At 41.7% G+C, this 288,358-nt stretch overlaps 5 protein-coding genes across 7 annotated transcripts; 3 read left to right on the forward strand and 2 right to left on the reverse strand.

Moving 5' to 3' along the window:
- The first annotated feature begins 11,292 nt into the window (after positions 1–11,292).
- LOC140127545 (olfactory receptor 2B6-like) lies at positions 11,293–14,724 on the forward strand. The gene is made up of 2 exons (XM_072148362.1): positions 11,293–11,383; positions 12,954–14,724. Exon 2 carries the CDS (start codon positions 12,963–12,965, stop codon positions 13,899–13,901), a length of 939 nt encoding a protein of 312 aa, XP_072004463.1. The 5' UTR covers positions 11,293–11,383; positions 12,954–12,962; the 3' UTR covers positions 13,902–14,724.
- On the forward strand, positions 11,295–27,358 carry LOC140127544 (putative olfactory receptor 2B8). The gene is made up of 2 exons (XM_072148361.1): positions 11,295–11,383; positions 26,364–27,358. Exon 2 carries the CDS (start codon positions 26,397–26,399, stop codon positions 27,351–27,353), a length of 957 nt encoding a protein of 318 aa, XP_072004462.1. The 5' UTR covers positions 11,295–11,383; positions 26,364–26,396; the 3' UTR covers positions 27,354–27,358.
- A 1,506-nt stretch (positions 27,359–28,864) lies between these two features.
- Positions 28,865–108,709, reverse strand: CRTC3 (CREB regulated transcription coactivator 3). Of its 3 annotated transcripts, none has more exons than XM_072148359.1 (15): positions 108,671–108,709; positions 94,595–94,705; positions 75,468–75,587; positions 65,743–65,804; positions 60,839–60,901; positions 54,170–54,282; positions 48,015–48,053; positions 46,870–46,955; positions 44,552–44,601; positions 43,489–43,706; positions 42,061–42,359; positions 41,665–41,856; positions 39,814–39,894; positions 36,786–36,990; positions 28,865–35,956 (listed from the first exon to the last, which is right to left on the reverse strand). In XM_072148359.1, the coding sequence occupies exons 1-15, from the start codon at positions 108,686–108,688 to the stop codon at positions 35,748–35,750; spliced, it is 1,866 nt and encodes a 621-aa protein (XP_072004460.1). In that variant the 5' UTR covers positions 108,689–108,709; the 3' UTR covers positions 28,865–35,747. The 3 variants fall into 3 exon arrangements, with proteins under 3 accessions (XP_072004460.1, XP_072004458.1, XP_072004459.1); XM_072148357.1 differs by lacking the exon at positions 108,671–108,709 and adding an exon at positions 108,158–108,649; XM_072148358.1 differs by lacking the exons at positions 60,839–60,901; positions 108,671–108,709 and adding an exon at positions 108,158–108,649.
- Positions 108,710–116,954: 8,245 nt separating this feature from the next.
- Positions 116,955–220,036, reverse strand: IQGAP1 (IQ motif containing GTPase activating protein 1). The gene is made up of 38 exons (XM_072148363.1): positions 219,817–220,036; positions 199,289–199,388; positions 170,015–170,171; positions 169,470–169,547; positions 169,309–169,385; positions 165,529–165,596; positions 164,323–164,436; positions 161,537–161,715; positions 156,688–156,778; positions 156,434–156,597; positions 154,098–154,182; positions 151,750–151,913; positions 150,664–150,824; positions 149,533–149,657; positions 147,818–147,981; positions 139,718–139,808; positions 138,648–138,815; positions 138,298–138,440; positions 136,165–136,335; positions 135,542–135,625; positions 135,389–135,460; positions 135,236–135,305; positions 134,837–135,045; positions 133,350–133,505; positions 132,614–132,777; positions 132,017–132,241; positions 131,771–131,911; positions 131,505–131,589; positions 128,481–128,713; positions 128,112–128,244; positions 126,709–126,811; positions 124,898–125,033; positions 124,593–124,680; positions 123,086–123,295; positions 122,638–122,804; positions 121,965–122,081; positions 120,524–120,632; positions 116,955–118,694 (listed from the first exon to the last, which is right to left on the reverse strand). Exons 1-38 carry the CDS (start codon positions 219,863–219,865, stop codon positions 118,581–118,583), a joined length of 4,965 nt encoding a protein of 1,654 aa, XP_072004464.1. The 5' UTR covers positions 219,866–220,036; the 3' UTR covers positions 116,955–118,580.
- A 65,138-nt stretch (positions 220,037–285,174) lies between these two features.
- LOC140125682 (cocaine- and amphetamine-regulated transcript protein-like) lies at positions 285,175–286,699 on the forward strand. The gene is made up of 3 exons (XM_072144548.1): positions 285,175–285,382; positions 285,555–285,632; positions 286,224–286,699. The coding sequence occupies exons 1-3, from the start codon at positions 285,242–285,244 to the stop codon at positions 286,329–286,331; spliced, it is 327 nt and encodes a 108-aa protein (XP_072000649.1). The 5' UTR covers positions 285,175–285,241; the 3' UTR covers positions 286,332–286,699.
- The last annotated feature ends 1,659 nt before the right edge of the window (positions 286,700–288,358 follow it).

A 288,358-nucleotide genomic window follows, 5' to 3' on the forward strand; every position in this document is an offset into this window, starting at 1 on the left:
GCCATGTCATAAAGCTGGAATCATCTCAGACTGGTTTCTTGAACATGACAATGAGTTCACTGTACTCAAATGGCCTCCACAGTCACCAGATCTCAATCCAATAGAGCATCTTTGGGATGTGGTGGAACGGGAGATTCGCATCATGGATGTGCAGCCGACAAATCTGCGGCAACTGTGTGATGCCATCATGTCAATATGGACGAAAATCTCTGAGGAATGCTTCCAGCACCTTGTTGAATCTATGCCACGAAGAATTGAGGCAGTTCTGAAGGCAAAAGGGGGTCCAACCGTTACTAGCATGGTGTACCTAATAAAGTGGCCGGTGAGTGTATAGCCGACACCCGCAGCTTCTAGCCCCGGCTCCGTTCAGGAGCCGGGGCCAGAAGCTTGACGTAATAGTACTGCATTTTGCGGGAATGCACCTCCCGCCATGCAGTACTATTACGTCAAATGTCGGGAAGGGGTTAAAGGGCCAGCGCACTGCTGATTGGTACTGGTCATTTCCAGGAATTTAATAAAAGCCAGCCTCTCCCAGCATTCCACACCGGATCTTTGTGCTATATGCCTCAGAAAAAGCTTGTTTCATTGCCTAGTGGCTGTCTGCTCCTGTTGTGACCCCGGTTCCGTTCCTGACTTTGACTCCGTGCTGCCTGTCCTGACCTCCTTCTTTGTCCCTCATGTTGATCCTGTGCTGCTTGTCTCGACCTCTTGCCTACCACTAACCATGATTCTGCCTCACGACTTTGTACCACACCTTGGCCACCACGGCGGGCAAAGTCGCGTCTATAGAGCGACCTGGTGGTACCCTGCCGCAGCAGGTCCATCCCCCTTTGTGGCGGGCTCTGGTGAAAACCAGGAGCCACTTAGATTCCGCTCCCAGATGGCTTACGCTATCGCTCGCGAGGTCACAGGTATTGAGTGCATAATTACATTTCTTAGGCCACGTTTAGGGAACATTATTAGATGGGTGGCACAATGAGGGGAGTGTAATGTTTTATGTAAAGTATGGGGCCATACACTGTGGAGGGGAAGCAATAATGGAGGCCACAATAGGGACAATGTAGTACGTGTAAACCTGAATCCCTCTTATTGTGCCTCCCTCTCAGCTCTCCCTCTTAATGTACCCTCCTCTCTGCTCCTCTTCTTATTGTGCCCTCCCTCTCTGCTCCTTTTCATATTGTGCTCCCCTTCTCCAGTCCCTCTCTTATTGAGCCCCTCTATCATGGCACTTATTTTGTTGAATAAAAGTAAACAAACTGTATTCACTTTTCCTCATTTCCCGCTGCAGATTGTGATGACTTCACTGAGCTGATGGCTCTCTGTATCACACTAGTGATTCATCTGACTCTATTGGCGACTGGGCCAAACTTCCTGCCGGGCAGGACAACGGGACAGAGCCCGAAATCCAGAACGGTTGGGAGGTATGTTACAGGGGATTACATTTATTCACTTAACAATCCCTTTAATTGTCAAAAATAATAAGGGCTAGTTCACACGTTGGTTTGTGGATCATGCCTTGAAATCAAGTACAAAAATAGGGTCGAGGCAGGACCATGACAGGTAATCCTCATTCTCATGCAAGAGCAGAACCCCGCCAAAACCAATTGTAGGGTTCAACGAAGCTGTTTTTGATAGACTTGTCTATATCTCAAATTTTACTGGAAAAAAATCGAGAATTTCTTCAGCTTTACCCAATGGCAGCTTCCCTTTGTTATCCCCTTCTTGCAATCCGTGCCGAAACCTGTGTGAAGACACTTCTGAAAATACATTCTGTGATACATAGCCCTTTTTAGGCGGGTGACAAACGAGGCGTTTTTAGTGTGTTATTTTCATTGAGTTTCTGCATCCTTTATAAACGCAAGCAAACATTTGGAAATGCATGCACTTTCAATTCTTTCCAAATCACAAAATCGCCACATGTGTCACTGGCCGTAATTGTTGAAATCTACATAATTAACCCCTTAAGGATGCAGCCATTTTACAGCTTAAGGCTCAGTCCCATTTTTTGGATTCTGACATGCGTCTCTTTATATGGTTATAACTTTTGAACTCTGTTACTTATCAAAGCGATTCTGAGATTGTTTTTTCCCCACATGTTGTACTTCATTTTAGTGGTAAATTTTGGCTGATAAGCTTTGCGTTTGTTTACAAAAAAAGAAAAATGATGAATTTATGTAAAAAGCCATTTTCGAAATTCGAAATCATCGCGTTTTCAGGCAGATAGATTTATCACCTAAATAAGTTTCTGAATAACATTTCCTCCCATATGTCTACTTTACATTTTCATCATTTTTGAAATGTCTGGATAATTTATTTTGATGTCACGCGGCTTACAAATAGATTATCGATTTTACGTATTTTCAGAATTTACTATTTTGGGGATAAATACTGTTTTGAATTAAATTTTACATATTTAGCAGTAAAATCCCCTATATAACCAACCCATTTTCAAATGCACCCCACAAACTATCAGAGACAGCTTTTAGGAAGATTGTTAACCCCTTGAGATCATCATTGTAATTGAATCAAATTGGAGGTGAAATTTAGAATGGTCAAATTTTGCCGGTTCATTTAGCCCTAAAATTTACACATTTCCAAAAGATAAAAAGAGAAAACCCACCATACAATTTGTAATTTCTCCCGAGTACAAAGACCCCCCACATGTGGCCATGACTTGTTTTTTAATGGGTGCACGGCAAGGCGCAGAAGGGAAGGAGGAACCTCGGCTGCCAGGATTTTAGTTTCCTCATTGGCCCATTTTGTAGGCTATATAATTTTTGCTTTTTCGTTATTGGGGCCAAATGGTACCACTGAAAAGAACAACTCAACACATAAAAAATAAGCCCTAAACTAGCTTTGTCAACCAAAAAATATTAAAGTTACGTCTCTGAAAAAATGGTGATGCAAAAACAAATGAGATTTCCTCTATATTAGTTTTTATTCAGTAAAATTGTAAAATTAATGAAAAACTATATAAATGAGGTATCACCGTAATGGTAGTGATCTGTAGAATAAAGATAATATAGTATTTTAGTGTACGGTTTACGACCCCCAAAAAATACGAAAAGAAAGTAAACTAAAATTGACAATTTTCTTTTCACCCATACATTCAAGAGTTAATAAAATCTCATAATATCAATACGCTAATGACCCACTAAAATGAAGTATTTGTAAAGTGCATCTCATGTCGCAAAAAATAAAGATTGTATAGCCAATAAAAAGTGACAATGCATCTATAGATCTGCTCTGAATGGCGCAGCTTCCCTTCGATGCCCTGGTGTGTGCACAAACAGCAGGTTACCAGCACATGTGGGGTATTGTTATACGCGGGAGGGATTGGGTATCAAATTTTGTGGAGCGTTTTGGTATTTTATCCACTAAAAATTTGTACATTTTTGGAAAAGCACATTCATTTAGCCAAAAAAATATTACTTTCAAAATTGCATACGATTTTGTTTTAACCCCTGTAAAACAATTAAAGGGTTAACAAACTTCATAAAAGTTGTTTTACGTACGTTGAGGGGTGTAGTTTCTATAATGGGGTAATTTATGGGGTTTTACTTTTATTTAGGTCTCTCAAAGTGACTTGAAACTTGAGCAGGTCCTTCAATAGCAGGATTTTGCGTTTTTTATAAAAATGTGAAAAATCGCACCTAACGTTCAAAGGCACATAACATCCTACAAAATAAGAGTATGCATAAAAAGCCATGTCCACATAAATTAGACATTCGGTGAATGTTAGTTATTAAGTATTTTTGAGGTTATGACTATGTATGGAAAAAGTAGAACATTTTGAAGTTCGAAAATCAAGAATTTTTCCAAATTTTCACCAAATATCTGATTTTCTCATAAATAAATGCAAAACATACCACCAAAATTTTTCAACTAACATGAAGTACAAAGTGTCACGAGAAAACAATTTTAAAATCACTTGGATATGTTAAAGCGTTCCGAAGTTATAACCACTTATCGTGACACAGGGCAGATTTGAAAAAATGGGCTGTGTCAGGAAGGTGAAAAGTGGCTTCGGCATTAAAGGGTTAAATGAATAAAACTTAGTTAAAATTTGACAGCTTTCGGCTCAGTACATGCCTGAGGAAGGCTCATGTACTGAGCCGAAACGCGTCCCATTTTAACAAAGTTTTATTTGTTTAACCCCTTAAGGACGCAGGGTTTTTCGGCTGATTTCTCGCTCTCCAACTTCAAAAATCCATAACTTTTTCATTTTTACGTGTACAGAGCTGTGTGAGGGCTTATTTTGTGCGTAACAAATTTTACTTTCCCGTGATGTTAATTTTTTTTAACATGCCATGTACTGCGAAGCTGAAAAAAAATTCCAAATGTGGAAAAATTGAAAAAAAACTGCACGTGCGTCACGTTCTTGTGGGCTCAGTTTTTACGACTTTCACTCTTCGCTCCAAATAACACACCTACTTTATTTTCTGGTTCGGTGCGATCGCGGTGATACCAAATTTATATAGGTTTTATTGTGTTTTAATACATTTTCAAAAATTAAACGAATGTGTACAAAAAAAGAAAAAAAAATTTTGCCATCTTCTGACGCTAATAACTTTTTCATACTTTGGCGCACGGAGATGTGTGAGGGGTCATTTTTTGCGAAATGAGGCGACGTTTTCATTGCTACCATTTTGAGGTCTGTGCGACATTTTGATCATTTTTTATTTCATTTTTTATGTTATGTAAAAAGGTGTAAAAGTCGCATTTCGGACATTTGGGCGCCATTTCCCGCCTCGGAGGTCACCGCCGGCCGTAACCGGTTTTATATTTTGATAGATCGGGCATTTTGGGACGCAGCGATACCTAATATGTCTGTGATTTTTACTGTTTGTTATGTTTTATATCTGTTCTAGGGAAAGGGGGGTGATTTGAACTTTTAATATTTTATTAATTTTTTTTATTTTTTAAACTTTTTTTTTCTTTTTTTTTTTAACTATTTTTTTAGACCATCTAGGGTACATTAACCCTAGATGGTCAGATCGCTCCTACCATATACTGCAATACTACAGTATTGCAATATATGGCATTTTTGCAGGTCATACATTACAATGAGCCACTGGCTCATTGTAACGAACCTGCATAAACCATGTAGCCTCGTGTCAAAAGAAGACCCGAGGCTACCATGGTAACCGATCGTTGCCCCCCGATGACGTTCGGGGGCGTGGCGATCGAAAAAAAGATGGCGGCGCCCGCACGCCGCCGTCTTTTAAACGCCGCCGGCGACTTTGCCGGCAGCGTTTAGAGGGTTAATAGCCGCGATCGGTGCAAGCACCGACCGCGGTTATTAGCGGTGGGGGTTTTGTGCAAAATGCAAAAACCCCCACCTCTGTATGAAGAGGACTCAGCCCGTGAGCCCTCTTCATACATCCCTTATACCTCTGCGCCGTAGAGCTACGGCGCAGAGCGTTAAGGGGTTAAAGGGGTATTCCGGGAATATGAGCGTCTGACACAAAAACCCATGATGATATAAATAAATGAATACAACAATACTCAATGTCATTAGTCACAAAATGGAGCTTGAATAGTTTGATTTTATGATTTACAAAATGTATGACCTCTCTAAAGTAGGTGGAGTTATCACTTAGATGGCCGCTACTGGAAACTACAAGTTCCATGATCCTTTAGTTCTCAGTAACTCCTCCTCCCTCTTATGCTCTGTTCCCAGTGATGATCTAGCAGGCTTTCTTGCTGTTACCATAGTAATGATGTGTAACTGCCATCACCAAAACACGCGCCATACTGGATGCACTTCAACCAACCGACAACAGCCAAACTTAGTGGTGATCACATGACCTGCCCAGGCAGTTGCAGGACATGTGATGTGGACATGTGACCAGCAGCCATCTTCTGTTCTGCGACGGACTGCACAGAGGAAATTAACGGACTGATTAAAGGGCCAGTAACATTTTAATTCTTCATTACAGTCTATGTCATCAGCATTTTCTGCTAAGGGGAGCAAAATTTTAAATAACAACTAATTACATATTAGCTTATATTTTGAGTATCCATTTGCATATGAATTATGCTGATTCCTGGAATACCCCTTTAAATAAATTACCCGTGTTGAACAATACGCTGCATCTGAGCGCCTGCATTCCTCCACATCCACGTTGGGTTCATCCATTTGTCATCTGCTATCCTGTCCTCTGGTACGGGAGACGCTGACTTCAGGAGGTCGTCGGCTGCCAATGATCATCGGATCCATACATGCACTTTACGCTCATGGACTAAGGTGAGCAGCTTTTCACTCTTATACCAATCACGTTTTTATACATGCTACACGAGGCCAGCGCTTCCTGTCTCTTTGTTTATATATATATATATATATTCCTCTTGCTCCCCTAGAGACCCTTTGACTGCGACCAAGAGGGACAAGCAGTTTGTTGCATATTGTCCTTCTATAGAAAGCTTCATTGTTTACTTCCAGTGGACAGAAATCTGTAAACAATGAGGCTTTCTACAGAATGACAGCAAGCAGAGATAGAGAAAACCTTGAGGAATTGATACAGAAAGTATATTGGAAAATTGTATAACTCTTGTATAACTCTGTAATATCCCTTTAAGGAAAAACACAGCAGATTTACGTGGGGAGTTTAGAAAAATAAATGTGACGTGTGAATGAGACCCAAGTACAACTATATAAAAGCAATAATATATGATAATAATAACACATGCAGTGAACCCTGAAGATTATTGGGCGGGAGTGTAGCTCCAAAGAGAACACTTCAAGAAATATGAAGTGTAATATTTTGTATTGGAAGAAATATCAGTAATATCCTATTTTATCAGATGTACCGATGCTTTTACATATGTTATATATTGAGCAGACACCTCCATATGCACAGCACCGTACCCCCAGCAATTACCATTACACTTATTCTACACATTGGTGGGAATTTCCTGTCAGAAACCTGAGGTAAATCAGCAGAGGTACCTGCATCGTGTGTACAGCTCCTCAGGAGGCGTCTGTCAGGAGAAAAGGGCGGGAAGGCGCCGGGTGGGTGACCATACGCAGCTCCAGGCTGGTGTCAAGGCTGCTGCGGCTGGTGAGCGGCTCCACTGCGTCTGTGACGTGGTATTGAAGTGTATACCGTGTATTCATGCCATCTATAAGCTTGTGTATAGGAAATATAGCCGAAGAGAGCTCAGCGTTACCACATACAGATGACATGTGTAGGAGTTCTGGTGTGAAACTACAACTCCCAGCATGCACTGACAAGGGACAATAGCTATAGCTTCAGGGAATGTAGAACTACAACTCCCAGCATGCACTGAAAGGGAACAATAGCTATAGCTTCAGGGAGTGTGTGTGGAACTACAACCCCCAGCATGCACTGGCAGGGAACAATAGCTATAGCTTCAGGAAATGTGAAACTATAACTACTAGCATATACTGACAAGGGACATTAGCTATAATTTCTGGGATTGTGGAACTACAACCTCCAGCATGCACTGACAAGGGACAATAGCTATAGCTTCAGGGAATGTGGAACTACAACCCCCAGCATGCACTGAGAAGGGACAATAGCTGTAGGTTTAGGAAAAGTGTAACTACAACTTCCAGCCTATACTGACAGGGACTATTAGCTGTATGTTCAGGTAATGTGATACTAAGGCTGTCAGCATGTAGTGATAGTAGCAGACTGTCTGGGGTCTTGGAGATATACATGGTGGGTTCTGGTACAGATTGGGCTCCTACAGGTTATAATTTGCTGGGGCCCCACACACACACACACACACACTGCTTACTGTGCAAGCAGGAAAGGACATCTGCTTGCTGTTTCCAGACACAGAGGAGGAGGGGGAGGCTCTGTGGGAGGAGCTGGCAGTAGCCTTGTTCCACCTCCTGACCCCTCCCCTATGCTGCCAATCAGGTGGGAGTACACAGGGCTCTAGGAGGAGACAGAGCACTTGGATAATACCTCTCCACAAGGTTATCCGGTTGCTCATTGTCCTTAGGAACTCCTTGACTGACCAAAAGCTGAATTTTATGCTGCATTCAGACAAGCGTATGCCCGCATGGCTGGGTGGGCATAGGTCCGCTGCGATGGAGTCGAGGAAGGGTGACCCATCCCCTCTCCATAGAGATGCACTGCATGCGGGCCGTAGCACAGGAAAATATAGGACACATACGTGTGTATCACTTTTATCTCCAACAGTAGCTATGGGTACACAACAGTGTACCCATGGTAACCATTATATGGTAGCCAATATGGTAACAATTACACCACTACACCAATATAGTAACAGTGTCCCAAAAGTACATAATATAGTCAACCCCCCTCCCCCTTTATAGTGGCCAATATAGTAAAAATGGTCCCACAGTAGTCTATATAATAATACTGTCATAGTAACTAATATTGTCCTAGTGCTCCCACAGTATTCAATATAGTCACTATAGTAACAGTGACCAACAGAGCCATATAACCTTGCTTGCACCTAATATTCACAGTAGCCAATACAGCAACGGTGCCCCTACAGTGGCCAAGTAACAGCCCGCCTGCCTGACAGTAGCCAAAAGTCACATGTAGCCCATAGTCTTTTAGATTTTAGTGAGGACAAAAGGAAAATAAAATTGACAGGCACTGTAGTGGGCATAGGAAACAGGGAATTGCACGTGAGTGGGGTAAGAGGGGCAGCACAGAGGGTGAATTAATTTTGAAGTTGGAGGGGAAGGTGCCATGTGATGTGGGCAATCAAAGTTTATGTGGCCATATAAATATAAAGCTCTCGATGTAGAAAGGCAGTACATGGGCTATGACGCACTACTAGGGACAATCTGTGGGTGGCTTGGAGACAATAGGGTTCAGGAGGTGGTTGGGGGTGTGAGACACTGGGTGAAGGGGCTATGTGGGTGAATAAAGATTGATTACCGCTGCCTGCATGGTGTGCAGGCAGCTGCTAGGACTCTGTAACCACCCAACACACTCCATAGTCACTGACCTGCTGTGGACTGTAGAAAAGCAGACTTTTCTGTTTCAAGGAAGGTCTGACGATTTCCCCTCTTCTCCTCTTCCCCTATAGCTTCTCCATGTTGTCAGTCCTAGCAGGAAGAAACAGGGAGCAAAGCTGCAACCTACTGGACACAATGGGGATTATTTACTAAGGTCCTGCGGCCGCATTTCCGTCGGGTTTTCCAACGTTTTTGGGCATCGCGTCGGAAATCAAGGGGGCGGGCCGTCGGACCATCCGATGGATTCGGACAACACGTGGGATTTAACATTTTAAATTTTGTCGCAATCCAAGCACCTGCATACACCGGGAGGAAGAAGGTGAACTCCAGGGGACCTGAGCGGGGAAGCGACACATGCATGATATCGGGGGCACGCTGGTAGTGAATCGCGGCAGACTTCATCTTCGTTGGACATTCTGGATCGGGGATCACGCAGGGACCAGGTAAGTAAATGTGCCCCAATATTTATCTCTCCAAAAAAACATAGGGGAAATATTGTGGAGGGAACTCAAAGTTTATGTAGAATGGGAGAAACAACCTACTCCTTAACGTCCTAGTTCTTAATGTCGAAACGTGAAAAGAAATGGTGATCAATATTAGGTACCTAATGACCCATGACCAATAGGGTGAGTGATAGATCAGGTCAGCTCTTTCAAGTATAAAGTAAAGCAATGCCCGGAATGTACCTTTAAAGAAAGCTTGTATATGCACCAGAATATTGAAGATGTTCTATGAAACAACAATGGCATTGGCAAGTATTAAATTATTTGTATTTTATTATTCCCATAGTTGGAGTTCCCTTTAATCCTTTTTTCTTCCAATAATGGTATAATTAGAAATTGATTTTTGGGTTGGGTTTTATTTGTCTATTGTGGCTGCCTTAAACTGTTAAAGGGCTTTGCCCATGAAAGAAAATCTCAGATTTCAACCCCCTAGTGATGTTTACACAATAAAGATTATTTTTAACTCCTTACTTTACAATTTTCCTAAGTTTTATTGCTGTTTTAGCTCCTATAACTCGGTTATGATCAGTGTGAGCGGGTACTCTCTAAGCAGACAATGATTCCTCTAGTGCTATGAGATGCTGTGTGCTTACAATGTGCTTAGATTATCAGGGTACAGGGTTTTTTATACACTTTCATTTAGATTGTGAACATTCACTAGTATCTGACATATAGAAAGAGAGATGAGACAGATCATCGATGAGAGATGATGAGGTCCATGAGATGCATATAACATACAATGACATTCTCAGCTCTGCTACATCTCAGCCACCCTCCCCTTCCCCTGGATAAAGACCTTATCTGCCTGTAGCTTGTAACTTTACTCTCCTCACATCTCTGTGTGAGCTCGTCTTGGAATGTAAGGCTGGGGGCTGGAGTGCAGAGATCAGCTCAGTGCAGCCTCAGACAGGAGAACAATATGTCTGCCAACCCTAAAGTCAGAAGATTAACGATCGGATCAACTGAAATTGTGTATACCATAACTAAGACAGGTTGGAATTATATCTGTAAAATGCTGTATTTTTGTTAATAACAGTGAATTAGAGAATGTGTTTTTTTGTTATCCTGAGTATATTTAAGAATTTTGTCTTGGTGGGAATACCCCTTTAATGATTGTTAAAAATATCCCCCTATCTTGTAAAAAGTAATGAAGTGTTGAAATGCATCTAGCTAGATTTTAGTAGACATTAGACACAGTGCCCAGACCAAGCTGATCATGAGGCTAACAATACTCCAAACCCATCCATCTGACACTATTGGCCTATCCTAAGGACAGGCCAGGCATTTTGTGAAACCAGAAAAACTTCACAAACTAAATTCACTTTTACTGCTTTAATGAGGGTTTGGAAACTAATCCCCTCTGCTCAAGAAAGCAAACAAATAAAGATGTCTGCAGGGAGTTGAGTACAATTATAAATAATGGTTGTCTGTTGCTGCTGAAGAAATCTCTTACCAGAACTTATTGAGACAGGAAAGTGGAAAACCTTAATTGCTGTTTCACCTGTGTCTGTCGTTTACTGAAGTGTTATATGCCAGTAAATTAATCTGTTGTCTTTCAACTGTGTTCAGTAAAGTATTATGAAATGAAAAGGTAAGGAATCGTATTTTCATTTTGTTTTCAACTTTGGAATGGAAAGGACTCCCTTATAACTTTTCATATATATTCCAAATGTATCAGTAATGCTTGCAATATAGATAAACAGTATTAAAGGTCAACACAAAATTAGAGGGGTTGCCCAGAGGTTGGAAAATATTGCTGCTTTCTTCTTAAATAGTTTGTGGTATTGCTAAGCTGAGCTCCATTCATTCTATACACCAGGGGCAGACTGGCCACTCATTCAGGATGCAGCCATTTGTGATGGAAAGGAATGAGGAGGAGGAGGTTTCTTAAGGATTCTACTCATAAAAGGTAAGTGAATATGTGTGTTAAGTTTGCCTAATTTATGCAGACATTTATGAACACTTATGTGTGTGAGTCTGAATGCATGTATATGTGTGAGTGTGATGGATGTGCATATGGGGTTGTGAAAATATGTATATACTTATCATAAGAAGAAAAGAAATTATGCGGCTCACCCTATTTGTCTTGTCGTCATAGGGCTCCACACAGTGGGGAAATCAGAATGTATATCCAACACACACCGGAGAGCAGCATTATAAAATGTTTCTGCTGTTTCTCACATTATGAAATATAGCTACTGTATATACATAGGAGCTATACCGCTCCTATGCATACACCTGCTTCTGGCCTTGTGTAGATCTCAGCTCTAACCTTCTACAGTATTTTAGCACACTCTATAGTAAATTTGTTGCCCACTTTGCACCCAACCCCTCCACACCCACTTTTTGAAAATTACCATGAAGGTGGTAAAAGGGGTAAATAGTTGCAATTTCCTGGCCGTTTACCGGTAATTCAGAGTATTCCATGCCGTACATGCCAGGAGAGAGGCATACAAGTCATGATAAACATCTCCTTTATTCCTGTATTAGCTTCCTGTTATATTCTTGTACACAGGGGGCAGTATTATAGTAGTTATATTCTTGTACATAGGGGGGCAGTATTATAGTAGTTATATTCTTGTACATAGGGGGCAGTATTATAGTAGTTATATTCCTGTACATAGGGGGCAGTATTATAGTAGTTATATTCCTGTACATAGGGGGCAGTATTATAGTAGTTATATTCTTGTACATAGGGGCACTATTATAGTAGTTATATTCTTGTACATAGGGAGCAGTATTATAGTAGTTATATTCTTGTACATAGGGGATAATATTATAGTAGTTATATTCTTGTACATAGGGGGCAGTATTATAGTAGTTATATTCTTGTACATAGGGGGCAGTATTATAGTAGTTATATTCTTGTACACAGGGGGCAGTATTATAGTAGTTATATTCTGGTACATCGGTGGCAGTATTATAGTAGTTATAATCTTGTACATAGGGGGCAGTATTATAGTAGTTATAATCTTGTACATAGGGGGCAGTATTATAGTAGTTATATTCTTGTACATAGCGGGCAGTATTATAGTAGTTATATTCTGGTACATCGGTGGCAGTATTATAGTAGTTATAATCTTGTACATAGGGGGCAGTATTATAGTAGTTATAATCTTGTACATAGGGGGCAGTATTATAGTAGTTATATTCTTGTACATAGCGGGCAGTATTATAGTAGTTTTATTCTTGTACATAGCGGGCAGTATTATAGTAGTTATATTCTTGTACATAGGGGCAGTATTATAGTAGTTTTATTCTTGTACACAGGGGGCAGTATTATGGTAGTTATATTCTTGTACATAGGGGGCAGTATTATAGTAGTTATATTCTTGTACATGGGGTGGTATTATAGTAGTTATATTCTTGTACATAAGGGGCAGTAGTATAGTAGCTATATTCTTGTGTTTCTGTGCTGTATTGTTTAAAATTACGCACATTAAACCTCTCATTGATAGAAAACACACATTTTCCTTCAGACTGTAGTGATGCTTCCATGGAATACCACGACCACTGTGGACGAGTTCATCCTTCTGGGATTGACCAACAATCAGAACATACAGGTCCTGCTGTTTTTTGTGTTCCTCATATGTTACATTATTTCCATGACAGGTAACATATTAATCATCTGGATCAGTAGCGTACACCCGCGACTCAGTACTCCAATGTACTTCTTTTTGAGAAATCTCTCCTTCCTGGACATTTGGTATACATCAAGTATAATTCCCAATATGCTGAAGAACTTCTTATCAGTGAAGAAATCCATATCATTCATTGGTTGTTTTACCCAAATGTTCATTCACCTCTCTCTAGGAGGGGCAGAGTGCTACCTTCTGTTGTCCATGGCCTATGACCGCTATGTGGCTATATGCAACCCCTTACACTACACTAAGAGCATGCATCCTGCCCTGTGCATTCAGATGGCTATTCTCTCCTGGGTCGGAGGCTTAACAAACTCAATATTCCAAACAATTTATACATTACAGTTGCCTTTCTGTGGTCCCAATGTTATAAATCACTTTATCTGTGAGGAGCCCATCCTGTTGGAGTTGGCCTGCAGAGATACATCACTGAATAAGACAATTATTTTTATCTGTGCTATAGCGGTGGCCGTGGTCCCTTTTTTCCTAATTCTTATTACATACATCTATATCATTTCCAGCATCTTGAAGATCAGCACCTCCAGGGGGCGTAAGAAAGCCTTTTCCACCTGTGCTTCACATGTTCTTGTGGTCATCCTATTTTATGGCACCATTTTCTCAATGTATTTAAGACCTGGACCTATTCATGTTGCCAACCAAGACAAGATGGCCACCTTGTTCTATAGTGTTATCACACCTATGTTAAATCCTCTGATCTATACTTTTAGAAACAGGGATGTAAAAGAAGCATTTAAAGAAACCACGAGAAAAATACTAAGTCAGTAAATCAAAGAGGATATTCACCTGGCATCAGATTATCCAGGAGTGCTTGAAGGGAAAGGATTGGGTATTAAAGGGCATTTTTTCTCAACAATTAATTTTATTTGATGAAAAGATAAGAACAAGGGGGGGGGGGCACTTATCAGATGATGGCACTTGTGTCTTGGCTTATGATGAACATCAGCGCCGAATACATCAGGAGGCTATGAAAGTCTGCTGTCTGTAGCAAGTGAGCTAGAATTCCCCCTGGCCAGCCCACTCCTGCAGAGTTTTTTCATACACGGATGAGATACCAGGGAATACTAATTTTAGTATTTTTTTTACTTAAAGGGGTTGTCTAGAGGATGAGAAACATGGTTGCCTTTCCCCAAAAATAGTATCATACCTGACCATGGTTTATGCTGGTTTTGCAACTCAGCTCCATTCACCTCCTATGCAGCTGAGTTTCAATAATGGCACAAACCATGGTCAAGAGTTTTTGGAAGAAATCAGCCATGTTGTTCAACCTGCAGACAACCCTTTTAATATTTTATTTTTAAAGTCTCTGCATAATTTATTAATTGGTGTAAATACATGTACCTTGGTGTGATACATTTAGAAGCATTTTACATAGTGAGTGTTTTGTTCTATATGAATTATTGAACATGTTTTATGTTGCTTTAAATTAAGAGACACTTATCTCTTTTTTGTAAAGACCCTACATGGCACAAATAAGTTTATGCAATAAACCTGAAAACAGCATTTATTGTACACTGGTTACTGCACCTGTAAAACTGAAATATGTCTAGATAATATATAAATATGTCTTTGAATAAATTTCATATTGGTTCATTTTTTTCATTTTTTATCTTCCGGATATCTTCTGGAAATCTTTCAAGCCCATCTTACCTGGAATTCGTTTGCACCCCCCCCCCCCCACCCCATTAGAGGTCATATATAGCTACATAAAAATAAGAAGTACCAAAATGTTTACAAAGTATCTTCATAGTAAAAGGACTGAGTGAATAATATTATAATAATACACACCAACTGAATTAATTCATCAGCGGTCAGTTAGGTAAGGTAAGTAAAACAGTTTGAAGACACAACAATTTTTATTGTGTTTATGTGTTTTTTAAATCTACATAGCCAAATAAAGGCACCATTTAAAAAGACAAGATGTACTCTTTAGCACCTTAAAGGGGTTTACCCACAAAAGAAAGTTCTCAAATTTAATTCCGTAGTGATGTTTACACAATAAAGATAATTTTATAACCTCTTACTTTACAATTTTACAGAGTTTTATTGCTGTTTTAGCTCCTATCACTCGGTGATGCTCAGTGTAAGATTCCAGAGTGTAGGCGGGGACACTCTAAGCAGACACTTCATGATCCATCTAGTACTGTGAGATGCTGTGTGCTGACAATGTGCTTAGATTATCAGGTTACAGTGTATCTACACTTTTATTTAGCTTCTGAACTCTCACTAGTAGAGATGAGATCCATGAAATGGATATAAAACACAATTACACACAGATTCAGTCCTGCTACATCTCAGCTATAACACACACTGGGGCAAATTTACTTATCCGGTCCATTCGTGATCCAGCGGCGCGTTCTCTGAGGTGGATTCTGGTCCGGCCGGGATTCACTAAGGTAGTTCCTCCGACGTCCACCAGGTGTCGCTGCTGCGCTGAAGTCCGCCGAGGCCCTTTGGAATGCACTGAAGGAAGTTCACCGCCCTATTCCTGGTGAAGGTAAGCGCGAGTCCCGCGACACTTTTTTTTTTTTTTAAATGCGGTGGTTTTTCCGAATCTGTCGAGTTTTCGGCCACGCCCCCTGATTTCCGTTGCGTGCATGGCAGCGCCGATGTGCCACAATCCGATCGCGTGCGCCAAAATCCCGGGGCAATTCAGGGAAAATCGGAGCAAATCGGAAATATTCGGGTAACACATGGGGAAAACGCGAATCGGGCCCTTAGTAAATGACCCCCACAGAGTCAGTTCTGTTACATCTCAGCTATAACCCAAACAGAGTCAGATGTGCTACATATCAGCTATGGTAGTGAGAGTATGGACTACAATCATGGCCAAAAGTATTGAGAATTATACAAATGTTAATTTTTACAAAGTCTACTGCATCAGGTTTTATAATGGCAATTTGCATATACTCCAGAATGTTATAAAGAGTGATCAGCTTAACAGCAATTAATTGCAAAGTCAATATTTGCCTAGAAAATTAACTTTTTCCTCCAAAACACATTTCAACTTCATTACAGGCCGCTGTAAAAGCAGCAGCTAACATCGTTTCAGTGATTGCTCCAATAACACAGGTGTGGGTGTTGATGAGGACAGGGCTGGAGATCAATCTGTCATGATTAAAGGGGTATTCTCCTCTGGGCATTCACGTTCTGTTCCATTAATCTGCCATATATAAACATTTCTTAAATTAGATGTTATTAAAAAAAATGTTCCTGTGTGAAGATAATTTCTCATAAATGTAGTGATTTGGTCCCTTAGAAACAAGATTGTGTCCCTGGATACGGCCACCTCTGCTGGAGTCATTGCACAAAGAAACAAAAAATTTTTGTATATGAAATGTCCGGGAGTTACTGCATGTCCCACAGCCGTCCTGTGGTAATGATCGCTGAATCCAGGTGCTCAGGCAGGTCTCAATAGTGCATGTCTGGCCACTGCTGCCAAAATGTGATGTGGTCGTATCCGAGGAAGCTATCTCATTCTAAGGGACAACATGGCTATGTTTATGAGAAATTATCTTCACACATGAACATTTTTTTAATAACATCCAATTAAAGAAATGTTTATATATGTCAGATTAATGAAACTGAATTTGAATGCCCAGATCAGAATACCCCTTTAAGTAAGAATCACACCACTGGACACTATAAAAGGAGTCTGGTGCTTGGCATCATTGTTTCTCTTCTGTTAACCATGGTTATCTCTAAAGAAACACGTGCAGTCATCATTGCATTGCACAAAACTGGCCTAACAGGGAAGAGTATCGCAGCTAGAAATATTACACCTCAGTCAACAATCTATCGCATCATCAAGGAATTCAAGGCGAGCGGTTCCATTGTTGCCAAAAAGGCTCCAGGGCGGCCTAAGAAGGACCAGTCAGTGCCAGGACCGTCTCTTAAAAGTGTTTCAGCTTCGGGATCGTGCTACCAGCAGTGCAGAGCTTGCTCAGGAATGGCAGCAGGCAGGTGTGAGTGCATCTGCACGCACTGTGAGGCGGAGACTCTTGGAGTAATGCCTGGTGTCAAGGAGGGCAGAAAATAAGCCACTTCTCTCCAGACTCTCCAGAAAAAACATCAGGGACCGACTGATATTTTGCAAAAGGTACAGGGAGTGGACTGCTGAGGACTGGGGTAAAGTCATTTTCTCTGATGAATCCCCTTTCCGATTGTTTGGAACATCTGGAAAACAGCTTGTTCGGAGAAGACAAGGTGAGCGATACCACCAGTCTTGTCTCATGCCAACTGTAAAGCATCCTACAATCATTCATGTGTGGAGTTGCTTCTCAGCCAAGGGAATCGGCTCTCACAGTCTTGCCAAAAAACACATCCATGAATAAAAAATGGTACCAGAATGTCCTCCAAGAGCAACTTTTCCCAACCGTCCAAGAGGAGTTTGGTGATCAACAATGCCTTTTCCAGCATGATGGAGCACCTTGCCATAAAGCAAAGGTGATAACTAAATGGCTCAGGGAACAAAACATAGAGATTTTGGGTCCATGGCCTGGAAACTCCCCAGATCTTAATCCCATTGAGACCTTGTGGTCAATCATCAAGAGACGGGTGGACAAACAAAAAACAACAATTATGACTGCTATCAGTCAGGATTTGGTCCAGAAGTTGATTGAGAGCTGCCAGGGAGAATTGCAGAGGTCCTGCAAATATTGACTTGCTGCATTAACTCATTCTAACTGTCAATAAAAGCTTTTGTTAATCATAATATGATTGCACTTGTATTTCTGTATGTGATAAAAACATCTGACAAACCAGAGGGCAACAGATCATGTGAAAATATAATATTTGTGTCATTCTAAAAACTTTTGGCCAGGACTGTAGAAGAAATAGGGGAACCCAAAGCGCAGGAGACTGAAGTGCAGTTAAAGATAGCTTATTAAGGTAAAAAATAGTAGAATGTTCCCCTTCTAAAGTAGGTTATATAGACATATAATAGGTGGTGTCTTGTTCTGAGGGAAGAGCAGCTCACAGTGGCTGTATTATCACGGGGTATCAATGTCCATAGATTAGACCCGTTTAGCAGTAGAATCCAATGAATAGCCAGCAAGGACAGTCCACTATAGAAGCGCATCTTCCAAAGATCAAAACATTTTTTAATTTTTGTTAAAAAAGGTCTATATAAGAGGTATATAAAACAATGTGTTTCGGCATTGAACTGATGCCTTCATCAGGTTAAACAACCAATATATGTGCAACATGCCCCACCGGGGCCTAGTCTTTTCTTGGGGCCAGAGTGGCTGGCGGTTGCAGCCTAGGCACGCTAGTGTCACAGTGCTTGGTATGGGGACCGGAGGGCTGTCCTACAGCCTGGCAGGTCTCCAGCAGGGGGTGTTGGCAAGAACTGATGTAGAGGGAGAGGCTGTGGTACTGGTTCTCCCTGGGGCAGCCCTTAGAGTCTGTAGTATGTGTTCCTGGTAGGTAGATGGGGAGCCCTTGATACAGCCGTAGAAGGGACCAATGTTGTGCATAAATTTTGTACATAAAAGTAACTTACAGTTCTTTATTCAACCAAGGGTAACAACACGCCAAACGATTCTGTACAAATGCAGTACTGGAGTGACCTTGGAGAGGAACCTCAGGAGTTGTCTCACCAGCCTGGATGCAGAGGCAGGCTGGGATGTAGCTGTGTCCAATCCTGGAAGCTGCACCTTTGTCCTGTTTGTCCTGTGTCACTCTGTTTGTAGTTATTGAGATGAGGCCTGTGTGCAGAGCATGTGCTCAGAGCTCCTCCTGTGTTGAGAGCTTGATCTGAAGAGAGCTATGATCCTCCTCTGTCAGATGCTTGATCCTAAGAGTCTGACTCCTCCCCTGACTTAGGGTTTAGTTACCCCCTAGTCAGGTGGTCTCCTCCTCCAATCACAGTCCAGTTACAATAATGGAACATCATTGGATGATAACATTAACATTGCTTTAACCCTTGCCTATCCAGGCAGAATCTACCGCTGTATGTATTGCATAGGAAAAGGGCTTATTCGCAATTCCTCTGCCATGCGCATTGGCAGAGACGTTGCATATGTACAACAAGTGGTATAGTCGATTTCTTTTTTTAAAAGGAAATCGACTATACCTCTTGTTGTACATACGATGAAAGAGGATAAAGCAGCACTCCAGAAATAGTAATAACGAATCAATGCAACTTTTCGCCTTATCTATAAAGGCATTCTCAAGCATCAAGAATTCTCAAGAATCATTTGTCTCCTTTGTTCTCCTGAACGTTTCCAATAATATATAATCTATATTTTCCAGTTAGTAATATAATTCCAGGCTTGGTTTTCTTTGCAGCTAATGGTTCATGGAAAACAAGAGAGAAAAGCTGGTTCATATCCATTGGGTTTTTGGCATTCTTTACAAGTTCATTACTACTTGCACTTGCTTTACAATGCACAAATATAAAATCCAGGGTACACAGGGTACCCCTTATTTCTGACATGTATACAATGAATATATTACCGTATATACCCGAGTATAACCCAAGTTTTTCAGCACAAAAACATGCTTAAAAAACTTAACTCAGCTTATACTCAAGTCTATAAAAAAATCTTTGCACTCGCCTTTCCGACATCCCCGCAGGTCCCGCTCTTCATTGCTCCTGGCAGCCAGTGGCAGGTCCTTCCACACTGACTGTGCCGCTTGCTGACATTATAGTTTGTTCTCCGGGAGTGACAGGCGGAGCACACAATATGATGTCAGCAAGCAGCAGGGTCTGACTATATACTGGGGACAGGAGACTGGCTATATACCGGGGGGCATGGGGCTGGCTATGTACTGGGGGCATAGGCTAGCTGGCTATATACTGAATGGCATGTGCTGGCTGGTTATATACTGGGGTGTATGGGCTGGTTATATATTGGGGGTCGGAGCTAGCTATATACAGAGGGCATGTGTTAAATGGCTGTATACAGGGGGGCATGTTCTGGCTGGGTATATATTCCAGGACGACAGGGGTCTGGCTGCCTATATATATTAGAGACACACCGTCAGAAAGCATTGATCCCTTCCCTTGCATTTTCATTTTTGACTCCCCACCTTCAAAAAACTATAACTTTTTATTTTTTTCCATGTACAGAGTTGTTTGATGACTTATTTTCTGCGTAACACATTACACTCCAAAATGGTGGTATTTAATATTCCATTCCGTGTACTAGGAAGCGGGAAAAAAATTCCAAATGCAGTGAATTTGATAAAAAAAAACGCATTTGTGCCGTATTCTTGTGGGCTTGGATTTTAAGGATTTCACTGTATGCCCCAAATGACATGTCTACTTTATTCTTTGGGTCGGTATTATTGTGGGGACTTTGGGAGCGATTTTCCGTTACAGGGTTAAACACAGTGAAAAAACATTATTATACTATATGTTATTATATATATTATAATATATCGGGCATTTTCAAATGTGTCGATACCTAATGTATTTATCATTTTTACTGTTTATTTATATTTATATCAGTTCTAGGGAAAGGGGGTGATTTAGAGTTTTGAGGTTTTTTAATTATAATTTTTTTTTTAACTTTCTTTTTATTTTTACTATTTTTCAGACTCCCTAGGGTACTTTAACAACCCTAGGTTGTCTGTACAATCCTATCATATACTGCCATACTACAGTATGGCAGTATATGGGGATTTTACTCCTCATTCATTATAATGTGCTGATAGGTTAACCCGAAGTAGCCTCGGTTCTTCGGAAGATCCAAGGCTACCAATGACGTCACAGGGAGCGATGATCCCCGGAAAAATGGCGGCGCCCCGATCTCGGGTGTTACCAGTAAGTCTTTGCTGCAAAATGCAGCAAAGACTTACCGGCTATGGAGAGGGCTCAGCCCGTGAGCCCTCTCAATGCACCCGCACCCAGCATGTGACGTAGTATTACGTCACATGTTGGTAAGGGGTTAGTGGTTTCCTCACGCTTGTCAAACAAGAGCTAATTTGCACAAGAGCTAGTTTTTCTAGAGGTCATAGATTTTTTTAGCCTGATTTGAATGTTTATTAGCTTCTTATGCACTTGTTTTTAAGAAAAACAAAGCCTTTAAAATGTGTGCAAATGAGTCTGAGGGGATCCAGGCTCCATTCACACGTATGGAGCTTGGAGCCTCTCAGACTAATTTGCATAATTAAAAAAAAACAGTATAAGAAGCTAAAAGAAGAGCAGATTGTGCCAGAGGGGTCGCACACCAGTATGTCAGTGTTCTTGGTCTGCAATCCTTGATCCTGGTGGTAGATGTCCTTAACCCCTTAGCGCTCTGTAGATGTACTGCGCTGAGTCCCGCGAATAGCGCTCAGTGCAGTACAGCTACTGCGCAGAGACAATGCCGGTTCAGCTCTGCACAGGAGCCGAACCGGCATCGGGGGTCGCAGGATGTCAGCGGTAATCTACCGCTGACATCCCCGGCTAACACTCGCGGTCGGAGTTGGCTCCGGGGGTCCCACATGCCTTCCGGGAGTCTTTACCCCACTATCGGCGCCCCCTTTTCGGGGGCGCTGTTCGCTGCTCTGGCACCTCTGGGGTCCACTCGGGACCCCAGAGAAGCCTGAAGGCAGTGCCTTTAAGATGGCGTCCGTGACGTCATCTTAAAGGCAAAGTGTCAGCCTATGCATCTGCAATATATGTTAAATTTAATTTCAAACTGTATTTATCCCCAAAATAGTCAATTCTGAAAATACGGAAAATCGCTATTCGATTTGTAAGCCGCGTGACATCAAAATATATTATCCAGACATTTAAAAAATTATGAAAAAGTAAAGTAGACAAATGGGAAATGTTATTCGGCATGTTATTTAGGTGGTAAATCGATCTGCCTGAAAACGCGGTGATTTCGAATTTTGAAAATGGCAAATTTTTCTAAAAATTCATAATTTTTTTCTTTTTTTTGTAAATAAACACAAAACTTATCAGCCAAAATTTACCACTAAAATGAAGTACAGGCAGTCCCCGGGTTACATACAAGATAGGGTCTGTAGGTTTGTTCTTAAGTTGAGTTTGTATGTAAGTCGGAACTGTATATTTTATCATTGTAATCCCAGCCAGAACTTTTTTGGTCTCTGTGACAATTGGATTTTAAAAATGTTGGGTTGTCATAAGAATCAATATTAACACTAAAGCTTCCTTACAGACTCCTGTGATAACTGTTATAGCTGATCATTGTAGCCTAGGAGTGTACAACATGTGGGGAAAAAACTATCTCAGAATCGTTTAGATAAGTAAAAGTGTTCAAAAGTTATAACCATATAAAGAGACGCAGGTCAGAATCCAAAAAATGGGACTGAGCCTTAAGCTACGAAATGGCTGCATCCTTAACCCCTTAAGGACGCAGCCATTTTGTAGCTTAAGGCTCAGCCCGATTTTTTGGATTCGGACTTGCTTCGCTTTATATGGTTATAACTTTTGAACACTGTTACTTATCAAAACGATTCTGAGATTGTTTTTTCCCCACATGTTGTACTTCATTTTAGTGGTAAATTTTGGCTGATAAGTTTTGCGTTTATTTACAAAAAAAAAAGAAAATATGATAAATTTTTTGAAAAATTTGCCATTTTCGAAATTCTAAATCATTGCGTTTTCAGGTAGATAGATTTACCACCTAAATAAGTTGCTGAATAACATTTCCCATTTGTCTACTTTACATTTTCATAATTTCTGAAATGTCTGGATAATTTATTTTGATGTCACGCGGCTTACAAATAGAATATCGCATTTCCGGATTTTCAGAATTGACTATTTTGGGGATAAATACAGTTTTGAATGAAATTTTACATATTTAGCATCAAAACCCCCCATATAACCAACCCATTTTCAAATCTGCACCCCTCAAGCTATCAGAAACAGCTTTTACGAAGATTGTTAACCCCTTCAGATCTTCATAGTAATTGAATCAAAATGGAGGTGAAATTTAGAATGGTCATATTGTTCCCTTATACGTTCATTTAGCCCTAAAATTTACACATTTCCAAAATATAAAAAGAGAAAACCCACCATACAATTTGTTCTGCAATTTCTCCTGAGTACAAAGACCCCCCACATGTGGCGAGGTGCAGAAGGGAAGGAGCACCCTGCAGCTGCCAGGATTTTAGTTTCCTCATTGGCCCCTTTTGAAGGCTATAAAATTTTCGCTTTTTCGTTATTGGGGCCATGTGACGGCATTTTTTTTGCGGGATGAGATGCTTTTTCCATTGTTACCATTTTGGGGTTGGTATCACCTATTGTTGAAAATTTAGGAACTTTTTTTGAGGGCAGGAGTAGAAAAGCATCAATTCTGTACTGGATTTTTTACTTTTTTTTTTTTTGGTGTTCACTGTATAGACTAATAATCATGTTATCTTTATTCTATGGGTTGATACGATTACGGGGATACCAGACACGAATATGTTTTCTTACGTTTTACTAAATTTGTCTAACAAAACCCTAATGTGGGGAAAAATCTATCATTTATGTATTGCCGTCTTCCAAGTGGCATAACATTGTTACTTTTTTGGCTACGGAGCTGGTTGATGGCTTGTTTTTTGCGGGATATGTTGTACTTTGCACCAGTATCATGTCTGAGTACATATGGTGTTTTGATCGCATTTTATAGCATTTTTTGTGGGATTGAAAAGGTAAAAATCATAATTTTTTGAGGGTTTATAACAGTTTTTTTTTACGGCGTTTATCGTGGGGGTTCAATAATGATTTACTTTTATTCTACGGGTTGTTACGGACGCGGTGATACTATATATGTGGGGTTTGTGTTATGATTTAGACTTTTTTTGAGTTATATGTCTCTTTATATGTTTTGGGAGTTTGGGGCATTTTTAGTGATTTATGACTTTATTTTTTTATTGAATAACTTTTTTTTTTTTTACTTTTTCACTTTTATACCATGGGACATGGTACTGATGTATTGCAGAGTATTATCAGTGTCAGCCTATGAACTTGCGTAGGCTGGCAGTGTGCCAGTAAGATGACGTCACAGACGCCATCTTACCGGCAATTCTTGCAAGTAACTCTGGGGTCCAGATCGGACCCCAGAGTTGCTATAGCAACGATCGGTGCCCCCCGAAAACGGTTTGGGGGGGCCGATCGTGGGGGAAAGACCCCCCAGATGCAGGTTAGATGCCGCGGTCGCGCTGACCGCGGCATTTAACGGGTTAAGCACCCGCGATCGGAGACAACTCCGATCGCGGGTGTTACACTGGGGTGCCGGCTATTAGTTACAGCCGGCACCTTGTGTTTCCCGATGCCGGTTCGGCTCTGATCCAGAGCCGAGCCGGCATAGGCGCCGTGGCGGATATATCCGCCACGGAGCGTGAAGGGGTTAAGGGGTTAAAGGCCCCTGCTATACTATTTTAAACAGTAAACACTTAGTTTTGTAAGGGGCAGCATTATGAGGAGTGAACAAACATGTAGCAGTGTGTCACATTAAAGGAAACCTACCACTTGTAGTGGCAGGTTTCCGATGGCAGTACCGAGCACCAGCTCAGGGTGAGCTGGTGCCGGAGCTTATTTTAGTTAGTGTTTTAAACCGCGGTATCGCGGTTTAAAACACTTTTTAAACTTTATAGCTGGCGCAGGCAGGTACGCGCTCGGCACTTACCGTGCGCGCGGCTACATAGGAAGTGAATGAGAGCCGCGCGCATGGTAAGCGCCGAGCGCGTACCTCCCTGCGCCGGCTATAAAGTTTAAAAAGTGTTTTAAACCTCGATACCGCGGTTTAAAACACTAACTAAAATAAGCTCCGGCACCAGCTCACCCTGAGCTGGTGCTCGGTATTGCCATCGGAAACCTGCCACTACAAGTGGTAGGTTTCCTTTAATGTGATTTCTGCTGGGGTTAAATTTAGTATCTTTACATTTATTTTTATGAAGTTTGACATGTAATCCCTTAGGTTATAAAAATCCACAAGGGAATAGAGGAGGATAATAAATGATGGTGAAAGTCTGCTCCTCTTGTACTCACTTTAACATGTCTGATGAAGGAACAGCAAATAACTATAAAAAGGAAGCTTGTCGGGACATGTTTTTTTCCAATATTTTGTCAAGATTATTGAAGTCCAATATGTCATAGTTTTATACTAATTTTCAGGTATGGATTCATGAGACTTTAAAGTTATTTGTTTTTTTGGGTAATTACCTTGAGTAAATTAAGGGGTAAGATGCTACTTTTACATGAGGTTGCGGTCACACGTTGCAGTTACAGCTGCATTGCAATTAGTTTTGAGGTGGTTTTAGGTGCCATTTGGTTCATTTAACAGATGAAAGACATGAACTGAACCTGAGAATTAGATTTTGAAGGAGAAACGTGTTCAACAAATGTCATTCACCTGTTGATTTGATGTCTTTCTTTTGTTAAAATAAGAAATTACTCCTAAAAAAAACTTAAAACTAATTGCGGTGCAGTTTTAACTGCAATGTGTGACTGCACCCCCAATCTATGCTCTCTGTAGTTATATAAGTCCAAGCACAATCAGACCATAGCATCCATATAACATTTGTATGTATAAACTGAATTGAGTTCCTCCCTAGGGCAGCGGTGGCTAACCTATGGCACTGGTGAAGAGGTGGCACTCAGAGCCCTTTCTGTGGGCACCCAGGCCATCACCAGAGATGACTCCAGGTATCTTCCTACAGTCCCAGACAGCCCAGGACTTGCTGTGCACAGAGATATTTTAAAGTGACAGCTCTACCTGGGACTATTTTCTGCTTTATTGGTGTCCTCAGGTGCTGGTATCAATGAAAGCTGTGATAGAGAAGGGAGTATAAATCACAAATTACATTTCTGTGTTGGCACTTTGCAATAAATAAGTGGGTCTTGGTTGTAGTTTGGGCACTCGGTCTCTAAAAGGTTAACCATCACTGCCTTAGGGTCAGGGCATCATTCACACTATTGTGTCCATTGCACATCTGCCAAAATTCCATCCTTACTTAGTCCATTTTGTGTCAATGTTGTATCTGCATCAATTTTTTTTTTCACTTCTGCAAAAAAAAAACCTGACAATTTCCAAAACTTATAAGACAAAACACCTGGCCATCATACGTGAAATAAATAGTACAGCAGACTGCAGGTGAGTGAATAAAAGGACATGTGAATAGCTACAGGATGTAATCCATACTGATGAGAAAATATATGTGTGAATGGGCCCTTACACTGATGTAGGCTGATCATCAGCTGGAAAATAGTTGTAGGCAAGTAGGGATAATTGGTTTTGTTTTTTATATGATTATCATTGCAGTAAATGAAAGATTGTTTTCCAGGCCTCAGATAAGATCACTGGATATTTTACCACAATGGACAACCTCTTCCTTCTATGGCTAACTACTGGGAACCTAACCACCGTGAACACCTTCATCCTTGTGGGGCTAACCAGCAGACAAGACATGGAAATATTACTATTTATTGTATTTCTGAATTGTTACATTGTTTCTTTCATGGGTAACATGTTAATAATTTGGCTCAGTACCATAAACCCTCGTCTCCACACCCCAATGTACTTCTTTTTAAGAAATCTCTCCTTCTTGGACATCTGGTACACTTCATGTGTCGTTCCCAAAATGCTTATAAACTTCTTATCAGTGAAGAAAACCATATCGTTTAATGGTTGTTTAACCCAAATGTTTATCCACATGTCTCTAGGAGGGTCAGAGTGTTATTTGTTACTATCAATGGCCTATGACCGCTATGTGGCTATATGCAGCCCCTTACACTACACTAATATTATGCATCCCGTCTTGTGCGTGAAGTTGGCTGCTGCATCGTGGATTGGAGGCTTAATAAACTCTATTGTAAACACGGTATATACATTACAATTACCTTTCTGTGGGCCTAATGTAGTGAACCACTTTTTCTGTGAAGTTCCCACAGTACTAGAGCTGGCGTGTGCAGATACATCTCTTAATAAGACCGTCCTTTTCTTCTGTGCTATAGTAGTAGCTGTTGTCCCTTTCTTTGCCATCTTCTTTACTTATGTCAATATTATTTACAGAATAATGAAGATTCGTACGATGACAGGAAGGAGAAAAGCCTTTTCCACTTGTACGTCACATGTTATTGTGGTCACATTATTTTATGGCACCATTTTCTTTATATATTTGAGGCCTGGGACTGTTCATGTCAATAACCAAGACAAGATGGCCACCTTGTTTTACAGTGTTATAACCCCAATGCTAAATCCTCTGATATACACATTAAGAAATAAAGATGTTAAATTAGCATTAGGAATCTCTATGACTGTCAGGAGAATGTGAGCGGCAGAATGGTCTAAGGGTAGTGACACGCAATAACCACAACGCAATACCCCTTACACCAACCAATGATAGCAGGAAGTTACAAGTAATAACTCTTTAGTGACGCTACTGGTTGCCATGAATGGGAGTTTTGGCTATGTGCCATCACTGCCACTAGGGCTGCTCTGTTTGCTTTTAACCTTAGGGTGGTTTCACATCAGTGAATTCTCACTGAGCCCATTTCGGCTTAAGGACACATACAGATGTGTAAACCAATCTGTCCATAAGCCAAAATGGCTTCATTGTGAAATCACTGATGTGGAAAAAAAACACCCTGAATCAGAAATGTAGTCATTAACCACTTGAAGCCGATAAATGTCAGGCTGGTCAGCACGCTACACTACTACACGATAAACAGTTTCGGATGCAGATATAAAAAAAAATATATATATATATTTATAGGCCCCTTATTTTGCCCATCCTTATTTTGTGCTTGAAGTTTGACTCTCCACATTATAAACGTGTATTTCATGAAATATCTTTGGATGATTATTTTTATACATATGTGCTGTAAGTATTTTTTAATTAATCAAGCTTCCAATTGCATGGAAAACATTTTTTCTTGAGGTTTACATGGTCATGACTTTGCAGAGCCAGCTATTTTCTGAGGATGGCTAGCTGTCCCTGCCCAATAAACCGTTTCTGCCCTCCTGAGCAAGTGTGCACAGTGTAGTAGCAATTCCTACTTCCGCACATCATGTGGTTGACCCATGAGCTCTAAAGTGTTTTTGTAAAGGGGAGACATGATGTTAAAAAAAAAAACCTTGTTAAAAAATATGGGTTATTATCAGCAAGAAATCTGCTAGCCTCTCCTAGTTATGCCCCTGCACACAGCCATGTATAACAATGCATAGAATGGTGTAGTGATATCCACAGAATGTCAATGCTAGACGAGTCATTGTGGATTTTAATTGTAAGGTTATCTCCACACGTTGCAGAATGGCTGCAGGATTCACGGATCAGTAAGGCTTCCTGCAATGTGTGCATGGGATTGTCAGAAATCCTATACACTATGCGGCTTCTGTATTACGCGGCCTTATTTATTGCACATAGTATATCGGTGTGCAGATACCCTTAAGACGGCTGCAAATGGTGGATATTACAGATTTCTGCTGTAGATTTAAAAATTTGCAGATCATTACTGCAGATTCTGGAAGTGAAAGTCTTTTGCAATGCAAAGGTCAGGCTGATCTTTCCCTTACTGTTACAGTAACAACCAGGAGTAAAACTGTAGTGTGAATTACAGAGCCATTCCCCTGTGTGTGCCGAAACATGCAAAGGTTACAATTAATCACGGGAAATGCAGAAAAAAAAAGACATCCATCCACGGTTTCAGGCAGAGTTTATGGCAGTAGCTCTACTGCATAAAATAAATTTCTCCTCCTGCCAAGATTTTTCATTGTAAAGTGTCCCCAATACCCTCTGTTATAGATGATAAAATGCTTGTACAGGTGTGAAATGAAGACATTGAATGCAAATATAGAACTTTATTTTGCTGCAATTTAATTATGAAAGGTGTAAAATGATGCATTACAAAAAGAAAAACTAGTTTATGAGCTGCATATTTTAAATATCACTGTACAATTTCAACAACAGAAACAAGTAAAGTGAAGAAACCGAGGAAGAAGCCTTCGCTTCCAAAATGAGAATATGCAACGGACCTGAACTATTATTACCATTGGTGGGGTAAAAATACCGCACAGTACAAGGGAAATTCTACGCTTTACACTACTGACACATTAAGGCATTAGTGAGCAGTATGGAGACATTCTCTGCATCTACTAGGGCTCTGTTCACATTTGAATGGTAGTTTCCATTATATATGGATGCAATGACCCAATGCCAGACACAAGTGACACCAGCCAGATTCTGATGATCTTTAGGGGACTGTTGGGTTCCAATGAGTTTTCAGTCTCCTAACAGGGCCTTACATGTGAACTGTGCAGACTGAAGAGAACAGACAATGTTACAGAAACAGTGGGAATTCGATGTCATTTCTATGGCCCAAAGAGAATACACTGTGAATGTGAGTTCTGCGCTGCCATTTACATTAGGGCTGTATTACAGCAGAAATAATGATTAAACACTAATTTATACTGTATGTACCTTTATTTGTCAAACCACATTACCCTGCACTAGAACAGATACAACAGTGCAGCGAATGTCCGACCTTTACTGTAATGACCGCTCACTCCTCTGGGCAGAAATGGCTTCAATACAAATGAAGGGTGGGGGGGTATACAAATCAGGTCACTTACCAAAAAAAAATAATACACCTGACACATGTCTATATAGCTGTTACACTTTTATTCCCTCTGAATATGTATTAAAATTTTTAAACTGGGTGACCCATGCTTCCGTCAATAGGGCAGCGTCTGGGGACATTGTGGATAGCTGACAGGTCTACCCTACTCAGATGTGGATTGTAATTATCTAATATGCAAATTTTCTGTTTGAATATTCCCTACTTCACAATTAAAAAAAAATAAATTCTCCTCTCCCATCAAGAGCAGCTATGAAGTTATTTTTCCTTAATAATAATCTTTATTTAAATAGCCCCGTCATATTCCGTTGCACTTTACAAATCTCCTGGAAGTTTCGTTTCACTCTCCCATGCACCTAAAGTACACTCTGTATGTATTTTATAAAGCCGGGGAAATAGAAGAAGTTCAATTGGTGCATGGTCAATGTGGATCTTGGTGCATGAAGCAGCTTTGCTACAACTTACTTAAATTTCCTTTTTTTCATTCTATATATCAATTTAGGTAAAAGGTCTTTTGGTCTAAAAATAAAAATAATAAATGTAAATGACAATGTAAACCAGAAAACTGGTATATCTTATAGCTGTAGTATATGGCGGCACATCCGGAATAGCACCAAAACTAGGACATTTATATTTCTTTACAACCGACTACAGACTGTCCCACAGTTAAGGACAGATGATCACTAGTTACAGACGGACCTCTCTGACCTCTGGTGAAGCTCTTTGGATGTTACTTTAGTCCCAGGCTGCAATGATCAGCTGCAAGGTGTCTGTAATAGATGTTTTATTGATAATCCTTGCTCCCATCAACAACACTAAATTTTGAAAATCCAATCGTCACAGGGACAAATAAAAATTTTGTCTGGAGTTATACTTTATAATTGTATTAGGTTCTTTAGGTTTGTTCTTTAACGGGTTATCCGAGTTTAGTAATAATTTAGGGCCGGCTATTTAAAAATGACAAACGTGTACTTACCTTCTCCGGCGCTGCCTATGTCCCACGCCTCAGTCCATCTGATCTGTGCACGGTTTGATTACAAGGGCCGGAAGCTCCCATCCGACACCATCTCCCAGCGCTTGGGCGATAGGGACGGATGGGAGGAGCCGGCCACATTGCCAGCCAGAAATTCCTTGTGTGCAGCTTCTGGGCCCCTGTAAACAAACATGGGCAATGATCAGATGGACCGTGGCGCGGGACATCAGCAGCGCCGGAGGAGGCAAGTACATGTTTATTATTTTTAAAGAGCCCACACCAGCTCGGCCCTAAATTATTAGTAAACTCGGATAACCACTTTATGTTGAATTTTTAAGCAAGTCGGAACCATCTTGTATGCAACCCGAAGGACTGTACTACATGCCATATAGCAGCCCAATAGATGCTGAACAAATCTCAGCATGTGACAGGTTTTGATAGGTAAAGGTCTGGGTTATGAGAGCCGCACAAGATGATGAAATGAAGGAGCAGAAATGTCCACTCGAGAGCTGTGCTGCTTCAGCGCTCCTTGGAAAGTGAGGGGACTTGCTATGAGCTGATGCAATGCTCCTTAAGCCCTCCAACATCAAATAAAGCATAGGCGCCACAAAGTGCAGTCATTCAGCCCCTTCTTTAACTCACTTTCTGTTCCTGAATCTGTTCCAATATGAATGTTTTACAAAATGTTGTTATACTATAAAATAGCTACTACTGAATAATATAGTGTAGCCTCAGCCATGGCAATATTCTTTCAATAAACATGAACCCACTATAGAGACAAAGCAGATAAGGGCTATGAGGCTTTTCATATGTATCTAGGACTGTGGTGGAGCCAACTGCATATAGATGACAAAAAAAAAGAGAAAAAAATCTTTCCTGAACTACCATGAAATCAATCACAAATGTGCTAATTAAAATTTCTGTCCACCACTCAATGATGTTGTATAGTGGACAAACCCTTTAATGCGCACATTTGTCATCAGGCCTGTAAGTTACTTGCTCTTCACTGGTTGGATGATGAGACCCCCCCCCCCTCCATGGCACCACAATTTCTAAAAAGTTTATTTAAAATGAGATTCTGGGTCTGACATCCATGACACTCCTTAGGGCGACGTCTCTATTACATCCATCTCTAGGTCACCGAGAAATCTACTTACCGAGGTGAATATGTTTGATACTACTGTTAATATGAAGCTCAATTAGGGCTACAGGTCTGCCATATACCTTGCTCTCCTAATGGGTTGGGTGGGTTTGTTTACTTGTTGTACAGTATTTCTAAATTCACTCTGAGCAAAATGCAAAATGCAAAAATCCTCCAAAAACTACTGGTGTCAGGGAGTCTTCATGTAACATGACTTGCACACAGTACACGGCACAGCTGTGGCAGCAGCGGTACATTAAGGTCTGAATGAACAAGGACTCCTTAGTCAGGTCTTTGGGATGTATCCAATATATTATGGTAATTAGTAGGAAGCCAAAACAGCCCAAAGTAGCAGTCATAACAGGAAAATGTCAAGGACAGTTACCGTGCATGAGATATGATGTAACCTACACTTGTCTTATCACTGCACAAGGCTCATTTATTCATTTACAACCAGATAATCACAGCCCTTCAATCCCTTTGGCAAAGAACTGGTTAACTCCCGACATCAATATATATATAAAAAAAAATCTGACAAAAACAATATGCATAAATAATGTTGCGTTGACAACTGAAGACAAAGATTGCAGACGTTTCTTCTACCAATGAATAACAGAAATGTACTTTAAAGATAAATTACTACAATATGATATATGGAAAATACTAAACAATCTTAATTACAATACAAAATCTCTACAATAAAACATCTCTTTTTAAAACACATCTGATAAGTGCAACGGTAAGTGCACGTTTTCTTGTCATCGCTTCTAAATGCCAAGAAGGAAGGCTTTGGAAAATCCCTTTTACCCAGATATTGACCAGTTTGTTCTTGGTCCTCTTCTTAAAGGGGCACATCTTGCACATGGAAAGTGTCCAAAGATGGACTCACCATATGTAGATAAGTAGCGTATAGAAATGTCAAGATGTGTTCCCCGTGGACTATCTACTTCACATGATCAAACAATATAAAAGCAGAATAAAACACAGAGAACCACTAGTTAAAATCTGATTGGCAGTAGAAGGATTGTATCCTACAAGCACACATAAAATATATATTTCATTTTAAAAAAAAAACCCAAATATTCCCTATATCTAATACACAGGCGTAGTTATCACGAGCATGCATGCCCCTTATATCAATACAGCGCATTATACACAATAGGGTCTGTACAACCTCCCACATATAAGACTTGTGATCCTTCTGCCACCACCGTCCCAGCCTTCCCACAGATCTTTGAAAAGATTTTGGCAAGACCCAATGGTGTAAGAGAAGAAGCTGAACTACTTGTAAAGGTGATATAGCCCTTACTGTATACTGCATTATAATATAGGACGTGCATCTACAACTGGGAGATGCACGGACCCACCATTTACTAACCTACAACTAGGTGGCGGCATTCATGAGAAAACGGTCAGTGCAATGGCGGAGGAAAGCCGCTAAATCTCAATGGGGCAAAGGGCTCAATGTGCAATATGTTACATATCCTAAGGCACTACTGATTCTAGAAAATGGGAACTGTATAAAGTCACCTGAGCAGGGGGGGGGGGGGGTTATATCAAATCACATTCCTTTTCTTGGAGGTCATAAAATGAGTGCAAATGTGTTTTCTTAAATGGCTATTCTTGGGTTACAATATATGAAATTCTGCACAGATTCTTGGGGAAATTGAAGATGATTTTCGATGTTATTGATGCTTGGAGAGATTTGGTGTTTATTGTATTGGTAATGTATCGGAGGATGAGAGTCACTTCAGTGGATGACGTTGTCACAGCACAATGACCCCAGAGCAGGGTGGTGGGTCATATTCTACAGTATCGCCTGGCAGGTAAGACATGTTTTGTAATGGATTCTAGATAAGTCTACACTATAGCCAGTGTAAATATAAAGAGTTCTTGTCTTCATAAAATAATGCAGCAATAAACCATAACATAAGCAATTGTTAAGACTGAATGATCTGCAAGAAAAAAAACTCATAGAACTGTAAGGAAAGATTTCCCTACTTTTCTATGCTGAGGCTGCAAGAGGATATCTGGGTGCAAGTTCTGAAGTGTGAATGCACCCCTTTCATGGAGGCCTGTAAAGTGTCACTGGGTAAAAAGACATTAGGGCGGGGCTTGGTAAAAGCAGATTGGCAGTCTGCAATTCTCCAGCCAATCAGTTTTACAGGAAAATGGCAATCGGCTGCTATTAGCCAATCAGAATGAAGTCTAACACCATTTCTCAATGCTTAGAATAATGCAGACAAGTGGGATAAGGTGAACGGAGTCTCTTTTAGCTACCTTGTACACAGCTCCCTTGACATCAAGCAGGACCTTCAGGAAGCCTTATACTGATTTGGTTTTAATCCCGCACCATGTCATATCTATAACAGATTCCGTACTGTAGACAGCACTGTTTCCACCTGGTTGGGTCTCTTCAGTACAGTGTAGGGAACTTGTTTGGCTGGGTGAGAGGTTTGTGACTAGGATCGGGAAGTAAGAGTTTTCCTTACGGAGACTAAAAATAAGGCCGCTTTAATCCGGCATCATGTCATTAGGCTTCCTAAAGGTCATGCTTGATGTCAAGGGAGCTGCCTTACAAGGTATCTAAAAGAGGCGTGGTTTTCCTTATCCCATCCTGGAAAACTTATTTGCATATTTTTTTACCAGAATCCCAAGGTGGAGCATCAACCGCTCCACGTGCCAACACAGTGGCCTTAATTGGCAAAGTCTTCATAAGGAGAGCTCTTACTTCCAAGCCCTCGTGACAACAACACTTTAATAAAACTGTGCTCAGAAAAGTTATCAATCTGTATTGTAGCTTCTATTACTAACTAATTAAAGACGGACGGGGCCCGATTTATGTGGTGTACTTTAAATTCATTAATCCAAAAGTGATTTATGGCTGCAAAAAAAAATGTGAAAAAATTGTTGTGTGAAGGTCAAAATGAGACATTGAAAAAAAAAAAAAAAAGTATGTGCGAAGTATGAACCTAACAAAATATACAACGTCTGTCCCCAATGACATAAATGCTCAAGAGGGGGTTAGTACCGGTAGACTGTGGGCTGCGACCAGTTCTTTGGCATTCACACTGCACCAGTTCTGTCACATTTTTCCATATTGTTGTCATTCCAATACTATAAGACCCCCCCACACCTATTTAATGCCAGAGCAGTAAACTAAAAAAAAATCTCCTTCAGTGGCTGATGGCCTGACCATGTCAACCTAAATTTTCTTGTAAAACTTTTTTGTTAAATTAAAAACCAATAATCAGGTTACTTGAAACAATTGGCCTCCAAACAGAGGAGTCTGAGGGCTGTGTCAATATAATAGTTGCATCCGCTGTGTATAGGGAATGAGAAGAGAAATGATGAGAAAGCGTCTAGGACTAAGGCACTGTTGCATTATAACCTCACTACATTATATGTTGATTTGTTAGATATATATATATTTTTTTTACCAGATCTTACTTAAAATTTGGCAAAAGTTCAAAGCAGAATGGACTTTTAAAATCTGACAAATATCCATCAGCAAGTCTTGAGGTCAGTGGTTCCAGACTGTACAATATGGAATCTCCAGCATAGTCTGTAGTACTGGGTTTTTACCATTCAGAAAAGGAAGTTGTTTTTTTTTCACGTTGGTTTAAATTCTCCATCATCGGAGCAGATCCAAGAATGTTCTGCCAGCAGCGGCAAGCATAAGAGGGTAAAAAATGTAAGGCAATGGTGCATCACCATAAAAACATAGGAAGGCAGTTCTTCTACAGGGACAATCTCACAGAGAACCTTACTGGCTTGGTATAAAGCAGAATCTCTTAGTATTTCTACATGACCAGACATTCACAAGTCAAAAGATCCAACTGCTCAGTATCCAGAAAATAGTGAACAAGCCTGGAACATAACAATTTGTTCTCCGTTGCAGCCAGAAGAGGTTTTTTTTTTTCCTCGGTTCTTTTATGAAAAGACTGAAGCAAACAACGCTGCAAATAAGAGTCTGGATCACAGCTTGTCAGAACGGAAGGTGTCCTCTATGGTGGGGTCAGGCAGGACCATTTCAGGATCACTTAACATACTCAGGTTATCCAGGCTCAAAGGTCCAAGTTTAAGCTCATCATCCAACTGAAATGTATTATCTGTGTCGAAGCCCAATTCAGAAACTCCGGCGACTGCATTGCCAATGTCCTTCGATAAACTGTTGCTGGAGTCATCTAAAAGAGAACAGAGACCAAGTATGAAGGGCACACGTCATTCCTTACTGACACAAAGGGATCCGCTCTTTACTACATTAAAACCTTCTGTTAGTGAATGACCCGACACCAGTGTCTGTGGGGTCATCAGAGGGGTTGATCATCCAGAAATCCATAGTGAAGTGATGAGTCTCCATGGAGGAGTATCAATGAGATCTAATCATCCATGTATAAAAAAAACCCCTACACATTATTATTGCTACACAGCATAGGCATCAGGCAGTGTGCAGACACTACACATCATAGGCATCAGGCAGTGTACAGACACTACACATCATAGGCATCAGGCAGTGTACAGTCACTACACATCATAGGCATCAGGCAGTGCGCAGTCACTACACATCATAGGCATCAGGCAGTGTACAGACACTACACATCATAGGCATCAGGCAGTGTACAGACACTACACATCATAGGCATCAGGCAGTGTACAGTCACTACACATCATAGGCATCAGGCAGTGTACAGTCACTACACATCATTGGCATCAGGCAGTGTACCGTCACTACACATCATAGGCATCAGGCAGTGTACCGTCACTACACATCATAGGCATCAGGCAGTGTACAGTCACTACACATCATAGGCATCAGGCAGTGTACAGTCACTACACATCATAGGCATCAGGCAGTGCACAGTCACTACACATCATAGGCATCAGGCAGTGCGCAGTCACTACACATCATAGGCATCAGGCAGTGTACAGACACTACACATCACAGGCATCAGGCAGTGTACAGACACTACACATCATAGGCATCAGGCAGTGTACAGTCACTGTCAGACTGACCTGTTAGGATGATGTTTGGGACGCTCCCACCACAGTTGGAATACAAATAGCTTGTCCTCAGCTGGAAAGGATCTTGAAGATTTCCATGACTTCCTCCTAGTCCCATCATGGCTGCCTGAGTGTACTGGAGGTTCATGTTCGGGTCAAAGTAGTTATTGTTGGGAAGGGAACTGCTTGGGCTCCCATACATTTCATATGGTTCTTGCTGGAAAGAAACATTTTAACTATTAAGCCCAAGCCCAACCAATATTCACATCCACTATATGTTTCTTTTTGCAATTTCCAAAATGAAAAGTTTCCAATATACTTTCTGTATCAATTTCTCAGTTTTCTAGATCTCTGCTTGTTGTCCTTCTATAAAAAACAAACTGTGCACCTGTGTGACCACAGGTCCAGATTTCTGTCCACCCGAAACAAACATATAAGGTTTCTAGCAACCAGAGATCTAGAAAACCAGGAGGAATTGATACAGAAAGTATATTGGAAAATTGTATTATTTTTCATCATACAAACAATAACATTAAAGTGGGAATATCCCTTTAAGTGCTCATCTAAGTAATGCAAAGAGAAGCAGGGTTATTGCATGTGCACACGGGAAGAGTAATAGAAGGCGACAATACACATTGGATAGATTTTGTCCAAGTCATCTAATGTGAATGGGGAGTCCAGTCATGGTGAAATCATCTATTCCAAGATGGTAAGGTCCATTTACATGTACAAAGAGTGGGTCACAGAACCACATACTATTAATTCCATGGTGCAACAGACTGCAAGATGGACCCGGCGGTGAGGGATCATATGGGTCTGCTGGGTCTTTAGAGTCATTTTTGTCCCTGTAACGCACCAATTAAATAAGTGTATGTTTTTCTAATATGTCTGTGTTGTCAGGGAAGAAACTAAACTCCTTGTGGAGATCCCCTTTACCATACAATACAACTAGTGATCCCAAAGGAAATTGAACACAACATCTAGGGATAAGGTTACACATCGTTATATGTAAAGTCACGGCAAAAGGGAGGTTAAAAATAGGAAAAAGAGCACATACATCGCAGAATCTAGAAGGGTGGAGGTTTGGGAGTTGGGGCCTAGTTAAAAGTTTGGCATCCAGGGTTTGGTTGTAGAGTTCAATGGTTTTGGTGAAAAGACACCTGTCCTTCCTTACATAATCCAATGAGCTCAGTGTTACCCAAAATGGGCTCTGTGCCCTTTTAACAATTTTAGCCACCTTGTTTCTGTCCCTTCCGTTGAGGACGCCTCCCCAGCACATGACTGCAGCGGTGATAATGCCTACAATAGTGGACTCATAGAACATCTTAAGGATTTCAGTTTCCTGAGGAAGTACATAAGGGAGAAGCGCACACTTTGTTGTTGTTTGCTGTTCATTCAAGTGTGTCTTCAAAGACTATGCCAAGGTATACGTAGGGGTGAACCTGTTCTAATATCTGGTCTTTGATTTCAATGGGTCAGAAGAGGATTTTGTTCATGTTTCGGATGATTTTGTTGCTTCACTCCAATTGGTGAACATGTCGAAGACCTCCCCTGTAGAGTTTGTCCTCCCTGTCCCTAGTGCAAGTCCCCATTACCCTAGATGACATACTTCTGTGTGGTGTCTGAGGTATATAGGGTGAAAAGGAATCGGGATAGTACTGTGCCTTGGGGTGCTCCGCAGTAACTAATTGGGAATTTGCCCATTGCAGTCTGCTCCCCAAGTAGTCTAGGATACAACTGATTATCAATAAAAGTCATATTGTATCGTACCTTTACAGGAGTAAGGAGTCTTAAGTGGGGGATAAAAGTAAAAATTTGCCACCTGTGTTAGCTTAAATAAGGCAGCTCCCTCTACGGCAATGAGAGAGAGTAAAATCTATAACTTATCTATATGATCTCCAGGGCAATACCTAAGCTTTGTAAGAATTGCGGCTAGACTCCCTAAACATTCCTGTCACCATCACTAAATGACAAGGGTGCAGTGCCATCACCAAATTCAGATCATATAACAATGCTGGGGTCAGAAGAGAAAGCTTTGAAAAAAATCGTTATTTTATGTGTATGGTCAGCCATATCATACAAAAAGCATCATAGTTTATATGGTTGAAAAAAGACACAAGTCTATCAAGTGCAACCAAGGAAGGGAAGGGATTGGATGAGGTAGGGATTTAGGGGAAACAATTCTATATAACATAACCATCAGTGTTATTTAGGTGTAAAAAGGCATCTAGACCCTTCTTGAAGCTCTCCGCTGTCCCTGCTGTGACCAGCGCCTGAGGCAGGCTATTCCATAGATTGACAGTTCTCATAGTAAAAAAAGCCCTGTCGCCTCCGGTGATTAAACCTTGATTTCTCCAGATGGAGACAGTGCCCCCTCGTCTTTTGATTTGATCTGGAACAACTTACCACCATATTTTTGTATGGACCATTCATATTCACATACATATATTTATGGACCAGTGCTCAGAACTGGACGGCATATTCCAGGTGAGGCCGAACCAATGCCTTGTACAGTGGTAATATTACATCCCTATCTCGAGAGTCCATACCACTTTTGATAGATGACAAGATCCTACTGGCTTTAGATACAGCTGAATGACATTGCATACTGTTATTTAATTTATGATCTACTAGTTCAACCAGGGACTCTCCCAGATTTACTCCCCCAAGGACATATGTTGCCTGCGGATTATTAGCCCCCAGGTGCTTCCCCCATATGCTAATAGGAAGCAATATAACATACATTTCCCAAACCGGTGGAGCTTAGGTGTTATACATGGATTTTGGATTGCATGCTTGAGGGTGCACAACTGTTACAGGCCGTACAAATGTCACCGCTCCACCACTAGAGGGTTTTAAATGGAAGGTTGTGCTCAACACTATCTGTCGTGTTGGAAAGTGGTGCATAATGTGCAAATGTTTAGCAAAAATCTCATCAAAATCAAGGTCTGGTGTAGAGATGCGAACAGGCAAAGAAAGAAACATATGTACATAAGTTTCTAGTAATGAAATGTAGAGAATATTCGGCCATAAGACTAACCTGTTGCCACAGACATTTCCCCTGTCTCATCGGCTGCTGCTGATCAAAGAAAGGATCTGAGAAGAAACCACTGAGGGTGCTCTGAAAAATGAACAGGTAAAAATTCATAAGCATGCATTAAAGATACCAAAGATATTACAGTATGTTAGAAAAAAGTTTTTGTTTGTAAAAGGGGTTGGCCACTTTTCAATAAACACGCCTCCGATTGTATATGTATCCGTGTCTTTGCCTCCTTTGAGTGCTCCAGCCTTTCCCTGTTGTAACCATGCTGCTCTCTGCATATATACACACAACTACCTATCTCTCACTGATCCAGTCCGTCCTCATGGCGTCACCCATTGCCTCTCTCGCAGTCCGTCCTCACTGACAGACACAGGAAGAGGGGAAAGCAGGAAGAGTTGTAAATCTGCTATTGCATGCCCCTCCTATTCATCAGTTCTCATTCATGTTAACAAAGAATCACAAGAGTCTGCAGACAGCGGACTCATTTCCATATTAGCGCCCGAACAGCCAATCTGTCAAATTGACGCCCCAAGCCAACTAACTATGACCTTTGGCTATTCATGGCCAGGGCTAGTTGGCCAGGGGTGTCAATTTCCCAGATTGGCTGTTCGGACACCAATCCAGCAATATATCCTGGTCGGGGAGGATGCACCTGAACGGTCTGCTCATTTCTTATCAGGAACGCTGACTCACTCAATCAGGAATTTGGCAGAAAAAGATCTGACAGTATAATAAAAAAGTTGTTCACTTCTTGTTTCATATGCTTTACTATGGGCAGGGTTGGACTGGCCTACCAATGAAACCACTGGTGGGCCGCTCCCCTTTTTGGCCCCACCTGCTTACTCCGTTCCTGGCCACAGAGATCTATATGATGAGGGTGCAGAGAGCCTTCACCGTTTCCCCTGCTACAGCTATATGGAGCAGAGGCTTGACAGACTCCATGTGATGACATCACCTGGTCAGCCGGTATCTCTGCATATAGAAGCAGCAGAGGAAGAGGAGAAGAGGAGGGCAACTAATGGTGAATGGGGAAAGGAGAGTTTGCATAGAGGTCCTATTGAATGCTAGACCTTACATCCATGTTCACATGATTGAATTACATATTAAAATACATTTCAAGCTTATATGAAGTAAAAGCATTATGGTCTAAACTTTTTCTAAACATGGCCCAATAATACACAGGTAATATTTCTATGAAGTAGTAGGTGGGCCCCCAGAATCAATTTAATTAGTGGGCTTTAGGCACCCTAGTACAACCCAGAGTAAAGGTCATTTAGTTTTCTCTTCTTGGTGCAGGATTTCTGTATATACTCGAGTATAAGCCAACCAGAGTATAAGCCGAGGGACCTAACTTTAACACAAAAAAAACTGGGAAAACCTGTTGACTTGGGTATAAGCTGAGGGTGGGAAATGCATTGGTCACAGCCCCTCTGGTACATAGCCAGCCTGCCAGCCCCCTCTAGTACATAGCCAGCCTGCCAGCCCCCTCTAGTACATAGCCAGCTTGCCAGCCCCCTCTAGTACATAGCCAGCTGACACACCCCGTAGGTCCTTGCCGGGTCGTTCGGCTCTCTTCGGGTCTTCGCGCTTGGCCGGCACACACACAATGACACCCGCTGCTTGCCGGCGTTATTGCATGTGAGCCCCTGGCATCGCGAGTGGACCCGAAGAGGAGCGGAAAAATTCGAAGAGGCACTGGAGCATCACAAGGACCTACGGGGGGCATCGGAAAGGTGAGTACAGTGATATTTTTTTTAATGAATCAAGTATAAGCCGAGTTAGGGTTTTTGAGAACAAATTTTTTAAGCAAAAAATTATGTCAAACCACCAGAAAGCGTCTGTACTCACATTAGCCAAATTTAGGTCCAAAGGAGGACAGGGTACAGGTGAAGGTGGCTGAAAGTTTGGCGATTCTGTAGATTCGTGCATCTGTTGCTGTGTGTGCTGAAGCGGGTGCTGAGATTGCTCTTGGTATAAAGGATAAGGTGGAGGAGGTTCTAGTGGAGGAAGAGAAAGCGGGCTCCTGTCCAGATTTAAACCCTAGAAACATAAATGGGACTGCAGTGAGCAATTATACAGTACAAAACAATTTGGTACATTTTCCTTTATTATAATCATAACCAATGCAAAAGATTTATTTTGATGATCAAATGTACCCCCCCAAAAAAAGTTGATAACCTGCTACTGAGCTAAAGTAATAGTTGTTGGGGCTGTCTTCAAGAATATGGGTTGTAGACATGTTACCTGCGAGTTTGGTTGCATATTCAATGGGCTGGTGGGTGAAAACTGTCCACTAATGCTCCGATTTGACTCACTTCCCGGAGTCAAGGTCAATGGGCTAACAGGAGTGGGTCTTCGCCGTGAGGAACTTCCAAGAGCAGCCGTCGAGAGAGAAGGGTTACTGAGGGATGCCAGGCGAAGAGACGGGTGAAGTGATGGGTTGGAGCAGGCAGCGGGAGGTCCGTGGTTGTTTACGGGAGAAGCCATAGAGCTATTGTTCAGCGTCGCTTGTATGGATGGATTACTACGAGCATTGTGCAAACCTGTAATAAAATAAGTAAGGTAAGCAATGATCCTAAAGTAATCCCAGTGTTGTAGACTTTGTACAAGTTCATGCTGCCATCCAGGAAATCCATCAGGGCTAAACATCCAGCAGCTGCGAGCTCAATGCTGGTTTGTAAGACATAACACCTCATAGAAGAACAAGCTGCACAGTAACACACAGAGATCTTTAATATTCAGTTATAGATATTAATATGACACATAAAAGAACTGCCTTTCTAGACTTTATTACTTTATGCACCTGCCACAAGCTTGAAACCAATGATACCATCCAGTCACATACACTGTAGTCCTACGTTCCATAGAAATCTGTAAAGTAAGCAGCTTTAAAGAAGATAGGAACAAGAAAGATCTGACTGCGCCACACACAAGTCCCCATTCACTGGTGTATAATGGACGTATTATCATCCGCTTCTTGGTGGAACTTGAACACTTGCATATTGAAGAAAGTGGGTTGAGTGGCACAAAGACCCTATTGAAAAAGGCAAAGCTTTCCATGAGGAGGTTTTTTAAATTATTATTATTTCTGGCTCGCCCCCTTGTACCACTAAAGCTCAGTCCCTACTACTAGGTTTCCAATCTGATTATGTTCTGCACTTGTATTCTACTATGTTTTAAAGGGGTTGTCCAGGGATGAAAAGTACTGTATTCCTTCAAGGCGTCGAATATGAGGCCCTGCAGCACTCTACTCATTGGTTTCACTGCAGACTTGATAGAAAAATTACTACTCCCCAGGAAAACTCCTTTACTGTTCAGTGAATCAACGATACAAGTGTTCATTGCCAAGTCCTCCTTGTGCAGGCGAGTGCCGTTCACACCGTCAATGTCAATAGAAAATTACCGTCTGGGCCTTAAGAATGGGCTGGAATAGGACCTGCCTGATAATTTGTGGTGAGTGCAGTCACCCCACCCACAGACAGCAACAGGGCCTTGCCTTAGGCCTCATGGATATGAACAGGTTATGGGGTCATGTGGTAGAATCTTTTTTTCTTTTTTGCAGCTAAGTGATATAATTACTATTACCAGGTAAGAAAAGCTTTGAGCCAACTTAGACATAAAAATATATGTATTGTGCCAACATGAGGTTTAAGGTTATGGAATATCACTTACCTGGAGAGCCGCTGATGCCCAGATGAGTCATAGCAGCAGGAAGCCCACCTGTGCAATTCTCTACACCCATATTGGCATACGTTGTGTCATCTGGATCCAGAGGTGTTGGCAGGGGTGAGGGGAAATGCAGATTAGTAAGATCTGGCAGTGATCCACCTGTGTTGAGGTTCCCCTGGAAATGTGAAAGGCCGGCATTCGGATCTGAAGACGGAAAAACTCTGAAAAGAAAAATCAATGTTTAAATGTCAAAATTCACAAGGCTTTTTCTGGAACATAATAAAAACTAAAATCTGCACTACTGGAGTCCTACCTAACTATATCCTTGTTTGTGACAGATGTCAAAGTACTGACTAAAGCCAAGGCTAGTGGGTCTCAGTCAAGTTATCTCCTAAGTTGTGTATAAAGACAAAATTGGGCTTTACACCTGAAAGTGCCATATCTAGAAGTATAAGATGTGTAGCCAGCAATGTACAGGCCCAGACAACGCAGCCATTAGTTGTCATGCACAGAATGGGGTTTGGCTCACAGATCATGTGTTCTGAATTGGCCAAACTAATGTTTACCATGGTAAAGAGGATTTGCCTTCCCTATCACCCAGCCCCTTTACAAAAGGTGGTGAGCACCTGATGGGTCTCATCAGCTCCCACCCCCTGTGTTGATGGGATTCCTGGCAGGACCATGGTATAGTTATAAGTATAGAAAATACGGTTTGCAGCTCCTATCATGACTGTAAACAGGTTTTGAGTAAATGCAGTGACCTTAACTTTTAGCTTGGAAAACCACTTGGTTGTTGGCTACCTTGTGTAAGATGGCGGGTAACACAAAAATGAAAATTATGTAATCCTCTTCCCTCCCCGAAGTTTGTGTTCCATTTAATTTTTTTATTGTGTAGATTATGATTTATTATTTTCAGTGTCTAAAAAATATTTAATATTAAAAAGAAATAAAAAAATTAAATGTACTTTGTAGAGGATACATATCCACTATCCTGGCACTTAAAAGAGATTTCATGTTAAAGAACATACTGTAAATGGAATTTAATTTAATGTGCTTCAGTACATACTTGATGCCTGGGACTTCACAAGATCGAGGACGAGATGTCATGGACTGGACCTAAAACAGATATTGGGAGACAAAAACATAGAAAAATTTAACTTCAATGTTTTAATAGGACTATGACTATTTACTATTCCATGTCAAGCAGATTAATTCACAAGCTGAAAACAAAGGATAAAATACATAATAAAATAATTGACGATGCCAAGATTTGGGGTCGGAGTTTCCTGCTCTTGTTCTCATGCAAGCAGGAGAGCAAGTTATGAGAACAGGGAACTGAGCCGGGTGCTGAAAACCAGTACATTTCCCCCATGATCAAAGATCTTGTTGGATAGGGGACACGGTCAGCTCCTCCTTACTCTCCTTTGGGTTGTGTTTTCTGTGTATAGATACAGTACACAGCTAAAGCTCATTTTATTGGCCAACAGTGTGAAATATTAAAGCAAACTAAGTTCCTCATCACATCTAAGCCTTTTTTTTTGGAAGGGGGGGGGGGGGGGACAAAGATCCTTTAACAACTTGCAATATTAAAACAAGGAAAAAAAAAAAACTATAGCAACTATAACTATGCTTTATGCTCATCCATCTTGAGTGGACATAAAAGAGTACATATTACAAACCAACATCAGGGATGGTAGCAATGAAATTACCCAGTAAGTAACGACATGACTAAATTAAGGAAGCAAGCTAAATTTCTAAAGCGCTGTAAAGGAGCATTGAGCAAGAGGTGAAAGACAATATTGAGCACAACGTTGGGCCATTTCAGGTCCACTTTAAGTAGTCGTCTTTTAAAACACAACTTTTTATATTCATGTAAATGGGAATGGATTAATGATTCTTTAATCCATTCCCTTTTACATGAATATAATAAAATATATGTTTTAAAAGACACGCTCACATTTTTTCCACTCTTCCCCTTCCTTTATACATTGACTTTCCTGGTGGTGCTCTTTTACTCACTGTCAGAAGTTACCATAGGGATTGGCTTCCAGGTGGAAACATTTTTGGGTGCTCTGCACTTAACTCTTTCCCTCTGATCGAAATTATTACTTATTACTTATTACTACAGCCATACAGTGCCCAAAGCACTTTGGAGTGAAAGCTTGACCTCACTGCACTTGCAAGAATGATGAAATACCAGCGTTGAATTATAGGCTGTTTTACAGTTGTTTTTATTAAAATAACGGCCAAAGGTATTCTTACATTTCTGTCTGTTGCCCTACCTATCTCTGTCAGCAGTTTAGCAAGCTCAATACTGCAAACAGGCATCCATCAACTACATTCCTTAAAGATTTAATTGGAAGAGTCCTAGAATAGAGACATTAGGATCAAAGAACAGGAAATCTGCCGGGGCAGAAGCAAATGCAAGAAACAAATGTTAGCTGATGGTTTTAGAGGATAGAACAACATACGTTACAAATAGGGGAGGAAACTAAACATTAAAGGGTCAATTGAGATAACAGTTTTATTTGGAAGGTTATAGAGACAATGGAAAGGACTATAATGGACTACAAGTAAATGAAATAACAATGATTATTATGATTATTTTCCTGTGTATCCAGCGGTAACCTAGTATGTAGCGTTCAATGTCACACAGTGCACACAAGGCACTAACAGAACCAAAAATGACACAAAAATGTTCACACTTCATTTAATAGAATTTTTAAAAAAAATGAGTCAAAAAGGAGAAAGTAAACAAGAATTTTTATAGTTATCACACATAAAACAGAAATGTATCTTGGTACAAAGGAGAAAAGGGAAACACTGTCAAAGAAATTTAAAGACTGGAAAGCTTTCCAAAATATGCTTCACCAGAGGGATGCTGGGAATGAAAGCGCTGAAGCCAACAGAATGAATAATGCAGCAAAACTCTATTAAACATAATGTTACTCAGCAACAGAACTTCAAAAGTAGAAACACCCAGAATACCCAGCATTATACATAGATGTATATATATATATTATATACACACAGTTATGTGCATACATTTTAGGCAGGGGCCAAAAATATGCTGCAGGGCAAGAAAGCTTCAAAAACACAAGTGGTATAAATGTATCCTGCAGCAGAACAACCACCCAAACGTATAAAAAAAAACGAGGAGTTGACATTTTTTTGGTTCAAAGAAGAAGGAGAAAAACAGAATTCAAGCCGTGACAGTTCTTCAACATGAGGGAAACTAATCACATCAAAGGATCCCACTTATCATATATGTTCTGTTGGGTAAATAGAAGAGGGTTCTGAAGAGGTGAGTAGAACCAGTGCCCCACAAAACCCTCAACAAAATGATCAGAAAATAAGTGAGAAAGATTCTATCAAATACTGCACCTTTTTGGCTTCCCATAGCTGTTTAGGCAGTGGCTTAGAAACATTCAGCATGTTCTCTTCCGTCAAAGTATTTGGAAATGAAAAAACTGAAATAGAAGAAAAAATAAAGCTGTTGTAAACAAAGAGATGTTCCAAAGAGAACAATAAGGCATATACAATAGTAGTATACAGAACGTATATACACAATGACCGAGAATAATAATAATAATTCTTTATTTATATAGCGCACACAGCTCTGCATAAAGCATGTCAAATTGGTGCCTGTCCCCATGGGGCTCACAATCAAATCAACCTACCTGTATGTTTTGGAGTGTGGGAGGAAACCGGAGGACCCGGAGGAAACCCATGCAAACACAGAGAACATACAAAACTCTTTGCAGATGTTGACCTGGGCGGCAATTGAACCCAGGACCACAGTGCTGCAAGGCAGAAGTGTTACTCACTCAGCCACCATGCTACCGAGAAGAGGGTTCTTTACGGTAAAAGCTATAAAATTGGTCATGATGGACTGAGAAAAAATCCAAGAGGGATAGGAACTGTAACAATGTTACGGATTGTAGTTAATAGATTTTTGAAGATTTGTTTTCATGACTAGGAAGGACATATGTCTCTAAAATAGACTGTAAAGATTGTAAGCTCTTGTGAGCAGGGCCCTCACTACTATTGTTCCATATGACTGTTTGTACTCTGTAATGTAATATTATATTTGTATATGTCCCCTATGATTTGTAAAGTGCTATGGAATATGATGGCTCTATATAAATAAAGATTATTATTAGCAAAACTAAATTCTAAACAATGATGTTATTGCCTGGATCAACATTGCAAATATAATACCACAAAGCACAGTAATAAGAAAGTCACTAATAACATGCATAAAATAAACATATCTAATATATTATATAAATTATATATAAATATCTAATATATTATATAAATTATATATAAATAAATATCATAAAATCCCGAGTCAACAAGTCAATGACACCATGGAGGAGCAAACTAAGCACTAGATATAGTTAAAACTAAATACTGGTTTAGAAAAGAAATGCTGTCATTGTTACAGATTACTTCTGTCACTTTACACAACAGAAGGGTAAGACGAGAAGGTCACAAAGCAAAAAGAAAGGCGCCACAACTTTTACCTTCTACAAAGTTGTCAATTTCCCCGTCTTGTAAACTCGCTGCAAAACAATGAGAAATAGAGAACATGAACCCCATCATTATTAATAAAGGAAACACATCAGTCAGCGTACAGATCCTTTTATAATGGAAATTTACTTTCCAATTGTAGGAATTCGCTTGAAATTTACTTTGTTTAATTGTCAAATGTATTTAAAAACTTCTAAGAGGAACAGTACAATACCGCACTGTAAGAAAATATAGTATATACTGTATATGTTATCTTTTAAAGTAAGAAATAAAACAATGAAAAAATATCAATAAATGATAAATGTAACACAAACTAGATCCCACTGTTCTTCTCATCACGGTGCAGGGTATTCTGCATGTTCCCTAAATACCATATAAAGTTTTGTAGACATTGTGTAAAATCACGAGGTTTCATCTAGTTGTAACTAAAAACCCACAGGCCCCAGGGCAACGGTTTGGCTTGGGGCCTCCACACAATTAGCAGCAGATGTGACCCATTAATGTGGCACTAGAGTCTTAAAAATTATAATGCATTATTTTAAGGCAACTTACTGTGAGTAAGATGGCACATTAGCTGTTAATAAAAACTAAATGTACATTAGACACGTGCGCTAGAATAACGCCGGTTGTCAAACAATATAGTATACAGTCTTATCCAGATTCAGATAATGCTTCAGATCTGCTGGACAGGTGCACGCCTCCATCCACACCCATAGCCTGAGGGCGCGTTCACACGTTGCGTTTTGGTAGCGTTTTCATTGCGTTTGAAACGCATATACAACAGCTGATGAGAGGTGATTTGCCTAATTACATTACCGTTTACGTTTGTAAACGCAATGTTAACGCATGTGTTAAAATGTTTACGATGCGTTTTGTAAACGGAAATATTAACAGTGATGTAATTAGGCAAATCACCCCTCCTCAGCTGTTGTATATGCGTTTCAAATGCGATGAAAACGCAGGTCAAAACGCAACGTGTGAACGCTTCCTAAGAGTGAAGACACACGTGGCGTTTTTAGGTCGTTTTTAGTTCGTGCATTTTCAGATCGTAAAAAACGATCTGACCAGTTTGAATTAAGATAATTGGTCAAACCTGTCAAAAACCCATGCGGTTTTTACAATCTGAAAACGCATTAACTAAAAACGAACCAAAAATGCCACGTGTGTCTACACCCTAAGGTCTATTACACACGGACGTGTGCAGCCCGTACAAACATGCCCTATTTTGGAGAGATCCCATGGACTGCACACAGTGTAGAGGATGGGAGTCCCTGCATTACATAGAAATAGAATGCAAGGATGTTCCCACTATACAGTTCTGGTGCGGCTGGTTGGCCGGCAGAGGAAACGTCCTTGTATAATATTTCTATATAATGCAGGGACTCCAATCCACTGCGGGATCATCCCACCATACGGCAATGTTTACACCGGCTCCACTCATTCATGTGAAACAGTCTTTGGGTGCAGTCACACATCACGTTTAACGCATGCATTTCAAAACCCATTTGTTAGACGCAACGTGTGACTGCACCCCAAGGGTACATTCACGCGGTTGCACTCTCGGGAACAGATAGAGCCGTGCTGCCACTGCTGTCTATGGGGACAGATAAGCGGCCGCATACACATCCCCACAGATGGCTGTCTGAATGAGCCCTAAAAGAAACTTAACAGGAGCAGGATCCAGCACCTCTGATAGTACAAGATGCCTGCACATCACAAAGACGGAGATAAAAGAAAATGAACCCAACAACTATAGGCCAAATGTTGATACATTGCACTGCACATGCAAATTTAGGATGGCCAAAAGACTAAATACGTCCTATGTGCACATGCCCTTGCCACAAAGGATGGTTATAAATGTCATGACAGTCGCCAACTTCAAACGGTTATAGTTCCTGAACCCTGGCACCTAGAATCACAATCTATGTCATATTAAACAGGAGAATTGTGTATGGATGCTTCATAGAACCAGAGATATCAACTCTTAAAAGTTGTAGTAAAAAAAATTAGATTTTTAAATACAGATTTCTATAACAAAAAGGTGTATTTTTTCACATTTATTGCCATTGATCATCTAATTTTATAAATAAAAAATATGTGATAATAAATATGTGTTAATAAAACTATCACATTAAAGTCCCACATATCACAAAAAACAAAGTTAAAATAGTTTTGATATGTAAAGATCTCATCATTTAAAGTAGTGCATAACAGAACTTCAAAAAATTACATGGACATTCAGGCATCAAAGACAATCACGAACGGGTTAAGGTGGATCATAGCTGCTCCAAGTTCTAGCCTGGTCTATATAACGTATATGGTCTCAATATACAAACAATACTTTATACTAGCAGAAGGTCTAGGTGAGCCAACACTCCACCTGGGTGACCTCTCTAGACCAATACAGTAACCTCTATAATATGGTACTGCTGTCTCTGATCCATCTCATTTTTAGCTCAAGACTAAATGGCAGGCAGGGTTCAGACAGAACCCAGTAGGGGGTTCCTACTAAAGCCAGCAGCAGTAGTATACAATTCAGTATGATAGTGTTCAGGCAGCCACTTATTTATTTAAATGGGTAGTTTTTCCTTCTGTTCCTAAAAATCTCCAATATTTTTTTTCTAATACATCACCACAATTCTTCATCCAATGCATCACACTTCCCTTCCCAGCCCCAAGGGTGTTACCTAATATTCTGTCTGCTCCTGCTAAAGCAAACCTAGAGCAAACCTGGTCCTCATCTTAAAGTGTATTGTACCATTATATATAAAATACAGACTAGGTTCATATATACCTGTGCAAGGAAGAGGAGTTCAGCGGGAAGGGCAGAGGTGACTACACGTATTCATGACCTTTTATTATCAAATGTCCTTGTTATAGGAAACATCACTCCACAATCACATGCACTGAAATATGAACTCAAGAGAGAAACCAGCTCAGCAAGAGGTTGTCCTATCACCCAGTGTAATAGTATCTGAATATGTGGTTTGTGAACTGTGTGAGCTACATGCCTCTAGGAATCTGTCATTGACACTAGAGTATTTCCCATCCCACCATTCCCACTGACTGCCCATATTCCACAGCAAGAACCGGCAAATTCTGCTGTGATACTGATGCATAGAAGGGGATCTCACATCCCTATTTTAGGTCCCCCTTAAATACAAGTTATACCGTTTCTTTTTGTAGAAACCTTTTTTCCACACCAATATGCTCACCCCCTCCTCCTATATTCACAATTATGGTTTACCTTGAAATCCCCCCCTTTATGCCATGACTGCAGGTTGCCACAGGTTAGATGCCAACTAGCTGACACTGGAGTAAGAGATACAGCTACATAGAAATTTTAATTATAAATATAAAAATGATTTAAAGTCAACTCTTTAAATTATTTGTATCCATTTTGCTACACTAAGCAGGTTAAGGCTTGATTTATGGGAGTCTGTTCGATTTATGGGCCTGAACTTGGCTGAACTATACTGAATTGACCTGCAGAGACACACTTGGGCTGATAAATCTAGCCAATGTATGGTTTCATGGCCAAGATCTTTTGTGTTAAACCAGGTTTACAAAATGCATCGTTTCTGACTCATGTCTCCTGGCTGTGACTCTTCTCTCTCCCAGGCTGCCAGTGAACCACACCTCATTATTCTGACTGACAGCTCGGGGTCTCTTTAGATCCCTGCTCTGTCTCCTTCAACGTATGGACCGTCTGCTAATATTCAACTACAGACGTATAAAGCTCTATGTACAGATGGGAAATATTGTGTCAATTTTTTTTTACATGGTGCCTTGTGTTAGATTGATGACTTGTGACCAGAGTGATATTATCGCAGGTCCTTTAGCCTTCTAACAATCGAAACTGTACACCATGTATGTGATCACATGAAATCACATCAGGGAGGATGGAGAGGTGAAGAAATCCATGGAGGCTGCTGTGACTTCATATAGAGGCATAAGTAGTAGATAGGAGGGGCCGGCCGAGCAGAACATGTAATCCCTGGCATCAGAGGGGACAAGATAAAAGTTGAATTTATGGGGATGTGAGGGAAACTATTTTTAGCTAAAAGAAGGGTGTCATTTAGTTAATAGGGCTCTATAGGAACCGGTCACTAATTGTATATGTGCAAATGTGGTGACAGGATCCCTTTAAATCTCCTCTACTATGCCATAGTTATAAATTTCAGCAGGTTCAGGCTCAGTTGACCTGATGTGAGAAACCAAGTTAACACATTTATGAAGAAGTTTAGACCGACTCCACCACCTTGATCTTATCTACGTGTGTTTATATGAGGAATGTGTTCAAGTAATTGGTGTATGAAGAATAGAATTCTGCTGTCATTCTGATAATACATTCTTCCTGCAGAATGCAGAGAGAACACTAGAGGGCGATCTTCAGATTTCGAGGCATTTAAGAATCTGGAGTAAGAATGTTCATTTTTATAGAACAGTAGCCTCTTCTACATGTCACCTGCAAATGTCATTTATGTGATCAGTGTACCTGCTACAGAATATCAGCCGATATGATCCACTGCTGAATTCCTGAAATTCTTATTTCTTTTCCAATATGAAGATTCCCAATACAAGTTTTACAAAGAAGTTTCATACAAGAAGGGTAGAAACAAGTATTTTTTGATTAAATGAAGTGTTATACAATTTTCTAATTTATTTTCTGTATCAATTCCTCACAGATTTCTAGATCTCCGCTTGTTGACATTCTACATGAAGCTTCTATCTTTACTTCCTGTGGATAAATCCCAGTATAATGTCACACAGGTGCACGGCTCATTAGTATCAAAGAGTAATCAGAGCTGTGTAATGTAACGAGCTGTGCACCTGTGTGACATCACAAAACCATGGACTGATTTTTGTCCACGTAAACCATGAAGGTTCCTGTAGGATGACAGCAAGCAGAGATCTAGAAAACCAAGATGAATTGATACAGAAAGCATGATGGAAAAATAAAGCTCTTCATTACACAAACAATATCAATAGTTTGCTTAAAGTGGACAACCCCTTTAAGCATGTGTGCCATCACTCCATTCACCGCCATAGCATTCCCATTTAGCATTTTACATCTGTATATCCCATACTGGCTTCTAACTGGACAACTGATGCGGTAAAAATAATTTGTTCTTATAGTGTTTACACATATGACAACACTTTTTTATTAAAAAAGTAACAAAATGGTACTTTGCTGATGACAAAATTATGTCAGCTACAGAGTGGTCCAATAGACTATAGTACAAAAAAACCCACCAAAACCAGAAAATTATCTGAGTTTGTGGTTGGAGGAACTTTAAGGCAGACATTTAGAAGGAATAAATCAAACGACAGAACTGACACCAACCACACAAAATACGGTATATACAACTTCAGCTCATAGATTTACAATGACACTAGTCTATGTGGCCATAAGCTTTCCATACAGATCATTTTAAACTAAATCCCACAATGCCATGCATCTATTCATGTGCACAATGGACACTAAAAAAAGCCTGAACAAGCAGATGATCGGTGTTGGGTGTGATAAATTATGATTATGTACTGTTATATACATACAACCATTTTTTTTGGATCTCCTCTCCTCATCTGTTGTATTGTGTTTCATATTCCACTTTTGAACGCAGCCTCAATAAAGTGTTCAGACCCCTCAATATGATAGCACTGACTTCCCATATAGACAGTGGAAACAGCTCTTAAATAGACAGAATATAAATCACAACTAAAATTCAATCCAGTCTATAATAAATGCAATGCTCAGCATCTCCATAAGCTCCACCCACTATAGAGAGCGGGACCTCTATTAACCCTTTTAAGTGCATTAAAAGTCATACTCTCCATTGCCACTTTTTTTCTGGACTCTGTTTTCTGGTCCCTCTGGACACACAGGGAATGACGGCTTGGGGAAACACTGGTCACAGAGGTGAAGCTGAATTTCCTTGAGATAAGTTAGAACAGGGATGCAGGAACCTTCAAGGAACCCAGGAAGAATTAGAACATTTTTTAAGCTTTTTCGGTTTATGGAAAACCCTTTTATTTTGGCATACATTTGCTGATGGGCTAGGTTTGTGGCTGCAGCCCCTTTAATAACAAGAATAATAACAATAAGAATATTCATTATCTTTTAAAGGCATTTGGGGTCTCTTACTGTTGCGCTGAGGAGGTCTGGGGGCTCGATTTGCATGTTGATTTGCACCGACAAACGGATCTTGCGTTTTGGTACTGGAGGCACTCGTGTGAAGTGCAGAGTCTGAGTTCGTTCTGTGAATAAAATATACATATAATAAACTATTTGGTATAGGGAGCCACCTGCATAGAACGGAGGACTAACAAGGGACAAAAGACAGCAAATAATGGAACATATAGTAACAAGACAAACATGTCAGTACACTCCTGGACTGCTGATACATGAAGTATCACTCTACATACATGTCCAGCTACATTCCTGCTGCAGGCAGGCATTTCCAGGCATCAATAAAACACCAAAGCAGCAAAATATCAGAAACCAAATGTCAGACGTCAGCCTCTTCTCTCCCAGAGATAATATAAGGGAATGTGACCAGTGTCAGCAATACATTTACAGCGAGCGAGAAAGCACTAGCTTTGTCTACAGTCCCTAGACCTTCCCTGGGAGAAGTCTCGGTTGGACCGTGATCAGAAGTTTGGGCGATAACCACTTGTACAGTCTGTAAAATAATTCTTCAAATCTGTGCAAAAATGTATAAAATCATAAGGGGCTTCAAAATCCTCATAAATTGATGATTTGCAACTATGTTCTAACTTTGTAATTAACACTTCTTGTATTTAACCCTGCATACTAAATTCAAGTTGCCTGGGTGATGTCTGAGATATGTAGGTGTGAATATGGATGTATGAAGGTTTCAGTAAGGAGCAGTCTTATTGTGCAGATACTGCAGATCTGTTCAAGCATTGACTATCATTTCACAATGTACCCCTAAAGACCCTTTTAACCTATCCAGCATTCAAATAGGCTGTTATATGTCACAAGTATAGATGATCATGGGGTTCCCATTAACATGTCTCCTTCCTACCTATTGGTAGCTACCAATGCATCCTGGGAAAACCTCACAAGACAACAACTTAGTATAGGTTCTCTGACCTAGGCGTCTTGCCATCACAACGTGGCCCTTGCTAAAGATCCACAGTTGGTGATTGGGACAAGTTTAGGACATATGAGCCATTGTTGCCAATTATAACAGGTCATTAGATTAGTGAGATTATCCAATGACTCCTCCATTTGGTGTATAATAAGAGGGATATTTCTAGAAGAGGCAAGTCACTCAGTGTGTGCGAGTTCATGATAATAAGAGGTGTTATCTGAGCCTATAGCTAAATTAGGGAGTTAAGATATTGCTTGGTTTATTACAGAAAGCTTGATGGTTATACATTAATATCGGTAAACTACTTTATCTTCTGTTGCCCTTGACTAGGCCACACATCTGTTACTATGGAAACCAATGTAATTTCACCTGTTATATATACTGTGAAAATAATTACCGACTGATAAATGATCAATTGTGAAACTGACTACTACTACTACTATATATTGCGGCATATCACAAATTACTGCCCGACATCTACTTCTTATTCTGCTTTGTACTCTGACAACATAATAATAATTTATATATACAAGAAGAAAAGGAAAGATTATTTCAGGCGTAGGAGATGCTGCGCGGGCGAACCACTTTCCCCGGAGTTAATTATTAGCTGTTAGCAAACGCCATCATAACATGTAAATAAATAAAACTGGTTTGTCTTCCTGTGTAGGGATTATCCTAAACCCCAAATCTTTTTGGCCTCATTCACAAGCACTTTGCAGAGCTCTGCTGTCTTTGGAGCTAATGTAATTGTATTGGCTGTTCCATTGTAAACCTTTGTGAGAAGCTATGTGGACTTATTCCCCACAATGCACAGCGCACAGTCTATTATGGAGAATTCCTGCATATTCCTCAGTGCGCAAATAAAGACTAAAGACAAAGCGTGGTTAAAAGGCCATAAAGAAATAAGAAATACTTGCTGCATTTCACCGCAAAATGAAAGAAATCTTTGCAAATGTATTAAAAACAGAATCGTAAATAGTTTGTATGGACATTAGTATTCAGACCATTAGCTATAGCTCTGGGGCATCTCATTTCTCTTGGTCATCCTTAAAATGTCTGTACACCTCTAGTGGAGACCATCTGTGGTAAAATAAGTGGATTTTTCTTGTTTTGCAAAGACCCAGGGTGCAGTCTAACGTATGCGTTTCAAAACGCATTTCACCATTTCACCAAATGGTAATGCGACGTTTACACATGTGTTAACAATATGGTAACACATTTGTTATTACAATGTTAACAGCTGTTAAATTATCTGCTGTATAGCCTTTTGAAACACATGCGTGTCCCTCTTTCCAAGGCTTAACAGCTGACAAATATCAGAGCAATAACTAGAAGGGTAAAGAACTGCTTGAGAACTCAGAGACAGGACTTTGTAAAAGAAAAGATCTATAGAAGTCTTCAAAAGAATCCATAGGTCTTTAAGATCTGAGCACCACAGTAGACTCCATAATTCTCAAATAAAAGAAGTATGGAACATACAGAACTCTGGTAAATGAGGAACCCAATAGACACTAACTGAACTCCAAAGAAGGACCTTTCAGAAGGTCATTGATTACTGTAGAACTCCACCTATCTGGGATTTATTGAAAAGTAGGTAGAAAAGGCCTCTATTAAGACTCTGAATTTGAGTAACTAGATTCTCTGTTCTAATAAAAGTAAGATTTTGTTCTCAATTCTAGGTGTCATTTATACTATGTTGGGAAAATACCTGTTAAATACCTTCAAAGGTAAAAAAAAATACTTTCTGGGACAAGCTAGGCACTACACCTCTTCTGCCATATAACATCCCCAACTATACAACATCATTCTGTGGGGATGTTCCTCTGTGGAGATGTTTTATACAAAAATTAAAAAAAAACACCAAAGATTTCCAACATTCTGTTTTCAAGAGGTAAAAACTGATGGTGGAGAGACGCAAAATAACAAAATATGAAAAAGGTGAAAGGGTATGAAGACGATTGTGTCTGTGTATATAAAGCATGCATATTATTTCATTTACTTGTAGATAGATTGTATCACCAGTTCCTTTTTTTAAACCTTTTATAACTAGACTTTTCTAGGCATTATCTGAATAAGAGTAAATAAGCCGTGTCATCATTAATTGTCAATACTGGAGGCAATTATTGTATTTTATATTGTAATCCCATCTGGAATGTTTCCCTTTCAATCTCTGTTCTGCAGTAGGTGCTCCAAATGCATTGAAACCTGGATACTTGTTCAATACTTTCATACTCTGAACGGTTCAATACTGGGATTCAGTAGCTGTCTGGAGAGGAATCCTAAGAGGAGACATTGGGCAGGGATTCCTTTGTATAGATGTGCCCGGTCGGGGTATCCTTTGTATAGATGTGCCCGGTCGGGGTATCCTTTGTATAGATGTGCCCGGTCGGGGTATCCTTTGTATAGATGTGCCCGGTCGGGGTATCCTTTGTATAGATGTGCCCGGTCGGGGTATCCTTTGTATAGATGTGCCCGGTCGGGGTATCCTTTGTATAGATGTGCCCGGTCGGGGTATCCTTTGTATAGATGTGCCCGGTCGGGGTATCCTTTGTATAGATGTGCCCGGTCGGGGTATCCTTTGTATAGATGTGCCCGGTCGGGGTATCCTTTGTATAGATGTGCCCGGTCGGGGTATCCTTTGTATAGATGTGCCCGGTCGGGGTATCCTTTGTATAGATGTGCCCGGTCGGGGTATCCTTTGTATAGATGTGCCCGGTCGGGGTATCCTTTGTATAGATGTGCCCGGTCGGGGTATCCTTTGTATAGATGTGCCCGGTCGGGGTATCCTTTGTATAGATGTGCCCGGTCGGGGTATCCTTTGTATAGATGTGCCCGGTCGGGGTATCCTTTGTATAGATGTGCCCGGTCGGGGTATCCTTTGTATAGATGTGCCCGGTCGGGGTATCCTTTGTATAGATGTGCCCGGTCGGGGTATCCTTTGTATAGATGTGCCCGGTCGGGGTATCCTTTGTATAGATGTGCCCGGTCGGGGTATCCTTTGTATAGATGTGCCAGGCAGCAGCAGAGCAGGGACCACATCATCAGGGAAATACCTTCATCTGTCCATATATGGTGTAACTACATGTCTGATGTATTGTATTGAATCCTGATAATCCTTTTTTTTCCAAGTATCACGATACTCCGGATTTTTGCATTGCACTCAAAATTCTGGTATCAGTGCAACCCTATTCACATCACACACTTTTTTCCACAAAACATGATTAACTCCATCTGTTATATGTTATAATGCTCAGAGGGACGGTGTGTATAATGTGACAGTTTCCCTATAACTTGACTCTAGGTGTGAGCACTTATAGGAAAACATGGTGCTACATAGAGGATTATTATACTCCTTTCATGGCAAGAATAGGACCACAGATAAAATCAGTTATTTTCTAGAAAGCAAACCCCTTTTCTGTATCTAAATAAAAATGGGATATTTTTGGCACAATGAAAAAAAAATAATGCTTGGGTGGGGGTGGAGGTGGGCTTCCCATCGAATTTTACTGGCATCTGTCTCAGCCCTATTTACAAGCATGCTGGGCTGAGGGAAACTTGTACATTAGTGGGAGGAATCTGACATCTTAATTGTGCACAAAGAGATTTTTAGGCCACCAATTATTTTAGGTCTATATCCAGCTTAAGACATTTTAAGCTATAATGCCTTTAAATGGGAGCATCAGGTTTCTAAACCTGCTTGACCTCCGTGAAGATCCTGACAAAAATCCTACGTTGCCAGGCAGATTACTCAGTGGCTTCTTTCTGAGCATGGTTATATGAAATAAAATGATATCAGAATGATGCAGGAAGAAGAAGTTTTAGAGAATGTTTCAAAACATTATCACCTATGTTTATATAATTGTGAACATTGTATAAACTTAAGTATCAGTACACAATGTACACATGATTTTAGTTTCTCACATTCAAGTCTTTACCTACAAAAGCTCCTCATGCACAACTGTAAAATAATAGTAATAAGAAAAAGGAACGTAGAACGTTAGAGAAAAAAAAGACATAAACAAATCATCTCAAACTCTCCAATGGTGTTATCTTCTCCACCGAAGGATGGCCTGCCAAGACCTCAGAAGTGATTTTTGCAGTAGTTCATACATTGGCCAACCCTCTCACTAATACCCCTTAGGTGGATGCCAATACCATGCCATCCCTGCCACCAGCCCTTTTCCAGCTGATCATACTCTGTGCAATTCAAGCACTTGCAGTAGCTAGGTAGTGCTCTAAAGGAGTCTGATCATGCAAGGCTTTACATTGGGAACATCAAATAAATAAAAACAACAACTGTTGATTGCAGATGTGTCCATATCAAAAAGATGCCCATTTCAACATATAAATCAAGTATAAGCCAACCTGAATATAACCCGAGACCCCTAAATCGACCACTAAAAATATGGGAAAACTCACTGACTTGAGTATAAGCCCAGTGTTGTAATTGCACCCTCTCGTTAATAAAAATGTCCACAGCAGAGCGCCCCCTCGTTAATAAAAAATGTCCACAGCAGAGCGCCCCCTCGTTAATAAAAATGTCCACAGCAGGGCGCCCCCTCGTTAATAAAAATGTCCACAGCAGAGCGCCCCCTCGTTAATAAAAATGTCCACAGCAGGGCGCCCCCTCGTTAATAAAAATGTCCACAGCAGGGCGCCCCCTCGTTAATAAAAATGTCCACAGCAGGGCGCCCCCTCGTTAATAAAAATGTCCACAGCAGGGTGCCCCCTCGTTAATAAAATGTCCAGAGCAGCCCGCCATTAATAAAGTGTCTACAGCAGCCCCTCACATTAATAAAGTGTCAACATCAGGCACCTTCCCACTAATCATAAAAGTCCACAGAAGCCTTCTTCTTAATAAAATATTCAGTAAAACCCCCTTAAAAAATAATCTCTGTACACGCTTCCAACAGCCACTTCTCCCTGTGGCTTCCTGGCACAGCATCAAGTGTGCGCCAGTACAGAGTGCATGAATGGCTATAAGCCTGCATATCCCTGCAAGCCAGCCTTAAATGGGAAAGTCTCCATAAGGAGAACTCTTACTCCCTGACCAGAGTTATATTAGACAGTCCTGTGCTGCACAGGATTTATAGATTCAAGAGTGTGATTCTGGATAATAAATCTGTTAAAGACTGTCTAGTCCTACTTTGCACCTCCCATTAGTTGTCTTATTTTAGAAAACTCTGTCGGGTCAGCATTCGATTTGGCGCAAGGACTTTTGGGTGTGAAGCCACACTCCCTTTTCATAGGACACACCCTTTTGTCAAATTAGTTGTAGGTGCCTAAAATCAGTCTAAAATCCTTTATAAATGTGGTGCAGACAGTTTTCTGGTGCAAATGATAACACAATTTTGTCGTATAATTGCATTTGTCACCCCCCACAGCCTGCCTGGCCTAGAAACCAGTATCGACAAGCACGTATTCATGGTGGTTATAATAGTTTTATTAGTATATAGAAGAATATTGAGCTGGACAATAAGCCTTACATAAAGGAGTTGTAGGATTGCAATTTCACACAATACAGAATTTAGGTAAGATTTAGGTAAAATTTTTGTGACAATTTTCTTTTGTAACCAAAACCTATACTAAAGGAGTCATTGAAAGATAACGAATAACAAATAAAAAAATATTCTGTAAAGAAAAGTCAAATGTGTACCAAAGTTATTAAAAAAATATATATATTTTAACATGTTCACCTGTTGAGAGCAGACAATAGTCTAAATCCTGGCCGTTTCTCTTCACTCCAGGTAGCATGCTGCCTTCAGAGACAGAAGTCAGGAGGGGGGAGAGGAATAAAATGTTTCATATCAGTTAAAATCCCAATAAAAATAGTGCACACTGTAGTACCAAGTTAGTGCTGTGACAAAGAAAAAAAAGGACTCAAAAAGGGCAGTAATACTTAATGGAGAAGAGTCACAACGCAAGAATGAACTGAAAACTGGAATGGTACCAGGTTAGAGGGGAAGTTTTCGGCAATTGATTATGAAGAAAGATGTAAAGATGTCAGAACAAAAAAAAAAAAAAAAAAGGATTAAAAAAAAAGGAAAAAAGAAAAAAAAAAAGTGTCTTGAAAGATCTTCCAATGCTCGGCATTGCAAGTGTTTCCAGTGCTTAAAGGCAGGAGTTAGAATAGCAGGTTTCATATTAAAATTAGTGTCAGCGAAGGAATGAAGACCTACAATTAATTGTATAGAAGCACAATAGTAATTAGGGCTCATTACAGCCAGGGCCGAGTCATAAAAGGAAAGATTCCAGGAATGAAAAAGCTGCGGCGCTTCTCTTAATGGTACATGGCATCGATCACAGGGCGGCAGAGGTTTATGGAGGTCGCTACATGAATGGCAACATACACATCACCGCCTATAAAAGACAAAACCCAGGCCATCTCACAGGCCGCTGATGTACTGCCCAATTACTTCATATCATTTCTCTAAACTAGCTCAGAAATTGCTTAAAGGGTCGGCATTATACGACTCAGCTGGTGGTCACTTTTATTGTTTGACTAAAATGGAAAAACAGAAAAAAGATAAATAAAGGTTGGCAGCGGGAGATTGGCAGCCGTTGTGTTTTCTGGCATGTCGCTGCGTTTTACAGGAACTTGCTGTTTTGGGCTTCACAGTGTTAAGAGCAGAATTTTCAGTGTTTTACACTCAGGAAAGTTCTCTGGCAATGAAGTGGTTGCCAATGGGAACAAGTGACACCGGGGATCCAGAGCGTGGGACACGCAGACCAGCTGCACTTATGACCTCTCTCACTGGAAATTATTTTATTGAGATCATTTCACTTGCCAGGAAGACTTTCTTTTACCAAACAGAGCCAGGTCAGGGTATAGATCTCCTCCTGTTCTGTCTCAAGCCCTAGCTTCAAGGCCAACTTTATGCCCCTCCTAATAAGAGCTGCAGAATAACACAGAACAAGCAGAAAGACTCGCTGACATTTCCAAAGTCAAAAAAAGAAATTACATGTATTTCAATTTCTGGGGGAAAGAAAGAAAAGCAGAAACCACATGTGCCCTGAAAACTTCTCCAGACTTAAGAGGTAATTAAAGCCTGCCCTTAATAAAATAGACTCATTTTAGTTAATGCAATCACTATCCCCCCCAAAAAACCTTTTCATTAATTCATTGTTATTTTTAAAAAATTATGTATAATATACTCTAAATGGGGCTTACCAACAACCCTGTGTGGACACTAGAAACGTCTGCTTGTCAGCAGCGGTGACCGCGCAGGCGCATGGAAATTCCCAGCTGGAATATGAGCATAGCCAATGCAGTTTACATACATTCCCAGCCACCTTGCTTGCTAAATCAGGACGTCTACTGGGCATACAATTGTTCGAGCCTTACCGCAGGACAGCTGTGTACTGCAGCAGCGACACTACTAGAGGAAGAGAAGCGAGTAGAACTTCTCTCCATCTAGTGCCACCCTGTTGCACTTCACAGCTGTCCCGCAGTAAGGCTAGAAGGATCGGGAAAGCTGTGAAGCTATGGTGCATGCCCAGCAGACGTCCTGAAGCCAGGTAGCCTCTTTCCAAGCGCCTGCACGATGGGCGACTGTGGCCGTACCTAGTGTCAACACAGAGCCGCTGCAAAGGGGAAGGTAATCCTCATTTACAGTATGTTATGGGCATATAGGTCATTTGACTAAAAAAAAAATAACAATGAATTGAAGACTTTTTTTTTGGGTAAGGGATAAAATTAAACTATAGTAAGTGAGGTGGGAATACCCCTTTAACTCCTACTAAATGCCATATTGTCTCTAGCTACTTTACTTTCCTCTTACGTTAAAAGAAAAGGCCTCCAAAGCCATATGCAAATGAGGCAAGAGTTTCTTTTTGTCTGAGCTGAGTCACTCTTAGAAGCTGGAGGGAAAAAGTTACTTCAGATGCCCTTGTGGTTCAGTGTGCTTCACAGCAGTAAATACAGGCAGTTAAAGGAACTCGATGGGAGTGTGAGCGGTAGATAAAAGATCCAATTCCCACCTATGCCGGTCAATAATTCCTTTGGGACCCTAGAATTATTGTAGTTAATAATATTACAATATTACATAAGTAATCCAAGATAAAAGGGATTTAATAAAAATCACAATTCTGCATATAATTATTAGCTGTAACTTTATTGAAGCGGTTCTCAACTACACATCATGGCCTATCAAACTTACAAGCAATGTCTGATAACTTACGATGAATGGGGAGCTCGCTTCTTGCAGGTTAGGCTAAGAAGGGGTGGTTTGAAGTAGGTTTTTGCAGGCCATAAACCTGAGGTTGCCCACATTTATTTACCTGTTGAAACCATCCTCATCATAGGCTAAGTGTAGCGCTGTAAATGCCAACAGTGTACTTATCTAAAGACATCACTTGTATATAAATCTGGCTACACGTCTTTCAGACAGACCACAGACCTACCAGAAAGCAATAGCAGAAAGGCTTCTTCATGCCCGCTCTGTTGTAGGCCTATAAAGCAATACTGACTCACACCAAAATCTACAATAATGACTAAACGTCTGCACTCTGCTGTATGAGACTTTCAGGAACTGCACCCGCTGACCCCATTCCTTTCCTCTGTAAATAAAAATTAGCTCTGAGCTGCCAAAAAGCCAACCACAATCACCTCCCAGCTATACATCAGCTCATACAGCGTCCTTCTCCAAGCCTGCTGAAGGATTCTGATTTACTATGAATAAATTACTACTCTGGCCAAAGTCAATGTTGTACATAAGTTTACACAGATGTCTAGATCACACATCAAATGCAACATCTGGATACAAAGACCACGACGTCAGGAGTACGGAGGTGTAGGACGATGCCCCGGAGGTGTCAGGTTATTCGGCCCATGCCATGAGATTGGGACAGAATATGGAAGGGAAGCAGTTAGTACACTGGAAACTGGACAGAGAGATATGAAGGAGTGAGAACAAGTAAAAAAAAAGCATGCAAATCATATACAAAAAAATGTAAATGAGAGAAATTTAACAATGTCTCCTGTAGGTGGAAAAGTTATTAAACATCAAAATTACAGACAAAACCTCCCCAAAGTGTTAAGTCCCATGTCTATTGACATTAATATGCTAAGTAAACAAATAACTGGCAGTACTACATGTACCAAGTGGTAATAAGATTCTGCAGATGGGAACTTAAATTGGACAAATGAACCAATGCCAGTCTATGACGTGCCGTTTCTGAAACCGATGTCCTGAAACTTAAGCTTTGGCAAATTTCACACTGTTTTATTGGGGCAAGCTCAACTAGAAACGTGTGAGCAGGGACTGGTATCCTATTTCAGATGCTGATGTAATATCTGGATGTCAGCTCTTACATACTGCACTCAAGAAAACAAGAGACATTTTATAAGATGGCACATGTAGTTTTGGAAATACATTGGAAATACACTATGAAATATAGATTAAACAATATTTCCTTTTATAAGTGACTTGCTTTAAAGGGAACCTGTCATCAAGCACTTACATGCACCAGGAAGAAGAAGGTGAACTCCGGCACATCTCAGCGCGGAAGCAACACATGAAGGAAATTGGACGCACAACCTTTGTGAATTGCGGCAGACCCGAACCCTCGTCAGACAACACACCGCGGGACCGCGACAGGACCGGGTAAGTAAATCTGCCCCAATATGTTGGCTCCAAATAAAATTTCCCCAAAACGTTAAGCCTTCTATGTACACTGATACAGAGGAAGCTTTTGATCACTGTGGAATACATACGAGAGACTCCTGTGTCCAGAGTACAGACAAGAATTTGGGTTTGTGTCATTTGGACAAGATTTCTTAGGAAAAAAAAGTGAATAAACTCCAGGACTCCTTGGACTTCCTGATAATCCCTGTATATCAGCTTCTCTACCCTTATCGTATCTTGCTCTCAGATAGGTCAGCAGCAATCACTTGACAGGTTCTCTGTCTTGAGCTACTTCTAAATCTGTAATTTAAAGGGGTTATCCGGTCATAAAAATGTAGTTCGGGCCGGGCTGGGGAGCACTATTTAAAAATAATAAACGTCTACTTCCCTCCTCCGGCGCCGTTGATGTCCTGCGCCGCGGTACGTTTGATCCGTGCCCCTGTTTGTTTACAGGGGCACAGAAGCCACGCACAGGGAGCTACCGGCTGGCGATGTGGCCGGCTCCTCCCATCCATCCCTATCTCTCAGCATTGTAAGCACTGGGAGATGGTGTCGGATGAGAGCTTCCGGCCGGCCAGAAGCTCTCTGTGCACCCTTGTAAACAAACCGGCGCACAGATGAGACAGACCGCGGTGCGTGACATCAGCAGCGCCAGATGGGGCAAGTACATGTTTATTATTTTTAAATAGCCCACCCCAGCCCGGCCCTAAGTAAATTTTTATACCCGGATAACCCCTTTAACTAAATTCATCAAGTGAAATCCCATGTGGTTGTACTTCCAGACTGGATGCAGAGAGAGGACCGGCACATAAGCAGAAATCATTCTGACCAAACACTCACTAGTTTAGTAATGAGTCATATAATAATATGATGTAAAGGAGCCTGCAGAAAACACAAAAATTGACAAGCCAATTTTTATTTTTTTATTTTTTACACTGACCAAGAGAAAACAAAGTGCAAACTGTTGTTCTTACCTTCTCCAGCTATTATCAGGTGGAGGGGAGAGATAAACCGATCCATACGGAGAGCTGTCACAGTGATTCACAGTAAAGGAAAAGCAGATGACCAGAAGAGAACATTCACATGACACAATATGATCCTATGCTCTATGGTGTGGTTGGCATCCTGAGCAAGGCCTCAGACACTAACCAGGCTTCTCCTGAAACTCAACAAGGGCCTACAGAGAATGGAGCCTGAAATCCGAATTTACAGCCCCATTTACCAAGAGCTAATCTTGAATTACTGCCTGTAACTAAATCTGTACTAAGCAGCGTAGCCGAACAAAAGACAATTGTAGTGATCTGAGAAATACAAATGAAGAGCCCAGAATGATTAAACGGAATAATGAACAGAACCTTAAATTTAACTCTTTAATAGTCAATGTGCAGCACAGGAAGAATACTCCTCTGTCCAATGTGCAGCACTGCCAACCTTATCAATGTAATAGATATTTACAAACTTCATTTCCCATCTCTGCAAATCTGGCGCCATGTGGGCTATTTAATAGGAATATAACCTTGTAACATTAGAGCCAGGGAACTGGGAAAGACCTTGTGCGGTGCACTTATCTCACCAAGCAGTCAGGGCTAGGGGTGAGCCTGGTTTTCATGGAGCAGAACGCCTTCAGACCTCAGAAGCAGATGAGGAGGAGACGACGTCATGCAGATTGATAACATGGCTTCTACAATTATACGTTATGCAATTCTGAGCTCGCTGTATAAATGCACATATTGCTTCAAAGGCTTTATGAAGCTCAAAGAGTCTCCTAGAAAATGATGCAAAAATCCTGCGTTCTAGCTGTATACAGTATGAGAGGACAATACTATGGCTGCCATAGGGTTCTCATTATACTGACAGTGTATTTTATGTAATCAGCCGGTAAATCCGGTCTGTGATCAATTACCTTTTACTCATTCTCCATGCCATATCTGCAGGGAAATGAGCCCGACATGGAAGACAATATACTAACACTTATACCATGATAGAAAGCATAACTAGGGAACAGAGACACACATATTTTCTATATATATTTCATACACATTCGGGAAGATTTATCATAAGCCTCTTAGAGAAGAACTGTTCTAGTTGCCAATAAAAACCAATAAGAGCTTGGCTTTCTTTTTCCCACAGCAGTTCCTAAAATTACAGCTGATCTCTGATTGGTTTCCATTGGAAATAGATTAACCTCAGAAACTTGATAAATCTACCCAATTGTATTGCCGTTTCAGTCCATTGGCTACTTGCAGTAAGGTATATGTAATTATAGTGTAATACAGTATTGCTATTGTGCAGACATATTTTAGCCTTATTTTGGTCTATTGTTCATATCTTGCAAGATTGCTGCTATTTAAGCCTCCAGTTTCAACCCCTCTTTCTCATAGACTGTAAGCTCTGGTAAGCAGGGTGCTCACTCTAATAGTATTTAGTCTGACCATGGTATTACTCTGGAACGTCTTATTTGGTTTGTACGTGTATCCCATGATATGCAAGGTACTGCAGTATATGATATATGACTATATAAAGATTTATATGTTGTACTTAAAGGAGACCCTAAAGGTAGACCAAACTGATCCCATTATTTTCAATGGCAACAGCATCTGTTATACTCTTCCCCATTTCCATTACTGGCGGTCCCTGAATTACAGACTACCTCTAGATACAAACAGACCTCTGGATATTGATAATTTACTGTACTTTAGCCTTAGGCTACAATAAACAGCTGTAACAGTTATCACAGGTGTCTGCAATTAAGGTTTAGTGTTAATCCTGGTTCTTATGACAAGCCAACATTTTAAAAGTCATAGAGACCCCAAATTTTTTTTGCATGGAGCTACAATCAAAGTATACACTTCCGACTTTCATACAAATTCAACTTAAGAACAAACCTGCAGAACCTATCTTGTACGTAACCCGGGGGGTTCGTGTGGGTGGTCATCATCAGTGGTGGGTTGCTTTCCTAGTATTAGTGTACAAACACAGATGTAAATTACTAATAAGGACCACCCACATGACAACACAGCCCAGAAACAGCAGAGATGGAAATGAATAAATGAAGGTTATAGTGAATTCTAAAAAAGGAAATCTACCATAGAAATCAAGCATGATAAATAAGGGACACTCATTTATCCAGGCATTTTGACTGTGGTAATCTGTTTATACTTGTAATACACGACCTCCTTCTAAAATCAACTTTTAATATTATGCTAATGTGCCTGAAGCGTACTACTGGGGTGTTACTAGAGCACCTCCATGCGGCAGACTTTTACCTTTGGATTATTTAGTACTTGTCCACAACTAAACTGATCCTCCTATGATTTTATTAGAAAGCAAAGAGGACACTTTTTTCCCACTGAAACCACAAGGCGACACCACATATTATGAGGCTTATCTGAGTGTGAACTGCGACAGCCATTCTTTGGATGACCACCCCAAATTCCAACCCCAAGAAATACTGTTCGAGAATATAAATTCTAAAAGATGAATGACTTGTCCAGTAATCCATATTTAACATAGGAAAATATATAAATCTATTTTTATTGCGCTTCTACTGCTGTAACCGTGTCTTCTTCCAGCAAGGAAGAGGTTACATACAAAGAACCAACAAACACATTGTAAAACAGACAGGAAGGAAGAGTTTACTGAAGTCTGAGTGCATTCCCTCTAAGGACTCCAGCTGTGATGCAGGGATTAGACGCTAGTTGTACAAACAAGGAGTGTCTTTGGCAATCCATATTTCATCTTTTCAGAAAAATACCCTCCCACTCACTGCTATGTCAACACGGCTGCGGATTGTGTTTTGTCTCTAAGAACTAGTGTTCTGCACAGCTTCACACCATCTCGCTGTGCACATATGTGGCAGAGCTGTAATGGTCACCATCTGAGCCTGCATTGTTCAGCAATACAGGGAATTCCCTGGCAGTCCTATGTAAAATTACAGCCGAGTATGAATTGTGCCAGTTCTGATGGAGAACATTTTTTTCGAGAGAGGCGTAGTATACAAGTGTACAAGATGAATACACAGTATGTGAATGTAAACGTCACGCTTAAATGAAAAGTCAGGGTCATCTGACCAACATGTTTTACAAGTCTGTGCAGAAAAAAGAAGCTACCTTTCCCTGGAGCAAGGACTTTCCCTCTGTACCGGCTCGACCTGCAGCATTCCGCCATCACCAGACATCAAAGCTTCTCCACTTCTAGGACACAAGCAGCCCTGCAGGACTTACCGTAGGATAGACGTAAAAGCACAGCGAGCAATGGCAAAACAGCTACGGATAAGTGTTACAGTGCCGAGTACCAGTGCGATTTAATGAATTTTTTTTGATACATTGAATTGATCAGTATGTGCCAAATAACAAATGGTTACACAATTGTCTCTAAGTAACAACTACAACTACAGTCCTCTTCATAACCGGTTAGCACGTGGGACATAATGCGAGTAAACCCTGCGGCCTTTACCTACAAGTCTCCTTCCTGTAATAAGTAGGACAGCGAGACTGACTGTATGACTGGTGTATGTTGGCGGCGGTGAGGTGTCATGGCGTGCCATCTCTGGAGCAGGAAGAACAGAGACGGGAGGAGACCAGTGGTGTGGTAATAAGGGGTGTATTACTCCGTTTCTATCTTTAGACTGTTATAAGATATTATCTGAAAAACAATTATAGGCTCAATTGGGAACCAGTCGACAGATTTGACCCCCCCTAAACTACAAGCTCTGTGAAGTAGGGTATGAAATGTCCTTTCTAGAATTCCATTTCATGTGAAATCTCACCCGTTTAGCAATTAAGGAGGAGTCATATTAACCATATTTGAAAGGTTTATACGCTGTCAAATTTTAAGGCTGCACTCCCTTTACAAGCACCTTAACTTCCGTTCAAAAGTACCAAGAAATATGGCGTCATATTAAAGCTAATAAGAATGTACTGTATCAGATGGCGTTATGCTCTACACAAATGAAGATATACACAGTTATAAGAGGCAGTAACTGAATTTTTATTTCCATGTCTAACCACATCTATTACAGTCTGTATCTCCAGTTCCATAGTCAACAGCCCAATGCCATCTAAAAGAGGAGATTCTTATCTTTAGCAGGACACAAAAAAAAGATTCACGTACTGAAGTTAAATGGATCTGAAATTACACTCTTGTGGCTGTAAACTTGACAATCTTAGGCAGAATATCTTCTTAACTCATTTTCAAATAAATATTTTATAGATTTCACACAAGAGAATTATAGAAAATACATTTTACACGTAGCAAGGGGGCTAGTAAGTATTGAGTATTAATAGCACCACGATAGAAACCAATACAGTGAGTCCTCCTCAGGTTACGGAACAAGTATATTTTTTAATTGTAGCTCCAGATAAAAATGGACAAATGGATTTTCAAACTTTTGTGCTGGGACTAAAGTAAAGCATTCACCAGAGGTCACAGTGGGCAGAGAGGTCCATCTGTAACTGGGGTCGTCTTCAAGTCGGGTGTCCTTAAGTGGGGGACCGCCTGTGCATGTGTAGGACACAATGAGGCAAGTATCATGCTTTGTAAATTCCATGGGCATGCCAGGAGCACCATATCCATATCCAATAACATTATACTGCTGCCAGAATTAATATGCAACATTTTTTGTTATGTTATTGTCCTTCTAAACTTCACCACCATATATAGAAGGATGCCAAATGATTAGACAAAAACAAAAATTGTCCAACAATGGTAAATGTCCTGCAAATGTTTCTAAAAGCAAGGCGGTTGTCTTCATAGTCTGACCTAACATTAGCTAACCAGTGACACCTCCTATCCGATCGCTCCACAGCTCGTGGCGGTCTATGGGTTAAACTCTGCAGGATAATGGTGCATCCTGCACACGTTTCTCACAACATTTCCGGCTAGCCTTATGCTAGTGATCCTATCACAGATTTCCTGTGCAAACTTCGCACATCTTTTCTACCAGTTCAGCATGTAGAAGAAATCCCCCCCCCCACCCCTTTTTTTTTCTTGTTCACTATTATCATTGGTTTTATAAAATGTTTTGCTGTCGTGGGAACATGGATTATCAATAAAACTTCTATTACAGACACCTTGCAGCTGATCATTGCAGCCTGAGACTAAAGTAAAGCATCCAGAGAGCTTCACCAGGTCACAGTGGTCAGAGTGTGTCAGGTGTATTTAAAGGGGCTGGCTTCTTTTCAATAAATCTCTTCCATTAGACGTGTCTCTGCATGTATATGCACCTGTGTCATTGCCTCCTGTGAGATCTTCAGCCTTTCCCTGATCTCCACATGCTGCACTTTGCATCTCCACGCAACTTCCCATTTCTCACTCCTTCAGTCCATCCTAAGGGCAGCCTCCAGTGTGTCTTTTTTCTCTCAGTCCATCTCACTGACAGACACAGGGAAATTGGGAGGGGGAGCAGCAGGATGAGTAATCAACTCCTGCTGCAGGTCCCTCCTATTTATCAGTATTCAGACATGTATACAAAAGATCCAACAATATGCACAGAGAGTCTGCACACAGCACTAAAGGAAGCATCAGGGATGATAAATTGGTGAACAGTCAGGGAATATTATAAAGGCAGTAAAGGCACATGGGCAATTTATGTTAAAGAGTGGCCAACCCCTTTTAACCTATAGTGGAGGGCCCGCACCTTCCGTCTTGTCGCTACTACTGTGGGAGTGTGGCGTCATCATTTGGCGGTGCATCCAAGGTGCAACGTGTGCCAGGAAGTGCCCCCGATGTGAAGCACTTACAAACTCAAAAGTAACTGTGCCTTTAAGGTGTGGAGCCATTGATTGTAGTAGCTACATTAATAGTTCTCAAGCATTCAATCCTGCCGCATTGAGTATTATTACAATATTCCCATGGGGATGGAAGGAGGCTGCTGTCATAATGGCAGGTGTTGGGAGTCCACTTGATGGATTCACTGGTTCCACAGTTGGGCCAGTCCTGCATATTGACTATCATTTGGCTTCTGTCAGAAGCTTTGACCATGAAAAAGCGGGAAACTTTTTATTGTAATCCAGCGCTGCGGGTCACGACAAATGCATTAAAGGAAACCTACCATGAGGAATCTACCATCAGAAGTCTACCATCCTCCTGCCTGCCTCTGCCCTAATCTGTAATTTAAGAATCATGGAACCAGACGTATTAAAAAAAAAATATATATATTTTTTAGGAATATGTACCAGCAGTGGTTAATTGGGCATGGAGTATCCTTAGCTCCCAGTGCCCGGCCAGGCTACTACATTCCCCAGTAGCCTCTGCAGCTAATTTACTTATTACAAAAATAAAGTTTATTTACCAAGTTAGGTTATGTTCCTGAATGATTAAATTACGGATTAGGGCAGAGGCAGGGAGGAGGAATCTAACATCACATCTACTTCTGATGGGAGATTCCTCATGGTAGGTTTCATTTAAGTGTAAAGTGCATTTCTGTATTGAGATGATCCACAGCTCCATTCTGCTGTGTGGTACCGTATTTTTCAGACTATAAAGTCGCTCTGGATTATAAGGCGCACCATCATTAAATGCCTGCTAAAACGTCTAGGTTCACATATAAGGCACACCGGATTATAAGGCGCACCTGAGTATAAGGATGAATGACCAGCAGGTGGCAGACCTGTGCACAGTTCAAGACAGCTGTTGTCTGTAAGTAAGGTTCATATATAAGGCGCACTGGACTATAATGCGCACCTTTGATTCCTGAGAAAAATCAAAGGATTTTTGGTGTGCCTTATAGGACGAAAAATACGGTAATCAGAAGTCTTCTCCAGCTTTCACTCAGTGCTGCGAAGTAGGTTGCCACTCACTTGATGGTTCAGAGATGCCTTGTATCAGCCAGTCATTCATGTCCACAAAGCGGCAGCAAATGGAGGGTCTACTAACTGCAGATGACTAATTTACTTTCCAGGCCATTATGATAGTATCCAGTCTCATTACCGTCACTCCCCTGTACTGGAGAAAGGGGTGCCCTGTGCCCTTATGGTCACAACTAGCTGCGGATTAGGTAAAAGGCCATTTCTAAACCAGGAGGCTTTACTGCCCATTCCAAGAAAGTGGTGCAGAACATTTAATGAATGTGTACTGGTAAATTACCTAATATTCTGCACCCAACAGCTACACAACTAGAAGAGAAATGGCCAACACCCTAAAAGTCCCGGCTTTTCTTTTTCAGATGCCTATGGTTACTAAAAGTTAGAAAAATTAAATATAAATGACCTGGTAATCCCAAAAAATGACAAAAACAAGAATAGACATGAATAGGTTAAATACAGTAGAAGATATGAATAGACTGGGGAAGAAATACAGTATCCCTACTGACAATATTCCCCTCCCTGTAAGTAGAAGGAGCCTGGCAATGCTACACATTCATCTAAGGAAAGTACTTTGCATTTCTATCAACTCCTTGTGCATTTTTTTTCCCCAAATGCCACATCAGAAGCGTCTGATCCTACCCTGCGCCATTCTGTCTGTTTCACAGTCTTACCTCTAATTTTATTGCTGATGGGTATGAAGCCTCTGAAGCCCCTCACCACACAGGTATAAGAAATGCGAGCCGGCCGTACCCAGCGAACTGCGAGTCGCATTTCAGAATCGCATGTTTCAACATATAAAACTTACACATTAGCAGAAAATTAGAGGTTACTTGTTTTAACGTGGTATTAAAAGCCTTGATCCCGCCAATAAAAGAGTCAAGAAATCTCATAATCATTTTACAAAACTGTAATAACTTTTAGAAAATAAGATGAATCACTCAACCTACAGCACTCACCTGTCCAAGCCCCAGCACAAAGAAGACTACACATGAAATCGCTGCACAAGACACTGTACACATAAGAATTTACATTCAGAATGACGGCCAGAGATATAAAAATAAAAGAAAACAGAATCTGTCACTGGCTCCTGTGTTAGGGCCGGTATATGCCATGACACGATAGCATTAACTTCAGCATCATGGAAGGAAGAAGCCTTATGCATGATAGATACAGTACAACACCCAATCTCCCCATGTAAAATACAGGTTTAGTTCTCATTAGGACCCAGGATAGGATTTTGTGCTATTCAATATAGAGGAATGGCGAATGTGTTGCCCCATCTAAGCCACTTCTCCAATATGTGGGCAATTCCTGGCAGTCAGCACTCACTGACCACATATCCACGTATAGGTCTACATGTATAATGGGAAAAAAAAATGTCCAATCTGACCGCTACAGGGAAGGCCCATTGTTTCCAATCACACAAACTGTTCTGTGGAGAGGAAAATAAAACAATCCATCCAACCTGAAACCATAAGTGACTAAATGTAATCCTTTCATGTAAAGTATAAAGGGGAGTAACAATTTCTAGCCATTAAAGGACTTGTATTTGATGCATTTGTAGCAGATTCCCCCTCTCCATGCTCCATCACTTAGTTTTCCCAGACAAGTAGGTGGAGACTAGCACTATGTGGTCTCCATTGCATTGTAGCAAGGTGGTGAGATTGTGCTCTCCTATGTATCTGTAGCACCTTCCTAGGTAACAGCATCAGAGAGAAGTAAAGTCAATTTGAAGTGCACTTATGTTTTGCTATATCTACATGATCCAGGGGCACTACTTTAATGGGAATGTGTCATAACAAAAATACATGTTAAACTCTGAATTATTTTTTATCCCATGTCACCAGACAAGTCAGAACAATTGACAACACTCTGCCAACAAGTGTCAGAGTGGAACCAATCAGAACGCAGCTTTCATTTTATAAACAGCTGTGGGGAAAAAGAAAGCTGGGTTCTGATTGGGTGCCATGGGCAACTATAACAGTTCTGCTCTCACACACTTCTGATAAATCTCCCCCATGGTGTTGTTTTAGGTATTTAGGTCACTGAAAGAACCATTTGTCAACCAAATTTTGTTCAAAGGGAACCTGTCAGGTACTGGTGGTTTAGTTTCCCAAATCGTCTATTACTCTTTTCTCTTTATGTTCGCTAAGGAAAAAACAAACTTGCTTTGGTCCGGATCTCCTGGCAGTGAAGCCACTGTAGTGCATCCTAGCCTCACCGCACAAGAAGCAGGGGTGTACAACTATGGTCCAATGTGCTATTGGACTCATCTCTAGATAAAGTTTTTTTTTTTCTTTTTGTTTTATAATGGCCACAGTGAAAACCTTTGGGTTACTAAACCACATGCCCATAAGTTTTAGTGTCCCAAATCGCCCCGAATGTTTCTCTTTAAGCAACCCTGTGAAGATTTATACAGTTACGTCCTGTCTCCCATTATGAGGAAACACAGGGCCTGGATACTTTCCGGATTTTTTTTTCTCCACTGAAGTGTATTCTGTATGGTTTTAGATTAAATAAAAAAATTAAAAAAAAAAAAGGGAAAAAAAACACTACAAAGAATACCAATAGAAGAACAAATATAAATAAATGAAAAAACCTTTACCACCAACCCAAGTGCACAGGGAATGGTCATAAAGCACAGATACAATTGCAACACCACAATAAAAGTTATAAACTGGGCATAAAATAAATAAAATGCGCAGAGTCATGTCCTAATGGGATAAGTGCTCGCTGCTGGAAGAGGTATTCTAATGAGCTGGAATCTGGACAAGATTTCATTGTTTACATGAAGTGAAGCAGCCCTACGAAGAGGTGAAATTGTACAGTCGCTACAGGAACGCCAGCGCTACAACCAGCTTCGCTTTGCCCTTTTCATCAACCTTAAAGGATATTTGACGTCCATGCTTCTCCACAGGTCTGTGCAGAGGGGAATGAAGGCGATTACGTGAAACTCTTTCCACCAGCCCATGGTGCCTCATACCTCGTATATTATCTGCCGGTTGAAAGGAAGCCTGCAAAAAAAAAAAAAAGAGAGGCAACATTAGCAGTGCTAAAAAAGGAACACCAAACATGGACATTAATAATAAATGCTCAAAGCAGGTCTGTATAATGTCATGCCCGCAGCCACTGGTACCAGAAAACTGGAGACCACATCCTAACCATGGCTTTTAGGAGGAGTCACAAGCTCTACCAAAAAATAGTGAGACTGCAAGGCATGCAAATGCGGATTATATGGATTTGGTGCTGGTACTGAGCACAAGTATACACCAAAACAACAAAAATCTCTAACATAAATTGCATAAGTACAAAGTCCTTAGAATACCACAGCTCATAGAATACATTGTACAAAGAGATGAAACAACTAATTATACTGTGAATGCCAGGTGCAGGTTGGGAAATATGCAAATATGTTTTCCAGGATGGTATAATGAACATTGGAGCAGATTTATCAAGCTGTCTAAAAGTAAGACTGATCTTATTTGCCCATAGGAATCAATCACAGCTCCCCTTTAAAATATTCATGAACTCTGGTGAAATGAAAGCTGAGCTGTTATTGGCTGCCACGTGCAACCAAGAACATTCTTACTTTTAGGCTGAATTCACACTACCGCAAGGGGGGATGTATATACTGCCGATATACACCCACCTGTCCAACTGCTCATTAACACTTAATTTCTAATCAGCCAATCACATGGCGGCAACTCAGTGCATTTAGGCATGTAGACATGGTCAAGACAATCTCCTGCAGTTCAAACCGAGCATCAGTATGGGGAAGAAAGGTGATTTGAGTGCCTTTGAACGTGGCATGGTTGTTGGTGCCAGAAGGGCTGGTCTGAGTATTTCAGAAACTGCTGATCTACTGGGATTTTCACGCACAACCATCTCTAGGGTTTACAGAGAATGGTCCAAAAAAGAAAAAACATCCAGTGAGCGGCAGTTCTGTGGGCGGAAATGCCTTTTTGATGCCAGAGGTCAGAGGAGAATGGGCAGACTGGTTCAAGCTGATAGAAAGGCAACAGTGACTCAAATCGCCACCTGTTACAACCAAGGTAGGCAGAAGAGCATCTCTGAAAGCACAGTACGTCGAACTTTGAGGCAGATGGGCTACAGCAGCAGAAGACCACACCGGGTGCCACTCCTTTCAGCTAAGAACAGGAAACTGAGGCTACAATTTGCACAAGCTCATCGAAATTGGACAGTAGAAGATTGGAAAAACGTTGCCTGGTCTGATGAGTCTCGATTTCTGCTGCGACAATAGGATGGTAGGGTCAGAATTTGGCATCAACAACATGAAAGTATAGATCCATCCTGCCTTGTATCAACGGTTCAGGCTGGTGGTGGTGGTGTCATGGTGTGGGGAATATTTTCTTGCCACTCTTTGGGCCCCTTGGTACCAATTGAGCATCGTTGCAATGCCACAGCCTACGTAAGTATTGTTGCTGACCAGGTCCATCCCTTTATGACCACAATGTACCCAACATCTGATGGCTACTTTCAGCAGGATAATGTGCCATGTCATAAAGCTGGAATCATCTCAGACTGGTTTCTTGAACATGACAATGAGTTCACTGTACTCAAATGGACTCCACAGTCACCAGATCTCAATCCAATAGAGCATTTTTGGGATGTGGTGGAACGGGAGATTCGCATCATGGATGTGCAGCCGACAAATCTGCGGCAACTGTGTGATGCCATCATGTCAATATGGACCAAAATCTCTGAGGAATGCTTCCAGCACCTTGTTGAATCTATGCCATGAAGAATTGAGGCAGTTCTGAAGGCAAAAGGGGGTCCAACCCGTTACTAGCATGGTGTACCTAATAAAGTGACCGGTGAGTGTACATCCCCCATAGACGGCAATGGGCGCGCTGCGCCCTACGGGAGTGGTACCCCGTGAAAAAATAGGACATGTCCTATTTTTTCAGGGCATACGGCGCCGTGCGCCATGTATCCCTATGGAGAGGGGCGGGGGTGAGCAGTGCTCTCCCCCTCCTCCTCTCTCCGCGCGCTGCCGTGTGCCCGCCCTGCTACGGTAAGGCGGGCACCGGTCGTGTGAATCCAGCCTTAGACACCTTGATAAATCTGCCCTATTGCCTCTTCTGGTTACCTTTTGAGGCAGCCTCCTTGGCAACAGGCATGACTTTCAAGAATTTGTGTGTAGGGTTCATCATGATGCAGCAAGTGGAGATTTAGGATGTCCTCCTGGCCAATATTTAATTCACAAAAACAATTCTATACCCAACTTTTTGGAATGAGAAGAGAATTCCTGCTTAATTCACATTGAAGAAAGAAAATGATATTTCATCGCTTTCCCTGTGGAAGCCAAACTAAATATGCAAACTGATAATGTGAAATACAAGGCCTAGCCCAGAGGTCGCACTAACATTTATCCAGAAGGGTAATACTCCTCTCACCATTTTTAAGGATTATTTTCATCCGAGGAAGAGTATGGAATTTTCAGTAATACAAATATACAACTCCTAGTCGTATACATTGTTAATAGCCAGCGCCAAACCCCCTACCTCCCCACGCTGAGCAGGCTGGGGCTGCCGCCACTAAATTTATTTAATATTTATTTTTGGGGTGTTGAGTTTATTTTTTACTAAAGTGTATCAAGCGGTAGTCCTTCCCAAAAACATAAGCCTTCTGAACAATGCACTTGCGTTCAATAACTAGCAAGATGTATTTGGCCGCGATAAAGTTGCTACTTACTGAGCACAAGTGTTTTGGTTCGGGGAGGATTTTGTTCAACAGAATGAGTTTCAATACAATGTGAACACAGTCTTGGGGTATTTATTTATTTTATCCCTTACTTGAAATGCCTGGATCATTGTACAAGCACTGTCATCTCCTGTGTCCCCTCCTCCTTCTCATAGATTGTAAGCTCTTGTGACCATTGTACAAGCGCTGTCATCTCCTGTGTCCCCTACTCCTCATAGACTATAAGCTCTTGTGACCATTGTATAAGGACTGTTATCTCCTGCACACCCCCCCCCCCCCTCCTCATAGATTGTAAGCTCTGGGGACCATTGTACAAGCACTGTCCCCTCCTGTGTCCCATGCAGTCCACCCATGCATAGAACCTCAATCATAACTATTTTGTACTTTATTGAATACATGTTATGTCAGGCTCAGGTAACCACTATTAATTAATTGAACTCCCTGGGAATAGGTCAGTCACACAAACCTGTGAGAACACCACAGCAGGCACAGGACCCCCACAGCAGACACAGGACCCCCACAGATGACAACAAACACCTTTGGAATCAAACACTTCTCCACTCTCCTTCTTTCTCACTCTGCCAAGTCTGCTAGTGCGCATGTGGAGCTGTATCTATTAGAACTAGAGAGTCGGGTCAGGAGGGGAGGAGGAGCTGAGACCCCAGAAAAGGTCACATGTCCTGTCCTCCTGCCTGTGCCTTGCCCTCAATGTAATGTGATTCCCCTGCTGCTCCCTATATGCTAGTGACACTGGACACAGAGCAGCTGGGAGAAGACAGTGACTGCTCCGTGCTGAGGGGGCGTGGCCTGAGCTCCTCTTCTGCGGGGGAGGAGCAGTTACATCTCCGCAGTGTAGTGGTCAGTGTGCAGGGCACGTGACTGCTCTCTGTCTGAGCTCCGCTGTCCGCTCTGTCCTTACACACTAGCAGGCGGCAGCTGCACATCACTAATGCCGAGAGCCAGACAGCGCTTACACAATTACATCACCAAGCGTATTTATACGCTTGGTGGTTTTTTTGGAGCGTAAATGAGCCTCTGCATGCGTCATAGACGCTTGTAGAGGCGTTATTGCGATCTCTGGCCTAGCCTCTGATATCTGCCATGGATACTATTAAAGCAAATGAGTCTTGAGAAATCCACTTAATTTTTTTTAAACCGGTATAGGAATTTTAATTTTATATGTAAATATTTTCTAGTGAAAAACAAACAAACAAAAAAAAAAACTCAGAAAACTCTCAGTGAACGGTACACCCCAACAAACTAACACTGCTCTAATAAAGCGTAGAACCATTAGATTAAACTTTTATCTAATAATTCTGTGTTACCAAGCACCTACAACATATACAGTCTAACAGGTAACCATCTCCATCTTTTCACCTCCCTTAGACAAAGTTGAATAAAATCTTGCTCACTTGATTCCATTCAAGTGAAAAACTCACAGTTGGCACAACCAAAAAAATTCTACAAACTGCAAAGCAGACTGCAGGCTGTCAAAAATAGCCGGCAACCATCTCCTATGGCAGTGATGGCGAACCTTTTGGAGACAGGGTGCCCAAACTACAACCAAAACTCACTTATATGTCGCAAAGTGCCAACATGACAATTTAAGCAGTAACTTATTGATCCCTGCTGTATCACAGGTTTTAATCGTATTGGCCAACTGAATTCACCAATGCGATAGAAAGATGGAGAAATTTGGATTGTAGCTTCCCTCCAGGGTCCCCTAAAGAGGAAGAATCAGGGAACCCAGAGCAGGAGCTCCAATGACAATCCATCTCTATCCAGCCCTTCCCGCTCCTCCTGTAGTCCTGGCAGTCAAGGATGTCGCTTTAAAATAGCGCTGAGCATGGCGCATCCTGGGCTGTAATGGACCACAGGAGAAAGCCTTGAGACGTATCTGGCAAACTATGTGTTGGGGTGAAGGCCTGTGTGCCCACAGAAAGGGCTCCGAGTGCCACCTCTGGCACCCGTGGCATAGGTTCGCCACCACTGTCCTATGGGTAAAATTCCTCCACCTGTCACTCAATATTCCAAGAAGACTTTAAAAATAAAATGTGTGATTTGATCAGACCTAGTCTTACTCTCAGTAAGAAAAATATAGTCTTGATAAAACCACTTTAAAACATGCCACTGGTATTCTCATAGATTTCTACAGTCTTTTGAACTTTTGAGGAAATAAGTGAAACGTTGAGAATGTGTCTGCACATTCCTGAACATGTATCAGACACAAAGTCTAACACTGAAATGATCACGCTAAACATACTTTAAAAAAATTCTAACATTGTACAATTTTTTGCCACTCAATTTAATCCTAGGATTTGTTCTCTTAAAAGGGGTTTCCCACTTGATATTGTTTGGGAAAAAAAAAAGTTACGCAATTTTCCAATATACTTTCTGTATGAGTTCCTCGCAGTCTTCTAGATCTCTGCTTGCTGTCCTGCCATAGAAAGCTTCTATGTTTACTTCCAGTGGATAGAAATCTGTCCATGGGCATGTGATGTCACACAGGTGCACGAGCAGTTAGTATCACAGGGAGTAATCAGAGTGGTGTGATACAATGAGCCGTGCACCTGTGCGACATCACATGACCATGGATACGTTTTTTTTTTACTGTGCATAAACGTAGAAGCTTTCTATACAAGACCGCAAGCAGAGATCTATTTAAAAAAAAAAAAGGGGGGACGGGGGGACGGTTACAGAAAGTATATTGGAAAATTGTAAAAACCTTTCAATATCCAAACAATATCAATTATTTGTTGAAGGTGGACAACCCCTTTAAGTATATTAATTAAACAATCTGTTCTATTCAAAGAAATGTCTATAATTCTATCCTTACTACTGGTAAGAAAAAAAAAAGTGAAACCATTAACTTATGGCCGCTTAATGTCAGCGTTATTAGAAATTAGAGTTTCAACAGCGTTTGGTCAGCTATAAACTGAATAATTGTCAATCAATTGTCAAGGTTTTCAGTCCGATTTTGTTCTGTGTGGTCATAAGTGAAAATTTAGGACTGCACAATTCATTCAGGAAATAAAAACAAACAAAACAAAAAAAAAAAAAAAAATTCAGAACAGAAACATTTTTTGGTAACTTTACTTTGTGAGAGGAGTCGTGGGACTTTAAGATTATGGTCTCAAAGTGAAGGAAACTCATCCAATACAGAGAGTATGAGCTGTAACTTCCATAAAAGTGTCTCTACATGGATTATCCCTCGATGGTAATATTTGTATAATGCTTGCTGCACAGTCCAAAGGGTCAGTAAACAACTTTCCAAGCTGCCTCTTCACAGCTATAAAGACTCTTTCCAAGTCCTCTCCCCCTTTGGGGCCCATGAGGTTCCTGAATATCTTCAGAGAGGCGACAATTCACTGAAAACCGAGTCACGCGAATACGGGAACTGCAAGGTTTAGAACATAAGGTGCAAATAATCGGAAAAAAAAAATCTATGTACGTGCAGTGGGATAGAAAAGTGTGCAGAGTAAAATCTAACAAATACAAGTATGCCACTTTTTTTTTTCTTTTATAAGTTCCTATGGGGAAACAAAGACACAACACGCCATCCATTTTTTGTTTGCACTGAAGCGTTCCCAATTTACATGGGTTATGATGAGCCTTTGTATAAAACACAAGGTGAATGTCCAATCCAGGAGCCAAAACACAAACCATCCAATTATCAGCGTTATTATCCACATCATAGGGACAAGCACAGGAACAGACACATCCTAAAATCTTTGATAAGGCTGGAAAGGAAGGAAGTTCTAGAATTGAGCCCTATCACACTCCGTACTCACCACAGGTACAAACAATCACATCTCAGTAGGACAAGAGATCAAAGATTCAGCGGGGGAATCCTGAAGTGGAGTCGGAAATACATCATAAAATGTATTACAGCTTAGGAATTCCTTTGGTCACACGGCAAAGAAGACCCTTGTTTTCAAGGACACCTGTCATCAGGTCTCTGTCACCAATTACGTCACCAATACCAATTGGAGCAGCTCACAAGGATCCATCCCAGCATTTATCAAGTCAATTCATACTCTAATCATTGTAAAATCTGATTTTCTTTGTTATATGCTTGGCACATGGAGAGAGACACAGACAGCAGCTACACAAGTATAGGAGTAACAGCATGTCAGGCTGTCACAACTACTACAGGATTCAGCCATGTGTATAGGAGTATCTCACACACACAGGATGTAGGGGCCGCCAGAACCAGGAAGCACATAGAGGAGCCAGCACCAGGAGTGTCACATCATTATACAGGCCGTCAGTCATGTGTATATGAGCATCTCATACACACACAGGCTGCAGGGGGTGCCATCACCAGGAGTGTCACATCATTATACAGGCTGTCAGTCATGTATATAGGTGTATCTCATACACTCATAGGCCGCAGGGGGTGCCAGAACCAGGAAGTATAGAGAGAAGCCAGCACCAGGAGTGTGAGATCATTATACAGGCTGTCATTCATGTGTATAGGAGTATCTCATACCAAGAGGCTTCAGAAGGCCGCCAGAATCAGGAAGTATATAGAGGCAGCCAGAACCAGGAGTGTCACATCATTATACAGGCTGTCAGTCAAGCACTGGCGGTGTGGCTGTGCCTCACACATGAATAAGCTGAACAGCTGAATATCATTGATTCATTGGACCCTTCTAAGGTCATTTGCATACAGATTTAGGACCTCATTGCTTAAGTTTACAGGCATGTAGAGGGACAATGAAGGGATAGAGGCAATGCTTTCTAATGGCAGTTTATGAAAATATATTTAGCTTTGGGTGGTTAATTTGCCCGCCAGGTTCTCTTTAAACTGTTATAGTTTATTAATATGCTGGTATCTTGTTGTAAAGCTACTCAAATTAAATAAAAGATGCTGAATTTGCAGGTGGACTGACCATCATACACATATGGGACTCTCAATGACAGATTTCAGGAAAGGTAAGGATTTAGCAAATTGTAATGTAAAAGGACATCTACCATCAAGATAGACCCAGCCAATGTGACTGTGGCATGGCCACGTTAAATCCTTCTAAAATCATGATAATGAACCAGAAGATCTATGGGGGCGGAGTGGGTGGGCACGGAGCTGAATATTCGCAGGTTTTTTCTCAAACCTTCGACAGATCACAACTGCCGTAGTTGTGCCGCCAGCGCAGCTCAGCCCAGGATGCATCATTGGTGGCTGTGGCCTGTCATATGTTCGGTGGCCTTATTTCTCAAGACTTCAGAGTCAAGTAATTTCTGCATCAGAGGAGTACTAGCTGCTGCCACGGACATCTGATGCCACGTCTAGTAGGTAAGAGCATCAGAACCACGTAAAAACCTGGCTGTCTGTCCACAAAAAAAACACAAGTCGACTAGAACTGGCAGAACTAATGCTAACGTATTATTCTACGGACCATCTAAGGCTCTTACTACATAGCCGGCTGCAGGAGTGACAGCATAGCTTTACAATATCGCAATGGCCTTAGGGCTGGAGATCATGCCAGAGCAATGAAACTGGTTTACTGATTTTAATGGAGTTTTAGTTAATAAAGTGCAATGATCCTGTTGAGAACATCAAACTTTTTAATAAATGCTGTGTTTCAGTTATTTTTCCACGATCTCTACTTGCAGTATGAAGTCCGTGGTCTAATCCAGTCCATCTTTTCAAGTGCATCTATAAGTGCACAAACTGTACTAAAAATTACTACCCACCAATCTTACCTTTTAAAAATGTTATCTGAAAAGCAAAGTCACACCATTAACTTTGTCCACTATTGCCTACCTACTACAAATCTTGTGGACTTGTAGTGGCACTTAGGAAAATGCACTCAGGATGGCGCTGCTGTAGAAGTATTGCGGTCTGTGCATTGGCTCCGGCTTTTACCCCCACTCCACCCTGCGGCACCAACTTGGCACTCTCACCCTATCAGCGCCCCACAAGTTTTGTATTGTTACACAAGGGTAATCTGTGTGTGGTCCGCTCTATGCTATGGTATTTTCAATCCTTTTACTTTTGCCTTATAGGCGTTGTAATTATATTGTATTGTATATTGTAATTGTAATATTACTTTTTCAGTCTTATTTTTAACAGACTGATTATTATGTATTGCTAGCAAGATTGTGCAACCTACCTTTAGGCCAATGAGGGCCGTTACTGTGGACACATGCATTTTTAATCCATTGTGGTTTATTCATTATTATCCTTTGCATATGATTTCATTGTGCTTCAATAAAGAATATGATTAAGATATTCCTTGACTAATATTTTTTTGACGTTTTCATGTTATTTTAGGTTTATATGGACAAATTGCACATCCCAAAAACAAACAGTGCAACCATAAATCCCTTGGTACAAACAGCAAATACGACCCAAGCATCTTAACAGATACCCAAAACAGTGCTTGCTTTTTCCTTAGGGCATCCCCACTTTGTGACTTTGTGCAGGGATCCCCTGGCATTCTTGTCTGTTGCTGGATTCTGTACATTTTTTGTTGTCACCATCAATGTGTATTTTGATGTTATCTGTCCCCAAGGGCAGACATGCCCATGCTCCTTAGCCAATTACTGAAATACTACAGAATACCTTCAGGGCATGTTCACACATTACAAATTATGCCGAAGCGCATAGCGAAAATTTCTAGGATATAAGAGCATGCAAATAATCCTGGTGTAAATCCACTGTATAGTAATTAAATCTGCTGTTTTCATATTAAAGCAAATTACACATTTTGCAATCTACAGGTTGAAATCTGCAGTAAGCCATCAGAAATTATATTGAAGGAAAAGATGCATCATACATTTTTATAAACCCTGTATGACCTGAAGTGTTTGTCCACATTACATTGGAAAATGTAAAAACTCACCAGAGAATTACTCGTTTTGTTTTTGACTCTTCTACCAATACTAATAAGTTTTTATAAAGGACTGTTTTCGATTATTTTTTTTAAATTTACGTCCATAATTATAATAGTAGATAAGAGTGTAAAAAGACAGGTCCAGCAAGTCCAGCCTGTAAGATTAAACAAATCTCCCCCCGCCCATTATATGATATTTTTTCTCTCCAGAAAGGCATCCAGGCCTCTCTTGAACATGTACATAGAGTCCGCCATAACAACCTCCTGCGGCAGAGAGTTCCATAGTCTCACTGCTCTTACAGTAAAGAACCTTTGTCTATGGTGATGGTAGAATCGCCTCTCCTCTCGGCGTAGAGGATGCCCCCTTATCCTGGTCACAGGCCTAGGTATAAAAAGATCTTTGGAGAGATCCTTGTACTGTCTGTTCAGGTATTTATACATTATAATGAGGTCTACCCATAACCATCATATTTCTAAGCTGAATAAAGTGTTGCAATCCAATCTAGTCCCCCCATTCTCCTAATAATCTTGGTTGCACTCCTCTGCACCCGTTCCAGCTCTACTATATCCTTTTTATACACTGGTGCCCAAAACTGTACACAATATTCCATGTGTGGTCTGACCAGGGATTTGATACATCTCAAATTTTATTTGCTTTATTAGCAGCAGCTGTCTGGCTCTGGTCACTAAAATTAAGTTTACTATGCACCAATACCCCCAAGTTTTTTTTCTGCTGCAGTTTTACAAAGCAATTTACTGTTTTAGAACATAGTTGTAACGGAAAATAGCACCCAAATAAAAAATTTTAATGATCAAGTGATCAAAAGGCTGTACAGTCCTGGTAGCAATGAAAACATAATTTCCTCTACCAAAACATTACACCACACAGATCTCCGTACACTGAAGTATGAAAAAGTTATTTTTCTAAAAAGTTTTTTGTACAGGTGGTTTAAATTTTTTAAAATACAATAAAACCTATATAAATTTAGTATCCCCGTGATCATAGCAACCCAAAGAATAAAGGAGACATGTCATTTGGGTGCACAGTGAGAGCCGGAAAAAAACAAGCCCACAGCTGAATGTCCTATAAAGCTAGAATGACAGGTTTTCTTGTTAGGATTTAGCATCAGTATTGGTGAGACAAAACCAGGAGTGGATTAGACAGAAATATACTGGAAAATTCTGTACTACTTCTGCGTTTAGGATCCATTTCTAATTTTTGTCTTCCAAACACTACTGTATGACACTATCCAGAATAGTGTCAGAGGAGACTGGGCACTAAGCTCTAAAGCTCCCCAGGTATGAAGGCGTTTCATGTGTAGACTGCTTTGCCATACAAATCACTGTTACGCTCCATCACATGGAAGCAAATTGGAAAACCAATATGCAGCAAGAGAATGGTCCTGCCCCCTTCACCAAAACGACAAGGATTTTAAAAAAAGTTAAAAAAAAAAAACCACACACACAAAATAAGAATGCATGGTATAGAAAGTAATAACTACATTCCATACAGGGAAAAAAATAAAACATCTGGAGCATCTTGTTATAGATCTGTGCACTCTTTAAATTAAATCATTTATTGGATCTAAATTGCACAAAGTATTAGACTGATACCAATAGCTTAGTATTAGGTGCTACAAAACTTAAAATATTGGTGCATAAAATGACATTGCCCCTTAAGCCTCTAAAATTGACTACTCTTAGGCAAAAAGTGACTCAAAAGTTGCACCGATACCAGAATTTTGGGTGCAATACGATACCCAGAGAAGTATCACAATACTCTATACATGATCGCATATGCGTTTCCAATGAACCATATAAGCTCAACTAGAGTTTTCCAAGGAGAGCTTTATTTTATTTTTTTTTTTAGACAGTTTATTGTATGTATTGTTATGGTTGTCCTGGTAATGTTAAAGAGAACCCGTCATGCAAAATAACCCCCCTAAACTAAATATATTTTCATAAACCATTAGGGAGCATTGCCTCTATCCCTTCATTGTCCCTCTACATGTCTGTAAAACTAAGCAATGAGGTCCTAAAGCTGTATGCAAATGACCTGTGAAATGTCCAATGAAGCATTAGCATATTCAAGCTGTCCACTGTATTCATGAGTGGGAGGCACAGCCACACCCCCAGTGCATGACTGACAGCCTGTATAATGATGTGAGGCTGTATAATGATGTGCTTCCTGGTACTGGTGGCCACGCCCCCTGCAGCCTGTGTGTGCGCATGTGTGTGTGTTTAGGAGAGATACAGCAGCTCCAGGCAGCCATGTTATAGCAGAACATGTCAGATTCATGTGTAGCTGCTGTCTGTGTCTCTCACCTGTATATTAGGAGGATGCAGCATGTCAACAGATGCAGCACACACACTAGCCATGCTTTACTATACATTACACACAGACATGAGCAGGGGGAGGAGAGGGGAGGGGTAACAGGGGTGACATCACTGCCTCTGACCATGTGACCAGCCTCATTTACATGATAAAAAAATAGATGATTTTACAATGAATAATGTATGAAATAACTAGATAAAGGCTGGGATGTGACCCTTGTGAGCTGCTCCAAAAGGTAGGAGGTGACAGGACTAGTGACACAGACCTGATGACAGGTGTCCTTTAATATAAAATGTATAATTTATTTTGTGTCTTATAATGAATACAGTTAGATTGAATTAATAAAAATGTATACGTTTAAAAAAAAAAATAAAAACAACACATAATGTGGTGATTTATATAGAGTCTCTGAGAAGACGCATCCCTATATACCTGTGCATGGACTTGTGTCACAGTGTAACTCTATGGAAGCTCTAGTCAGATAAAATCCTCCCATTGACAATCAGTGAGCCATAGTCTAGAGATGGAGGTGCTGTCCTGTATCTATACGGCAGTAACCTATTGGTGTAAAGTGGAGGACTGGTTTCTAGGAGGAATAACAGCAGAATCCTGCTCTACAATTGTTATTTTAAAGGGAATGCTAGTACTTACCAAACGATATCAGGTGTGTCCACACAAGCAATCCACAAATGAGTGCCCAACATCCAAAAGTCAGTCACATGCTTACAGTCCAACATTGTGCAGGCTCAGCCCTCCATGTGCTCGACGGAGGTAGCCTGACTGACGGTTATGTACCAGGATGAAATCCTCAGACCCATTGTGAGACCACATGCAGGTGCAGCAGGCCCTGGGTTCCTTCTGATGACAGCGCCAGGCATCATGTAGCTGCCGTGTGTCAGCAGTTCCTGCATGATGAAGGTATTTATGCCATGCCCTGGTCTGCCCATGCCCCAGACCTGAATCCAATCAAGCACATATGGGAGATCATATTCCATTCACGATTTTCCATTGGCCATATTATTAAGACAGACCTAACCTATACAGAATAACTAAATGTACTTCTGTGATGTTAATGTCTTATTTACTATCCCATCTGTAATATTCTTTTCACTTGACCCATCTGCTCTCCCCACAGCTGTACAACATGGCTCCCCTTCAAAATACCTCAGTAGTAATGAGGGCTCCCTAGAGACACAGAATCCTGAAGCCCTGGTCTATGAGAACATCTTCAGCATTTAACTTTCTTTAAAGGGACCATTGGCCAAGTAATAAATAAAAAAAACCTCTAGGATGCTGCTTCAGCCAATCATAATGAGAGTGCATTCAAAATGGCCGACCTACAGGTAATGATTGTCGGCAGATACAAATGCTAAGCAATGAGAGCCAACGCAGAATTGAACTTCTCTTATATAGTCAGTGGAGATCACTGAAGAATATAGTGGTATCCCAATAACTTAAAAGGGAACCTGTCACCAGATTTTACCTCATCAATACTATCCTCCTTGTACTCCCATTTTCCTGTGAAATCTTACTTGTTTACCTATTAAAAAGTCCCTCCAAAGCCATATGTAAATGAGCAGAGAAGAGTCATATTGTGCACAAGTTGAGGCAAGTCTAGAGGCTGCGAGGGGTCACTTCCCAAGTCCCTATCTTCAGTTCTTTAAAGACCTAGAAACATGTTCTAAAGATAAAAAAGCCAGGATGAGTTTTCTTAAACGTCGTACTTTAGAAATTAAAGATAGGGCATCTGAAGTGACATCCCCACTACAGCCTCTAAATGTGACTAATCTCAGGCTTTGTAAGTGATTTTCTTATAGGTAAAAGGGGAGACTTTACATAAAAGAGGGAATTTTAGAAAAGATATCCTACAGGAGGGGTCTAGTCATTTATTGGGATAAGATCTGATGACAGGTTCCCTTTAACAGCGTTCATACAAATGGCTGGACCAACTGATCCAGAATATATTTACACATGCCATTTCTTTTGTGTAGACATTTCATAATTTGCTTCTTCAAAAAGCTTTTGTGAAGCAGGAAAGCTCCCTAAAATTCCCCTGTGGTAAGAAGTCATTATACAATGAACACAGTGCCATAATTTCTGCCTATTCCTACTTCATACCTATGTACAAAACATATAAGACTGGCTTTCACATAATAAGTAGCGCTGTTCGTGTTCTCAGCATCTGGATATCACACAGATGTTTCGCCTGCTATCCCACGCTAAGCTATACACGAGATTTCCAGGTGCAGGTCTTGGGAAACAGAATTATTAAAAGAGTAACTGTATAAGTTTGTTTTCCACAAATCAGTAGCTCTTGGGATGTAAAACAACTTTGCCTATTATCTTTATTACCTATATGGGGTAGTTTCTTTGCTATAGCCCTCAGATTACCTTACCGCTGCAATGGCTGCTTCCTCTCCATGTGCTGATAAGCCATCAGAGAAACAAAGTGTAAATAAACTACAGATTCATGGGAGGGGAGGGGCTGCTGCTCCCAGAGGAGGTGGTCATGCGACAATGAATGCAGCAGAGCTGGATGTGTATGCAGATGTCTCCTGCACAGAATAGTTCGGTACAAGATCTCCCTGTTCCCTATCAGTCCCTCCATCCCAGTCTGTGATTCTACAGAACTCTGCTCTTCTCACTGCTCCCTTTCACCACCTGTCAGGCAGTATCAGCTCTGTCCAGATAAGCTATTAACCCTTAGTGCTCACACAGCACAGGCTACAGACTAATGATTTTTAACACTTATTACATGTCCCCTGCTCCTCCATGTGATGGAAGCTGCCAGGTTGTCACCATATACATCCTGTATGTGCACTGTGCAGTATTCACTGGATTCACTTGTGGGAAACTAAATGGATTTAATGCTAAATTACTTTGAGAGAGAACACAAGACATCATGGGATCTGTGGGCAAGCCAACTAGTCTCAGCCTGAGGGCATAGACTGACAGACATTAGTCTCCGCCCACATCAGCTCTTCCAGAACAGAAAATGCCATTACTTTGGAAAGAAAAGGATGAGCAGCAGAAAGTAGCCATTGTTCTGTTTGTTTTCAAAGAGGGAATCACATATGCTAATTTGGTAAGATCACTATAATAACACGGCGTCCGCATGTCACACCTGGTACAGCGGTTACGGGATGTGGGCAAGGATAGAAATTATTATCTGCTCTAGAACTTCACCAATTTATTTACTGAAGGGCAGGTAATAAATATTATAAAATGAGACTGACAGAAATACAGGCAGAGGTTACAACTCCATACCACTAATACCCATCGCTATATGGCAAGAATGTGAGCAGGATGGATAGCAGTATGGGCTTAGCAGATCATCTGTCTGCAGGCAGATTGTTATAGAGCAGGAAGAGCTAAGCCGTTCACACGTGGGGAGAAATTTGTCACTGCTTCTATGCCAGCTATCTGCCGTTGCATCTTGCCTTTTTAATGCATCTCAGTTAAGGTCTTTAGTACATTTTGCAACTTTTTAAGCAATAGTAGCAAAATAGTCCCAAAAAGTTGCCACTTTAACATCTGGAATCAGGTTATAACTCAGAATGCAGCAGAAAAGTAGACAAAGTCGCAAAAGTGCACATCTGCCACAAAATGTTGCAAAAAATAAAAAAAAGCTAAGGCAAAACTAACACGTGCCCCACAGTATGCTATCTGCAGAAAGCATGTTATAGAGCAGAAGGAACTGAGCAGATTATACATAGTGTCCTATAAACAAGCTGCATGTTATGGAGCAGTTAGACCTAAGCAGATAGTTTGTCTGCAGGCAGCATATTTTAGAACAGTAGGAGCCCAGAGGATGGATATTTTTTGGCAAACGATTCAATATAAACTTCTCATATTTTCACTTTAGTTCCTGACCTTAGGAGTCCAGTGGGTGGTCCATTTCATTCGCATTAGTCCCTTTATGGGAAGGGATTCCCATGATTAATTTATAGGGCCAAAGTGAGCAACAATCTAGATGAAGGATTAAAGGGAACCCGTCAGCAGAAGTTGACCAAATAAACCACTATGAGTAAGTTATCAAGCAGCTGACTACCTTCCAGATCATGTTTCTTTCATGACCAAGAGTGATCTACTTTGAAATGAGATGTAAATTGGTTGTATAGTGTGAAGGAGATTTTAACACTGAAGTCAAGCTCTCTCTTCCTCAGAAAGCCCCCTTCACTGTAATTAATGGTCCTACATCCAGAGACATCACTAACCAGATCTTCATGATTTCTATGACAGGGAAGGAGGCGTTCAGAGCTCCCCACCTTGACATCAGTGTTGAGCTCTCCTACTCTTTGACTTCGTACAACTTCCTTCAAAGTTGATTTTCGGAATTATGTTACCACACTGGATAATGACAGAAGCTAGATGGTGATACACTGTTTGACAATATTCTGGTAGTGGTTTATTAGGCCAATTGCTGATGACAGGTTCCCTTTAAATCTTATCACCCAAAATTGTGATAAAAATCCAACTTCTCTTATTATATATAAGCTAAAGCTAGACACAGAATATATACAGTAAAATTCTTCACTCTGAGTGTTCTAGGTTACATTGCCATTACAGCTTACAACCAGCAGTGCAGGGTGGTACAGTCAGGATAAAAGCAGCCATATTTTGGAAATCCTGTTTAAAGAGAAACTGAAGAGAGGGGCTCTTGTAACATCAGTAGGTTAAAGGAATCCAGTTTTGACAGGCAAAAAACAAAAGCACGCTTGTTCTATGTACTGGCGGCTCTTATCAGAGGCATGCAGCAAAGCGGGGCCGGCACAGAATGACTGAACTACATTCAGCTCCTGTTTAACCATCGATTACATCACCGCAGAATCCCACAAGTAGCCCATTTATTTACAGAGTACTCAAGGATTATAGTAAACCAGACAAAGTAACAACAATAAACCAAGGGAAAAAAAATCCATATGTGCTTCATACTATAAAAATGTACACATAGAAGATGCCTGGGTGTGTTATATTCAGCAGCCAAATTTCCCATAGACATAGAAGCCACCACTCCAATTAGCTTATTGCCGTGGTCCAACCTTGAAAAACCCTGGGAGATTCGCCATCACTGTTGAAGACATTTCAATTTTGTTTGGGTTTGGAGAGACTTAAGGAGTCAAGGATGGGTCAGTCCACCAGAACCTCTAAGTACATGTTCTGGGGGCTCCTGCAAAATAGTCATCACCACCATGCAAGCAGTCAGTGTTAAGACAACCTCTTAAACAGAATTTTGCCCTATAAAATTGGAACATTGGAGCGCTGAGTGACAATAATTCTGCAGTGAGTAACCTGGTCTCATATTATGTCCTTAAAGGGTTTGTCCAAAAGTTGAATACCAAGGCTGCTTTGTTCCAAAAACAGCCTCCCTCCTGACCAGGGGTAGTGTGTGGTACTGAGTTATAATACCAGCACATACCATGGTCAGATATGGTGCTGTTTTTGGAAGAAAGCAGCCATTTTATTTATTTTCTAGTTTCTATACGCCATTAGATTTTCTGCTGAAAAAATATTAGCAAATATTTTTTTGTACATTTTTGAATTCATTAAGCAATGGCTGCTAGTTTGGCGAAGGTTTTACCAAATTTGCAGTAGAAATCGGCAAACAGACCATTTCCAAAACATATTAATAAAATTTTTTAAAACAAATATACCATATTTTTCAGCTGATAAGGCGCATTATGAATAAAGGCCAGCTACGACGCCTAGGTGCATATATAAGGCGCACCGGATTATAAGGCGCAGGTTCCTGGTGGCTGCTTGGGTTAGAAGGGGATCCGGGGGCTTGATTTGGATGCCAAGCGGAGAGGTCGCAAAGAGAGCCTGCTCCGCCACCCGCTCTAGTGACTCTCCACTGCAGTGACCCGGCAACTGTCAGCACCCAGTGTCCATACCTACGTGAGCAACACCCCAAATAGCCACGGATCGTATTCAGCTCCATCCTCCCCAAGCAGCAGCAAGGACAAAGGGAGCAGAGGTGAGCAGTCACACAGGGAGATGACACCGGTTTAGAAGGGGGTCCATGCACGCGGCAGATGAAGAAGTTGGTTCGGGTTATGGCGCCTGTTGTTCGCATCCAGTGTGGTCTGCAGATCCCGCTGGAGATTTGCTGTGAAGGGGCCGTCTCCAGAAGCGGGTACCTATGCAAGTAGGGTCCGCTGCTCTCCTCCGCCTTGCCTCCTCCAGTCACTGCCGGGTCCCCCTTTGGTACTACCAGCCATGCAGGGTTGCAGCCGTGGCTCTGGTCTCTTCCTGCTACTGCCCTGCTCCGATGCACAGAGGGGCACAATGTTGTTATCGCAGTGCCAGGGCACCAATGTGGGGTATTGTGCCCGTCTACAGCATGTGCAGGGTGTTGGCAGGATATTGATGGCGTGGCCCGGAGCTTGCTGTTTCATATATAAGGCGCACTTTGGATTTCTAAGAAAATCTTAGGTTTTTATGTGCGCCTTATAGTCCGAAAAATACGGTAATCTTAATTTTCACATCGGATTCAACAGCTGACAAATCACATTGAACACTGAATAAACCGCAATAGCAGGAAAAATAAACTTTTTTATTTAACTATTTAAGGGAACCTGTCACCAGGAGACCCATTTTAGCCCTCCCCCAGTCTCCAAAGAGCCCAGTACATATTCTCTATGTTCAAATATATGAAAATGGCTATCACAGGGCTTTGTGACACTCCCTGCTCCTCTATAGACAACCCCGAGTGAGGGCAGTTATTCATATATTTGAAAAGGACACACGGAGGAGCGGTTTCCCAAGGGTGGGGGAGGAAACTGCTCCTTTATAGCCACTCCCACGGGACAAGTGCCTGGTCCCAGAGCACATGACATATGGGATATATATTTAATATCTTTTTTTTAAGTAAATCCTATTTTTTTTATACAAAAACTCTTTGGCAGTGTTTGTACACTGGTACCTCCTGGTGCCAGCCAAGTAAACTTAAGTAATAAGACTATTGTAGGATTTTTATTCATTTATTTAATGATTTTCTTTATTTTAAAGGAAACCTTCAAACATAGCACAACTATGCCTTCTGTTACCTACATGTAAGGCATAAGCATGGCAAACATCCACAATCTAGATAGTAGTGAGTCCTTCATGCAGCATATCTTACCTGGAAATCAGACTGACTGCTGCTAATCTGATTTACATTTGGCAAGGAGCCACCGTAGTACTGAGCGCGGGATTGTGCAAGTCGCAATTGTTGCAGCTTTTGGAATTGAACCTGAAAAGTAAAAAAAGGGATATTGTTAAGAGGAAGACTATAAAATGCAACATACCACATAGAAAGCCGTACAATAGAATTGGATTTCTCCTCACGTCCATGTAATCCCTCACCACATGATAACAAACAGGTTCCTATGCAGACCCAAGCACCTCGGTTTCAGGAAAATAGTATAAGGTGACTGGTTTATTCAGCAGCATCTACTTATTCTTTTATTTATTTTATTCCCTATCGCCTTCAAAACTGCCAAGCCTCTATGTATACGTGCCCTCTGAACATGTCCAAATAGCATGACACTGCCAAACATATCTATTGGACTGTGGCACCTAGAAACACAATTGGTGCCCTATTAAAGAGGAGTATCAGCCATTAAATATAATATCAGGATTTTGTTTCTAGCTGAAACAGAACCAGAAATATCCACTGTTAATGTTACAGTAACAACTAATTTTAAAATATAGATCTCAATTTCAGACCAACTTTAAAAGTGGATATCTGCAGTTCTGTTTCACCTAGAAATATAACACTGATAGTATAATTAAGAGAAGACACCAGAATTGTGTTTCTAGGGGTCACGGTTCAGGAGATTGATTGATATGGTTTGAAGGGAGTCAATTCCATCCTGTCAGCTGAAGGCATAAGGTATACCGTATACAATTTTACCAATTGTAAAAACATTTTAAATGGGGAAATTTCTCTAATTCACTATTAACCAAAATATGGCATGGTTTGTTCTTAAGTTGAATTTGTATGTAAGAAAGTCGGAACTGTATATTTTATCACTGTAGTCACAGCCAAAATTTTTTTTTGTCTCTGTGACAATTGGATTTTAACCCCTTCCCGCCGCGGCCCTTTTTCGATTTTGCGTTTTCATTTTTCACTCCCCACATTCAAAAATCTGTAACTTTTTTATTTTTCCATGTACAGAGCTGTGTGATGGCTTATTTTCTGCCTAACAAATTACACTTCAAAATGTCGGTATTTAATATTCCATGCCGTGTACCGGGAAAAAAATTCCAAATGCAGTGAAATTGGCAAAAAAACGCATTTGTGCCGTATTCTTGTGGGCTCGGATTTTACGGATTTCACTGTGCACCCCAAATGACATGTCTACTTTATTCTTTGGGTCGGTACGATTACGGGGATACCAAATTTGTATAGGTTTTATAATGTTTTCATACATTTAAAAAAATTAAAACCTCCTGTACAAAATTTTTGGGGGGGATTTTGCCATCTTCTGGCGCTAATAACTTTTTCATACTTTGGTGTATGGAGCTGTGGGTGGTGTCGTTTTTTGCGGATTTTGATGACATTTACAATGTTATAATTTTTAGGACTGTACGACCTTTTCATCACTTTTTATAGAATTTTCCGTTACGGGGTTAAACGCAGTGAAAAACCGTTATCATATTTTGATAGATCGGGCATTTTCGGACGCGGCAATACCTAATGTGTTTATGATTTTTACCGTTTATTTATATTTATATCAATTCTAGGGAAAGGGGGGTGATTTGAATTTTTAGGTTTTTTTATTATAATTTTTTTATTTTAACTTTTTTTTTTTTTTTTTACTATTTTTCAGACTCCCTAGGGTACTTTAACCCTAGGGTGTCTGTACGATCCTATCATATACTGCCATACTACAGTATGGCAGTATATGGGGATTTTACTACTCATACATTACAATGTGCTGACAGCACATTGTAATGAATGGGTTAACCTAAAGTAGCTTCAGGTCTTCGTGAGACCCAAAGCTACCATGGCGACGGATCGCCGCTCCCCAATGACGTCACAGGGAGCGACGATTCACGGAAAGATGGCGGCGCCCGCCACCGATCTCGGGTGTTACCGGTAAGTCTTTGCTGCAATATGCAGCAAAGACTTACCGGCTATGGAGAGGGTTCGGCCCGCGAGCCCTCTCCATGTACCGGGACCCGACATGTGACGTACTATTACGTCACATGTCGGTAAGGGGTTAAAACTTTTGGGTTGTTATAAGAACCAAGATTAACAATAAATCTGCATTGCAGACTTCTTTGATAACTCTTACAGCTGATCATTGCATCCATACAGTAAATTACAAAAATCTGTTTACTAGGGTTAGCCTGTAAGTCGGGGACCGCCTGTTCAGTGTTCAGAAGCTAAATGAAAGTATATATAATCCTGTACTCTGATAATCTAACCACACTGTCAGCTCACAGAACTAGATAGATCATGAAGTGTCTGTCTACAGAGTTCCCACCAACACCCTGGGATTTTGCACTGTGCATCACTTACTTTTATTGCTGTTTTAGCTTCCATTACTGAGTAAAATTTTAAAGGAAAGGGTAAAAAATTATCTTTATTGCTTAAACATCACTAGGGGGTTGAGATTTGAGAATTTTCTTTCATGGGAAAACCTCTTTAAAGTCTTTCATGTCGTGAAGATGTCAAAGAAAAAAAAAATAATAAAAATTATTAAGATTGGTAAAGTGGTCCCAAATAGATCATCATTTGAAGTAGGGCAGAACAGAACTGCAAATACCGACCTGGAAATTCAGGTAATAAGGTAACAATGGCGCCAAAAGAATGGCTGGACCATTGTACAAGCACTGTCACCTTCTGTGTCACCCCTCCCTTCCCATAGACTGTAAGCTCTGGTGTCATCTGCCCATTGCCATTACTCAGTAATGTCTTATTTTGTTTGTATATGTACCCCAGGATCTGTACAGTGTCGTGGAATATGATAATATATATCATATTTACATAATATAATAATTTAGTCTGCAAATTGTCCAATATTTTTCATGCATTGCTTAAACAGATTGTCAGAGAATGACCATTGAAGGTTTTTTATCCATGAATATGGAAACCTGCTAGGGGCCGGAATAACCAAAACACGAAAAAACATAAGAGACACATACTTACCCTGCTCCGGATCCCTCGTCGCTCCAGTAATTCTGGTTTAGGGCTTTACTGGAAGTCCTGCGTGCTCTTGGGACTGGCTTGAATATGAGACACGATTCCCATTTTTTCTGGGTACTTTGCTTCGTATTTTGTTATTATTTATGTGTAGGGCCCAAAACCGCAACTACCAGGAGAATCGATGTCCCCCCCCCCTTACCATGCCCCAATATTAGTGAAAAAAAAAACACTTTACTGGCCTATCGTGGTTTGTATGCCGAGTTTAATGGAGCCCTCTGCTTCTGACTTCATACACTGCTCTAATATTATGGGTATGGTATGGGGGCCTGCTATGACATCCCACTCATCTGCAAGTAATGACCCATCAGAAGGAAAGGCCATTAAATGTCAGTACAGAACAGTCTCTGTATCACCAGGCCAATGGGGCCTTCTCAGGATGGTCTATTCTCATAGTAGCATCTATGTGCATTTTTTACATCCGTTTCTTTCTATGCCTTATTCTGCCTTTTTGCCACTTACTACACAGGTCATGCAGTATTGACATCGATAAAACTGGCTGCTGTACTTTGTCTACCACAGAATGGCCTAGATCTCTACAAATGGAGACAGTGACAAAAAGCTTCTCTTTATCATAAAATTAACATAATGAGATCTTTGTTGCTCGACAACTAGAAACAGGCCAAGCTTACCAAATTAAGCAAAAATGGATAGCTATACTTCTAATGCTCCATCAAGCATGACACAAAGAAGCCTCAGGCGGGGTCACATTTATCAGCACTAAAAGAACAGCAGACCTTCTCACTTCTTGGACGCTGAACTACTTATTTTAAGGTTCTCCAATTTTTCTTCTATTTCATTTGTATGATATATATACAGGCAGTCCCCGGGTTACGTACAAGATAGGTTCCATAGGTTTGTTTAAGTTGAATTTGTATGCAAGTCGAAAAAGAATTCTTTATCATTGTAGTTCCAATTTTTTTTTTTCCCCAGTGGCAATTGGAGTATTCAAATTTTTGCTTTAATGAGAACAAGGATTATCAATGAAACTTCTATTACAGACACCTTACAGCTGATCAGTGCAGCCCGGGACTATAGCAAAGCATCCAGAGATCTTCACCAGAGGTCACAGTGGGCAGAGGGGTCTGTCTTTAAATAGGGGTCGTCTATAAATCGGGTGTCCTTAAGTCCTTAAGTGTCCTGTAATCTATTATACTGGTAAACACTTTCAGGATTCACTGAAAATGGAAATTAGAAAAAAACATTAAAAATAATGCTTGAACGGGACCCCCCCCCCCAAAACACTATCCCAGTCTGTGTTAGAAGGCTCCTTAACACGTGTTTTACTTTTTCAGTATGCAATCAGCGATTTCCATGGATAGTATACTGACCTTTTATGGTCCATGAGCCCATTTGCTTGCCCCCACCCCCTCAAGGACTAGCTGGGAAGAAAAAACTAGAGCATAAACTATTTTTTTCAAGTTTGAGGACCATGGACTTCAAATCAACAGGCCTGCAAAAGATCCTGCATACAAGATAGGGTCTGTAGGTTTGTTCTTAAGTTGAGTTTGTATGCAAGTCGGAACTGTATATTTTATCATTGTACTCCCAGCCAGAACTTTTTTGGTCTCTCTGACAATTGGATTTTAAAAATGTTGGGTTGTCATAAGAACCAATATTAACACTAAAGCTTCATTACAGACACCTGTGATAACTGTTACAGCTGATTATTGTGGCCTAGGACTAAAGTACAATAAATTACCAATATCCAGAGGTCCGTTTGTAACTATGGGACGTATGCAAGTCGAGTGTTCTTAAGTAGGGGACCGCCTGTATTTCCATATTGTGGTACCTACAACTGGCTTCCCATGGAAACATATTTGCAAAATTTTTTTTTCCCTGAACTTGGGGAGGGGACCCAACAGACAAATGGGGTTAATGGGTCCCATTTCCGTAGGGCTCATGATAAATCCCCTGAGGAAAAGATTAGATTTTTTTACTTGAGTTAAAAGTTTGCCTATTTATAATTCAATAATAGATGGAAGCCGGATCCTTCCCCTACTTCACATCCACAACCGAGGGACTCTAAGGGACTCATTAGACACACAAATTAGAGACAAACTAGTGAAACACACAGTAACCCGTCACCTCTCCCTGGAGAATCAAAGATGCTTCAATTACACCACAACAAAACCACACACAAGATGTAATATATATGCATCTAGAAGGAAAGTCTACTATACACTAGTGTAATCCTACTATTATCTGTATCTAACTTAATAATAGAGATGTTACTTTATGGCAGTGATTGCGAACCTTTTAGGGACTGAGTGCCGAAACTACAAGCAAAAGCCACATATTTTTCACAAAGTTCCAAATGCCAATTTAAAGCAACTAAAGTAACTCACAGGTTTCAAACGTATTGGTGTCCCGAGGACACCAATACAGTAGAAAGAAGAAGAAATTTGGATTATTATTGTAGTTTCCCTCTAAGGTCCCTTAACAGGATCAATCACAGGTCTGGAGAAGGGTCTACAATTATAATCCAGCTCTGTCAGCACCTCTTTGCTCCTCCTGCACTTTAATTCACTTTAAAATAATACTGAACGTGGCATGTCTTAGGCTGCCTGTGACTGCAGAAGGAGGTATTGAGTCCTAAATGGTGACCTGGGTGATGGCCTGGGTGCCCACAGAGAGGGCTCCGAGTGCCACCTCTGGCACCCGTGCCATAGGTTCGCCACCACTGCTTTATGGTAATTCAGCATGATCTCTTCAGATCAATATAAAATATTCAAACCTACAAAAACTTCATTTACACTATAGGCAGATTTCCATCTACTCAATTCTCAAAACTGCTTTGTGATGGGTCTCCATGACATTTGACATTATATTTACATAAAAAGTAAAGCGATTCTATAATAAAATATAATTCGAATAAAAAAAGTTTTAGGGCTCAGGTGAAAATGTGCAGCTTCTCTCCTGCCTTCTAGAGTCACCACTCCAGAGAATACTTAATAAATTGTCATATACAGACTATACAGTTTTCATGACAAGTACAAATCTACGCTAGTAGTGAGAGCCCACTACATGGGGAGTCATGTCCTGATCACTAGAGGATTGCACTTCTCCCTATGGAGCGTTGAGGAAAGCAGAGGCCTACAAACACCTCAAGGGACTTTATACTGACACCTGGTATTACAGCAATGGAGCTTCTTCAAGGAAGAAGAGGGCCACTGGGTTATAGGAACCAGGCCTTTATGAAGACACTTGGTTTTATCTTTCATGTGGAACCTGGATCTATCAAAATGATCCATAGATAGACTGGCTGTATATGCATTGCATACTTCTTTCAAGGGAGAAATATAGGGTATAATCATATATATATATATATATACAAACATACATACACAGGCGGTCCCCTACTTAAGAACACTCCACTTACATACGACCCCTAGTTACAAACGGACCTCTGGATATTGATAATTTATTGTACTTTAGTCCTAAGCTACAATAAACAGCTGTAACAGTTATCACTGGTGTATGTAATGGAGATTTTGTGTTAATATTGATTCTTATGACAACCCAACATTTTTAAAATCCAATTGTCACAGAGACCAAAAAAGTTCTGGCTGGGGCTACAATGATAACATATACAGTTCCGACTTACATACAAACTCAACTTAAGAACAAACCTACAGACCCTATCTTGTATGTAACCCGGGGACTGCCTGTATATATTATATCCCATAACAAGATTTGTGGTCCAAACACTTTGATACTATGGATGGCATAATCTCTAAACACAATACTTAAAGGGGTTGTCCGAGACTTATAAAAAAAAAGGTGGCCGGAGGAGTCTGCTTAAAAACAATAAAGATATACTTACCTTCTGGTGCCCTCCAGGTGTCCCACGCTGGTGTCACTCCGGTCCGCGCACCATGTAAACAAACATGGCCACCGAAGCAGTGCTGTACCTAGCTTCCAGCTGGCCGTGTCCAACCACCCCCACCCGTCCCTATTCACAGCATTGTATATGTGGGACGGTTGGTTGTCGGAAGAGGAATCCAGCACTGCTCCCGCGGCCTTGTCTGTTTACATGGCGAGCAGGCCGAAGCGACAGCAGCGCAGGACACCCGGAGGGCGACGGAAAGTAAGTACATCTTTAAAGGGAGTCTATTACAGAACCATTAGACCGATCAACCTCTCCATATCAGATCCCTTTAAAGGAAACCTACCATCAAAATCAAGCTACTCATAGATCCATGACAAAGACAATAAAGGCACAGATCGTGCCTCTACACCCGACTCCCCAAAATCCTGCTACCTACGGTGCACAGGAACTGGTCTGAAGGAAGAACCACTAAAATTGTCTTGATTTTGATGGAAGATTTCTATGAATAAGTGAACATACAGTGATGTCTAGAAACTGACTGGCAGATCAAAATTCTAGCCATGATCTTCACTGACCGAAATAAAGTGTGCTAAAGAATTTTTACAGTCAGGTTAACATAACCTGATTGCAGCACTTTTGGCTGAACTTTTCTGCCAAAACTTGGGGAAAAGTTTATACCTCTGTTCTCTTTGAACCTTATCCTAGTACTGATGAACTGCACTGCCATTGCCATGCGAAGAGTTGGCCTTGAACAGAAGTCACAGCACTGCTTTGGATCCCCTAGGGCTCATTCAGACAGAAGTTTTTGACACACAATTTAGATTTGTTTTTATGGATAGCATACGGATCCATTGATCCTATGGCTCTGATCACATGCCCGTTTTTTTTTTCTCGTATGCGCAGACGGAGAAATAAAAATCGCATTGTGTGCCAATTTTATTCTCACATGAAGACCATGAATCTCCAACCATTTGGGCAGGAAGTAGATAAAAAAAAATTAACTGATGAATTTCTAAAGAAAACAGATAATAAACAGATGTGAAAAAAAAACAGATACAACACCAACTTCACACCCACATTTTTTGCAATCACACCAGTCTAAATGAGCCCTTTTTCCCTAGTAGTCACAGCAGTGACTAGTATCCCTTATCTCTCGATAACCATATAAATTTAGTGCATTTATACCAAAAAGTTTAATCGGTGACAGGTCCATCTACTGTTTTGAAGTCCTCTCCCTTTTTTTTTTGCCAATCCTAATCTATATCAAAAATTTCTCAAAAGGCTACTGGGATGTGGAGCAGGAGCTACAGCTACTCCACGCCCCAGTAGCCTCCGAATCCCTCCTACCCTCCTGTAGCTGCTCCGCTCGCCTAAGAAGCTGGAGATTCTATGGTCTTGGCTTCAAAGACGGAGCTACTGCGCATACGCTGAACTCCAGCTTCTCAGACTACAGAAGACAGGAGGGTAGGAGGGATTCAAATAGGCTACTGGGGTGTGAATTAGCCATAGCTCCTCCCCCAGTAGACTCTTAAAGAGGACCAGTCTCCAGATTTTTCCCGCCCTGACTAGCAATGCCTGCTGATATAGGGTTACAAGTCCTCACCACATCACCTAAAATTAGCTGCCAGTGAGGCATTGTACCTCAATTACAAACGTTTTTGTAACTCATGTCCGGTATCTGTGCCTCTTCGCTCTCTCAGGCTGGCAGTGAGCCACGCCCAATTATTTTGACTGACAGCTCTGCGTCTCTTCAAATCACTGCTCTGCCTACTTGTACTTAGGGACATTATGCTAATATTCAACTACAATCATATAAAGCTCTATGTACAGATGGGACATATTGTGTCAATTTTTTTTTTTTTACACGGTCCCTTGTGTTACAGTCAGGACATCATCGCAGGTCCTTCAGCCTTCTAAGAATAACAAACTGTACACCATGTATGTGGTTACATGAGATCACATCAGCTTCCATGGAGGAGAGTAGAATTCCATGCAGGCTGCGGTGACTTCATGTGGTCAGATACATACATGGGGTACAGTTTGCTATTATTAAGAGGCTAAAGTACCTGAGATGTCACTCTGGTCACATAACATGAACTGTGACCAGTAAGGAGGCATAAGGCATGGAGATGAGTAGATGGGAGGGGCTGGCCGAGCAGGACACGCCCCCTCTGATGGCACGGAATGTAAGATAAAAGGTGAATTATGTGGATGTAAGTGAAAAAAAATTTTAGCTAAGAGAAGGGGGTGCAGCCAGTTAGTAGAGCTCTATAGCAACCTGCCACTGGCTGTATATGTGCAGATGTGGTGACAGGTTCCCTTTAAGAAAATTTGCATATAGATCAGATAAAAGATATATAATGTTCTGGGCCACTAAAAGATTAGCCAAAAAAAAAAAAAAAAAAAGGGATAGGGCTTTAATACATTAGATGAACCTGCCACCAGATCTACCTTATTAGGTAGATTGATAATGGTAGGTTTTAACATATGGGTATACCAACCCAGAGCCATTTAGGAACCAAGCCTGGCTCTTCCATATTAAGCCTTCTTCAAGCAATAAGGTGGTGACAGGATGTACATATACGTATAAAAGTGCAATCATCATAGTGTCACAACTACAATAATTTTAGATATGATATATTGAGTCAACACATCCCAGTCCATATGACCTGAGTATTCCCTGCTGCACCATACAATTCTACATACCGTATTTTTCAGACTATAAGGCACACTAAAAATCCTTTGATTTTCTCAGAAATCAAAGGTGCGCCTTATATATGAACTGACTTACAGACAACAGCTGCCTTGAACTGTGCACAGGTCTGCCACCTGCTGGTCATTCATCCTTATAATCAGGTGCGCCTTATATATGAACCTAGACGTTTTAGCAGGCCTTTATTGATGGTGCGCCTTATAGTCCGAAAAATACTGTATACAATTCTCATGCAGACTTCTGCATCTACATGGAAACAAACTACAATCAAACCCTGAGCTGTATGATTCTGTAGGTTTATGTAATAATAATAATAATAAATTTATATAGCGCCTAGAGATTCAATAGCGCTGCATAAAGCTTGCCAAATAAATCATATGTGACCACTATCCCTTAGTAAGATACCAAAAGTACACGAGAATGGTCAGAATAAAATGCGAGTATTTCAGGTATTTTTCATGAAGACATCAGTTTGCAAAGGGGAGAATGACTGACAAATTTGTTGCTACACTTTTAAGATTAATTCTAATAATAAAGTTACATAGTGTTTACTAGACATTGAACTAGGGGTAGTAGATACACTCTGGTTACTGGGAGGAAGGTAGCACCACGAGGCATGGTTAGGCCTCACTAACCATGAACCAGCAGGTTCTACTAGTTCATATCTCCTGCTTTCTCTGCTGTATCCCAAAACAGAGGGGTGGGCTGATGACACAACAAAAATATTATATATACGACACCCCAAAAACCACACTAGTTATTGGGATTTTCCATCATTTTCTTTGCTGAAGATAGCCCCATCCCTGGGGTAACTACAGATTGGCAACTTACTCACAGCCTCTAAAGCCAGGTACAAACAACCCCAATATCCTGCCTATAGCAACAAGTCCAAAACACACCCAATTCACTGGGAACAGTCTTTAGGTCATCTTCTCCAGGAGACAAAGGGATCAGCACAGAAACATTTTAGTTAATGGTCACCACACTTCCAATGGACCTGTCCTTGTAACTAGCGACTGATGTGAATACAGGCGAGTACACCAATGGACTTACTGGTCTCTGCTACTACAGAGGATCTGCACCAGGTCTGTAGCAAACTATACACTCCAGAAATTACACCCTAAAAAGAGGTTCCCCCACAGTTGACACTTGAACTACTAAGACATTTTTTTTCCATTCAGACCCTTTAAACCCCTCGATCAAGACCGGACATGTGTACCTGCTGCAGATTTCTTCACAACTTGTGGATTTCACCCATTATAAATTTACAATATAAATCCTAATTTTGTCCAGGTTCCATTCCTTATTAGACAAAAAATAATCAATAACCATATTTAGTGTGAAAATCCAGGCTTCCTATGACTAGTGACCCATATTCATTGCATCATGGTGAGAACTGATATGTGGGATGGGTACACTAGTTCTCTAGTTCTGTGTGCCCTCTAGCCCTCCCCCGGGCAGCACATAGGGGGTAGTACCAGGGATGGTGTGTGCCATCTAGCCCTCCCCTAGGCAGCACATAGGGGGTAGTACCAGGGATGGTGTGTGCCATCTAGCCCTCCCCCAGGCAGTACATAGGGGGTAGTACCAGGGATGGTGTGTGCCATCTAGCCCTCCCCCAGGCAGCACATAGGGGGTAGTACCAGGGATGGTGTGTGCCATTTAGCCCACCCCCAGGCAGCACATAGGGGGTAGTACCAGGGATGGTGTGTGCCATTTAGCCCTCCCCCCAGGCAGCACATAGGGAGTAGCACCAGGGATGGTGTGTGCCATTTAGCCCTCCCCCCAGGCAGCACATAGGGGGTAGTGCCAGGGATGGTGTGTGCCATCTAGCCCTCCCCCAGGCAGCACATAGGGAGTAGCACCAGGGATGGTGTGTGCCATCTAGCCCTCCCCCAGGCAGCACATAGGGAGTAGCACCAGGGATGGTGTGTGCCATTTAGCCCTCCCCCAGGCAGCACATAGGGCAGTGATGGCAAACCTTTTAGACGCCGAGTGCCCAAACTACATCCAAAACCCACATAGTTTTCGCAAAGTGCCGATGCAACAATATAAACAGTAACTTGTTACTCCCTGCTCGGTCACATGTTTAAATTGTATAGGCACCTGAGGACACCAATACAGTAGAAAGAAGGAGAAAAAGCTTAGGTTATCATTGTAGCTTCCTTCTAGGGTCCTGGGCTGCCTGGGACTGCAAGAGGCCTTGAGTCCTGTCTGGCGGAGTCTGCGGTGGGGTGATGGCACGGGTGCCCATAGAGAGGGCTCTGAGTGCTACCTCTGGCACTAGTGCCATAGGTTCGCCACCACTGACATAGGGAGTAGTACCAGGGATGGTGTGTGCCATCTAGCCCTCCCCCAGGCAGCACATAGGGAGTAGCACCAGGGTAGTTGCGTGCCCATGGTACACTGTGCCATCTAGACCACCAAGCTCCCAGCAGTACACAGGGACCAGCACTTCCTCGGTATTTTATCTTGCTGCAGCCACACAGAGGCTGATAACCCTCCGCACACATTCACCAACAGAAATCACATCCAGGAGCTCATGAATGAAAGAAACTTTATACATCTGACATGCATCAGGCCCAGAACTAGTCCTCCAGCGCCATCTGATAAGACGCCATCACAACCTGCACCCCATCACATGGTCATAGTAATTACTACATTACATTACTGGTAATAGAGGCCCAACGTCACCGAGGCTCCACGTCACCGGCCACTGTCATGTCTCTAACCCTCATCTTCCTGCTCTAGATCGGACCCCACTGACCCTTACAATTATTATCTGAAAAACATATCAGAAAAACACCTGCATCAATGTGAACATAGGAAATGATGACATCCAGTGACTTCCCAGCATGCTGCCATATGGAGGAGCACATGTAAACAAACACAGCGCATCCTCTATGTGCCGCCAAATCCCTGGCATCAGTTACCATCAGCTCTCTGATGGCAGTATACCAATTCCCCATATGATAACAATTCTTATACCTCTGTTATTCTACCCAACTGGATGTCCCATCACAATACCATCCGCTCTGTGTAGGGGACACTTCCCAGTTGTCAATTTCTTCATTGTTATCCAGGAGGAATAACAGAGGCACCCGGAATGCAGAGATAAGAGAATAAGTTAACAGGTTTCCACTATAACAGAGGTGGCAGGTCCTTAAAGGGATTTTACCACCAATGACATTTACCCTCTATACACAGGTCAAGAGTTTTTAGTGGCTGATTTGCATCATGGATCATATTAAATCTGCAATAAAATAATTACCGTGACGCATGATTCTCACAGTCCTTACAGGATGGCAGCGTCATGGAGTCAGCGGGGAAAATTTATCAGTAGTGTCCGAGATAAAATTGTTTTGGTTGCTCATAGCTGCCAATAAGCACTCAGCTTTCATTTTATAAACAGCTGTCAGAGAATGAAAGCTGAGCTCTGATTGGTTGCCATGAGTAACTAGAGGCGTTCTGCTGTCAGACACATCTGTTGAATCTCCCCCAGTGCCCCCATGCCTGTCCCTCCATTCAATGCAGCGCAAACCGCTTTGACCAATGTGAAAGGCACAATAATCACACAGCAGATCACCCCACAGACTACAAGTCACATCAGAATCTTATGGGAACCAGAGGTCAGAGGTCAGCACCTAGGCACAGGGTCATGACCACACTACATGCCACATACACCCAATTTCCAAGATATAAACTGCAACACTGCACCAAATGCCCAGCCGTGCCCAGGAGCTGTGATCATCCACATAACATGGGGGGGTCTGGTGACAGGATGGGGGTGTATCAGCACTACTGCTGCCGGGCATGCTGAGAGTTGTAGTGCGCAGCTACAGGTCTGCAGGAGCGATAATCAACCATCAGCGTATCCGGCAGTGCACACACAATCGTGCGATCTCCCCCCGACCACACACAGGCGATGGTCGGGACAGCTGCTCACCCGGGACACTGTCAGGTCGGTCATGAGCTCGTCGAAGGCCCGGGTCTCCTCGGCCTGCTTCTGGTTGTGCAGAGCGATCTTCTCGCTGAACTTCCTGGGGTTGGAGCTGCTGGAGGCCTGGGACGCAGCCATGTCGCAGGCCTCGGCTCTGACTACAACAAGTGGGAGAAGTCCGGGTTGTCTCGGCTCGTCCAGTCCCTGCGGGACCGCAGCGGCTCAGCCTGTCATGGGCTCCGGAGTGCTGCCCCCTTCCGGAGGATCAGTAGAGGCCCGGCCTGACGCCGGAGGGACGCGAGAAGGCCATGCGGGAGGGGCTGCAGCACGGGCGGGCGACACACTGCGACCTCCCTCCTTCCGCTTCTCCTGGCCCGATGTCAACAAATCGCCTCGTAAACTCCCAGCGTCCGCCGCAACCAAACTTCACGCCTCCTGCTGACAAGTCTCCCGAGCTCCAGCCCGGGACTCCGCCCACATATCAGTGCCCTCCCTGTGCTCCTTAACCCGCCTACTTACTATTCTGGTACCTCCCATTTTGTATGGATCCCCTCCTCCCTCCTGTTACCTGGTTACCTAAGCCTCACCGCTCACCGCCCACTACCCGCCCACTTGTTTGAAGCCGTCCTGTCACTGGTCTTATACCCGGAGCCGCTCACATACACGTCCTGCCGGGAGCGGAGCCGCACGGGCTGCAGGACGTGCACTGTTATAATGGGGCGGAATGTTTAGAACTTTTCCATCAGGCGGATTTTTTTTTTAATATTTTTTTATGATTTTTTTAAGTAAAAATATCAGCGGCTGTAATCATACTGGTAGCTATATGTCATGTGTAGTGGAGTCTTTTTATACCTTATAATGTCACCCTGATTATTTGCCTTCCAGATGTCTGTGAATTATAAAGCACATGAAATTCTTCTTGTTTATTGTTTCTATTACCTTATCTTGGTATAATAATACAGGCAGTCCCCGGGTTACATACAAGATAGGGTCTGTAGGTTTGTTCTTAAGTTGAATTTGTATGTAAGTCGGAACCGTATACTTTATAATTGTAGATCCAGACAAATTTTTTTGGTCTCTGTGACAATTGGATTTTAAAAATGTTGGGTTGTCATAAGAATCAATATTAACAATAAAGCTTCATTACAGACACCTGTGATAACTGTTACCGCTGATCATTGTAGCCTAGGACTAAAGTACAATAAATTACCAATATCCAGTGGTCCGTTTGTAACTAGGGGTCATATGTAAGTCGAGTGTTCTTAAGTAGGGGACTGCCTGTACATGTAATCAGAATGTGGGCTGAAGTGTTGCTCCACTTACAGGATCTTGTGTGCAGTAAGAACTTAAAGAGAACCTGTCAGGTCAATTTGTGACCATAAACCAACTAAAGATCCCTATGAGAGATTTCTGTGTGCTCAATTTAAAAAAACAAACATTTACACTGCCCCCATAATAATAATAATAATTCCTTGATTTATAGAGCACACACAGATTACTCAGCGCTGCACACAGCTGCCAAATCAGTCCCTGTCCCCAGTGGGGCTCAATCTAATCAACCCACCAGTATGTTTGTGAGAAAACCCACGCAAACATGGAGAGAAAATACAAACTCTTTGCAGATGTTGACCCTGGGACTTAAACCCAAGTCCCCAGCGCTGCAAGGCTGTAATGCTAACCACTAAGCCATCGTGCCGCCCTAACCTAGATGTGAAGATCCTGGCGCCTCCTTTTGCATTATCATAGTATCATAGTTTATACAGTTGAAAAAAGACACTTGTCCATCAAGTGCAACCAGTGAAGGAAAGGGATTGGTTGAGGAAGGGATTTAGGGGAAACAATTCTATATAACATAACCATCAATGTTATTTAAGTGTAAAAAAGGCATCTAGACTCTTCATGAAGCTCTCTGCTGTCCCTGCTGTGACCAGCGCCTGAGGCAGGCTATTCCACAGATTGACAGTTCTCATAGTAAAAAAAGCCCTGTCGTCTCCGGTGATTAAACCTTGATTTCTCCAGACGGAGACAGTGCCCCCTCGTCTTTTGATTTGATTTAATCTGGAACAATTTACCACCATATTTTTTGTTTGGCCCATTCATATTTTCATATAAATTAATCATGTCCCCTCGTAGTCGTCTCTTTTCCCGACTAAATAAATCTAGTTGTTTTAATCTTTCCTCACAACTAAGACCCTCCATACCCCTTATCATTTTTGTGGCTCTACATTGAACCCTCTCCAGCTCCAGGACTTCCTTTTTATGGACCGGTGCTCAGAACTGGACGGCATATTCCAGGTGAGGCCGAACCAATGCCTTGTATAGTGGTAATATTACATCCCTATCACGAGAGTCCATTCCACTTTTGATAAATGACAAGATCCTACTGGCTTTAGAGGCAGATGATTGACATTGCATGCTGTTATTTATACTATGATCCACTAATACCCCCAGGTCCTTCTCAACAAGTGACTCTCCCAGATTTACTCCCCCAAGGACATATTTTGCCTTTGGATTATTGGCCCCCAGGTGCATAACCTTACATTTATCCACATTAAACCTCATGTGCCAAGTGGATGACCAAACACTCAGCTTGTCCAAGTCACCCTGCAGCCTATGAGCATCCTCCATAGACTGTATTACACTATACCGCTTGGTGTCATCGGCAAAAAGTGCTATTAATTCCTACCTCTATATCATTAATAAATATATGAAATAGTAGTGGGCCAGTCACAGAACCCTGAGGTACACCACTCATAACTGGGGACCATTCCGAGTAGGAATCATTGACCACAACCCTCTGGATACGATCCTTCAGCCAGTTTTCAATCCAATTGCAAGTGATTTCTGCCAGCGTCTATGAGGGACAGTGTCAAATGCCTTTGCAAAATCCAAGAACACAATATCCACAGCTGCTCCTCCATCCAGGCATCTGCTCACCTCTTCATAGAAGCAGATCAGGTTAGTCTGACAACTTCTATCCTAAGTAAACCCATGCTGGCTGTCACTTATTGTCACGGGTGCCCCCGAAATCCATGTCACGGATCGCGGGTACACCCGTGCTCCGCTGCCTGCTGGTCCCCGTCTCCCTGCCCTCACTTACCTCTCCTGGCTCCTGTCTGTGCTCCGGCTCCCGGCGTGTAGGCCGCACGCCTCCTTGCCTGCAGTCGCACGCTCTCACCACTAGAGGGCGCGCGCGGACTTCTCAAGCCTTAAAGGGCCAGCGTCCTCCTGATTGGCTCCTGCTAATCCGGCTCGCCCTTATAATCCGGCACCTCCTTTCTCTCCCTGCCGGATCTTCTCCTAGGATCTCCTATGGTTTCCATGTCAGGCTTCCCTAAGCCGTTCCTGTGGAAGAGAAAGCCCATTAGCGTTTCCAGACGCTTTCCTGTGTTTCTGTGTGTCTCCAGCGTTCCCATACGCTCCTGGTGTGTCCTGTCTTCCAGCGTTTCCAGACGCCTCCGTGTCTCCCGACTCCAGCGTTCCCATACGCTTCCTGCTGTGCCTTCCAGGGTTCCAGTCCAGCTGTGTCTGCAGTCCGTGCCAGCGTTACCAGTGTTCCTCTGTGTTGCTGCTGTCATCCCAGGCTTGGACTGTTTCCTGCACATCCCTGTACCTTGGCGGCCTCATACCATCTCCTGCGGTGGTCTACAGGGTCCACTGGTCCACAGACTCCTCCCTCCGGACTCTTCCCATAGAGACTTTTAGTTCCGTTGTCTGTGTGACCCGTTACACTTATTATACCATGTGATGTCACATACTCCAGTATATAATCTTTTACTAACCCTTCCAATACTTTCCCCACAATGGAAGTTAAGCTTACAGGCCTGTAATTGCCTGGCGAAGTTCTAGAGCCCTTTTTATATATTGGCACATTTGCCTTGCGCCAGTCACTTGGCACCACACCAGACATTACAGAATCCCTGAAGATTTTAGACAGTGGTACAGCAATAACAGAACTGAGTTCTTTAAGAACTCTGGGGTGTAACCCATCTGGTCCAGGAGCCTTGTACACATTGATTTTATTGAGCTTAGATTGGATCATGTCTACATTCAGCCAATCTAGTATATTACATGATGCATCACCCGCACTGGGACCACCCACGTCAGAAGTTCTTTCTTCTATCGTATAAACAGAGCTAAAAAACCCTTTATTGCGCATGCGCCATACCCGAGTGTACTTCACTGGCTTCACTTGCTGCAAAGCTGAATGAGGAACGAGGATAATTTTTTTTTATACGCCCACAGAAAAATCACATTCAAGGATAAATCCATAATGTCCATAAAGAGATGCCGGTGGTTTATTGTCCCAAATAACCATGACAGGTTAAATTTTGGCCGGTCTCACACAAGCGAGTCTGATCAGTCGTACTCGCTGCGTGCGCTGCCTTGAACGTCCGCCCCGGATGCTGAGAAGCGCAGGCTGGACCTCCGGATGCTCAGTGTTTGGAGCAGTCTTTATGGGCAGCACACACAGCGAGTTTGAAGACGGTTTTGTCTTCACTGCACATGAACGTCAAACAAAAACCCAAGTGTCATCAGTGTGTGAGGTGCCTGCAAACTCGGGCAAGAATTATTTGTAGCTCAGAAAGTTGGCTCATACACAGGGCAGTTGAAACCAAAACCTTGTGTGTATGAGCACATAAACAAACATTTGTTGGTGCTCTATCCTTTTAATTAATGGGTAGTACACAGACACAAACAGCCATGTGCATGAGGACATTCACCAGGATTGTGGCTTGCTTGCCGTCTACTATACTGTCGTCTAATGCTTGCCGTCTATATATTCCTGTTGGTCCACCCATTCCTCTATATAAGATAAGATAAGATAATCCTTTATTAGTCCCACAGTGGGGAAATTCACAGCGTTACAGCAGCAGAGAGGGTAAATAATATAGATTGTAAGCTCTTGTGAGCAGGGCCCTTACTCCTATTGTTTCCTCTGTTTATATGGTATATGTTTCTGTATATTTATCCCATGATCTGTAAAGAGCAGCTGAATATGATGGCGCTATATAAAGATTTATATTATGCATTAGGATTGTGGCACAGACACCTTCTCTATAGGGCGCAGGTCAGAGAATGGATGAGAAGTATTGCCATGCTGATTGGCTTATTACAGGAGGGTGCATTCACACGTGGCATTAACGCATTAGTAATATATGGTGCACTACGCTATACGTCAATTGCCGGCTACAAGGGGACTTATATACGCCGTATATACGTCGGCCATATATACGTCCCCCATACCTGTGTGTGAATGCAGCCTTAATGTGTATATGTTAACATTGCATTAACGCTATGTTAACGCCATATTTTCAGGCCGTGCCCCTGTTTCTTTACACAGCCACGCCCCCACCTCACAACATTCCCAGTGTTGTATCAGGCACTGAGATATAGGGACACAGTCCGGAAGGAACTGCAAAGATAGGTATAAGTTTATTTTTTATGCAGTTGGTGTGTTCCTGGTCTGTTTTTAAATGCATGTGTTTTTACCATGTTTACCGTGCGTTTGGCTGGTTTAAATAGTTTTTTCTTCATTCCTGGAAGTGTAAGCAGCTATGTTAACATTTTAACAGCTGCTACCACTACCAGAACCATAGTAAAAATGTAAATACTCATGCATTATTAAAAACGCAAGAACGCACCGTGTGACAGCACCCCTAGGGCTCAGTCTCCAAGTTTTGACAGTTTTCTAATGTGATTTTGGTTCTATTGCATTTGCTATGATCCAGGTACAACCACACATGCAGGTTTTACACTAATATATATAGAGTGTGAGGTCTTGTAAGAACGACTCTCCGTGTACTGCAATATTTCCCAGACTGAACCTAGAATCATTGAAGTAAATGGAAATGCAGTTGTTTGCACCTGCCCATACACTCCACATAAATGTCATACTATATTGCAGCTTTAATATAGTCGCTTAGGCAACTTAAAGGAAATATCATCTTTGAGTAAATAATTGATATTGTTTCTGTAATGAGAAGTTATATAATTTTCCAATATTCTTTCTGTATCAATTCCTTACTGTTTTCTAGACATCCGCTTGCTGTATTTCTACAGGAAGATTCATTGTTTGATGTCACACAGGTGCACGGCTTTTGTCATGCACCTGTGTGACATCACATGACCAGGGGCTGATTTCCATCTACTGGAAGTAAACAATGAAGTCTCTTATAAAAGCAAGCAGAGATCTAGAAATTAATACAGAAAATATATTGGGAGATTATATGACTTTTTATTCCACAAACTGTCAATTGTTTTCTAAATGTGGACATCCCCTTTAAGGCCCCTTCTACACTGGCGTTTTTCACGCGCGAGTTCTGCGCGTGCATTTGACGCTCAGAACTCGCATTGCACTCTGTCCCATTGTATTCAATGGGTCTTTCTCCATTTGCGTGGTTTTCAACGCGCGTGCTTGCGTTCGTTTGCACGCGCGTCAAAATCGCAGCATGCTCTATTTTTGCGAGTCACGCGCAATTTTCACGCACCATTCAAGTCTATGGAGATGCATCAAGAACGCATTGCACTCGCAATCATTGCAAGTGCAATGCGAGTGCAATGCGTTTTTAACGTAAGGGTTGCTAGGTGACCAGAATAACATTATTTCCCCTGCTCGCGAACGATCATTTAATTAATAAAACACAGTGAAGAACAGTGAAGAATAGAATAAAATCATTGTACACAGTGAACACAGTGACCACAGGATCATTTAAGATAAAAACACAGTGCAGAACACAGTGCAGAATAGATTACAGATGTTCGGCACATCTGCTTACTTGTCGGGAGATACGCGCGGAACGGCGCGAACAAAATAGCATGTGAAGAACAATATATATGTGTGAAGAAGACATTGCAGATGTATGGAAACATCTGCAATGTGTTCTTTACACACATATATATTGTTCTTCACATGCTATTTTGTTCGCACCGCTCCGCGCGTATCTCCCGACAAGTAAGCAGATGTGCCGAACATCTGTAATCTATTCTGCACTGTGTTTTTATCTTAAATGATCCTGTGGTCACTGTGTTCACTGTGTACAATGATTTTATTCTATTCTTCACTGTTCTTCACATCTGCTAAATTGTCGGGAGATAATATACGCGCGGAACAGTGAAGAATAGATCGCAGATGTTTGCAAATTATAAGAAGACATTATTTTTCAATTAAATAACACATTTTAATCCCAAACCATGGTCCCTTTGAAATATGCTCGAGTCTCCCATTGAATCGTGCGTCAAAAATGCGCCGAAAACGCAACAAAAACGCAAATTACTCTTTAGGAAAAATGGAACAAAAACGCAGCAAAAACGTCAGTTTTTCACGCATTGCACCCGCACGTGAAACGCAACGCTAGTGTGCAAGAGGCCTAACTCATGTGGTTTTTTGGAAGATGATGGTGCAGATTTGTTAAATGTATCTCAAAGTTAGGCCCCTTGCAAACAAACTTTTTTTGTGGCCATGTGCTACCTGTGTTAATACAGTACAGTACAGGTAGCACACGGCCAAAAAAAATCTCATTCACTTTAAAGGCCACAGTACCCTCATTTTTTTGAGTGGCCGTATTGTCCACCATATCATATAAGTCATGTGGTTTTGTTGGCAAAGATGGGGCACATCCTAGATTTTTGTGTTGCATACTGTGACTTGGAGTGAGAATCCTACGCAGCACACCAACAAGGAATATTTTGGAAATTCTTTAAAAGAGGACTAACTAATATATACTTAAGTATAAGTTGACGCGAGTATAAGCCGAGGCCCCTAATTTTGCCACAAATAACTAGGAAAACGTATTAACTTGAGTATAAGCCTAGAGTAGGAAATGCATTGGTCACAGCCTTCTCCCGTAATGAAATGTCCCATGCAGCCAGCCACCACCCTCCACTGATGAAATGCCCTATGCAGCCAGCCCCACCTCCCAGATACGAAATGCCCCATGCAGCCAGCTCTCCCCCTCCTTATGATGTGCAGCATGCATCCAGGTCCCCTCTACTGATGAAATGCCCCCTGCAGACCCTCGGCATAAAAAAAAAAAAAAAACTTACATACTCATCTTCTGGTGCTCCCGATGCTCCCTGCAGCTCCTCTTCTTTCTTCTCTCTGCATGTAAAAGCTGTGCAGAGGCGCGTCCATGCACTCAGCAGGCTGGCGCACACTATGATGCAGCGGTGCTGACGTGCCTCTGCCCGCTGTTACACACAGAGAGAAGAAAGAAGAGGAGCTGCAAGGAGCATCAGAAGTGCCGGAAGTTGAGTATGTAAGTTTATTTTTTTTATGGACTCGTGCCTAAAAACTCGGCTTATACACAATTATATACTGTATTCTATTTCAATATCTCCAAAGAAGTGAGTAAGAGTTAAAGTGGTTGTCCCAACTTTGTAGGTTCTCCCAAATCCACAGCAATTAGAGAAATGGGGATCCCGTTCTCAGACACGGGTGGCGTAGCAGGATGAGCATGCATCCTTCCGCTCTATTCTGCTGAATGTTATTGGCTGGAGATGACCGAGCGCTGTGCTCCGCAATTTTCAGCTGCTCTCATTGTATTTAAAACTTTGGTTTTCTTTATGATTTGTACCTCTGCAATTGGATGCACATGGGAAGGAAGGACTGGTTTCAGGTAGCCAGCCTAATAACATGAAGCAGTGTTTCTTGTAGTGTACACAGCAACCTAGAAACTTGAATCTCTGGGACCAGAATCCACATGGATCACGGCCCCCATAGATGTCTATGGCACCCAGTCACAGTGCAGTGAGCACATTAGATATACATTAAATAAAGAATAAATGACATTAAAGCAAAATATGTAAACAAATGATCTTTTTATTCAGCTAATCAGAATCTGGATACAGGTAGGCCGCCCAATATACCAAAAGGCGCAACACTGAAGGTACTGATACAGAAGATAAATCATTGTACTAAAGAGTCTATATTTGCGTCCAGCAATAAATAAAGATGCAAAATTAACCACTGCTTAATATAGAGTGCGCCAAAATCCCAAATATCAGCTTTGGGATCAGTATGAATGAACCAGCTACACTGAAGATCCTGTCATTTCCATAATCATTGGAAATCTAGATGATATATATTTTACTATATATTGTTCCCTTAATGCTAAAAGCCAATAAAAAGAGCAACCCGAAGCAATGAGCGATTCCAGCATAATGATTTAAACCTTGCAGTGATGGCTACTAAAACCCCTCTGAGATGATGCCCCCCCCCTTTACTGTGAAATTCTATAAACATGTTAAATAAGCCCAAACTACACGACTATTCACCTCACCTTGGTAAAAGGGAAACGTGGAGTCGCTTTGTCATACCAATTTATAAATCAATATACATATCTCTATCAATATAAAACGTCTTCTCTTTTCTTATAAATGTCTCCATGTGTGAATTTACAACTCTAAATCGAGAAGGAGGAGATCCTATGATCTGCAGATGTGAGCACCAAATAGTGTTTATTACCTACTCCGTCATTTCACAATATGAAACTCGTAACATTTTAGATGTTCGGAGAATTCAGCTTTCCTTATTGCTTCTTTGCTTTTATTATAGATTGTGCTGAATTCTCTTTTCTTGAGTTTTACAAAATGGAAAGTATAAATTTTAGAATACACTTCTGTTAGGTCTGTCACCCATAAGTGTTGCAAAATTTAAGGTAAGACTCCTACAAGAAAGCTATGGAGCTGGTTGGGCTCGGCTGGGGTTTAATTCCAGTTAAGCAATATGTCCTATAACAGGCACTTGCCCTGAACGGGAGCATTTACAATGGCTCCATTATTGGAAGCCCTCAGCGCTACATTTCCGATCCTCAGCTCCGGGGGCCATGATACTTGATCCGGCTGAATACAAACAAGCCATTGAGTCAACACTGATAGTAGTCGTGAAGCTGACTACACAGAAGCTGATCATTTTTCATAAATAAGCTATGGTCACGATTCTGCACAGATCACACCATCCAAAAGCAAAAAGAAAAAGTGCCTGCACTGTTAAATAGAAATATAGCCTTGCATTTTAAAACTTGTCAAATTATATGGAATATAATCTATAAAAGATCATTTTAATCTACACAAAAAAATTGACTTTAAAAAAAAAAAAACTAAAAAAACTTTGTAATATATATATATTTATAGATGCAGTTGGTGCAGGTCTTCATATACTAACTAATCCTCAGCAGAAGGGGTTTTCCTTATATGCCCCATGCTATTCTCCTATGTAACATCATGTAGAAGCACTGCAGCCACGTGTTGCTTTTCTTACGTTTAGCATCGCACAGCGAGATACAGTACTTGCAGAGTTTGGGCACATGGCCTCGTATATATGTATAAAAGCATTTTAAGTAAGTGTAACCACCATAACTGGTGACAGGGAGGCTGAAAAGGTCCATTCATAACTCATGCCTCAGATGTGGAGGCTCTTCCGCGTTTTTTACTTTCCGTAGAATTTCTTGTTTAGAAGGAAAATCAGGAGGTTTACATTGACTTTTGCTCGGTCAAACATCTTCATGACCGCAACACCCTCATATTGCAGCTGGAGAAGGTCCTAAAAGAAAACAGAAGAAATAAGAATTTTCTTTTACATTATGAAGGGATGAACAACAATATTCTAAATCCACTGATAAAACACGGCTCTATTGGTCATATTAGAAGTTGTTGGGATCAGGTAACAATCATTGTGCAGATGTCATTCAATCTGCCTAGAAATTGCTAAAGAGAGACCGCAGATTTAGCCATCGAATAAAAAGGAAAAATATATTTGACACCAATGAGAAATTCCCTGGTGGTCACACACAAGCACAGCACTGCTACACCAACTCACTAGCACACACAGCTCTGCTACATCCATTTCCTCACATCCATTTCTGCTAACCCTCTGGTATTCACTAACACAGCACTGCTACATACATTCACTGACATGAATACACTCAGCACTACTACATCCATACATCCCCTGTCTGAGTCCTGACTGGCAGCATCAAATGGTTACATGGGACTTTGCAGTGATGCAGGAACCATATGATCAGTCACATGCTTCTGACATCCTTCTAGGTCCTGCAGGTTTTATTCCTGTCAGGACAGCAGGGAAAGGGAGAGAATGGTGCTGCTCTCTGGAAGATCGGGTGAACTGCTTAGTCAGCACTTCACCTGATCTCCAGGACAATGGTCAGGAAGGTTTGGCAGTGCTGTAACCTCCTGACCTTCAGAATTCAAGACACCTGTACTTTTTGGCAAGATCTAGCTGAAAAGCGTGTTTATAGTATGAAAAGTATGGTTATCCTTCTAGAACATTCTTTTAGGAAACAATATTTGTGTCCAAAGGGTTTTTAATTTGATAAGAAGGTGTCCCATGCCTGTTTCCAGCAAGCTTCTTGTATTATATCTTAAACGGCAGATTTTTGTCAAAATTATAGTTTTATCAATGTGCAAATCAGCTCGAGGTGGTCTGCAGTGCACCTTGAGGCTTCATCCGCAAACTAAATTATGCACCACGTACAGACTGCTATGAGACCCGCTGACGTCACCAGCTCTCTCTCGAGGTCTCCTTGCACTGACGTCAGATGAGAACTACCCGTCTCTTCTTCCTCGGTTTCTTTGCACAGCCACAGTTCTCATCTATTGGGAGGTGTAATTGCACATGCACACAATTTAGAGAAAGAACTGGTGACCAGCAGTTCTCATACCAATCTGTAGGTGGTGGCAGGAAGCACAGAGGAGTGCATAATTTAATTTGTGGGCGAAGCCTCAAGGTGCTCTGCAAAGCACCTCAAGCTGATTTGCATATTGTTAAAACTATAATTTGGACGATAATTGGCCGTTTTAAGGTATAATAAAAGAAGCTTGCTGGAAACAGGCACGGGACGGGGAGGTTAGTGATACACATCTACCATTAGGTAATCTGATGGTAGATGTCCTTTTATTATGTCCTTGTTTCACCAATTCTGAACACATTCATTCATTTGACATGTATGAATCTGATTGGAAGTACAACAGGTCTCCCTGCAGGTACGAGGATAAATAACTATGACAATATGGGTAGTTTCATGACAATTAGGGCTGCTTCAGACAACCATAGTTGGTTTGTGTATCACGGACTGATCACATTCTGGATGGGACTCATCATAGTGATATCTGATACAAGGAGTCCCTGATTGTAATCATGCTAAAAGTTCAGCAGAGGGAAGCAGTCCTCTGCACTGAGGTCAGTCTTGGGAAAAAACGGTCCTGCAGGGTCCTTAATACATGGACTTACCATGATTGCCTGGCCATATGCTTCCAGCAAAACAGAGGCTTGGCCGATAGCGGCTACTGGAGAATGGGCCTCTCCCCTAATTATTGGGTTACAGACTTGAGCTCAAGCAATTAACACATTACCTGATAATGCAGCATAAAGGTTTCCATTGAAACACCCATGAACTTGGCTTTTACTTCAAAATCCCCCACTTCCTCTGTAGGGGTGATCTCAAAGATAACATTCTTAAACCTGCAGATAAAATATGAATATTTAGATCCCCATTGGCAGACATTGTAACAATTCAATTGAATAGTGCTCAATACATTTTACATAAATCACAAATTTACTGAGGGATCAGGTCAGCTGCTGCCCATAAACTCTACAGAGGAGATGGGGCAGAAGAAGGAGGGAGACAGAGAAAATTCCCTTGTGACAGAAACCTGCTGTAAATCATATGGTGACAGGAGGAATGCTGCCATCTTACAATGAAAGTCTGCTTTATAAAGCCTGTGTCTACACGGACATGATGAACTGCTATAGCAATAACATTTTCACTGCCTTTGTGCTTCAGAAACAAGTTATTTTTGGTAAATCACCTACGTAATACAGTATAGATACTTCTGAAGAAGACATGGAAAACACAACACAAAGTAAGGCGTGCAATACAGAAAGGTCTGCGGTGATGCAATAACCAGAGGGAAGTAACTTTGGGCTAAAGGAAGGGTGTTGCTTAAGGGATGGGCGTGCAGATGTGAGGCAATCCTTTCATAACACAGATTTTTTATAGGTGCTAAGTGTCTTGAAGAGTTGTGATTGTTAGTCACCTACATCCATCAAGGGAACAAGTGAGAATACAGGGAAGCCATAAGTGGTGCAATTCTCAGGACTCAAACCAGTAGATTGGAGAAGTGTATCAGAATAAGGTCCAGTTCACATCTCTGTTATGTCTTCAGTTATTTTGACCCAAAGCAGGTGCGGTTGAACGGGTGTAAGTCTTTCCAGCATCTATGCCAGTGGTTCTAAACCGGGGCCTCCGCCATGGAGGTCGAGACACACACATATTTGATTCAGCACTTAAGAAGGGTTCCGTGAATGTGCATATGAAACCGGTGGATTCGGTAACTCAAACAAGGTTAAGAACCACTGGTCTATACAGAGGTATAATGGAAAAACTTGCACTGTTCTCTGTGTATGACCACTCCTGGTTTTGGCTCAAAATAACTGGAGACCTAACAGAGATGAGAACTGGACCTTATATGTACAGAACAAAATATTTAGTAACTAAGATGTTACTTTATTGAGAGTCTACAAGCCAGAGAAATAATGGAAGACGTGCTCTTATGTTATAAGCGACTAGAACTACATTGGACCTAAAATCCCTGCACTCATTAGAACAACTTGCCCATAGGTGTATGATAGGTATGATTTTCTTTTGAAGGACAGAAAGGATTGAAAAATGTGGGTCCCAACTCAGCACCCTGGAAATGCTGTATGCTGTCACTGTGGCTGGTTGTATACGTAGCAGAAGGGTAAAGATAGAAATAATTCACTTGTTTCCAGATGTATTACAGTGATACGTACTGGTTGACCTGCAGATCTTCAATCTCCAGTAACACGCCTTTTTCATGGAGCCGAGCTGCTGAGTATTTGAGAGAAATCTTCTTGCTTTTCTTCACTTGTCCTTGTTTCTTGGACAGTCTGAGTTTAAAAAAGAAGTAAAACATTTTCTGACTATGTGGATTGTGTGACCAGTCTGAAATATTAGTATCATATAAGACTATCCACTTTTCATGGTACCAATTTCAAGGGAACAAACCGATATATATATTATCCTATAAGCTTCAGTAGTGGACAGCCCTGCCTGTTCAATGAGTTTATCTATGAATTTTTAACCCTTGCTGTCCTGCACTGCCTTCTCACTGGTCCGCCCCTGTATTCCCAGCGCTGTAAAATGAGGGACAGGTGGGTGTGGTCAGTCACCTCGGCCGTCCGGAAGCTGAACGTATCACAGCTTCCGTACTTCTGTTTGTTTACAGGGGCACTGACTGGAGAGACGGCAGTGAGGGACCGCGGAGGTAAGTAAATGTTTAATTTTTTTAAGGAGCCCACTCCCGCTGACCAATTTTTGTTTTTTTTTATGGTCTCAGACAACCCCTTTAAGGGTCACATGACACATTACTACCATTAACAGATTTGGTACCAAAGATATTGCAAATATTCACAGAAATGAGTTTTGTAACTCTCTATTACTTACTTGCCCTTGCTTGCTAGATTGTCCAGGCAGGTCTTGGTGTAGTCTTTGTAGTAATCTACTTGTGATTCGTAGAAGTGGGCCTTGGAGCTGAGAGCAGAATGTGTCTGTTGTAGCTTTACTAATTCTGCTTTTCTTCGCTGCCGGTATCGCCTCTGATTACGGATATCCTTGAAAGGGAAAAGATGGTCTGTGATTCCAAAACTTAAAAGTGACCCAATCCATATTAACAAGGGTTAAAGAAATTATCTACTGTGGACAATCCATGCTTGTTACAAGGAGGAACAATGTGGTGGATATGGCAAGAAGGCAGATCTGCCACAATCAGGTATTGTATGGACAGCAATCACTAAAATGCCAGGCATGTAATGGTAGGTGTTTCCTCCAGAGAATGCTACAGGTGACATTAATGGCCCAAATAGTACAAGGGATTTACATTACTCTTAGTTACCTTGGCAATATCATTGATGAGATCCTGATATCGGCTCTCTGGTTTCACCATTCCAAGTTCCGCCAACTTCTTGAGCCCACTTTGTATCTTCACCTTCTTCTCTTGAAGAGTTAGATTGTCATCCCTTAAAGATGTGGCCTTCTTCATCTTGTCTGGTGTCTTGGCATTTCTTATGGCCCGCCTCTGCATGGCTCTCTGATGGTCAGCTTCCTAAAAAGGGACAGGCATATAGATGAATTTACCACATCACAAAACATACACATACTGGGCCGACATTCAGTACATGCAGCAGATTTACTTTCAGCAAAGTCCCTGAACACCCTTTTAGCCAATAATCCACACTCCTTTATCATAAAACACATAAGTGCCTAAAACACAAGATAAATGTGGTACATAGGATGCAGACCAGAAATGCAGCACAAAATAAGCCAGCACATTTAGCTTAATAAGTCCCAACTCACTTCCATAATTACTGCTCCTCTGTTGTGCAAAAGTGAGAAACGGGTGTTTTGTTTCACAATTGTTCAGCAAGGTGGTGGGTTAGTGGTCTGTCATCGGGGGTCACTGTATCTATTAGCAACTTTCAGAAATCACATTACATTTGAGCTGTTATTGGTATAACTAATGGTGTTTGTGAATAATTGGGGAATTAATTCTTTTTAATATTGACTATAAAATTAAAAGTTAAGTTTTATTCTTTAATGTGTCATCTGTGCTGCAATAAGAAATCACATTGACTGCGCCGAGAGACGCTTAGTGTGGCACACTCACAATAATTATAATGCCAGTTTTCTGCCTCTTGCCCAAATGCTGCCAGAAGGCCTCCTCAGACCAGTTCCACAAGGTCGGCTACAACAGACTATTCTTGGTCTCTCTCTAAAACCGCACACTAATTGTTTCATACACCACCATTTTCTGGGCTGATTTGCGAATACCAAGAGCTCTTTGCCATGAACGCTGTCTGGGAAGCACAAAACCAGCACAGTTGGTGCATTTGGACCACCTCAATTCTCGAATCTTCCATCAGGCTGCACAAATCCTATGCTAGAATGGAAGGACCCCTTTCCCTCAGCCAAGATACCCCAACGTTGCCCATAGAGAAATGAATATGTCATCCATGAATCACTGGGGTCAGTTCACCAATGTTCTGGTGAAAGACTTTTTGCAAATTACACTTCCTCCCTCCAGAGAGAGAAAGTGACCTTTGCCTCTGGGGCATCAATACCGAGCGATGGATCTCTTAGCACCAGCCCATTTTCCATGGATGAAGGGAGACTTCTGAAGAGGGTAACTGATGCAAGGACAAGCGTACGTGTATCACCTGGTCTTCTCATCTCTGCACCTTAGAGGAAAGCGAGGTGGCCTACACCCTGCTTGTCTACACCGACACTTTTAACTTTATATCAATTATAATAAATAACGGAATAGCATGATGGGTTAACACAGATGTGGACTTATCCTTAAGTGACGTTTGATCCTGTGAGCATAGACTGGAATGACACTTCACCTGTTCAGGGGTTGCTGGAGTATCCAATATCTCTGTCAAGGTCTCTCCTGGTTGGAACCGAATAACATCCACTATCAACCGTTTTGTACTGGAAGGTAAAATAATGCCATGAATTATTAACTAGACAGAACAGGACGCAGCTCTGCAACAGATGGACTCTGTGGGACATGTTGGACTCATTGTAACATTACATCTGGGTCATGCAGAAGATTTATTTTATGATAAACAACAATCCATTTCTTTCTCACACAAAAACAAGGAAATAATTCCCAGCTGTGCCGGGATCTCCACTGATACAAACTTACTTCAGTAAGATGGTCCTTGCATCTTTTTCTGCATTCTCATCTCCAAGAACTTCAAACTTGTTTGTGAGGGTCAGGGACACTTCAGTCTTTGCTAGCGACTCTTTGCCTGAATCTGGTGAAGATCCAGGCCCCTCACCTAAAACAAACAAGACAAACATGGTAAAATGCAAGAAGTGAGGAACACATCTACAGAAGTATATAAATTATAGAAATGCCCTAGGGGGTAGCTATGAAAATGCAGACACAGTTTACCTTGGTGCTGCAAAATTTTATTTAAAAAAAAGCTCAATAAATGTATTTTTGATGTATTACAACTGATCCTTCCTACAATACTTCAATAATTCCTGTATATATACTGATAAACTAGTATAAATATGCGTCATTTAACCTTATACTGAATTGTGATGCACCATTTAAAAGCAGTAAAAGAACATTTATGTATTCTAGCCAGAACAGCGCCACACCTGTCCATGGGTTGTATGTGTTACACCAATTCAGCTCCATTAAAGTGAATGGTAAACCTATGACTCGCAGGCCAGGCTCCTGGTGGGGCCGGTGGAAGAATAAAAAACCATGAACTCACCTTTCGGAAGCTCCCCTGCAGCTCCGCTACTTGAAGCACCGGCAGTGACAGCTCCGTTCGTGATGGTGTTGCACTGACATCAAGCAAGCGGCTGATATCATAGTCTGTGAACCGCCAGTTGCGAATGGAGCTGTCACCACCGGCCAAACTGCTTCAAGTAGTGCGGAGCATCAGAAAGGTGAGTTCATGGTTTTTTATTTGTATGAACTGGGGTGGTGGATTGTAAGGCTGTATACAAGGCAGGGGCTGGCTGGCTGTATACATACTGGGTGGGAAGGCTGGCTATATACTGGGTGGACAGGCTGGCTATATACTGGGAGGGGGGACTGGCTGGCATATATACTGGGAGGGAGACTGGCTGGCTGTATAATGTGGGGGGCTGGCTGGCTGTATACTGGGGGGGGCTGGCTGGCTGTATACTGGGGGGGCCTGGCTTTATACTGTATAAACATACTGTACGGCTCTCGCAGAATTATATTTTAAAATATGTGGTGCTTATGGCTCTCTCAGCTAAAAAGCTTCCTGACCCTTGCCATAGACAGATACAGAAAGCAAACCTGTTTTCCAAACTTGGGTATTTTTAAAACGGGTTTTGTTTTATATCTGCAGCTAACTTAAAACCCTCACCGAAAAACTATTGTTCAACCCTATTGTTCAACTATTGTTAAATACTTTACTAACAGCTGACAATGGCATAACACAACAAGTCACGTCATAGTGACCTTACCAATCCGCTGCCGCTCCTGTACTGACACATCCCTGGACTCCGGCCAGTTTCTGTCCTTCCAGCTGACAGGGCATGTGACTGCTGCAGCGGCGCCCCCTGTGGTGTCCACCAGAGCACTGCTGCAGCATGGTGGGCAGGGACTAGCGTAAGACTAGGGGTGAGCATTCCTGCTTCTAATATAGTATAAGCAGTTTATAAGACTCCCTTATTCAGTGCCGACTTATTCTGCATCCTACAAATAGCACATTTCCATATGTCTAGTAGGGCATTCAGACATTACAGAGGTTTGGGACTACCTTCTAGAAGTCAGAGAGGGTTACAAGTTACAGATTTTCAGGTGCTAGTGGACCGGGCTTGTCAATGAACTGGCCACTGTTACTTTATATTGACAATGGATCCAATGGTGAATCTGCACTTATCAGCTTATTGATTAACAGCTTAACATTTTGTTACCAACTGTCATATCCTTATCTATTTGTCACATTCACCGCCATCTCTTACCTATAAGAGACTCAATAGTGGGCACCTCTCCGAGGTCATCAAGCAGCTCATGGATAGGATCGTTGTGCTCTGGTGCTATAGCATCCTGGTGGTCTAGCAGCAGCTGCAACATGAAGAGGATTAATATTCAACGTTCCCTCTCCCTTAAGCATTGCACTGGAGAAAATCTTATATTCTTCACATGTGCTTCACTTTGTATACTTAGTTTCTGAGTTCTGAGCAATTTATATAATTATTACTAAATAGACCCCAGCAGGTGACGCATCCTGCCACTTCCTTCTATACCATTAAAGGAAACCTACCACTGCTGGCATGATAAAATCATGCGAGCAGACCACCTGGTAGGCTATTTAATACTGATGCCGGCACATACTTTAGTTAGGCACGGCGATCGTTAGTTTAGATAAAAAAATGTTTTACTTACCTATGAAAATATTCCTCCGGTGCTACCCCTACGTCATCTTCGGAAGGGAGATGTCTTCCGATCTTTAATTATTCACGCCTCCTTCATTGTAGCCGTTTCCTTCGGGTGCCGAGAGCCGTGACGTCACCAAGCTCTCGGCACCTACCGCGCATGCGCAGATACTAACTCTCACACAGCCGGACAGCGATAGGTGCCGAGAGCTTGGTGACGTCACGGCTCTCGGCACCCGAAGGAAACGGCTACAATGAAGGAGGCGTGAATAATTAAAGATCGGAAGACATCTCCCTTCCGAAGATGACGTAGGGGTAGCACCGGAGGAATATTTTCATAGGTAAGTAAAACATTTTTTTATCTAAACTAACGATCGCCGTGCCTAACTAAAGTATGTGCCGGCATCAGTATTAAATAGCCTACCAGGTGGTCTGCTCGCATGATTTTATCATGCCAGCAGTGGTAGGTTTCCTTTAACAGCTGATCACAGCACACGGCTATCTCTGACACTCATATTTACTGTCTATAAGGATGCTGAGCACTGCAGCAGTTTCCTCCATTAGTATTCACTGGAGCATCAGAACACATGTGTGACCAGCCGCTTCATCGCTTAGTGAGAACAGGACCCCATTCTAGAGATTGCTGGGAGTTTCAGTAGTTGGACCCCCACCAATCAGATTGTTATACTCTATTCAGCAGATACGGGATAACAAACAATTTTTATACAACATGTTTAATGTCCTGCAAAGTCTCTTCATGCATGTTTTCTTCACTTTATGGACCTCTGCTTGATTTCTATATATTACAGATACATAATACAGCAGTGTTCATAAGATCTTAGCTGCTATCTGGATAAACACTTCACTGCACCCATAGCTTTGCACCCATTAACCTTACCAGACGTGACACTGTAGACTAGGATGAGCAGATAAAGATGCAATAATGACACACAGGGCAGCATATGGCACTGCCCGAACCTTGTACTTACTGTGTGTGTGTTAACAATTTCCCCTATAGAAATATAGATAACTGGTTTGGTGAGGGTGATCAGATCTGAATATTCGTCCACATTAAACTTATCCTGTGGCTCTGGAACTTCACAAGCGGATTGGAAGAAACGCCTGTGGAAATCATGAAAGATATACAAACATTACGGGATTATTTACATGTCATCTAAAGACTCACACACTGAAGATATTAAAATGTGACTTTACAAGGAATAATTATTGTGTTCCAGGAAAATTGCTCATTGGATTTCAGTTTGTTTCTGTTGTCATCTCGGCGGAAGAATTGAATCCTATATATATATAAATACCGGTATACATCATCCACACGTACAGGTTATAGGAAGATTTACCTAAACTTCTGGTAGGACTGAGCAAGGTATTCATTGATCATGCTCAGGTGGGCATTGTCCCCAAGGAACATCTTGTTGGAGGCTGCATGTTGCAGCATCTTGGCGATGGATCCAAGGTTTCGGCGCTGATCTGTGGTAAGCTGACCTCCAGCAGAAAGGTCAATGATATCAAAGGCATCTGGAGCCACAATGGCTGGGTTCATGTAGCGGTAGTACAGAAGATTTCCCACAATCTAATGGAAAGAAGCAGAGACTTGTCTCTTAGTACGGTTGACTTTTGCAAGAAAGAGAATCTTAAAGGAAATCTGCCATCTATGAAAAACAAGGGACACTAAGTCATAGATCCAGGCACCATGAGTGTTGTTAAGTTTTCCTTCCTTCTAAAATCAACTTGTAAAATTATGTTAATGGGTCAGAAGATCTCTGGGAAGGGGGGGTTATCCCTCAGTGCTGCAACTTCACAGGCTGTTACTATGCAAATAGTACTTTCCCCTCCCAGGGGAGTAACTACAGCAACAGCAGCCATTGCAGGAAAGGGGATAGCAAATATAAGAAGATTTCCACAGTCATGGATCTATGTGTAAGTGTCCCTGGTGGATTTTGATAGTAGATTTCTATTAAACACCAATAATAGCTTTCTTAGGGTTTAGAAGTTTGGCTGAAGAGAAAATGGGGGGAATTCATTATCACCAGTCTTAAAGTTCCCTCCACTGGAGGTCCGCTCAGAGGCTCCCGCTGGAGATTTTTGCTCCACCAGCAGTGTCTGATAGTCTCCGCCGGTTTCCCTCGCACCAATATGCCCAAAGTGGCATGTGGGTCAAGAAGAAAGCAAACTAGATAAGGCATAATGAATCTTCCCCAATGCAATAAAGTTGTGGGACTCCTGGAAAGTTAATTAATGGGGTTATTGCAAAACACAGAAATATAATTTTAAAATTAAGAACTTTATTATTTTTTTTAATTCATATAATCATACATATTGAAAACCACAAGTGTGGGCACAGCAGAATGACCAGGCAGACAGTGGGCTCAATCCACAATGTCTAAAAGCATGTAAATACAAGGTAAAAGGCAACGTAAAAGGTAGAGAAAATCTGTGAATGAGAGCATAATAAAAGCAAGATAGTGAGTGCAATAGATGTAAAAGGTGGCGACCAACTGGGGGGAGGACACCAGACAATAAGCCTGGTGACAATGAGCCCCCATACTCCTGTGCATTGAGCTTTGCATTTTGCCTGCTATTTGTTTGTATCCCTTGGACACATTCAGCTCTGTGGATTAGGGGACTTGGCAACCACCTTTACATCTATTACATGTTATGTTTCCTAGTGGCAGTAAATAATTTTACAGTTACAGTGATAACAAATGCAATAAGTTGTAACATTAGTATGGTGCGCTTCATCTGTCACTCAAAGGTTAAAATCAGTGTCATGGAGTGGCCTTTGACCCACATTGGAAGCAATCATACCTATAGTTATCCTCCACCCTCCCATATAGATTGTAAGCCCTTGCAGGCAGGGTTCTCCTTCCACTTGTATCAGTTTAGTTATATAGTTTTGCCTCTATTGTTTTCTTCATACTTGAATGTAAATCAAAAATACAGCACCATGAAATACACGGTGCTCGATTAAGTATTCATACTATTAATAACACGTTAAAGTTGCATTTCTACCACTGTACTAGTGAAATAAAATAATCACCTTATGTGAGAGCTAGTGCAATATCGAGGCCCCAGGGCAGAAAAGCAGAAAGCTGGAAGAATAGAAATAAGTGGAGATTTCAGATATAGCACAGATGGAGTCAGCAGGCAGAAAAGAAATGTGAACATCTGAAATAAAAAGGCATCAAAAAAATCCAGAGCAAATGATCTGTTATACTACAAGTGACCAGCAGAGGGTGCCATGCCCTCAGACTAAATTCTAATAGTGTATACATAGACACCAAAGCAGCAAACATGGTACAATTATACTGCACATGATCAATCATAAGAGAAAGGGAAAGCAAGCAGGAGAAAAAGAGAGAGATAATCAGCCTATCACATTCCCTCACTGTATGAAACTTTAACTCTCCATTTAGTAACTCCTCCTGTGTCCTCCTCCCGTCTATTATCCACCAGATATATACCTAGCTCAAGGCTTCTCTGCAGTCCCATTGATTTTGTATATAAGATGGTGGCTGATGGCTGGTCCAAGCAGCAGAAATGTTATTTATTAAATTTATTTATTCCCTTATAAAGAATAGCTGGACCATTACACAGGCTATGATACATTGGGGCACAATTACTAAGGGTCCGAACGCCGCATTTTCGTGGGGTTTCATGAATATTTCAGTTTTGCGACAAATTGCCCCGGGATTTTGGCGCACGCGATTGGATTGTGGCGCATCGGCGCCTGCTTTCATGCGACAGAAATCGGGGGCGTGGCAGTCAGACAACCTGACGGATTCGAAAAAAACGTGGAATTTAAAAAACGATTTGTGTCACAAGATCAAGCACTTACCTGCACCGGGAAGAAGAAGGTGAACTCCGGCGGACCTTGGCGCAGCAGCGACACCTGCTGGATATCGGGCGCACGACCTTAGTGAATCCCGGCAGACCCAAATTATCGTCGGACAACGCGCCGCGGGATCGCGACAGGACTGGGTAAGTAAATGTGCCCCATTGTGTCACCCTTTTCACCCTCATAGCCTGTAAGCTCTTGTGTAACCCCCTTCATCCTTGTGGACTATTAGGTCGTGTGAGCAGGGCCCACACTCCTATTGTTCCATATGACTGTTTGTACTCTGTAATGTAATATTATATTTGTATATGTCACCCATGATTTGTAAAGTGCTATGGAATATGATGGCGCTATATAAAAGAGTTATTATATTATTATTATTTTTATTAACCTATGGTGTCTAAACAGTTGCGTTACAGTTTCAGTCCAGAATAATACAGTGAACTGCATGTTATATTATGGACTGAAGCTGTCACTATACAGTTGAACTCCTACAAAATGTCCAATGAACTTCAAAGAAACTGACCTTGAGCAAGTCATCTTCTCCAGCATCTGGAAACTTCTCATGAAGGGTATCTTTCAGCACCTTGGCAATGTAACGCATAGCATAACTGCAACATAGTAAGAAATATATTAAGCAAAGCAAGTGGGATGGTAAAAAAACATGTGGATGATGTTAACAGAGTGAAAAACCGTCTCTGGAAGTCTGGAGAATTGTGTCAATCCCAGCAGAAGGGAGGGGAGCTTGACCAAGACTGGTGAAGAAGAAATGTAGATTCAATAAAAACTTACGGGATCTTATCAACCGAGCTGATAATAGCAGCGAGGAACTTGTCCGTTACCGTCCTCATGTTCTTGATGGAAGCATCCAGTCTATTCCTCACCTCTTCGTGAGCCATGGCTTGCTCTGGTGTGACATCGTAAGGCAGTTTGCTGTTGCCAGTACAAATATTAAGAAAGATTATTATAAGTGTGTTATTCCAGTCCATAAAACTGGAGAAAATGTATATAGTAAAGTGCTTGTGCAGGACACCTCACCTCGCTTCTCCAGTCTGAGATTCCATCTGGTTCACCCAGGACTTGTAAATGTCTACTGGGTCGGTTTTGATGTTGAGGGCCTTATCATCCATGATCTCTTTCACTACTGGTGACAGGATCTGCCTCAAAGCATTCTGACCACGAGCTCCACGGTTGAAGCTTACCACCATTTTTATAACTGTGGGATTCCCAGTGACTATTTCCTGAATCATGTCCACCTTGGATCTATAACATAGAGGACACATGCAAATGACTTTTTCATATATTACTATTATATCTGTCATCACACATTTGTGTTTTATATATGTCCTCCAGCTGTCATTGAACTATATGAACCACATATTTTCTTTTTTTTGTAACTTTGTTTTTATTGGACATTTTAGTAAAATAACATGAAACTAATACGTTTGCTATGCTATTTTCCATTTTTTTGGCTGTAAATCAAAAAATATCAATTCAGGTCCTCAAGGTGTACAATGTCCTATACCATATATCATGTGCATATACCATAAATTATAAGATGATAATACCGTTAATCATATAAGCAAAATCACATTCAGTAAGAGGAAGCTGTATATTTGCAGGTACAGTACTTACTTTATCTCCTCTTGAAGGGCAGTTTTGAAGAGACGCAGAAGCAGATATTCTTCTCTTTGATTGGATGCATAGTTATAGAGAGTAAAAATGACAGAGTCCATGAATTTCGTGGATTTATTTTGGGGCATTTGGAAAATGAGCTTGGCCAGATATGTGGGATTAGTCTGCAGAAAAAAATAAACAAAAAAATAAAATGTATTCTGCCCCATACACACAGATATATAGTCTTTAAACCTTTTAATATCACCATATGAATTCAATGCATTCTATTCACTAAATGAGAAACGGTAATAATATATGTTTATTCATATACTAAATACTTTTACCCATTTTAAGTAATGAACATTTATTATTTCTATCCATTATGTCTTTTCTGAGATATTCCCAGTTTAATCTGTATGCTAATTAGGCAGTTGCTGTACTCAGGTCATGACCTCAGCACCCAGAGCACTGCTATTCCTGCCTAAAACACTTCCCTTTTCTTCTGTAGTCTCTCCATGCTTCACACAAAACAAATCAAAATATCTCCTGCAGGTATAGCAGTGTTCCGGGTGCTAAGGACATACCTTGGGTGCACCAACTGCCTCATTAACATACGGATTAAAATGGGAATTTCTAAGAAACTGCATAATGGACAGATACAGTAAAAATATCTTTACAATATGCTTTGTGGCAGCCTCCCTTTAAGCAGTTTTATGGCAACATTGATCATTTGCTGGCAACAATTGGCACATACCTGTAGTAAGTAAAAGAGATGCTGGTAAGCCTCCAGCTTTTCCCTTTTCTCCTTGCTCAGAGCTTTCAGTCCTCCCCTCTGTTTGTTGATCATCATCATATCAGCGAGCTGCTCCTTGTTTTTCTTTGTTAACTTCTTACTATGGGAAACAACATCCTAAAAACAGAGTAAAGCAAATCATTATCTTTTTATGTTATTGTCATTTATTTAAGTAGTTTTCCAGTTTGGGATACAGATGACCCTTATCAGACCACACATGAGACAAGTGGGGGTCCCAAGTATCAGCTATTTCCATTCCACTAAAACAACAGAACATTGACCTGGAAGTGCAGCCCTGTATACTGCCTGCCATGGGGAACTGTAGCTGAGCTCCTATACAACTATAGCTAACCGGAGGTGATTCCGACCAATCTGATAATGGGGTCATATCCTATGGTCAGTAATATCAAGACTTTGAGGCTCCGGAGGTGTTCACAATTACTTTTTTTTCTAGGGTAAAACCTAATTATAACAAAGCACTTTAACTATGGTCCTTGTTTTGAGCTTCAAACCTACCCAATGTATATTACAATGCTGGTTTAGGGTATATTTAAAAGTGACTGAAACTCTGCAACAATATGTAAATCCTCATACAATACACCAAATGATGCATATTTTTGTTGTTTTACAGTAGATTTGATGTAGGAAATGTTTTTTTGCATTTCAAAAGTTGGAATTTACAATAAAAGTCTACAACATGCTGCAGACTGCAGAGAATAAAATCTCAAACATTGAGAGTAAAATCTCAAACATTGGGGCACATATACTTAGCCAGTCACCGGAGTTCACAGAAAGGGCATTGTCCAATTATAATGCACTGTTCCGCGATTCACTAAGATCGTGCGCCTGATATCCTGAATGTGACGCTTCCCCGCTCAATTCTGACAGAGTTCACCATCTTTTTACTGGTGCATGTAAGTGCTTGGGCTTGCGGCACACAACCCTTAAATTGTGTCGCATGGAAGCCAATGCAGCTGTGCCAAAAAAGGGTTGCATGTGAAACAATTGCAGCGCACCCACTACTTAAATACCTGTGCAAGCCATTTTAACATGAAGAATGGGCAAAGTCCGAAAAAAGTGCGTTGCAAAGCCCTTAGTAAATGTGCCCCACTGTGTACAGCAATGTAATCCAAAGTCACAACCATTCAGTACACCTCATCACAATATTGTAAATACCTCATCCCAATACATTGGGTATAAAATTTACTTGGACAAAGTAGGGAACAATTTTAACTGGAACATTTTCTATCCATCTGCAAAATTTAGGAATACGGAATGTTCAGCTTTCTTATTTGTCTGTGCGGCAAAAATCCACCATGAGCCACTGTGATAAATTAGGCACAGCAAGCTAAGTGACAAGCTTCTGGTCTATCTAAATAAAATGCACCCCATCTCTGTACAACTGGCTGGATTGCCATATGATATACGTACATGTTCATATAACATACCTGCAGTGTAATTTTGTTTTTCACTAGGAGTCCAATCTTGATATCCATAAGATTGAGGTCATTCTCCAGCTGCTGGTTTGATCTTATGAGAGTCACTACTTCCTCTCTCAGTTTCATGACTTCCAGTTCCTCCTGAAAGTCCTGATCACTCTGGTCCAAGAGATGGACAAACTTGCGCACCACTGCCATTGGGGGATTTTCTGCATTGACTGGAGAAAAACACACAAAGAAGTTCTATTAAATAAGTTTTATTACTGCTGAAATAGCTTCTAGCCCCTGAAGTTTCTATGTCATACTATGTATAGGAAAGGTCATCAATATATACATTTTCCATATGCATAGCAGGCCTACATTTTAGCACGTAGTAGTATAATTCACTAAAGAAATAGCTGCACTTACTCAAGGTCTTGTAGTCATCTCGAGCTTTGTTGGCACGAATAAAAGCTTGGATTTTTACAATATCGTTAATCTGCGGGCAGAAGTATAAAGTTATTGCATGTGGATTCTCAGTGGAAGCATGTCCTACCATCACTACATGGTCAATTTGCTCACATGGTCGTTGAAGTACTTGAGTCTGTCTCTGTAGCGTTTCCTGGCCTGATACATGCGGGTGTATGACTGAATCTAGAATGTAATATGAATCAGGCATTACAATATGTGACATAAAGATTAGTATTTCTTCACCATTATCTAATAACACCGTACCTTAACGGCTTCATCACTGTGATCATTCAGATACTGCATGCGATCCCTGAATTCTTTCCTCTGTTTCTGACCTCTATAGTGGGCCTAGAAGGAACAAAACACGATTCTTAAAAACCTTATACAAGCTCTGCCCCATACACTAGTCCAGCACTAGTCCAGCTTCGTGGAAAGTAAATAGGATAGTCCTGAAGGCTGAATGAAAACTATTAAGTGCTAATGACTTATTGGGGGCATTTATTATCAACTTCCCCCCCACCCCTGCTGGGCCTCTTGCGCCTTATTTATCAATTGTCGGTGCCACAGTTCTTTTTTGGGCACAAAATAGTGGCACTACTTTTGAATCCGACACTTTTCCGGTGCATCTAGTTTTCAGACTCATTTTTAGGCGCACAATTAGAGCCGCTAAAAGCTAATCTACAGAGTTCTATTTCACCTTTATGAATGGGAAGGCTGTTCTAAACCTTTTTGTTCATGCGCCAAATTATTCATCCCCTGCGCCACAAAGTTACATCCCACTAAAAATTACAGCGCACTTCCAGCGCCACCCTGGGTCCAAATTGATAAATGCCTGCCATTTCATTCGAAGTAGGTGCAACATTTCTTAAATATGTAAGAGAACAAACCTGAATGCAGGTCACAGCGGGAACCTGCTCTTTTAAGAAGTTCATTCTGGAGTTATATTTCTTTCGAATCAGAAAGCCACGACAGCGGGCCTGGAGTTTGGTGATGAGGCTTTCATTAGCCAGCCATAACTGTTCCCGGTTATATGCAGCTGAAACCCCAGAGATGGTGCTCTGGAAATCACACAAAATTATAATTACAGCGACACAAATCTAAAACACGTCTCATATATTAAAGTGATAATAATGAATGGAGAGCAAACAGTATAATAGTCAAATTACCCAACTTTAACCAACTGCTCCTTCTCAAGTACCAAGAACTGGAGAGAGTTTATATGTAGGATCTATAATTACATTACATATAAGTATCTCTTTAATAATACCAGAGGCAGAGCTGTGCCAACTTATATGGCAATTATGACATTTTTACAAATGGTTCACATTAGGTCTAGTTACTTGAAAGTAATGGAAAAGAAAATGGAACCTTATCATAATAAAAAAACCCTCTTCCTATTCTTGTTATATGGTATAATAGATTGTTAGCACTTGCGAGCAGGGCCTCCATTCCTATGGTTACATATGACCATATTGTAGAATATGATGGCGCTATATAAAGATTTATTATCATTATAATTATGTGGTTATGAATAATCATTAATTGATTTTCATACAGGTTTAGGCTTCCTATGCACAAAGGTGTTTTGTTCTCAGGCCACAAGCAACACATTCTTTGTCCGTTATTTGCGATCCATGTCATTAGTGTGTAAGTAGTCCTATGTCCGGGTGTGACTGGCAAATTATGTCCCTAGCTTGTCCCAACCACTGGAAGGGTCACAATAGTGTTACACAGCCTTAGAACCAAAATTATGGACCGCATGCAGATGACGTGTGTGGCATAGGTATTTCTCCGCCACTATATATACGCTCACCGGCCACTTTATTAGGTACACCATGCTAGTAACGGGTTGGACCCCCTTTTGCCTTCAGAACTGCCTCAATTCTTCTGGCATAGATTCAACAAGGTGCTGGAAGCATTCCTCAGAGATTTTGGTCCATATTGACATGATGGCATCACACAGTTGCCGCAGATTTGTCGGCTGCACATCCATGATGCGAATCTCCCGTTCCACCACATCCCAAAGATGCTCTATTGGATTGAGATCTGGTGACTGTGGAGGCCATTTGAGTACAGTGAACTCATTGTCATGTTCAAGAAACCAGTCTGAGATGATTCCAGCTTTATGACATGGCGCATTATCCTGCTGAAAGTAGCCATCAGATGTTGGGTACATTGTGGTCATAAAGGGATGGACATGGTCAGCAACAATACTCAGGTAGGCTGTGGCGTTGCAACGATGCTCAATTGGTACCAAGGGGCCCAAAGAGTGCCAAGGAAATATTCCCCACACCATGACACCACCACCACCAGCCTGAACCGTTGATACAAGGCAGGATGGATCCAACAAGGCAGAATGTTGTTAACGCCAAATTCTGACCCTAGCATCCGAATGTTGCAGCAGAAATCGAGACTCATCAGACCAGGCAACGTTTTTCCAATCTTCTACAGTCCAATTTCGATGAACTTGTGCAAATTGTAGCCTCAGTTTCCTGTTCTTAGCTGAAAGGAGTGGCACCCTGCAGGAGATTGTCTTGACCATGTCTACATGCCTAAATGCACTGAGTTGCCGCCATGTGATTGGCTGATTAGAAATTAAGTGTTAACGAGCAGTTGGACAGGTGTACCTAATTAAGTGGCCGGTGAGTGTAAATAACATAGGCCAAGTGAAAACCGATAGCACACAGATGAAACCATGTAGCATAATAAAGGGTGATGTCCAGATGTAAATCAACATTTAGAGAGGCTATTACATTCTTCTTTGTTGGCTGGACATTGGTGTTCATATTGCACAGGTAGTCTATGGCAGGCACCCATGTGTGATGAAATCAGAGGTCTCTACAGAAAATTTTTCTCAGTTCTTAGCATCTAGCTTGTTAGAAGGTCCCGGACATGATCAGATGCTGGTACAACATCCTATAAATCCAATCTCTCACCTGCTGCCCCTAGCTACTAAGGCTTCTTTCCACTTCTTTCCACTATTAGTACGTGTTGTCATGTACTGCGTTACAGCCATTTACCTGAATGTCTTCCTTTGACAGCTGAGTGTTGTTCTGTACAAATCCTGGAGGCTCTTCCCAGCTCCCTTCATTACTATTCAGGTTGAAGTAATAATGATAACCGCCCTTCACCCAGTGCTGCACCCATTCACTTCCATTGTCCCCTACAAGACATAGACATTTCACATGAGGGATGACTTTAATTACTCAACAGTTCAATGCATAATGCACCAACACTTAAAGATAAATGTTTGTGATAGTATAACCATTATTAATAATACGTTTTAGAGTAAAATGTAATGATTCTTGTATTCCCTAAAGAATGCAGGGTCGATTTAAAATCCCAAACAGATTAGTGTAGTGGATTTTACCTCCTGCTGCTTTAGTTTTCTTCAGATCAGCCAGTTCGCTGTGATAGGTCTGAGCACATTCTGCGGTCACCCCATAAAGTCCAACATCAGAGGATCTCAGGGCCTGGAGAGTTTGGGTGCTGTCACCCTGGTCTACTGCTTCGTTTATAGCCAGGACACCACGAGAGACTGGAAGGATAAAATTTATAGTTTTATAAAAGGTTTTTGATAAAGCGTCCGTCACTACAAATAGTAAATGATGGAACTGGATCACACAGAAACGCAATATTTCACATGGCGCTTTCAGAATTTCCTAGAGGAAATCCCAGAATAAGTAAAGCTACAAGTGTGTACTGTGCTAAAACATGCAACACTGATCATTTAATATTAATCAATGAATCGTCCAGAGTTGTAAGTGCATTACTCATAAATGAGAATAGCCAGGTGTTTTTTACATTACATTGAGCCTACAGGAAAACACTTTTATTCTCTTTACCCACATGTGAGTTTATTTCAACAAACTCACTCCATGCACTTGCAGGATTTATGAGGCTGCACTTAGAATCACTGAACTGAACGGATATGCGGAGTTCAGTTCAGTGATTCTTGGTTCTGTTCAGTAACTCCTGCATTTGTTGGACCAAACTTACTCCTTGGAAATGGGTCAAGGATACATGGCACCTTTGGCTGAAACAATCACCATGCAAACAAAGATTGTCTTGTTGCTATTCAAAAGCTCCAAGTCATATCCCTGACACATGATTTCTGTTTATAAAGTGACCATGAAAGCCAAGCAAAAACCATGAAGAACCCCAGTGACTTTGAGGTGGTCCATCAGAATTCTTAGATTTCTGATACAGAAGAACATAATGCTATATACTGTAATTGCTATGATTGATGTTCAAACTACCAGCAAGGACAACATGACTTCTGATTGAGGCTGCCCATGAGCATAGAGTATATCAATTCCGAACATAACAAAAGCAAAGAAACAAGCAACGTATTAATTATGGTGTAGTAAATATGCACAGTGCACCCCAATCAATCCTGTGAATATTCTGCCCTTTGACTCTTATCATACAGGTACATACATCTTTGGGCATCTTCGGTTTCTTTATTGGAGCGGAATATTCCATCTTGAATTTCATCCAGCCAGAGAACTGCAGATTCATCTTTCGTTTCCTGAGAACATAAATATTATAATAAAGTTACATTAGAAATTCATTTTGCAGTTAGTATTCACAACGTGCATAGTTTTTTTTAGCTTAGAGATGATCCATGTCTATAACAATAAAGACAGCAGAGGGCGCTTTTGTCCACCTCAAAACTATATTGTAGAACTATGAAGCGAGCTGTGCACATAAGCCAAGCATAGATCTAATACTGTATGGCAATGCCGACACACAGACCCATCAAGTGCTTTACCAGATGCTTCATACATTTAACTGTTCCAATATGTTCCACACAAGCTAAGCCAATATATATTTTGCACAAATACTCGCCAAGAACCAAAACTTCATAACTAGAACGGAAAGTCCAATAATCTTAAGCTTTTGTTTTTGTAGGACTGAGCCCTGCAGCCCATTACATAAGAGAGAGCAGACAAATACCACACCACTACCAATAGTCTGCAGATGGGAAAGTATTCATTCTATGGAATGATACTGGAGTATATTCTACATCTCTAATCTTAATCTAGTCTTAATCTCCAAAATACAATCCTCCTACCACTATGGATGTGCGTGTGTAATATACTTAATAAACATATTATTAAACATCAGGCTCTGCAGAGAAAGCATCGGCATCCAGACCATGGTAGACTTGGCTCATGGGTAGAGGAGAACCTTTGTATAGCAAAGTACTATACAGGCGATCACAGTATTTGACAACAGTGATCATGATCTGGGGAAAGATTACACAGCAGAACTGGAAAAGGCGCAACACCCAACTGCTTATGGTGTGATCTGCTATGCAGCAGCTTTGGTGAATACACAATCAGCACTCATGGCTAAAGCATAGTGTGGTATGCAGGGGTGGTGGGCATGGCCTGGTACATAACATAGGTTGGTAAAGCATGCTCTGATACATAGACTTGTTGTGTCATGCGTGGTCTGGAACACAGAAGTATTGGGCAAGACACAGTCTGGCACAGTGATGTGTTAGATGTTGCATAGTCTCTCATACATCAATGAAATAAGGTTGTGCATGGTGTAAGATCAATCTTACATTGATGTACGGCAGACTATGGGTAATCTTACTCCATGAACACACAGGTTTCCCGACTGTTTCCGATTTGCGCCGCATTTGAGTGGAGTTTTTCGCGCACGTGATCGGATTTTGGTGCAACTTGCATGATTCGGATTAAGCGCGGGATTTACAATTCAATTTGTGTCGCAAGACGATGCACTCACATACACCAGGAAGAAGAAGGTGAACTCCGGCGGACCTGAGTGGGGAAGCGACACATGCAGAAAAATGGACGCATGATCTTGAAGAATCGCACTGGACTTCATCCTCGTTGGAGAACGCACCTCGGGGATCGCAACAGGACGAGGTAAGTAAATCTGCCCCATACTCTGGCATACATCAATGTAATAAGCTTGTGCATAGGGTAATGTGTGTAAGACCATGAATAATGGTTAAATACATGTCACTCCTGGTAGCATATGATTCAAGCTGGTGCTCAATCAGGGAACCACCCCTGGTCTTATTCAATAAGATAGTACTTGCCACTCAAATGTGATGCAATCTTCTTTTATTCAAGAAATTAATTTTAACATTTGATTTTCGGTATGCAATCCAAAAATAACATTTTGGTCAATTCACATGACCTTCATCAGAAAAGCATTGCCCACGTGACACTGCCGCCATTGGAGCAAGATGCTTGGGTGTGTAAGACATGGTCTACAATAAAGGCGACCTGGTACACTGGAGATATCTGAAAGTAGTGCAGCCCTCTTTGGCACCACACTGAACAGTGATGGTCATTATCCTTAAATTTAAGGCAGTAAAACACAGACCCTATTGTACCTATAGGCAGTACATGAAAGTACTCTAAGAGCTCAGTTCTAATAATGCATTGTATCCTGGGAACAAGTCACTGAGAGAAGCAGCCAGTAATGACTTAGTCAAAGTGCTTTTTCTTCTCGGGGACCACACAAGGTTTCTGTGTTAAGTACAACTAAACACTACTCACCCTTTGTGTATAAGCGGACTGGCATTATACATACATAAATCTTGCCAAGGCTGAGCAGGCAGAAGCCAGGAGGCAATTTGCACAAATCATAAACCTTACACACAGGGCTGTTGTTGTGCACAGTTCGGAGGTCAGACAAGTGAAGGGGTCATTGATACATTTTAAGACATTAGTGTAAACCTACCAGTAAAATACTTGTGCCCTAGGAAATTTAAGGTGAACAATTGTTTAGTGAAATTTAGGACTATCATATCAAACGTCAGGATATTAAAAGCACAAAACAGAAAGAAAAATGTTGACTGCAGATTTTACAGGAGTCAGATGCATTTCTGAGGCAAATCTGCAGTGGATGTGGCTGCATGGACAGCCTCTGATCGGAATTCACATGAGAAAGGCTGGGGTCACATCAAGATTATTGCTCCTGTAGTATATGCTGAACGCGTTCATAGACATGTGGAGGCTCTATGTTCCCCTATCTGCACTATATACATCACACCCAGAAGGAAACACTGGAGGAAAATACATACATACATAATCGGTTGGGTGGGGATTGTGGTATTTAGTGTTTAATCATTTTGATGTATGTTAAGTTATTCTTTTTGTAGGCGTTTTTGCCAAGTGTGAATAGGGTTGGACCAGCAGGTGAGTTATTGTAAATATTTTGTATATATTTTATATTATATTTGCTTTAAGTTATATATTGTTATGTTTAATGTTTAATAAAAGATCTACATAGCAAGTTGTGCCTATCCAACCAGCTTCCTGCTGGAGAGCAACGTGTAGGAAATGGCATTACAGGCTATAGGGGCAAATGCAACTGTATGGCATCCATCCATGGCATGTAGTCTTAACATTTAAATGGAACCTGTCATCAGAAATTGGCTTAATAAACTATTACCAGTATGTTTTTAAGCAGATCAGGTTTCTTCCATGGCCCAGAAAATGAACTTTGAAGTGAGATGTTAATTGGCTGTATAAAGTCATGGAGGTGGAGAGTGTAACACTGAAGTCATGCTCTCCCCGCCTCTGAACACCTTCTCCCATGTGACATCATTCACCAGACTTCGGGAGGTCAGGTCAATGATATTCCTGAATGCAAGACTGTAAATTACACTGAAGGGGGCTTCCCGAGGCAGGGAAAGCTTGATTTAAACTCTACACCTCACTGACTTTGTTAAACCACTTTACATTTTATTTCAAAGTTGATTTTCTGGATGATGCCACCACACCAGGTCATGAAAGAAACACAATATAGAACCTGCTCAGCAGCTTCATAACATCCTGGTAGTGGTTTATTAGGCCGATTTCTGATGAGAGGTTCCCTTTATAACTAAGGTGACAATGGGAGTGAATGGTGCAGAACAGACTTGCTGGTTCTCTTAATGCATGTACTTTTATATGCGTTTGATATTATACCATATTGGCTGTTTTATTTGTGTGGTTTACATTTACAAACAAAGAAACACTATATGAAATGCAAAGTAAAAATGGATAGGAAAACATAAAGTCGTCCCAGCCCTGTTTTGCTATGTTCCAGGATTTATACAATAGAACGGTGAGAGAATGACGTGTGTATCTGGGTAAGAAACTGTGGAGGAGGGACATGTAATACATGACCAGCAAATCAAGAGGAAAAGACTTCTACACTAAGACGACAACAAGTTATATAGCATAAGCTTCAGTGTCTGATGTATTTGTTACTCATGTGGTTTAAAGAAATCTTTCAAGGGTTTGCATAATTTATCATATTACAACACTTTCAAATTATAGACCCCCTACTCCCCTGTCAGTTGTAGTTCTGTCAATCTCCTTTCCAGGGAGCACAGTCAGAGCAGAAGGGATGACTTCATGTCTGCAGGTTATTCAATCACTGGTCTCCCTGGTTAGGACTGTTCATGCACAAGTGACCACTTAGGCCCGTTCCCCACTTGCGAGTGTGATGCGATGAACTCGCATCACACTCGCAACGCAAGCTGCCGGGAACGCACGGCCTGAACGCTGCACCGCGGGAGTGAACTGACATGCTGAGTTCACTCCCGCGGTGCAGCGTTCAGGCCGTGCGTTCCCGGCAGCTTGCGTTGCGAGTGTGATGCAAGTTCATCGCATCACACTCGCAAGTGGGGAACGGGCCTTAGGCTGGTGGGCAGTGCTCCTTTAGGCCGGGGACACAAGGGTCTGCTGCAGAATTCCCAGCAATGGAAAAAACAGCAGGAAATAGTGGGCACTGCAAAGATTACAAGTCACACAAACCCATGTTTGCTCCAAGTTTTCCTTGTAGCAAGTGGATTGGATATTTACAAATCATACCTATACACTATGGGGCTCATTTACTAAGGGTCCGTGGACAGCACAAACGTCAGATATTCCAATGATTTAGGAATTTGCGACGCATTTAGGCATTTCGGATTTTGGCACAATCGCGACGGCTTTCATACAACACAAATTGGGGGGCGGGCCGTCGGATGATCCGACGGATTGGGACAAACTGCGGGATTTAACTTAAAAATTGTGTTGCAAGCCAAGAACTTACATGAACTGGGAGGAAGATGGTGATCTCCGGCGGACCTGATCGGGGAAGTGACAAATTCAGCAAGTCGGGCGCACAATGTAATCGCAGCACAGTGCATTGTCGTCGGACAATGCACTTTCGGGATCTCCTCCGGACCGGGTAAGTAAATGTGCCCCTATGTTGTTACTGTATATTGCTGCGGGGTAGTTGCCATTTTTATTCAGGGGATCCCTTTGTGTCTTTATCCAGATGTCACTTTCTTACATCTGGGGTCATCTTGTAGGGTCATCTTGTCATCTTTTGAGTTGAATATGTGAATCACTTTCTTCTCTAGGTGATCTTGGTGTGTCAAGACTAGCGATGGACAGCGGTGGGATTAAGATGAAGAGGAGCAGAGGTAAGTATATGTAGGGTTATTTAATATTTTTGGTGTGGTTGATTTCCTTTCAGCTTGTTGTGTCCATATAAAGGGAAGAAAATTGCATCTCAGCAAAATTAGACCGTAAATATATATTATATATATAAATAAATATAGCTGCCAGACAGTTATGGGACGGCACTGTGACACACTTAGTTTCACGGTCATGTTAAGCTTTTTATATGTTTTTCTAAATTTGGTTATTGTGTCACCATGTCTTAAGTGACTCTGTATTGGATGCACTGTGTATTTCTAAGCTCATGACTAAATAAGGTAATATTGCCCAAGTGTGATGTGTAGCCCAGTCTGGCAGCCCCTGAGCTCTGTGAATAGAAATGGTTATTTCAGCCCAGCTCAGCAGAGGAGGAAATGCTTGGACTGAAAAGCAGTTCCTGTACAAATTCACATACACCCTGTGCCGGAGCCAAGGAAAGATCTAGCTGGAAGGTTTAACTCCTGTTCAGACCCTATCACTTCACTTTTCAGTTACACTTCTTAGGTAAATATGTATTTATTATTTTTTAAAAACGCTTTTTTTTTCAAATTTATTTTCACATATACATCAGCCAGGTAAGTATTTCATACAACTACATTACGTGAAACCCTCATGCACATAAACATTGTTGTAGTCTGTGTGCTATCCATTACTACAATAGCTAGCAGACACACAAAAATCTGTGTGTTCACACACAAGGCTGTTGTTTCTACGGCCATAAGTGTGAGTCGGCTGTCTGAGCCACAAAACTCATATCAGGTCCTATTCCTGCTCGTGTATTCCTATTCCTGCTCGTGTATTCCTATTCCTGCCCGTGTTTGCGGCTCAGCAGGCTTTATTGCGGTCATCGGTGTGAGCGGACCTCACATGTTGCAAAAACTGGATCACGGATCTTTAGTCCGCAGTTCTTGAAATGAGAACCCAATAGGTCTATTCACACAGGTTCTGGTCAGCTCAGTTTTTCATAGATGAATCATAAACTACAAATCAGCCTTAAATATGTCCATTTTTACAGTCAATCTGCATAAAAACTAATTTCTATAGACAACTAATTGGTTTCAACTAATACCCCCTTACTACTGGCACAGACTGAGGAACTTTGAACTTGTGGATGGGGAAAGAGCAACTTAATTTATGCACAGAAACGTTAACATAAATGTGAAAACCCGTTTTGAATGGGGGTCTCCATCTCACTGTACCAATACTACCGTAATAATAGGCCGTACATTTCAAATATGCACATGTTACCCTTTAAAAATAAACCATCATCTTAGAGGAGGGGTTTTAATCCAGTGTTATCTGGCTGTCCCTGTGCAGATTACTGGATCCCATAAAAATCGGAAGTTTACGACCTGCTATATCCTACATCCAGCTCTTCTGGCCGTGTCTCAGGGTCACTTCACACAGTAATCAGCATTATAGCACATCATTATCTCAGCCATATATGTGTACACACACACATGTGTGCTGTGATCTGTATAAAGAACTATAAATAAAGATATGTATAAAGCATAGCAAGGCTTTGCCAATGCTGCACTTAGACCAACAAAGATGTCTTCTTTCTAGTAATATTACAACAATAATTCACAGTCTCCTTGGCCAGCATTAAGGTGCAGACGGGCTACACGTCTTACAGCCAGGATAATGTAAATACTCGGTAATAATAATATCCGGCTGGTACATAGCAAAACCAGCGCTCTTACAAACAGTCATATAAACACTATTATACACAATCCCTATTGTTATTCACAAGAACACATTGCCACATATCCTCCTATTCTCTGCAGCATAACACATATGGGATTTAAATTCAACTAAAAACAGAAGGGCAGATTTATGACAATGTAGAAATTAAAAAATCCCTCCCCCATCAACCAATCACAGAACAAATCTTTTGCAGCCCCCAATAATGTTGAAAGTTTGTCCTTAGACCACATTTGGAAACATAATTCTAAGGCTGCGGGGAGGAGTTTGGTTTGACTGCATTGTGTTAATATATCTTTATGTATACACTATGTAAGGCTACATGCACACGGCCAAGTGCTCCCCTGGAAGGATACCGGGCCAGCACAAAGGCGGACAGAGAAGGGAAAAACAAGCAGCTGAAAATCTGCCCAAATATAGCACATGTCCAATAACAGTGTGACGAGACACCGTATGTGCCAGTGCGCCACAATCAGATTCCATAGACCTCAATGGGGTCTGTGAAATGGCCATGGTTGTGTGAATGAGGCCTAAATGTGATGTAGTCACAATGTTAAAAACACAATTCAAACACTATGGGGCTTATTTACTAAGGGCCCGTGGCTGCATTTTCGTCGGGTTTCCCGACTTTTCGGGGATCACGTCAGGGATTGTGTCACACGCAATCATTTTGTGTTACAATCGCACCAGCTTTCACGAGACACAAATCGAGGGGCGGGCCGACGGTGGATCTGACGAATTCGGACTACACGCGGGAATTTAACATTTAAATTTGTGTCGCAAGCCAAGCACTTACATGCACCGGGAAGATGGTGAACTGCGGCGGACCTGATCGGGGAAGCGACACATGCAGGAAATCGGTCATACGATCTTCACTTCAGATAAATCTCACTTAATTATTGTATTGTATACTGTATAACTATGATGCATGGAGTCTTGCCTCAGTACCAGTATGGCCGCTGTGCAGCTGTGTGAATGAGCACTTAGACTGTATCACCAGTGAAAATTACTGGGGCCTTTCCCCATGAGCTCAGCAATGTCTCCTTCACTCATCCTGTTGAAACCTCACAGGAGGTTGTTGTACTTTGCTACCCCACACAGTCTATATTCATGCTAGCTCACAATATAAGTCCCGATTCAATGCAGAGAATTAGATATGGTTTGCTTGAATCCTCCAACATTGCGCCATATTGGGAATAATGAAATGTGCAGCTACACAAGCTAAAAATCAGAACATTGCGCTATTTTTCATACTGGATTATAAACATGGATTCACTCTAAGAAGTGGGTCGGTTTCATAGTGCAGTATTACATAAGAAGAAGTTTACCCTATTGCCTTTTAAGGGTACTTCTTCCATTTAATGCTTACCTGAGCCTTTTCTCTTTTGGCCCGGACCAGAGTATCCTGGTAATGTTGAGCCACACTTGGTTCTACTCCTTCTAACTTTGCCGCAGGCAGCTGTAATGCTTGTAAGGTTTTCCTAGCATCACCTTCATCCAAAGCTTCATTGATGAGTCCGATTGCCAAAATCCCTAAAAGCATCAACAAAAAATCTGAATATGTTTGCATATAGAGTTATCCCTGTATCTTTCAGCATTCGGCCTGTTGTCTGAGAGTGAATGTGTTCTGGAAAAACTCACTCCATGTGCATGTGGGATTTACTGGACCGAACCTACTACAGCTGAACTGATATGCTCAGTTCAGTTGCACAGCTCTAGGTTCAGTCCAGTAAATTCTGCACCGAGAGTGGGACATGTATAGAAAGTGTGAGTGGATGGACCAGTGCAGAGTCAGATCCCACAGTCGTATTCTGCCCCAGATAAATCATGCTGGGTGATGTATCTGGAGCAGTCTAGAGCTGTGGAGTCTTACTCTCGACCAGCTATTAGTTGGTCTAGTTTACGTCTAAATGTTCTGGTGAACAGACTGAATTTTCTGGGGCCCAGGTTAGACCCCCTTTCTCACTGCACCCCCTTTTTCATAAAAGTCAAGTTTGTTGAACTAAACAATTTTATAAGTAAGGTTAAAAGGACACAATCTATTTGATTTATATCTAATTATCAGAAAATGCAGCCAGGCCAGCTACTCTTTTTAGGTCTTGTCCATATTGTAGATGCTTTATGTACAATAATGACTAAAGGGGGAGTCTACTGAGGTCAATTAACATAATAAACTGGCACTAGTCGCTCCCTGATCCCCACCAGTATGATAGAGCCACTACAAGCAAGCCGTGCTGCTAAAGTAGGGGGTGTTTAGAAATTTTATTATGTAAGCGGACCCCAGCTATAATTTTAGTTCAATAGAAAACCCCCTGAATGGTTCTGTCCATGAACAATACGAAAGCCTTACATTCAGAACTTTACGCTATTGATTTTTATACAGTGTAATGGGAACATGACAGCTAGCCATGTATTCAGACAGCTCTGTCTTTCTGAGGATATGCTTGACCACCAACAAAGTTTAATTCCATGCACAGGTGATGGATGCAGAAGTGGTGCATGACAGCTCATTCAGGTCTTCCCATTCATTACTCAACCATTTGTGGCTTAATGCCCTTAAAATATGAATGTATTTTTAAAGGACCCCCTAGACCAATGATGGTGAACCTTTTAGAGACTGACTCACCGAACTACAACCAAAACCCATAGATTTTTTGCAAAGTGCAAAATGTCAATTTAAGCAGTAACTCATTGCTCCCTACTGTGTCACAGGTTTCAAATGTTTCAGTGTCCGGATGACATCAATACAGTAAACAGAAGGAGAAATTTGGATTATCTTTGTAGCTTCTCTCCAGGGTCCAGTGAACAGAAAGAATCACAGGGCCCAAAGTAGGAGCTTCAATGTTAATTCAGCTCTATCCACACCTCCTTGGTTCTACTGCAGTTCCAGTCACTTTAAAAAAGTGCAGATCGTAACGTCCTGGGCTACCTGTGACTGCAGGAGGATGCCTTATGTCCTGTATGGTGACCTTGGTTGGTGGTCTGGGTACCCACAGAGAGGGCTCTGAGTGTCACCTTCACTGCAGCTTCATAAAAGTCAACACACTCTTAATCCAATTTCCAATAATTCCAGTGATAACTTACTGGCATGCTCCTCATGTACAGTATTATTAACTTGGGTCACACATCCCTGGATATCATTCCATGTAATAAATTCATTTCCTTCTTCCCGGGCCTGTTGTTTCAATTTCATCAATTCATCAACGTACCTGTCATCAAGACATGAAACATTATAGAGGCATCAAGAAATTACATTTATGCTACCATTTACTGTGTTTTTATGTTAATCTACAAGTATACAGTATCAGAATTATCATAACTTGGTATGAATAGGTTTTATGTATAACGAAGGATTAGAAATGGGTCTGAAAGGCATTACTTATTGGGTTCCTATTAATTCCCCAAGTTGCTTCCAGCTCCCAAATCAACCACAAGTGAAAATGTCAATTCTATTTGGTCTTTATGCAAATGAGCATTTACTTTAAAGAAACTAATGCAGCAGTAGCCATGATTAAGGCCCTGGCGCACCAAGAGGTTCATCTGCATACATATAAAAACTGAATTCCCTAATATCATAGGGCAGTGATGGCAAACCTTTTAGAGACCGAGTGCCCAAACTACAACAAAGACCCGCTTATTTATCACAAAGTGCCAACACAGAAATTAAATTTGTGATTTATACTCCCTTCTCTGTCACAGTTTTCATTGATACCAGCACCCCGAGGACACCAATAAAGCAGAAAATAGTCCCAGGTAGCGCTGTCACTTTAAAATACCTCTGCACAGCAAGTCCTGGGCTGTCTGGGACTGCAGGAAGATACCTGGAGTCATCTCTGGTGATGGCCTGAGTGCCCACAGAAAGGGCTCTGAGTGCCACCTCTGGCACCAGTGCCATAGGTTAGCCATCACTATCATATGGGAAATACATCTGTATGCCCGTTCATCACTGGACGCAATATGGCATCTCGCCTCCATCAGGATTTGGACTGGCATTTCCAGTGGAAGAAGAACCAGAAAGAAGACATTACTGAGTATCTGGTAAGCATTGGGGTTGTTGAGTATTGCCTGTTTTTATGTAACCCCTTCCTGTCCATTTGCACCACATGACTCCTGTATCTTGTGTAACTATTAATATGGACATTCAGGTTTATTCCTAGTGTTTATTTTCCTAGAAATACTGTAGAGAATTACAAGACCAATTTTATTTGAACAAACCTCTGAAGGTTTTCATCCTCCACATCCATCAGGCCGGTGACGTGGTTGGTCAGCTGTCTGGAGACAGTGTTTACATCGCCCGCATCTAAAGCCCTATTAATTAGAGCCACAGAGGACAACATCTCCACAGCAACCGAGAGCTCCGGGTGAGTGAGGTTTCCCTGTCAGAAACAAGGTGTCAGAGCAGTCAGATAATTGGCATCACTAAATAAATGTAACAATGAGTCCCTGCTTCCTGCGCACACCATTACAGTGGATATTCTGGTGGGCTTTATGAGGATGACTCATTTGTGAGAGACGTAGCCCTGAGAATAAAATCCTGGCTGTGGAGTCACCATGGCATTAAGTGTTTGCTGTGTAGTATATATGCAATACAACATCTGTAAACGTACTAAGAAGTATGCACAAAGCAAATGAAATATAGAAGGGAAAATGTGATCACAACTGCTGGAGACTGCACCCCCTGCACTCCAGAGAACAGGGGTCCCATCCTCACTAACTTATGGAGCAGCAGGTTGAGTATGTGTCTTCCCATGTCATTCAATTGTGTAGGAGTGTTGGAAATTACCAACGGGGGGCATTTTTATGGCTGATTTTTCCCCCTTACTTATGAAGAGTCAGTGACACAATATTGCTCCTTTTTGTGACACTTGTGCCTTTTTTTCTTGCTCAATTTGGGTGCATCTTAATAATCCCAACACTTTTCTTGCGCTTCTAGATTCTCAACACTTTTTGATGCAATTTTTGGCGCACAAACAGATGAGCTAAAAGCTGGTCTACCAAGTTGTATGTCACCTTCATGAATGTGGAGACAGTTCAGAACCTTTTCGGGCCTGCCCCAATTCATTAATCTTGTACGCCACAACCTAATATCCCAGTGTAAATTACTGTACGATTTGTGCAAAGAGAACACAGACCCTGCAACAATATTAATGAATGTCCCCCATGCTCCACCCATTAGTTAAACATTCTCTATCTTGTGATCAGTGGGGGTCCCAGCATTCAGACCCTCAATGATAAGCTTGTTATTGTAAACAGTCAGTACAAAACATTTAAATGACATCTCAGATACAATAGGAGACTTACCTCTGGGCTTTGCTGTTGTAATGTGGAAAGTTCTCTCTGGTAAAGATCTTCTGCAAATGGAAAAACTTCTGGGAGCTGTGCATCGGGGTTCATTAATTCTTGTACAGTCTCTTCAGGGACCCCCTTTCTGATGGCATTATTTATCCTGATTACTGCAGCATGCCCTGTAAAAAAGCACGAGTTACTACATATTAGTATGAAGCCATTGCCATAATATGGATTCTACAATGTGCTCTTATTATACATGACTAAGATAACATTGGGGCACATTTAATAAGGGCTTTGCGCCGCGCTTTAGACGGATAGTGCCCATTCTCCAATGTTAAAATGGCTTGCACAGATACTTAAGTAGTGGGTGCGCTGCGATTGTGTCACACGCAACCCTTTTCGTGGCGCAGCTGCGCTGACTTCCCTGGTACACAATTTAGGCGTGCCGTCGGACTGAGCGCGGGATTTAACTTTCAAATTGTGTCGCAAGCCCTAGCACTTAAGATGCACCACTAAAAAAAATTGTGACCTGAGCGGAGAAGCGAGACATTCAGGAAAACGGGTGCACGATCTTAGTGAATCGCTGCACAGTGCATTATCTTTGGACAATGCACTTTCTGTGAACTCCAGTGACCCGGCAAGTAAATGTTCCCCTGTATATCTTGCAGTGTATAGGGAAAGCAGAGATGAGTGACATGACGGTTTAGCAGTGATGTCATTGTGTAGAACATAACCTTCACAATCAAGAAATATGATTGTGTTGGCCTAGAACCATAAGTAAGACAGCTGTAGTCTATAAATGTAGGAGTTACTTTGTAATGTCACAATAACATTTTTTAAAGAGACTTTACTTTAATTTTGATAACTTATACCTAGGGTAAGCCATCAATATCAGAATGGCTGACTCCAGTTCCAGAACTATAAAATTCTGAAAGCTAGAAGACTATCCTCATTGTGTAGTGTCCATGCTGGGTGAGTTCAACTCAGCTCTCATTTTCTAGCATGATAGTACCTGGTATATTTGACTAAGGGGGCTACAATCTCACAGAAACAAATCAGAGAAATAGCTGGGGAAAGGACAAAAGTGTTTAAAGGAGTTGTATCAAGTTGGATGGTTATCCCCTATCCACAGGATAACAATCTGATGGATGAGGATCCTCACGATCACGAGATCCTATAATTACTAGTTGGTGCAGTAGCAGGACAAGTATTTGTCCTGCCGCTAAGAGAGTTGGAAATAGTCTTGACTGTCTCCAGCGCTCCCATTCACTGTCTATGAGCAATTTCCTACACTCCCATAGTACTAAATGTAGTGGCAGGACACATTTCCAACCTTCCGCTTCATTCTATTAATAAATTATTACTTGAATTAGCCTTTGTAATAGGGGGTTCTGATCTCCATTTCAGCAGTTGGACCTGCCCTGATCAGATACAGGATCAAGATAACAATCCAAATTGGTACAAACCCTTTAATAGCTCATATCTATTCTGCCCCAGTAGTACTTTTGCGACCTCTCTCGGGCTCAGCAAACCTCTGAGCGGACTTACAGTATTTTAACAATAATAAGAGAATTGAACAATCAAAAAGGTCGGTGGACAACCTATCATAACTGGTCAATTAGAACAAAGTTATGTGGAAGTAAGCAGAATTCTAAAATATATTTCTATTATTATCTCTTATAACTGCACAATTTTTTAGGAGCCTGGTCTGCAAAGTCTGAAAATTAAACAGCAATTCACCCACAAAACATGTAAAAAAAAAGTCAGTGTATGATGAGAAATGTGACCCTTAACCCAAATGTAAACCCTATTAAAACTGGTGCTAGAAAAATTTTATGGCTAACAGAACTTACATTTTGATATACACTTATCATATTCATTATACATCTATGTGTATTTTTAAGAGGGTTCAGAAGGTCCAGACTGCCAAGGCAGATGGTAACAATCTGACTGTAAGGATATGTTCACACCTGTTAATAATAGTAGCAAGAGTCTAACAAATTTTGTTTTATTTCCCCAGAAATTAAAATTACTAGTTTTTTGCCATATTTTGCCAATTAACAAAAATGATTGCAACTTCCCTTGGTCTTATATGGGCCTGAATAGATGTTATTACATCCACTACTGGCCATGAACGGGAGGCATTGTTGTATGCCAGCAAAGACGGCAATAACAGTAATAGCTGGCCCCTCTAGATAAGAACAGGAATTCATTGTTTCCATGTAGAGCTACTCTGAAGTACCTGGAGCTGTGCCATTCTGTAGAGAGAGGCTAGGACTATCCGTTAGGCTGACTCATTCATGGCTTTACCTAGCCCCCACCCATCAAACACTAGTAGGCTTTGTTGTACTGCTACTCACTTCTCTGTAACTGCTGTGCCAAACCATTGGCAGCATCGACGCCAGCCTGCAACTCCTCCTTCTGTAAGGGTCCGCTGAAGCCATTCTGTAAGGAAGGTATACCACACATGATTATATGGTCTATGTAATGTATATGGCAATGTCTAAGGTTAACTAGAATTGAGATTTTGGTCATGCAGGGAACCTGTGACCATATAACTGTAGGCAGCATGTTATAGAGCAGGAGGAATAGAGACAATTTATACAGTTTGTGGTTTTGTGAAAAATGGACCATAAACTTCTAATTTATTAGCCTGGTGCTACAAGGGAAGTTTTATAATTTTCACTTTGACACCTGAATTTATGTAATATACCATCACTATGAATCTCAGTCCTAAAAAAAAATAAACATACATCCAGAATTGTTTTGCAACTTTATGAATGGGAGTTGCTGTCAAATTCACTTTGTGGTCCAGTTTAATTAAGGAATGAAAACCTTTGATATACAGCTACCAGTCACTGACTAGGACCACCCACCGGACTCATGAGGACAGAAACTGCAAAAACTTTGAACCTGCTTCCAATAAAATAAACATAAAGCTCCTCCTGCTGTATAGCATGTCTATTGCTTGAATGCAATAATCATCAAAGAAATGTATCAATGATCATCAAATACATGTTAAAAAAAAAGTTTACCTCTAAATATATCATCAATAGAATAACATGTGGAATACAACCAATGACGCCACAAGCACATATATCGTGAGCTTTATCAGCAGTGTCTGAGGGCAGAACTATTGTAGTCGCCTACAGCAACCAATCAGAGCTTGGCTTTCACCTTCCCACAGCTGTTTCTAAAATCAAAGCTGAATTCTGATAGGTTCCCATTGGCAACTAGAACAGTTCTGCTCTGACAGTTCTGCTCTGACACCTCTGATAAATATCTCCCTATTGTATACACTCTATCATCAAGAAAATAAAATGATGCAATGGTAGGAACAAATTACGTATTGGGAGTTTTGGTAAGCGGGAACACTGCTGGAGGAAATTACAGTCTGAGGATTTTGAGGGTCTGTATAAGGGGTTAAGGTATCACACACAAAAAAATGTTTCATTAGGTCACTTCAGATCCACACACCCAAATTCCATCCCCCGGCACAGAGCGTCTTTTGTACTGTATCTATTTATAATCGGGTGCACATACAGGAGCTATACATGTGCTTGTGGCCATGCAGGCAACTCCACACTTATTCAGCGCAGATGCTGATGCTGTAGAGGAATGGGCACGCTTGGCTTACACCAGATACATTCAGGGCACGAACACTGAAGGGCTGCAAATCACTGCTTTCTAAGTAACCGCAACTCATTTTCTGCTAACAACAACATGACGCACTAGAGACTATGTCATCAAAGACTTCCGTATGAACAGACGGCTGCAAAGGCACCAAGCAAATGGTGAAGTGCACATCAATGCACCTGACGGGAAATGACTATGGGTCAGGAATGCCTTCATAGACTCAGAGGACAAAGAAGTGACAATAGTCAGTAACCTGAATAAATCACACCTCTCCTTTACCCTCACATGAAGCTGGGGAACCAGGGTTTTTGCCATCTAATTTTAGTCAACCATCTTTTTTTTATTTTTGTGGAAGTGATAAAAACGGATGACATACAGATGTGAGAAAACATGTACTGCAAACAACACACACAGCAAACACATGTGTTTTTGTGGGTGCACAATGAACACACTAGTCTGAAAGCCTTTATGTTGACCCAAAACAGAGTCTAAGGATAGGCTCTCAAAAATAAATCGTAGACGATCCCTTTAAACTACACCAGATTTATAATCCAGTATTAGACATGAAATATTTGGTGCAGAGTATGAAGGCAGAAGCAGATGGTGCTATGTAACTCAGCTGCAGGCATTGCTCCCATTAAAAGCTCGCAACAATCACATATTCATGGTCTATAAATATAAAATTATAGACAACCCCTTTAACACTGTCTAGTAAAGTCTTGTATATCCGGATCAGGATCATTTGAACTAATCAGGCCATGCCCCTTTCCTCAAACATGTCATAAAAGTGTCCAAAAACCTGAACTGTTTATAAATGTGGCACATGGTTTGCAAGAAAGTTTTGTTGTGCAAATAAGAACTTACTTTTATTTTTAATTTTGGCAGTGTCTATTCTGACACTTTTAACTGGAGGGAGTCAGGTGCCCCCCATATACAAAGGATGCCCAGCCAATCCGGGAGGCAGGATCCAATCCATATGTCCTTCTTAAAAGCTTATTGAAATCCATAGCACCCCCATTCTGTTACAGTACATCTATGCTGAAAGAAAGATAAAACTTACCTCCAGCTTCTGCTGCTTATAACTCTGCAGCTGACTGAAGTACCACTCAGAGTTGTCTCTCTGCAATGCCCGCAGCGCCAGTGCTTGGTTGGTGAGCGCCTCAAACAACACTGGAGGGCTGCCACTATCCAGAGCTTTGTCCACCCTTTCTATGCCGGCTTGTACTAAACAGAGAGAGAAACATGTACAGTATGTGTGGCTGGACTGTATGACACTCTGAGCTACATCCATCCACAAGTACATCTGATACTTACAGTTCACTTTGTTGATGTTGCCTTGTATTTCAGCTTGGGTTAGCAGTTCCTCATACACATCCCGCTCACCCCCATCATTCTCAGAATTTACCTGACAAATAGAAACATTTCTGCACAATCAGCAACAATGTAACAAATAATATGATAGTATCAAACCGCAGACATGTACAAAATGAGCCTTTCACCAGAAGCAGTACATGTCGGAAAAAGTGTCCTTATGTATACTTGTCCACACTGCATTTCTCTTTATTGTAGTCCCATGCATGGTTTTCTGAACTTATATATTCTTAAAAGGTACACTGAATGATGCCACCATAATGGATGCCAAAATAACACACTTTAGGCCTCAGTCGCCTAGACATAAGCAAAAGTTCACCAGAGGTGACACTGCTCAACCCTACTTTCTAATGCTGGAGTCTTAGCCATTTACATTGCTTTTTGAAACACCGAGGAGAGGAGATTAGTCTAATTACATAGTGTTAACATTGTGTTTAAAAAAACGTTATGTTAAAACAACTTATTTACAGTATGTTAACATCACATTTACAAAACGTATGCGTCAATGAGGCAAGTCTCCCCTCCTCAGCTGTTGTATTGCGTTTCAAAATGCAATGTTAGCGCCACACATAAAAGCAGCCACAGAAATGACTCCTGATCAACAGGTTTACTTCTCTTCATTAGAGGGTTCAGAAAATGCCCATATGCCCAGAAAATTCTCATAGCATCTCCCAAAGGACATCCAAAAGTTATGGAGTAACAATCAACAGGCCCCTAATAAACAGAAGATCGTCTGCCGATCACACCGACATTTTGGGATTCAGACAACTTTTATCTCACTGATTGGATGTGGATTTTTCACCATTGATGCCTTTGGAGTTCTTATTTTTCCCTAGAGGCCGCATACACTACGCCAGGGGTCCCCAAACTTTTTACATAGGGGGCCGTTTACCGTCCCCCTCAGACAGTTGGAGGGCCAGGCTAAAGTTTAAAAATTAAAAAAAAAATTAAGAACTTCCTTGAAAACACAGCGTTAGCGTAATACATCCGTATCCGTAATACACTGGGTCCCCCCAAAGTAATTATTTAATATACTGCACCCCCCCTGTGAACTATTTTATATATTGGCCCAATTAACCCCTCTGCACTAATTATTGAATATGCTGCCCTCCCCTCCATTAATTACTAGACTGCCCCCCACCATTAATTATTTCCTATACGGCCCCCAGCATAAATTATTTCCTAAACTGCCCCCACCATAAATTATTTCCTATACTGCCCCCCACCATAAATTATTTCCTATGCTGCCCCCACCATAAATTATTTCATATGCTGCCCCCCACCATAAATTATTTCCTATGCTGCCCTCACCATAAATTATTTCCTATACTGCCATTCCACCATTAATTATTTCCTATGCTGCCACCCACCATTAATTATTTCCTATACTGCCCCTTATAATTAATTATTTCCTATGCTGCCCCTCCACCATTAATTATTTCCTATGCTGCCCCCCACCATTAATTATTTCCTATACTGCCCCTTATAATTAATTATTTCCTATACTGCCCCTTATAATTAATTATTTCCTATGTTGCCCCCCACCATTAATTATTTCATATGCTGCCCCTTATAATTAATTATTTCCTATGCTGCCCCTCCACCATTAATTATTTCATATTCTCCCCCACATAATTAACTGTTCCTTATACTGCCCCACTATTATTTCATATTCTGCCCCTCATAATTAACCCCTTAATGACCGCCCTATCGGGATTCTACGTCGGTCATTAAGGGTACTTCTTCTGATGCGACGCCTTTCTACGGCGCCGCGTCAGAAGAAGATTTCGGGACATCGGGGCAGTATAGTGCCGGTGTCAGGCTGTGATATCACAGCCCAGACCCGACACTAACACCCGGGATCGGAAAAACTCAGATCCCGGGTGTGTAACCCCTTACACGCCGCGGTCAAGCATGACCGCGGCGTGCAAGTGTGTCCCCCGTGGATCGGACCCCCCGGTGTGCTTACCGGGGGATCCGATCCCTCCTGCCGCTGCCCCGGGTCCCGACGAGTGACCCGAGGCTGTCGGCTCCTCTTCTCGCGGCATGCTCAGTTACTTACACTATACACTGCAATACAAGTGTATTGCAGTGTAGAGGCTTGAATAAGTGATCGGATGATCGCTTGTTCAAGCCAAAAGGTGGAAAATATGTGAAAGTAAAAAAAAAAGATTAAATCATTTTATAATAATAATTAAATAAATAAAATAAAGTCCCATAATCTCCCCAGTTACACATATAATGCAAATACAGTATATAAAACACAAAAACACACGAAAAATGTACATATATGGTATCACCGCGTCCGTATTAATCTGTACAATAAATCTAAATCAATATTGAACCCGCTCGGTGAAGATGAAAAAAAAAAAACTACGAAAAACTTCCCGTAATATACAATTTTTCATCAAACACCATCACAAAAAATGTTCTAAAAAGTGATCAAAAAAAGCTACGTTCCCTAATATGATACGACTGAAAAGAACAACTCTTTTCGCAAAAAAATGAGGCATCACCGCAATCGTAGTGAACCAGAGAATAAAGATAAAACATTATTTTTAAATTACGGTGAGCGGGGGGGAAAAAAATGCTAAAATTCCATAGTTTCTAAATCGCAGGTCCATATTGTTTTAACCCATGTGAAACACTTACAGGGTTAATGGACTTAATAGAAAGTGTTTTACATAAGTTGAGGGGTGAAGTTTCGATAGTGGGGTAATTTATGGGGTTTTACTATTATTTAGGCCTTACAAAGTCACTTGGAAGCTGAGTTTTCCCTCAAAATGTGAGTTTTGGCAATTTTCATGAAAATGAGAAAAATCGCACCTAAAGTTCTGCACCTCATAACATCCTAGAAAAATGACCGGAAGCATAAAATATCATCCCAACATAAAGCAGACATTCCGTAAATGTAATTTATCAAGCTTTTTGGGTAGTTTTACATCTTGTCTGGAAAGCAGAACATTTCAAACTTGGAAAATGAAGAATTTTTACAAACTTTTGCCAAATTTTCACTTTTTTTCAGAACGAATCGCAAAACGTATCACTTAAATTTTATAACTAACATGAAGTACAATGTATCACGAGAAAACATTCTCAAAATCACCGGGATATGTTAAAGCGTTCCGAAGTTATAACCAATTATCGTGAGACATGTCAGATTTGAAAAATCAAGTCTGGTCATTGAGCTGAAAACTCGTGTCGGTGATAAGGGGTTAATTATTTCCTATGCTGCTTCCCACCATTATTTTCTATGCTACCCCTCCACCATGAATTATTCCCTTTACTGCCCCTCCACCATGAATTATTCCCTATACTGCCCCTCCACCATGAATTATTCCCTATACTGCCCCTCCACCATGAATTATTCCCTATACTGCCCCTCCACCATGAATTATTCCCTATACCCCCCCTCCACCATTAATTATTTTCTATAATGGCCCCATAATTAATTATTTCATATATTGGGGCCCAGGCTGCCATAATCTTTTTACGGCTGTTTAACAAAAAAATAAAAAAATCCTATACTCACATCCAGCGTCTTCTTTCTTCTGGCTGCTGCCGGACAGCAAGGGGAGCGATGTGGCTGGAAGACAACCCCGGCGCACATCGCTCCACCTGCTGTAATAGTGCTCGAGCGGCCGTTTCCGGCTGCATCGAGCACCATTCAGTGACGGGCAGGAGCTTCCTGTCTGGACGGAGGCCCCTGCCCGACTACCACAGGCTAATTATTGACGCTTTTGGAGCGCCAGCCCGGGGGCCCCCAAATAATAAATCCGGACCCGGGGGCTCAATGTGCGCTCCAAGTGCTTAATGCGACGGGGGCCGGATAGAAACGGTCCGCGGGCCGCATGTGGCCCGCGGACCGCAATTCAAGTCCAGCAGAGGAGAAGCTACTTCTGATACGTAGATGCATTTAGACAGAAATATTTGCAATCAGGAACAAGCAAAACAAGCCGGTAAACAATGCAAAAGATGTGTTGCCTGTTCCCCTTCATAAGTGTTTAGGTCAAAGTGCATCTGTATTTGGGGGAAGTTTTCTGAACTGGGCGTGAATTATATTTCTAAACATAATTCAACAGCAATGGCCAACTTTTACTAAAAACAGTCCAAACTGTACTATTTGCAGTTTGCCTGTGTAGTGTGCAGGGGGCGCCAGATTCAGGATTTCTGACACACGTTCTGCATTAATACCCCCTGCACTGCTCTGACAGAGTGCACCATTTTTTTGGTGCACCTTTAACATGGGGCGTGCAACACATTTCTGTCGGACCTTGCATGATAAATGTGGTGTAAGGTCCAACTGAACGCGCCCTTCAGTGCAGAAATTGGAAGAATATTGCAGCCTGCATCACAAAATGGTCGCGTGAGACACAAATGTGGAGCAGGTGCTTCTTTAATTTATGTGCAAGCAATGTACACCTAAAAGAACATGCCAAGTCCAAGACAAAACTGGCGCATGGCCCTAAGTAAATCTGCCCCAATGTGTGATTCGGGTCATAGGGTGTGTCACATGTGTATATGTTATATTTTTGTCATGTTGCACACATTTTGGTGAAAACACTTTTGCTTTAGTGGTTCGTTTTGGCACCCAATATGCTAATTAGACCCTCCGCTGTCAGATAATTGATCATGGGTTGTGTACTCCAGCTAAGGACCACTTACCTAATAGTAATGAGCGCAATTATCAGTTAATGCAGAAACTAACAGTACAGACTACAAAAATATGCTTACAAACTTCAGCAGAGATGGTAGGAGTTCATACATTGGCATGATAGAAATAATGACTCACCCGCTTCTTGGCATTATCCGTTTTATGCTGCTTTGCCTGATAAAGGGTGTTCTGATAAACAGTAGAAAGCGGCTCATTCAGATTTACTAACATGGCGTTTGGATTCTTCAGTGCGGTGAACGTTTCTGCAGGAACTCCCCGGTCTATCGCTTCATTGATAGCAATTACAGCTGCGTGTACTGAAAATGCCAGAGAGATTATCCAAAACTTCAATATCCGCTCTTCAAAATTGAACTGCTCCAGCCAAGCAATACAAATCTTGGCCGGCCAGGCAATTACATGAGTGAACAATCCCCACACATCAAATGTGATGGTACATAACACTGTGCGGATCAGTATCATTGACAAGAAACTGTAGAGAAAAAAACCCTATACACAGGAGATACACTTTTCATTCTATGAGTCCTGGCTGATCACATAATGTGGACCCTGAAATACTGGAAACTGATGTGAGGAGGGTATATAAAGTGCTGGATACATAACTGTTTGGCCCTTTATAAATAACTTCTCCACTTGCACAAAAAGTTTTGTACAAAAGGAGTTGTCTACAGGATCTATAGATCAAAAGTATTAACCCCATGAACATTGAATAGAGTGGACCCCATTGGATACATGGACACCCATCATCCCCACTGCATGGGCTCGTGTTCCTGCTATTAGTTGAGGACAAAACACGGTGCGGCAGCACTCAGAATACCTCCACACGGATGATACTGTTAAAAGCCTTCTTTTATTGCATCACAGATTAAAATAGGATGGATACAGGAAGGACCTTCCTGTATCCATCCTATTTTAATCTGTGATGCAATAAAAGAAGGCTTTTAACAGTATCATCCGTGTGGAGGTATTCTGAGTGCTGCCGCACCATGTTTTGTTTCCATTTTGGATCGCGAGTCTGAGGATCTGGAGGGCGTGCACCCCTCACATGGGACAGTTACTACAAGGAGGAGAGAAGCGTGATTTCTGCTATTAGTTGAGCACCCAGAGATCTTGGTTGCCAATCCGCCTTGTAAATTTCACCTAGAGGAAGATATAAGCTTCACGGGGCATCCGAGGCCGGCTCCGCTATATGCGCTCTGCACACAGCTTCAATTTATAGTCCCATGATCTGTTCCTTACAATAAGTAAATGCTACATAAGATGTGATTACATTACTTGGCAGATCACAGGGAGCAGATCAAAGCAGACCATCATTACATCCGGGACTGAATTTACAGTTAAATTAATAATCATCTATATTTTATTATTTTCATTCCTAGAATTGAATTAAGAAACGCTTTATAAACCTCAGATGGGAGTATCCAGAAAAGTGATGATAACGGAACTGATGGTGTTTTTTGTCGTATGCGGTGTCTGTGCTCTTGCTCATTCGGTTGCAAACAATCCCATATCATTTTCAACATTACGGGCTCTTTAAGGCCCATTGTGTTGGGAAGTTCTAGTCATTATAGAGTCAAGTAACCATTGTCTAATTGCTAAAGTAATAGGGAAAATTGGCAACCTGCCCAATGAGCCCAAAGAGTTATGTGTATACTTAGTGCTGATAAGGAAATAGCTTCTAACTAGATGAAAGCAAGAGTTCTCTGAACTCTGGCCCTTCAAAATGGATATATGATGTTGCATGACTGTTCTCTGCTATGGGGGCAGCAGCAGTGTCAGACTACCACACATTCTCTGCATGTGCTAGGGCTAAACTGAAGTCCAGTTCTGCCTTAAGAAGAATGGAATAAAATATATAGAAGTCAGTCCTGAGCACATATATACAAATTATTGTCTTTTTATATAGTCCCGGAAATGAAGCAGTCGTTTTAAAACTGAATGATTTGCATTCAGTCCCTTAGTTTATAATAGTTCTCAGCTGTCTTCAACAGAATGGCAGCTTTTATCAGCACATCTGTATCAGCTTAAAGTAACCAACGTGTGATATGTGTGCCTCACAAGCTCATCATTACATAGTTCTGTAAGTTACTAAATGTTTTAGAACTCTTAGTACCTTTATGCATCTTATTTTACTTAGTGCAATAGTTAAAGGGGATCTGTAAGCAGTTTTAACTATACAAAGATGCAGGCAGTCGTAGGTGCAGGTCTTGAAATCTATGTAATCATGCCTGTGTGTGTGTGTGTTGTTAGTAGCCACAGGACTTTGAATTTGGATTTATACTCCAGGATTGTAGCTGAACTCACTGTTGCACTGCTGTGCGAGATCTCTTCACTTAAAACAACACAGCCCCTCTCTGAGTAACTACTGTAGCATTCAAACAGAAACCTCATACAGTAGTGACTCATAGCAGGAGGCTGTGCTATGTTCAGTAAAGAGATCTCGTACACCAGTGTTCCAAGTCCAGATACAATCCTGGAATATAAGTGCATTTATATCTATATCCTGCTGCGTCTGGCAAGACACTCAAAGTTATGGTTACATAGATCTTCAGGGTTGCTACCTAACATTGTTTGCAGCATTGTATGGTCAAAAGTTAAAGGGAAAAGATTCCCTTTAACTTCTGTCATTTGACCATATTAATAGTAGGATTATAACAATAAAGGCCAATCCCTAGGTTTAACCATTTTGCCCAAAGTCACATAACCCTTTAAAGGAGGTCATACTACATACTACATTACCAAAAACAGTCCCTCCCAGAGGTCAGGACCCCATCCTTTTTAACTGCTAATTTGGGAAACACACTTAAAAGACATTCATATATGACAAGAGGACAAGAAGAATCACATTATAGCATGCTTAGCAAAAGACGGCTGCCCAAACAAATCCCCAAATGACCTGTACTTACATGCAGCTTCATCTACAGATAGCTCACTCGCAAGAATTCCTCCAATTTTGCTGAATGCAGGCATCTGAATCCCATACTTTTCAAGCTCACTCTTCATTATATCAATCTCTTCCGCTGTGAACATTTTTATTTAATGGCGTTATGAGATTTACTTATGATGATAATTAGAATATTAATAAAAGGAAACAGGATACAATAGAACTGTACTATGAAGCAGATCCGCAAAGATATTTCCTGGAATAATTCAATTATCTCCATGAATTAAAAACCAAGAAATCTCAGAAGTGATGAAAATTTATCAAAATTAGTAATTTATGATGAACAACATCTTTAAGTTTCCATCAATTTGGGATATCTTATTTCAACATGGTAAAACTGGACTACGGAGAGACTTGTAGGAAGATCATTTAGGAAGATCATTTAAACCTACAATTTATCCATGTGAATAGAAGTAAATAACACAATGAAATGAAACCTGATAACAAGTACATATGAAACATTAAAAAAGTGATCATAGCACAAGAGAAACTTGAGATATGTATGGTACAAGGGTATTATGTTTATAGATATTTTAGTGAATAAGATACAAAACAGTATCAGTAATTTTTTGTCCGTGATTCAGATGGAGAAAGCCTCAGACACAAAAATGAATACAGTTAACTGATTTATGCATTCTAAGTTGTTCGTATGTCACACTGCACAGAGACTTACAACCTTTTCACATGACAAAATCAGACAATAAAAATAATTATAGGTATGTTGGTCCGAACCATAGCAGAGTGTAAACACCCCCAAAAATGTTTTACTTTTGGTTGCACTGATCATTTATAAAAATTGAATGGTGGCCAGCAGCACCATTCCTACGGGGAATATAGTGCCATCAAAGGCAAACTATGCCTAATATGAATGATTAAAGCCACAGCTAGAAGAAGGTGTGCCAATAGTGATACTCTATAGGTACACAAAATATATCCCTGTGTAAAAGAACTTATATTTTTATCTATCTTGCATAAAATCTAATAAATAAGTAAAAGTTCGATAGTCCATAAATTATGCTACAATAGATTTTTTCCTGTCAGAGTAAAGTATCCCATAGCACTGTTTATACTGAACACATCTTCTAGGCAGGACAGCTGACTTGCACATGACTAGCACATAATATGCAGTTAACTTCTATATAAACATGAGAAAAGCACGAATACTGACCTGTAAACTCGACTTTCCCATACAAGTCCTGGATCTGTGGAGCGAGGCCTAGCTTAAACAGGTACAAGCTGTAAAAGAGAGGCCAATGAGTCAATGGTGTGTCTATAAAACATCTGCTTTAGGTACAGAGAGTAACCACCGATCACTGGTTCCACCACTATAAAGTACCAGCCGTGAAATTATACCGTTCCCCAATCCAATTCTGTAGAATAATACAAAATAGTAAATCAGGTGATAAAAAGCCCCAAAAAATTGATATATATATAAATATATATGAGGCTTAGCGGCTGTACACAGCACAAGGTAACTTGTAGCTTAATAGTTCCAGCAAACAAATGATAATGACTTGGGGAGAATCTCTTCGAATGATTAAAGCCTCACATAAAAAATGGAAATAAACACACAAAACAGAAGCGTAATTAACAAATATTAAAAGAGCTTCAGAATTTCAGCTAATGAGCTGTCATCTTCTCAACTAATGAGCCTGGAGACAGGGGGCACAGCAGTGGTCCAAGGACAGGGGCATGAAAGGACATCTTTAATTTCTGGCTGGTTGTAGATTACAGGCAGTGCCCTAGTTAAGAACACACAATTTACAGGTGACTCCCAGTTACAAACAGGCACCTGGATATTTATAATTCACTGTACTTTATCCTAAGGCTACGAGGATCAGCTGTAAGAGTTATAAAAGGTGTCTGCAATTAAGCTTCATTGTTAATCCTGGTTCTTATGACAACCCAACATGTTTAAAACCCAATTGTCACAGAGACCAAAAATATTTTGTCTGGGGTTACAATTATAAAATATACAGTTCCGGCTTACATACAAATTCAACTTAAGAACAAACCTGCAGAACCTATCTTGTAGAAACCCGGGGACTGCCTGTATAGCTCACTACAGATTGTCAATGTAGGGTAATGTAGGTGATTTCACCATAAGGAACCTAGAAGTTGTCAAGTTGGAATGCAAATTTCTGCTAAAGTTTCTACACTGAAGAAGACACAAACATGAAGACACCTCTGAAGGTAGAAGTGATTGCAGCATGCGAATGCATCCATCAATGTTTGGGAATGAGTTTTCCATGGATTGTCTGTTCCCGATCACTGTCCCTTGATTGCTAAGACTTTGCAAGTGGCAGGTAAGATTTTTCATAGTGGAGTACAGGCAGTCCCCGGGTTACATACAAGATAGGGTCTGCAGGTTTGTTCTTAAGTTGAATTTGTATGTAAGTCGGAACTATATATTTTATCATTGTAATCTCAGCCAGAACTTTTTTGGTCTCTGTAACAATTGGATTTTAAAAATGTTGGGTTGTCATAAGAACCAGGATTAACACTAAAGCTTCATTACAGACACCTGTGATAACTGTTACGGGTGATCATTGTAGCCTAGGACTAAAGCACAATAAATTACCAATATCCAGAGGTCCGTTTGTAACTAGGGGTCGTTTGTAAGTCGGGTGTTCTTAAGTAGGGGACCGCCTGTACATAGCTAAAACCACCCAGAGTAGATCTCTGAAAAGATGCTCCCTGTGGGGCTGATTTATCAAACTGTTTGCAAAACATATTTGTCAAGATTGGTGAAAAAAATGAAAATGAATTGTGCCACATTTATTAAGAGACTGGGGGACATTTACTATGGTGTTTCTGCCAGTTTTGTGGCGCTTTCACCGCATCTTCTGCTCTCCTACCTATTTATTAGCTGTCGGGGACAGAAAAAATGACTTTTTACGCCTGCCGACTCTTCTCTGAAAAGGGGCGTGGCTTTGGCGGAGTGGAAACTCAGACACAATTAATATGTGTCACAGCCATTTTTGGACGCTGTAAACTGGCGTAAAGTAGACCAAAAGATATTGGGGGACATTTACTTAAAGTGTCGGTGTCTGCACTGGCTTTGTTACCGACCTGCTCTGGGAAAGAAGATACACATTTAATATTGTAGAGCTGTGCAGAGACATTTCTGGCGCCAAGACAATTTTCTGTCCCTGGGACCAAAATCTGTCCCGAGCACCAGAAATGTGTCCAACAGTCCCTGCTAGACCAGTTTTCTTTTGGTCTACTTTCCGCCAGTTTACAGCGCCCAAAAAGGGCTACGACACCTATTAATTGTGTCTGAGTTTCCACTCCGCCATAGCCACGCCCCTTTTCGGAGAGGAGTCGGAGCAGACGGAAAAAGTCATTTTTTTCTGGCGCCGCCAGCTAATAAATAGGTCGGAGAGCAGAAGATGCGGTGAGAGCGTGACAAAACTGGCGGAAACACCATACTAAATGTCCCCCATTTGGTCCAGCAGGGACACAAATCAGTGCTATTGCACTGTTGCCTGTTCTCTGACTGTTGGACACATTTCTGGTTCTCGGGACAGATTTTGGTCCCAGGGACAGAAAATGGTCTCGGCGCCAGAAATGTCTCTGCACAGCTCTACAATATTAAATGTGTGTCTTCTTACCGAGAGCAGGTCGGTAACAAAGCCAATGCAGACACCGACACTTTATGTAAATGTCCCCCACTATCTTTAGACTTGAATGGCAAACAGGGGTTGTGGCCTAATTAAAGAGGATGTTGTAAAGTGAAACGAGGTGTGTGGTTCTATCTGTTGAATCATCAAATAGCACATTGTAAATTACTTGTCAATGGCTCGCACACAGAATCTTGGTGTTCATGACCTGGTGTGTGAGACAGTCTTTTCTACTATCATCAGTTTGTGAGCGGACCTCACACTGCAATGACACACAATGCACCATGCGTTCATATGCTGGTAGAATAATGTGACTGTTGTCAATGCCTGTCAACATTTTAGACACCTTTGGTAAGAATACCCCTATGTTTTTGTGGTGAACCTCTGTATAGGAAATTGCAGTTTCCATACAGGTCAGATAAGGTATGCAGCCACATACCTCTGACCTCCTGTATGTGGGACTACGGATGTGTTTAACATAAACCCTGCAAGTTTTTCTGCCAATGAGCTATACAATGTGCAGAGATGTTGTAAGTCTTTAGAAAAGGTCTGCAGCAAATACCACAATTATGGCAGGTTTATCCATCAAGTTCATTTCAGAGAAACCAAGAAGATTCCCAAGATCCAGGGTCTATGAAGCCCTCATTCTACAGAACGTCTCAGAAGATAATAATATTCCTGAGGTTGGGCTTGTGATGATCAGTTCCCAGGACCTACATGTCTGTGGTGTAACAAGCCTACACCTGCCTTCTTGTATCCATTCTCCTTCCTCTAATGATTGACGCCAGTGAGAAATACAGACTAGTGACACAACATCATTTATTAGCAATGTCAACCCTTGTTACCCAATAGTGAGAAACACAACATCATGGTAAAAGGATTTAATGTAAATCGAGAAATGCAATTATTTCTAGGGAGACTGTGTATGGCCGGGCTGATTTACCAGGATGAGATATAATCTGAGCTGCAGAGAGCTGCCACTCCTATTGATCGCCTTGCAAAGACAAACAAGTCTAAGCAGGATCTGCAGCTAAGACGCATCCACATCACACCAGCAGCTGAGGTTCAAGTCTTCATTTATCTCTGTAGCAATCAAAACACTTCCGTACACCACCAGCAATAACAGGATTCTTCACCAGTCACACCAGTGCACTGAGCATGTTATACACTGACCAGTATTGGGTTATAGAAACACCTCACTTTCTACTATAACATCACCATACCTGCTATATATAACACATCTCATATCAGGTCATAAATATAATAAAGCTATACAGATGGACCGCAGCTCATTTACTCAAGAACAAGACGATTCTCGTCTTTACCTTAGCGCATGGATGCAGTATATACAACGTGGCATATTCTTCCTATCATATATGTCTGTGGTCTCAGGGTAAAAAATCTGTAATAAGAGTATGGAGACAATTATTAAAAAATAATATGAAAATAAAACTTTTAAAAAACTGTAAGGCACAGGTAAACCTACCTTTGGGAGGCCAATCTCAGTCATTGCATTTAGCCACTGAATCACATTGTCTGTGTGCCTAAAGTGGAGACCGGTGGCCTAAAAGAGAAGAAAATACTTGGTACTTCTCATGGCAGCAATGGGCATATAACCAGGTTTTCTATTGTTATAAAAAAAAACATTGCTTGGAATCTCTGCAATACTAAACGACTGGAAGCCCCACTGTACAGGAAAAACTTACAATGGACACAGCATTACACAGGTAAACTTATCATAAAAAATAGACTATCCTAGCAATCTGTCATCACTTTATAAAATAGTTATGTTGCCCTCTCAACTAGAAACGCAACTACATTAAACACAAAACTAAAGTCATGTCATATTTTATTCTTTACAATGTCTTGCATGCTGCAAGGACACTATAGGGGCTCACCTTGACAAGTATAACCTGTTTATATGTATGTTTATACCTCTTGTGTCATATTAAACATTAGCTACTAAGATGGTAAAAAAACTTCATCTACTGTGAGAATAATGTTTGAAATATTTTATTAGAATATGCTTACATTGTATCTGGTCTGCTCCCGATCATAAATCTTCTTTAAAGATACAACCTTAGGACTGAAAAAGTTTCCAAGTTTGGCCAGGTAAACTCCATTTCTGAGCCCTTCTTCAAGCTCTGTAGTAGGGGGCAGGTCCTCCATCAGGCAGGCCTCCATCCACCTGTAATAAATGCCCACAATGGATCAATCATAATGAAACAATGGAGAAGAATTTGTGCAGATTCTGGGAAAAAAGTTATTTAGACCAAGTTCACATCTGCATTGCATGTTTCCATTAAAAAAACTAATCAATGACACAGCCCTGGAATCAGAAGTTCTCTACCACTAAGTATGCTGACCTCAGATTTTATTTAAAGAATAACTAAACCTTTAAAGCATTTTTCTCATTTCATTTCATGTGCCATGATGGCAGTTACACACCATTACTATGGTAACAGTGAAGGACAGTCTGTTACATCATCACTGGGGGCAGAAAATAAGACGGAGGAGGAGTTACTGAGAACTAAAGGATCAAGGGTCGTGTATTTTCCAGTGGCAGCCATCATGGTTATAGCTTCACGTACTTTTGAGAGGCCATAACATTTTGTGAATCATAAAATCAAACTATTTGAGCTCCATTTTGTAAATAATGACATTGAGTTTTGTTATATTCATTTAATTATAGCATCATGGGTTTTCGTATCGGATGTTCATAATCCAAGAATACCCCTTTAATATGATTCAGCAAAATTCACTGGTATGGCCAGTTTTAAGTTTGAGGGGTGCAATTTACAAATGTGGTACTTTATGTTGAGTTTTTAATAAATAGAATTTTTAAAACGCCTATAAATATGAACAGATTTAAAATAATTAAATCTAATGTAAGTTAGCAACCTGAGAGGTTAGCCTAACTGTATGATGAGCATAACATTTAGAAATCAGAAAAATCACTACATTTTCTACATTTTTTCCTAAATACATGCAAAATATTTACACTAAATATACCACTAAAGTGAAGTACAACATGTCACAAAACACAATCTGAAAATAAGAGGGTAGTACCAGGCCCGTTGGGGGGGAGGGGACCCACACCGGCACATTGTTGTGTCCAGGGGCGTAACAACAGCCGGCAGTGGGGAGTAGTAACACCCATCTCATCTGTGCCCAGTTTGTTTATACTGTATGTCTGAGTATATGATGTATATATACTATATGCATGTTTATAATGTGTATATACTTTAATAGTATGGCCCCATTTATTAAAACCCCTGCGACTGTAAGTTCATTTCAGTGCAAAGTCAGACTAAAAACTGGTGCAAACACTTTAATAAATGTGGGGTGTACTTTAATAAGTGTATAAATGTATATCAGTGCATAAATGTGTGCATATTAGTGAATAAATGTATGTATAAAAGTGTGTGTATGAGTTGAGAACTTTATGTGTGTACATATATGTATATATTATTTAAGGGGAAGGGGGGCCCCATGCAGAAGTCTGCTATGGGACGCAGCCACTCCTAGTTACGCCAATGATAATGACACCTGACAGATTTGAAAAATTAGACTGGGTCCTTGAAGGGGTTTTCCCATGAACAAGATAGGCACTATCCGTGGATAGTGCCTAACTGGCTGATTGGTGGGGGTCTCAGTGATGAGAACCCTACAGATTATGGGAGCTGGGGGTCTGATGTACCCCCATAGGATGCCCCATCGCTCCCCAAGATTACCAGAGCAAACAATGCAGTGCTCGGCAATCTCCGTCAGCTCCATGAAGATCAATGGCACTGGCTGTTTCGTTCATTTCGGGGAACAGTGAGGGGTCCAACTGGTGTACATTGGACCCAGCAATCTTTTGATCAGTGGGGGTCTCAACATTGAGATCCCCACTGATCAGCAAGTTATGCCCTATCCTGTTGATAGGGTCTAACTTGTTTTGTGGGAAAACCCCCTTATGGTGAAATGAGCTGGGACCTTAAGGGGTTAAGACTGTTCCATTCCTCTCTCCTTTCAGAGTATATGTCCCTGTATATGATTGCTTTTCCCACATATGTTTTAGCTTTTAATTTCAGAGCATTTAGGATTCTTTGAGAAGTAAAGTGCTTGTAACAGAAGGCAGGCTTGCAAAGTTGTAGTAGTCAAGGTTAAAGTTGTGTATTTTCCAGTATTCATGACCTGTATTTCTAGGCTTCTATATTTAACTTTTAACCTTTTTTTTTATAGCTGTTATCTTCTGTAACGGAGAATGTCACCTAACATTGCTCTGAAGGTGCAGATCTTTTGTTTGGTGCAAACATAAAAAAACTGCATAAAAGACAATTACAGTGGTTTGTGCTACAAATAATATTATTCTAAGACTAGCCAGAAAAGATGCTGAAGATTTCCTTCATAATGAGTTTTATATTATGAGTCTACAGTATTACAGAGATTCTAAGAAGAATTGAAACAAGCTAATGATATGAGCATGTCAAGTTCTATATATTACTAATATGGATTCTCAGAATCTGAATTTTACCATGATGACTTAATGGGAGACACTGCAGATGTGCTTCAAAATATGGTGGGAATTCTGCACTGCAGCCTCCATAAAGTTACATTGAAGGTGTTATTACTCTGTAATGTCTTATTTTATTTAAAACCTGTCATCAGAAACTGGTCTAAAAAACAACTCTAGCATCTTTATACCTTACAGATCATATTTCTTTCATAGCCCAGCAAGGTTCCATCACCCAGAAAATCAACTTTGAAGTGAAATGTAAACTTTTAGTATAAGGTCAAGATGGCAGAGAGTTTAACAGTGAAGTCAAGCTCTCCCTGCCTCTGAACACCTCCTCCCGTGACTAACATCATGCACCAGACTTAAAGAGAACCCGTCATGCAAAATAACCCCCCTAAACTAAATATATTTTCATAAACTGCCATTAGAGAGCATTGCCTCTATCCCTTCATTGTCCCTCTACATGCCTGTAAACCTAAGCAATGAGGTCCTAAAGCTGTATGCAAATGACCTGTGAAATGTCCAATGAAGCATTAGCATATTCAAGCTGTCCACTCTATTCATGAGTGGGAGGCACAGCCACACCCCCAGTGCATGACTGACAGCCTGTATAATGATGTGAGGCTGTATAATGATGTGCTTCCTGGTGCTGGTGGCCACGCCCCCTGCAGCCTGTGTGTGTATAGGAGAGATACAGCAGCTCCAGGCAGCCATGTTACAGCAGAACATGTCAGATTCATGTGTAGCTGATGTCTGTGTCTCTCACCTGTATATTAGGAGGATGCAGCACACACTAGCAATGCTTTACTATACAATACACACAGACATGAGCAGGGGGAGGAGAGGGGAGGGGTAACAGGGGTGACATCACTGCCTCTGACCATGTGACCAGCCTCATTTACATAATAAAGAATAGATGATTTTACAATGATTAATGTATGAAATAACTAGATAAAGGCTGGGATGGGATCCTTGTGAGCTGCTCCTACAGGTAGAGGTGACAGGGCAAGTGACACAGACCTGATGACAGGTGTCCTTTAAGGAGATCTGGGTAGTGATCTCTCTGGGTGCAGGATCATCAATTATAGTGAAGTGATCTTTTTGAGACAGGGAAAGCTTGGATTCAGTGCTAAAGTCTCCACCTCCTGGACTTCATACAACAAATTTATACTCACTTCAAAGTTGATTTTCTGGATGATGCAACCATCCTGGGCCATGAAAGAAATATGATCTTGAATGTGTTTAACCGCTTGACAACATACTGGTAGTGGTTTATTAGGCATGTTTCTGCTGACAGGTTTCCTTTAATGTCTTAGGCAGCTTTCACATGACTATATATGGCAGCTGTCTGCTAGCGGTACATAGGATGGCTAGCATATGGCCGCCGCAGAAGTGCATGGTGCACGGAACAATACAGTGAGCATGCGGCACTGCTTCCTATGGAGAGGGGAGGGGTGAGCAGCGCTTATCCCTCCGCCACTCCAGCCGAACGTGTGGAACGCCCGTGTACCAGCAAGGGCAAACCACACATTAGTGTGAAAGCGGCTTAACGTAATGTCTTATTTTATTATCAAGCAAAATATTTTCCAATATTATCTATCAAGCAAATCTACTGACAATACAGATACAGGCAAATGTTATATTTACACATTTTCCATATATATGGATTCATCTAATAGGTTACTTCAATAGAAAAACGTTCTTAAAAAAAGACCCACAAGTGATATAAAGAGAGGATTAGAGTGTGAAAAAATAGTGGATAAAGGAACTGAAAGCAACATGTGGCTTTAATGCCGAAAATGACATGCAAATAAATTTTGAAAATATCAGTGAAATATTTTTTGTGTATAATGACATATGTGGTCCATAGAGGGCGGTATATACAGAAGATGTGCAGTACACGGATGTGGGAGCTCACAATGTGATACAATTTGTAACAACGAATGATCAGTCATGTGCCAGTAAGTAACCACTGCAGCATAAGGACAATTCCAGACAGATGAATAATCTTTCTAGAACTTTCCAGGTCACCACATGAAAAGTAACAAATGTCACACAATATGATGCATCTGCTTCTCCATAGACACTGACAAGAATCTAGCAATCCACATATGAGTCAGCCAAATGATATAACAGTACAACTAAATAGCATGGCTCTGTAATAGATTCATCACCTAAAAGTTTTATTCAATTAATTCCAACAAAAAAGTTATGAATCTGTTGTTTTTACACTATGGAACAGCTAATGATCCCTGTATCTGACACAATATCCCAACTCATTAATAAAAGTTACAAGACGTTAACATGTGTATTTGATGTGCCACCGTGACACCTTCTAATCTTGTGTCTCTTATGGACCTTGGTGACGGCATCACCCAGAAAATCAACTTTGAAGTAATGGGCAAATTGGTTGTATAAAGTCAAGGAGGTGGAGATGTTAACACTTAAGTCAAGGAAATGCTCTGAACGCCTCCTCCTCTGTGATTGACATTATGCATTGGAGTTCAGGAGACCTGGTTAGTGAGGTCTCTAGATGCAGGTGCATCAATTACAGTCAAGGGGAGAGAGGAAGAGAGAGCTTGACTTCAGTGTTAAAATCTCTGCCTCCTTGATTTTATACAACTAATTTACATCTCACTTCAAAGTTGATTTTCTGGATGATGCAACCCCACTGGTTCATGAAAGAAACATTTTCTGGAAATTGTTCAGCTGCCTGACAACATACTGGTAGTGGTTTATTAGGTAAATTTCTGCTGACAGGTTCCCTTTAAGCATTTATAGAGTTGGAGCTATATGTGTCACTATAGCAGATCACTGATGCAAAATGGTGACAGGGACCAGCATAGAAACAATGAATTGTAATTGCTAGTAATTGGAGGAGGAAAACTTGTACATATCTATTATATTGGCATCTGCCATTTTTGTTTTGAAGCTGTAAAACCCTTGAATATTATGAAGTAATAGTATGATACCAGAATAGGTCATCATCAGTGGGGTCAAATCAAGAAAGAATAAGTTGCAATGCTAATTCAGTGCTGCTGCCCCTCTACAGTTCTTTCCCTGGAAGTGAAATGCCCAGCCCCCAGATGCAGCAAAGTCTAATACAAGTAATATGGGGTTAAATACAGTTCCCTGCAGAAAGGTGTGGACAATAACACTGATATGCACAAAAGACATATACAGGCGGTCCCCTACTTAAGGACACCCGACCCCTAGTTAAAGACGGACCTCTCTGCCCCCTGTGACCTCTGCTGAAGCTCTGGATGTTACTATAGTCCCAGGCTGCAATGATCAGCTGTGAGGTGTCACAGCTAAAAAAATGAAGTTTTATTGATAATCCTTGGTCCAATTACTTACTACAATTTGAAACTCCAATTGTCACTGGGGCAAAATTTATTATTGGTCTGGATCTACAATTATAAAATATACAGTTTCAACTTACATACAAATTCAATTTAATAACAAACCTATGGACCCTATCTTGTACGTAACCCGGGGACTGCCTGTATTAGGAAAGTGGTGGCGTATCTCAGCAATATACCATCCTAGAAATGGCGAATGGACCAGAGTGGTTAGACTCTTCCCTATTGCAGATGGCGTCAGAGTGGTTGGACATTTATGATATAAAAGTCATGTCTTCTATAGGAAAGGCCCATTAACCTTCCACATTGCACTGAGTAGAAACTTCCATCACGCTCCAGCTCTAGAGAAGGGTATAAAGACGCTCCACGTAACTTATGTGAATAATAAAGCAACATATTTAGCTGTTCATTAACTTGATGACTTATTTTATTCTCCTTTCTTATTCAGAGACCCAAGGGTGTTTCCCTGCCAAGCACTTCTGAAAAAGACAGTGCAGAAAAGCACACATTTCCAGCAGATGTTGCTGTGGAAACGCGGCCAGTTGTGTAGACTGGGCCGCTGCCAAGAGCAGATTCTTCATGTGAAGGGGGTTGTGAGCGCAGAGCTGCTGCCATCTCAGGAATGGTAGACCGCCGAATCATTGAGATGGAAAACCTATCTAATACTGGAGAGTTTCTCACAGGAAAGGATTGTCCAAATACCTCACGGCCTATTATTACACTGGAAATGAGCGCTAGCTGAGCTGCCGTGCCACCCAAACTATGACGTATCAGGCGACATTGTGCAATCTATCCAGGAAAATGTATACAGAGTAGGCGGGTCCCTGATGTCACCTGGAATATGTATCCCTAACCACAGAGGTCTAAGAGATCCAGACTCCTAATAAAGAGGATATCTTTTCACACTGGATACTAGTACTACATGTGTTTATTTCTAGATTGCTGCTCGTATCTTTGTACCTGGACGCATTTCCTTTAGCGACCATCTATTATTTGATGTATTAACTGTACAATTATACTGTTAGTAACTTACAAGACAGAAAACAAGGAAAATCAACAACTCATTGTCTAAGAGCAGAATAATCAAAGTACAGAAGTGTTTTTGGTCTCCATCTGCAGTGAAGCATGTGTGTGCCGGCTGCTGTAAGGATTATGTTGTGTTGGTTATAAATACAGGATAGCAATATTTCATACACACTGAACCGGAAGCATCAATTAAAGGGATTCTGCTGCTATATGGTCATCTGTAAGTGGAGTTATTTATTCAGAGATCAAAATCACTCCCACAGAGATATATTAAAGAGAACCTGTCACCAGAGACCACCCCCTCCCCCACAGACCACAGTTCCTTTTACGTCTTTATAAATGTTCCACAAATGCCTCCATCTATGGGGTTAGAGCCAGCATTTCTCTAAAAAAATACTTTTATTGATGGCCTCTGTCACTGTTATTCCGACACCCCCCTCCCCTTTAGGTTTGAGTGATGGGGGAGTTATGAAGTTGAGAGAGACCTTGGCTGTGTGTGACTCACTGAAGAGAATTGCTGAGGGCGTGGTTAATGAGGGAGTTGAGAGAGATGCTCGCTTTGTGTGACTTGCTTAACCCTTTCACGACCCGTGACGTAATAGCATGTCACGGGTCCGCTGCGGGTCAATGGAGAGGGCTCACGGGCTGAGCCCTCTCTATAGCCGGTAAGTCTTTGCTGCATACCTCAGCAAAGACATACCACTAACACCCGCACATTTCCGCCGGGAAAGCAGGTGGCTTCGAAAAGATGGCAGCGCGTGGGCGCATTTTGACGTTGTCATCGGGTTAAGAGAATTCCTGAGGGAGGACTGAATGGGGGAGCTGATGAGGGAATGTCTGCCAGTCACACACAACCAGCGTCTCTCTCTACTTCCTCATTCCTGAGGGGGGCCAGGTTAGCAGTGTGGAGGCGAGGTTGCTTGACTATATGTTAGAGCTCCCCTACCTCCATGACTGGATCTTTAGTAACATTGGGCATTAAAAAAACAGTCTTTCCACAAGAATGGCAGCCCCCATGGATCGATGAATGGAGCTAAAATGCACAATGTTTGTGGGGAGGAAGGGTCGCTGGTAACAGGTTCCCTTTAAGGCCCTATTCATAAGGCAGTTCAGTTGTATGATGAGTCTCTTAGTTGTGTAGCATTACATATTTAAGTTGGATGGACATGACTTTCACTAACTTTCAACATCTGCAGCTTGTGTACCTAATTCAATGTAAGGACACAACATACTACAGTATGTAGCCAAGCCTTACAATGCGGATGTCATGCTCCGGGTGGAGCCGTCATAATTACACTGAACTTCTGATCTTTTCTTCCTGATTCCAAAACCCGGCTCTGAACTGTGATTACAGACCAAAGAGAAAAATGTAGATTGGAATCAAATGTCGGGGGAACAAAAACAAACAAAAAAAAGGCAATGAGAATGATTTGAACATTATTTGTCCTGGAGGATATAAGAGATAGATCCGTCTTACAGGAGATGAAACGGCTAAGTGTGTAACTCGAAGGCGGAACAGGTCAAACCTGTTCTACATAAGAGAAAACCTAGTGACATGGCCTTTTACTACACATAAGGACTAGAGGAGACTTCCTATGATATCCTGAGAGCTGCACACGCGGATATAATGTACTGTGCATTTCTTAAGCCCATTAATAACTTACAGTTAACTTACTGGGGAGAGAGCAAGTTAACCAGTAACAATAGTCATTCCTAAGGGTTCCAGGCAACAAAATCTTCTGCCACCACATTCCTGGACTTGTCTGTAGCCAGAACCACAACATGGGACTAAGCAACTAACTGTACAGACTTGCCTCAACCTGGAGGGCCAAGCCACGCGGCGTCCCTACAGGAACATTACACTTTCAATCCAAGATCTGCAAAGATCTCTACCTTTCTCTTAACCCATTCCTAAACTCATCTGTGAATAAGGCCCATAGAGAGATGTAACGCCAGGTTCACATGCTGGGCTGATATCTGATATGTAATGCCCATATGGCCCATTACACATCTGCAGCAGAATTGGTGATATTGCAATAATTTACATATTGTATATGCCGTATATTAATCTATAATGTCATCCTATACTGGATGTCAGTGGTAGCTCAGCCAGACACATCCGGACCTGTAAAGCAAACTATTGGAGTCCATAGGACTGTATGTCAGGCACATGATGCTGAACTTTTATTTCCTCAACAACTTCTGAGACAGTGAAAGTTCATACAGCAGGAAGTAGTTGGAGATTTGGAGAGATGGAGAGGTCGCTGTGAGGAAACAAGGGTCATGATCTGTGCTTCCTCATGGGACCAGAATAGGAAGTAGATAAAAAGATACAGAGAGATACTAGCAATACAGTCATATATTTCATACTCCAATAACTTTTCCATCTCATTTTCTATATTCTCACAAAACAAAACCAAAGGCATCTTGGGATTTATGTCTTAACGCTAGAATCAAGCTGTGTAACATGGAAATATTCCCATTAAAAAGTGGCAAAAAGTGACATGGGAGTTTCAATTAATTTCCGGACAAGCTTAATGATTCAGTCTCCTTTCTTCATTATGTAAATGGTTCATTCTGGAGAGGGAAAGTGCCAGCGAATAAATACAACCTAGGTACTGGCACAATATCAGATGGCACACCCAGAGGGAATGCATTTCAAAGATTTTAGGTTACCCCATCAAAAGGGGAAAAAAGGAACTACAATCCCCAATTCAGTGAGATTATATAATATATGGATAACTAAAGGTCATTGTCATTGGAGAGTTCTGTTATGTGCAGGGAAGGGGAGCCTATAATTGTCTATGGAGACATATGGCTTAATAAGATATAAGGGTAATGGATTCAGTGTTATGACATGGCGGTATTTTCTCTCATTTCTGTTTATTCATCTGATTATTTTAATAAATCATAAGCGTTAAACCAGTCCATCTGTCCATATATGTATGTGTATATATTTTAATGACTTGGTGCACAGTCCAAATTGGCATCAGAACGCCCCTTTTTGTGCAGAATTTTATGGCATGGCAGACACAGTGCAGCCGGGACACAAAACTGGTGCAAGCACTTCATAAATACGCGTGCAAGCAGTTTTCAGTGCAAAGTCAGACAGAAAAATGGCGCAAACACTTTAATAAGGGTGGGCCTTGGCGTGTGACCACACATGCAACCTGTGCTTTTGTTTATCCAGCTGCTACTTCCATGCCAACACTAAAAAAAACCTGCTTTTATAGGCTAAAGTGCCTTGGCAGAGCACCCCAGGGATTCGCTGGAGTGACAGAGCTGAAGGGGGAGGGATGAAAGATGAGAGATGGCACTGGAAGCATAGCAGGGAGCGTTGCTATCGCTGTGTAGCCAGAGCTCTCAGGTGCTCTGTTGAAACCCCCAAAGTAATTCAGCCCATATTTCTCAAGGTAACTTTTGGCACGGAAGGAGCAACTGGAAAATAGAAACAAAGGCATGGGTGGCATATGCGGGCATAGCAGTTAGTTTGGTTATGTAAATTATAATGATGGATTCCCGTTTAATTCTTCCAATGAAATAATAAAAGTTTGATTTAAAAAAAAATATTTTAGGTCTACTGCATTTATGGTAAGCTACATCTTCATGAAAACACACATAGGAACACACACACATCTATCATGCAGTGGAAATTCCACCCATCAGCCTCCTATCAAATGTAAATAAAAAGTAAGTGAAAGAAGGAAATCAACATGGATCTAAAACTGAATAAAAACAAAAATATACCCAAAATTCCCATCACAACCTTTCAGTATCTAATACTGTTTTCTTCATCCCTGTTTGCTCCCACTGACAGGGCTTTATGAAAAATATGGATTAGTAAAAGGTGTGTGTCCCATTACAACCTGACCATACAGATGTCAGACACTTATTATTATTTCTCATCCCATCCACAAGAACAGACAGGCCCGCAGCTAACAATGCACCTTCCTAGGCTCCACTGCACTGTATTTTATGTGATAATATAAAAGCACATAAACAAGGACTAAGAGCAAACAATAATAACAACCTACAGCAATCACCACTTCCTCACACGCAGGCAGTTCCTGAAGCACTTAACTCCTTCAATGCAGAGCAGATACAGTGTCACGCTCAGATATGCTGCACAGAATAGGGAGGAAGTGAGGAATATTATGAAATATTTTATTATCTGCATATGAAAAAGCGATGTTGAAAATATAAGAACACATCAGAATGTTGAAGTCAACAGTAAAGTGAAATCACATCTTTCTCCCATTTGCGGACTGATGTCAAAAAATGGAATATGACTACACTGTGTACATACAACGCTAATCCTAAATTCAATGCAATGGTTTCTTTTACATATATTAGGATAAGCAAGGATCTTGTCACCACCTGACAGGTTCCCTTCAAAATAGTAGACACTAAGTCAGTGGTGGCAAACCTGTGGCACGGGTGCCAGAGGTGGCACTCAGAGCCCTCTATATGGGCACCCAGGCCATCACCTCAGTGCAGAGCTCAGCAGACTGGACTCGAGGCCTCTTGCAGTCCCAGGCAGCCCAGGACCCTAGGAAGAAACTGCAATGATAATTCAAACTTCTTCTCCTTCTTTCTATTGTATTGGTGTCCTCAAGTGCCTATACAATTTAAACCTGTGACACAGCAGGTAGTAAAAAGTTACTACTTAAATTGTCGCATTGGCACTTTGCGAAAAATACGTGGTTTTTGGTTGCAGTTTGGGCGCTCGGTGTCTAAAAGGTTTGCCATCACTGCACTAAGTGATAGTCACTTACAGGAAATATACCACCTGGAATGTACTTACCCAAGTAGCTCCAGTGGCAGATTCCTCAGTGCACCCTGATGCTGGATATTCTCTTTAAATTTTTATTTGTGGGCTGCTTTGTCCTAAAAAATGTGTTAACTGCAAATTCTACAGGGTGCACTGCCATATTCCCTGTGAGCTCCGGGGGCTATTGCTATTACATATGCACACACACAACCACCCCCTAGCCCCCTCCCCCACTGCTTTCAATGTCCCATGAACCTGGCGTCACACTCCCATGCATGTGGATGGCTTCACGGATGCTCTCTTCATGCTTGTCCAATGTCTATGGTAGTGTCCGACTTAGTCGTCTGCACTGATAAAAAAAACTTTGTCTTTTAGGGAGGGCACGTCTTCTCAAAGCAGTGGTGTTCTGGAGAGGTTTCCCTATAATCTTTTTTGTGCATCCACAAATATAAGTGGATGGACCGGGATGGATTGCCATACATCATAAGCTATTAACATTATTCGGTAAGAAATGCATTATGCTAAAAAAAACGTCCAAGTTTTAAGTTTACTTTTTCACAGATATGTAAATTGTATATGATATGCAACATACACAAGGGCCTAAATACATATCACAAAGTAAAAAATAAGGAAGGAAACGGTTCCCATTATCAGCCAGAAACCCAAAACATCTTAGGTAAGACTATTTCACAACAAAATGAAATACATTTTGTTCCAAACACTTTGGCATTCTTTACATATCACACCTACCACTCCTTCATTCCTCTGCCATATCTCTTAACGTACCATCAGTTCATAACAATGGTGACAGCTATTATTCCATATGTTATAGACCTCTGGACCATACATACCCCGTACATACTGTATACACCTGTCAGATGAAAGCTTAAAAGGCATCTACTCATAAGATATAAAGATTTTTCATTCCAATTTGGTTCAAACTCTATTGACTCGTATCTGGGGCTGTGGTTTACAAATATAGAGGCCTCTACGGCTTCCCCAAGGGTGATGGAGACGTTCTGGGGTCCTGTGAAAAGTCTGTAGAGGGGTAAAAGGTGACTGGTTAAGCAGGTAAAGGATTTTTAGTTATTCCATGGGGCTAGAACAGAGCTGCATGGTTATCTTAAAAAACATATAACTAATAATCAAGGTTGTCTTAAAAAATTCACATATATGCACATATCATGATCTAGGCACATGTGCATGATTTAAAGGGAACCTATCTGAAGAAGTATACCTAATAAACCTATACTAGTATGTTGTCAAGCAGCTTCCAGATCATGTTTCTCTCATGACCCAGTGTGGAAGCATCATCCAGAAAATCAACTTTGAAGAGAGTGTAAATTTGTTGTATAAAATCAAGGAGGTTGAGAGTTTAACACTGAATTCAAGCTTTCCCTGTCTCAGAAAGCCCCCCTTCATTGTCATTGATGGCCCTGCACCCAGAGACATTGTTAACCAGATCTATTGAAGTCTGGTGCATGATGCAAGTCATGGGAGGAGATGTTCAGAGGCCGGGAGAGCGTGACTTTACTGTTAAACTCTCCTCCTTCTTTATACCATCAATTTACATTTCACTTCAAAGTTGATTTTCTGGGTGATGGAGCCATGATGAGCCCTGATCTGTAAAATGTAAAGCAGCTAGACAACATACTGGTAGTAGCTAATTAGGCCAGTTTCTGATGACAGGTTCCCTATAACTTTTAAAGAAAGTCTGTCGTAAAAATTACCTTTTTTCTCTCTCGGGTTACACATAAAAGACTCGTCAAATCTGCTAAGAAGTATTCATAAGAGTGTCAGCGCTTGTCATGTCCTCAATGCAGGATTTTATACCTGACCAGATGATAATGATGTCTGATATATTGTGATGAGCTACAATAAAACTAATGTATCTTAACGCACTGAAATCCATTAAAAATGCAACAGTGCAGGGTTTGGCCCGATCGCATATACATTTCCACTGAAACAAATGAAATCAGTAATAAAGCAAGTAAAAATGCCAATGGAAACATATATGTGATTGGGCCAAGTCGTCCCCATTTCATTCAAATTGCTTTTCAAAACGCAACTGAATCGCAAAGTGTGAATGCGGCCTGTAACACCACATCTGCCTGAAATCACACATACACATCCATGATTGGCTTAGCTGAAAATACACACATAGTATGAGGAGATAGACACTTCCCGACTCCTTCAAACTTCCTGGAACAAACTCGACACATAGAATATTTACAACCAAAGAGCGCCCACCATCACAATGCCTCTACATAGTGGTGTCTGATGTGACATGTATGTGCTAGACATTCAGCTGCTTTTTCTTCCAGAGAAGTCTAAAAATAAATTTGCGTTGGGTCTGACGAGTCTGTGTTAGATTTCTGAAACAATTTTGAGGCATGGCGGCAAACCTTAGGAGGTCTGATGTCAGCGCTGTTGGGTGTGTTATTTCCACATCTGAGGACATGTATAGGCTTCAGGGCTTGAGGTACAATGTGCAGTCTACTCTCTCACTAACTAAGCAGTAACTAAAGAGAGTCTACACATACCGGTACCATAATACCCTTCCCATCCCATAAGAGATGTTGAAAAGGTTGTCAAAATACTCCAAAATCTGTCATAAGGCATTCCCAAAAGATAGAAGCACTCATACTGTCACTAGCAACATCCAATCTGGCAATCCTGTCCATTTAGATCTGTTGCTCTACATGTATGCAGGATACGAGGGAGAGAAGGTAAAATGTTTGATACAGTATATACCATTATATAAGCTGAACTTAGATTTCTTTATAGAAGTTTACCAGACCACAAGCACTGATTGACAGCTTCACCTGCATCAGGCCGTGCACAGAGAATGCTGCTCTATCAGCCTGTGGGTGGAGAAATTAGGACTCTCTCTGTGTCTACGAGGAGTCCTGTCAGGATTTATTCTACTATGTAATGACCAACACTATACATATCGCTATGCAACCATTTTACTTCATCATATGGAGCCCTCAGAAATGAGAAATAACTCCAATGGTTTGCTTTAGGGGTTTTTCTCACATTTTGGTGGGGATTTAGCACTGGATAATGAGAGTCCGCTTACAAGCGAAATGCCCTTCAGATACAGCTCCAAATAAAGAGTATGCAGGTGTTGGGAGTGCTGATCTTACGACACAATTTGAACTGTAAATTCCGCGGTTTGTCCGAATTATCGGGTTGTCTGACGGCCACGACCCCTGACTTGTGTCGCATGAAAGCCGGCGCTGATGCAGCAAAATCCAATCGTGTGCGCCAAAAAACCCTGTGCAATTCAGGGCAAATCGGAAATATTCGGGAAACCCAACGGAAATGTGTCCGACAGACCCTTAGTAAATGTGCCTCTATGACTGTCAAAGTTTGTGCTGGAAAGCCCAACAGTGGATTTACACATAGCACCGATACTCCAGCAGAAAGATGATTACTTTTTTGGTTTCAAAAATGTCCCCTTAGCCTCCAGAAGGGGTACTAATAAAAAAGGGAAAATATTCAGCTCCATACATAAAATCTTCTTGCTCAGGCACTTTATCACTGGAAAGGTTGAAGTGTTCAGTGAAGCCTACAGTCTGATCATAGGAACTGGCACATATGAATCATTGCTGAGCCGTGTCTGGCTAATGCAAATAATTAGGCAGTGTTCTGTATCCAGCGGGACCGAGCTGTGTGAACCTGACCTTCTGGGCACCGAGCGCTCACTGGAAAATATGGGAAGGCTTTTATTTTCAAAAGAAAGCGATGACCTCTCTCCAAGTTCAATTTCAGGACAAGAAGAACTCTTCCTGGTATAATATCCTCATTATACAATGCATCACCTTCACAACAGCCACCAGCCCCTTCTCTATTATAGTCATTGTTACTGGAAATCATCCAGTACATTCACTCACGTACAAGTATACACTCAGCCAACAAGACATTCAAAGTAACCATCAGTGTGCTCTCTATAATGATATTAACAGCAAACCTTAAAGGGACCAGCTTTTACACCACTAAACTACTAGTCCCCTCTGGTAGCGTCCAAAATATATTTTCTAGAATTCCCTCCTTATATGACATCTCCTATAAAGTCATATGTAATGTTCCCTAAAATCACAAATGCATGCCTGATTTGAATGTATATTCTGTAAGTTAGAAAAATTTAAAAAAAAATGGGAATTTTAAGAAAACTGTTCTGCATTATGCGACTGTCTGCATGGATGTTAAACCAGTCTGGTCGGAACTCTGAACAAAACCCACGATTTCCTTAAAGGAAATCTACCATTTCTAGGGGATGGAACCGCAAAAGAAATATGCAGAAAATGAGTTTATAAAATTATAAAAACACAGTGCAGCACTGTTTGGTTTATAAAATTATGTAAATGAGCCAGAGATTCTCAGACCTTTATCCCCAGAGCAACTCTTGGCTCCGCCGGCTTTTAATTTATGCAGGCTGGTTGGTGCAGACAGCCGGGTGCATAATTTAACAGCTGACAGAGCCAAGAGGTGCTCTGGAGGCATAGAACACAACACCCCATTTGCATAATTTTGGAGACTCATTTTCTGAATATTTCTGTCTTTCCAGGATGTAATAAAAACCATTCCATTCCTATATAAGAGGTAACAAGTAAGTAAGTTAGGGTAGTCTACCATCAGTAAATCTGTATAATCAGTAAATCTGATGGTAGATTTCCTTTAATGAGGATGGAACCTTTGTGTATTTGTATGACTTTTTTGAACCATAGGTGCTGTGTCACGTGATCCAAGTGAACAGAAGAAAAATTAGTCTGGATAGTTTCAAGAAGATTTTAAAAAAACAGTGTGCTTCTACCGGAGAAGCTCAGATGCCATAATCCAAATCAACATTGTGTGTTTTCCATTCAGTATCGGAAAATGAATCGCTGGTGGAAAACTAAACTCTGCAAAAATTACCTTACTTTTAACATTGTTAATAATGATTCTCACTGATCTTTGGATAACATAGCTAAAGACCACAAATTAGACTGAACTTTCTGATTCCCATATCAAGGCAGGTCTTTCCCCAAGAACAATCAATTGTAATCATAAAGCAGTTAGGTTATCTTCAGCAAATACAGCTAGATAGCACATTATCTCACGGAAAGTATTTGGATTGGAGCTGCTCCAAGAATATAATGGTAATATCTTAAAAAGGAGCCGTCTAGTTACGCAGACTAACCAAAAATAATAACGGGAAGTATTCTGTTGTTAAAGAGTTCATTCACTTTAGAAAATTGATTTTTGTTAGAAGGATCCCTGATGACAAGCAGATCACACAGTGTCCCGCTGAGAAATGAAGCGCATGGTTTAAATAGCACAGCAGGTAGAACTAAAGCAACAGGAGCCTGGGATCCATATGGTCTATAAGGTCCATCACACTCAAAATACGGGCTATGGGATCCATCACACTCAAAATATGGTCTATAAGATCCATCACACTCAAAATATGGTCTATAACAGTGATGGCGAACCTTTTAGAGACCGAGTGCCCAAACTACAACAAAGACCCGCTTATTTATCGCAAAGTGCCAACACAGAAATTCTATTTGTGATTTATACTCCCTTCTCTGTCACAGTTTTCATTGATACCAGCACCCTGAGGACACCAATAAAGCAGAAAATAGTCCCAGGTACAGCTGTCACTTTAAAATACCTCTGTGCACAGCAAGTCCTGGGCTGTCTGGGACTGCAGGAAGATACCTGGAGTCCTCTCTGGTGATGGCCTGAGTGCCCACAGAAAGGGCTCTGAGTGCCACCTCTGGCACCAGTGCCATAGGTTCGCCATCACTGGTCTATAAGATCCATCACACTCAAAATACGGGCTATGGGATCCATCACACTCAAAATATGGTGTATAGCAGTGGTGGCGAACCTATGGCACTGGTGAAGAGGTGGCACTCAGAGCTCTTTCTGTAGGCACTCAGGCCATCATCAGAGATGACTCCAGGTATCTTCCTGCAGTCCCAGACAGCCCAGGACTTGCTGTGCACAGAGCTATTTTAAAGTGACAGCTGTACCTGGGACTATTTTCTGCTTTATTGGTGTCCTCAGGTGCTGCCATCAATGAAAACTGTGACAGAGCAGGGAGTATAAATCACAAATTAAATTTCTGTGTTGGCACTTTGCGATAAATAAGCGGGTCTATGTTGTAGTTTGGGCACTCGGTCTCTAAAAGGTTTGCCATCACTGGTGTATAGGATCCATCACACTCAAAATAAGGGCTATGGGATCCATCACTCAATGGGGCTTATTTACTAAGGGTCAAGCACTGCACTATCGTTGGACGCCGCGCCATTTTTGGGTTTTGGCAGGTATTTAACAGGTGTCTGCGCTGGAATTGTGTCTCACAGGATCGGATTTTGACGCAGCTGCGCTGGCTTTCATGCGACAGAAATCGGGGGGCGGGATTTAACTTTCAAATGCACTTACATGCACCAGGAAGAAAAAGTGAACTCCGTCGGACCTCCGTTGCCCCAATTTGTAGAGCCTAAAGGAATCCTTACAATGAGAGTAATGATCAGAATGCTACCAAACATATGCATGTTCAACCAGGAATGCATGTTTATTTGGATGAATGTTGGCTCGTGGGTTATTAAATCTGTGTGGCCAAACTTTCAGACAGTGTTTACCCTATTTCTCACTTTGCAGCTTGTCATACACTTGAGTGTTGATGAAATGGGCAGAGGGGAGTAAGCGGCTGCCAGAACCTCAGGGTGCAGCTTATCAACAGAGAGACCATAAGGCAGGTTTGAATCTAACACTCCAATCTATTCCCCCCTTTGGCAGACATTGAGTGAGATATTTAGAAAGGCTCCATAAACATGAGATGGATTATGATCTACTGTGAATGTAATGACACAAACATATGAGATATACGTCACTCTCACATAAACATACATCAGATTATCTGCCCATTTTGTTAAAGGAAATCTACCATCAAATATCAAGCAAATTTTCAATATTATGCTAATAAGACAGATGGACTCCGGGGGAATAACCAGAGCCCCTCTGTGCTACAGCCTGCAGCATGGAGGTGCACTGGTAACACCATAGATATCTTTTGGCTCATTAGCATAATTTTACAAATATTACAACATCGTTGGATCTATAAGTCCCGTAACTTGCACTGATTTATCATGCTTAATTTGTATTTCCCTTAATTTCAGTAGGTATAGAGGAATAAGCCATATATTAAGAAGATTAAGGATTAATAATGCTAAAATACTATATGCCCAATGTTCCATAAGTAGCATATTTTCAGTTATAGTTCAGTTTACAATGCACTTTAGATTATATTACTTAAGATTATAAATATTTTTTACACCAATAATGGTGATACTTTTTTTTTTTTATCTCAAAGCGCTATAGACCAACATATGGAAGTGCCTTTTATTGGACCAATAAATGTTGCTCACTCCTGGTCTAAAACCTTAGATCAGGAATAGAACAGACATTTAAAGGACATTTTTAAATTTATTATATGTTTGTGGAGTCAGAGTTGGAGCATTTTATCACAACTCCAATTTTAGATATCTAATAACAGGTTAATTGTCTGTTTTATGGTGCATATTTTTTTCTTTTCTCTTTAATTTATGTATGATGATTGTTACCGTACTTTCTAAAATTTTAATCCCATAGTGAGGTTTATACAATAAAGATAATTGTTAACCACTTACTTTGCAGTTTTAAATAATTTTATTGCTGTTCTGGTCCTATTACTCAGTGATGCTCAGTGTAAAATTCCAGAGTGTAATTCCTCAGTGCTATGAGATGCTGTGTGCTGACAATGTGCTTAGATTATCAGGCTACAGGGTTTAGCTACACTTTCATTTAGCTTCTGAACATTCACTAATATCTGAGACATAGAAAAAGAGAGATAAGACAGATGAAAGTCATGAGGTGGATATAAGACACAATGATACACTTAGCTCTGTTATATCACCTAAACAATAACACACGCAACAACATACGTTTAGCTTTTACACCACAAAACTACTGGCTATTTTTTTAATTTACTTCTTTTATGTGCAAGTCATATGCAAGTAAGCAGAGAAGAGTCATATTTGCCTTAGATGAGTCAAGTTTAGGGGGTGCAGGAGGTAGTGTCACTTCAGACATCGCTATAAGAGACTAATTAAAAACGGCATTGGCCTATCAAAAATAAACTTTTAATATTTTTATGAAATTATATTTCAGATGAAATTTTTATATAGTTGGCAACATATTTTGTTTTTCGTTTTACTGTAAATTTCGTAATAGTTAGCAATATTTTCCTCAGGGAGGAGCTGGGGAGTGTTTGTGATTTTAGAGGGTAACTTCTCTGTAAAGTCAGCCAGTTGTATGTAATTGGTAGGAACAGAGTGAAGAGTCATCTTTTCTTGCTCAATCCTGTGGCTCATCTACTTCTGTAGTATGTGATCATAGTATAGAAGAGGCGGAGGCTAAAACAATGTCAATTAAAGGGGAAGTATCACTTCCTAAGTGCTCATCCGGAAACTACCAGCTGCAAGAAAGACTTGTTTTCATTAATAGTAGCTGCAGGAAAAGTAAGATTCGTGCAAACTAGTTTACAGTAATGTGTCTCTGTGTGTCACAAAGTTATGTAGAGAAAGAATGTTACACTGAAGATCATGACAATCTACAATAGCTTGCACCAGTCAGTGGTAGTAACACTGCCAAATAATACCATATAATGTCCACATAACATATAGTCATAGAGGGCTAATAATGAGCCGCGTACCTGTGTGACATCACATGAACAGGGACTGGTTTTTACCCACAGGAGGTAAGCAATGAAGTTTCCTGTTCATTGACAGCAAGCAGAGATCTAGAAACTGTGAGCAATTGAAACAGAAATGACGTTGGAAAATTGTATAACTTTTCATTACACAAAGAATACCAATTATTTGCTAAAAGTGGATAACCATGTATTATCTATGATGCAACAGCTTCTGAGAGTGTGGCTGTGGTCATTGTGCAGTACCCCCCCCCCCTCCCCCCTTTATTGATAATCCTTGGTCCAAGTACCGCAAAACATTTTGAAACTCCAATTGCCACTGGGGCAAAAAAAACCATTTTGTCTGGAACTACAATTATAAAATATACAGTTTTGACTTACATACAAATTCAACTTAAGAACAAACCTATGGAACCTATCATGTACATAACCCTGGTACTGCCTGTATAACTAACTACAGGATAGATGGAAAGGTCCCTTGCTCCATTCACTTTTTGGGACCTGGATAGTTGATTAGCACTCATTTTACTTCTATGGAGCTATGGATTGCTTTACTTTTAAGAAATATATTAACTAAGACAAGGTAACCCATAACATTTTCTGTAACTGTGTTTGTCAGCCTCTGCCCTCTAGTACCCAGTACCGCAGTTGTTGCTTCTGCTGTATCAATGCATCAGGAATAACTATAGATACTGAATGGGATACATTAAAATCCAAACCTAGTGGCAGTAAGGACTGCATGTACGTAAATACTGGTCTAGAAACCTTGTATAAATTCCTATCATGTTTAAGTATGTGACAAGATCTCGGTCATATAACATTATATTTCCGTGGGAGAAAGCTTGTTTATGCACAGCAGTCAGTCGTGAGAAAGCCATGGTGGGCCTTTCCGCTGCTCCAGCCTCCTCTACCCCCTCCATCCTTTCCCTTACTGAACATTTTAATATACAATGTAGTATACTGACCACACTACTGCCATGTTAAGGTAGCCCAAGTGCGGTTATAAGAGGCACCCTCACCTATTCTAAGCAGCCAATACCTGTAGGCAGGTCCTATCACATGCAGGAGAGGGAAATACCCCATTACGCAGTTTGTTTCCCCAATAAGTAAGATGAATACATAGTCCACCAGCTTGGTATCTGATGCGATTCAGAACCAGCTCATTATTATAGGATTAACATAATGATGACCATAATTTCGCCCCCGAAACGTGTCAGCTACTGTTCCATGGTGAAATGTACATGTCTGTTTTTTAATGTGTACTAAGATATTTTACCCACAATGCTGGGATCCTCTTCTGTTTTGCATTGAACAGAGAAGAATAGAAAACCCCAGTACCCTGCAGATCAGGCGCTTACAGCACCCTGGATGGAACCAGAAGCACTTCCTTTAGTAGCAGCCATCCAGGAAAACTACCGGCTCAGCTCCCAGTACAGTAATTTTGATATCCTATGGATAGGTCATCAAAATGCTAAAGGAGCTTTCCATCAATATGGAAACTCCTATGGGGCCAAGGTAAGAAAAAAAAGAACACATATTTACAACGCTGTCCCTTATCACTCCAGTGCTTTTGGTTCCGGACCTGAACTCAATCAGAAGTTCAAGGGGGGCAGAAGACCTGCTTCATCCAATGAGTGAATTCCTCAGATCAAGGGACAACACAGGAAGTGAAGTCTCCTGAGAAATGGAAGTGAGGTTTCATGTCTGAGGAGCCTACTCATTGGCTGAAAAAGGTCCCATGACACCCCCCCCCCCAAAAAGGACCATATAAATGAATGAACAAGAAGCCAAACCATTGTGAGAATGCTTTCTTTATTGTTACCTTACCATGTACCCCTAGGAGTTTTCCATATTAATGTATTGGCGGACATGTTTACATTTACAAGGTTTAGTCTTCATCATCAGAACCTTAGTTTACCAGCCTAGATGGTCCAAATAACAGCACATATAAATGATAAAATGTGGTAAAAAATATGTCAGCTCTCAGTGTCTACATTTAGCCTCGGTGATGTCTGTGGAGACTCTTGGCATCTATTTGCATGCATAGCATACGGAAAACCTTCTTCATCGCCACTCCCTTCACCTACTTCCTACTTAATAACAGTAAGGTTTCAATAAGGGGCTCTCCCACCTCAAATATGCATCAATGACAGCTTCTTTTAATAATTAAAGGGGTGTGCGTATACAACAGATGTCCAGGCAATGCAACAAGTGTGAGGGCCACTGCCTCAAAGGAATGAAGCTTTACTCTAGCCACTTCCATAGATGTCCTTCACAGATCTTGACAACATAGAAATCAAAAGCATATTAACATACAGTTATCTGAGTCATTTTGGTCCCACGTAGCAATCGCTATAAGGCACTACATCCAGTCAGTACAGTCTATTAATAGGAGTCAGTGGGCAGTATATATGAGATATCTTTTACATCTGCCACATAGACGCCATACACGTTTTACACTGTATGAACCTCTATGCCAGTGATGGGCAACCTTTTGAGCTAGGTGTGTCAAAATTCGCCAAAAAACTCGGGTGCTGTGTCACCTTTAGGAAAAACCTAATTTTGTAATAACATGTCCAGCAGCGGCCTCCCCTTATTAATAACATGTCCAGCAGCGGCCTCCCCTTATTAATAACATGTTCAGCAGCGGCCTCCCTTTACTACTAAAATACCCCTAGCGGCCTCCCTTTTCTACTAAAATACCCCTAGCGGCCTCCCTTTACTACTAAAATACCCCTAGCGCCCTCCCTTTACTACTAAAATACCCCTAGCGGCCTCCCTTTACTACTAAAATACCCCTAGCGGCCTCCATTTCACACTAAAATACCCCTAGCGGCCTCCCTTTACTACTAAAATACCCCTAGCGGCCTCCCTTTACTACTAAAATACCCCTAGCGCCCTCCCTTTACTACTAAAATACCCCTAGCTGCCTCCCTTTACTACTAAAATACCCCTAGCGGCCTCCCTTTACTACTAAAATACCCCTAGCGGCCTCCCTTTACTATTAAAATACCCCTAGCGGCCTCCCTTTACTACTAAAATACCCCTAGCCGCCTCCCTTTACTACTAAATTACCCCTAGCGCCCTCCCTTTACTACTAAAATACCCCTAGCGCCCTCCCTTTACTACTAAATTACCCCTAGCACCCTCCCTTTACTACTAAATTACCCCTAGCACCCTCCCTTTACTACTAAATTACCCCTAGCACCCTCCCTTTAAATATAATATAATAATAAACTTACATACTTACCCAGTGATGTCTTCTTCCCTGTAGCTTTACTGCAGGCGGCTCGGCTCCTCCAGGTTGCACCGCGCGCCTCGGGTCATGTGACTGACGTGACCTGACGTCAGGTCGCCTCAGTCACGTGACGAGCAGCGCGCATTGCAGCCTGGAGGAGCCGGAGGAGTTGCAGAAAGTGGGCGGACCAACGCGGCGCCAGACAGGTAAGCAGGGGGCACAGGGACGGGGGCGGGACATTACCACAGGGGCAGCACATTACACAGGGACAGAAACACAAGGACGGGGGCGGGACATTAACATAGGGGTAGCACATTACACTGGGGCAGCACATTACACAGGGAGGGGGGCGGACAGCGGGCGCTGGGCGGCTGCGTGTCAGCAAAAATGACTACGCGTGTCAGTGCTGACACGCGTGTCATAGGTTCGCCATCACTGCTCTATGCCATACATAAAGCATAACTATCATAGCGCTTTCCCCCAACTGGACATCGGACTATACACATTACATTGTCACAATGACCGGGTTCTGCTATGTATATGGCTACAGTGTACAACACAGGACCTTATCTGGAACCATGCAGCACACTGGACTTGGCTTTCTATATTTCTTGCCATATTTTCTGCAGGGCTTATACCTGTTGCCTGGGGCTGCATGTATGGTTGATGGTAAACCACAATGTCCACCAGTCTCCAAGAGACAGATAACAAACATCCAGGGACCCGCAGCAGCTGGAGGTGAGTCACATCCTGTCACTGTCACATTGATACAGCAGAGCAAAACCTAAGACTTCCGCTTACTACGGAGGACACAGAAGATGAGCAGTAGCAGTCATCTTTACACCTACAACGGGCAATATTTTATAGTACAGATAGTCCAAAAAGGTTTGTTCTATCTTAAAAGCACATCCTGCTTAATTAAGGAGTAAAAAATTTACTATAGTGGTAGATTATCTATCTTATTAAAGCGAATTTACATTTATATTTATATATATTTATTGCAGTTTTTTATCTCAATGGAGTCTGCAAAAATCTATGGACAACCACATTAAGATGTATAACAACACTCTGCAACAAATCTGAAACATGTGATGGGATGGTTTTGCAAAAATGGCCATATTTGCCAAAAATGGTGTTATAGTGGTATTTATGTCAAATGGATGACCAATAGATTCAGGTCCTACGTATTGTTTCATAGGAATGGAGGTGGCGACACTCTCTCCATTCATTTTAATGGTGCTAGAGGAGTAGGGGACCACTACTTAAATGGGGTTGTCCACTTTCAAATGTTTGATATTGTTTATGTAAGGAAAAGTTATACTATTTTCCAATAAACTTTCTGTATCAATTCCTAACGGTTTTCTAGATCTCCGCTTGCTGTCCTGCTATAGAAAGCTTCTTAATTTGCTTCCAGTGGATAGAAATCTGTCCACGTGATGTGATGGACACGCAGGTGCATAAGCTGTTATTATCACAGAGAGTAAGGCCCCTTTCACACATGTGTTCTGTACATGCTTTTGGCCCACAGAACTTGCATTGCACTCTGACCCATTATAATCAATGGTTTTTTTTCAGAAAACACGCACATTTTTTTAACGCACGTTTAAATCTCGACATGCTCTACTTTTGCACGTCATGCACGTGAAAAACGCACCATACAAGTCCATGGAGATGCATCAAAAATAAATTGCACTCTAAGACACGTGCAAGTGCAATGCGTTTTTCATGCATCAATTGCCATAGAAAAGATAGAGCTCAGTCCTGAGTCCTTTTCACGTGTGTTATCTGCGCGTGAAAAATGCATTGAAAACGTGTGTGAAAAACTGAGACACTGAACAAACTCTGACTGAAAACTGATTGCACTCCGATGCAAAATGTCAGTTTTTCACTGACCAAACCCTGATTGCTCCCTGATCAGACTCTGACGTGATCTGAAAAGCAAGTGTGGAAGAGGCCTATTAGGAGCCATTTGATTATAACGGCTTGTGCTCCTGTGTGTCCATCAGATCGCATGGACAGATTCTATTCACTGGAAGTAAACATAGAAGATTTTAGAGCAGGACAGCAAGCAGAGATCTTGAAAACAGTGAGGAATTGATACAGAAACTATATTGGAAAATTGGATAACTTTTCCTTACACAAACTATATAAAATATTTGCTAAAAGTGGACAACCCCTTTAATTCACTGCAGCCATTATACAAGAGTCAGGAGAACCCTATATCAGTGGGATCCCGATATCTAAGAAATGCATTGCACATTTATAGTGTATCCTATGTATATAATCCATGTGTCCATGATGGGATAACCCATCTTTGTAATGAGAAACAGGGATGAGACATCTAATATATGAGATTTTGTACCCAGAGGGCAGAAGAGTGTTTTCAATTAACAATAATTGCTTGGCATATGATGTTGAGGCAACACTGTGTGAGTTACAATACTCGGTTTGCTAGCGCTGGGTGTAGGCATTTCCTTTATCCCTTGGGGCAGGATCATGAACCATGTGCAGAGGGGCTCCCTGTAATAAAAAGAAAGCCCCATGCAGTAAAGTTAATAGAGGCAGTGATCTTTTGATGATCATGATTTACCACAGTGTTACTGAGTAACTACACTCATGACCTAATCTCCTATCACATGGTTTATCTTACTTACTTATCATTTGTCATCGCATAGACCTAGTAGTGATCTGATTGTAAGTTCATTTATGCACTGAAATAGGGCGATACATCTTTGATATCTGTTAGCTAACAGCTATTATTTCAGACATCCAATGCACCTGCCAGGTCTGAATGTGCTCCTCAAAGTCAACTATCACCAGGATGAAGTATTGTATACACAGGATCCGCTCTTCTCTTAGCTACTAAATATGCTAAAAAATATGCAATATGAGCCTGAAAGGCTCTAGGCTCCATAGGTGTTAAGGCTCATTTGCATATTAAAAAACTTTACTTATTAAAGGAAACCTACCACTTGGGATAGGGCTCATAAGCAGGACATGCCGTGCACCAGCTCAAGGTGAGCTGGTGCCGGCGCTTATCTTCATTATGTTTTTAAACAGTTTTAAAGCATTTAATCACTTTATTAATTTTTATATCGGAAGTAGCTTCCCCGCACCGAGGTCCGCGCTCGGCGCACCATGCGCGACCGTGTGTGCGCCTGATAATAAAGTGATTAAATGCTTTAAAACATTATAAAAACATAACGACGATAAGCACCGGCACCAGCTGAGCTGGTGCACGGCATGTCCTGCTTATAAGCCCTATCCCAAGTGGTAGGTTTCCTTTAAAAACATGGGGATAGGAAGCTTAAAGGACATCTACCACCAAAATCAAGGACTGTACACTAAGCACACTTACATGCTGGTGTGTGCCCTTTCTGACAGGATCTGCTCTTCTTTCTTATTCTGTGGATTTTCACAAAAAAAAGTTTTTAAAATTATGAAAATAAGCCTCAAGAGCCCTGGGCTCACTAGTTTTTAAAGGAGTCCGGAGCCCCTCAGGTTCGTAAGCTTTTTTTATCTTAAAAATAACGGAATAAGCAGATTAAAGAAAAATAGATCCCGCCAGAGGGTGGACACACCAGCATGTCAGTGTGCTTGTGTGCTTGGTTTACAATCCTTCATCCTGGTGGTAGATGTCCTTTAAAAGAAGAGCAGATCCTGCCAGAGGGGACACACACCAGAATGTCAGTGTGCTTGGTTTACAATCCTACATCCTGGTGGTAGATGTCCTTTAATTGGAAGAGAGGCAAGCAGCTGCTAGACACATTCATAACCAGATCTTTCCCACCAACATCTGCCATCACAGGAAACTCGCAAAAACATCTCCATAAACAGGATCTCACATGGATCACCTATCTTGCATATAGAATAACTTTTAAAAAATAGTAAATTCCAGAAACAATTGGCAGATTTGTGTATAGGCAGAGGAGGCATAACAATGTCTATACCATCACCAGCAGTTTTCAACTTTATAGTGTGAAATATTTGGCCATGGTTTCCACCAGCATGTATGTGTCAACGTGGAGTTAAAGTGAGCAAGTTATGAGAGGTTACAGGGGAATGTCGACCTCAGCATTCCACACTTCTATCAGTGTCGTATTGCTATGGCTGCTCAGCTGGGAGTAACGCTCAGGACAAGAAGGACAAAACATCTGTTTCTTCAGGATTTAATCCTATTCCCCTACAATGTAATCGATGGACACAGAAGCACAGCTACATGTCAGTATTCAGTAGATGCTGCTAAAGTGAATTTCAATAAAAAGTTATTATAAAAACAGAAAAGGAGGAAAAAATCCATTAATTTTGCTAGCACTGCAATCAGCTTTAAGGGTTCTGAGGATAGGCCCATTTCACTAGCTTTGGTGGGTCACCAGTGACCATAGTGATCAGGCATTCCCTGATATTATTCAGTAGTAGGCAGTAACTATTACTGAGGTCAGTACTGTTCCTTTTTAAAGGTTTTTTTTTTTTTAATTAAATAGGTTTTCCAGGAATCTGAAAAACCCCAAGAGAGCTGGGGAAAAATAAAAAAAGAAGGCCTCCTTATTTGTTCCTGTGTCTCTCTGGTACTTTCGTATTTCAGCACCAAGTGCAACCAAAATAACTGAAGAGTCACAGGACCAGCCTCAGCCAATGAGTGGCCTCCTCAGACGACACAAGGGCACTTTGGTTCATCAAGAAAGGCAACTTCCTTTAATGAGCCCAGATCTGAGGAATCCACACACTGGATTTACACACCCGTCCCTGCGCGTTCCCTGATCTGGAGTGTCTGACGAGATTCACAAAGATCGTGCGCCCGATTTTCTGCATGTGTCGCTTCCCCGCTCAGGTCCGCCGGAGTTCACCATCTTCTTCCCGATGTATATGCATTGTCTTGCAACACAACTTTACTGTTGAATCCCGCACTCTGTCCGAATCAGTCGGATCATCCAATGGCCCGGCCCGATTTCTGTCGCATGAAAGCTGGTGCTGCCAAAATCTGATCGCGTGCGACACAATCCCCTTCTAAATGCCTGTCCCAGCGGCACGATCCCCAAAAACATCGGAAAACCAAACGGAAATGCAGCCGCAGGACCCTAAGTAAATAAGCCCCATTGACTTAATCAGGTCCCATAAGCTGCAACTCCTGCCCGGGACAGTGCTAAAGAACAGCACTTTTTTCCCCATAAATAACAGAAGTGGAAGGTTCATTGAGGTCTATGGGGAACATCAGGTGAGCAGAAGAACATGGAGAGAGGAATGGAAACCCTTGACGCAAGAGTGAAGTGGACCGCACACTTTCTCTTAGGGTGCATTCACACTTATCAGTTGCATCAGGTTTTGGCAAAGCCATAAATTTGAAACTCCATTTTATTGATGACCCTTAAAGGGTCAAAACACCTACTAAAAAGGCATTATGGGTACCTATAGATAACTTTGTGTAATCCAGAACTACTGATATTAGTCATGGCATCCCTGCCGCAGAGAGGAAGTTCAGGATAATTTGCATAGTCTGTACCTGCTGTGTCATAGGCAGGTTACCAGCTCCCATAAACAAAATTTATGCAAATCAATGACAATGTCTGATATATATATTCACACATAGCAGCTTCAGAACATAATATAGATTGGTAATTGCATCTACAGAAATAGTATTCTCAGATAAATATAAGAGAATGTTACCTCTTTGCTTCCTCCAAGTGACACAAATATTCGTAGGCCACGTTCTGACGCCTCCTCTCATCCATCTCTTCTGCTGTGAGTCTTTCATCGTCCAGCACAGCTGTAAAAAAAGACCAGAGACATTACATGGCGTCACTTGTTTATCTTTCAAGACACTGGAACATATTAATTGGAAGCGTTACTCCTTTATGGATAGAAGGTATAAATCCTAAGGACATCCGCACACCCCTCTAACCACAGACATGGGGGAGTAGACGTGCATACAGTTAGGAGCAAACAGACCCCTGAGCCGACGGAAGTGCCACAGGATGTCCTGAAAGCCTCATATGACCCACATCTCCAATGGGAACGGGGGGCAAGTTTACCAGTGCAATAACAATACAGGCCATCCTATTAGGAGATAGTACAACCCTGGTACATCCCTTTAAAAACTAATTCCAGCATACTCTACATATATGCAAATTGCACTCATTTACAGATTTCACGCTCTATTTTCAATCCCATGATCCTTCATTACATCGACAGCTATAGACAGTATAATCTCTAACTGCTGGACAGTGTGATCATCTATCTTTCTAGATTTTCCAAAAAGACCATAAAGAAAACCCATAAGTATAGAGGATGATCCGATGGTTTCGGACAACGCACGGGATTTAACATCTAAAATTGTGTCGCAAGACATGCACTCACATACACCGGGAAGAAGGTGAACTCCGGCGGACCTCAGCGGGGAAGCGACACATTCAGCATCTTGGGCGCACGATCTTGCTGAATCGCGCCGTACTTCATCCTCGTCGGGGAACGCACAGCGGGGATCGCGACAGGACTGGGTAAGTAAATGTGCTCCAAAAGTGTGATCATCGGCATAGGAATGCTTCTATGCAGTGTGTCAGCACAGAGCTTCCCTGAAGTCTTTGGAATTGAAATCAGTCTGGCTGTGACGGTAGTGAGAAAGTGACAGGGACAGGTAATTACCAGTGTTGCTGGAACCTGAAGGGGCTCTGGTGATGCCCCAGAAAGACTTGAGGTTCATTTCCTGCACAGATTCTGCATCAGGGTAGCCTGAGGAACCTCTCGCTTGAGCTTCTTTAGTATGTATGATCCAAATAGTAGATTTCCTATAAAGGCCGCCTCTCCCAGCGTGTGGAGACTTACATCCATTGATGCTTCATGGGGGGATTCTTGGAAATATGCAGATATGCTGACAGACTTGCATATATATATATATATATATATATATATATATATATACAGGCGGTTCCCTACTTAAGGACACCCGACTTACAGATGACCCCTAGTTAAAGACGGACCTCTCTGCCCACTGTGACCTCTGGTGAAGCTCTCTGGATGCTTTACTATATTCCCAGACTGCAGTGATCAGCTGTAAGGTGTCTGTAATGAAGCTTTATTGATAATCTTTGGTCCCATAACAGGAAAAGATTTTGAAACTCCAATTGTCACTGGGGAAAATTGTTATTTTTTGGCTAGATCTACAATTATAAAATATACAGTTTCAACTTACATACAAATTCTACTTAAGAACAAACCTATGGACCCTATCTTGTACGTTAGCTGGGGAGATATATATATTAGTTTATAGACAATGAAAGAAAGAAGTTAGCAAAGTGCTTGTTTTGTAATGATCAATTGTCTGCACCTCCCCATTTCTTCTGTACTGTCACCTACATCAGAAGCATATGCTGGACACTGAGACTACTATTCTGTCTTGCCTTGAGATAAATAAAACATGAAGGTTTCTTTGTAAATTTGTCAGTCTCCTAGAGAAACGGCACCCAAGCAGGAAACACAATAATCACTTCCTCTCCTGTATCTACCACACACATTCATGTATCTTCCAGTCTGCAATGACGCTATACAGGAGGGAGTAGAGTCATATGCATGTCATACATACTGTCAAATACTGAGGTGGGAACGTGCTTCCCTTATAGACAAACAGGAATAATACATATATAATACAATTAGGTCTTGTATCTATCGTGCTGATCATTTCCAGCCAATTCACTCAAGAAGAAAGGTCACAATTAACATGTGGGTGATTTCAGGCGTACAATTAAAAAACTGCATAATTGGGTCATTGTACATTATGAATGATGATGTTATTTAATCCTGTTGTTCATTTTATAATACTTCCTGTACATTATAGATAATGAACAATTTTCTAATTGCTATTATAATTGGTGATTAACAATGTTCCCATTAAAAAGTAATACTAGTGACTAGGAACTAGTGATCTACCACTGCAAGAACTGGAGGAAGCGCTCTTCTACTCGGGAGGATGAGTATCACATTATAATATTATATAATTATATTAATAATAGTGTGGCTTTAGCTCTGACTGCTAAACCACTCACATGCACAAACATTTAGGGGTCTCCTTACCATAAGGTAAATAGGGTCAGAATAATACTAAACTAAGGACAGATGCACACAATAGTCAGCTGAAATACTTTTTGATGGATCAGTGTCTGTGGCTGTTAATTTAATGCACAATGCTACTGATCCATAATAAAATAGTACATCCTAGTCATTTCTGTTTTTTACAGATTACTCATAGACTATAGTTTACTATAGTCTATGAGTGATCTGTCCAGACTGATGTCCAATTTTCGCGGCCTAGTGTCGGTACATTCTGCATGTAGCTAAGATTCAGCACATCTGTCCAATAAGTATAAGCATCGAAGTCAAAATCCAGGACAGATATGTAAGGGCAACCTAGGGCAGATGCATGACAGTGAAAATTGGGCATGTGAAATCCGTGTTTTTAAAATGAAGGCACACGGCTGCACTAAGTGCAATATATTTTATTAAATCCTTGCCCATGGATGTTATTTTAACAGACTCTGCCACCAACCTGTTAAAAAGGTAGATAATACCTGAACCATTTTTCATGGATCACTCTCAGATTATAGCTCATGAGGACCCATAAAACAATGGATGCCAGATTGCTGCAAATCGGCTGTGAAAACACTGTTGATAATGTCCTTTTTACAGTCTCTTTGCAATGGTCATGTGCAGGTAGCCTAAGACCATATATACCAAAATATGTGTTTTTCATGGATCTGTGTGGAGGGTGTAAAAAACTCAGAGCAGATCCTATTTCTGTGTTTCTGAAGACTTGGGCCTTCCCATACTTTGCATACAGATACCATTTGTAATTTTGGATTACACAAACTAGAGGCTGACAATGCCCTGCCAGTAGCAGCCGTGCCGTCACTGACTCACTGCTGGCAACCACAAGTCCATGGCTGCTCCACGTCATCACAGTGATCATACAGCTCTGTATACCAGGAGACTGTGTATGGTATAAATACAGCAAGAATGCTGCAGGTGCAGTAATGAAGCCAAGATACTGGGCAAATACAAAGGAGGTGTTCTTTCCGAAAACAAGGTGATCTATTCATGTTATATTAACGTTAACTGGTGAATTTGGGGATTTTGCTATATGTATACAAATAGGTCATAATGCACATATTATGTGCGAGGAATAGCAGAGGAGGTTAAACTTAAATTGTGACTAGACTACTCATTTCTCGTAGATTTTGCACCATCAATTTTTCCCCTTATTTTTCTGCTTATGTTGCATTCTCTAGATAGGAGGCACGGGGGGCAGGCAACTGGGGGGACACAATATGAATTGGAGATGGGGGGGGGGGCACCAAGAGGGGAATTATACTGTTTGGAGATGGAGTAAGGGGCGTGGTAAAAGAAGGGGGTTAGGTAGAATTTTATTTTCTTTTGACTCTTTTTGCTGCTGCTAAAGTTGGGAGGTATGTACATGATAACCAGACACCTGCATGAAGGGCTTTTGGATGAGAAGGTCTGGCTGTCAATCTGCATTCCGATTATTCCTAAATTTGTCAAAAGTGTCCAATAAAGTTACAGGCCATTCAGGTTTCTCCACTCCAAGCTTAGGAGACCATGTTTTTAGACAGTTGGAAGCTGGAGACAATTATTGGCATAAACAATTTATTGACAAAAATATGGAAAAGACTGAAATATAATTGGACTATAAAATGTAATGACAATGCTAAGATCTCTGGACAGATGCTACTCACAGTTCCTCAACATCTACTGAAATAGAAATAAGTCATCTATTAGTAACAAGTAGTTCATCATCTACTTTGCCCCCAAGGAGACCCACCAGTCATATTAATCTTGGGTTCTTTATAAACAAAAGCAAAACCATCCATGTGAACTTACATTTCATAAATTAGAGATGTGGAATAACTTTTGCCCAGCTAACAACTACTCCTCTCTAGTAGCTAATACATATTCACGCTTGGTTTGACTAAGTGTGTATATTTTGGGGGGAAGAGTCGAGTAACCTGCTGATAGACACCTCTGGCAGCCAATTAGCTATAGAAAATAAAAGGATCAGGAATGTTGAAAACCAACACACTTGACCCTTAGCCAACATTGGTCATGAAAGGTGAATCAGGAGGTTCTCACATACAGATGTTCAGATGTCCTACAAATCCTCAGGATCAGATGAAATGTGAAAGCCCAGCAATCCACATTTCAATTAGTCATTCCAACAGATGAATGCCATAGACGTTTGAAGACAGATGAAAAACTTGTTAGGCTCCTTTCAGACGAGCGTATGGTATGACCGGGCCGGGACCCAGGCGTTGCATGCCGCTGGCTGGAGAAGGGGAGGGGTGAGCATTGCTTACCTCTCCCCTCTCCATGCAGCTTGGCCACACGTAAGTGGAAGATAGAGCATGCTCTATCTGTTTTCCTCCAATGGTACAGTATAGTGGGCAATATGGCCATTCAAATGAATCAAGAGAATGGTGCGGTATGGATAGCACACGGCCGTGATAAAACGTTTGTCTGAAAGTGGCCTTAGGGAAGGTGAAAGATTCGGGACACTAAATTACCCACATGTCCTTATTGACCAGTAGTTTAGTGTCCCCAATTTCCCTATAGAACACAACAGTCATTGAGTGAAGCCACCTACACCCTAGCTCCACTGTGCACACACCAAAGGTCCGAGGTACTACACCACCTTTAATGATGCAGCACACAGGTGTTGGGAGGACTTGTGAAGGGTGCACCTCCTCTGACTTATAACTAGGCAACTATAGCTTTTTAAATAGGGCCAAGGAAAGAGATATATAGGGCAATTTGGGATACTAAGGACCTGTGGTTGATTAAGTGTCTGAAATGGACCTGACAAGTCTACTTTAAAAATTGAAAATTGAGATTTATTGATTTATATATCAAGTATGTCTTAGGATATATGCAAAGTTGATGATTCATGTCCATCAGCCCTTGTGTGCTCTGTTTTTTTCACTGACCCATTTGCTTCAATAGGAGTATCAGTCTGAAAATGGGTCCTTCTTATACAGCTCATGGACTCCATGTTGCCGCGTGCTGCTGCCTAAGTAATAGAATATGTGTAGGAGGCAAATGACCATAGAGATTCATTCAAGAACTTGCCTAATAATCCATGACGTTGTGTATAAGCAGAGCTTTGTTTCATCTACCTCTCAAAAAAATGCATAATGGGTGTTGCCTAATAATACCTATTACACAATTCAGTCATCTTCCAATTGACTCCAATTACAACAGGGACAACCTGAGGATTGTGTGCAATCTACTCTATGGGGATGTACTGACATTCTCCCTAGGATACTTCCGGTTGTGGGAAGACAAGTATCCTACAGACTGAACTATATCTTACCTAAGCTGCTTGGTGCCTCCGAGTCATCTTGGATTGACTTGTGCCCAGCTTTTAGACTATCTGCAGTGACCTGCCCTCTCAGATAACCTAACCCGGTATGTTAATCTGGTGCCCATGATCTCACATCTATGACCCAACTTTCATAGATCAGGATACATTGTATCATCATAAGAACTATAATTTAATATGAACTGGATTCATTTACAAAATGCATGTTCTGTTGAGGGTAACCTCTATCTCTACATTTAATTCTCTGCTCAAAGGCCTGAAGGAGTGATAATAAAATGCCATGCAGGAACATGCCCGGAACACGCCAGTCTTACATTAACTCGCACGGCAAAGATTTCAGAACGTGCCAGGCTGCCAGCTATAATGAAATACTACATTTTTACAGCCAGGTTCAATCATCTAACACAATTAAAATGCAAAGAATCACGGGAACAGTTTTAGGATGGATTTGCACAGATTAGCGATAGGAAGTGCGGCTCTTATTATTGAACCAGCTCATTAGGCTCAGCTCACTAAGAAGAGCCGGCTCTCCTGGCTCCTGTACAGCTTCCTGTTAAATGTATAATAGGGAGCCTCAGGCCAGTCAGTCAACCCGCTCCACACCACTTTTAACCACATTTTTATTGGATTAAAGGTGGCGTGGTTACCAAAATAGAGGACCCCGTGTCTGTCAGAGGAACTGCAGTACCAGCAGTTCTTACAATAACTAAGGTGCAGTTTGGGTGGCAGACAGCGAGTCCTTACATCATACAGTATTTCACTATGATGCAAGGATTCCCATCCTGTACAATATGTGCTGTCTGTGGGATCTTTATATGTAGAATACACGTCACTCCTAGTGGTAAAGAGGTGCTGAGTTGCTCAGTAAACTGTCTGTGGGATCTGTCCGTTTCCATGGGCTTAACATATTCGTGTGCAGCCGGCCTTACTTTAAGAAGTTTTTCAGGGAAAGCAGTCTTGAATAGTTTTCCGGATTTTTTTTTTCTTTGACAAACTGGACAGCCCTCTATACAAAAAATATGTAAGAAGTCTAGAGAAAATGAGCAGTCACAGCCAGCTCTGCGACGAGTGGGTGACTAGGGAAAATGATGTCATGCATAGTGCAGATGGGAGAGGCCTGGAAATACTTGCCAAGATCCCTGCATTTCATGGTGAACTCCCCAGCCTCGAGCCATTTCTTCCATTCACAGCCCCACTAAACACAAGTAGTCAGACAAGATAGCCAGGAGTGTGCAGCAAACTAATGTGACTACAGAGGATCCACATCCCTCAGCTACTATGTACAGAAAGGCGGGATACAGTCCCAAATATCCACTGCAGCTATAAATAGCTACATGTGAGCTCAAAAGTAAGAACACTTATTTATTCTGTACAACAAAACCCAGGACAATGTAAGAGACACTTCTCTGCTGCACATGAACTTGGGCAGTGATACTTGCTACCTCTGTTCTCTGTTTTTAGAGCTTGGCAGATCCGACCCCACCCTCAGTTACTCCATACCCTGTTTCGATGAAGTTGCACATCGCAATTACCATTAGGCCTCTCCCCAAGCTATAGTACTAGCAGAAGATTAACACGCCTATTTTCAACAAGGCCACTGGGTGGAAGTGACAAAGACTGAATGAACTACAAGGAGCTGTCACAAGCAGCATCCCCGAGGACAAGAACACAACTACTAAAGCCTGTTACTCATTTAGCGTGTTTGCTCCAACCCACTCAATGCTTGTACTTGTGGGATTTACCAGACCCCACAAAAATATCAATAGACTGAATGGACAACTTAAAGAGGACCTGTAACCCCGAAAATGACCCCCACCAAATTTGCCCAATAATGGAGAGGTAAGGGAGGAGTAGCGCTTACCCATCCCCTCTCCACCCCCAGCCAGTGTTCAGGCCTGGGGAGCGCATGGAACGTTGTAATCAAGCAAGTTTGGTCCATGCATGTGTTTCATGGGAAACGCATATGGGTTTTGGCCAAACCCCATCCCAAAACGCAACAAAAACGCCATGTGGGAATCCGCCCTCAGGGTGCGGTCACACGTCGCGTTTACCGCATGCGTTAAAAAACGCATTGGAATAGCTGGAGAGTGATTTGCCTAATTAAACACCTCTTAACACTTGTGTTTACAAAACGCATGCGTTAACCGCGATGTTAACGCATGTGTTAACAATGCGTTAACAACCGCATGCGTTAACCGCGATGTTAACGCATGCGTTAACAATGCGTTAACTGTTGCGTTTTGTAAACACAGGTGTTAGCAGCTGTTTAATTAGGCAAATCACTCTCCAGCTATTGCAATGCGTTTTTAAACGCATGCGGTAAACGCGACGTATGACCGCACCCTCAGGGTGTGTTCAGTTTTTTCAGATGCAGTTTTTAAAGGTAAAAGCAGGTGTGGATCATAATGGGTGAGAACATATCATAACATATCCTCTTTTTTCACTCTGCTCCTGGTTTTCACATCGAAAACTGCATCTGAAAACCTGAATGTGTGAACACACCCTTAGACTGTTCACATATTTACACCAGAAAATCTCCTTACATGTGTGCAAAATGTATACACCACCCATAGACTATACTAACAATAAAATGGATATCACATGGTGAACACTTCTGTACAATGAGTTAATATTAAGAAAATAATTTCAGAATTAAGTTTGCTGGGGTTTTGAAGAACATTTATAGAGAGTGTAAAGAACTGCTGTTGTTGTTCTTGTGCTGCCTAATGACGCTCAGCCTGGTGACTGTACACACATGGACCATTATGGAGGAGTAGATGATGAGCGGTGTGTCATACACTTTTTAACAAGCCCTCATAAGTAAACATGACCTTACATAGCTGCCCATTCATCCGTGTGCATTTAACAGCAAAAACATGCGAGTCTAGGCTGAAAAGATAACATTTGGTTATATGGATACAGTATGTTGGACGTGTAGGTTTCAACTCCTGGTGGGGGATACTTGAGATACAATATATCCCTTATTTACCTCTGAAAAGTTTTTCTTTGCCAGCAAGGCACATAAGATGGAAAGGTAAGTGAAGCCCATGTCCCTGCCCTGTCTCTTCCTCATTTCTAACAGTTATACAAAGTTGTTTTAGAATTCTGACCCGAGATCCTCTGTCTAGATGAAAGACAATGGTAATATTACAAACAATCCGACACTTATTCAACCTAGTGATATCACCTGGAAAGACACTAAATGTATCAACCAGATTTCTAAAATCTATACCTTTACTTAGCATGTCTGTGGTCTATTACACGGCTCTGACACTGCTACCTAAAGGGACATTTCCGTTTTAGCAAATAAATATTATTGTTTGTATAATGAAAAGTTAAACAATTTTCCAATATACATTCTGATTCAATGTCTTGTGGTTTTCTACATCTCTGCTTGCTGCCCTATAGAAAATTTCAAACTTTGCTCCCAGTGGAGTGCAATCTGTCCATAGTCACACAGGTGCATGGCTCTTTAGTGTCCCCGAGGCCATGGTCACACCTTCCACTAGTGTTGCATTCATAACGCAACGCTAGCGCACAGGAGGGAGGGCCAAGGCCCAATCATATGTGTTTTCAGGTGTCACAGGAGTGCCAGCACTGGATCACTTGTGGGGAAATCGGCAGTTTTGAACATGCAAAGCTGCAGCCTCTATTAGCTACCATCCATGGAGAAATGTGTCATCATACTTTAGTGTGGCACTGTGAAAAGCACATTTATATTCCAGGATTGTATCTGGACTTGGTGCGCAGGACTGTGGTCCCCACACTGTATCACATATCAATGCTCATACACTCACTCCTCAGCTCTGAGTTACGACAGTTTTCAGCTAGGAGCCTAGTACAGTTCTTACTCAGAGCAGAGAGGCTGTGGAACATTTTATTACAGAGACCTCACAACACAGAAGTGGGAAGAAACGCTCTAAGAGCCCTAGCCCTCCATAAATGACATGTACCACAGTGTGCAGACTTGTATGGCCAAAATTGCCTCCATTCCCTTCAATGAGGTTTTCTTACAAAAGGCCTTTTCTATATCTAGGAAGGTCTGGAGTCTGGCAGAACTTCTGGACTGTCGTGTATGAGCTACTTAACTAAGAGATTGTTTTTGTCCATTCATGTATTTCCTGAAGGGAAAACATAACAGACCTTTCCCATCACATTTCTTTACCATGAACAAGATAAGAACAATTCCTACAGATTAGAGAGTTGTTTGGTTTAGAAAACACAGGGAATTATAATCTAATGGAGGCAAGTCCTGGTCATCCATAGATGGCTTCTTGTAATGGAGGGCCTGTGCCGCCATGTATTTCATAGAGAAACCATGAAAGGAGTTGAGAATTGGTCAATTCTACTAATTCCCTCCCCATGGAAACTATATTTGCATATTCCTTACCATTATCCCTAGTGAGTAGGCATGGCCCTTGTAACCCTTCACCCCCAGACGAAGGCTCAGCAGGAGCCGAAACGCGCGTCGGGGCATTGCAGCCGGCACAGCTATTGGTAACACCACACCTGATTCAACGGTAAGGACTGGCAGTTACAGCATTCTGGATGCCTTATTATGTTCCCAATGTGCCAACTTGGCATGGTTTTGCACCTTAGCACTTGTAATAGACATCCTTAGTACTATACATCACCTCCAGTCCCGACATACATTTACATCAAGTAGAATTTTCTACTGTGTTCCCTATGCTGCTGTTGCCGATTGCAATTTTTCTGTGTTCCACCATCCTGTACAGTTGTCTGCATCTTATGTTTTTACATTTAATGTTTTTTATACATTTTTTTCATTAAAGATTTATTGCATTTCTATGATTTGTTTGTTGTCGTCTTTCCTCTCTTTCCCCGTCGAGGGAATACCATTGGATTTGTAGTTACTATTTGAGGTTATTTGACAACACTTGCGTATACTGAGGGGGCGCCACTAGGCTTTTAGGTGTGGAGCTCGGACACCCACACCTATATTACATTACACCCTGCTCTTTCCCGCTATTCTGTTCCTTTTTGTTTGTTTTTGCCCTTGTAACCCTGTACACTTGAAAAGATGGCATGCAAAGGTAATCTCCAAAAGGACAACAACATTCAAGTCCTCTTACCCATCCAAACCATTAACTTATACTGTACTGGCAATGTATAATAACATCCAAACAGTGTTGTCTACAGTTGGGTATCTATTCCTTGGCTACTATCTCACATCAAATCACTAGGCATCTTGAAAGTTAGACACTGGTGTTGAGGGAGTTGTTTTTTTAGGTAACGTTATAGGCATATTTTTTCTTTTCCCAACCTGAAAAACTTGTTTGCATATTCCTTACCCAGAAACCCCATCAGAATCATAAAAAATGCATGGCAAAACTGCATATGCCTGAGAAGGTGGACTGCTAGGGAAATCTCCATAAGGAAAATATGGGTTTCAGGCACAGTTTGGAAATCTCCATTCTTCAACTGCAGAAGAGCAAGTCTTCATAAGCCATTGCCTTTAAGTGGTTTAGATGAGAATATAACTAGGTATGTCCTTGCCACCTAGGAGTTACGGAAAAACAGTAGAGTGGGGTGCTGGGTATTGACTATCATCCTTCCCCTCTTAGATAATGGGGCATATAGATCAAAATGTCTAAATTGCATTGCACAACATTTACCAAGGGATTCAGACATTTGTAGACATGTTTATAGCCAGTTTGATAAAATGGGTGTGGGTTAACAAGATTGGTCAAAGATTTATAGATTTAACACTGCACTAAAAGCTTGTGGTGCATTTTATTGGCCTGAGATATGCTAATCAATAGGACGGGCAACATTTAATTCCAATTACCAGCCAATTTACTAATACATCACTGGAATTGGAAGAGACAGCAATAGACACTGATTATTACTGTATGTCTTTCTAACAAAATTGGGGAAATTTTTTTTCATTTTCTTTCAATATTTTCTGATACTTCTGGGCATGTTCCACCAGCACCTGTGTATGACATACTCCACATTGATTATGTGTGTTACTTTATAGACCTCTGTGCAAAGCTACATAATACCCACTCTACAAAGTGTGCTGTAAGAAAGGTATAAATGCAAAAGAGATTTCTACACAAAAAAACAGAGACTTCTTGATAAGGCAGATAGACATCATGGTCTATAGAAGGGACACTAATGAGCATTTAGCAGTCGCTGCATCACTGCAACTTTTTATGAATTCTGCTACTTTGTCATAGAGCTCAAACACCTCCTACAAAAGGCCTAACTTTATAGTACATATTTTCGTGCAGTGTTTCAACTTTGGTCACACCCACTTTCCATGTAGGACTTTCGTAAAAGTGTCAAAATCACCCAGAAACTGTGGTGCAAACAGGGTCCGATGGGTTTCTTTGCTGTAAATTTGGACATTTTGCTAGTTTATATCTCCCCAATTACTCTTATGCTCATACTCGCACCAGCAGAAATTATGCTGGCATGTAGTCAGAACATGGACACGGATTCCACTACTCCAAGTTAAAACTCCCTTATGTAGAAAAGGCTGAGCTTTCAGCAATAGACATTGCAACATCTTCGTAATATGTGTAAAAGTCGTGAGCTTCACTTTTGACACAGCAATTACTTTGCTGACATGTGAGCAGACTGTTTGGCGTGAAATATCGCAAATCTGGTGGAGGCTGATGACCTTGCCTATTCTATCCTTGCGAAAATTACTAGAAAAAAAACATTATTTTTACTATAAAAGGCCAATGACAACAGCCCCTACCCCAATGAACTCCCAGAATTTCACCTCAACTTTATTTATTTATTTTAAATCCAGACTAAAACTAAATACACCACATTATACTCAATGGGAGTTTCCAGGACTTCCAATATTATAATTCTATAAGAGTCTAGATCCCACCTTTGAAAGGGTAAGGAGACTTACAGGCCATGCACTGGGAATTCTAGGAAAGAAATATGCAAATATATTTTCCAGGGTGGGAAAAGGAAAACTGTGGCTCTTTGCTACCTGTGGAGCAGAACAAGTAAACTGAAGTGTAGATGAGAACAAACCTGAACCCTCAATAATGCTGCCTCAGTATATATAGACCATGCCCTCGAAATCTCTGTCTCCACCAGAACAACTAAAAGTTCACTGCAATCCTTAATCCCTTCTGTAAATGGCAGGGCACAGAATAAAGGGTGAACAGAGAAATTAGACAGCGATTCATTACAACGACTCTGATTCTAAATTACAGTGCGGAGTAAATTGCAGCTTTCCGTCTTCTACTTGTTTGCACATGATATATGGTGTTACCATCTTGCGTAATTGTGAACCACAATTTGCTAACATGTTTAGCAAGAAACCTAATATTTAGATGTAACATCATAGGTACAGAAGCCACAATGCTTGTTTCACACGGCCATATTTTGTCCGTAAAATATGACACCCCCCCCCTCCCACACTCCTGAGAGTCGGTGACGCCACCGAGCTCTTGGAAAGCACTGGCGCATGCGCACTGTATCTTCATTGCGCACAGCCGTCGCTTTGTATTACAGCCGTGTAAAATGAAGATTCGGTGCACATGCGCCAGTGCTTTCCGAGAGCTCGGTGACATCACTGGCTCTGTGGAGCGAGGGCAAGAGGAGAAGTGTCAAGAACCCAAGGTGCGTGCATTGTTACGTTTGTGACCAAGCACCGAGCGCCCTGTGTCAGGGGCCCAGGTGCGCCGAATGGTGTCATTTGCTTAGTGTAAAAATTGATTTTTTGGCAAAACTGTGGATCTTTATGCCTTTAGTTTGGATGCATTTCAAAAATCAACATGTGACTTGTCTGTGTTACTCCTGAGAGCTTGGCCCCCACCTTTGTGCTCCTGTCTAGCTCCTCCTCCTGCTTCTTCTCAGAGGTCACAGCCTGGTCAGTGGGGGAGGGACAAGCTGTACAGGAGCACAAACATGGAGACAGCCTGCAGCTCAAACAGGACACATGTTGTTTTTTGAAATGCATGCAAACCAGAGTCCAGCCCCTGTGACTACCCCAGGATTTTATCAGGATGCAAGTGTAAGTTATAACACACAATTATATAGTAATACAAATGCTTAGAAAAGGCAGAGAGGCAGATGTGCACTGCTGGTGTCATGGGCTTTTACAATCTGTCTTTAGTGAAAAATTAGGTATAGGTGACAGGTTCCCTTTAAGTAACGCTTCATAATTAATACTCTGTATACAGCCACTACTTTGCCCATGTTCCATGGACCAAAAATGGCCACGTGATGACGGCCTTACCCATGCACATTACATTGATGGCCCGATACATGTCCGGTAAAGCTCCTAAAATACTGTCAATGTAAGGCTATTTCCACATCCTGCAAAATAAAAGGCCAAATCACCCTTTTCTCCACCGTAATCCCCCATATAAACACTGCAGAAAATATCCATAGCCTTTCCGTAAATCAATTTTTTTTTCCTTGTCACTTATTGCTGTGGTTCACGATGCGGAAATTGAAAAGGTTACGTTCTGCACTCTCTACACGTAAAAAAAGGCTATTTGGCAGGTTCAGATTCAATCTGCTGAATTGTCAGACATTACAGCCTTTTCCATACAGTGTCCCAATTTAGGCCGCAGCCACTATCCATGAAACCACACCCTTTTTATTACATGACGTAAAAGTGTCTAAAATTTTGAATACAAAATGGAAAAAAATCCTTTATTTTCGTCAACATCAAAGTGGCTTAGTGAAATAGGGCCCTACTAATGCCTGGAGAGCCAACAATACAACTTCATACGGATTGAAGGTTTTATTTGTTTGCATGTGCCCTAAAAAAAACTATATTCATGAGATATAAATCACTCCTAAAACTCATAACAATACTACAGTGTGTTCCTGATACAAACCATTCATTACTAAGGCGTGCCAGTAAGATGTAAAGATACACATAAGACAGAAGACTGCACCACTGCATTACTACAATGAAGTAAGACGTCAGATGGAAACAACTTGGGGGACACTTTCCGGCTGGCTGCATGATGGATGTTGAATTAGGTCTTGAAAGAAGACGTTAACATATGGCCATGAGGAATATGAACTGGGACGTAATAAGGTTCTGTTCTTATCCTCGGCCAGGGGTTTATGAAATCTGACATCTTCCCAGTATGCAGTATGATGATACTATCGGGTATGTATGGATATGTAAAAAGAAAAAGAATTGCCTCCAAAAGTGGTGTATAGACTCTATACATAGTGACTCTAGTGTATAGATCCATGTGGCATAGTATGTGGTTTATTCAGTAAGAATGTATCAAGGATAAGATAGTAGTGATACATGATCACACATGATATTCAAAAGTGACTTAAGCGTCACAGAACAGGACAGTATATATAATGCTCAGTTATGGCTGCCTATTTATCATCCTCAGTACTGGGCCCCTATATACAGTATCATCCTCAGTACTGAGCCCCTATATACAGTTTCATCCTCAGTACTGGGCCCCTACACACAGTATCATCTTCAGTACGGAGCCCCTATATACAGTATCATCCTCAGTACTGGGCCCCTATATACAGTATCATCCTCAGTACTGGGCCCCTACACACAGTATCATCCTCAGTACTGGGCCCCTATATACAGTATCATCCTCAGTACTGAGCCCCTACACACAGTATCATCCTCAGTACTGAGCCTCTACACACAGTATCATCCTCAGTACTGAGCCCCTATATATAGTATCATCCTCAGTACTGGGCCCCTATATACAGTATCATCCTCAGTACTGAGCCCCTATATACAGTATCATCCTCAGTACTGGGCCCCTATATACAGTATCATCCTCAGTACTGGGCTCCTACACACAGTATCATCCTCAGTACTGGGCCCCTACACACAGTATCATCTTCAGTTCTGGGCCCCTACATACAGTATCATCCTCAGTACTGGGCCCCTACATACAGTATCATCCTCAGTACTGGGCCCCTACACACAGTATCATCCTCAGTACTGGGCCCCTACAAACAGTATCATCTTCAGTTCTGGGCCCCTACATACAGTATCATCCTCAGTACTGGGCCCCTACATACAGTATCATCCTCAGTACTGGGCCCCTACACACAGTATCATCCGCAGTACTGGGCCCCTACACACAGTATCATCCTCAGTACTGGGCCCCTACACCCCGTATCATCCTCAGTACTGGCCCTTACACCCCGTATCATCCTCAGTACTGGGCCCCTACAAACAGAATCATCCTCAGTACTGGGCCCCTACACACAGTATCATTCTCAGTACTGAGCCCCTATATACAGTATCATCCTCAGTACTGGGCCCCTACACACAGTATCATCCTCAGTACTGAGCCCCTATATACAGTATCATCCTCAGTACTGGGCCCCTATATACAGTATCATCCTCAGTACTGAGCCCCTATATACAGTATCATCCTCAGTACTGGGCCCCTATATACAGTATCATCCTCAGTACTGGGCTCCTACACACAGTATCATCCTCAGTTCTGGGCCCCTACATACAGTATCATCCTCAGTTCTGGGCCCCTACATACAGTACCATCCTCAGTACTGGGCCCCTACACACAATACCATCCTCAGTACTGGGCCCCTACATACAGTATCATCCTCAGTACTGGACCCCTACAAACAGAATCATCCTCAGTACTGGGCCCCTACACACAGTATCATCCTCAGTACTGGGCCCCTACACAGAGTATCATCCTCAGTACTGGGCCCCTACACAGAGTATCATCCTCAGTACTGGGCCCCTAATATACAGTATCATCCTCAGTACTGGGCCCCTACACAGAGTATCATCCTCAGTACTCGGCCCCTACAAACAGTATCATCCTCAGTACTCGGCCCCTACAAACAGTATCATCCTCAGTACTCGGCCCCTACAAACAGTATCATCCTCAGTACTGGGCCCCTACACACAGTATCATCCTCAGTACTGGGCCCCTATATACAGTATCATCCTCAGTACTGAGCCCCTACACACAGTATCATCCTCAGTACTGAGCCTCTACACACAGTATCATCCTCAGTACTGAGCCCCTATATATAGTATCATCCTCAGTACTGGGCCCCTATATACAGTATCATCCTCAGTACTGAGCCCCTATATACAGTATCATCCTCAGTACTGGGCCCCTATATACAGTATCATCCTCAGTACTGGGCTCCTACACACAGTATCATCCTCAGTACTGGGCCCCTACACACAGTATCATCTTCAGTTCTGGGCCCCTACATACAGTATCATCCTCAGTACTGGGCCCCTACATACAGTATCATCCTCAGTACTGGGCCCCTACACACAGTATCATTCTCAGTACTGAGCCCCTATATACAGTATCATCCTCAGTACTGGGCCCCTACACACAGTATCATCCTCAGTACTGAGCCCCTATATACAGTATCATCCTCAGTACTGGGCCCCTATATACAGTATCATCCTCAGTACTGAGCCCCTATATACAGTATCATCCTCAGTACTGGGCCCCTATATACAGTATCATCCTCAGTACTGGGCTCCTACACACAGTATCATCCTCAGTTCTGGGCCCCTACATACAGTATCATCCTCAGTTCTGGGCCCCTACATACAGTACCATCCTCAGTACTGGGCCCCTACACACAATACCATCCTCAGTACTGGGCCCCTACATACAGTATCATCCTCAGTACTGGACCCCTACAAACAGAATCATCCTCAGTACTGGGCCCCTACACACAGTATCATCCTCAGTACTGGGCCCCTACACAGAGTATCATCCTCAGTACTGGGCCCCTACACAGAGTATCATCCTCAGTACTGGGCCCCTAATATACAGTATCATCCTCAGTACTGGGCCCCTACACAGAGTATCATCCTCAGTACTCGGCCCCTACAAACAGTATCATCCTCAGTACTCGGCCCCTACAAACAGTATCATCCTCAGTACTCGGCCCCTACAAACAGTATCATCCTCAGTACTGGGCCCCTACACACAGTATCATCCTCAGTACTGGGCCCCTATATACAGTATCATCCTCAGTACTGAGCCCCTACACACAGTATCATCCTCAGTACTGAGCCTCTACACACAGTATCATCCTCAGTACTGAGCCCCTATATATAGTATCATCCTCAGTACTGGGCCCCTATATACAGTATCATCCTCAGTACTGAGCCCCTATATACAGTATCATCCTCAGTACTGGGCCCCTATATACAGTATCATCCTCAGTACTGGGCTCCTACACACAGTATCATCCTCAGTACTGGGCCCCTACACACAGTATCATCTTCAGTTCTGGGCCCCTACATACAGTATCATCCTCAGTACTGGGCCCCTACATACAGTATCATCCTCAGTACTGGGCCCCTACACACAGTATCATCCTCAGTACTGGGCCCCTACAAACAGTATCATCTTCAGTTCTGGGCCCCTACATACAGTATCATCCTCAGTACTGGGCCCCTACATACAGTATCATCCTCAGTACTGGGCCCCTACACACAGTATCATCCGCAGTACTGGGCCCCTACACACAGTATCATCCTCAGTACTGGGCCCCTACACCCCGTATCATCCTCAGTACTGGCCCTTACACCCCGTATCATCCTCAGTACTGGGCCCCTACAAACAGAATCATCCTCAGTACTGGGCCCCTACACACAGTATCATTCTCAGTACTGAGCCCCTATATACAGTATCATCCTCAGTACTGGGCCCCTACACACAGTATCATCCTCAGTACTGAGCCCCTATATACAGTATCATCCTCAGTACTGGGCCCCTATATACAGTATCATCCTCAGTACTGAGCCCCTATATACAGTATCATCCTCAGTACTGGGCCCCTATATACAGTATCATCCTCAGTACTGGGCTCCTACACACAGTATCATCCTCAGTTCTGGGCCCCTACATACAGTATCATCCTCAGTTCTGGGCCCCTACATACAGTACCATCCTCAGTACTGGGCCCCTACACACAATACCATCCTCAGTACTGGGCCCCTACATACAGTATCATCCTCAGTACTGGACCCCTACAAACAGAATCATCCTCAGTACTGGGCCCCTACACACAGTATCATCCTCAGTACTGGGCCCCTACACAGAGTATCATCCTCAGTACTGGGCCCCTACACAGAGTATCATCCTCAGTACTGGGCCCCTAATATACAGTATCATCCTCAGTACTGGGCCCCTACACAGAGTATCATCCTCAGTACTCGGCCCCTACAAACAGTATCATCCTCAGTACTCGGCCCCTACAAACAGTATCATCCTCAGTACTCGGCCCCTACAAACAGTATCATCCTCAGTACTGGGCCCCTACACACAGTATTATCCTCAGTACCGGGCCCCTACATACAGTATCACCCTCAGTACTGGGCCCCTACACACAGTATTATCCTCAGTACTGGGCCCCTACATACAGTATCATCCTCAGTACTGGGCCCCTACATACAGTATCATCCTCAGTACTGGGCCCCTATATACAGTATCATCCTCAGTACTGGGCCCCTACATACAGTATCATCCTCAGTACTGGGCCCCTACATACAGTATCATCCTCAGCACTCGGCCCCTACACACAGTATCATCTTCAGTACCGTCCCCTACAGACAGTATCATCCTCACTACTGGGCCCCTACACACAGTATCATCTTCAGTACTGGGCCCCTACATACATTATCATCCTCATTACTGGGCCCTATATATCCTGTTCAGTATACCTTTAATTTCCAATAACTTTTATGCATTCCATATATTCTGTAAAAAACCGTAGAAGCAAACAATGACACTTATGTGGCATGTTATTTTTCCCATGGAGGGCGCTATATATACACATATATTGGGGCACATTCACTAAGGGCTTTGTCCTGCACTTCTGACGGACTTTCCAACTTCTTGTTGGGGAAAAGAAGTGTCTGCGCTGCTATTGTGTTGCACACGACCCTTTTGTGTTGCATGCTGCCCTAGCCTCCATGCGACACAAATTAGGGGGTGTTCCGGCATTGGTCCGACTGAGTCGCACCAAGCAACGTATTTAACATGCAAATTGTGTTGCACACCCACCCTATGTTAAAGGTGCACCACAAAAATAGTTGGTGAACTCTATCGAGCCAGTGCAGGGAAGTGCCAGAGCACTTTTAGTGAAGTTTCCGTCTTTCTTAGCAAATGTGCCCCATTATATACCGGTGTTATATTTACAGGGTCCAATCTATCTAATGTGGATACAAATGTATCTCTATACAGAATCTTTGCAGGATTCTAAATGTCATGTCATATGTAAAGCTCAGGGTCAGATATGATAATTGATATCTGGATAATATATACAGAGGAGTTAGTTCTTCCTGGGGCAGGTCAGGGCGTATCCTCTGGGGACCAGTTTCACCCATGCATAACTGAAAATGGACAACCCCTTAAAGTAAAGCAGCCAAGTTTACTGGGTGCCCACTTGTTAGTATGACAATCAGTCACTGTCATGGGTGCCAGTCCAGACTACAGATGCCAGGAGACAGCTACACCCATCTAAGTGCCAACATCACATACTAAAATCCAGATATTACCGGCACTATAATGCAAGTGACAGGACAAGTCTATGTAGACTGTCTCACACTGCCTGGACTTGTAGTTCTCGGGTTGCCTTGGCTGCAGAGGTGACATGTGGAGACAACACTCGGCTGAAGTTTGGTAACTCAGTCCCCCTGTCCCCTCTCATAGGACACGTCCATAACACAGCAGAGCGCACTGACACTACCCCGCCAGCAGGGAGCGCCTGTCCTACTCGTCTCTGCTGCTCCTCACACTAGTGACCCCACAACTTCTAGCCCCCCGCACAGCACTGCTTAATAACTTACAGCCATAGTGAGGACGGAGGAGCCCGTCCACATCATCCGAGGTGGACATGTTGACTTGTGACCGGTTCTGGATCCGATGTGCAGCGGTTCAGGTCCAGTAGAAGGAGAGAAGGGGAGGGAAGGTGAAAGAGGGGGCAGTAAGGACACAGAACTTCTCCAGAGGTGCACGAGCCTCCCCGGTGCCGGAGCGACAGAGAGGAGCCCGGGTGTGTCCGCCCCGCCCACATGGGCTGCAGCCTATAAGAGCCCGAGTCACTTACTGAGCCCGCAGCCTAAATGTCACAATCACCACAGCATGTCTCGGGCGCTGTTCACACTGCCTGTAACGTGCGGCTCATCTGCCTGACATAACCAGAAACCGCGCCAAAGTGTCCCTGCTACACACCGTGCATGAAGTGACCAGGGTGACGTTTGCTTGTCACTGCAGGCTGGACACTCATGACGTCACGCTGTCTTTCCATCACACCATATACACTTTATATACATTATAGTCAGCAGGGCGCCATTCTTCTCCTATGACACGTGTCTGCCCATCTCTCCAGAAACACATATGTCTGATGAGAGAACCCGCCGCACAATGTGCTCATCCCAAAGGTGTCTGACAGGATTGTGCTCAGGGCTCAGGACACTTCCACACACAACTCACAGGCCGTGTGGCTGTGGACAGAGTCAGGCTGGAAAAGGAGTCCGCCTTCCATCAAACTATTCCCACTAAGATGGAAGCTCACAAGAGTCCAACATGGTTGTGTGACACAATAAAAAGGCAGAATCATGATTAACATTTGTCTCCTAACCATAGGAGATGGACTAAATGTGATACTATGGCTGGTTCAACAGCAGAGACTTCCCCTTCCCCACTACAAGTCTGCTTGTCCATCTCTATACTAACCCTCCAACCCTCTCCATACCAATGCACAGTCCTGCTACATACCAGTCCTCCGACCTGCTCCGTACCAATGCACAATCCTGCTCCATACCAGTCCTCCAACCTGCTCCATACCAATGCACAGCCCTGCTCCATACCAGTCCTCCGACCTGCTCCATACCAATGCACAGCCCTGCTCCATACCAGTCCTCCGACCTGCTTCATACCAATGCACAGCCCTGCTCCATACCAGTCCTCCGACCTGCTTCATACCAATGCACAGCCCTGCTCCATACCAGTCCCCGACCTGCTCCATACCAATGCACAGCCCTGCTCCATACCAGTCCTCCAACCTGCTTCATACCAATGCACAATCCTGCTCCATACCAGTCCTCCAACCTGCTCCATACCAATGCACAGCCCTGCTCCATACCAGTCCTCCGACCTGCTTCATACCAATGCACAGCCCTGCTCCATACCAGTCCTCCGACCTGCTTCATACCAATGCACAGCCCTGCTCCATACCAGTCCCCGACCTGCTCCATACCAATGCACAGCCCTGCTCCATACCAGTCCTCCGACCTGCTTCATACCAATGCACAGCCCTGCTCCATACCAGTCCCCGACCTGCTCCATACCAATGCACAGCCCTGCTCCATACCAGTCCTCCGACCTGCTTCATACCAATGCACAGCCCTGCTCCATACCAGTCCTCCGACCTGCTTCATACCAATGCACAGCCCTGCTCCATACCAGTCCTCCGACCTGCTTCATACCAATGCACAGCCCTGCTCCATACCAGTCCTCCGACCTGCTTCATACCAATGCACAGCCCTGCTCCATACCAGTCCTCCGACCTGCTCCATACCAATGCACAGTCCTGCTCCATACCAGTCCTCCGACCTGCTTCATACCAATGCACAGCCCTGCTCCATACCAGTCCTCCGAACTGCTCCATACAAGTCCTCTGATCTGCTCCGTACCAATGCACAATCCTGCTCCATACCAGTCCTCCGACCTGCTCCATACCAATGCACAGACCTGCTCCATACCAGTCCCGACCTGCTTCATACCAATGCAATCGTGCTCCATACCAGTCCTCCGAACTGCTCCATACAAGTCCTCTGACCTGCTCCGTACCAATGCACAATCCTGCTCCATACCAGTCCTGCGACCTGCTCCATACCAATGCACAGACCTGCTCCATACCAGTCCCCGACCTGCTTCATACCAATGCAATCGTGCTCCATACCAGTCCCCAACCTGCTTCATACCAATGCACAGTCGTGCTCCATACCAGTCCTCCGAACTGCTCCATACAAGTCCTCTGACCTGCTCCATACCAATGCACAGTCCTGCTCCATACCAGTCCTCCGACCTGCTCCATACCAATGCACAGCCCTGCTCCATACCAGTCCCCGACCTGATCCATACAAGTCCTCTGACCTGCTCCATATCAATGCACAGTCCTGCTCCATACCAGTCCTCCGACCTGCTCCATACCAATGCACAGCCCTGCTCCATACCAGTCCCCGACCTGCTCCATACCAATGCACAGCCCTGCTGCATACCAGTCCCCGACCTGCTCCATACCAATGCACAGCCCTGCTGCATACCAGTCCCCGACCTGCTCCATACCAATGCACAGCCCTGCTCCATACCAGTCCCCGACCTGCTCCATACCAATGCACAGTCCTGCTCCATACCGGTCCTCCGAACTGCTCCATACAAGTCCTCTGACCTGCTCCATACCAATGCACAGTCCTGCTCTATACCAGTCCTCTGACCTGCTTCATACCAATGCACAGCCCTGCTCCATACAAGTCCTCCGACCTGCTCCATACCAATGCACAGCCCTGCTCCATACCAGTCCCCGACCTGCTCCATACCAGTCCCCGACCTGCTCCATACCAATGCACAGTCCTGCTCCATACCAGTCCTCCGAACTGCTCCATATAAGTCCTCTGACCTGCTCCATACCAATGCACAGTCCTGCTCCATACCAGTGCAAATCCTGCTCCATACCAGTCCTCTGAACTGCTCCATACCAATGCACAGCCCTGCTCTATACCAGTCCTCCGGCCTGCACCATATCAGTCCTCCGGCCTTCTCCATACCAGTCATCCAACCTTCTCCATACCAGTCATCCAACCTTCTCCATACCAGTTCACAGACCTGCTCTATACCAGTCCACAGACCTGCTCCATACCAGCCCTCGGACCTCCTCCATACCAGCCTTCCAGCCTGCTCCATACCAGTCCATTACCTGCTCCATACAAGTGCACAGACCCGCTGCATACCAGTCCACAGACTTGCTCCATACCAGTCCACTGACATGCTCTATACCAGTCCTCTGACCTGCTTCATACTAGTCCACTGACCTGCTCTATACCAGTCCATAGTCCTGCTCCATACCAGTCCACAGACCTGCTCCATACCAGCCCTCCGACCTCCTCCATACCAGCCTTCCAGCCTGCTCCATACCAGTCCATTACCTGCTCCATACAAGTGCACAGACCCGCTGCATACCAGTCCACAGACTTGCTCCATACCAGTCCACTGACATGCTCTATACCAGTCCTCTGACCTGCTTCATACTAGTCCACTGACCTGCTCTATATCAGTCCTCTGACCTGCTTCATACTGGTCCTCTGACCTGCTCCATACCAGTGCACAGACCTGACCCATACCAGGTCACTTACCTGCTTCCTACCAGCCCTCCAACCTGCTCCATACTAGTCCTCTAGCCTGCTCCATACCAGTTAGCTGTTAGACCACCCATGAAGCTGCAGATAGACATTTTATTGAGTGGAGGACACTGCTGGACATTTTATTGAAGCAAGGCTGCTGCTGGACATTTCATTGAGTGGAGGCTGCTGCAGGACATCTAATATAAGTGATATAAGAAAGGCTCCTGCTGGTCCCTACGTATAAAGTGTATGAGTATGGTGCTTTGAGTACATGTCGTTGTAGCAGATATGTGTATTTTCAAATGTAATGTGCGGGGCAAGGGTTGCAGGGCAATTTTATGTATATAGAGGTCCTGATCCAAAGTTTGCATTAGGATCCACTGGTGTCTTCTTACACCATAGAATAAGTAATCAAAATCAGATGGGAGAGTACAAACAATCAGGATCCCCAGTTTAACTGTTTCTCAGCAGCTCATGAACAAAGGATTTAAACATGTTTGAAACAGGATGCAGACAGCTCCATACTCTTTGTAGTGGTCAGATAATGTCACTACAGATCACCTCTCATTCATTAAAATAGGAACTAATCTACAGTGCTTGTGTCAAACACTAAATACCCTGTACAAAGGCAGGTCTGAATTGACAAAACTTGCCCAATGAAGAACATAAGGGACCTTCTGGGCGTTGAAGCATTCAGATCAGCAGGATATTATTTTTGTATAATCTCAAGAGCAGTCTATATAGATATCTAATTCTTTAGAAGCGGTGACCAGGGACAAACAGCAAACGCTTCCCCCCTGCCAAGCATGTTTTCTATGCAGTCTTTATGCCTTACAGTTTTAGAGCAAAGCATAGGTCTCTGTAATGGGTATCCAGTACATCCTTCTGATTTTGGGTTCAATAGAAAAATAAAGAAAGGCAATAAGCAGCAATAAAACATTTTAGCGGTGATTTTCCAAAGTATTGTCCATAACTATTTATGTCTCTCATATTTATTTCTCCTACCAAATGACAGAAGTTGTCATCTAGCCCAAGTCTTTGTCATATAACAGAGACACTCAACTTGCTGCAATACAAAAAGTAAGCTGTGTGTTGTCCTTGCCTCAGGCTGGGTAACACAAGGGCAGTTTGTTGCATGAAAGTCTACAGTAATACCCTGCATGTGACAGTCACATGTGTATGTCACTTTCCAGTCACTGTCCTGCAACAAAACATCAAGAAGAAGCAGAAAAAGAGGTAACAAAGGTCCTACTCAAGATGCATGTCTTCAAGAATTTTGTAACAGTTACTATAAACTAGATTTAAAAAAAACAAGCGGAAACAAAAATACACTGCACACCAAAGGGTACGACAATAGAGGCATGCTTTAATGGAGACTCACAAGATTCCCATAAATTTAGGGTATTCCTGTAAGGACATTAACCCCTTTCCACCTGCTGAGTAATTGGATACATAAAGAAAGAACAATGCTAGAGACATGGACTAACTGTGTATGAAAGAGAGGGTCATGGATATGTGTAAAATGGTTGAGGGAGTCCTAGCAGTCCCTAAAACAGAGGGACAGCAGAAAAAGCAAAAGTGAACCCAACACAGCTTTCTGTATTCTTACACCCCCCTCACATTGTGGGTTCTCTCATCTGCCCATGACATTGTGGACCCTCTCTTCCTCCTCTTGCCTTTGTGGCTCCTCATCTCACCCTCATATTTTGGCCCCTGTCCTCCATCCCCTTCATATTGTGGCCCATGTCCTCCACCCCCTACATATTGTGACCCCCTGTACTCCCTCTTCCTCATATTGCGTCCCCTGTCCTCAATTCCCTTCATATTGTTGCCTCCTCATCCTCACATTGTGGCTCCTCTCATCTCTCCCTGACATTGTGGCCCCTCTCTTTCTCCTCTTGCCTTTATGGCCCCTCATCTCACCATCATATTTTGGTTCCTCTCCTCTATTCCCCTCATATTGTGGCCCCTGCCCTCCATACCTCTCATATTGTGCCCCCTTTCCCCCATCCACCTCATATTGTATTGTGGCCCTCTGTCCTCCATCCCCTTGATTTTGTGGCCCCTGTCCGCATCCCCTCCATATTATGGCCACTGTCTTCCATCATATTCATATATGTGCCCCCTGTTTTACATCCCCTTCATATTGTGGCCCCTGCCCTTCAACCCCCTCATACTGTGGCCCCTGTCTTCCTTCCCCTTTTATAATGTGGCCCCCTGTTCTCCACCACCTCAAATTGTGGCCCCTGCCCTACATCCCCTTTATATTAAGGCCTCCTGTCTTCCACCCCCTCATATTGTGTAAGTTTGGACTCACATCTAGGTCAGTATACATGTTTGGTTTATTTTTAATTGTGTCCATGAACAACCCTCATACAGGTCGATTTGTAACCATAAACGATAAGTTCATAAGGAACTATAGGCAGGGCCAGTTTTAGACAAAGTGGGGCCCTGGGCAATACTAAAAGTGGGGCCCCAAAATAATACTAATTTTATGACCAGTCAAATTCAGTAAGAGGCTCCTTTAGACCCTGCTTAAAAATAACACTCTGTAGTTATTAGTATAACAGTAGTATGGTAAAGCAATCTGTAATATGGACCGTAAGAGAATTTTATAGGAAATAGACAGATGATAGGTAGATGGATAATAGATGATAGATAGTAAAGATGATATAGATTTATATATAGATGATATAAATATAGATGCAGAAATATAAAGTAGATTTTAATAGATAGAGTACAAGAGAAATAGATCGATTGATAGATGCATAGATGTATAGATAGAAGATATTTAGATAAATAGACATCATCAAAAGCTAGACAAATAAATTGTTAGACAGACAGATATATAGATAGGAAATAGACAAATTATAGGAGATAGATAACTAGACAGATGGATGATAGTTATCTAGACAGGTGTTATATGATAAGCATCTTCACCCGAGCATTCAACATCCTCTGCCCACAAACATCCACATGCAGGGAACGTCTTTAGGACAGGGAGCCCTGGGGAAAATGCCCAGTTTGCCACTCCCTGACGCCGGCCCTGCCTGTAGGTGGTTTAGGGTCCCAAATTGACCTGAACGGTTCTCTTGAAGTCACGTCTCAATGACATCACTGAGCCATCTTTGAAGCATACAGATACAACAGTGTCACCTGCTGGTAGTGTCACCAGTACTTCGGCAGGCAAGAAATATCTGCCCAGCAAGCGATAAAAGGGAACATTGTAGAATCTGGTGGTAGCCAGAGGTGGGAGAGACTGCAAACACTGGCTATCATATTGGTGGATCTAAAGCAGAGGTAGGGAACCTATGGCTCGGGAGCCAGATATGGCTCTTTTGTTGGCTGCATCTGGCTCTCAGGCAGATCTTTAATAAATAGTGAGGGTTGCTGTGTGTCTGTTAGACTGATTAGTGGACACAGGCAGCGATGTTACCACTGCCTACATCCTTTGTATGACCCAGGTGCCATCGCTGTCATCGTCTAAGCCTGGGTCAAAGTTAAGAGCATGGGTGCAATGAGGAGCTGGCTGCAGGGAGCGCTGGTAAGTGAATATTCATTTATTTTTGCTGTGACTACCTATCTACTGTGGAGCATGTGCTGTGGCTACCTATTTACTGGGAGGCATATGCTGTGGCTACTTATATACTGAAAGTATGTGCTGGTGCTACCTATCTACTGGGGGTATGTGCTTGGTTTACTTATATACTGGGTGGCATGTGCTGTGATTACCTATCTCCTAGGAAGCATGTGCTATGGCTACATATATTCTGGGGGGCATGTGCTGTGGCTACCTATTTACTTGGGGGCATGTGCTGTGGCTACCTATCTACTGGGGGTATGTGCTGGGGCTAGCTATCTACTGGAAGGCATGTGCTGGGGCTACCTATGTACTGGGAGGCATGTGGTGGGTTTGGACAAGTGAGCCCCCGCGGACGATGATGTAAGCAGACACATGGGACCGGAATCTAAGTGAAAAATCAGGATGGTCTTGTTGCAGCGTGGTACCACCAGGTCGTTCCACAGGCGCAACTTGTCCACGGAGGCAGCAAAGGTCGAGGTACAGGATCACTTGGCAGTCTTGTGGTCAGGAACAGACAGAAGGTCAAGGCAGGCAGCAATGATGCGAGGTCAGGGACGGAGCAAGAGGTCAGGGCTGGCAGCGAAAGAGCAGAATCAGGAACAGGTCCCGGGTCACAACGGGAGGTCAACACTTGGGAAGGAAACACTGTGGAAAGCTTCCTCATAGGCATGAAGCACTAAGATCCGGCTGGGAATGCTGGGAGCCTGCAGTCTTTATAGGAACTCGGGAAGTGGGTAGCGCCAATTAGAGGTGCGCTGGCACTCTAAATTTGCGAGTGCCGGCACGGGGAGAGGTGAGTGAGCTCGGAAAGGGATGCGGCCCCGGAGAGGGGCACAGGTGTGCCTGTGATTCGAGATGTAGATCGCAGGGGCACTCGTGACACTGGGACTACCTATCTACTGGGGGGCATGTGCATATTGTACGGCTCTTACGGAATAACATTTTAAAATATGTGGCGTTTATGGCTCTCTCAGCTAAAAAGGTTCCTGACCCCTCATCTAAAGTGTCAATGTTTTAAATGGTCATCTATTAAAACCTTGTGACACAACAGTAATGGAAATACAGCTTCCCCAGGCTGTGTCTGATTTATATAAAACTGTTCATTGTCATGAAGCAGAAAGAGGACTGCCCTATGTAAATTACACTAGTAATCAGTTTTCAGACTCATCTAGGGTATTCATCAAACTAGCAATATCTTCTCAAATGGCTAAGTTATACATTAAAAAATAAATGTGTGCTTTATAAAGCATATTAGCATTGAAAAAGGATCTGTCACCTCCCTTGTCATCTCTGCTGTGGTAAAGTCTGGGACATCTTTTTCAAAATTGGCCATGTAAAGTTCCTCTTGAGCAATGTTATTCCTCTTGAATATTTATAATTAAATGGAAGTTGTAGTTTATTCATTAAAGGGGTTGTCCAGTCACAACAAGTTAGCTCCTATCCACAGCATAGCGGCTAACTTATTAATCATAGGACCCCGCAGATCACAAGAACAAATCTGACGGAGATAGCCGAGCGCTGTTCTCTAATATAGCCGTGGTGGGTTGGATGCTGTCTAATGTGGCGCACACTCAGGTTCAGACGGATACGTCAAGTAAGGTAAAGTATTTATTGGTAATCTCGGGACACAACGCGTTTCGGAGTACCAGGGACTCCTTTCTCAAGTGAAATGAGACTGAAAATAGAGTATCCATATATACAAATTGACAATTGACATAGAGACAAGATAAAAGGACATAAATTTCATATAAAATTCATAAGAGTATATAAAAATATATATATAAAAAGAAATGGTTATACACTTGTGTGGCAGTATAATAGAAACCATGAGAAAGCGGTGGAAAAGAGAGGTGGATGGATGTAAAGGGGAATGTCTTCATATATGGGAGGTAGGGGATCGGTGAAATTAAATAGGAGGTCTAAGTGGATGTGGAGATAATTGGTATTGTATTGTACGTTACCTTAAAGATAAATGGTGATCAATTCTGTTGAGGTAAAGCATGGGTACATGAATAAAAACATGAGTAAAACAAAAGTTATTTTAAAGTGAGTAAGTAGTTATCACAGTAGAATAGGGGAGCTAGTTGGCTAAGACTGAATAAATAAATGAGTGAGAGGCAAAAAAATTTTGTGTGAAGGCAGAGTCATCGCTTACCTGTACCACGGGAGAAAACGTAGTTCTATCCCTGTGGCTGACAGGAGACTCAGGGACGCCAGGGTTAAAAGATGAGTGGGAGGGGAGGAGCTCGCGCCAAGGGAGATGCAGGCGCGTGCGCTCACTGGTTAGAAACCAACAATATGTCCGCCGGGATTAGCGGCGACGTGTTTGGTTCGGGGCATGCGCAGACCGCGCGACACAAAGTAGCCGGCGTGCGGAGTGGTGAACGAAGTATCTTAGTCGGGGTATGTCGCAGGGAAGCAGGCGATGCTAAACTAAGAGTGATAATGATTGGAAATGGGTATGTTATAGATAATGACAATAATAGGAGAGGGTCTATAATGATAGTATTCTGAGGTGGTGGATAAGATTTAAAATGTAAAAAAGTAGCAAGACAGTGGGATAACTTAACCCATATTCAATATAAAAAGTATAGGAGAAATAAGGATGCCATAATATTAAAACAAAGGATGCCATAATATTAAAACAAAATGCCACATATGTTACATATTGCATATGACAGAGGTATAGACATCAGTCTTAGAGAGTCGGTATTAATCAATAAAAAGAGTATACGGGAAAAAAAGGGATGATATGATATACAAATATTAAACAAATGTATACATGTGTTACATATTGCATGTGACAGAATATGATAAAGATGTAGACGTCAGTATTAGAGAGTTGGTGTTACTCGTACAGGATATTTATGATAGATTTCTTGATGGTGTGTATTTAGAAATGATTTTCCAGGGATTCATTAAGGCCGTATGGAGTGAGGCAGTTGATTTTGAAGATCCAGTATGTCTCTCTTTGGCATAATTTTTTAAAACGGTCGTGCCCATCAGGAATTTGTTCAATGGGTGTTATTGTATAGGAGGTGAAGTTTTTCTGGTGATGTGTGAGACCATGTCTTGAGACGCTATGTTTGACGTAGCCATTAGCGGTGTTGCTCCTATGGCTGTTCATACGGGATTTTAATTGTTGTACAGTGCGGCCAACATATTGGAGGCCGCATGGGCACTCCAGGAGGTATATGACGTACATCGAAGAGCAATTCATGAAACTCTTGATGTTAAAGATCTTGTCAGTGGTGTTGCTTTTAAACGTTCTAGCTTTATTGATGATATTTAAGCAGCATTTACATCCAGCTTGGCCACATTTGAAGCTGCCAGTGAGTTCAGGGAGGACGGAACTTCTTTGGTTGGTCCTGGACGTAGTATTGCGTAACTTTGTGGGGGCCAGATGATTTTTGAGTGTTTTGGCTCGTCTGTATATTACGCTAGGTTTTTTTGCTAGGCTTTTGGATAAGTACGGATCGTTTAATAACACCGACCAGTGTTTCTCCAGTATGTTTGTAATAGATTTATGTTCACTGTTGTAGGTGGTAATGAAGTTAATCTTGAAATCGTTTTTTTGGGGATCTGTTGGTAGTATCTTTTTGGGAGGAAGGAGGCATTCGGATTGTGTGAGTTTTTTAGAACGTTCTAGTGCCGAGTTAATAACTCCACTGGGAAATCCTTTGTCGTAAAATCTGTTAGATAGGATTTTACTTTGTTCTATGAAGGTTTCGGTTTCTGAACAGTTTTTTCGTATACGACGGAATTGACTGTAGGGGATATTCTTTTTCCATTTAACATGGTGATTACTTTTATAGTGCAGAAAGCTATTGGTGTCGACTTTTTTAAAATACGTTTTTGTCTGGATTTTGTTTTCAATTGATTGTAAGTGTAGGTCAAGGAATTCAATCTCGTGGTTGGAGTAGTTTGGGGTGAATGTTAAACCCCAATCGTTGTTGTTGATGAAGCTGACAAAGGATAGGATGCTCTCCATTGGGCCATCCCAGATCAGGAGGAGATCATCAATGTACCTTCGGTACAAGACAATATGTTCTTCCCATTTAGGGTTGTTTTGGATGAAGTTGTTCTCAAACTCACCCATATAAAGGTTTGCAAAACTAGGGGCAAACCTAGTCCCCATAGCTGTTCCGCGGGTCTGTCTATAGATCTTATTTTGAAAAGTGAAGACATTATGGGTGAGTATGAATTTTATAGCGTCGAGGATAAAGAGTTTTTGTTTATTCGGCATGGTTGGATCGCGGCTGAGACACAGGTCCACTGTTTCAATACCTTTATCATGGGGAATGTTTGAGTAAAGCGCTGAGACATCAAGTGTGACCCATATGTATGTCGGTTTCCAGTTGATGTCTTTAAGTGCTACAATAACACTTGTTGAATCTCTTAAATATGAATCTAGGACTACCACATATTTCTGGAGGTTGATGTCCACGTAGTGTGACAGATTGCAGGAGATCGAGGAGATACCTGAAATGATGGGTCTTCCAGGTGGATTGAGGGGGTCTTTGTGCACTTTGGGTAAGTGGTAGAATACAGGGGTGTTGGGGTTGTCAATCCAGATGTAATCTCTTTCACTTTTTGTTATTATTTTATTATTATATGCTTCATTGAGGAGGGTTTTTAATTCAAGGGCGTCTTGGTTGATGGGGTTGGTGTTGATCACTTCATAGTAATCTACGTCTGAGAGTATTTTGAGGGCTTCTGTAACGTAGATTGATCGGTCCTGTATGACGATTCCTCCACCCTTGTCTGCACTGCGTATGGTGATTGACTCATTAGTCATAAGATTCTTCAGGGCGCTCCTTTCTCCAACTGTTAGGTTATGGGATCGTTTGGTGTTGGAGTTGATAGATCTAAATTCTTTTTCTACCAATGACATAAAGGTTTCTATGTTGCTACCTCTATGGTGGAGCGGGTAGAATGTGGATTTAGGTTTTAATCCACTGGGTCTGATGGGGGGGTCATCTGGGGTGATGTCGATGTTGTCACCAGTCGAGATTGGTTGATCGGTCTGGTTCTCGGGAGGTTTGATATCACTTGTGGAGACTTCTTTGGGAGTTTTGTTGGGAAGGTTGAAGTGCCTTGTAAGAGTTAGTTTTCTGATAAATGATTGTAAATCAATGAAGAGTTGAAATTCATTAAATTTGGCGGTGGGACAGTAAGAGAGGCCTTTGTTTAGAAGGCTAATTTCATGTTTCTGTAATTGATGAGAAGAGAGATTGAAGATTCTTACTTCAGTTTCTTGTTTTTCTTTGGGTTCTGAGTTAATATCTGTGGCGTCCCTGAGTCTCCTGTCAGCCACAGGGATAGAACTACGTTTTCTCCCGTGGTACAGGTAAGCGATGACTCTGCCTTCACACAAAATTTTTTTGCCTCTCACTCATTTATTTATTCAGTCTTAGCCAACTAGCTCCCCTATTCTACTGTGATAACTACTTACTCACTTTAAAATAACTTTTGTTTTACTCATGTTTTTATTCATGTACCCATGCTTTACCTCAACAGAATTGATCACCATTTATCTTTAAGGTAACGTACAATACAATACCAATTATCTCCACATCCACTTAGACCTCCTATTTAATTTCACCGATCCCCTACCTCCCATATATGAAGACATTCCCCTTTACATCCATCCACCTCTCTTTTCCACCGCTTTCTCATGGTTTCTATTATACTGCCACACAAGTGTATAACCATTTCTTTTTATATATATATTTTTATATACTCTTATGAATTTTATATGAAATTTATGTCCTTTTATCTTGTCTCTATGTCAATTGTCAATTTGTATATATGGATACTCTATTTTCAGTCTCATTTCACTTGAGAAAGGAGTCCCTGGTACTCCGAAACGCGTTGTGTCCCGAGATTACCAATAAATACTTTACCTTACTTGACGTATCCGTCGGAACCTGAGTGTGCGCCACATTAGACAGCATCCAACCCACCACGTTTTACCTCCATCCTGACCGTCCTGGCAACCGCGTCTCGATGACCACTGTCTGAGGGCAGCACCCCTACCATCACAACTGAGCGATAACTAGTGTTGTGCCTAACTTAGCACAACTATATCTGGTGAGCCTCAGTCCTTTTGATTACGTGTAACATCACCAGCTATGTTTAACTAACTCAAAATTACTACTCTATGAGCGCGACCCGGTCTCTCCTTGTTTGCCTTTCTTCTCTCTAATATAGCCAACATTTCTATGGACAGCGGATAGAGTAGCAGTGAGCGTGTGCGTCTGGCCACTCCATTCTTTTGGGGTGCTAAAGGGTTCTCGTGATCCGTGTGGGTCCCTTCACTGAGACCTCAACCGATCAAGAAGTTAGTCGCCTTACTGCGGCTTGACAACCCCTTTAAGTAAGGGTGTCATTACACATTCTCCTGGTGTCAGCAGTGATTGGACAGTTTGATAGCATGCAACTGGTAAACAACACCCAATTGTCAATTTATTCAGTAATTTCTCTGTTGAATAATATGGGAATGTGGAAGGTGCTCTTTGAAACAACAAACAATGCAAAAATACCATAATAAGTACTGCCCAACAGGTTAAATTTAAGCTTATGCTACAGTAGATATCTGTCATAGTAAACACTTGCCATAAGCTTTAGTAACCATACAAGGAAAATAGCCAATACTGTACTCATAAGGACAGAGTGCTAGAGACTGCCATAGCAACTGTCACTTATGTGGTGCCACCTACTGGAAGACTGCAGGAAATTCATTCTGAATGTCATCTCAGTGTGGGAAGATTGGTAATCTTTGTAATCTTTATATTGAAAATGAGGAGAGTGTAGTATTTCACAGCAGGTAAAGACATATGTGACTTCTGGGGGTCATTCATTATTTTTGGTGCTCAGTTATTTTAGCAGTGATTTGCACTGTGATGATATTTAATGGTGCACTGCCTTAATTAATTTAATGCACCATAAGATGAACACATGAGCATCAGATATGTCAAACCACATTCAAGTAGGTAGACTTTCTTTATGTTGGCACTAAAAAAATTGAAGGGAAACTAGAAGTGCAAGGAAAAGTAGTGAAATTGATGAGTTTCCTCAAATTCACCCCTGAGGAAGCCTGTATATACAGGCGAAACGCATGGGAACCTTTGCCCCCAGTGTCCAGCACTGATTTGGTGTCTATCTAGGTAATACATGGCTATTTTTATATCATCCTATTGACTCTGTTCATACCACACTTGTGGATATTATTACTAAAACTCTGGATTTCATTTTGTTAATGTACATTCTTCTTAGACAAAGCCTGTGTTGACATTACTGTTTAATTATATTGGCACGCTGGGGACATTAGTTTTTGTACAGCACTCAAATGTGCTTTTTAAATGTCTTTATCTTTTCAATTGTTGATGAATTAATAAAGTGACTATAATTATCTTATCCATTTTGGACATCCGCTTTTTGTTTCAATTTTATGTTACCTTACATTGGATGTATATATCATGTATGACCCAAACCCCACATATTGATATGTTTCCTCAAATTCAGTGATAAAAAAAAAGTGTTGGAAAGGAAGTTAAATTATGGTGCCGATATGGCGCAAAAGGTGCAGCAACAAGCCAAAAAATTGGCAAAAATTGAATAATAAATGCCACTTACGTGTTTAATACCTTTTTGCTAAATGAATGTACAGACAGGTTACAGTACATACAATTCAGTAGGTTTGTTCTTAAAGGGCATCTACCATCAGGACTGGGAAGGGTTGTATACAAATGAGCCATCCATTTGCATACAGTCTTTCATCCTGGTGGTAGATGCCCTTTAAGTTTAATTTGTATGCACCTCAGAACAGGTATAATAATAATAATGTAAACCCAGTCAAATAGTTTTTTGCTTGCATCTATAAGTCTGATTTTCTTAAAGAGGTCTTCCCATAGACAAGATTCTTTAATACACACAGGATAACAAAATAACACATTCTCTAATTCAATGTTATTAACAAAAATACAGCATTTCACAGATATAAGTCCAACCTGTCTCTATCAGTCTTGGTGTACACAATTTCAGTTGCCCCTGCTTCCGACTCCAAATCTTCTTACTTTAGGGCCGGGCTGCACAGGAGGCACTATAACATTATCATATGCTGGTGCATGTGCTTCAGTGTATGATAAATCCCTGTCTAATATAACTGATTGACTATCCAGGACCTTCTGATCTGACAATACAATTGTTTATGTAGTATATTATATGATATTATATAGTATTGTATTGTATTGTATATTTTCTCAATTGGTAAGTGGGTTTATAAATAAACCAAGATTTCTAGGAAACTGGCAGAGTTGATAAGTCCTGTAGTTTACTTCTGTTTTCTTCTGTACTTAGTAACTTTTCATTCAAACATTCGTAGCAACAGAATTAATTAGTTTTCTAATTAGTTTGAGGAGGATGAGTGTAAATGCTACCCTTGTGCCTTCTCTAGTTTATTCCTGAACATGGATTGCAAACAAACTGCTTTTATAAAGGGCAGCCTATTAATGTATGACAGGTAATTTACAAGCAGTTTTTTTCATCTTTGGACACATATATAACCTGACCCCCAGCAGTAGAATGTGCATATTTAGAGTAACTTTCTCATTATTAACACGTTACCTTTTCAGTGTCCACTCACACTATTTGTAGCTTACCGGCTTATGTCGCTCTTGTATCTAGTTCTGACTGAATTTTCTGACCAGCACACTGAAGCTTCTGTCGCATGGACTATTACACTCCCCCTTTTCCAAAGGTCACATCCCATTTTGCAGACCAGTCGGAAAGCTGCGTAGAACCCATAATACATGTGGTACACAGCAGTTCAGGTGCAAACTACTCCAGAATTCTGGTTTAGACAGATTGATACAGTGGGTACAGAAAGTATTCAGACCCCTTTAAATGTTTCACTCTTTGTTTCATTGCAGCCAATTGGTAAGATCAAAAACTTCTTTTTCTTGCTCATTAATGTACACTCTGCACCCTATGTTGACAGAAAAAACGTAAATAACACAAATATTTTTATAAATATTCATAAATATTCAGCCTCTTTGCTCAGTATTGAGTAGAAACACCTTTTGAGCTACTACAGCCACGAGTCTTCCTAGGAAGATGCATCAAGTTTTTCACACCTGGATTTGGGGATCCTCTGCCATTCTTCCTTGCAGATCCTCTCCAGTTCCCTCAGGTTGGATGGAGAAATTTGGTGGAAGGAATTTTCAAGTCTCTCCAGAGATACTGGGGTTTAGGTCAAGGCTCTAGCTGGGACAGTCATGAATGGTCACAGAGTTGTTCTAAAGTCTCTGTTTTGTTATGTTAGCTTTGTGCTTAGGATCATTGTCTTGTTGGAAGGTGCACCTTCAGCCCAGTCTGAGGTGCAGAGCAGTCTAGAAGAGATTTGCATCCAGGATTGTCCTGATATATCAGTTGTCCTGTCTCCACAGCGGAAAAACACCCCCATAGTATTATTCTGCCAACACCTTGTATTTGGCAGGTGATGAGCAGTGTCTGGTTTTCCCCACACTTTTACTGAGGAGAGGCTTCCGTCAGCACACTCCGACTGGTGGGGGCTGCAGTGATAGTTGTCTTTGTGGAACTTTCTCCTATTTCCATATTGCATTTCTGGAGCTCAGCCACAGGGATCTTGGGGTTGTTCTTTACCTTTCACACAAAGGCTCTTCTCCCACAATTACTTAGCTTGGCTGGACGGCCAGGTAGAGGAAGAGTTGTGGTCATTCCAAACTTCTTCCATTTAATTATTATGGCGGCCATTGTGCTCTTAGGAATCTTGAGTGCTGCAGAAATTCTTTTGTAACCTTGGCCAGAACTGTGCATGCCACAATTCTGTCTCTGAGCTCCTTGGGCAGTTCCTTCAACCTTATGATTCTCATGTGTTTTGACATGCATTGTGAGCTGTGAGTTCTTATATAGACAGGTGTGTAGCATTCCTAATCAAGTCCAATGAGTTTAATTAAAAAGGACCTGTCATCCATATAGAAGGCACTTGGAGCTGCTTACTAAAGTAAGCAGCTCCTAGCGCTATCTCAGATGCAGCAGTGTTACACTGCTAGCATTATCGGAAACCTCCAATAACGCTAGCAGACACTGCCACGCTGTACAATAGAATGCTGGACCGCACTGTAAACGGTCAGGGGTATGTATGAGGGGGTGGGATTAGTGGTGGTGACTGCAGCATGAAGCTTGGGAGTCACCATTTTCACTGCATTTGGAATTTTTTTTCCTGCTTCCCAGTACATGGGATGGATTATTAAATACCATTACTATGAAGTGCAATTTGTTACGCAGAAAAGAAGCGCTCACACAGCTCTTTACATGTGAAAATAAAAAAGTTATAGATTTTTGATGGTGGGGAGTGAAAAATGGAATAAAAAAAATATAAAAGGACTAGGTTCTTAAGGGGTTAAAGGTGCACCAAAAAAAAGTGGTGCCCTCTGTCATGGCAGTGCAGGGGGCACCAGATTCATGAAGAACAGGTGGCACAAATCATTAATCTGGCGCCCTCTGCACACTACACAGGCAAGTGTGCACAATGTATTTTATGTAATGTATTTATGTAATGTTTCTCACATGACCTTATGCACTCCGTGTCCTTACCTGCTCCCTAGCTTTGTCTTTTTTCATTGTTTCACATTCCTGAGATTTGTCCTTCAAAGAATTCATTATGACTGAGATCAGCTTGGACTTAATTTCGGTAGCACTTGCCTCAGGGTTAGCTCCACATACATTTATTTTTGTTGTCTTTCCAACTTCATCGCTGAAGCATAGAGCAGTTGTCCAGTCATATGTCACTAATTTGTTTACCCATTTGTTAGAATTTTCACTGTATACATTGTCATTTGTGTACTCTGCAATTGGATACTAAATTATATGTTGCCATTTTATAATTTCGCCTTTGCTCTGCTAAAGTTCTGACTAGAGATGAGCGAGCACTAAAATGCTCGGGTACTCGTTATTCGAGACAAACTTTTCCCGATGCTCGAGTGCTCGTCTCGAATAACGAGCCCCATTGAAGTCAATGGGAGACTCGAGCATTTTTCAAGGGGACCAAGGCTCTGCACAGGGAAGCTTGGCCAAACACCTGGGAACCTCAGAAAAGGATGGAAACACCACGGAAATGGACAGGAAACAGCAGGGGCAGCATGCATGGATGCCTCTGAGGCTGCTTAATCGCACCATTATGCCAAAATTATGGGCAACAGCATGGCCATGACAGAGTGACCAAATGAGGCTAGATAGCATCTAAAACGTCCAATAATTGACCCTGACACTATAGGGGACGGCATGCAGAGGCAGCGGCAGCAGTGGCAGGCTAGAGAGTCTCATGGCGACATACCCTAAATGGACTCAGGTTTCACCAAAGGAGGTGAAATGATTTCCTATGTGAACAAAAGGTTGACGGTATATTTAGTCGATAACACAGCATGGTGGCGACATAGTGACCAAGTTCCATAACGTATCTGGTGAAACACCCGAAAAATGAGCCTGACACAGCTCTTTTGATAAGGGGACGACATGTGGAGGCAGCCATGGAGACGACTTCCATGATTAAGAGCGACAGTATGCGCTGCTATGATTGCAACTTCAGGTCTCCAGCATGGCGGCGACAGATGGGCCGAGTTCCACTATGTATCTGGTGAAACACCTGAAAATTCTGCCTGACACAGCTCGTTTGATAAGGGGACGATGTATGGAGGCAGTGAACTCGTAGTAGATTAAAGGTGCTGCAGTTAAAACTATGTTAGTTGGATCTTGAGATGGAGCTGGCGCTCCGCTGCCAGGCGAGCTTTCGCCAATCCAAGCCCCTGTCTCTAGGCTACTCCCCAAACAGCACTTCTAAGAACCTTTTGTATAAGATCAAGTGTAGTAGCGTTCTTATAAGTTTGGGATATGGCGGGTGAGGGGAATGTAAACAGATGCGCAAGAAGCGCTGAAATAATATCGGTAAATGATAAAAGTTTGCCAGTATATTTTGTGGATTACACAGCAGGGTGGCGACAAAGTTAACAAGTTTGATGTGGAATCCATGAAAACAACCCAAAATTCAGCCTGACACAGTTCGTTTGATAAGGAGACCATGTATGGAGGCAGCTATATGGACGACTTTTGGAGGCAGCTATGGCGATGACGTGTGGAGGTAGCAATGGAGACAACGTGTGGAGCCAGCTAAAAAGACGACATGTGGAGGCTGCTATGGAGACAATTTAATTTGGATAGTGCCTGTATGTGGCAGTCAAAAAAAGTTTTCAAACCAGAGGAGCAGGTAGGTGGTCCTCCAGAAAAATTAAATAGATTGAGTGCCTGTATGTGGCACTCCCAAAAATTGCTTAAAACAGAGGACCGGGTAGGTGGCCCTCCAGAAAAATTAAATACATAGAGTACTATAGCTAGAGCCAGTTGGCCCTGGCAAAAAATAGCCAGTTTCCTCTGCTTTAGTGTACAAAGAGGAGGAGAAGGAGGACAATGAGGAGGAGGAGTGCATACATTATTCAGGTTGAGCTTCTTTCACCTGGTGGAGAATGAAAATCCGGAGAAATCCAGGCTTTATTCATCTTGATAAGCGTCAGCCTGTCAGCGCTGCCAGTCGACAGGCGTGTATGCTTATCGGTGATGATGCCACCAGCTGCACTGAAAACCCGCTCGGACAACACGCTAACGGCAGGGCAGGCAAGAACCTCCAAGGCGTACAGCGCCAGTTCGTGCCACATGTCCAGCTTTGAAACCCAGTAGTTGTAGGGAGCTGTGTGATCATTTAGGACGATGGTATGGTCAGCTACTTACTCCCTCACCATCTTTCTGTAAAGATCAGCCCTACTCTGCCGAGACTGGGGACAGGTGACAGTGTCTTGCTGGGGTGACATAAAACTGGCAAAGGCCTTGTAAAGCGTACCCCTGCCAGTGCTGGAAAAGCTGCCTGCTCGCCTACTTGCTACTTGTCCCGCAGAAGTACGCCCTCTGCCGCTAGCGCTGTCAGAAGGGAAATACTGTTTCAGCTTGTGCACCAGGGCCTGCTGGTATTCATGCATTCTCACACTCCTTTCCTCTCCAGGGATGAGAGTGGAAAGATTTTGCTTGTACCGTGGGTCCAGGAGAGTGAATACCCAGTAATCGGTGCTGGAATAAATTCTTTGAACGCGAGGGTCACGGGATAGGCAGCCTAACATGAAATCTGCCATATGTGCCAGAGTCCCAACGCGCAAGAATTCACTCCCCTCACTGGCTTGACTGCCCATTTCCTCCTCCTCCAACTCCTCTTCTTCTGCCCATATACGCTGAACAGTGAAGGACTGAACAATGGTCCCCTCTTCTGTCTCGCCAACATTCTCCTCCTCTTCCTCCTCATCCTCCTCCACCTCCTCCGATATGCGCTGAGAAACAGACCTAAGGGTGCTTTGGCTATCAACAAGGGAATCTTCTTCCCCCGTCTCTTGTGACGAGCGCAAAGCTTCCGACTTCATGCTGACCAGAGAGTTTTTCAACAGGCCAAGCAGCGGGATGGTGAGGCTGATGATGGCGGCATCGCCACTGACCATCTGTGTTGACTCCTCAAAGTTACTCAGCACCTGACAGATATCAGACATCCACGTCCACTCCTCATTGTAGACTTGAGGAAGCTGACTGACCTGACTACCAGTTCTGGTGGAAGTTGACATCTGGCAGTCTACAATCGCTCTGCGCTGCTGGTAAACTCTGGATAACATGGTTAATGTTGAATTCCACCTTGTGGGCATGTAGCACAACAGTCGGTGAGCGGGCAGTTGGAGGCGGCGCTGCGCTGCCCTGAGAGTGGCAGCATCTGTGCTGGACTTCCTGAAATGCGCACAGATGTGGCGCACCTTCGTGAGCAAATCAGACAGATTGGGGTATGTCTTGAGGAAACGCTGAACTATGAGATTTAACACATGGGCCAGGCATGGCACATGTGTCAGTCTGCCGAGTTGCAGAGCCGCCACCAGGTTACGGCCGTTGTCACACACAACCATGCCTGGCTTCAGGTTCAGCGGTGCCAGCCACAGATCAGTCTGCGCCGTGATGCCCTGTAATAGCTCTTGGGCGGTGTGCCTTTTATCGCCTAGGCTCAGCAGTTTGAGCACCGCCTGCTGTCGCTTAGCGATGGCACTGCTGCTGTGCCTAGAGCTACCGACTGATGGCGCCATGCCCACGGATGGTAATTCGGAGGAGGAGGAGGTGGAGGAGGGGTGGGAGGAGGAGGAGGCATATTAGGCCTTTGAGACCTGGACCGAGGTAGGCCCCGCAATCCTCGGCGTCGGCAGTATATGAGCAGCCCCAGGGTTTGACTCGGTCCCAGCCTCCACCAAGTTAACCCAATGTGCCGTCAGCGATATATAGTGGCCCTGCCCGGCAGCACTCGTCCACGTGTCCGTGGTCAGGTGGACCTTGTCAGAAACGGCGTTGGTCAGGGCACGGATGATGTTCTCTGACACATGCTTGTGCAGGGCTGGGACGGCACATCGGGAAAAGTAGTGGCGGCTGGGGACCGAATACCGAGGGGCGGCCGCCGCCATGAGGTTTCGAAAGGCCTCGGTCTCTACCAGCCTATAGGGCAGCATCTCCAGGCTAAGCAACTTGGAGATGTGGACGTTGAGGGCTTGGGCGTGTGGGTGGGTTGCGCTATACTTCCTTTTGCGCTCCAGTGTCTGGGGTATGGAGAGCTGAACGCTGGTGGATGCTGTGGAGGATCGTGGAGGCGAAGATGGGGTTTTCGCACGGGAGGTGTTTGGGCCGTGGTCCTGGGCAGGGGGCTGACTAGCAGATGACACAGGGGAAGGAGCAGTGGTGTGCCCGGCCAGAGGTGAACGGGCTTGGTGCCATTGAGTGGGGTGTTTAGCATTCATATGCCTGCGCATACTGGTGGTAGTTAAGCTAGTAGTGGTGGAACCCCTGCTGATCCTGGTTTGGCAAAGGTTGCACACCACAGTCCGTCGGTCATCCGGTGTTTCTTTAAAGAACCTCCAGACTTCTGAAAATCTAGCCCTCGCCACGGGAGCTTGACTACGGGCAACTTGCCTCTCCGTCTGGCCCCACCACTGCCTCTTCCAACCTGTTCTGGTATAGGACTCGCCTCCGTCTCAGAAGCACTGTGTTCACCCGGCCTATCAACCCAGCTTGGGTCTGTCACCTCATCATCCTCCGATCCCTCAGTCTGCTCCCCCCTCGGACTTCCTGCCCTGACAACAACTTTACCACTGTCTGACAACCGTGTCTCCTCATCGTCCGACACCTCTTTACACACTTCTTCCACTACGTCAATAATGTCATCATCACCCACAGACTGCGACTGGTGGAAAACCTGGGCATCGGAAAATTGCTCAGCAGCAACCGGACAAGTGGTTTGTGACTGTGGGAAGGGTCCAGAAAACAGTTCCTCAGAGTATGCCGGTTCAAATGCCAAATTTTGCTGGGAGGGGGCAGACTGGGGGGAAGGAGGCTGAGGTGGAGGAGCTGGAGGAGTGCTGATTTCGGTGACATGGGTGGACTGCGTGGAAGACTGACTGGTGGACAAATGGCTAGAAGCATTGTCCGCAATACACGACATCACCTCTTCGCACTGTTCTGGCCTCAACAGTGCTCTACCACGAGTCCCAGTAACTTGAGACATGATGAACCTAGGGAGTGTAGCTCTGCGGCGTTCCCCTGCTCCCTCATCAGCAGGTGGTGTCTCACCCCGCCCAGGACCACGGCCTCTGACCCCTGCAGTAGTTGGACGCCCACGTCCACGCCCTCGTCCTCTACCCCTAGCCCTCGGGTTAAACATTTTCAAAATTAAAGTGTAAACTTCTAATTTTTTTTTTTTGGTGTTTTTTTGTGTTTTTTTTAACAAAACGATACTATCCTATTGCTATGGCTAGTTTCTAACCTACACTGACAGCACACAACTGGATTTTGTGCTGTGCCAGATGACTTTGAGTTATAAGAGAAATAAACGTAAAAAATAAATAAATCAGCAGACTCGGCGTAATTCAAATCAAACCCCTAATAAATTGTCCCACTTCGGTGTTTGAGGTGGATATGTGTGTCAATAAGAGCTAAACACAACGGTCGCAAGTCCCCCTGCAAATTCCTCACAATATGGTACTAGCTGCACTACTAATGCCAGCAAGCCCAGCCACAAGCATACCAAAAAAAAAAGGAAAATATAACACTATTGTAGGCCTAAATAAGCCGTTTGGGTTCTCCTATGGCTATTTTCTAGCCCACACTCAAAGCACACTGCTTTGGCAGATTAATGTGAGTTCTAAAAAGAAATAAACGTTAAAAAAAATAAATCAGCAGACTCGGCGTAATTCAAATCAAACCCCTAATAAATTGTCCCACTTCGGTGTTTGAGGTGGACATGTGTGTCACTAAGAGCTAAACACAACGGTCGCAAGTCCCCCTGCACATTCCTCACAATATGGTACTAGCTGCACTACTAATGCCAGCAAGCCCAGCCACAAGCAAACCAAAAAAAAAGGAAAATATAACGCTATTGTATTGTATTGAGGTGGATATGTGTGTCACTAAGAGCTAAACACAAGTCTCCCTGCAAATTACTCACAATATGGTAAGCTGATAGTATTGGGGTCTTCGTGTAGGGTAAATTGTAGTTCCGGGTAAATGGAATTAATATGATGGTGAAATTCTAGTAATGTCTCAATGGGTCCATCCCAGATACAGAAGATATCATCAATGTACCTTTTGTAAATGATGATGTGCTAGTTGAAAGGGGATGATGGTAGAGCAAATGTTTCTTAAAGTGGTCCATATAACAGTTTGCATAAGGAGGTGCTAAATTCGAGCCCATGGCCGTCTCTTGGAGCTGTAAGTAGAATTGGTCTTGGAACATGAAGTAATTTTGTTCGAAGACAAAAGAGAGCTAAGTCCGTGTAGAGGGAAATTTTAATGGGTTCCATATCATGTTCTATCAACAATTCTATGACTGCTTGGAGTCCCTTGGCATGTTGGATAGACGTATATAGGCTAGTTACGTCCCATGTAACTATCCCTGCCGAGGAGGGAATTGGACCTAGTGAGTAAATCTGTTGGAGAAATATGGATGTATCGAGAAGGAATGATCGAGTGTTTCAGATCAATGGTGTAAAGTCCTTCTCTAGGAATATCGACAGTGGTGACAAAATAGAGTCGGTGGAGGCCTCAATTGGCCTGCCAAGAGGTTTGTCAAGGTGTTTGTATCTTGGGTAGAATATAGCAAACCAGGATAACCGGGTATGGATTGGTTAGAAAACAGGCCATGGAGCTGGAGATGATACCCTTTGTGAGGTATTGGTCTATTGTTTTCTGAGTCGGAGACCTAATCTTGTGAGTTTGGTAATTTCTGGTAAATTAGGTGATCATTTAGCTGATGTAGGCATTCCTTCACATAGTCCTTTTTGTCCATTATTACCAGAGCACTGCCCTTGTTGGTGAGTTTGATAATAATCTCTTTATTTTGCAGTAATGAGTGGAGGGCCTGTCTATCGGTCCTGGACATGTTGCTGTGGGTTTTGTAGTTACCTCTATTGAGATCATAACGAAACTGGTCAATGTCCTTGACATCTGTATGTAGGTCTCAATGGTGGGGGTGGACTTAGGTGGCATGTACATGCTCTTATTCTTTAGACCAAGTTCTTTGATATCGATTGCTTGGTCTGTAATGTCCCTGATTGTTGTAGGTGAGCTGTCAGATTCTTGTAAATGTCCTCTGGGTCTGATATTACAGAAGAACCTCTGAAAGTCCATGTCAAGTTGAAATGTATCAAATTGATACGTGGGACAAAAAGATAATCCTTTTTGTAATAGATTTATTTGGGCTGGACTCAATGAGTAAGACAATATGTTAATGGTAAGGGTTTGAGAGTAAGTCCTACCTGTGAGCGTGTTGTCATCGTGGTCTCTGGTTGAGTTGCCTACCACCCCACCTCGTCTTCTTCCTCATGGTCTCGTTGATCTAAAAAATGTGGTTGTCGTTGGAACATTGAACTTTCTGGACCTGAGTCTGAGAACGATGACTCTTTTGATGATGATCTGTTGCGGTGGGGTCCATGCCTGGAGGGAAAGTTGTCATGCCATTTCTATACATGTTTCAATCTGTAGTCTTAGGTGTCCCGTAAGAACATGTGCCTTTTAGTTGCCTCAACAAACTTGCGATGTTCACTCAGATGCTTGGAGAGTTGTTCTTTTTGTTGGTAAAGTCCTCTGCTGCGAGTGTATCTGATTTTATTCAATTGTTGTCAATCATTGTTTTTTCAGTTCCTCAACTTCCTTATTGAGAGAGACTGTAAGTGTCATAAGATCGAATGCACATTTGTTGAGAATGGATTCAAATTGTTTGCAGTATTCTGTATTGTCACAGAAGATCGTCGGTCGTAGTGGTACTCGGAAACTGCGTGGTATCCACTCGACTAATGTATTCTACAAGAGTAGCAGTATAGTTCGTAGTTAGTGAGTTTCTTGGAGACTTGTTCCAAGTCCCAGATTTTAAAGTCGGTTGGTGGTGTTTGCAGGAAATCTCGTGCTATGGTAACCTGTGATACTAGAGCTTCTTTTGCTTTTTGATTATAGGATAAAAAAGGACTTGTCATGTTTCTTCGAGTACTAAACCGTAAGGTTCATATAATCAACAAATGTGTGCAGTTGCACCTCGAAAAAGTTGGGTGCCAGATAGGATTAGGGTTCCCACCCCAAGTAGATGCAAAATAGAGAGTAATCTAAGCACTCCTTTGGAATATAATGCCAGGTGATTAGTTTATTTACATGAAAAAATCAATCAAATACAGCTCAGTGACGTTTCGGCCTATCACAGGCCTTTGTCAAACACTACAAGATACATAAGATACATGATATATACATAAGGAAAAACATGTAGAGCTCATTGTTACATCATGCATAATCAATAAAGAGTGTATCTGTATCAGTTATCCAAAGCTTAAAATTGTTGTACTATTCTTAAAAATGCTTGAAAATGTTGAATTATTCTTCAGACTGTACGATGAAAAAACATGAAGAGGGATAATAATAAGGTAAGTAGTTTTTGACAAAGGCCTGTCATAGGCCGAAACATCGCTGAACTGTATTTGATCGTTTTTCATGTAAATAAACCTGGCATCATATTCCAAAGGAGTGCTTGGATTACTCTCTATTTTAAAAACTAGAAGGTGTCTGGACAATATTCTGGTAGTAGTTTATTAGATCAATTGATGATGACCGCTTCCCTTTAATAAATTTACTGTATGAATTGGGCAAATTATATTGCAGAAGAGCTTAATATCGTGAAGCAAATTGCAAAATTGCATCTTGCGTTAATGGCTTGGGGACTGGTGCGACATTAGTGGGAGTAGATAGCAAGGATGAACTCCACAGACAGGCAAGTTCTCCACATACATAACAAAGGACATCTTTAATCATGTATTTTGTAAACTGAATGGAAGTAGGGTCATTCAGTGTTTTCACAATCCAAGCCTTTATCACAATCGGGCTTTATGATATTCCCAACGATGACGTTGGGTCCCAAGAGGCACACTTTTTGAATGAGCCTTTTTATGACAGTTTCAATTCTTTTAGCTTAAAAACACAATATAATTCCCTATGTTTGCAAAGCGAATCTCACAAGAAGGACGAACGGCGCAAAGAGGAATAAAAAGGTCAAAGGTCCAAAAACCAACACGTTCAAAACAATAGAAATACAGTTACTCCTCTGCCTCTACGTTCTCCTATTCTGAATAATATTAACAGACATACATGTGGTACCTTTTCGATATACAGTGTAGGTACTCACAGATGTAAAGATTGTTTTTGTTTTCAACACAACGTCCTGTGCCTTCGGTTTTCAAAATACCATTATATCCTCTTACAGTATTCCCACTCCGAAGTGGCGTTTCTCTTGAGTATCTCAGCGGTGGTGGATAGTTTCTGTGTTACTGCTAGTTCCTCGACCGGGAAACTCAATCTCAACAACAGTTCCGCTCTCCTTTACTCCTCTCCTATTTGTCGCTCGGAAATAGGAAGAAAAAACATACAATGGTGCAGTAGGTCCACAATTCTTTAAAATCTTCTTTATTGAGAATACTCACAAAGGTGGAAGTTTAAAAAGGCCTTGTACATAAAAAACATGCTCGGCAAAGTGTGCCCGACTCCGAGTTTCGCCTGGAATGGCTTCTTCCGGGGCTTACCAGTGTGTCGAGATGCGTGTCATTTATACATAAATTGTTACAAATGAAAATTGAATAATAAATAAGCATCATATTTATGTTATACATTTTACACTAAAAACAGTCTCTACAATTCTGCTTAATAATTGGCATATTTTGAAATACGACCCTATGATAGGACACTTATTGGCGGGACCCAAGTTTGTTCATCGAAGGTCCAAAAATATTTGGGACCATATAGTACACAGTAGTATCAATAATTAAGTTTGTAATAAAGACACACTACACACTGTTTTTTTCAGATGCACCCATTGTAAAGCATGCAGGAGTGTTGGTAGAATGAACACTGGAGGTATTCACAATTTTTCCTCAGATAATTCCCTATGATATGATATCAAACACTTTGCCACTTGTGACACTAATCAAGTTATTTATATGATAATTTGTCCTTGTGGTTTGAAATATATAGGAAGAACCATAATAAAGTGAATGAGCATTTTAGAAATATAAAAAAAGGGAAGTTGGACCATTTGTTGTCTGCTCACTATGCACAATATCACCAAAAAAATCCTAGAGGCACCACTTTCTTTAGTTTGGAATGGGTCTCTTTACATTGGAGGGGCGAGGATTTAATCAAAAAAATGAGCCAAAGGGAGTCCTTTTGGATTTTTCATTTAAAAAGCCTGACCCCACTCGGATTAAATGCCGATTTTGAAATTAAATGTTTCTTATAAAAATAAAAAGTTGTATTTTAGCTAGAAGTAACTGGTTCTATTAAATGTGTGAATATTAGCATTTTAGAACATTGGCATTAATAAAAAGCACTTTGATACTACTTACTAGCATTTTCACTAGTATGATATAGCACTTTGACTATCTAATCTTTAAAAACTATGAAATAAATATTAAAAACTGTTTAAACCTTTATATTAGAATAATATTTCCGAGCGACAAATAGGAGAGGAGTCAAGGAGAGCGGAACTGTTGTGGAGGAGATTGAGTTCCCCGGTCGGAGGATCTAGCAGTAACACAGAAACTATCCACCACCACTGAGATACTCAAGAGAAACGCCACTTCAGAGTGGGAATACCGTAAGAGGATATAATGGTATTTATAATACCGAAGGCACAGGACGTTCTGTTGAAAACAAAGACAATCTTTACATCTGTCAATTCTTTTAGCATTGCTATTATGGTCTAAAATAGCTATCTGTGTTCATGCTATCATAGCATCAACAAAAAAATGGTGGCGTTTTGGCCGATATTTTAGACACATGCTATGAAATACTTTTAAAGATCCAGTATGACAAAAACTTGATAATTTTCGAATATCATTTTGTAAACGTGGGTTTTTAATAATTTTAATCAAATTTAAACAAGCTGTTGATCCTTTGTCCACCCTTTTAGTATCATTTGATATTTGTTGATAGTGGCCCACCAAAGATGATTTTTTTATTGGTGCTATTTTGTTTGGATGTTATTAAAATCTTATTTCCTATATTTTTGGCCATATGCCACTCATCAAACTGGTGTTTAATGGGAGGATATTTCTCTCTCATTACTTTTTTATAGCTACATGCCTGTCTGTCGCAAATTAATCGTACATTTACACTGTTGCCTAGTAACTTATCGAGAGTTTTTGGGAATGCTACTTTCTCCAAACCGACTGATTTAAGATCATCCTCAATTTGCTGCACTGTAAAATCAACTATCTTCCCAGAAGATACTTCTATAAACTATATGTACAATATTTAGCAGAATACCCTGGGCTATCTGCTTGCCCATAACCTGCATTTTCCCAATAATAATTAATGATAGGAAATATATAGGCATGTTGGTTCTGGTAGTGTGTTGTTTTCACTGTCAATTTTTCAATTTTAATATATAAAACATATTTTTTTACCTTTAAGAAATTAGAACCATTGAACAAGATGGCAGAAGACTGAACTGAACTGAACTGACGTGCCCTTAAACACATATCTAGAGATATTGAAGAGCCAATTTTTTTTTCCGGATAAATTCAATAGCCTACATGCAATTTTTTTGGTAAGGTCATGGGATCAGGCTAATTAAAGAATTTAAGCAACTGTTAAACACTATGAATTTTTCTACATCTATAGAATCTACATATACATTAATTTCCTCAAAATTTGGGATTTCTTCATGCTCTTCTTTGTCCTCCTCGCATGAAATGTCCATATCTTCCTCATTTTCTTCTGTATCTGATGGAACATAGCTTGAATCAGACATTCTGTCATCACTAGTGTTTAAAGCATCTGTGCCATGCAGATCAATGCAATCACTAGTGGTGAAAGCATCACTCACAGCGATTGTCTGATGACTTATTTTGTGCAATAGTGGATAGTGTACATTTTTTTAGTCTTTGTGTCCTTACACCTGCCACCTCAACACCCGCCAGACACGCAGTCCCACGTAACATATACCTAATGCCCCCTCAGCACCAGACATGCAGTCCCACGTAACATACACCTGCCACCTCAGCACCCGCCAGACACGCAGTCCCATGTAACATATACCTCATGCCACCTCAGCACCAGACATGCAGTCCCACGTAACACACACCTGCCACCTCAGCACCCGGCAGACACGCAGTCCTATGTAACACACACCTGCCACCTCAGCACCCGCCAGACACGCAGTCCCACGTAACATATACCTCATGCCACCTCAGCACCCGCCAGACACGCAGTCCTACGTAACATAAACCTCATGCCACCTCAGCACCAGACATGCAGTCCCCACGTAACACACACCTGCCACCTCAGCACCCGCCAGACACGCAGTCCCACGTAACATATACCTCATGCCACCTCAGCACCAGACATGCAGTCCCACGTAACACACACCTGCCACCTCAGCACCCGGCAGACACGCAGTCCTACGTAACACACACCTGCTACCTCAGCACCCGCCAGACACGCAGTCCTACGTAACATAAACCTCATGCCACCTCAGCACCAGACATGCAGTCCCACGTAACACACACCTGCCACCTAAGCACCCGCCAGACACGCAGACCTATGTAAAATACACCTCATGCCAACTCAGCACCTGTAAGACATGCAGTCCCATGTAACATACATGTAACTTCCCTGACCTTATCACATCCACTCCTGTCAGGCCCCCTCACCTCCATACACATGTATGCACACACTACCTGTACACATTCTACTTGCAGGCAGCCATTACAGCTCTACTTCCTGTGAGGAGACTGCGTGGTAAGCCACGCCCCTTTCCCGGAGGCTCCGCCCCTCCCGTGACATCACGGCTACCCGGAGCAGCTCCATTCTAGAGGCTACCAGCGCTGTAGTGTGAGCTGAGCAGTGCCGGCCTGCGCGCTGCCAGTGTAATGTCCTGCACACCATTGCTGTGTGCTCCGGACTGCTCAGCCCACACACTACAGCCAGGGATAATTGCCAAGCGTACTTTTACGCTTGGCAATTATTCTGGGGAGTAATGGTGCCTCATCATGCGTCTATGACGCTTGGTGAGGCGTTAATGCGATCTCTGACTGGAGGTATTCACAATTTTTCCTCAGATAATTCCCTATGATATGAAATCAAACACTTTGCCACTTGTGACACTAATCAAGTTATTTATATGATCATTTGTCCTTGTGGTTTGAAATATATAGGAAGAACCATAAGAAAATTGAAAAGACGGGTGAATGAGCATTTTAGAAATATAAAAAAAGGGAAGTTGGACCATTCGTTGTCTGCTCACTATGCACAATATCACCAAAAAAATCCTAGAGGCACCACTTTCTTTAGTTTGAAATGGGTCTCTTTACATTGGAGGGGTGAGGATTTAATCAAAAAAATGAGCCACAGGGAGTCCTTTTGGATTTTTCATTTAAAAAGCCTGACCCCACTCGGATTAAATGCCGATTTTGAAATTAAATGTTTCTTATAAAAATAAAAAGTTGTATTTTAGCTAGAAGTAACTGGTTCTATTAAATGTGTGAATATTAGCATTTTAGAACATTGGCATTAATAAAAAGCACTTTGATACTACTTACTAGCACTTTCACTAGTATGAAATAGCACTTTGACTATCTAATCTTTAAAAACTATGAAATAAATATTAAAAACTGTTTAAACCTATATATTAGAATAATATTTCCGAGCGACAAATAGGAGAGGAGTCAAGGAGAGCGGAACTGTTGTGGAGGAGATTGAGTTCCCCGGTCGGAGGATCTAGCAGTAACACAGAAACTATCCACCACCTCTGAGATACTCAAGAGAAACGCCACTTCGGAGTGGGAATACCGTAAGAGGATATAATGGTATTTATAATACCGAAGGCACAGGACGTTGAAAACAAAGACAATCTTTACTTCTGTCAATTCTTTTAGCATTGCTATTATGGTCTAAAATAGCTATCTGTGTTCATGCTATCATAGCATCAACAAAAAAATGGTGGCGTTTTGGCCGATATTTTAGACACATGCTATGAAATACTTTTAAAGATCCAGTATGACAAAAACTTGATAATTTTCGAATATCATTTTGTAAACGTGGGTTTTTAATAATTTTAATCAAATTTAAATAAGCTGTTGATCCTTTGTCCACCCTTTTAGTTTCATTTGATATTTGTTGATAGTGGCCCACCAAAGATGATTTTTTTATTGGTGCTATTTTGTTTGGATGTTATTAAAATCTTATTTCCTATATTTTTGGCCATATGCCACTCATCAAACTGGTGTTTAATGGGAGGATATTTCTCTCTCATTACTTTTTTATAGCTACATGCCTGTCTGTCGCAAATTAATCGTACATTTACACTGTTGCCTAGTAACTTATCGAGAGTTTTTGGGAATGCTACTTTCTCCAAACCGACTGATTTAAGATCATCCTCAATTTGCTGCACTGTAAAATCAACTATCTTCCCAGAAGATACTTCTATAAACTATATGTACAATATTTAGCAGAATACCCTGGGCTATCTGCTTGCCCATCACCTGCATTTTCCCAATTATAATTAATGATAGGAAATATATAGGCATGTTGGTTCAGGTAGTGTGTTGTTTTCACCGTCAATTTTTTAATTTTAATATATAAAAAATATTTTTTTACCTTTAAGAAATTAGAACCACTGAACAAGATGGCACAAGACTGAACTGAACTGACGTGCCCTCAAACACATATCTACAGATAATGAAGAGCCAATTTTTTTTTTCCGGATAAATTCAATAGCCTACATGCAATTTTTTTGGTAAGGTCATGGGATCAGGCTAATTAAAGAATTTAAGCAACTGTTAAACACTATGAATTTTTCTACCTCTATAGAATCTACATATACATTAATTTCCTCAAAATTTGGGATTTCTTCATGCTCTTCTTCCTTGCATGAAATGTCCATATCTTCCTCATTTTCTTCTGTATCTGATGGAACATAGCTTGAATCAGACATGCTGTCGTCACTAGTGTCTAAAGCATCTGTGCCATGCAGATCAATACAATCACTGCTGGTGAAATCATCACTCTTACTTAAACAGCGATTGTCTGATGACTTATTTTGTGCAATAGTGGATAGTGTACATTTTTTTAGTCTTTGTGTCCTTATTTCTGCTGTCCAAATGACAAATAATGACTTTACTGGCTCTTTCACCATCTTCAGTTTGCGTTTGCACATTCACTTTTCCAAACATTTTTTTTTCCACGTGTTTATGCATCCTTTAACTACACAAAAAAAAATATTTTTAAACACGAAGCACAAACTGTATAAGCATAAATGTTTTAAACATATTAAATTAGTAATAAATGAATATTCAATTGATAAAGAATATATACATGCATATCTAATCAATGAAAATGAGCCTTGCCATTTGTGCTTGTTTTTTCAGCAGTTCTTATTTTTGATTTATCCTTGGGATGATATCCTTTTGAAATTGTGCAAATTATGGCCACTTCATAGTTGTTAATAATAAATGCTATAACTTAAATAGAGTGCATTTAATATCACAGTAAAAAGGATGAAATAAAACATCTGTCCATTGGGTCCAACTTCTAAATCCTACAGTGTTGATCCAAAAGAAGAAAAAAAATACATTCAGGACTGATGCCAATTACCTCATAGTATCAAAAATGTCCTTCCTGACCCCAATGTGGCAGTTAGTATAACTCCCTGGACAGACACCAACTACTGTATGTACAAAATATTTTGTTCACATACAGTAACCTTTGATATTTTTGCTCCACTTTAGCACCATGTTTGCTATGTGCCAGTCTTGTGGAACAGATCCTGTCCTAACAAAATGTTAAAATATTAATAATAAAGGTTTGTCTATCCCGACATTTGACGCAATAATACCGCATGGTGGGAAGTGTGTGCCCGCATTTTGCAGTATTATAACGTCATGCTTCTAGCATCGGCTCCTAAACGGAGCCAGTACCAGAAGCATTGGGTGCCAGCTGTGTTTTCTCCGATCGCGGGCATTAACCCCTTACATGCCTTACCGGGGGGGGGGGGGGCTGTCGATCCTCCACTGGCGGCCCCGGGGGTCGGCCAGTTCCCCAGGGATGGGCGGGTTCTTCCGGGAGGATCAGAGGATCGCTTCTTCAAGCCAATCTGTAAAAGTTAAAAAAAAAAATGTTAAAAACACTTAATATAAACATTTATTAATAAAAATAATTAATTAAATAAAGTTAAAGTCCCCTAAACACAAACATTCCCTATACATATCTTATAAAGTAAAAAAAACACAAATTCACCAGAAAAAAAACGCTGCGTCCATAACAATCTGTACAATAACTCAGTAACGTTATTGGACCCACTTGGTGAACGCCGTAAAAACAAAATGTACATTTTTCATTAAATCCCTTCACAAAAATGTTCTAAAAAGTGATCAAAAAAGTTCTGTGCACCATATGATATCACTGAAAAGGACAACTCAACACGCAAAAAATAAGCCCTAAACCAGCTCTGTCAACCAAAAAATATTAGCGTTATATCTCAGTAAAGATGACGATACGAAAATAAATGAGATTTTCTCTATATTAGTTTTTCTTCAGTGAAATTGTAAAAATATATAAAAAACTATAAATGAGGTATCACCATAACCGTAGTGATCCATAGAATAAAGATAATAAGTTATTTTTATGGTATGGTGAATGGCCCCAAAAAAATACAAGAAGAAAGAAAACAAAAATTTACGATTTTTTTCCTACGTACATTTAAGAGTTAATAAAATCTCATCAATGTGCTAATGACCGACTTAAAGGAAGTATTTGTAAAGTATATATAATGTCGCAAAAAATAATCCCTTATATGTCCAAATTTCCCAAAAAATAAAGATTGTACAGCCAATAAAAAGTGGCAATGCATAATCTGCTCTGAATGGCACAGCTTCCTTTCAATGCCCTGGCGTGTGCCCATACAGCAGTTTACCACCACATATGGGGTATTGTAACACTCAGGAGAAATTGGGTATCAAACTTTGTGGAGTATTTTGGCATTTTTTGAAAAACACATACATTTAGCCAAAAAAATATAAATTTCAAAATTGCATCCAATTTTGTTTTATCCCCTGTAAAATAAAGGGTTAACAAACTTCATGAAAGTTGTTTTACATTCATTAAGGGGTGTCGTTTTTATAATGGGGTAATTTATGGGGTTTTACTATTATTTAAGGCTCTTAAAGTGACTTGAAATCTAAACAGGTCCTACAAAACCGTGATTTTGTGTTTTTAATGAAAATTTGAGAAATCGCACCTAATGTTCAAAGCCCCATAACATCTTACAAAAATGAGAGAATGCATAAAAAACCATGGAGACATAAAGCAGACATTTGGTTAATGTTAGTTATCAAGGTTTTTTGCTGTTGTGACTACGTATGGAAAAAGTAGAACAAAATTTCAAAAATCAAGACTTTTTTTTACTAACATAAAGTACAAAGTGTCACGAGAAAACTATTTCATATCACTTGGATATGTTAAAGCGTTCCAAAGTTATAACCACTTATAGTGACACAGGGCAGATTTGAAAAAAAGGGCAGTGTCAGGAAGGTGAAAAGTGGCTTCTGTGTTAAGGGGTTAAAGAACATCTACCATCAAAATCAAGCCTGATAAACTAGGGGCACTTTCTCATACATCCAAGCACTGTAGTAAACATCTTATATTTGTTATCCATGGCCGCCTTCCTTTTAAAAACAACTTTTAAAATGCTAATGGGGTGTTACCAGAGCCCCTCAATGCTGCAGATTCACAGGCTCTTAGGGTACATTCACACAATGTATGTTCAGCCCGGGCAAACATACCTGTCCAGTAACCGCACAACCACAACCAGGTAATGCAACTTTGGAAACACATATGCGATCGCCCCGAGCCCCGCCCCCCTGTGCGCTAGTGTCGCATTATGAACGCGACGCTTGCGGAATATGTGAACGCGCCCTCAGGGTGTAGTCACACATCACGTTTAAAAATGCATTGCAACAGCTGAAGAGAGATTTGCCTTATTAAAAAGCTGTTTACACTTGCGTTTACAAAACACAACAGCTAACGTGTGAACGCGCCCTCAGGGTGAGGTCACACATACTGCTTCAACTGCATTTTGAAACCAATTACTACAGCTGAGGAGAGGTGATTTGCCTAATTACATTACTGTTAACATTTGCGTTTACAATGTGTTCACATCGCGTTTACTATGCGTTTTGTAAATGCAAATGTTAACAGTAATGTAATTAGGAAAATCACCTCTCCTCAGCTGTTGTAATAGGTTTCAAAATGCATTCAAAGCGCAACATGTGACCACACCCTTAACACCACGTGTGACCGCAGCCTTAACACCACGTGTGACCGCAGCCTCATATGTCGTTATATCCCTGGGGTGTGACTAGAGTGCTTAAAAATGCAAGACACAGCCTCAAATCCCAAATTAACAGGAGTGTCCATTCCAACGCCCTCCCATGGCTTGTGTCCTCTCCTGTATATAACCCCCTCACGTGGCTTGTGTCCATGTGGATTTGAGACATTTGCAAAAAAAAATCTCAAAAAGAAGCCAAAATTTGTGCCTGCCAGGATAGGAAAAACTAAACATGTATCACAAATAAAAAGACAAGATCCTACGTAGGCGCAAAAAAGTGCTGCCAAATGTCTCTAAAATTCACCACAGAAAGACAAAACTATGATACATGTCCCCCAATGTATTCATTGGGGCACATTTACTTACCCGGTCCTGTTGCGATCCCCTCTGTGCGTTTACCCGATGATCATTGATTCCGGCGCAATTCACTAAGATCGTGCACCTGATATCCTGCATGTGTAACTTCCCCGCTCAGGTCTGCCAGAGTTCACCTTCTTCTTCATGGTTTATGTGAGTGCATTGTCTTACGACACAATTTAATGTTAAAGGGGTATTCTCATCTGGGCATTCACTTTCAGTTTCATTAATCTGCCATATATAAACATTTCTTCAATTAGATGTTATTAAAAAAAATGTTCCTGTGTGAAGATAATTTATCATATATGTAGTCATATTATCCCTTAGAAACAAGACTGTGTCCTTGGTTACGGCCACGTCTGCCGGAGAGATTGCACAAAGAAACAAAAAGTTTCTGGATATTAAATGTCTGGGAGTTATTGCATGGTAATGATCGCTGAATCCTGGTGGTCTGGCAGAACTCATTAGAACATGTCTGGCCACCGCTGTCAGAGTGTGACGTGGTCGTATCCGGGGAAGCCATCTTGTTTCTAAGGGACAACATGACTACATTTATGAGAAATTATCTTCACACAGGAACATTTTTTTTAATAACATCCAATTAAAGAAATGTCTGCATATGGCAAATGAATTTAATTAAATGTGAATGCCCAGATGAGAATACCCCTTTAAATCCTGCTCTCAGTCCGAATCCGTCAGACCATCCGACGGACGGACGGCCCCCGATTTGTGTTGGCACCAAAATCCGATCGCGTGCGCCACAATAACTTTCACTTTCAAATGCAGTGCAAATCAATAATCGTTGTAATATCTGACTTTTTTGCGGTCCGCTGACCCTTAGTAGATGAGCCCCATTGTCTCTACCTAGTGCCTGATTTACTAAGACATTGCAGATAATTTTGGATTGTCATATTCTTATTACCGGAATAAAATAGGAGTGCCAAGTTTTTCTTCATTTACTTTCTATTGGGGGCAAGCTCTGTGACTACTGGCTACTTGGGGCAGGCACTGTGATTACTGCTACAGGGGTCATCACTGTGACTATATGGGGCATCACTGTGACTACTGACTATTGTGGCAGGCACTGGGACTACTGGCTACTGGTAGTAGGCACTGTGACTAATGGCTACTGGTGGTAAGCACTGTGACTATGATGATGATCTATTCTTGAGGTGCTACATTTATTTACTGGTTTTTGTGCTCTACTTATATTCCTTATAACAGTTCTGATGCTGTTTTGTGTACTGAATTTGGTTCTGGAACTGTAAATATGTATAAATTTGGTTTAAGGGATATATTAACTGTAAGTATTGGGTTTGGTTCCGGTGCTATATTCATCTATTAAACTTGGTTATAAGGCTGTATTTATATTATGGTCTATAGTATTTGTATATCTAATATATAAAGCTGTATGTATGTGTGTGTGTATGTATGTCCTCTAAATGAATCTGTACAGTCGCGTTTACAATCACCAAATTTTGCATAGTTGTTTCCTGTGACTCAGGGCACGTCTTAGACTCGGGACTAAGCTGAAATTTTTACCCCACGCTTTCCAAAACCCACTTATTAACCAACATATACAGAAGCAATTGTCTGCTGCTGCTGTGGCAGTTGTAAGCTGAGCCGTGATTGGTTGCTGTTCTGCCATAGGTTATTTATATGAGCTGTGAGCTTTGAATGGCTACTAGAGGCAATGAGTAGAAGAGAACTTATCTGTGGGGTAAGATGGATAGGCATCCAGAAATAGGGGGAGATTATCAGAAATGTCTGTGGTAAAACTCTACCAGTTTCCCATGGAAACCAATCAGAAATCAGCTGTAATTTTATAAACAGCTGTGCAAAAATTAAACGCAAGCTTAGAGACTGCCGGCAACAGACAGACATTCACTGAGGGAGACTGCTGGCCACACAGACAGTCACTGAAAGAGACTGCTGGCCACACAGACCGTCACTGAAAGAGACTGCTGGCCACACAGACAGTCACTGAAAGAGACTGCTGGCCACACAGACAGTTACTGAAAGAGACTGCTGGCCACACAGACAGTTACTGAAAGAGACTGCTGGCCACACAGACAGTTACTGAAAGAGACTACCAGCCATACAGACAGTCACAAAAAGAGACTGCTGGCCACACAGACAGTCACTGAAAGAGACTGCCGGCGACAGACAAACAGTCACTGAAATAGACTGCTGGCCCCACACACAGTCACTGACAGAGACAACCAACCTCACAGACAGTCACTGAAAGAGATTGCCAGTGACACAGATGGTCAGAGACAGTCTATAGATACATATAAAATATTTTTTGTTAATGCATCCTTTTTTTGTAGCCAATAGCTACACCTAATCTAAAACTGAGGGAGTGTGTGTGTGTGTATGTATGTCTTCTAAAGGGATGTGCACCGTCATGTTTGTAATCACCAAATTTTGCACAGCTGCTCTCCCTGACTCAGGGAATGTCATAGACTAGGTTTTGAACAGAACTCTTCACCCTGCGTTTTCCAAAATACACTTTTTAACCACCGTACACAGTAGCTGTTGTCTGCTCTGTGGTAATAAGAAGCTGAGCCATGATTAATTGCTATTTTGCCACAGGTCATTAATATGAGCTCTGAACTTTGATTGGTTACTATAGGCAATAAGTATAAGACAGCTTATGTGTGAGGTAACATGGACAGAGACAGGAGCCATTGTCTTCTGCTGCTGTGGCAGTTAGAAGCTGAGCCATGATTGGTTGCTGTTTTGCCACAGGTCATTAGAATGAGCTATGAGCTTTGATTGGTTACTATAGGCAATGACTATAAGAAAGCTTATGAATACCAATGAAGATACCCTCTACAATCCTGTATAGTCCATATACCTATCAAGAATGAATACCAAAAAAACGTATATGGAATCAATTTAACTCAACATAAACAACTAGTCCATATCTTAATATTATAAATTCATCTTTTTATTATTGTACAACAAACTAGACAATCCAAAAGCATATTAAAAACATAATAAAACCACAAAAACAACAAGACATGAGGTGGTGGTCAAAGTCAACAACAATGCATTCCACAGTGGGATATTGCACCTAGGCCCATGAAAGTGATCATATAGCAAAGTAATACCAGGTATCAGCAATGCCCAAAACAGGGCATAGTATAGCCTACAAGTGCCTACCAATTAGATATAAATTACCGGGCCACCACCACAGCACCCCGACGCACGTTTCGCCGTCGCTTCCTCAAGGGGGTGTGAGGAAGCGACGGCGAAACGTGCGTCGGGGTGCTGTGGTGGTGGCCCGGTAATTTATATCTAATTGGTAGGCACTTGTAGGCTATACTATGCCCTGTTTTGGGCATTGCTGATACCTGGTATTACTTTGCTATATGATCACTTTCATGGGCCTAGGTGCAATATCCCACTGTGGAATGCATTGTTGTTGACTTTGACCACCACCTCATGTCTTGTTGTTTTTGTGGTTTTATTATGTTTTTAATATGCTTTTGGATTGTCTAGTTTGTTGTACAATAATAAAAAGATGAATTTATAATATTAAGATATGGACTAGTTGTTTATGTTGAGTTAAATTGATTCCATATACGTTTTTTTGGTATTCATATAAGAAAGCTTATGTTTGAGGTAATATGGATAGATAGAGAAACAGCCAAAGACAGACAGTCAATGAAAGACAGACAGACAATCAAAGAGAGACAGAATGACACAGTCAAAGACAGACAGAGAGAGATAGGGAGAGACAGTCAAAGAAAGTCAAAGAGAGATAGTCAAAGACAGATGGAGAGAGAGTCAAAGACAGACAGAGAGACAGACAGAGACTTTAATATGTGAATTAAGTAGTTTTACAAAAAGGTTGATTTAAATAGTTTATAAAAATGAAGTGAATTTTAAAAATTTGAAATGTTAATTAGAATAGGTATAATGATGTCTCCCACTGCACTACACAATGGACTTCTCACTGAACAGTAGTAGTAGTCTGTTTTGATTCCCATCTAAATTTACATCTTGCCCTTTTGGCTTTATCCACTTTATCCTGGCCAGAAAAATATTAGTTTTTTTGTTACTTTAATTGAACAGAAAAATTGAAAAATGAAAATTAATCACAGATGTCAACTTTGCCTATTACTGAGCCATAGGGACTACTTGTGCTGTCATACAAGATCCATGCACATGGCTTTAATGTTATAATTGGAATCTCTCCCTTAAATAGAAGAGTTACAATGATAATTTGCTGTGGAATTAGCCCCAGAAATGACATCCAAATCTGATCAAAATGCAAAAAAAATGGATTTCATTTGTTAGGCCGTTTGTGCATGGAGATTATTGATTTGCATTTATTTTGGTTGTATTTTACATTGCTATACAATTTTTGCAACATAGATGCCAATACAGCTCTATATTTCTTCAAATCTTCTGGGAATTCCTCCTACCTGATGATGTCCTGCAGGAGCAATAAGCAGAGAACATTTACACTCTCTGTCTCATTAAAAACAGAACTGGAAATGGAAAATAATTAGCAAGTTTTACATTTCATATTAAAAATGAGAAATCATTAGGTACATATCTGAATGAGAGCCTAGAAGCTTTGTAACTGCTGTTTTGTTGCCTGAAATACCTGCCGTCCTGGCACTATATGGCTTTAAATGATTCAACATAAAATTTAATATTACGGAAGTTTAATTTTTTTTCTGTATGATGTATCACTTTTAATACTCCCTTTGTAGAGACAGCAGAGGCACTTGACAATTTATACAGTACAGGCAGTCCCCGGGTTACATACAAGATAGGGACTGTAGGTTTGTTCTTAAGTTGAATTTGTATGTAAGTCGAAACTGTATATTTTATCATTGTAGTTCCCGACAATTATTTTTTTGCCCCAGTGACAATTGGAGTTTCAAATTTTTTTGCTGTAATAGGACCAAGAATTATCAATAAAGCTTCATTGCAGACAATTTTAAGCTGATTATTGCAGTCTGGGACTATTTTAAAGCATCCAGAGAGCTTCACCAGAGGTCACAGTGGGCAGAGGGGTCTGTCTGTAACTATGGGTTGTCTGTAAGTCGGGTGTCCTTAAGTAGGGGACCGCCTGTATACTGAATTCTTTTTACTATTTTTATTAACATATCAGTGAAACTGCTATAAAAGCATTAGTGGAGCATTAATATAAAGGAAAACTATATTATTCAGTAACTATGAGAAATAAGATTCTCCGGTCTGATGAGAAGAAGATTGAACTTTCTAGTGTTAATTCTAAGCGGTTTGTGTGGAGAAAACCTGGCACTGCACATCACCTGCCAAATATAATCCCAATAGGGAAACATGGTGGTGGCAGAATCGTGCCATGTTTTTCAGATGCAGGTACAAGAAGACTGGTTGCAATTGAAGGAAACATGAATGTGGCCAAGTACAGAGATATCCTGGATAAAAACCTCTCCCAGAGTGCTATGGACCCTAAGCACACAGCTAAAATAATAAAGAAGTGGCTTCAGAACAACTCTGTGTCCATTCTTGACTGGCCCAGCCTTTCACCACGCAACATAAGGGAACTGTAGAGGATCTGCAAGGAAGAATGGCAGAGGATCCCCAAGATCACTCATGGCTGTACTAACTTAAAAGCTGCTTCTACTGAATACTGAGCAAAGAGGCTGAATACTTATGACCATGTGATATTCCAGTTTTTCATGTTTAATCCCTTACCGACACGCGCTGTAATAGTATGTCGCACGTCGGGTCCCAGTGCATGGAGAGGGCTCACGGGCCTAGCCCTCTCCATAGCTGGTAAGTCTTTGCTGCATATTGCAGCAAAGACTTACCGTTAACACCCGCGATCGGTGCTTGCTGAGGATCGTTGTGTTAACCCTATTATTACAATGTGCTATCAGCACATTGTAATGAGTGAGGAGGAAAATCCCCATATACTGCCAGACTGTAGTATGGCAGTATATTTTTAGAATCGATCAGAAAACCTAGGGTTAAAGTACCATAGGGAGTCTGAAAAATAGTAAAAATAAATTTACTTTAAAATTTACATTAAAAAGGTCACACAGTCCTAAAAATGATAGCAATGAAAACATTATCAAAAGTCGCAAAAAGTATGCAAAAGTTATCGGCGCCAGAAGATGGCAAAATAAAAAAAAAAATTTGTACAGGAGGTTTTAATTTTTGTAAATGTATTACATTATATAACCTATACAAATTTGGTATCCCCGTAATCGTACCAACCTAAAAAAATAAAGTAGACATGTCATTTGGGGCACAAAGGGAAATCTGTAAATCCAAGCCCACAAGAAAACTGTGCAAATGCGTTTTTTTTCACCATTTTCACTCTTTTCCCTCTTCCCAGTACACGGCATGGCATATTAAATACTATGACTAAGAAGTGCAATTTGTTACGCAGAAAATAAGCCGTCACACAGATCTTTACGTGTAAAAATAAAAAAAGTTATAGATTTTTGAAGGCGGGGAGTGAAAAATAGAAATGAAAATAAAAAAGGCCAGGTTGTTAAGGGGTTAAAAAATTTGCAAAAATAACTACCGTATATACTCGTGTATAAGCCGAGTTTTTCAGCACAAAAAATGTGCTGAAAAACCTCACCTCGGCTTCCGCCGGGAGCATGGCCGTCGGAAAACCCGGACGGAAAAAACCATGGTATTTTTTTTAAAAAAAGTGTAGCTTGACACGCACTTACCTGCACCTAGAAATTGAAGGTGAACTCCAGCGGACCTCGAGGCAGCAGCGACTGGGGGGCACACGGACCTTAGTGAATCAGCGTCGGAGAACCCGCTGCTGGATCGCGACTGGAACGGGCAAGTAAAAGTGCCCCATTGTCTGCAACAACTAAGATTATAGCTCTACAAAATAAAACAATCTCAATAAACCATTAACATTCATAATTGTAAAATATTCAGCATAGAAATTTACAATTATATTTTTTGTATCTGCTTTTTCTATGTTTTGTACATTAGGGTTTGTAACCTGTTAATCAGTTTGTTTTCTCATCCATTATATCTGTTTATTGAGGGTGACATCACCTAGAAAATCATCACTGCCAATATAAAGTTAATAATAGTCATTAACCGTCCAGTGGATTGTCAAGAACATCATTCAGAGGGATATCGATTATCCCCTAAAGGCATGTAGCATCTTCTGAAATATGCTGTACTTAGAAGAAGGCGCAGTCTGGTCAACAAGTGACATTACAGAATAATTTATGGTCAAGCGGCAAGTGCATTAGTTTAAAGACATAGGAACAATCCTCAAAATTTCTCATTTTTGACTGGATTTGGAGTTGAATAATGGAATGAAACTATTATATTAGGATGTGTAGAACATGTATTTTTGTTAGAGTCAAACATTGGTTAATAATTAATTAATCAAATACATGATCCTGTTCACACATGACCTTTTTATATCCAGTCTTATTCCTTTCTCACTATAGAAGCGGTAAATAGCAGACACAGTAGAGTGCTGCATTTGCATATCTCCATCAGTCACGAACTGTGAAAGAGTTGAATGGCAACTGGTTGAATCCCTACTGATCGTACATTTTTTTACCTGTCCTGTGGATAGGTGATAAATATTGCGCTTAATGGTCCCTTTAAAACACGTGAAAGACTGCTCACCTGGAGACAGAGTTAAAGGGGTTATGCCACGAAACAAATTACTCCAAAAAGCTGTCGAAGAGGTTAAAATATTTCAAAAATCTATTTGTAAAGGTTACCTGGAATTAAAGATACCTTTCTATTTGTTATTATGATGCTTGTTCAGCCTCTATTCTGCTCCACACAGAAGCAGATGTGGGAGGGGCCTAGCCAGGCACATGCACAGCACTGACAGCGGCAGTTATTGCACAACTCAGCGCTACAGAGCGCTCAGCCTTCAGAGTCTCCTTCTACCTCCTGTGCTCAAATAGTCCCTGTATTTACTGATCCCTAGCACAGCAGGAACATGCTATAGATGCTGTGTGTCACCTACCAAAGCCCTGACACTGCTTCCTTTTTCTTTTTATCCTTGTCACTATATACTTGAAAATAAATTTTATATATATACACGAACACCTATATATTCAATAACATATTCTGAAACTTTCATATCAGCCTCATTTATAAAAACTATAAAACAGTCTGTTGTTTATAGCAATCAGTCACAGCTCAGATATCATTTTTTCAAAGCTGTATGAAAAAATAAAGATCATTATAATGTGTGAAAATACCGTATTTACTTGAGTATAAACCAACCCAATTATAAGCCGAGGCACCTAATTTTAACACAAAAACAGGCAGAACAAGTGCAAACATAGGGTGGGAAATGCATTGGTCACAGCAACCACCCAGTATATATCCAGCCAGCACGTGCCCTCAGTATATACCCAGCCTCTGCCTACTAGTATATAGACAGCACCTGCCCCCAGTATATAGCCAGTATCTGCCCCCCAGTATATAGCCAGTGCCTGCCTGCCAGTATATAGCCAGTGCCTGCCCCCCAAGTACATAGCCAGTGCCTGCCCCCCAGTACATAGCCAGTGCCTGCCCCCAAGTACATAGCCAGTGCCTGCCCCCAAGTACATAGCCAGTGCCTGCCCCCCAGTATATAGCCAGTGCCTTCCCCCAGTATATAGCCATTGCCTGCCCTCCGTATATAGCCAGTGCCTGCCCCCCGTATATAGCCAGTGCCTGCCCCCCAGTATATAGCCAGTGCCTGCCCCCCAGTATATAGCCAGTGCCTGCCCCCCCAGTATATAGCCAGTGCCTGCCCCCCCAGTATATAGCCAGCGCCTGCCCCCCCAGTATATAGCCAGCGCCTGTCCCCCATATATATAGCCAGTGCCTGCCCCCCGTATATATAGCCAGTGCCTGCCCCCAGTATATAGCCAGTGTCTGCCCCCCAGTATATTGCCAGTGCCTGCCCCCCAGTATATTGCCAGTGCCTGCCCCCCAGTATATTGCCAGTGCCTGCCCCCCAGTATATTGCCAGTGCCTGCCCCCTCGTATATAGCCAGTGCCTGCCCCCCAGTATATAGCCAGTGCCTGCCCCCCAGTATATAGCCAGTGCCTGCCCCCTGTATAGTCCTGCTGCATACACCATGACATCAGCCTCTTGCTGACATCATAGTGTGTGCCGATGGTGGCGTACACACTATGATGTCGGCAAGTGGCTGACGTCATGGTGTGTGCGACGCAGCTGCAGCGATCCGAAGACACAAGAGGACCCACAGGGGGAGTTCGAAAGGTGAGTACAGAGGGTTTTTCTTTCTTTTTTTGTCCGTATGTATTGTGAAAAGATTGCTACATAGAAGATAGATAGGAAAGATGGATGGATAATGGATACATAGAAAGGTGATATAGAAATAGGTAGGAGATGGATAGATAAAAGATAGATGGTAGATAGATAGATAGATAGATAGATAGATAGATAGATAGATAGATGATAGGACTTGGATATATAAATAGGTGATGTTGCTGATCTTCAGCTACTTTCCTGCTAGTCAGGGACAGGTTCCCCTTTGCAGGAAGCAGTGTAGCATGGAGGGACAGTGAATGGTGGAGAGTACAGGAGGAGGACTGCAGGACATGTTGGACCTTAGGAGATGTCAGAGCTCAGCCTGCCCGCTTGTGCTATCCCTGCACCCTCCTGCCTGACATGACTAATGATGGAGGGGGGAGGACTCCTCTGTGCAGCAGATGTCATGTCTGGCTGCAGTTACCTTGTATCTCCTGCTGTAGGCACCTGTGGAGCTGGTAAGCAGTGGACATCACATCCTTCACTCCTGTAAATGTCTGAGCTGTCTGCCCCTCCTCCTCTCTCACTTCCTATTGGCTGCAGTGTGTCAGCTGATCTCTCAGTGTGGAGAGGAGCTGTGAGCCCCTGAAGTGATCTGTAGTGCAGAGCAGCTGGCTGACTCCTTGTGCGCAGACTCAGCCATATCAGCTATAACTCAGGACAGACATAGCTACCACCAGGGGGCACAAGCAACCATTACAGAAGGAGTCATCTCAGTAAGGCCAGCGGCAGACGTGGCGTTTTGATCCCGTTTTTGGCCCGTTTTTAAGCAGTCCGTTAAGACTGCATATTTTGTAATAAGTGTAAATGCTGAGAGTACTTTTTACAATGCATTGGACCCAATTACAGCCCTGTGCTATGGTTGCACAACCCCTTTAACTTGCATACTGAAGACTAGAAAGGGTAAGCACTGAAATGTAAGTAAGAACTTATCTGAAACACATACAGTGGGTACAGAAAATATTCAGACCATTTCAATTTTTCAATCTTTGTTTCATTGCAGCCTTTTGCTAAAATCTAAAAAGTAATTTTTTTGCTCATTAATGTACACTCTGCACACCATCTTCACAGAAAAAACTGAAATGTAGATATTTTTGCTCATTTATTAACCCCATAGCACAAAAAGACGTACTTGTACGTCTTGCTGCGTAGGGGGGAGTATGAAGAGGGCTTCATGGGCTGAGCCCTCTTCATACTCACTTGGTGTTTATTTCAGAATGGAGCAAAAACCCACTGCTAACAACCGCGATCGGCGCCGCCATCTTGGCTCCGTTCGTCCCTCCACGTGACGTCATCGGGGAGTGATGATTCATTGCCATGACAGCCTTGGGTCCCACAAAGATCCGAGGCCAGTGGCGTAACAACCGCCGTAGCAGCCGTAGCGGTTGCTACGGGGCCCGGACGTCTCAGGGGCCTGGGATGGACGGCGGAGAATTTATCATTGAGTGCCGTTATCCCGGGCCCTCTCTCCCTGATGACCGATACAGCACAATAACAGGCGCTCGCTCCCCACACTGTAATGGGGCACCGCCTGCTGTGCTGATCATGCCCGCCTACCTATGCGGACCGAGCCCACTCTCTCGCCCGCCCACAAACTTCTCCCGCCGCTGGAACAGAATCCTGCCCTCCCTCGCGGCCGACGGTGCAGCCAGCGCTCTTCAGCTATTACAACTGCCCGCGGCCCGCCCTCTCATCGGCCTGACGAAAGAACTATCCGGAATCCTCCCTACCCCAACACAGCTGCCGATAGTTGCTACGGATCCCCAAACTCCCGCCCAAGCCAGCCGTCTATTCCCTGCCCGGCCAATCAACACAGCAAGTAACTTTTTGTAAATCTGTATTTTGTGTGATCTATATGTATATATGTGTATATATGACTGTATGTATGTGTATGTGTGTGTATATATGACTGTATATATGTGTATGTGGGTATATATGCCTGCATCTATGTGTATGTGTGTATATAGGCCTGTATGTATGTGTATTTGTGTATATAAATGCCTGTATGTATGTGTTTGTGTGTATATATGCCTGTATGTGTGTATATATGCCTGTATGTATGTGTATGTGTATATATATGCCTGTATGTATGCATACATGCCTGTAAGTATGTGTATGTGTGTATATATGCCTGTATGTATGCATATATTCCTGTAAGTATGTGTATATATGCCTGTATGTATGTGTATATATGCCTGTATGTATGTGTATGTGTGTATATATTTCTGTATGTATGTATACACTCACTGGCCACTTTATTAGGTACACCTGTCCAACTGCTCGTTAACACTTAATTTCTAATCAGCCAATCACATGGCGGCAACTCAGTGCATTTAGGCATGTAGACATGGTCAAGACAATCTCCTGCAGTTCAAACCGAGCATCAGTATGGGGAAGAAAGGCGATTTGAGTGCCTTTGAACGTGGCATGGTTGTTGGTGCCAGAAGGGCAGTGTTTCAGAAACTGCTGATCTACTGGGATTTTCACGCACAACCATCTCTAGGGTTTACAGAGAATGGTCCGAAAAAGAAAAAACATCCAGTGAGCGGCAGTTCTGTGGGCGGAAATGCCTTGTTGATGCCAGAGGAGAATGGGCAGACTGGTTCGAGCTTATAGAAAGGCAACAGGGACTCAAATTGCCTCCCGTTACAACCAAGGTAGGCAGAAGAGCATCTCTGAATGCACAGTACGTCGAACTTTGAGGCAGATGGGCTACAGCAGCAGAAGACCACAACGGGTGCTACTCCTTTCAGCTAAGAACAGGAAACTGAGGCTACAATTTGCACAAGCTCATCGAAATTGGACAGTAGAAGATTGGAAAAACGTTGCCTGGTCTGATGAGTCTCGATTTCTGCTGCGACATTCGGATGGTAGGGTCAGAATTTGGCGTCAACAACATGAAAGCATGGATCCATCCTGCCTTGTATTAATAATTCAGGCTGGTGGTGGTGGTGTCATGGTGTGGGGAATATTTTCTTGGCACTCTTTGGGCCCCTTGGTACCAATTGAGCATCGTTGCAACACCACAGCCTACCTGAGCATTGTTGCTGACCATGTCCATCCCTTTATGACCACAATGTACCCAACATCTGATGGCTACTTTCAGCAGGATAATGCGCCATGTCATAAAGCTGGAATCATCTCAGACTGGTTTCTTGAACATGACAATGAGGTCACTGTACTCAAATGGCCTCCACAGTCACCAGATCTCAATCCAATAGAGCATCTTTGGGATGTGGTGGAACGAGAGATTCGCATCATGGATGTGCAGCCGACAAATCTGCGGCAACTGTGTGATGCCATCATGTCAATATGGACCAAAATCTCTGAGGAATGCTTCCAGCACCTTGTTGAATCTATGCCACGAAGAATTGAGGCAGTTCTGAAGGCAAAAGGGGGTCCAACCCGTTACTAGCATGGTGTACCTAATAAAGTGGCCGGTGAGTGTATATGGCTGTAAGTATGTGTATGTGTATATATGCCTGTATGTATGCATATATGCCTGTAAGTATGTGTATATATGCCTGTAAGTATGTGTATATATGCCTGTATGTATGCGTATGTGTGTATATATGCCTGTATGTATGTATATATGCCTGTAAGTATGTGTATGTGTATATATGCCTGTAAGTATGTGTATATATGCCTGTATGTGTGTATATATGCCTGTATGTGTGTATATATGCCTGTATGTGTGTATATATGCCTGTAAGTATGTGTATGTGGGTATATATGCCTGTATGTATGTGTATGTGGGTATGTATGCCTGTATGTATGTGTATGTGGGTATGCATGGCCCCCCTTCCCCTTCAAAAATATATACATATTTGTACAGACATGATTATAAAATCACATGCATTTACACAGTCATATATACACACATTTATATATTATACACACACTGGTGCACATTTACTAAGGGCTGTGCGCCACTTTTCTGTCAGACTTTTCTGTGGTGCATTCTGTCAGGACAGTGCAGGGGGCACCAGATTCATGAAGAACGTGCCCCAGAAATCCTGAATCTCACGCCCCCTGCACACTACACAGGACACTGCACATAGTACATACTGCACTGTGCTTAGTAAATGTGCACCAGAGTGTGTATAATATATAAATGTGTGTATATATGACTGTGTAAATGCATGTGATTTTATAATCATGTTGGTACAAATATGTATATATTTTTGAAGGGGAAGGGGGGCCCCATGCAGAAATCCGCTATGGGGCCCAGCCTCTCCTAGTTACGCCCCTGTCCGAGGCTATCATGTTTTAAGCTATTTATTACAATGTGCGATTTGCAAAATCCCCATATACTGCCACACTGTAGTATGGGAGTATATGGTAGGATCAATCAGACTAAAGTACCCTAGGGAGTCTGAAAAATAGTAAAAAATAAAAATAAGTAAAAAAAATTGTATAAAAAAACCATAAACATTCTAATCACCCCCCTTTCCCTAGAGGTCATATAAATAAAGAGTAAAAATCATAAACACATTAGGTATCGCCGCATCCGAAAATGCCCAATCTATAAAAATATGATAACGATTTTTAACTGTGTTTAACCCCGTTACGGAAAATAGCGCCCAAAGTCTCAAAAGGCATTCTTTTTGCTATTTAAAAAAATAGAAGCATTGAAAACGTAATCAAAAGTCACAAAAAATGACACAACCCACAGCTCCGTTCACTGAAGTATGAACACGGCAAAATGAAGATTTTTTTTCCAGGAGGTTTTAATTTTTGTACATGTATTAAAACATTATAAACTTATAAAAATTGAAGGAATGAAGTAGACCTGTCATTTGGGACGCACAATGAAAGCTGTAAAAATGGCGCAAATGCATGTTTTCATCATTTTCACTGCATTCAGATTTTTTTTCCCGCCTCAAAGTACAGGACATAGAATACTAAATACCATCACTGTGACGTGCAATTTGCTAAGCAAAAAAACAAGCCCATACACAGCTCTTTACATGCAAAAATAAAAAAAATTATCGATTTTTGAAGGTGGGGAGTGAAAAATAGGGCAAAAACAAAAAACGACCTGGTCCTTAAGGGGTTAATCAATAAAAACTGAAATATCACATGATCATAAGTATTCAGCCTCTTTGCTCAGTATTGAGTAGAAGCAGCTTTTGAGCTAGTACAGCCATGAGTCTTCTTGGGAATGACGTGGGATCCTCTTGCAGATCCTCTCCAGTTCCCTCAGGTTGGATGGTGAACATTGTTGGATGCCATTTTCATGTTTCTTCAGAGATGCTCAATTGGGTTTAGGTCAGGGTTCTGGCTGAGACAGTCAAGATTTAGGGTCATTGTCTTGTTGGAAGTTGAACCTGCAGCCCAGTCTGAGGTCCAGAGCATCTGGAAGAGGTTTTCATCCAGGAAATGTCTATACTTGGCTGCATTCATATTTCCTTCAATTGTAACCAGTCATCCTGTCCCTGCAGCTGAGAAACACCCCATAGCATGATGCTGACACCACCATGTGTCACTGTTGGGATTGTATTTGGCAGGTGATGAGCAGTGTCTAGTTTTTTCCACACCTAAAGTTTAATTTTCATCTCTTCAGACCAGAGAATTTTATTTCTCTAAGGCTGCATTCACACGAACGTATGGGGGAACTTATATATGGCCGACGTATATATGGCATATATACATCCCCCACACACCGCAATGGACGCTGTACGGGAGCAGTATGGTGCAGCACACGTGCGGCACTGTACCGTTCCATAGCCCGTAGAAAGATAGGATATCTCTCGGCGGAATACGGTGCAGTGCGCTGTGTATTTTTGTGGAGTGGGGCGGGGGTGAGCGGTGCTCATCCCCTCCTCCTCTCCCCAGCGCCAACGTGTGCCCGCCGTGCTACGGTACGACGGGCACACGTGTGTGAATTTAGCCTAAGGCCATGCGCCCCCTTATGGAGCGGTACGGTTCCACATGTGTCCTATCTTTCCCCGGAATACGGCACCGTGCGCCATAAATTGCTATGGAGAGAGGCTGGAGTGAGCGGTGCTCACACCCTCCTCCTCTCCCGGGCGCCGATGTGTGCTCACCGTTCTACGGTATGGCAGGCACACAGTCGTCTGAATGTAGCCATAGCCTTTGAGTCCTTCATATGTCTTACATCAGCACACTCTGCCATAAAGCCCTGACTGGTGGAAAACTGCAGTGATAGATGCAGAGACTTTACAGAACTTTCTCCCATCTCCCCACTGCATCTCTTGAGCTCTTCTCCCACATTTGCTTTGTTTGGCTGGACAACCAGGTCGATGAAGAGTTGTGGTCATCCCAAACTTCTTCCATTTAAGGATTATAGCTGTAGAAATTCTTTTGTATCTTGCCACAATTCAGTCTCTCAGCTCCTTGAGCAGTTCCTTGAGTAGACCTCATAATACTCATGTGCTCTGACATGCACTGTAAGCTTTGAGGTCTTTTATAGAAAAATTGTGCCTTTTCTAATCAAGTCCAATCCACTTAATTAAACACAGTTGGACTCCAATGAAGGACTAGAACCATCTCAAGGAGGATCAGAAGGATATGGACATCATGAGAGTTGAATATGAGTGTCACAACAAAGAATCTGACCTTATGACCATATGATATTTCAGTTTTTCTTGTATAATAAATTAGCAACAATATCTACGTTTCTGTTTATTCCATCAAAATGGGGTGCAGAGTGTACATATATATTGTATATAACAGAAGTAATTTTATAACTTTCCACTTGACTTTGTATTTTTTAAGGTTTAAAAAAACTTTAATCTTTCGGCTTTCACACTTACCCCCTGAGCTGCATAACAGGCTGACAATTCCTGTTGAGTGGAGATCACTTTTCAGCAACTCATCATAGAAGTGGAACAGAATTCTAATGATAGGTAATACCTCTATTATAAAACCGACTTGGAACTGTCTTGGATCGTGGGTGCACCCACCCTCCGCAGCTTCCCAGAGCTGCTCCAGCGGCGCCTCAGCCTCTGCAGCTTCCCAGAGCTGCTCCAGCGGCTACCCAAGAGTTGCTGCAGTCTGCGGCTACCCAAGAGTCCCTCCAGCCTGCGGCTACCTAGGAGTCGATCCAGCCTGCGGCTACCCAAGAGTCACTCCAGCCTGCGGCTACCCAAGAGTCACTCCAGCCTGCGGCAACCCAAGAGTCGTTCCAGCCTGCGGCCAAAAGACGTTCAAGACGTCCTCAAGATGCCCTTAGCTTGTTCCATGCCAAGTCTATGTGCCACACAGTTGGCCCTGTCTTCACTATTCCTGCTCTCCTCCTCAGGTGTTTCGTCACCCAGAAGAATTGGAGGAAGCGAAGGAAAAAGAAGAGGCTAAAGAAGAAAAGAGGGGCCGTAAAGGGGGGTACTGTCACGTGTGACCCCGCAATCCATCTCTTGGATCGTGTGTGCACCCATGCTCTGATGTGTGCTGCCGCTATCCCCGCTCCCCCAGGTCAGTACTTACCTCTCCCGACTCCTGATGGCTCCGTCATCCCCTGCCGGGTCTTCAGGTCATTCTGCTGAAGAGAAAGCCTCCTGAGCATTTGTGAGCATCTGTGATTCCTGTGGTGTTCCCGTGTTCCTGTGGTGTTCCCATGTTCCTGTGGCGTCTCCGTGTTCCTGTGGCATTCCTGTGTTCCTGTGGCGTTCCCGTGTTCCTGTGGCGGTCCTGTAATCCTGTGGCGGTGCTATAATCCTGTGGCGATATCCCAGTGGTCTTCCCGCCGTTCTTCTGGGGTCCTGCCAGCCGTCCTTCCGAGGTCCTACCAGCTGGCCTTCCGAGGTCCTGCCAGCTGTCCTTCCGAGGTCCTGCCATCAGTCCTTCCGGGGTCCTGCCATCCCGAGTTCCTGCCATCCTGTGGTCCTGTCATCACATGCTCCTGCCTTCCCGTGGTCCTGCTTTCCAGTGGTCCTGCCTTCCCGTGGTCCTGCCTTCCTGTGGTCCTGCCTTCCCGTGTCTCTACCTTGGTTACCACCGCGGGCCTAGTCAAACCCGTGGAGGGACCTGGTGGCTCCCCGCCGCAGCAAGACCATGCCACTTTGCAGCGGGCTCTGGCGAAGGCCAGGAGTCCACTTATACTCCGCTCCTGGGTTGCGGTTATTATCTTTATCCCCCGCGGTGGTACAGGCAGTCCACGGACTTTAGCCTCAGAAAATCTTCCCGCACCCCAGTGCGTGACACTGCCGAACATGGCATATCAGATTTTGTTAGGAAAAATATATTTTACTGCATATATTCGAGTGTAAGCCGAGTTTTTCAGCACAAAAGTGGCTATATATATACTGTGGGGAAGGCATTGGCTATTACGGGCGGCATGGTGTCTGAGTGGGTAGCACTTCTGCCTTGCAGCACTTGGGTCCTGGGTTCAAATCCAACCCAGGTCAACATCTGCAAAGAGTTTGTATGTTCTCTCCGTGTTTGCGTGGGTTTTCTCCAGGACCTCCGGTTTCCTCCAACAGTCCAAAACATACTGTTATGTTGATTAGATTGTGAGCCCCATGGGGACAGGGACCAATTTGACATGCCTGTGCAGCGCTGCGTAATCTGTGTGCGCTATATAAATAAAGAATTATTATTATACTGTGGGGCTGGCACTGGCTATATACTGGGGGCAGGCAGTGGCTATATACAATGGGGCTTCTGGCTATATACTGGGGGCAGGAGGCTGCTAGCTATATACTAGGGGACAGTCACTGGCTATATACAAGGGGGCAGGGGGCTGCTGGCTATATGCAAGGGGGTAGGCACTGGCTATATTCAAGGGGACTACTGGCTTTTTACCAGGGGGTTGGCTATATACTGGGGAAAGGCTGTGACCAATGCATTGCCCACCCTCAGCTTACACTCGAGTCAATAGGTTTTTTTCATTTTTTTGTGTTAAATTAGGGGCCTCGGCTTATACTCGGGTAGACTTGTTCTCGGGTATACACGGTATATAGTTTTAGTTCTCTTTAATGAATCAATTTTACTCTGATATCTGTTTTTACTTATTAGCATTGCTTTAACATGGTGTTACTGGCAATAATATACATGACTGGAATTGTGAATTGCTAATGCCAGAAGTGACTACACAGAATGTGACAACACTGATGTTATGCAATCTGTCCAGGGAACACATGCAGCCTAAAGCTTAGGGCATCTTTGGATTTAATTTTCATTCAACTGCAAGTCCATACACAAAAAACAAATACAAGTCAACAAACACATTTCATATGTATAAAACAAGCTACATATGTGTAGATGATACTTATATTTCTTTTGATGGATAGTTAACACTGTGCGGACTGACTAGAATAAAGGGGAAACAACTTAAAACCAGTGAAATTGTTCAAGCAAAAACAAATAAGAAAATAAGAACTTTCAATTTACATGCTAAAAATAATTATTTGGTTGAAAGTTGGGCTCATCAAGTTTGCCTGAACATTGAGAAAAAAATATGGACATGGACATGGATTGGACCCTGAACTTGACCCCAAACACAATTTTAACACAGAAATGGGTAAATGGCTGAAAAATTGTGGTAATAACAAGGGAATTGCCGTGACAAAAATAGACTAAGAAAATTACTTAAAATAATAACATAAAAAAATAAATAAAGACAATTTGTTTCAATTTTGATTCCCAAATTTAATTTAATAATAAGACTCTCTAACCACTCACTCGGGTTCTGGTTTAGCCAAAGTGTGGATGTTCATGTTGGCTGTGGACAGGTGATGCTGAACACACTGGGCACTTGCTGGGTCCAAATTTCCCACCCAGAAATTGAATGGGGAGGGCCCATTCTTCAGTACAGATAGCTTCCACCATGTGAGTCACCATCTGCCTTGTATACATTTGCGATGGAAGTTGAGGAAAATTGAACATGGTGTTCCATGATGGCCATGCTAACATCACATATTAGGCATCTGGTGGGATGGCCAAAGTTCCTCTGTGGACATTTCATTAATGGGGAGGGAGCTATACTTCTGGACATTTAATTAAGGGGTAGCAGCTGCATTTCCAATGCTTATAGGCAAGTCAATAAGTTTTCCCAGTTTTTTGTGGTAAAATTAGGTGTCTTAGCTTATATATGAGTATGTATAGTATGATTATGAATATTTTCTTTTCCTCATAGTGAAAAGGCCAAAGTCATAGGGGCAAAATGTAGACAGATAACAGAAAAAGGAGCACAGTAGGGGCTACAGAAAGGTTTACAGCTGCAGGAACAGGGGCATTTTAGACCAGGGGCTGCTGGAAATGGCACATTATATGGGTTGGGGGCGACCAACTATTTTTCAAAGGGACACGTTCCCTGCAGAAAGAATTTTAGGTGCATCCGGTCCCCGGATACAAAAATGTAGGGGACCACTGCCCTAGGATACTTAGGGTTTACAAACCCGAGTTTGGAATTATTTGGGGTTAAAAAGCTGAACAGACGATGTGGACAGGGTTGGCAGCCTGGTAGTGCTGCTGCTGGTACAACATCCTCATGAATCATTAAGGAAAATATATGGTCATCAGTTTATTATCTAAAGCTCAAGTGCAGTTGCCTTTGCAGTAATCTACAATCACGATAGCAATTCTTCCTCTGAACGGTACACTGTTTTTTTTTTTAATCACACAACATATTTTACATTATTGTCTGTCACCCTAGACTATGAAACACTTTTACTACTACACTTATTGTAAATGGACAGGGAAATTAAGCTGTAGATTATACATTAGCGGTGATTCGGACAACTTCAACGTCAATAATTGATGTAAGTGAACTGTTCAAGTAAAAATAAAATACGTCGTACCTTGTTAATGACGTACACAATGGTCCTCTCCTGAGGATTGCAAAGGAATGCCTCCAGTGATTGCTTTTACTACAACAGCCACAACTATCCAGATATAGCTTTTGTATTGTGTCTGATCAGATCCTTCCTCCTGACTACAACTTAAAGGGGTATTCTCGTCTGGGCACTCACATTCAGTTTCATTAATCTGCCATATATAAACATTTCTTCAATTAGATGTTATTAAAAAAAAAGGTTCCTGTGTGAAGATAATTTCTCATAAATGTAGTGATATGGTCCCTTAGAAACGAGATTGCTTCCTCAGATACGGCCACCTCTGCTGGAGGGATTGCACAAAGAAACAAATTGTTTTTGTATACGAAATGTCCGGGAGTTACTACATGTCGCACAGCCGTCCTGTGGTAATGATTGCTGAATCCTGGTGGTCCGGCTGGACTCTATAGCGCAAGTCTGGCCACTGCAGCCAGAGTGTGAGGTGGTCGTATCCGAGGAAGCCTTTTCGTTTCTAAGGGTCAACATGGCTACATTTATGAGAAATTATCTTCACACAGGAACATTTTTTTTAATAACATCCAATTAAAGAAAAGTTTACATATGGCAAATGAATTTAATTAAATGTAAATGCCCTGATGAGAATACCCCTTTAAGGTTGGTTAAATTTCTAGGTGTAATTCCTTAATCTTATGACAATTAAACTCTTACTTTGCCAACATATCAATAACTATTCCCTAGAAAGAAAATGGTGTCTCTATATTGGCAGTGGTAGATTAAAGGGGTATTCTCGTCTGGGCACTCACATTCAGTTTCATTAATCTGCCATACATATACATTTTTTCAATTGGAAGTTATGAAAAAAAAATGTTCCTGTGTGAAGATAAATGTAGTCATGTTGTCCCTTAGAAACGAGATAGCTTCCTCGGTTACGGCCACCTCTGCTAGAGGGATTGCACAAAGAAACAAAAGGTTTTTTGTATATGAAATGTCCGGGAGTTACTATAAATCACACAGCCGTCCTGTGGTAATGATTGCTGAACCCTGGTGGTCCGGCAGGACTCAATAGCGCATGTCTGGCCACTGCTGCCAGAGTGTGAGGTGGTCGTATCCGAGGAAGCTATCTGGTTTCTAAGGGACAACATCACTACATTTATGAGAAATTATCTTCACACAGGAACATTTTTTTTATTAACATCCAATTGAAGAAATGTTTACATATGGCAAATGAATTTAATTAAATGTAAATGCCCTAATGAGAATACCCCTTTAACTTTTCAAGGAAACCTGTGACAAGAGATTGACCATATAAACTATTATCAGCGTGGTGTCAAGCAGCTGAACCGCTTCTAGATTATATTTCTTTCATGGCCCCAGGATGGTGGCATCATTCAGAAAATCAACTTTGAAGTTAGATGTATAAAGTCAGGGTGGCGGAAAGAAGTAAAGCTGGCACTCACCAATAAAAACCAAAACTTTATTCCAACACAGTTAAAACAACATCAATGCGGGAGGGAAGCAAAAAGCAGCAGGAGCCCACAGAAGGCGACGGTCCGTTTCGCGCTTCAGAAGCGCTTAATCCTGCCTGACCTCAATGATGTTTTGTGCAATGTGTATTGTTGCTACTAGTGGCTAAAGGTCGCCTAAGTGCAGTGCCCCCATCTGTTCGTAAGTCTACCAAAGCTCTACCTGCCTCTGAACTCCTCCTCCCATGTGATTGACATCATGCACTGAACTTCAGGAGATATGGTCAATGATGTCCCTGGATGCAGGACCATCAGTAACAGTGAATGCGGTTTTCTACAGCAGGGAAAGCTGACTTCAGTGTTAAACGCTCCGCCTCCGTGACTTCATTAAACCAATTTACACCTCACTTCAAAGTTGATTTTATGGATGATGTGACCACACTACACTAACAAAAAAACATGATCTAGAATCTGCTCAGCTGCTTGATAACATACTGATTGTTTATTTGACCAGTTTCTGATGACAGGTTCCCATGCAATTCTTTGGAGCCAGAGAGATCAAAGGGGCTTCAGTGAAAGGGCTCTCCCAGACTAGTTGTTAAAAAACCAGAAAGTTTGAGGGAAGAAGTGGAATGTTCATCCACAACTCTCCTGTGTCATCCCTCCTTGTCATCAGTGCTTAGACATGTAAACAAAGATCCACTGAGAGTTTGCAGACAAGTAAGTAGCAGGAATGCTGCATTACTTGATGAGCATTCTGGGATTATTATTAATGCAGTAAACAAACTTACGTACAAGAGTGAGCAACCCCTTTAAATCCCCCCTTTCTATATTAACTCTGGGCTGTTTACCTATAAAAAAAGTTAATTTGAGAGGCTGAGCAGGAGCATCGCTTCAGATCTTGGGCTTGATAACACATTGACCGTTCTTTTGTTTTCATAGTAAAGATAAGAATCTCACCTTTCATATCATATCAGGCTTGTGGTTCTGATGGAGTTACAGGCAGTTAAATAAAAAGATGGGTAGTGGATTTGTATCAGGTGCTCACATTCCTAACAATTTCTATGTCTGACAGAACTACAAGCCCCCATTAAACAGATGAAATTCTTATCTTTTAAATGATTTAATACCAAAAGCATGGTTCTATGTGTTGTGGAGCCCAAGATATGGACATCTGAAGTGATGCTGTAGCCTCTCTTCTGCCTCCATAATGATTTATCTCACAAAAAGTGACTCTGTTCTGCTTATTTATATGACTTTGGAAAGGATTATTTTTTAGAGATAAACAGACCAGATTTAACATAGAAGGGGAAAGAAAGAAAGGATAATTCATGCCCTACCTGAGGTAGCACCTGGTAGTGTAGTGTTGTAAAAGCTGGTGACAGTTCCCCTTAAGCATATGGTACACTCCTTCTACGACTCACATGATAGCTCTGCCTAAGGTGCCCCCATAATACATAACTTTCCTTTGGGCCCCAGAAATGCCAAATTTGCACTAAAAATCAGTGCAAAAGCTATTGGTCTGAAGAGGAACTAAGCAGTTTGACCAGTATTAGTGGTTGTTTTACAAATTCTAAAAAAAGTACCGTATATACTCGAGTATAAGCCGCCCCGAGTATAAGCCGAGTTACCTAGTTTTACCACCAAAAATGGGAAAAACCTATTGACTCCAGTATAAGCCGAGGGTGGGAAATGCATTGGTCACAGCCTCCCAGTATATAGCTGCCAGCCCCCTTCTGTAGCTAGCCAGCCTGCCAGCCCCCTTCTGCAGCTAGACAGCTTGCCAGCCCCCTTCTGCCGCTAGCCAGCCTGCCAGCCCCCTTCTGCAGCTAGCCAGCCTGCCAGCCACCTTCTGCCGCTAGCCAGCCTGCCAGCCCCCTTCTGCAGCTAGCCAGCCTGCCAGCCCCCTTCTGCCGCTAGCCAGCCTGCCAGCCCCCTTCTGCCGCTAGCCAGCCTGCCAGCCCCCTTCTGCCGCTAGCCAGCCTGCCAGCCCCCTTCTGCCGCTAGCCAGCCTGCCAGCCACCTTCTGCCGCTAGCCAGCCTGCCAGCCACCTTCTGCCGCTAGCCAGCCTGCCAGCCACCTTCTGCCGCTAGCCAGCCTGCCAGCCACCTTCTGCCGCTAGCCAGCCTGCCAGCCCCCTTCTGCAGCTAGCCAGCCTGCCAGCCCCCTTCTGCCGCTAGCCAGCCTGCCAGCCCCCTTCTGCCGCTAGCCAGCCTGCCAGCCCCCTTCTGCCTCTAGCCAGCCTGCCAGCCCCTTTTTACCGGTAAAAAAATAATAAACTTATTACTCACCATTCCGACAGCTCGGACAGCTCCTCTTCATCTTCATTCTGCAGGTCCGCGGCAGCTCCGTGGCCGCTCCTCTTCTGTCTTCATGCCGGCTCGGGGCCGCGATAGCTCTGTGCGCACAGCCCGCCCGGCGCACTCTGTGACGTCAACATCGGATGACATCTCAGTTAAGTGCCGGGCCGCGGCACCGAGCCGGCATGAAGACAGAAAAGGCGCGGCCATGGAGCTGCCGCGGACCTGCGGCATGAAGATGAAGAGGAGCTGTCCGAGCCGTCGGAATGTTGAGTAATAAGTTTATTATTTTGTATACCCGAGTATAAGCCGAGTGTTGAATTTTTAGCACAAAAGTTGTGCTAAAAAACTCGGCTTATACTCGGTGTATACAAAATAATAAGCTTATTACTCACCATTCCGACGGCCCGGACAGCTCCTGTCCGGGCCTATTTTAAGCTTCAAGGCAACATGAAAATGTTATGGATATTGAGGCGTTGCTTGTCCAAGAACCACGTAAGTGAGTTTCCAGTTTAACACTATACAAAGCTGAAATATAATTGCTACATATTATCACCGGTACATAGTGAATGAGAAACACATCACATACTAACTAAATAAAACATTATTCTACAGCGTTAGTCCAAAGAACATGTAGATAAATACAGAACAGTAACATCCAGGCACTCGTCTGTCATATCAGAATTATTTACATCCCCTTTCCTACTGTTCCACAAAACACCATGACGATATCTTCTTACCATGACTTGTCTTTGCAGAGTTTCTTACCTTTACATTATTATTCTATTATATTACTTTAGTACTGTAAAGTATCCCCAAAAATTGTCCTTAAAAAATGTATCCATTCAGTACAAAGATATGAAGAAGAGAAGGGGCACTATCTTTACTTTCTTGGAGTAATCGCTGATTCAGAGTTGACTTGATGGGAGACAATTTTGGGTGGTGCTCAGCGTTCATAGAAAAAAAAACATCAGTAATGCGGTAAAAAGAGAAAAAACAGCGGCACTCATCCGGAAAGCAGTGTCTTCTTTACTTCATGTGAAGTAAAAGTACATTCGGCAAGTATGCCAACATGGGGTAGAGAGGGGAGCAGGGGTACATACAAAGGCGACAGCCGTTTCGCGCCGTCTGGCGCTTTCTCTAGCCTCTGGAGAAGTAGCGTTTCCACCTGGCTATTAATTGAGCCTGTGGGGCGTCGCTACTCCAGCAGCCTAGCAACCCAAGACACTATGCATCATAGCGGAAATTACATATACATGCTATTCGTTGTCAATGTAATACATATACAAATCATACAGTCATATAAATGTATTTAAAAAGGACTACTCTTGTTGCTAATATCGGACGCTAGTCTGTCTGCATCTGGTAGGTGAAGGAAAAATAAAGCTGAGCAAAGTTGTTAGCTTAGTAAATGTTACTTGGCGAGTATAGGTAGGATGATATATCATCTATTAAGAATGTTGGCAATTATACATATTGCAAAACTTATAAAAAGACCCCCATGGCGTTCTTGTCATTAAGTCCTAAAGGGCCCATCGCGTTGGTCTTTGATCCAACGCGCTTCTTTTCTCAATAGCGTTCTAGTCTCCGCCATTGGGTAGTGTAGGGACATGTTCAATGCCTCCAAACCGGAGAACCCGTATGTCTCCTCCGTGAATGTTATTGACATGTTCAATTAACCTTGGTACACCTTTACCGCTTTTAATCAAGTGGCAGTGCTCGCTAAATCTCACGTACAGGGGCCTGATCGTCTTTCCTATATAGAAGTGGCCACATGGGCAGAGAACAACATAAACAACAAATTGTGACTTACATGAGAGAAATTGGCGTATCGGTATGTTAAATGGCGGAGACCGTCATAGAACGCTATTGAGAAAAGAAGCGCGTTGGATCATTAAAGGGGTATTCCAGGAATAAGCATAATTCATACACAAATGGGTCCTTAAAATACAAACTTATATGTAATTAGTTGTTATTTAAAATTTTACTCCCGTTAGCGGATAAATGCTGGTGACATAGACTGTAATGGAGAATTAAAATGCTACTGGCCCTTTAATCAGTCAGTTAATTTCCATTCGCGTGGTCCGTTGCAGAGCATACACAGGACAGAAGATGGCTGCTGGTCACATGTCCACATCACATGGCCTGCACCTGCCTGGGCAGGTCATGTGATCACCACTATTTTGGCTGTTACATCATCACTGGGAGCAGAGCATAAGAGGGAGGAGGAGTTACTGAGAACTAAAGCATCTTGGGACTTGTAGTTTCCAGTGGCAGCCATCTTGTAACTTATAACTTTAGAGAGGCCATAAAATACCTTGTGTATAGGAGGGGTTAAAATACCAGATGCAGACAGACTAGCGTCCGATATTAGCAACAAGAGTAGTCCTTTTTAAATATATTTATATGACTGTTTTTAAATTTGCATGGGTGTTATATAAAAAAACTATTTATATATGTATTACCTTGACGACGAATAGCATGTATACGTAATTTCCGCTATGATGCATAGTGTCTTGGGTTGCTAGGCTACTGGAGTAACGACGCCCCACAGGCTCAATTAATAGCCAGGTGGGAACGCCACTTCTCCAGAGGCTAGAGAAAGCGCCAGACGGCGCGAAACGGCTGTCGCCTTTGTATGTACCCCTGCTCCCCTCTCTACCCCATGTTGGCATACTTGCCGAATGTACTTTTACTTGACATGAAATAAAGAAGACACTGCTTTCCGGGTGAGTGCCGCTGTTTTTTCTCTTTTTACCGCCTTAAAAAATGTATGTTCCAAAAAATACCAGACAGTATCACAGATGGTCAAAGTTCCCCACACTGAAATATCTGTGCCCTAGAGAGTAATGTTGTCCCCTTTGTAGCATCAACAGAACATTAAAGTCCTTTTAGTGTCCAGCAAAGACTCAAACACAGTAATATTGCCTCTTTTATGTCCTGTTAATGCTCATTTGCAGCTCATACACAGTAACAGTGCCCTCCAGGTAAAATCTGTATAAATGGCCCTTATTGATTAGGACTTTATAAAACTGTGCCTTTAGGGGCTTCCACACAGTAATAGCCTCAAAACTTTGTAAAAGTGCCTCCTTGGTGCCCTCCACTTAGTCAAAGTACCACTTAGTCTCTTTTAAACATTAAAGGGAACCTGTCATCAGATACGCTTTTTTTGAATTGCCCATGTTCTTATAAAATTTCTGCCATTTATTGTGAAAAAGATATATTAGATCAAAGTTTTACCTTGTTCCCTGCCAGCTTGTCCCCTGGGTATGGTTTCATCAAGCTGCAGGTTTACTTGCCCTCTGTGTATCGTCACACTACATTTAAAGAAAACTCCCTTTCACTCCTACCCTCTTCCCCCCTTTCTTCCTGTACTTGCTGACCGCAGCAAGCGAAACTCACACATGCACGGGCAGCACCTTCTGCACAGCGCAGATAGGTTGGAGACGCTATCTGCGAATGTGCCGCATTGCCTGGTTGTAGGCATTGAGCTAGGTAAGCGTCTCACTATGGCGCATGCGCAGATAGCAATGAAGAAGGAGCAGGAGTGAAAGGGAGTTATTTTTAAATGTAGTGTGACGATTCACGGAGTGCAAGTGAACCTGCTGCTTGCTGAAACCATGCCCAGGGGACAAGCTTGCTGGAAACTAGGTAAAGCTTTGATCTAATTTATCTTTTTCTCAAAACAGCTGAGGATATGATGATTAATATGGGGGCAATTAAAAAAAAGGGTCTCTGATGACAGGTTCCCTTTAATGGTGCTTTACACTTAGTCAGAGCAACGCATTAATTGGTTTTTCCAATGACACTTGGACAATGTATAAGTGTCTAATTGCTTGGGACACAACCACTGGCGGTCTATAAGTACTCCAAAAAGTACTCTATATGAATGTGCATGCTCATCTAGTGCTTTCAACTTCTTTGGGGCTCCAGGAGATCAATGTAGAGAACTGATTTTCAAACTTTCAAATAACCCACACTAAGCCAAAATGCCTACTTAATGCCTTCCAGACACTACTAGTTCCCCATACAATTATTAGCATTAAGTACCCACTAAGCAAATCCGACTTAGCTAGTGTACCCTGTACTAAGTAAAATGCCAACCCAGTACCCCATTTAGAAATAACGTTCCCCACTAATTAATAAATATCCCTACCTTAACCCAACACATCAAATGTCTCCTATTAGCTCAACTCAGCAAAAGTCCTTCTGTAGTGCCCCATTACTTAATAATAGCGCCCCTCAAATAAGCCCCAACACATTAAAAGTGACCCAAAAGAATAAAACATACACACCTTACACTATTACCATGGCCCTGACACTCCCTTGTAAATAACGCTCCATAGATGAGGACTTGGAAAATAGGTTTCAGCAAATACTGTTATTTCAAATATTATTACAATTCTGTGTTATCTATATTTTTATACTACTGTATTCCATTCATCTGCTATTATTTTTTTTAAAGAGTCATGTCCCTTTACCCTTTGGGCACTGTCAGTACTGATTGGACAGGACAGGGTGTACTCATTTCGGAAGGAAAGTGATGAAAGATTTTTTTGTCCTTTATTCATAAAGGCTGCAATAATAAGGAGGAATTAGAAGCGGAAGACAGAGTTTGAATGTAAACATTGGTGTGTAATTTTTTTTTTTTAGTACAAATAAGAAGGTATTGAAATTAGTTGATGTACATGAATCATAAACAAGTTATATAATACATGTTATATTTTATATCACAGATAGAAATGCTGGTTCTGAAAGATTGATAGATATCTTGCCTTAGAACACTTCACTTCAACACAAAAGACACATTTGTCAGATAGAATTTACAAAATGTCTATATGAAGTGAAACATGTTACACTTAAGAAATGAACCTGATAGCAAATCCTTTGCAACTGCTGCACATCCACCGTGTTCAGCATGCAGAATATTGATTGTATTCTATGAACCTTATTGGAGGGCTCACAAGTAACAGTGGTTAAACAACGAATCACACTTAGGTTCTGTCTCCAGAATCTGCTTGAGATCACAGAGCGGGAGGGGCACTATGAATTTAAAAGCACCATGTCAGGGGCACCGGAGTCATCACCTGATAGACCCAAGGACAGAAGCAGAGCTAAACTTCCAGCACCATGAACAGTTCCTCAATACTCCTCAAGCTCCTGTGTGCCAGCATCCTCCTCGCCTGCCTCTGCCATGCCCAGTCTTCCAGGGAAACCTCTGTAGAAGATTTTGATGTAAAGAAAAGTCCTTCATCTTCTGAGAAAGAATTGGTTTGTCTCTGTTTATTGTTTGATTTTGTATTCTTTTTATTGTAATCGAGAATGTTGTCACTTCTATAGTGTTTCTTTATTGTTTCTCTGCTATATTAAGCTTTTATAGATTCATTGTTTATTATATCTAAGTGTGGTTAATGTGGCTTTAAGCTTCTATGTGTTTCTTCAGGTAGAGGCAATGGAGGAGTTATTGGCAAAATTTCAGGACAGGTACCCTGCTTACCAAAAGAGAGCACAGATTCCTTTGGTGAGAGCCATTTAATTTTATTATTCATTTTACATACTTAATATCTGTACATAGTTAAACAAACTAATTTACTGAGCTTTGTATGTAACGCCGGCACTTGACTGGACTTGTAACTGTAATCACAGTTCTATAGATAAATACTGTCGTTTCAATTCAATTACAGTGAAACCTCTGACCAGACTGACCAATTTAGTACAGAAAATCAGTCTTTAAAAGGGGTGATCTGATAGATTGTAATGGGGAAAAAAAGATTAGATCTTTTAGGGATGGGGTGTACTTAAAGGGTGGTCTTCTGGAGAAGTTTTACTGTATCCATAGCATTTTAACATGTTTTGTTTAGTAGATGTAACATAGATGTGGTATATTTCATTTATGTATAGAATAAAAAAATGGAAATTCTATTGAATGTAAAGAATAAGCTATTGTAATATTAAGGACTGATGCATATATAAAACTTTGCAGTAGAGCTGATGTTAAGAAGTTACTGAATGTACTCAGTTCTGGTCTTTGTACAAATACATTAGATGCTCTCTGCTGGCTACATCATAATAAAAGTTGTCTCTGTACTATCTCTTTATCCCCCCAACTCAGTGTGATATTGGTGAGAGATGTGCAATGAAGCACGGTCCCAGAATTGGCAAGCTATGCGATTGCTCCCGAGGATCATCTTGTAACTCTTTCCTCTTGAAGTGCATATGAAGTCGACTGAAATTCATTGCAGTCCTTGTTATCTCCTGAGAACATATCAAGTAAAAGTTGCCCTCAACTGATCAGCAGCAGCTCCATTGCTTGCTTACATAGAACAACTCATTTGTGTTAAAGGAAGCTTACATGATCATTGTACAACTGATATCTGACTATCCACAACCTTCCTAAAGATTCCCAGAGGCAAGAGAATTACATTTATCTCATTTTATTTTCATGTCATGGATCAAAAAATGTGTCATTGAACTTTATTGTTGATATTCTTTACTGTAAATGTTACTTGTCAATTTGTATGTTATTGAACTTTTAACATATTTCATGTATCCACATTAAAACATACAATAAAGTCCGCTTTAAAGTTTGTCTGTATTACATGTGCTGTATTATATTAAAACTAGATAACTAAAATATTCATGTTGTTACCTACTAGGTAAAATGACACTTCTATAGTTTCCCTGCATGTGAATGTACAAACAATGTGTAATGAAGGCTCGGGGATTCAGGGGCAACAAACCAGACAGTGAGCCCTAAGTCTGAGCCCCCCAATGCTGTCACCTGCCTACTTGCCTCCGGTATCCTAATGATACGGGACAACCACGAAGACGATCCCTTCCTAGGCCAAAGTGCAGACAAAGAACACGACAAACAAACAATACACACAGGTAGCGAAGTCAGGTAAACCGGGTCACAACGGAGAGAGCAATATATAAGCAGAATCAGAAAGCGAAAGCCGAGGTAAGTAACGAAAGCCAAAGTCAGAATGCCAGAGAAGTCAATATATAAACAAAACGCTGAAAGGACTGGGGAGCTGAAAATACGAGTATTACCAGCGCTGGGGAACCTGTGCTTGGAAGTAATATAGGTGACTGGGGAACCTCCCCTCAAGGTGACTGGAGGAGAGATCTGTCATTCACAGCAGGTTAACTGTTGCTAGACTGCAGGAAAGCGGGTGTGGTGCAACAATCAACCCTGCAGCAATCTCAGTCCCAGTTCACACACAGGAACCCTGAACAACCTCAACGCCTTCTAAGCCGCATACCGCGGACAGAAGACGATACAGGCAAAGACGTAACACAATGTTTCAAATTAATATTTTATATAGTAAAGTTCAGTACAGGCAGTCCCCGGGTTACATACAAGATAGGGTCTGGAGGTTTGTTCTTAAGTTGAATTTGTATGCAAGTCGAAACTGTATATTTTATAATGGAAGTTCTAGACAATTTTTTTTCTTTTGCCCCAGTGACAATTGGAGTTTCAAAATTTTTTGTGTAATTTGACCAAGAATTATCAATAAAGCTTCATTACAGACACCTTACAGCTGATCATTGCAGTCTGGGACTGTAGTAAAGCATCCAGAGAGCTTCACCAGAGGTCACAGTGGGCAGAGGGGTCCGTCTGTAACTATGGGTTGTCTGTAAGTCGGGTGTCCTTAAGTAGGGGACCGCCTGTACTTAATGTTTCCAGAAACAAATGACAAATGTATAGGTGAATAACTGTAAAATTGTCAGGTGTAGCTACATAGTAACAAATACATGAAGTCACAGGTATATTGTTAGTACAGATACTAGTAGAACATAGTGATATACTTTTAAAGGAACAGTTCAACTGCAAACTTAGCTTATTTTATTTTTTCCTAGACAGGCTTCTGCTTTACCATGTTTGCTCCCTCAATTCAAATACTTTAATTATTTATTTAATTTTACGTAATCAATACATTTTAGTTATCTGGAACATGACTCTTACAGTACAGTTTTAATTACAATTAACTAAAAACATTACATTCAACAAAATTAACATTGCCTATAGATGCACACAATCGCACACACACAAACCTATATATATGGTATATATATATATATATATATATATATATATATATATATATATATATATATATATATATGGTAAATATATCAGTATATACAAGTTACCCAAGATTAGTGAACTTTTTTTGATTTACCATGTGCACAATCCCTGTGTGAGCTACGGTTTATTGTTGTATAGGCTTGAATTGCTGAAAT

This window comes from Engystomops pustulosus, chromosome 4, assembly GCF_040894005.1.
Source record: "Engystomops pustulosus chromosome 4, aEngPut4.maternal, whole genome shotgun sequence".
Classification (NCBI taxonomy): domain Eukaryota; kingdom Metazoa; phylum Chordata; class Amphibia; order Anura; family Leptodactylidae; genus Engystomops; species Engystomops pustulosus.

Coding starts and splice junctions, on each gene's coding strand:
- LOC140127545 (XM_072148362.1), top strand. CDS start 12,963: ATGCTTCCATGGAATACCACGACCACTGTGGACGAGTTCATCCTTCTG.
- LOC140127544 (XM_072148361.1), top strand. CDS start 26,397: ATGGACAACCTCTTCCTTCTATGGCTAACTACTGGGAACCTAACCACC.
- CRTC3 (XM_072148357.1), bottom strand. CDS start 108,289: ATGGCTGCGTCCCAGGCCTCCAGCAGCTCCAACCCCAGGAAGTTCAGC. Junction 65,805..75,467: donor TGGAGAAGCATGGACGTCAA/ATATCCTTTAAG, acceptor ACTGTGAATCAC/TGTGACAGCTCTCCGTATGG. Junction 35,957..36,785: donor CCCAAACATCATCCTAACAG/GTCAGTCTGACA, acceptor GTTCTCTTTTAG/ATGACTCCAGCAACAGTTTA.
- IQGAP1 (XM_072148363.1), bottom strand. CDS start 219,865: ATGTCCACCTCGGATGATGTGGACGGGCTCCTCCGTCCTCACTATGGC. Junction 164,437..165,528: donor TGGGAAAGTCGAGTTTACAG/GTCAGTATTCGT, acceptor AAATGTTCACAG/CGGAAGAGATTGATATAATG. Junction 136,336..138,297: donor TGTCAAAGGAAGACATTCAG/GTAAATGGCTGT, acceptor TGTGATTTCCAG/AGCACCATCTCTGGGGTTTC.
- LOC140125682 (XM_072144548.1), top strand. CDS start 285,242: ATGAACAGTTCCTCAATACTCCTCAAGCTCCTGTGTGCCAGCATCCTC. Junction 285,383..285,554: donor CATCTTCTGAGAAAGAATTG/GTTTGTCTCTGT, acceptor GTGTTTCTTCAG/GTAGAGGCAATGGAGGAGTT. Junction 285,633..286,223: donor AGAGAGCACAGATTCCTTTG/GTGAGAGCCATT, acceptor CCCCCAACTCAG/TGTGATATTGGTGAGAGATG.